The 288,358-nt window shown below is 43.7% G+C and overlaps 3 protein-coding genes across 7 annotated transcripts in view; 1 reads left to right on the top strand and 2 right to left on the bottom strand.

Moving 5' to 3' along the window:
* Nucleotides 1-100,614, bottom strand: part of FNIP2 (folliculin interacting protein 2) — a 122,847-nt gene extending 22,233 nt beyond the window's left edge. The window contains exons 1-11 of one of the 4 annotated variants that reach the window (XM_033941472.1): nt 100,294-100,614; nt 43,576-43,702; nt 41,138-41,278; nt 34,962-35,062; nt 34,771-34,842; nt 31,493-31,593; nt 31,264-31,353; nt 22,752-22,823; nt 21,316-21,451; nt 19,809-20,010; nt 13,439-13,527 (exon numbers count right to left, since the gene is read on the bottom strand). In XM_033941472.1, the coding sequence (XP_033797363.1) occupies nt 13,439-13,527; nt 19,809-20,010; nt 21,316-21,451; nt 22,752-22,823; nt 31,264-31,353; nt 31,493-31,593; nt 34,771-34,842; nt 34,962-35,062; nt 41,138-41,278; nt 43,576-43,702; nt 100,294-100,391 (1,229 nt within the window). In that variant the 5' untranslated portion in view covers nt 100,392-100,614. Of the gene's footprint in view, nt 1-13,438; nt 13,528-19,808; nt 20,011-21,315; nt 21,452-22,751; nt 22,824-31,263; nt 31,354-31,492; nt 31,594-34,770; nt 34,843-34,961; nt 35,063-41,137; nt 41,279-43,575; nt 43,707-54,248; nt 54,553-100,293 lie in introns of those variants that run through there. The other 3 variants (XM_033941454.1, XM_033941462.1, XM_033941479.1) reach the window with 3 other exon arrangements.
* A 28,713-nt stretch (nt 100,615-129,327) lies between these two features.
* Nucleotides 129,328-206,799, top strand: PPID (peptidylprolyl isomerase D). Its single transcript, XM_033941440.1, has 10 exons — nt 129,328-129,521; nt 136,535-136,675; nt 163,632-163,738; nt 167,476-167,664; nt 172,924-173,046; nt 173,776-173,882; nt 189,594-189,735; nt 195,049-195,135; nt 195,228-195,270; nt 205,554-206,799. Exons 1-10 carry the CDS (start codon nt 129,437-129,439, stop codon nt 205,640-205,642), a joined length of 1,113 nt encoding a protein of 370 aa, XP_033797331.1. The 5' UTR covers nt 129,328-129,436; the 3' UTR covers nt 205,643-206,799.
* Nucleotides 206,726-287,316, bottom strand: ETFDH (electron transfer flavoprotein dehydrogenase). Of its 2 annotated transcripts, XM_033941419.1 has the most exons (13): nt 287,047-287,274; nt 281,132-281,275; nt 276,239-276,468; nt 255,530-255,611; nt 252,811-252,929; nt 251,330-251,407; nt 250,432-250,578; nt 233,786-233,926; nt 232,417-232,560; nt 229,636-229,804; nt 226,714-226,896; nt 215,739-215,960; nt 206,726-206,918 (listed from the first exon to the last, which is right to left on the bottom strand). In XM_033941419.1, the coding sequence occupies exons 1-13, from the start codon at nt 287,078-287,080 to the stop codon at nt 206,755-206,757; spliced, it is 1,857 nt and encodes a 618-aa protein (XP_033797310.1). In that variant the 5' UTR covers nt 287,081-287,274; the 3' UTR covers nt 206,726-206,754. The 2 variants fall into 2 exon arrangements, with proteins under 2 accessions (XP_033797310.1, XP_033797319.1); XM_033941428.1 differs by lacking the exon at nt 233,786-233,926 and having other exon boundaries at nt 287,047-287,316.
* Between the last annotated feature and the right edge of the window lie 1,042 nt (nt 287,317-288,358).

Here is a 288,358-nt window from a genome sequence, read left to right as displayed (position 1 = left end):
TCCATTTCTGGGAGTAGCATTGTCGAGTGGCGGGCTTCCTGGAAGCTTCCAAGACCTCCCTCACTTCTTGTGAGAATTGGTGAGGGGTTACGTTGAGAGGAACCAAGCTGTCAGGTGGAGAGACTGCAGGTTGGGATGAAGCAGTGATCCTTGATGTTGAGTAAGTAGTGAAGGAAACACTGGAAGTGGTACTGGTTCCCTGCTGCTGAGTTGAAGTAGGAGGGAGAACCAAGGTTGTCTGGGCCACCGAGGAGCTATTAGAATCATGGTGGCCTGTTCGAGTTTCAGCTTGACCAGAGTCTTCTGGATCAGCGGGAATGGTGGGAACGCATATAGAAATCGTTTCCCCCAGTTCAGTAGAAAAGCATCTGCCTCGAGGCGATGAGGAGTGTAGATCCTGGAGCAAAACTGAGGCAGTTTGGAGTTGTGGGGAGCCGCAAAGAGGTCTATCTGAGGCGTCCCCCACTGTGTGAAGATTTGGTGAAGGGGGCTGGAATGGAGAGTCCATTCGTGCGGTTGTAGCAGACGACTTAGTTTGTCTGCTAAGACGTTGTTCTCCCCCTGAATGTAGACAGCTCTGAGGAAGGCGTTGTGGCGCACCGCCCAGTCCCAGACTCGTAGAGCTTCCTGGCAAAGGAGGGCCGAGCCCGTGCCTCCTTGCTTGTTGATATAATACATGGCGGCCTGATTGTCTGTGCGAATGAGGATCACCATGTCGTGAAGTAGGTGTTGGAAAGCTTGGAGCGCATTGAAGATGGCTCTGAGCTCCAGTAGATTGATTTGATGTAGTCTTTCCGCACTGGTCCAGAATCCTTGGGTGCGGAGACCATCCAGGTGGGCCCCCCATGCATAGTTCGACGAATCGGTTGTGAGAACTTTCTGATGGGGGGGAGAGTGCAACAGCAAACCTCTGGATAGATTCGAAGAGGTCATCCACCAAAGTAGAGACTGCCGAAGAGCAGGTGTGATTAAGATGTGTTTGGTTAGTGGATCGGACGTCTGATTCCACTGTGATGCCAGGGTCCACTGGGGGATCCTGAGATGGAGTCTGGCAAAGGGTGTCACATGTACTGTGGAGGCCATATGGCCCAGGAGCACCATCAGTTGTCTCGCCGGTAGGGCTTGGCAAGTAGACACCGACTGGCAGAGATGAAGAAGAGACTCCATGCGTTGCAGAGGCAGGAATGCTCGGAGTCGAGTGGTGTCCAGGACCGCTCCGATGAAGGGGAGGGACTGGGTGGGTTGTAGATGAGACTTGGAAAAGTTGATCTCGAAGCCCAAATTCTGGAGGAAGTAGGTTGTAGCCAAGACCGCCGAAGTGACCTCTGGGGCTGACGGGGCCTTGATGAGCCAGTCGTCGAGGTATGGGAACACCTGTAGACCCCTGTCTCGGAGTGCCGCGGCCACTACCACCAGGCACTTTGTGAAGACTCTGGGGGACGAAGAGAGGCCGAATGGTAGCACTCGATACTGTAGGTGCAGATTTCCCACCCGAAATCTGAGGAACTTTCGGGAGGCCGGGTGAATGGGGATGTGAGTGTAGGCCTCCTTGAGATCCAGGGAGCATAACCAGTCGTTCTGCTCGAGGAGGGGGTATAGAGAAGCCAAAGTCAACATGCGAAACTTCTCTTTGACCAGAAACTTGTTGAGGGCCCGAAGGTCTAAAATGGGTCGCAGGTCGCCCGTTTTCTTCGGGACGAGGAAGTACCGGGAGTAAAACCCTCGGTTCAATTGGTCTGACGGGACCGGCTCGACAGCCCGAAGCTGAAGTAAGGTTTGGACTTCCTGAAGAAGAAGGGCGGTCTGTGTCGAGCTTGAAGGATACTCTCTTGGAGGATGGTCCGGGGGGACCCGATGGAAGTGAAGAGAGTATCCTTCTCTTATGATGGTAAGGACCCATAGGTCCGTGGTTATGGCCTCCCATCGATGGTAAAAAAGATGGAGGCGGCCCCCTATGGGAGAGGCTGAGGGGTGCAGAACGGTGTCGGTTATGCTCCCAGGAGGGGAGTCAAAAGGGCTGGGGAGCCTTAGGTGCAGCCGGTGGCTGAGGTTTTTGCTGAGACTTCTGGGGAGGTTGTCTCTTCGCAGGTTGTCTCGCAGCAGGCGTTTGTCTGGGCATGTAACGCCGCTGGTAAATCAGGGGTGGCCTGGAAGGTCGAGACTGTTGAGGTTTGGGTTTGGGCCGCAGGATGGATTGAAAAGATTTTTCGTGATCCGACAGCTTCTTGGTAACAGTTTCGATAGACTCATCGAACAGGTCAGCTCCCGCACATGGTACGTTGGCGAGTCTGTCTTGGAGGTTGGGATCCATATCGATTGTACGGAGCCATGCCAGGCGACGCATGGCTACCGCGCTTGCGGCAGCACGTGCCGAGAGTTCGAATGCATCGAAGGAGGATTGCATCAGCTGGAGGCGTAATTGGGAGAGGGAGGCTACCACTTCCTCGAACTCGAATCGAGCTTGGGTGTCTATGAACGGAGTGAACTTGCGGAGCACCGGCAAGAAGAACTCCAGATAGGAAGAGAAAAAGAAATTGTAGTTCAGCACCCGTGAAGCCATCATGGAGTTTTGATAGAATTTTCTACCAAATTTGTCCATCGTTCTCCCCTCTCGGCCCGGCGGTACAGAGGCGTAGACCTGAGAGGGATGAGAGCGTTTAAGAGAGGACTCGACCAGTAGGGATTGGTGGGAGAGTTGAGGGCCCTCAAACCCTTTATGGTGCACGATGCGGTATCGAGCATCGAGTTTGCTGGGAATCGCCGGTATGGAGTACGGTGTTTCGAAACACTGCATGAAGGTCTGATCCAGCAATTTATGCAGGGGGAGCCGAAGCGACTCCGTTGGAGGGTTAGGTAAATGCATGGTGTCCAGATACTCTTTGGAGTATCGGGAGCCCGTGTCAAGGGTCACATCCAGATCATCCGCCATTTGTCGGAGGAATGATGAGAAAGACAATTGATCCGCCAGCGTCGGTCTGTGGGACGGGCTGGAGGAGGAAGAGGCCTCCGGATCCATGGACATCGGGGAGTGGCAAGGAGAATCGGGTACGGGTGTCTCCTCGTACTCCGGTCCCTCCGGAGGGGACACCTCTGATGAGGAGTATCCCATACGTTGCAGTTTTTTCTGCGGTGACACCTCCGAATGGCGTGAAGAGTGCCAGGATGAGTGTCTTGATCGGTGCCCGTCTCGGTGGCGGGACGGGGATCGGGATCATCTGTGCATCGCATGGTCTCCCGAGGCCCCCAAGTGGTGGATAGGGCTGGAAGCGGTGGATCGCAACTGGGGTTGCGATGCGGATTCTTGCGATGCTACCCAAGTCTGGTAAGGAGTACGGAAGAACTCTTCCTGACTATGCCCAGGGCTTTGAGTATCGATCGGAGGTCTGGTCCCATGTTGGCGCGGAGGCGTAATGGGCTCTAATGGCGGCATATCGGTAAGCGAGGCTTGCCGCATGGGCATCGCCGCCCTCCCCCGTTCGTCCTCGTCGGTTTTCGAGGTCGAACGGCGTGGAGGAGGGGGAGGGGGCGGACCGCCCCTTTGGACCGGTACCGGGAGGTCACCCTGTATGGCAGCGATGAGCCCGGGTCCGATGGTCTGCATGAGCTCAACGAATTGAGCTTCCAGCATGGACCGTAGCGAAGCCGATAAGGAGGGATCCGCACCGAAAGGGGGTCCTCCTGCACGGTCATCGCGCTCCTTCGAGGTCGAGTGCTTCTGCTTAGTAGCTTTCGGCACTTTGATGACCACTGGTGGTACTGTGGAAGGAAGAGGTACCTGAACCGAGGAGACCGGGGCAGGCACCGACGTCGAGCTCGTGGATGTTGTCGGGATGAACGATGCCGGTTTCACCACACTCGATGCAGGAGGGGTCGATACCGGTTTCGCCCGAACCGGGGAGGTATCAGATGAAGTGGAGGCTGAAGGATCCTTAGCTGCGTCCATCTTGAACATCGATTCCCACAATAGGCAACGCCGTTTGAATGAGCGTGCCGTAAGGGTAGAGCAAGGCCTGCACGATTTCGGAATGTGGTCAGGACCCAAACACTGCAAACAGCGCCGGTGAGGGTCCGTGAGTGAAATCGCGCGTTGGCACTTGCTGCACTTTTTAAACCCGGTGATTGGCCGGGACATAGGCCGGAAAATCTCCGCCGCGAGGTCGAAGCCTGTGGGCCTGAGCCACGTGGCCGGCCCGTTCGACCCGCCGGAGGAAATAATCTTCTTTTTTTTTTTTTTTTTTTTACTGAAAAAGAAATGTACTGTTAACTGTAATTAAAAGAAAGCGAAAACGCGGACAAGGAAGGCAAATTTAACTGAATTCAGCTAGCGCATGATGAAGTTGAACTTCTCAGCTCCGCGGAAAGAAAAGAACTGAGGAGACACGCCCGGATCTCCGGGCGGGAAGGCACCGGCGCATGCGCAGTGCGGGCATCTAGAAACTTTTAAGTTTCTACAAGCAACACGTGCTTGTGAGACGTCCGTACCGGGGCTCTGTCTGATGACATCACCCACTAGTGAGAATACCTGCCTGCTTGTCCTGGGATAAATACTTATTATTCTGCAGACAGAAACCCTGCATGTACCTTGATAGAAGAACAAAAGGGGAGACAAAGAATGCAGATGCGACTTCAGGCCCAAATGGCAAAGACAACTGATTAATCCTACATGGCCGTGTTTTGGCACTATGCCTTATCAGGAGGTCATAAGCTGCATGGAAAAGTCATCAGTCTAAAAAGTCTTCATTTTCACTTTTGTTTCTGTGACCAACAGCATCATTCACCTTTATGTGAGTATTAGGCAAAGATCTGTGGTCACATCTGCGTTCTTTGCTGTCTCTGCTTTTGTTTGTTCTTGGAAGTATCTGCAGAGGTTGTCTTTCTTTCCTGACTGTGCCTTTTTTTTCCAATTTTATTGTTTTAAAGCAGTGTAAAAACATATATACTTAACAGTATAATAGCAGTTATACATAAACAAGTGCTTATTAATATAAATGATATAGTGAAACAAGCGGCACATTGCAAGATTATTTTTATTTTTAAAATTTATCACCCGCTTAAAACCTAAGCGAGTTACTGAGTAGAATTTTGGAGTTACATAAATAATATACATAAAATCCATGTTAATCACAAACTTTACGATCTACACAAATTACAACTATTTCACACATCTCATTTCTTCATTTGTTTCTCGTGTTCATGTATTCCTGCTCTCTAAAAGCAAACTAATCCATAAATGCCTGCAGAAATAAATATGTTTTAAGCGCCTTGCAAAACTGGCCATAGCTCTTATATAACTGCCTAGTACCCGGCAACTTATTCTACACCAGATTGTGCCATTGTCACATAAGCAGCATCAACCACCACTAATTGCATAGACGACTCAAGACCTTAAATTTCTTCTAGGAATGTAAACAGCCAAAGCCTGCTTCAAATACCAAGGTGCTTGATCATGAAGGACACAGCGCACAATTGTCAACACCTTGAGATGAACCCACCAATCAACTGGCAACCAGTGCGGCTGTTTCAATACTGGTGTCATCGAGATGTATTGATTTACCCCTATCACTATTCTAGCATTTTGGATTAAATTTGCAATGCCTGCATTTTACACATCGGCAATCCCGAATATAATACATTGCAATAATCAATCTTACACAATATCAGGCTTTGCAAAACGTCTCAAAAGTCCTTCATAATTAACTATAGTTTCAATCTCTTTAATAAATGTAACTAAAAAGAAACTGACCACAATATCTAAACTATTTGTTCCCTCATTGACAATCGACAATCTAATATGACACTCAACAAACGCATTTATTATTTATTTTTTTTACAGGAATCATAACATTTTTCAGTTGTACCTCACTAGGCCATTCTCTCCCTTCATTCCTTCCCAGCAACAATCTCAGTTTTTGCTATTTTAACATCATGCTGTTCTCTTTCATCAATATTTCAACAGCTTCCATTTATGATCTTAACTGATCTCTAAACTCTTGACCCCAAGCTATTACCAGGGAAAAAGAAACTACACATCATCTGGAAATCTCAAGAAGACAGACTTGCATGTACACTAATACTAGGGAAATAGAAAATGAAATGCAAACTATCAGAGAAGCACATTTCCAAAAGCTAACATTTCAATTAATAATTCAGAATGAAATACTTTTTACTACCTTTGTCGTCTCAGAATTTTATTTTTCTGTTTTATACCCTATCTTCTGCTTGTCTCTGGGTTTTTTTTACCGGGTCTCTTGTCCATTTGATACTTCCTCTCTCTCCATGCTCACCACCCATCTTCCCTCTGCACTCTTATCCATCCTGTCCAGCATCTTCCCTCTGTGCCCCTTTATCTATCTCTCTAAATGTCCCTACCTTGACCTGGCTTGCATTTCTGCATGTTGTTGCTCCCCTCCTTCCATCTTCGTCATTGACCCTGGGTGTTCCTATCCCCCACCCTCATGTCCACCATTGCCTCTCTGGGTCCCTGTCCCTATACTCCCTCTATATCCCAGTTCAATTAATGAAATGGCAATGTGGCAAGTCTTCAATCACCAAAATACCACTTCACTCTTGCCATATAAAATCAACTTTGCAATAAATAGTGTTCAATAATAAAGTCACTCTGGGGATTCTCAGAACACCATCCTGACTAACAAATATAGTGTGGCAGCTGATCTCATCCAGTCTTGTGACTAACTACTTATGGAACTTGGTTTTATATTTAATAATTTAATAACTTTCTTCTCATTTTTCTCAATACATATTCAATTCATATATCCCAGCATCTTTTAAAATTGTGAAACCTAGATTGAAGAGAAGGCTTTTCTCCAATTTGAGAACCTAGGTTTCTGTGCGCTTTTTTTTTTTTTTGCCAGATAATTCTTCCTTTCCCTCCCCTCATTATAGCTTAAATCCAATACTAGGGATTTGGGAACTATAAGCCTTCATTTGCAACTATGCAGAAATTTCTCCTACATTTCCTCCCTTCCATTTTTTTATAGTTTGAACACTGTACCAATAGTCCTGAGACTAGGAGTCTGGTTTCAGGGACTCCAAATTAGAGATTGACATGTCCCCGTGAGTTTTGTCACTGTAAGTTCTGCCTTAACCGTATGATTGCAAAGTGTTTGAGGCTTGTGCAGATGAAGACAGAGCTTGCAGGAATGGTGCAGAACAGGAAAAGAACTTGCCGGGACGGGAAAATGAGTTCCCATGGGGATGGGGAAAAATTTGTCTCTACTCTAAATCCAGCTAATCAGGAATCTAACTAGGGACCATGTACATGCACTGGCCCTCTTGTTCAGATAATTTAATCAAAAAAGGTACATAAATTTTTATTTCAACTCCTTTGCTATGTGTATACAGTGGTAGATTTGGCACCCAATCTAGATCCTTCCCTGGAACAGTGCCACATGTTTTCAACTCCCAGGGTAACCTTAAATCCCATCAATAAATCTCCCTGTACTCAGACTAACTGTAAATTCTTTAGAGTAAGCACTCGTGACCAGGTGGCTTTATCAAAGCACTACAGTCTCTCAGTGCTGCATAATAAGCTTAGATAAATTAAATAATAATCCTAATAAATCTGATTTGGAAAGTACCATAAACCGACCACTGCTAAAGTTACTAGCTGCGCTTTGATCATTTTAATTTTTCTACTGCAGTTCTGTTCTCACGAAAGCTGTTTCAGCAAATTCATGCGAAGAATTAGCTTACAATCTATGCAGCAGATGCAAGGGCAGAATAGAGAATGACACGGGGACAAATTTTCCCCCGTCCCCACAGGAACTCATTTTCCTGTCCTGGCGAGTTCTTTTCCTGTCCCTGCCCCATTCCTGCAAGCTCCGTCCACATCTGCACAAGCCTAAAACACTTTAAAATCATAAGTAGCAACATTCTAGAGCTCAGATTGTGATGTCATAATGCCTCATTCCACCAATGCCTAAGCTCTGTCCTCATCTGCACAAGCCTCAAACACTTTTAAAATCATAAGTGGCAACATTCTAGAGCTCAGACTATGATGTCATAATGCCTCATTCCACCAATGCCTAAGCTCCGTCCTCATCTGCACAAGCCTCAAACACTTTTAAAATCATAAGTGGCAACATTCTAGAGCTCAGATTGTGATGTCATAATGCCTCATTCCACCAATGCCTAAGCTCCGTCCTCATCTGCACAAGCCTCAAACACTTTTAAAATCATAAGTGGCAACATTCTAGAGCTCAGACTATGATGTCATAATGCCTCAAGCAACCAATGCCTAAGCTCCGTCTTCATCTGCACAAGCCTGAAACACTAAAATCATAAGTGACCGAGGCTTGTGCAGTTAAGGCAGAGCTTACAGGAATGGGGCAGGGACAGCAACAAAACTCGAAGAGGATGGGATGGGGAAATCCTGTGGGGATGGGGAAAGATTTGTCTCAGTGTCATTCTCTAGTACAGAACACACTTAGCATATACAGTACACCCCTGCGAATTCGCGGTTGGCGATTAGCGGACTCAGTCATTCGTGGTATTTTCTGACCACCTCTTCCAGTCAGAAAATACCGCAACTGACTGACCAATGGAAAAGCTCTCTGTCACTACAGGCCTTCCCTTACCCAACCTGTGGTTTTCCCTGGCCACGTGCCTCCCGTTCATGCTCCCATAACACAATGGAAGGGGAAAGCAGAACTACAAATTCCCTCCTCCCACCACCACCACCACCATCGTGATTGTGTTGCTCCCGTCAGCGTCTACACGCTGGCAAAAACCTATGCTAGGTAACGGCCCTTCTCGCGGAAACCTGGAGCACACTTCCCGTGCGGGGTTGTGCAGGAGGGGGAGGAGAAGTGCCCAGGAACCAGCAATGGGGAAGCTGAGTTTCCTGAGGCGGTGAACCGGTGGGTGTGAGCAGGAAGAACTGGGCTACACGGCGAGACCTCTCCGTTGGTGGGTAGGTGTCCCTGCTTTCCCAGTGGGGGGGGGGCCATCTGCATAGAAAATCACTACTATCTCCTCTGGGTGCGAAACCGGCTCTCCGTGTGCCAGGCTCGGAAGGGGGAGTGCCGATTACAGTACTCTTCCGATATTCGCGGATTTTCAACATTCGCAGCCAATCCACGAATGTAACCCCTGAGAATTTCAGGGGAGTTCTGTATCTTATTCATGGCTGCAAAAAAAAAAAAAGCCAATCACGTTTACATTTTTAATGTTAATACTTAAGACTCCATTCTTTTTCCTACAGTCGAACTCACAGGGAGGTAGCTTTAAAAATGCTTGAATATGTCAGTAGGAAAAAAACTATTGGCACTGAGCACCTCTTTCACACACTATGGGAGGGCTTCGATGGCTGAGATGGCCCTCCTTGAGGGCCGCAATCCAGTGGGGTTTTCAGGATTTCCCCAATGAATATGCATGAGATCTATGTGCATGCACTGCTTTCAATGCATATTCATTGAGGAAATCCTGAAAACCCGACTGGATTGCGGCCCTCAAGGAGGGACTTTGAGATCCCTGGGCTAGAGTGAGCTTTGACAGCTACGCACAGTACTAGGCAGAGCTCTAGGTTTCTGGCCCTGAAATATCTAAGAAAAAGGACAATTTAATTTAAATCATGAATTTATGAAGTGTGTACGGTTGGGCAGACTAGATGGACCATTCGGGTCTTTATCTGCTGTCATTTACTATGTTACTAAGCATATGTTTGTGTTTAAGCACATTGGTGTTATATTTAGCATTTTTTGGTATCATTATTATTATTTTTCTACATATACTTTGAGAAGCCCTGTGAATTTGAAAACAGTGATTATTTTTGGCAAGGCCAATTATTATTCATTTAATTTGTTTCCTTTTTTGATATATGAATGCTATCCTGCAATTATTAATCATTAAGTATGTGCAAATTCCAGCACCCAAAAGGGGGGGGAACCTAAGTATCATGAAATGCTCACACATTTCTTCTTTGTTTACATATTAGCCAGTAACAGAATGCAAAGTTTTGGCACTATGGCCTAGATTCACTAAACTCACTGATCTGGATTGTTGTTGGGCGATTCGTGTCCGAGTTCTGCCGGGGCGACTGATTCACTAAAGGGTCCTCATGCAAATTATCTGATCGGACGTACACCCCCATGGATCGCTGCAGAGCGATCGCGACACACGCGCAGACCATCCTGGTTGGCTGTAGATGTGATCCACCAATGCACTTGCTCACCGCACCAGTGAGGTCAAAACAAAGGGGGAGGGGTGGCATATGTACAGACAGCAGCTCCCGAAAGGAATCGTTTAAATTTGTGCAGGTAGAATGGAACAGAACACGCTTTGCAGCTAGACTACAGAACAGGACACGCTTTAAACCCGTGGTTTAAAACTACGGGCTTGCATTGCGCTTTTTGCACAATATATATTTTTAAAAAAGGGGGGGGGAATATGCATATGTACAGTTTTTTGTGTTGATAGTTGTTTTCAGGGCGGCAGAGAGCAGGGAGATTTTAGGGCAGCAGAAAGCAGGAGAGTCGGCGAGGACAGTAGCGGCTGGTCCTCAGCAGTCGCTTCATTTAGGATCGGCAAACCCAATTGGTGTTCCTTCTTCTGTTTAGTGAATCGATGGCTTCCTACTTATGCATGGCATTTCTCCTCATTTGCATGTGCGGATGGGATATTGATCGCACAGCTGTTTAGTGAATCAGGTCGGGAAATGATCGCAAAACCATCGGTACACGACTGGTAAGTTTTATGAATCTAGCCCTATGTTCATAATGGGATCAGGTTGCAGTCTATGTAGTCCATGGGGCGTTATAAAGACTGGCATTCTGCACCAATGAATAGAGAACTAACTTTTCAGTGTGCTACAATAAGGAACACCTCTGCTGGGAATAGAGTTCAAGGAAATTAAAAAACAAACAAACAAACAAAAAAAAACCCCAAAACATTTTTCTTCAAACAATAACTTCACAGTAGGTGACTGAACACAAGCACACTACAGTGACAAAATCTGAACTTGCAGAACAATTAAGCCCCTTCCTCTTTAGGGAAACCATTTGCTCCTCTCCCTGGAGTGCTCGCCGGAACTGAAATCAAGAAAAGTCCCTGAAATTTGCAACTGAACATCCTCCTTTTTTTTGGAATCTATTGTGGTTTTCACCAAAAGCTTCCTCCTATACGTGCTACCTACTTAAAACATCATTTTCACTGTTATGAGAGTAATCAGTGCTGCAGAGCCATTAAACTCCTTAATTACGTGGCTCTTCTCACTCTTCTCTTTGTAGATTATGAACTGACCCTGGCAGCTGTTTACAGAAGCTACTCTAGGTGGACTGGTATTCTGTTTATCAGTAGGAAGTGGCAAAAGAAAAGATGATATGAATCGAGGAAAAGTCCTAAACGTAATCTGTAGATAAGATTTTAACTGAATGCTTTTCTCTACCCAAAGGGATAAAAGACTTCCACACCCAAGGCCACCTCTGGCCCAAGCTTAGAGAAGCTCCAGCCAAGCTAGAGAAACCCAGAACAAAAAGCTACCTACAAAACTCTGAAAACAAAACTAAAATCCTACCATGTTTCCCCGAAAATAAGACTGGGTCATATTAATTTTTGCTTCAAAAAACGAATTAGGGCTTATTTTAAGGGGATGTCTTATTTTTTTCCATGTACAATAAAAATCTCTTCCTTCCTCTCCTCCACACCAATTTTTCCTTTCTCTCACCCCCCCATGTGCTCCATCTTTCCTCCCCTCTCACCTATCCCCTTGTGCAGCATCTATCTATCCCTCTCATCCCCCTGTGCAGCAGAACCCCACTGACCATCCCACCATAAGACTGACATACCATACCTAAGAGGCCTCCAAAAACAGCAGCAACAGCAGTGCTCTGAATGGGCTGCTTTGCGGTCTTCCCCGCTGGGGCCTTACCTCTGCTGCATCACTGATGATGTCATCAGTGACACAGCAGAGGAAAGGCCCCGGAGGGGAAGACGGCAAAGCAGCCCGGTCAGAGCCTGATGCTGCTGCCGCTGCTTTAAGAAGCCTCGGAGCGGAGATATGCCAGATCTCACCAGGGTGGGGGGGTCACTGATTTTTTGGGCAAATCAGGGAGCACTAGTGTTAGCGATGGAGTAGGGGAGTGTCGGGGAAGGGGGCTTCAATCTTAACTAGGACTTATTTTGGGGTATGGCTTATATTAGAAGCATTTAAAAAAATCATACTAGGGCTTATTTTCGGGACAGGTTTTATTTTGGGGGAAACACGGATGGCGTAGCTAGTTTTAAGGAAGGTTTGGACAAGTTCCTGGAGGAAAAGTCCATAGTCTGTTATTGAGAAAGACATGGGGGAAGCCACTGCTTGCCCTGGATCGGTAGCATGGAATATTGCTACTCCTGGATTGGTCACCGTGAGAACGGGTTACTGGGCATGATGGACCATTGGTCTGACCCAGTAAGGCTATTCTTATGTTCTCCATACTTAAACTTTACTTCCTCTTTTCAGCTGAGGACAGTATCCTAAGCCAGCCCAGTTTTACTCAGTTAACAGTAACCTATTTCCCACATCCTGCACAGAGTTTCGTTCTCAGACACAAACCGTTATAAATATATCCTGTGCATGTCCAGAAAAAAAGAACTCTCACCTGGAGGAACCACTATGTTGTACAAATGGCTACCATGTTTCCCCGAAAATAAGACAGTGTCTTATATTCATTTGGGGCCCAAAAAAGGCACTAGGTCTTATTTTTGGGTAGGACTTATTTTTTTTTCATGTAGATGATCATTTCTCCCTTCCTCTCCTTCACCCCAATTCCTCCTCTTTCCTTTCCCCCACATGTGCAACATCTTTCCTCCTTCTCACCCATCCCCCTTGTGCTTTCCCTCTGCAGCATCTTACTATCCCTCCATCCCTCCCATCCCCCTGTGCAGCAGAACCCTTGCCCAGCTTCCATCCTTCCCTACCTCCCATCCCTCATGCAACAGAACCCTTGCACAAACGCTGCTACCCCTGCCGTGCATCCAAACCCCATCCTTCCCTTCCAACTGCGGCTATAAATACCTTCCAACAGAGGAGTGTCGGGCCAGCAGCACTCACAGGCTGCTTTGTGGCCTTCTCCTTGGAGCCTTCTGTGTGCCGTGTTACTGATGATGTCATTAGTACACAGAAGGCCCCAGCGAGAAGGATGCAAAGCAGCCTGAGTGCTGCTGGCCCGACGCTCCTCTGCCGGAAGGTATTTATGGTCGCGGTTGGGAGGGAAGGATGGAGGGTCAATGGGGGTTCAGAAGTTCTGCTGCGCAGTGGGGGCGGATAGGGGGGAAGCGCGGCTGCTTACGACTAGGGCTTATTTTCGTGGGTAGGGCTTATATTAAGACCTACCCCGAAAATCATGCTAGGGCTTATATTCAGGGTAGGTCTTATTTTCGGGGAAACACAGTATTTATAGAAGACTCCAGGGAATCATGGCTTTGGTTCCCAACTCACCTGAATTCTCTCAGGGCCTCCATGACACGGCTGATGTACACCTGGACTCTCTGACTAGAGTCTGCTATCTTCCTACATAAAATCATGGCCTGAAATTAAAGAAAAAAAAAATATGAAAATAACCAAAATGTAGCATTATTATCTATCAAGGATGCAATTATTTAGAAAAATTAATCATCAATCAACGAGAGAACTAAAGCAAACCATGCCCCTTTTACTCAAGTTGGTTTCTACTTTCTTAAGAAAGGAAAAAAAAAGGTGAGGAGCCCATCAGGGGTTCTTTGATTGCCACTGGTACTGTTTGGGGCATTTTAAATATATGATAGCCCCTTACACTGCAGATTCTAAATGCTTCTTTCATTTTTCTTTTAGAAATCCTCTGGCATTTTGACTCTATGTGGAAATATGCATGATTTGTTTTGCATGCACTTTGAATTTGACGGATAAAATCTTCTGCTGGTGCATGTGCGGAAGAAGTTCACTGCGGTGCTAATGCTTTCACTTGACATTTTTTTAATTATAATTGTCTATGTTAGAAAAACATTATAGAAAAATGAGGCAAACATACAGAACAAAAAAAGAAAAACATGTTAAATCATTAAGTCCACATCAAAGAAGATCAAAAGAAAGAACTGAAAAGTTATTTACCTCTTATAACAAGAACATGATGATGGCTCTATCTCAGCTGGATTATTGTAACTCTGCTTACATGGGAACCAACACCACCCTAGTCCACAAACTACAGCTCATCCAGAAAACAGCTGTTAGACTAATTTTCAATTTAAAGAAATACGATTTGATCTCAGCCTTCCTCAAACAACTGCATTGGCTACTCATCCCATCTCGGATATACTTCAAAATATCATGCATCTTATACCACATAATCTTTGAAAACTCAGCCACCCCCCTCACCCTACTATTCTCAGCGGCCAGGAGAATCATTAACAGAATTCAACTAAATATGCCATCCACAAAGAATCTCCACTACAGGCGAGCGTTCCACTCCATGTTGACATTCATGGGTGTGAAAACTTGGAACAACCTACCAGAAGAGATCAGAAAAGAAACCAGTCACATCTTATTCTGGAAAAAGCTGAAAACTTTCCTCTGACAACTGAACCTACAAGCTACTCTCAGAAAAAGAAAAACCTTTACTCTTCTCCAGAACAAGTTGAAAACTCTTCCTTTGACACTTGACCTATGTGCCTACCTCTTCCCCTCTCCCTCAATTTTAGCCCTCTTTCCAGTCTTCGCTGGCCCTCTTCTGACTGTACTGCCCAATTCAGAGAAAAATATTTCGATTCAATTCACCCTGTTGAATCGATTTTTCGATTCGATTCTCTGTTAATGACACAGCTTTTTAAGTTTAAACATTTTATTTAACCAAGGAAATATCATATCAAAAATTCCCAGCTTCCATCCCTAGCCACCCAGACTCACCAGCCCCCCTGCCGATTCCCAGCTTCCATATCTAGCCCCCCAGACTCATCAGCCCCCTGCCGATTCCCAGCTTCCAGCCCCCCAGACTCACCAGCCCCCCTGCTGATTCTCAGCTTCCATCCCCAGCCCTCCTACTGATTTCAGCTTCCATCCCCAGCCCCCAAGACTCACCAGCCCCCCTGCTGATTCTGAGCTTCCATCCCCAGCCTCCCTGCTGATTCTGAGCTTCCATCCCCAGGCCCCAAGACTCACAAGCCCCCATTCCGATTCTCAGTTTCCATCCCCAGCCCCCCTGCCGATTTCAGCTTCCATCCCCAGCCCCTAAGACTCAACAGCCCCCATTCTGATTCATTTACTTACTGGACTGGATATTAAATCGTGGGGAAGAGAGGAAAAATGTGGGGAAAGCCAGCCAAAAATAGTATTTGCTGCTGCCGAGGTCTGCTGCACAAGGTCCGCTCGCCCGCCGATTGATTCTCCCACTACTTTGGTTTCTTTCTATGTTAACTTCTGGTTTCGCAAAACAGGAAGTTACATTAGATGGGTAGAGTCGGGCGGCCGGCAGCGTGAAAATCGTCTTGCAGCTGAATTGGTAAGTCCAGTTTTTAACAAAAACGAACCGATTCAAATCGATTCACCTGATTTGAATCGGTGAACCGATTCGAATCGTGAATTGGGCAGCACTACTTCTGACCCCTCTGACTCCCTCCAGTCCCCTCTGGCCCTACCCCTGCAAGTCGCTTAGAGCCTGTATAGGTATGAGCGACACACAAATGGAAGATCGGATTACCGTAGATTAGATTGTCAGGCATTGTCAACAAAAATTAACCCCAAATTAACCAATCTGTCTCCAAAAATTACAGAAGAAAGAAATTCTCTTAACATAAGAATTGCCGCTGCTGGGTCAGACCAGTGGTCCATCGTGTCCAGCAGTCTGCTCCTGCGGCGGCCCTTATGTCAAAGACCAGTGCCCTAACTGAGACTAGCCTTACCTGCATACGTTCTGGTTCAGCAGGAACTTGTCTAACTTTGTCTTGAATCCCTGGAGGGTGTTTCCCCTATAACATCCTCCAGTAGAGTGTTCCAGTTTTCTACCACTCTCTGGGTGAAGAACTTCCTTACGTTTGTACGGAATCTATCCCCTTTTAACTTTAGAGAGTGCCCTCTCGTTCTCTCTACCTTGGAGAGGGTGTCTTTATTTACCAAGTCTATTACCTTCATTATCTTGAATGTTTCGATCAAGTCCCCTCTAAGACTCCTCTTTTCAAGGGAGAAGAGGCCCAGTTTCTCTAATCTTTCACTTAACTTAGATTTATATTCAGATGGGACGAGACACTTACAGAGACATTTTAAAAAGAAAGTGGCTCCTGCAGCCAATATCTTTGGTCTCAGCTGCAGAAAAGCTTTACGCCTCAATTGTGTTGGCCTAGAAACATCTGGAAATATAGAAACCTTTTGGCCACAAAACATCTTTTCTAGGGAAATAAGCTTTAAGAACAAATATCTTTTGTTTTCTGTTTGAGGAGAGACCAACAAAGTTGATCTCTTCGCAATGGTACCTGGAGTAGATTCAAAACACTTAGATAAACAGTATCAAGACTATTTGAAGCACCTTCTTATTTAATTTGTTTAACACCCCTATGTAAATAATAAGCATTATCAATTTAAAAATTTCCAAAGGACAAAGAGAATTACTGAAAATATATATGAAGGAGTCACTCAAAGGGAGATAGGGCTCCTTTTACGAAGCCTTGTTAACGGTTTAATGTGCGTAATAGCACGCGGTAAACTGCCGGCCACGCTAGACGCTAATGCCAGAATTGAGCTGGCGTTAGTTCTAGCCACGTAGCGCGGGTTTAACATGCGCTAAAAAGCTGCATGCGCTAAAACCGCCAACGCGGCTTCATAAAAGGAGCCCAAATTGTGTGTGACCAGAAAATTTACAAATCTTAGATTTCTAGCCCTAGAAAGTAGAAACATTTTCTAAAGCTTCCATCTGCAAAAGAATAACCAAAATATCCTTAGTCAATTCAAATAAAGCCGACTACAGGATGCACCTTGAAATTCTTCTCTAGTGTTAGCTCAATTTTAACAGTCCTTTCTTCAAGATTCACAAACTTAAGAGTAGCTTCTCCTGTAAATTTTGTCAGAGAAATTTTCTTGCAGGAATTCAAAACCAAACTAAAAACTTTCTTAGAGACGCATTTCTAACCTAAGAATGGACAACTTCCCTAACCTTCTTAATCCTTTCACAATCATGAATACTAACCCCTTTATGGTTTTCCCCCTCCCCATTTATTACCCTTTTATATTAACTTTTAATCTCAATGTATTCTGCTCTCACCTCCCCCTTGATCCGCTTGTCTTTGTTTGTTATGTCTTATTCATTGAACTTGTATATATAAATAGATATAAATAAGTTTCTATCCGCTATAATAAAACCCTAAGCGCACATGCGCACTTCAAACTTCGTGATCTATGCGTCCATGATCCGTAGCTCTGTGCCAGTAGAACGAGCCTGTGGTGGTTATTGTGGCTCCTAGTGCGCATACGGAGGCAAGTAGTTTGAAATGGCAACCACCACGGTGGCTACTCCCCCTCCTGCCCTCACTCCACTCCCCCCTCCAGCCCTAACTCCGTCTAAGAGGACCACAGACGCAAGGAGGCGGAGAACACGACGGCGACTCCCCCATCCCGCACTCACTCAGTCTAAGAGAACCATAGATGCAAGGACTGAGAGAAGATAAGGGAAAAGAGGTACTTCCGTAAATGTACAGGCCTCAGCACGAGGCCAGACCGGCAATGGAAGCAACCGAAGTTTGGGAGCAGGTATTGATGGACAGAGGGAGCAGGGAAGAGGTGCTGCTGAACAGGGGGGAGGTAAAAGGAAGGGAGAAGGGCTGCTGCTGGACAGGGGGAGCAGGGAAGAGGTGCTGCTGGATAGGGGGGGGAGGTAAAAAAAAGGGGGAAGGGGTGCTGCTGGACAGGGGGGGGGAGGTAAAAGGAAGGGAGAAGGGCTACTGCTGGTGATGGACAGCTGAGGAAAGCGGCCAATAAGAGAGAAAGACAGACACACACACCTATTCTAGCACCCGTTAATGTAACGGGCTTAAAGACTAGTGTGTGTATGTATGTATGTATGTATGTATATCCCTCCTGCTCTGTTAAAGGTACGGGGAGGGGTGGGTGGGGAGGGGGCATCTGGGGGCGGGTGGCATCAGGGAATTGGCATCCCTCCTGCCGTTACCTTAGTTTTTGGGTGGGACCAATGGCAGGAGAGAGTGGGAACCCTCCTGCCATAATTATTTTCAACACAGCTGCGAGGCAAATTTTTTGGGGGTTCGGGGAGGGAGGGGGGTTAGGGGTATTTGTTGGGAGGGGGATTAGTAGTTGTAGATGTGGCAGGAGGGTGTGGGAACCCTCCTGCCATTATTTTAAAGAGCCGGAAGGTACGGGGAGGGGTGGGCCGATGGGGAGTTGGCATCCCTCCTGCCATATTTGCGGGGACTGGGTAGGCAGCGTTGGGCCCGATGGCAGTGGCGGATTTAAAACCTTAGGCTTGCTCTGCTAAAAAGCATTGCGAGCCTGTGGTTTTAAAGGGCAGGAGAGTCGGCCAGGATAGAAGCAACTGGTCTTCAGCAGTCGCTTCTTTTCTGATCGGCAAACCCAATTGGTGTTAGCTAAAGTGTTTAGTGAATCACTGCCCTCCCAAATTTGCATGCCATTTCCCTCATTTGCATGCACGGATCGGGAGGGGATTGCTAAACACTTTAGGGCCAGAGGGAAATCTGCTCGCTAAGGGCTTGCAAACCGATCTGTACACGATCTGTTTGCTTTGTGAATCTAGCCCAAAGTTTCTTGAGAGGAAATATCTTTAAGAAGCACTGATGATGGCAGTTTAACAACTCCCACAAATTTCTCATCGTTAAGAGTAACATTATATACTAGAGGAGTCAGCATTTCAGCATGCTTACTGCATTTCTCGACAGCAACACCGAGCTGTTCCCAAATAAATGCAGGTTTGGAAGTGGGGTTGGCCTCCCTGAAGAGAGAGAGGCCTCAAGAGGAGGTGTACTCAAAGTTGTAGTGTTCAATAATGTTATCTTGCACAAATGTTGGTCCATAGGTCCCTTTACTACAATAAGTCTCGCAAGGGTACCTTTACCTCCTTTGTGTTCCTCCATAAGAAGGGGAAACAACGGTCTCCACTTTCTGTCACTACTCAGTTGCTCTAAAGGGGTGGTACTTGCTCCTTTGGCCATGCACCCATAGATGAAACATAGAAACATAGATGACGGCAGAAAAGGGCTACAGCCCATCAAGTCTGCCCACTCTGCTTACCCACCCCCTGTCTACGACAAGGTGGAAAGAAGGTCCAAATGTCCTCAATAATGCCTGCCCAAAAGAGTTCTGGGACTCCAATGCTCTCCAAACTTCACCAGTAGGATGCAATATTTAGCTGGTTCAAACAGGACCGCACAAGGTGAAAAGAAGATTTAGATGTCCTCAGCAATGCCTGTCCGAAACCGTTCTGGGTCTTTGTGGCTCTCCTATTTCACAACATTTTTTTATGAAGATGGAAGCCTAAGGGCATCTAAAAGGAGCTAATTTTATATTTTGCTTTAAGGAACCCTTTTTTGGGATAATTACTTTTATCTCATATTGAGCTATGCAACAAGATCACCCTGTCCCAAAAACCTGTGGCTGAAGTGTAGCCCTACCTAAGAACCTGCATTGTATGTCACTGTTTCATCCTGAAGAGAAATATAACTCTCAAACAACATTTTAAATCCTAAATTTTACTCTGGATCAAATTTAACAATCAACATCGGAGATAAAAATATCTCCATCAGGAGAGGGAGACAGCAGATCTTACTGCAAAAGTTTAATCCACAGACAGAATTAAACACATCCAGGCTCTGTTTGATACCTTTTCAATTGCACTCTTCAGTTTGTCCAGATGGGATTCCAGTAAAGGAAAGTGAGAAAAAAAGAAATCCTGGAAATTTCTCTGTGCGTCTTCCTTGTCGGACAAGGAGAAGATAATACTAACGGCAATTTTTTTCCTCCGCACCATTGCTGGGTTAGAATTGCAACTCTCGTCGGCCATGCTAAACATCTCCTCGGTTGACCTGGAAAAGGAAAAAATTACTTTTTTGAAAAGATTGTAGAGAATTGTTTGCAGTTTGTGCCTGTGTGAGGCATCAAGAGCTTTATTTTGAGCATGACTCTTTCTGGATGAAGGAGGTTCCTGTCTTTCAGTTCTGACTGAATTTGTTTGGGGGCAACTTGGCGATTATGTAGAAAACACTAAAAAACCCAGCAATCCCTTAGCCATTTTGAGCAAACCTCTTAACTCCCTATACTCCAGCTTAATATATATACTGTATAGTCAACAATGGGGAACAGATGTTGCCTGCTTATTAATTACCTTGTACATCAGATATAGTGCAATATAAATAATCAGAAATGTCTATGTGGCCTCCCCTGAAGAGATCCTTAAGGCACTGAAAGAAAAAAAGGTAGTAGTGCAGGACTGGAAATATTGACCCTTCACTCATATAGGAATGAATGCTAAATTCCAAGATCCTTACAAGCAAGATAATTGAAAAGAATCAATGATCCAGTCACAGAGTGGAGAAGTAGCCTAATGGTTAATGCAGAGGCTTGAGAATCAAGAGAACTCTGATCCCTACTGTGGCTCCATGTGACCCTGGTCAAGTCACTTATCCCTCCACTGCTCCAGGTACAAAAAAAACCTGAACCATTGGGGACAGAAAATTATCTTTATGTAAACATAGAAACATGACGGCAGATAAAGGCCAAATGGCCCATCTGGTCTGCCCCATCCACAGTAACCATTATCTCTTTCTCTCTCAGAGAGATCCCACATGTCTATCCCAGGCCCTCTTGAATTCAGACACAGTTTCTTCCACCACCTCTTCTGGGAGACTGTTCCATGCATCTACCACTCTTTCCGTAAAAAAGTATTTCCTCAGTTTACTTCGGAGCCCATCACCTCTTAACTTCATCCTAAGCCCTCTCATTGCAGAGTTTTCTTTCACATGAAATAGACTCGATTGATTTACCACAGAAAAGTGGTATATCAAATCCCTTTTCCCTTGTAGACCATTCCTCTTAGCTAATGTAAAAAGACAGTAGATATCATGGCAGGGGAATAGCGAAGAAAACAAAAACTAACTTTGCTGTATATTTCCTAGAGCACTTTGTCAGTTTCAAGCAGGGTTTAATAGTATACTGAATATTACTATCCCATGTGTTCTGCATTGCACCTTTATCTGCCAAACAACAGGCAGCAAATGTGACACTGTACCTGGCCTACTAAAAACAAACACCTCCCCCCACCACTTACACTTCATAGAAATAATAGCAAAGACTCAGTTGCTGCTCACTAATCAAGGACAGAAAACACTCACCACCTGGGAACAATTCCATTTTCAAGACTGGTGGTCTGACTGCGGAGCCATCGGCGCTGGAAGCTGCTAGCACAGCTGCTGGAATATGAGGAGCCGGGAGATGGGAGAGGTGTGATCAAGAGGCTGCTGAGAGAGGCTGCAGAAATGCACAACATTAAGAACTCATGTACCTTTTTGGGAGTTATTCTGCTTACGACGAGATGGACAACACAAAAAAGTAAGCTCACACTCTTCAAGCCCTTCTGGTATCTGTAGACACCAGCAAGTAAACAACAGTCATACTGGCCATTAGCAAAGACCAGATTTAAGATTCTGGCATCCACTGCAAGGCAAAAGGGTGAGGGGCAGAGATCCTTTCTTATGGTTTGGAGAGCCTGGGGAGGTGGAGGCCTGGAGACTGGAAAGTGTGCCTTGAATGTGGCACCAGTAGCCAGCAATAAAGTAAATGGAAGGCAGCTCTTTTTAGGCCTGGTACTTGGGCGCCTTCACATCTGGCATGCAAGACAATTGCCTATATTTGAATTAGGTCCGCCAACAGCAGTAAGAATGTTTGTTCATCAGTGGCAGAAAGAGCATGGAGAAGATAAATCTTGAAAGAGAACGAAGCCATCACGACTCTCCCAAGGAAGGAAGATAAGAAGAATTACAGCAAATGGGCATTTTTTTTTAGTTGAATTCCCTGCCACTTTCAAGTTAAAAATAAATTAGTCTAAGGAAGTTCTTCTCAGTTTAGATATCCTTGAGATGAAAACAATTAGGATCATATTCTGTAAGTGGCGCAGTAAGTTAGGCGCTGGTAGACACCTTGATCCCGCATACCGATGCCTAACTTAATTGGCGCAGTAACTGACTGCCTGCCTATTTTAAAACCAATTATAAACTTGTTATAAAAAATAGGCACTGGAATCTCACCTACAGCATGGCAGCTAGAGGCACCCAAGGTCAAAGCAGGCATGGCTAGGGGCAGAGATAACCTTAGGCAACACTAGGCCCGATTCTCTACAAAACTTAGGCACCGGTAATGTAGGACTTTAAAACCCTGGCCTACATTACCGGCGCATAAGTTTTTCTTAGACACTGGTAGCCGTGATTCCCTTAATGAAGCCTAAGCGGGGAGTGTGTGGCGAGGTGGTTGGAGCAGTAGCCTCAGCGTCCTGAGGTTGTGGGTTCAAACCCACGTTGCTCCTTGTGACCCTGGGCAAATCACTTAATTCTCCCCCCCCCTTTGCCCCAGGTACATTATATAGATTGAGAGGCCGCTGGGACAGACAGGGAAGAACGGTATAGAGAAAACTGAATAAATAAGCCTGATTGACACACAGCCAGTGCCGTTTTTCTAGGCACTGGGCGATTTAGGCGCCATCAACAGAATTCGGGCCTTACACCTTTTACTCACATACTTCACAAATCAGTTAAAGAAGAAAACTCCAAAATACCTGATCGCGCAATGCCACTGTCTCGGTCTTCATTTTGCCCTCTGCTGGGCATATCCACAGGGGTGCTGTGTGCTGTAGCAAACAAGCAAGTCCGATTCAGAAAATGAGGAAAGTGACTGTGCGAGTCTACTGTTAAATGATTTGAGAGTAATGTTCTTTTAGTGTAAAAAGGGTAATCTTATAACAAGGTACCTGGTTTAAGAGGGTGAGGCAGTGCCTACTTAGGTGTTATTTTATAAACACACATTATCTATGTGCATTTACAAATGCTAGTGTAATCAGCAAAAATCATCCCTACTTTGCAGGTACGTACATTTACAGCTGTTCTTAAGCAGGTCTGTGTCCCCTGCTAAATTGTTCAAATATACATGAAAATTTAATGCATTTTATAATCTATATGAGCTTCTGAACTCCACCTGTACTATGCCCCGTCTATAGCTACAAGCAAACTATACACCATCACTTCAAAGTGTGTACTTTTATGTTAATTGGTATTTTTATTTGATGTCAAAAAAGGTCAAAAATAATGTCATAAAATTACCCCTTAAATGTTTTATCTGTACCAACACAAATACTGAATTACAGGAGTGAATTTAACACTCTCAGAGTCCAGTTAGCCATGAGTCTGATGACAAATAAGTCACATTCAAATATCAGTTTCCCATTCTCTTAAAAGAAGTAGGGGTCGGTTGGTTGGTTTCTTTTTTGTGTGACCTGAAAGTTTTCTCCTTCTCCTTTGGACTTTCAGCTCAGCTAGATAAAGGGCTGGGATCTGACACACTGACCCTTTGGCTCACAACTACTCAGAAATGGGTTTGATTTTTGGGTTGTTGGGTTTTTTTTTGCTATTTTATGTCCTTCCCAACTTATTTCAGTCCAGTAGTTGTAGTGACAGGATTTAGTCTGGAGCCACAAGCTGAAGCTCCTTCAAAAATCCTGAGTGAAATGGTTTTGGTGGCCATGTTAGTCCACTTTTCAGTGTAATATAAAGAAATAAAACAAAAACAAAGAAAATAAAGGCGATACCTTTTTTATTGGACTAATTTAATGCATTTTATGATTAGCTTTGAAGGTATCCCCAGAATTCTGAAATCATTGGACCTAAATCCAGTCACCAAGGCCCCTTTTTATCAAGCCGCGTTAGAGTTTTTTATCGTTGGCTGCTGCGGTAAAAGCTCCGACACTCATAGAATTCCTATGAGCATTGGAGCTTTTACTTCAACAGCCAGTGATAAAAAACCCTAATGTGGCTTGATAAAAGGGGGGCCCTAAGTTTTGTTATTCTATAATGATGACCCTTTCCCCATGGACTGTGAATCCTGCATCCACCACATCCCTAGCCCTGACTGATTCACCCACTGAAAATAAGACTTAAGCTGGAAATTGAACTCAGCTCCTGCCTTGTAAGCTTTGTTATGGTTTGTGAGTGCAAAAGCCACACCAAGAGCCCTGGAAAGTCATGTTGCTCCCCAGCCTCAAGGCAGGCAATGCTGATTAAGCCAGTGGGTCCTAAACTAATTCTCAACTCATATAAGAGATTATAACCACATCATGGAAAAAGCCCTCTACAAAAATTCCTGCTGGGATAAGGTGACTTCCAGTACATTAATGAAGAGAATGTGATTGTCTACCATTATGCACTGCTTTCATACTATATATTTTTCCTCTTGTCTTCATGATCACAATGGTGCATGATTTCATTGCAGGGCCTGAATTACATCAGCTGAATATTAAATTATTTTTTTTATTTCTGATCAACTACTTATTTATATTTTGTAATCAATGTAACTTGTATTATGCATCACGCATCATGGTTGGCATGCTTCTTGTACAAATCTATGGTAAGTGCTAGTGTATGCTTACTACAGCTTAAAAGGATTTACCATGGTATTCGCTGAGGCACCCTGTGGTAAGCATCCAATATGAGTGCGCAAATTACGTATGAAAAATTTTTTCTTTATTTTTCTCAAAGGAGGTGTGTCTGAGGGCAGAGAATGGGCATGACAGTACAAATCAGTTAGCATGGCCACATTACCATGTGCTAACTGATTAGCACATGAGCCCTTACCCCCTACATAATAGATGCGAGTAAGAACTTGTGTGCTAATTTTTATCAATGGCCGCATGCTAATGGCAATACTAGATAGAACATGTGTGAAATAAATTAATTATGGAGTTTGCCAGTAATTAAATTGATGCTTTGCCAAAAAAAAAAAAAAAGCCTGTATTACCGGTACTACATTTAAACAAAACGAGCCTCAAAGGCTTCAATGTAGCTCAGCTAATAAATGCTCATATTAGAAGCCACCTTTATCATCATTGGCACAATATTGGGGATGGGAAAAAAAGAACCTCCCAAAAAACAACTTAGCATTCTGAGAAAATCAGATTCTTTATGAAAAAAGCAAACTGAATAATTTATTTCACATTAGTGGCAAACTGAATAATTTATTTCACATTAGTGTATATTGAGTTTGCTCCCAACTTATTTATACTATTAGAACATAGTCATTTTATGGCTGTGGTAAGAATGGCCTTAGCAAGATGTGCTAAGGCCACTTTAAACCACAGCTTAATAAAAGGACCCCTCAGTCAATGATTCAGTGATCCAAGTATACATAGTCATTAAATGGTAAGCAGTGCAGATTACAATCTTAGAGTATGCGGGATCTGTGATGATTATAAAATGCCATTATTTATTTATTTCAACCTAAAGGACAGTGTGTCCAATCATCACACCTACAGAATGTGCCCAAAAATTTGTCAACCATTGCAACACTCTAGTACATTTTATCTTAACACAGAGCAAAAATTAAACGCTTAGCTGATTCCATCTACCATTATTGCCACATTCTGAATGAACACAAACTATTATGAAATATTGCTATCGAAAGGAACACACACAGATAAGAGAAATCACTCAATAGGGACAGAAAATTGCACACCAGTTAACCAAGCAGTAAGTCACAGCTACTCTTAGAAATAAAGAGAGCTCACTTAGGATCCAGTAAAGGGCACAATATAAGCAAAATAAAAATACCAGCGTGTCTTTCTCACTGGAGTTTTGTTGAAGGGGAAGTTCAGGATCCAACAATGAATGCATTTAAAATCCAGTCAACACCAGGCATTAGGGAGGAGGTGCAAGCAGGCCAACTGTCCTGGGCCCTCAAACCTTGGGGGGGCTCACTCCTACTTAAAAGCCAAAGGCAGCAGCACAGAATGCTGCAGGGTTTGAGGCCATATCGCAAAATTCAGCACTAGGCTTCAGCATGTCTGGCACCAGCTCTGCTTCCAGATATCCACAATTTTTATTCATGGGATATTTGTACAATTTGGATTATGATCCAGGTTAATATTTCATATTTTGTTTATTTTACATTAAAATGACTGTAGACCAGTTGGTGAGTCACAAAATCCAGTGCTTGGAAACACAGAAATAACATTCTTGTTTGTATTACTATAATAAGAGAGTTTATTGCCATTCTGTGTTAAAACACAGGCTATTACTGGCTACAGTATTATAAACACAAATTACCATGCAGTTCCAACTAGCCAGTCCAGCAGCAAAATGGAAGCTAGCCAGTCTTTTGCAATGAGTGTCACATGTTTGATTACCTCCCAGTTGATAAGAGGTTGTATGTGTGTACTCAGTGCAAAGAGCTACTAGCACTCAGGGAATGGGTCCAATCTCTGAAGCAGACAGAACAGGAGGCCAACAGGGACATACTAGAGCAATGGTCTTCACTATTAAGTTGGGGCCATTTTAGAGTCTAATGAGCAGTAGGAGAGCAAACAAATAACTGCCCATATAGATCCATGACATTGCTGACTAGTGTGTACCAATGTGACATTCATCCCCGCCCCCAGCCCACCTTCAGACTTTTCACTGAGAGTATCCTCAAGGAGGCATGAATTTCCAAATGCATTTTCACCTATCGGGAAAAGCCTTGTCTTTCATGCAAGTAGCTCTTCCCCCTCATAAATGCCCCCCTTTCTATCCTGAGCTTGTGTACAGAATCTGAAAATAGCAGAAGAAAAATCATAAATATTATGAGGGGGCCACCACAGAGGTCTCTAGGGACCACCATTGGTCCCTGAGCCTTGCACTGAAGAACACTGTAGTTGAGAAATCCCACCTTCGGTCTGGCAACCTCTGTGTTGACATGCAGGATAAAGGTCTCCTAAAGGGAAAACAGTACAGTGGAGAGGAAAGAAGTTATCCTGTAGCCAGGATGTGCCCTCCAAGGGATGCAATATTCTCACACACCAAAATGTGTCTCCAGAAGCTTCTGACTAGGAGGGAAGAGTCAGGATTGCCATTGTAATGGGATATTCCCAACATTAAGCATTTAGTTAGCTGGGTGGCTGATGGATGTGAGAATTGTCTGGTCACTTGTCTACCTGGTGCAAAAGTGGCAAACCTCACATTTCACCTAGATAATATTTCAGATGGTCCTGGGAGGAGCCTGCAGTCTTGGTACATATAGGTAACAATGACATAGGGAAATGTGGTAGGGAAGTTTCTTGAAGATAAATTTAGGCTCTTAGGTAGGCAGCTAAAATTCAGGGTAGCATTTTCAAAAGTGTTCCCCTTTCCACATGCAGGACCCAAGAGATAGGAAGAGCTTTGGAGTGTCAATGTGAGGATGAGGTGATCGTGTACGAAGAAAGGTTTTAGGTGTGTTAGAAGTCAGACTACATCTGGAGAGCTTATTCCATAAAGATGGGTTCCATCTTAACCAGGCTGGAACCAGGTTGCTAGTATCAACATTTAAAAGGAGACAGAGCAGCTTTTAAACTAGAAACTGGGCGAAGGCCAACAGTAGATCAAAAGAGCATGGTTTGGAACAAGACATCATTAAAATATATCACCAGAGACTTATACAGGGGCATCAATACCTCCTTTTTCCTACTGGCCATTCCTCTCCCTATGCACTCGTTCTAGCTTTTTCCATTTCCTTTTCAACTTGTTTGGCCAACTTACATACTATCACACCCAAGTCCCGTCCTCTCTCATGCAGAAGTTTTCACCCCTAAACTGTACCATGTTCTCAGGCGTTTGCACACCAAACTGTACCATGTTCTCAGGTGGTGCATGAGCTTACATTTCTTAGCATTAAATCTTAGCTGCCAAATTTTAGACCATTCTTCAAGTTTCACTAGGTCCTTAATTATGTTATCCAACCATCAGGGGCGTCTACTCTATTGCAGATTTTTGTATCATCTGCAAAAAGGCAAATCTCATCAGACAGCCTTTCAGCAATATTGCTTACAAAAATGTTAAAAAGAACAGGCTCAAGAACCTAACCTTGGCACATCATTGGTAACATCCCTTTCCTCAGAGTGATCTTCATTGACCACTACCCTCTTGTCGCTTTCCACTCAACCAGTTCCTGACCCAGTCTGTCACTATGGGGCCCGTATCAAGGGCACTCAGTTGATTTATTAGACGCCTGTGTGGAACATTGTCAAAGGCTTTGCTAAAATCTAAATATACCATATCTAGTGTACTCCTTCTATCCAATTCTCTGGTCACCCAGTCAAAGAAATCAGATTGGTCTGACAAGACCTTACTCTAGTGAATTCAAGTTGCCTCAGGTCCTGTAACTCATTGGATTCCAGAAACATCACTATTCTCTGTTTTAAAATTGTTTCTATTAATTTACTTACCACAGAAAGACTTGCCTGCCTATAGTTAAGAACATAAGCAGTGCCTCCGCCGGGTCAGACCATAGGTCCATCCTGCCCAGCAGTCCACTCTCGCAGCGGCCCAAACAGGTCACGACCTGTCTGAATAACCAGAAGGGGCCCCCTTGCCACCTTGGTTTCCCATTGAAGTCCTATCTTCCCATCGAAGTCCTAATCCTCCGGTCTTGCACATTCACGACTTGGTTGGGTTTCCATACTTATTACCTGATTAGTTTTCTATACTTGTATTACATCCCAGCACCTCTCTCAGTATCCCACGATCCCTTTATCCCTCAGGAATCCGTCCAATCCCTGTTTGAATCCCTGTACTGTACTCTGCCTGATCACTTCCTCCGGTAGCGCAGTTCCCTACTTCTTCCTTACTGTGTCTTCACTACTCTGAATAACTTCATATCTTCCGCAAATTTAATCACCTCACTCGTCGTACCGATGTCTTTTATAAAGATGTTGTTTCAAAAAAATGTGTTATCAGAACACACAATGTGTATAAATTACTATTTTTGGCGAGAATGGTGACGGAGTGAAAATATCAAGGATGACATTTTCTGGGAAGGGGAGTCATGTGACCAGTGGCAAGGTACATGGGGTGCAGGGATAGGAAGGATTAGTAGAGAGAGTTGGTTGGGAACAGTGGCATAGTAAGGAAGGGTGCAGTCCGCCCTGGGCACCCTCTTGGTAAGGGTGCAGGCACCCATCCTCCTCTCAGCCCCTCTGCCCTTTCTCCATCCCCCACTGCTGTGCGTGCGCGCTGCTTCCCTTCCCAAGTTCCCTTGTACCTCCGCTTACATTCGTGGCGTGAGCTGCAACCCCAAGCTGCTGTTTTGTCAGCGTCAGCTCTTCCTCTGACCTCTGGACCCGCACCTAGCAAGTGACATCAGAGGAAAAGCCGACGCTGTTGCTGCTCATGCCTCGAATATTACAGAGGTAGGGGGGGGAAGGGAAGCAGCGTGTGCATGGCAGGAGGGGGCAGGGAAGGAGCATGCAGAGGTGGGGGTGGAGAAGAGGGGTGCCACCGCCCCAGGCACCTCTCACCCTCGCTATGCCACTGGTTAGGTAGTTTCTTTGAGGGAACAGTGCAGTGCTGAGGTGGAAGGAGCACGAGGTTGCAGAATTCATGTTCCAGCCCAAGATTCTAAACAGTTCTGGCTGGCAGTTGGGAGGGAACCTTCAAAGAAAGCTGTGTGAGCAGATCACCAAATCCTTCTAGTCCAGTGGTCTCAAACTCAAACCCTTTGCATCTTTCAGGTATTTGAACATGTGTGTCACATTATCTTGCTCCCAAAATACACATTTACATCTTCGGTACTTATTTCGTAGGGCTTCTGATACAGGCTATCAGTTTGGTAGCATTCCTCCAAAGGGGTCTTAAAATACTTTCTTTCTAGAGAGTAGTGCTGCCTGATTCAGGGAAAATTTTTTTTTAATTCGATTCCATTATCATGTGCAAAATTTCTTTCTCTTTCCCCATGCACCATCTGTCCCTGCCCTTCACCCTATGTCCAACATTTCTCCCTCTCTCTTCTCCATGCATTCCTCCCTCCCCTCCACCATATGCAGGATATCTCTCTCTCACTCCTTTCTATCTCTGTTTCATCTTTCCCTTTCTCTCCTCCACCCCAACAATTCTTCCTCTGTCCCCATGTGCAACAGCTTTCCTCCCCTCCCATCCCCCTGAGCAGCAGCTTTCCATCCTTCCCTCCCATCCCCCTGTACAGCAGCATCCCAATGACCTTCCCACTGCGAGACCTGACATACCTCCTAAATCAGCAGCAGTGGCAGCCTTCAGTATAGGCAGCACTCTGAACGGGATGTTTTGCAGCCTGCCCCACTAGGGCTTCCCTCTGCCGCGTCACTGATTATGTCATCAGTGACACAGAAGAGGAAAGGCCCTGGCGGAGCATGCTGCAAAATAGCCCATTCAGAGCACTGCTACTGCTTTAAGAGGCTTCGAATGTCAGGTCTCACCGGGGTTGGGGGGGGTGTTGGTTGCTGAATCAGTGAGTCCTATTTTTTCGGACAAATCGATCTGAATCGATTCACGGAAGTGAATCGGTGAATTGATTCGAATCAGCGAATCGGGAAGCACTACCAGAGAGAAAACTACTATTAGCAACAGATGCCACTACCCTAGCTGTAAGTGATAAGAGTAATACAAGTGCATACCTGCATTTAGGTATGTGCATTCATTAGTACATGTTAAGACTATTAGTAAAGTAAATTGTAATGCACAGAACAAAATCAGAAAAAAATAGTCTAAATTAACTGAAACAGCCCTAGTGCATATAAAGGAATGTGAACAACATAAGAAACAGAGCAGGATCCTGAAGTTCCCCTTATAATAAATATTCATCTGGAAAACATTAGAAACCAGGATGGAGTGGAGGAAGAGTCTAATGGATAGTGCAGTGGGATGAGAATCATGGGAACTGGGTTCAAGTCCCACTATGGCTCCTTGTGGCCTTGGGCAAGTCACCTAATCTTGTTGCCCCAGGTACAAAAAAACAGAAAAGAAAACTTTAGATTGTGAGCCCACTAGAGACAGTGAAAGCACCTTGATCCAGTATGTAAAACCTGCTTTGATTGTACCATAGAAAGATGGTATATCAAATACAAGCTCCCCCTCCCCCGCCTTCACAGTGAAAATAAAAATCTTACAACCATTTTAAGTTTTCAGTGCCACTTTAGTTACTGGGTCCTCGGACCTCTCTCTTTCTTCAGCGTAACTGCGGAGCTTATATAGAGAAAAAGTCATTTAGCAGAGCTCATTGTGTGGATCACCCAACACTCCGCATGCCACACAAACCTGTAAAGAAAGAAGCACTCCGGATGAGTCGGAGTGTGCTTGAGTCGGACACACCAGGCAGCAGTTTGTTGCTGCAGACCTGCAAAAAGCCTATAAGAGCAAGGAAGAGAATATAGGAAAGCAGATAAAAAAAAAAAAGAGTTTTGAAACTAAAAAGTGTTGCAAACATTAAGAGACAACCACATACACAAAACGGTCTACTGTTTGGAATTTATTGGTTTTGATTTACCTAGGTTATTTCCACTGCGACATGTGGACAAACCACTGTGACTTGAGCCTAGTTTTCCTAGGCTGGAATCTTGGTTTATGCACTCAAAGCTATCTTGCAAGCTAAAATTTGAAGAAAAATAAAACATTAGGTTGAAACAAAAATGAAGTTGATCACCAGACAGACTTTTGCACCTCAACATAGCTGGCTAAACCCTCACCCTACTTCTTCAACTTTGAAAAATCTACAATGGTCTTGATATTGGAGAAAGGATTCTTAAAATACCCTACAATGTCTTAGGAGATTGGTTAAGACTCAGTTCACATGCCTGAGATTCCCCATGCAAAGCAGGATATAGGCAAATCAGATTTCTTTATTGGATTAATAATAATGTCCTGCACCTGGGAATAACTAAAACCAGGTGCAGGGCATTGCAGGTGATCCAGAACACCGCGGCCAGATTGATAACCAGAACGCCAAGCTATGAGCATATTATCCCATATCTCCGACAACTGCATTGGCTACCAATTGTATTTAGAATCCAATATAAAGCAATTATGCTACGTCATCAATTTCTATATGGCACGAATCCCAAATTTTTTAAGAGTATGATGTCTGGTTACCAACCATCAAGATCACTGCGTTCTGAAAATTCAGCACAGTTGATAACAAAGGCCAATCCCAAGTATCTGGAAACGAATGCTATGATCTTTTCATGTGCAGGAGTAAAACTGTAGAATGGCCTTGTTGACCAAATTCGGAAATGTGGCGATAGGAGTTCATTTAGGAAACTGCTGAAAACACAATTATTTGTTGATGCATTTCTTTGAGCATTTGACCTATTGCTTTTATCTGTTCTGACCCGTTTCAATATTTTATGTATGTAACTTTTATTGTAAACAGTTTTGAAATAAAATGGTAAAGAAATTTAAAAAAATAAATAAATTTGCTTATAAAAGCTTATTTTATAAAAGCATGTTACCACCACAGTCAAGTAAGTCTTCTGTGACCCAACCATATGTTACAAAGTTATTTTTCTATTAAGTTTAGTGGTTAAATTTTATAATTCCACAAAGTGTGTAAGAGAAGCTTATTTCTTTACTCTGCTGAAATCCCTGCAATTAAAGTGGGAAATTTTCAAAGTCACCTAACAACATAAGAATAGCCTTACTGGGTCAGACCATTCTCATGGTGGCCAATCCAGGTCCCTAGTCCTTGGCCAAAATCCAAACAGTAGCAATATTCCATGCTACCGATCCAGGGCAAGCAATGGCTTCCCCCATGTCTTTCTCATCAACAGACTATGGACTTTTCCTCCAGGAACTTGCCCAAACCTTACTTAATAACAGGCAAACATGTGTAGAAACAACTATTTGCCATCTGAAAGCTACTTTTCCACAACGAGTCTAGAGTCAGGGTTTCAGGATGTCCAAAATGAATACTTGTATGAAATTATGATGTGTGATGTGATAGCGCACCTGTCTCAGGACTTCCTCATACACCGCAATGCTCTATACACCTGCAATGGCGAAATAAGTGCCATTTCTATCAGACAATGGTTGCCTTCCTATTTTGTACTATATGATGTCTGAGAGTGATTCAGAGATTATAACTACAGCCTCAGCATCCTGTGATTGTGGGTTCAGGCCTACACTGTCCCCTGTGACCCTGAGCAGGCCATTTGGTACCCCATTGCCCAGATACATTAGATAGATTGTGAGCCCACTAGGGCAGATAGGGAAAACTGCTTGAGTACCTGAATAAATTCATGTAAACCATTGTGAGCTGCCTTGGGAGAACGGTATAGAAAACTGAATAAATAAATTTGCATACAATGGAGAAACTGCATGCAAATCTCTCCCATGCATATTCATTGTGGATATCCTAAAAACCTGACTGGCTTTGTGTGTCTTCAAGTTTATTTAAAATTTCTTATACCGCCCAATCAAGCCTTCTAGGCGGTGCACAAAAACCTCAAAACAATGTGCCAAATAAAATACAATTTAAACAAAAGCAGACAAGGGGAAATGACAATATTTAAATACCTTGACGGGTGGGAACAAAAGGAAAGAAGGGTTTAAACTACAATTGATAGAACATATAAGGAAAAGAATGACAAAAGGAGGGGGGAACTGAAGGTAAAACCTTTCTTGAATCTAAGTCGTCCTTAAAAGGACAGTTCAAGTTTTGGTTTGAGAACCTCAGGCCTAGAGGTACATGCAAGGTTCTTCAACAGACACCGTTTTTGGTGTATGGAGTGGCAACAGTCTCAGGTGAATTGTTTGTCTAAAGCAGTGTCTTGCAAACTTTGCTAAGCCGCGGCACACTAAATGTGGCAGCTGTGGCTCAAGGCATCTGGAAGTGCGTGGATGTCAACACGATGACATCACATTGACGTCCACGCATGCAGGGCTCTGAGCCGCCAGTGGGGGATATTGGAGGGGAAGCCACGCGGAGAGGAGAGGCGCCAGCTGACTGCCTATAGGATGTGTTCCTCACCGTGAGAGGCACGTCCTGTAGTTAGTAAGGCGGCCCTCTCCTCCTCCCTCATGTCTCGCGGCACACCTGGAATCTCAGGCGGTACACTGGTCTAAAAGGAGTAGGAGAAAATGCATACAGATTGCATTTTCAATCTATGCACTTTGCTTTCCACAAAAACAAGTATCCACAGAAAATCCAGGTGTAAATACCTGTGTGAATCCATATGGACAAGTACACGCTCTCACTCTGAAAACAGGCACAAGTAAGAAGTGCCCACAGAATTTGCCTCAAAATTCATAGTTTGAAAATTCCCTCAGGGAGCACACTAGCACCCTTATGTGAGAATAGGCTGCCTACTTGTCCTGGGATAAATGTTTTTATGGAATTCCCTTCCAAAGTATATTTGACTAGAACCCACCTTGCCTAGATTTAAAAAAAACTACCCTACAGACCTATTTCTTTAGCCAAATGTTCAGGAAGACTGGCCCTGACTCCAGTGTCCTGTGAAGACAAACCATTGCCTCTCTTCTGCATTTGATTCTCTCCCCACTGCTACCCGTAGCTCTGGTTGTACTGCTTTGAAATGTATATGAATTGCAGAATATCAAATTTGTGAACAAAACAAGCAATAAGAACAACCCCAGTTGCCAACTCTTTTTCCCCAAAAATTAATATGACTGAGCATGATACTTCCAATTTTCATGTAATTTACAAGTAATTCTACAGTATGAGAAAACTTATGCCACCAACCAATGTAACCTAGGAAACCTTGACAGAAAGTCCACAGATGAGAAAAAATTTCAAAGGAAAATTCTTACGTATTTGTGCTTCCAGAGAAGCTACCCACTCTAGCTGAAAACACTTTACTTAACATCAATTGTGAAGGAGAGCTGTCAAGGGAAAGAAAAAAAAAAAAAAAGAAAAATTATCTTAGCGTTATCACTGCAGATCCAACATGAAATTGGACAAATCACAGAGATTAAAGATGATAAAATAAGAATAAACTTACCGTATGTAGTGGATTTTTAAGGTGGAACCTTTATAGCTCATAGCCACAGAGCCAAACATCATTTCTCCCAGCATGTTGCAATCCGAGGCTGGCCTGGTGTACTACATGGATAAAAAAAGAGAAGGCATATCACACACCACACCGAAGCACAGACTCCTTCCCAGAAAGGTAAATGACAACTTCCCAGAGTAGCACTAACCATCCTCACTGGAAGCATGCTGCACTCTGTCCGTGTGAATACTGATCAATTTTTGGCTCAATTTAATTCACACTAGCTGCTCCAAGCATGTTACATTCAGGTACAGTAGATATTTGGCTACAACATACGTGCAAAGGGGGTACCTGAGGAAATGGGAGATAAATTGAGTCGTCCATGGTGCGTCAGTGGTGGACATTGGATCTGAATTCTGGTTTCCCAGGTTCTCAATTCATCTCATAGCACTGATCATAAAGATTCTTTATGAAATTAAGGTGTGTGCCAAATTTAGCTTTACGTTTGGGATTTGGATTTATCTTACAGATACTAAATACAACAACTCCCACCACCACAATTTGTTTATGAAGAGGCATGCAGCCACCTGGGCTGGCTAGGTAACATCTCTGTAGCCCCTGAGCAGCACGAAGACTTTTCCCTCTTACATACTGTGAACTTAGAGAGATTATTTTGATTTCTTTTTACTTTGGATTAATAATGTCAATTTCCTGTAAACTTTGCATAATCATTTGTCTTTTCTGGAGAAGTGGCATTTGATTGATTAATTTGTTTTAATTTCAATAAAAATTTCAATCTAATAAAAGCAGGACAGCTATTAATATGGTGGGATGGTACATTAGAGCAATGTTTTTCAACTCAGCCCTTGAGCACCCCCTTGCCAGTCAGATTTTCAGGATATCCACAATGAATATGCATAAACTTGATTTACATACATTCCCTTCATTATATGCAAATTTCTTACATGCATATTCATTGTAGATATCCTGGAAACCTGATTGGCAAGGGATATGCCAGGACCCAGTTGAGAAACACTGCATTAGTCTTCCCTTCCACCCTCCCCCATCTACAACCAAAAGAAAAAATAACCTCTCCCTGAAATTTTGGCAGGCAACATAATCAACCATGAGCTTGCCAAATCTCAGAAACACTGAGCAGCAGATGGAGATAGGCAAGCATAAAACATTAGTTAGCTCACACTATAGCAAGCCTGCCTTGGCCATACGCACACAAAAAGAATTCTACTCTATGGTTCCAAAAATTATTCATTACCATAACATACTTTTTAAAAGTCACAGATCATCTGGCAAATCCAAAGTCTGCCAATTCCACAATTATCTTGCTTTGAGTGCTAATGTATGGAGCCCTCAAACAGGGTACAAGGCCTAAGCTTCCAGCCACTGGGCCCTTTCTCAATTTACATCAAGTAAGCTCACAACTTCCAGTCCCCCAGTCTCACAAATTTAAATCTTAAATAAACACTCGGATGTTCACTATTAAATAATTCACAATTAAAAAAATAATAATAATAAAATAAAAAATTTAGTGTGCGCATTTTCAATATAGATCCAAAACAAAACATGACCCATAAAGCAAAATGACACACTGTGCCTCCTCGGTAAAACAGTAATACAGGCAAGAAGAGATGAAAGCTACCAACATCAAACAGAGAAAATGACAGTGGGAAAAAAGACCAGTTGAGCCAGCCTGCCCATTACTGCCTCCCAAGAATGCTATGGATAAGTAAAACCTTTTTTCTTCCTTCTTTCTGTTACTAAGGACTCCTTGGTATCTGTTCCATTAAAGCTTGAAAATGACAGATTTCCTCAATACACTCACGCTATGTTAATAACACAACCCCTTATAACAAAACTGATGAGGAAGAGAAATGGTTTCCTTTCAAACTAAACAAATTCACTCATCTCTTTATTCTTCTACTTATTCAAATAAATATTTCTTTCTTTTCTTTTATACAAACACATTCAATTGAAAATACTATAAGATTAAAGTTGGAATACTACAGGGGATAAGATGAAGAAACCTCAAGCACTCGCAGCAGTTTGATTATTAGATGGCTGATAATCTATTATCATAGTTATATTTCAGACCAGTTCTAATAATCAAACAGCCGTGAGCGCTTTAGGTTTCTTCATCTTATCCCCTGTAGTATTCCTACTTTAATCTTATAGTATTTTCAATTGAATGTGGGATGTCAAATGAGGTGTTTGTATAAAAGAAAAAAAAGAAATATTTATTTGAATAATTAGAAGAAGAAAGAGATGAGTGAATTTGTTTAGTTTGAATACAAACCATTTCTTTTCTTCATCAATTTTGTTATAAGAGATTTCCTCAATACGACAAACCCATTTTTCTCCAGCAATTGGAAAAGAAAACACACTTACAGTGAACCGTTTTATTTGACAGCTGAAAATTATCATCTTATCAGCATCACACTTTAAGATAAATCAGCAATTCCCTGTACTTGAGTGTTTAGACCTTTAATATGGGCCTGCCAATCTTTTTGTGGTTGTGGCCCCATAATTGAGCAAATAACATTGTTGTGACTCCCTAGAGGGCAGAGTAACAATGCACCTCATAGTGAGAAAGAAAAGAGGAAGGACCTAGTTCCTTTGCCAAGGTTGGACCCAAATACCCCAGCCATGTATAGAAGTCCCAATAAGGATGAACCCCCATGGATTCAGAGGGGGGGGGGGCGACAACATGAGCCCTTTGAGGAAGTGTCTCAAGGGGGGAGGAGATCCCCTATGGAGATGAAGGTACCCTTGGAACCTGCTACAAACAGCCTGAGCTCGAGGATATGGAGTGGTATGATGCATAACCCACAGAGGAATCTCAGGATATGGATCAGACATAAGGACTCTCACTATCCTTATTGCTTGGTACTGAAACAGTGGGAGGTAGGATAGACCCTTTTGCATGGAAAACCATGCCTGAGGAGTGCTGTTGTCCAATTATCCCGAGTAAGGGTGATGGGGAAGATAAATATACCACTCAAACCTCCTCGGAAAGGGACATATACAATCCAAAACTACATCAATTTATGCCCTATACGGAACAACCAGGGGTCTTTGGGACACTGCAAGGCCTTCCCATCCACCACACACACTACACTCACTCACAACCAGAGAGAGAAAAGAAAAAGAAGTGGAGAAAAAAGCCTCAGTTCAGCTTCATATGGCAAAAGAGAAATATACCCAATTCCTTTTCTTCTTGAGAATTGACAAATAATTGATCTGGTATGAGCTGAAACCTGGAAAAAGGGAGATTTTCACAATGATTTGCATTTGTAAACTAAATTCCCTTTGGGGAGGAAAGGGGAGCTCCTAGGCAGGAGGAATTTACTCAGGACTTGGACTGCCCTCATTTTGTATGAATTGGACTTGATGAACTAATATTTGAGGCACTGACATTTGATTTCAATGATTTTGTCTTGAGCATAGAGAGGACTCCCTGGAAGGACTGTCGAGTTATTAATCACATAAGGGGAGAGGCTCTTTTGGGCATGCAAAAGGAGAAAGATCCAGCAAAGAGTGAAGCTGACAATCTATAGAAAGCTCATCTAGGTCAATTGAGGTTCTTATCTACAATTTGGGCAGCTCTGTTTTAACATTAAGGAATAGAACCTTAAAATGAAAACGAGCAGAGTCCTCAAACATAGAATTTAAAAATGATACTTTAGAAGCATCACTAACTTCCCACTGTTAAAGAGATCATAACTTTCCCCTCTTCCTACTCAGCCCCATCCCAAACAAAAACAGCAACCACCATCTAACCTACTAACATATATAAGTGCTATGATCAGCCTAGTAAAATTGAACTCCCTCCCAGATCCTATAACCTACACAGACCAACAACCCAGCATATATACCCTACCCAAACATAGTACCTCAAAAACCTCAACTAATCCACACAACACTCAAACCTTCCCAATCAAATACCAAGCAATCAGAGACATAACAACCTAAACACAAGAAGTAACCCAAAAACATACACAATTATCTAACTGTAACCAGTGCACACAACATGCCAAATGCTGTAACAAATTCAAGCTCAAAATATTGGTAAAAGCATTGTAGCATGGAGAGAACAGTCCACCTCGCAGTCCTTTCATGCTACAAAAGCATAATGGCAACAAACACACTAGAACAAAAGACAGCCGACTGCAGTATTCTTAGGCGCAATACATTAGATAACTATAACTTTACAGGTTGAACAATGTGAATAGCTAAGCCCAACCAGAGTTGTCACTGAGGCAGATTCCATCTCCTATCGAGAGGGCTGTAGCATATCAGAATCTTCAAGAGTACAAGTTGAATTTTTGTAAGTAACTTGCATAACAGCCAGGAACATAAGACCATACTTAGCCTTTAAAAAAAAGGAGACTATGATAACATGAGGAGATTGTTAAAAAAAGAAAATTAGAGCAGCTGCCAAGGTCAAAAATTTGCATCAGACATGGATGTCATTCAAAAAGAACATCATGGAAGCCCAGACCAGATATACTCAATGTATTAAAAAAGGAGGATGGAATACTAAATGGCAGCTGGCATGGTTAACAAGTGAAGGAAGCTATTAGAGCTAAAAGAAAATCCTTCATAAAGTGGAAGAAGGATCTGACTAAAAATAGGATAAGAGCATAATGGAACGGCATTTTCAAATGCAAGGGACTAGTAAGGAAAGCAAATAAAGAAGACTGCATTGGAGACAAAAACCACATAGAAACATGACAGCAGATAAAAGCCAAATGGGCCCATCTAGTCTGCCCATCCACAGTAACCATTTATCTCTTTCTCTCTATGAGATCCCATGTGCCTATCCCAGGCCCTCTTGAATTCAGACACAGTCTCTGTTTCCACCACCTCTTCTGGAGACTGTTCGCGCATCTACCACCCTTTTCGTATAGTAAAACTTTTTAGGTATTATTAGAAATAAGAGGTGGGGAAAATAAATTAGTTGGATCACTATATGATGAGGGGTAAAAGGTGCAACCAAAAACAAAAGAAGGAAACTACGGAGCTGATGTTCGGGATGCTGGGATTTTATTGAGTTTAATGTATAGATGTAAATATATATACAATCTCCAAAATCCACACTGACTTGGAAAGTGTGGACTCAGCACGGGTCATGTTTCAACTTAACCATCTTCCTCAGGGGTCCTAAGGTATCAGATTAAAATAGGCAAATGTGGATAGTGATGAAATGCACTGGAGGGGTAAAAAGGGCACTTGCTGAAGACAAGACCACAGTGGAGAGATTAAATTAATTCTTTGCTTTGGTCTTCACCAAGGAAGATGTGGGGAAGATACTGGTACTAGAAATAGTATTCAATGCTGATGAGTCAGAGAAACTGTCCCATTGTATCTTCTGGTGTCATAGAGCTTTGTTTCAATTTGGCAAACTGAACAATATCAATCACCTGGATTTGATGGTATACATACCAGAGTACTGATAGAATTGAAAAATGAACTTGCAGAGCTATTCTTATAATTTGTAATTTATCTTTAAAATCCAGTGTGATACTGGAAGACTGGAGGGTGGCCAACATAATGCCAACAGGTTTCCAGAAGTGATCTGGGAAAATATAGGACCAATGTTGGTGCTGGGCAAAATCTACTACATTTTCTTAGACGGGGAGAATAAACATAGAAAACAAGATGGCAGATAAAGACCAAATGGCCCATCCAGTCTGGCCATCCACACTAACCATTACTCTCTTCCTCTAAGAGAATCCCATATGCCCATCCCAGGCTTTCTTAAATTCATACACAGTCTCTGTCTCCACCACCTCTTCCAGGAGACTGTTCCATGCATCTGCCACCCTTTCTGTAAAATAGTATTTCCTTAGATTACTCCTGAGCCTATCACCTCTTAACTTCATCCTATACCCTCTCATTCCAGATCTTCCTTTCAAATGAAAGAGACTTGACTAATGTGCATTTACATCACGTAGACCTTTTAAATGGAAAGAAGATTTTAGGAACATATTATTGGCCTTGAGGGCTACATAGAAAATCCTCCTTGAAGAGGTTAACATCTTATAGTATGTACAAAGTGTAGTAAGATCTTTGAGAGGATAAAAAGAATGAGATATTTATTAAAAAAAAAAAAAAAATCAAGCTGCAAATATACTGCTCATTTTCAGACCTTCAAGTGTTCACCTTACCTGGTACTTGGGGGGTGGTTCTTTGGCATGCTGGGTACAGCCAGATGACAACACACCATGGGAAGAGATGGTGCATGTTCCACTGCTGCTAGTCTGGCAGCATTTCGCCAATGTCTTCACTTGCACATCCTCCAATAATTTCTACGTTAAAAACAGGTTGACAAAAAGGTAACATGAGTCTTGTTTGCTAGCTGAGGTCAAATCTAGCACCTTCACAATGAACATACTTGTCAGGCTTAAAATTAAAAATATCAACATCTGCAAGCACTGAAAGGTAAATCTATGTGATAAATTAACACAGCCCTTTTTTTTATTGAATAAATTTTTCTTCCATGTAGCTCTCCTCATCATATAGTTCCCAGTCTATATCAAACATAGAAACATTATGGCAGATAAAGGCCAAATGGCCCATATAGTCTCCCCATCCGCAGTAACCATTATCTCTTTCTCTCTCTGAGAGAACCCAGGTGCCTATCTCAGGGCCTCTTGAATTCAGACACAGTCTCTGGCTCCACCACCTCTTCTGGGTGACTGTTCCATGCATCTACCACCCTTTCTATAAAAAGGTATTTCCTTAGATTACTCCGGAGCCTATCACCTCTTAACTTCATCCAATTGCCCTCTTGTTGCCAGAGTTTCCTTTGACATGAAAGACTTGATTCATGCACATTTACATTATATAGATATTTAAACATCTCTATCATATCTCCCCTCTCCTGCCCTTCCTCCAAAGTATACAGATTGAGATCTTTAAGTCTGTATCCATATGCCTTATGATGAAGACCACACACCATTTTGGTAGCCTTCCTCTGGACCTGACTCCTTCCTTTTTATATGTGTTTTTAAAGTGCGGCCTCCAGAATTGTACACAATATTCTAAATGAGGTCTCGACAAAGTCTTATACAGTGGCATCAATACATCAAGTTCTCAGATATCTGCTGATACCATAGCTCTTTCCTCACAGTGAAGACCAAGCAATGGAACTGATAATGCTAAAAATATGAAGTTATTTAACTGTAGCAGGTGTTTTCCCAAGGACAACAGGACATTTCTAGAAGCTTTTCTTAGATCGACTGCACATTCCTCCCTGCATTGTTGCACAAAGACCCTTTCATGTTACTATTAAGAACATAAGAATAGCCTTACTGGGTCAGACCAATGGTCCATTAAGCCAGTACCCCGTTCTTATGGTAGCCAATCCAGGTCCCAAGTACCTGGCCAAAATCCCAAGGAGTAGCAATTATTCCATGCTACCAATCCAGGGCAAGCAGTGGCTTCCCCCATGTCTTTCTCAATAAGAGACTATGGACTTTTCCTCCAGGAAAACTGTCCCAAACTTTTCTAAAAACCAGCTTACACTATCCGCTCTTACCACAACTTCTGGCAATGCATTCCAGAGCTTTAACTATTCTCTGAGTGAAATAATATTTCCCCCTATTGGTTTTTAAAAGTATTTCCCTGTAACTTCATTGTGTGGTCCAATAGTCTGTAATTTTTGAAAGAGTGAAAATCGATCCACTTGTGCCCATTCTACTCCACTCAGGATTTTGTAGACCTTCAATCAGATCTCCCATCAGCCATCTCTTTTCCAAAGCTGAAGAGCCCTAACCTTTTCAGTCTTTCCTCATTACGAGAGGAGTTCCATCTCCTTTATCATCTTGGTTCACTCTTCTTTGTAAACTTTTCTAGTGCCGCTATATCTTTCTTGAGATAAGGAGACTAGAACAGAGCTACAATACTCGAGGTGAAGTCGCACCATGGAACGATACAGGGGCATTATATCTATTCTTAGTCTTGTTAACAATCTTCAAGGGGTTGGTATGTAAGGAGTTCTATCCAGCTATGCACAGAGGTCTGCTACATGTAAGCAAGCATTTGGCTTTCTCCAAGAACAAGCAGAATAGCAAGTCCTGAGACTTCCAAAACACAGAGGTAAAAATGGAAGACCTGCATAGCCATATCTTTCTTGGAAACAGGCTTAAAAAAAAAATAGACAACCTGGAAAGGAAATAGAATGAGCCCTGGAAGCTGAGTTATGAATTTCACTGATTTTCTGAAGCCAGAATAACCAAATCTACTTCCTGGCTGTGTGATGAAGAAAATTTGATTGCCTAAAAAACATTCCAGTTCACACATTTATAGTTTGTCAGATGTTGTTGTATTTTATTTATTGTGAATATTTCTTTGTAAACTGCTTAGTTGTAGGCGGGTTATAAATGCATAAAATAAAATAAATACCATCTTAACAGGAACAAAACATCTCCACAAAACCATGAGACACGCACACAGAACCAGAACCAGAGTATAGCATTGAGTGAGAGATCATTTTTAGTGCCAACACACTTGTCCTTGTAAATACTTGTCCTTCCAGTAAGTCAGACAAAAAAAAAAACCTAACGAAAAATAAACTTACTACAAGGAAATCAATTTTTCCTACCTGTGAGGCTCCTTCCTCAATTTCACGAACAGCTTTTGAATCAAACAAGACTTGTCTGCCCCTCCTTTCACAATCCTGATACACGATCAGTCGAATTGAGCTCAGATCAAATTCGGAGCATGGCCAGCTGTAGGATGAACACAGTGAGATTATTCAGTCAAAGCGCTGAAGGGAAGGAAAGTAACACTCGTATGGATGACTGGGTGAACCAAACCTAGACAGTGATCATTTCAAATCAAGAACATGGCACCCGTGTCTGTTCGTAAGTAGCAATACCTAGAGAAGAAAAGGCTACGCTTAACAACTTATTATGAAGCTGGGTGTTAAAGTACTGTACTTTGCTGCATCCCTCTTCCCTAATTAATCTGCTCCCTAATCCTAAATTTTCCATTGGGTCCTCTAAGCACTCTGAGCCACGACTCAACTCCATCACACAATACACAAAAATCTTGCCAGAACAACGACAGGCTACAAACTGCAGAAAATTTTGTATGGGATTTTTTTCCCCTTTAATTCCTGTCTTTTTCAATTCCTACTTACCATCTCACTCAAGAAGTATCCAGAAATACACACTTGGCTTCCCAATCATTATGAGAATTAAAACTATATCCAATTCTTGTTGATTTTTTGCTTTCTTATCTGCAAAAATTTGGAATAAGCTTCCATTGGAGATTAGATTACTTTCTCAACTAACAACTTTTTGGAAAATGTTAAAAACTCATTTAGTCCAGAAATCTCTGATAGATTCAACTGTTCCAAATTAATATTTGGAGTAGAAATTTTTCTTTACTCTTTATTTGAATTAGGAAATCTTGTTAACCGAGTTGAGCCCTTCTTGTGAGGGATGAATCGGTATATAAAACTAAAGATTGGATTGGAACTCAACATAGTTACTGGATTTAATTCAATAACATGGCATCTTCTACCCATAAAAACTAAACACTAGCTAGCCAAGTTCTTTGACAGCATAGAATTACAGTGTAATGTGTTTTCAAATTCATATTCCATTATACTTTGCAAGACAAGGAAGGAGATGCAGCAGCAGCACCGAAATCAATGAGAATTTAACAAAACCAAGAAAAAAAAAATGTTTTTCTCCCAAATCTCAAATATATGAAGGTAGGGTGGATACATAAGGTCAATTTGGCAAGTTTCACTAGATGAACTTGGGGGGGGGGGAGGGGAGCAAACAGAACAACTTTATCCTGAAGCTAATATCTCAAAACCTGACAGAAGTTCACCACGTTCACTAATATCTACTTATCGTACACAGAGAAAGAGTAGGTAAGTGACAGCTTGGAAAAATGCCAACCCCAGAAGAGGCCTTGCTGCCTTATAAAATCTGTCATCTAGTTAAGCATGCCTTATCTCCCCATTCAGGACTTAAGTCAACAGTGTGTGTGCTCTGTAACACAATTGGCTGCTAAACACTGGAAAAACGGGCATCTGTTCTCTGTTGACTTAGCTATGCATCTCAGAGTGGCTCAGGCATATGTTGTTCTTCAAATATTACTGCCCACAGTTCAAACTTCAGAGAAAACATGCTGAAAATGATTCTTCCTGTTGTGGCTGAACGACAGAGAAGTTATAAATAAATTACGCTTGGCAAAAAAGGAAAAATTATGTTCTTACCTGTTAATTTTCTTTCCTTTAGTCACAGCAGATGAATCCAGAGACTAGTGGGATTACGTCCATCAACCAGCAGGTGGAGATAGACAGAAATGAATTGTCCTCAGCCTTCTTGGATGCACAGCCTCCTGGCCAACCAGTATTCTCTATCTCCCGCAGGCTGATGGATGTGTTCTTCACAGCTCCTGGCTTCCGCTTGTGGATTTCGGTCCAGGCCTGGATATTTCAAGATGAGGGGTGTCTGGCTGAGCGATACCAGCTTTAGGGGTTACACCTGGGACCCCCCAGATCCCTGCCTCACCCTCTTCTGGGATATACCTGTTCACCGCAAGTCCCTTTCCCTATTTGCCATTGTGACTTGGTTACTTCTCCTTTCCCATGTCAACAAAAAACCACCACGAAGTCACTTGTGAGGAGTATCAGCTTTCCACAGCGGTTTTCATCCTCAAGAGCTTGAGCTCCCTTGCTTCTGCCAGCATATGTTCCTGCTCCTTCGGTTGCCCTTCGTTGTTGATGTCGGATGAGTATTTCTTTCCTTTCGCGGGATCCGGTTTTCAGTGCGGTAGCATTTTGGGCTCCTGCAGGTGCTGGCAAGGGGCTTGGTTGAGCGGTCTGACCCAGCTCCTCCGTAATTCAGGTGCTCAGATGGGCTGTCTTCGCTCCTCTATAGAGACCTCCGGCAGGAGAGAAGTTATAAATAAATTACGCTTGGCAAAAAAAGGGGAAAGAGGGGATTCTTTTTAACCTGGATCTACAGTGTCAGCTGGTGACAAGTTATCAGAATTATTTGACTTGTGATTGACTCTCCAGATCCAAATGGGCTTCATCAACACTACAGTGAAACTGAGGAAGGTTAAAGTAGTACTGGAATTTGTAAAGGACGTGAGACGAGGGAAGAGGATCCTTAGCGGTGACAAAGCCAGTGTAATTTCAGAGACTAACAGAACAGATGCTTAGTGTGATCCATCACAGAGTGAGATTTACCATGCCAAGTAGAGAATGACACGGGAACAAATTTTTTCCCGTCCCCAAGCGTTCTTTTCCTGTCCCTGCCCCATTCCTGCAAGCTCCGTCCTCATCTGCACAAGTCTCAAACACTTTAAAATCAAGTGTCCAAGGCTTGTGCAGTTAAAGTAGAGCTTACAGGATTGGGGCAGGGACAAGGACAGCAACAAAACTCACCGGGACGGGATGGGGAAAAAAAACTGTCCCAGTGCCATTCTCTATTGCCAAGGAGTGAGACTGAAAATTATCTCCACTCAGTGGTTAAAAAAGTAGGTACATAGGTTTCAGAGCACATGTTCTTGTAAATACAAGGAAAAGGGACAGAGCAAATGGAAGCAATAAGTAGGAAGATGTCCTTAAATTTTTCCTACTGGTTCGGACTCTTAGTTTACTTCTCTAAGGCTAGACTCATAAAAGCTATTGTTTGAATCAGTGCACTTGTTCTGAAGCTCTTATAAGTGGATGAAAACATGTCCAACTGAGATTAAACTTTAAGATACTTAAGTTTGAGAGGTATTTGGTTTTCAGCCTCCATTACCTCAGAGGACCGAATGAAAAGGAACGAGACTTTTTTTTTTTAATTCAGAATCAAACAATCTGAATGTTTTTCTTTTTCAAACAGCATTCTTCACATTCAATACATTTTTGGCACTTCAAAACCAATTCAAAAGATGGCATTAGATTGTTTTGCGACAATCACTTAGCGCTGCGGCTGTGACATTTTTTTTACTTCATCATCTGAAGAGAACTTCTTTCCGTATGGTTTTTTTTTTCAGGGTTTCATTGTTTCAAGAGTTTCCTATATTCGCTCTTTACATAGTGTAACACAAATTCAAATCACAACCTCTCTGGTGTACTCTCACAGACACATCTGCCATGATGAAATGTATGAAGTTCTTCTTCTCACTGTGACCCTAACAAGGAATGACTACAGCAGTCCAACTGCAGGTTCAGAGGTGTATGAGCTTCAACAGAAACTAGCACAGCATTACCACGTCTACTTCATGGAAAAAAAAATACAGAGATAGTCCTCGATACTTTTTAGTCAGCTCTCGTACAAGAGGCTGTAAACCTTCCGGTGACAAGGAAGCACCTAGAGTAACCTAAATATAAAAAAACTTACCTTGAACTATTACTGAAAATTTGTGAGCCAAATCAAAAATTAGAGACCCTGTAAGTAATATGATGTGTCTCTCTCTGCATGTGTGTCTACCAAGGGATCCCTACTGACTTAGATAAGCGAGTATAGTTTGATATTGCATCATAAAGTTCTACAATTTAAAATCATTTAGTTTGGGATAAAAATAAAATTTCTGGACAAAAGCAAACTTTATGGGTGTATAGATCTGTATTTTTCCTGATCCATCTAGAGCAGTATATCGCAAACTGTGTGCCGCAGCAAGATTCCAGGAGTGTCGTGAGACAACGGCAAGGAGGAGAGGCACAGGCGCTGGCTGACTGCTTACAGGACGTGCCTGTAGTCAGTCAGCCTGCACCCCTCCTTCTTGCCGGCACCTCTCCTCCTTCACTACCACCCCCACTAGCGTAGCGATAGCAAGCTCAGCGCCTCCGCACATGCGCGGACGTCGACGTGATGTCACACATGCACATGACATTGCATCTGCATTCGTGCATTTCTGGATGCCCTGCAGCCACAGCCCCGAGCTTAGTGTGTCGCAATTACAAAAAGTTTGCAGGACAGTGATCTAGAGATACTCTTAATGAGGCACTGGGCATTTTTGGTTTTGAGATCAAAAGTGCTGTGATTGGGAGCCAGTTTTGTTTTGAAATTTCCCTGTGTTTGTAAGATGATATGAGGGTAAAACAGTACAATAAGCTGCAAAATCTCAAGTCATATACATAATGGAGTTTGTTGGAATTGACATTTTAGTCCTTACAAAATTCATCAAGAGGGGTCCAAATTCTAGCAAACCTAGCAGTATTATTTCCTCATATTTCCTGATGACACAGAGGTGATTCCACCACTCGTGAAAGTTAAGATTAGAATTATCCTTCCAACTGGAGGCAATATGATGAATAGCTAAAGCAATCATAAAATCAAATAATTTTTAATATAAATTATATAATTTTTTATATAAATCATTCATTCTTTAACCCTAAACAGCTATCAGATTTTATTACTGAAAGAGAGGAAATGTGTAAAAAAAAAAAACCTAGAGTTTGAACTCTTCATTGATATTAGGGCAGGCTGTTTCCTAATTTTTTCTCCTTACTTGGATTTCTTATTATTTTTCTTTATATTATGGTTAATAAAGTTAATATGTATTCCCTAAAGTTTCTCATTGAATTATCATGTTTCTGTATTTCTTTTTTACTTTATTATAAGGTAAAATTAATAAACTGAAATCTTATAAAAATAAAATAGATAGTTCTGGACAAGAAAGTTTGATATGGTATAAAATGAACAATTTATTCTAACATTATCTAATATCTGATGGTCCAGTACATCTGTATGATGATTACAGTAGATGAAAGCTTTTTCTCTCTCTTTTATTGGACTTTTTGCTTAGGTGCCCTGTTATAAAATTAGCCTCACATGTCATACGGTTGCGGTCAATTAACTATCAAGTATGCAGTTAACTAAAGATTAGGTACTACATTTGAAGCTTGATTTTAGATTTCACTTGATAACACTCCATTTGGCGACAGATTTATTTCCTCTACACTGGTATACGGCATGATTTAATTTCACAAGGAATGCCATATGCCTGCTACAGGAATATGAGGTGCAATGCAGTGTTAATGTGCAAGGTGACAGCTGTGACAGAGCTCTTGTCAGCAAACAACAGGACACTGTGCAAAAGAAGTTAAGTATCATTCTGAGGTTCTGGCAGAAGAGAGAGGAAGTGGTTTTCTCTCTCTTCTCATCTGAGGTACAGAGGTTTAACAATTAAAAAAAATTCCTCTGCTGTTTTCTTTCATGCTTGAAAAATCAGGAGGAAGTGATAAAGAATTAGAGAAATGTTATCAGGGAGTGGCAGAAAGGTACTATCTGACAAGACCAATACAAAGGTTGAGAGCATACATCTTTAACCGAGTCTCAGGAAAAGGTGAAAAACCAACGAGCATGCACAATTATTGGTGCTTGCCAAATTGATAGCCTAGTACATCTGAAGTCTGTAGTGAAATTTTTTCGGAGTTTAATTAAAGTGTAGCATGAAATGATTTTATAATTCTGCTTGAAGTTAAAATATGTAGCACGATATAGTTAACGTTATTGAAGTTATGAATTTTGAATTTGAATTATTGCAATAGATCATCTATTCTGAGGGACTTAAAGTAAAAATGATATGGTTTTACAATTCTGCTTGGAGTTAAAGTATATTAATTTGATGGATTTAAAAGTGACTTTCTGATGTAGTCTTTGATCCAGCACAGTTATCCGTTCAGAAAGGTGTTAAATGTCTCATTCAATAGAGCACAAATGAAAGGACTGAGCCATCACCTTCAGAAAATGTTAAGTACATAAGACAAAAGTACCTGACCAGGGTGTATACCAGAGCTAAACAGAACTTTAACAGGATGTAGATCAAACAGAAGCCCTTCACACCAAATTCACCTCTGGACTACAAGAGCCCTTCACACCAAATTTATCTCATCTGCAAGATCAACAGAAGCTATTCACACCAATTTAAGCTACTCAAAGAAGATTCGATCAGTTGACCTCATCTGCCTAGAACAGAGGGAAACCACCCAGACATAGATTCACACCACATCCAGTAAAGACAGTAACAATACTGTATTGGGATATCCTTTTAAGCCATTGTAATTCAATCATAACACCACCTGGGAACAGAGAAAAAGGCTGAACTGCTATGCATCCTGGGTCCAGAGACCTAGGATTCTATTTTTAGAACAGGTCTCAACCCTATAAATATGAAGTGGAATCATTTCTAACCAGGGAAGATTTTCTCTCCCTCTGGAACCAGCCTGGATAAAGCTATAACTCTTCTTCTCCCGGATCACATTGCTGCTCCACTAGGCCATGCAGCCTCTGCTCCATTTTAAGGACTATTCACGTGGAGGGGCATAATCGAAGGGACGTCCAAGTCCATTTACGTCCATCTCACAAGTCGTCCAAAGCAAAAAACAGCTTAAGACATCTTTTTTTGTGATTATGATAAACATACTGAGGGCCTCAAAATAGTACCTGGTGGGATGCATATGGCCCATGGGCCATGAGTTTGAGACCACTGCTCTAGAGCGCTCAGATCTTCCGCCCAAAATTTACTCTTCATCCCCACTCTTAAGACATTTTGCACACGCCGTAGAATTTATTTCGCAGTTACTGCTCCCCTTATCTGGAACTCTTTATCCCCTTATATTAGGGAGGAATCCAACTTAGATAAATTTAAAGGAGCTCTTAAATGTTTCCTATATAGAGATGCCTTTGAGCACTGACATTAGTTTTCCTTTCTTGTATCTGTACAGGCAGCCCTGAACGGAACTCCTTTCTCTCCCTCTTGTTTGGTCCTTTTTCGTTCTCTTTTCTTGACTCTTTTGTAGTTCACCCTTCTGTCTCTCGTTCGTCTGTTTTGCCCTTATAATTAAGTCTTTCTTTTGTTTGTTTGTTGAGTATTTTAAAACATGTAATCCCCCTTTTTCAAAATCATATTTTGTATAATTGCTTAGAATTAAGATAGGCAATCAAATTTATATTTAACTTGAGCTTGACAGAGTGAAGTGGAGAACTTCCCGCCCTGCTCAAGTCTGCTCTGACCATATAGAAAAATGATTAGAGAATGAGCATGTGTGAAGATCGCCTGGTATTTAGCTTTGTGCTATCAGTATGTAGTAAATAAAATGATACAAAACATACATCCCTATTGTGGAGAGGGGCTAGATAAGGTAAGTATACACTGCCTTTGGAATTGTATGCACAACTTGTCCAATCTTGTTTCCTGTTGACTGATACCTTTATGTAACCAAACACATGGTCGACTTTCCTTGTTGCTTTATTACACCAACTACTTTCCAGTCTTCTCAGATTACATTCCTAGATATTCATGTTATTTTTCCAGTTCTTGTCCTGGCTAAATTATAGTAGTAGTCCTTGGATTTTGCATTCTAGATCCAATTATATTTTTTATTCTTTTTAACTGTCAAGATCATTTTCCAAATCTTTGTTTTTCTAAACTCCCTTTCATTTTCTTTTCAGGTAGCATGCATGAGGCATGCAAGACCACCTAGACCTATATGCTCAAAACTCATTGTGCCTTTTAACGATCGATGCAAAAAAAGTTTTAAACCTGTTTAACATCTAAGTATTTCAGCTATTGATGCCCAAAACAGAAAATCACTGTCTTTTCCGTGCTTTGTAGTAGCCTCCGATAATCATATGTAAATAGATAAGGAGCTCATCAATATTAAAATGAGCACTCGATCGATGCCCAGATTTAAACAAAATGAAGTGCCGGTTTATAACGCTCCAAAATCTGACAGGTCTGGAGGAGAAAATATGGTTTAAAAAGAAAAAAAAAAAAGCGCCCTCAACAGTAGCTCTTTTTTATTTTTCATGGGCACAGTAGTGGTACGTGTGTTACACATTTGCATACCTGTCACTTCCATTATATGCAAATCTCTCTCATGCATATTCATTAGGGATATCTTGAAAACCTGACTGGCTGGGCGTCCCCCCAGGACAGGTTTGGGAACCACTGCATTAGGGCATTGATCGGTGGACTGGTTTTAATATTAAAGACCTCGTTTTTATACTAATGAGGTCATTTGCATAGCAGAGTCAAAGGCTGCAATGGATGCACGGAAAAGCACACGGTAAGCCTTTGAGGACATAGGTCGGTAAAATTACGTCGAAGCTAAGCTGGTTCAACTAGTTTAGTGATGATCATTAGATACACAGTGATTTTCATTAGGGATATCTTTAAAATCTGACTGGCTGGGGGTCCCCCAGGACAGGTTTGGGAACCACTGCCCTAATGTCACTTCACGATGCACAGAAAACCCAACAGGTCCTGTCGGTAACTGTGTTACTGACAGCTCTGCCATACTGTCCTGAAAAAAGAGAGGCACTCCTTCCTGCCTTGGAAACTTGGATCCCCATGCTCATGAAACCCCCCGCGAAGATCACAGTGATGCGAAACCCCCTTCCCCCACCACGAAGATCAGCAGCAGGAGGGATGCTCACACCCCCACGACACCATGAGCCCTCTTCTAACCCCTCCTACCACCCCACCAATAAGTCCCCAAGAGAAGTACTGGGTGGTCTGGTACCCTTCCCCCAGCTCAAGCACCCCCTCCCTAACTCCCTCCCATATCTTGTAGAAATCCAGCAAGAGGGATGCCCACTCCCTCCTGCCAGCAGAATGGAATGGCCTTCCCCTTCCTGGTGCATCCTGGGATGCACTGGGAGGGATCTAAAACTTCAACTAAACAGATATTTGTGATGCCAAGATAGATAGCGTTGCAGTAATCTAGTTGAGATAGTATAATTGATTGGACCAAGACAGAAAAATGTTGATGATGAAAAAGATGTCTAATCTTCCTCAGCATTTGTAAACCGAAAAAGCATTTCTTGACCAGGGAATTTATTTGGTCCTTGAAAGTGAGAGAGGAATCAAAAAGGACTCCCAATATCTTAGCAGAAAACTCAGTCTGCAAATAGGCCCCAGAATCCAAAGCTACAGTAGGAGGAAGACAGTCCAATTTTGAAAAAAATGGCCATTTAACCCTACCCTTTTGTTTTCTGTCCAATTACCGCTTCCTAATCCATAACAGAACATTGCCCCTATCCCATAACTTTTTAATTTTCTTAGGAGTCTCTTGTGAGGAAATTTGACAACTGTCAAATTTGATTACAGCTGAGGCAGTGCCATGCACATTGCTCATGCATATCCTGAAAATCCCATAGGACAGGTTTATTAAGTTCAGACAGTGCAAAATCAAATTGAAATTTTTTTTCCCTGAATCGGACAGCTCTACTTCCAAGCTGTCTTAAACTCAAGATACACTCTTCGTCTCCCCCACCTCCACCTGAAAACCGTTTAAGCATTCATGTTTATCCTAACATTATCATCGCTATGGAATCAAATTGTTTTATACTGTTTGTGTTGTAAATAGTGTTTTGGTGAATAGGGAGAGGGAGAAGGGGGGAAAAGAGGTATAAACAAGAGCAGAAGAGCAATATTTATATTTATATCCTATGGGTGCTGCAAACTGTGAAACTAAGGGCTCGTTTTACGAAGCTGCGTTAGCGGCTTTATCGCACACATATTTTTAGCATGCGCTAATCCCCACGCTAGTCGAAAAACTATCGCCTGCTCAAGAGGAGGCTGGCAAATTAACGTGCGTTATTACACGCGTTAAACCGCTAACGCGGCTTCGTAAAAGGAGCCCTAAAAGTCAAAGCGACCTTCGTCAAAACCGTAGAAAGCGCAGCTTCAGGGTCTTTCTGCGATCATGAATATATATATATATATTTTTAAATGTGCCTATATTTCAGTATGAAATTAAAGCCATTTTCTTCCTCAGCTCGACCTCCCTAAAATAAAATCCAGGAACGAAAAAGGGAGATAAATTATTAGGTCTTTTCACACCTTCTCCTGCAAAACCAAAATATTGTCCTGTCCGATAGCACTCGAACAAAGCAGGTGCTTCAGCCTTTCAAACGAGGTGTTTGGGATACATTCGACATTGCCTGCCTAGCTTCGAGCACTAATAATAATAATAACTTTATTCTTGTATACCGCCATACCCAGGGAGTTCTAGGCGGTTCACATCAATTAAACAAAGATCAGAGATTACAAGTGGAATCACGTCAATTTATCAAAGTTACAGGCAACGATGTGGTTGTGGTTAAAAGGATAGGGAGAGAGAGAATCGTGAGGGGGAGGTGGAAGAAACAGTGTGAGGGGGTAGGAGGTTTCAGTTCATTGAAGGAAGGGGGGGGGGTATTAAGGGTCCTGTTCGTGAAATAGGTGAGTTTTGAGTATTAAATCATTGCAATGATTTCCACCGGCATGAAGTTGGTTGGGTTTGGGTTTTGTTTTTTTGGTCATTACCTGTTTCGTAGCTCGTCAGCATCCCTGGATTTCTGCTTCCTCCCTAGTTCCGAGTCCAGATTCTTGTGGGGGTCAGAGCAGCCACCGCAGCTTCTGGCAAGTTCCGATGGGTTCCCGGCGTGGTGCTCGCCAGCCCTCGGTGTGGCTCCGCACATTTTCTCAAAACTATTTCGCCGTCCCCCCCTTTCGGCTCACTTTTTTGCACCCTCCAGCTGGGACCAACTCTCCTTTCCCATGCAATCTCTAGTCTGCACCATTGAAAGAGGGGGGGGGGGGCTTAAAAGCCGATTCAAAGCTTTCCTGTGAGCCACCTGTGGCCGTTTCCCCCCCTCGTCAAGAAAATGCATTTCAAAGGATTTCTTTCTGCAAGCAAAAAAAAAAAAAAAAAAAGAGCCAGCCGCGCGCTCCCTCCCTACTCCGCCAAGTTCGCATCCCAAAGAGATGCGAACTTCCCAATGCCCCACTTTTAACTGCAGTCTGCGGGTCCTGCGCGCGCGCGCGCCTGAAACAAAACGGGAGCCACGAGCAGCTGACGGCGTCCACGCTGCTAACCCCCGAGAATCTATTCCCCCAGCACGAGATCACACCGTAAGTCATTAAAAGTGGTCACAAGACCAGCCCCCGTACGGATAGGCTGGAAAATGCAGGGTTTAGCGCGAGCCACAATGGCTGTCATGTGAACGAGCGTCATCTGACACCTCTTGGCAACCCTGCAGAGCTCCGCAGTGCAAACGAGCAACGGCCCTTCCAGATCGCACGAACTCGCCTATCCTCCGCCCCTCCCCCCTCCTCAGGTACACAACTTACAGGTCTGCTTGCACACAAGTCCCAGAATATTAACAACATTCGGCCATCCTTCTTCCTCTCCCACAATTAAGGCGTATTTTGTATATTTATATACATGACCATAGATATAAAGCTGAAACTTAGACCAGAAAGCATGTGATGGCCCTGGCGTGGTTTGTTTGTTTTTTAAATCCTACTAAGCAAACTATTCAAACTTGAGGTAAAAGTGACATAGGTAACAAAGGAAAAGCGGGGCAGTGGCCCCTCTGCCAAAACATCACATTCATTTTAAGAACAAGCCATTTTCTCTCCACTGTCTTTCCTATTAATCATTAAACAAGATGTAATCAATGGCGACAGTTACTGTAACAAAGTCAAATTTACTGATGTTATCATAATCCACCAGCCATCCCTGCATCTCACAGGATATCCACAATGAATATGTATGAAAGAAATTTGCATATAATGGAGGTAGTGTATGCAAATCAAGTTTATGCATATTCATTCTGGATATCCTGAAAACCTGACTGGCAAGAGGGTACTCCTGGACCCAGTTGAGAAACACTGTTTTACTCCTTCCTTGTCAAAACATCTGAAACCAACCTAAGCAATTAAAAGCACAAGGCCCATCTTGGTGCCTACTGTGATCCACCTGATGTCCAGCAGCCACCTCTGACTCCCCAAAAAAGAGTGTTTTTGCTCACCCAGAAGTTTCAGAACAGCAAAAACCTTCCTCTCACTACACAGTAAGCGGTTACTCTCTCACCTAAAACCAAGGTTTCAAACTGGAAGCCTTTACCATGGTAGAAACCCAATACAGTAAAACCTTGGTTTGCGAGCATAATTCGTTCCAGAAGCATGCTTGAAATCCAAAGAACTCGTATATCAAAGTGAATTTCACCATAGGAAATAATAGAAACTCAGACAATTCGTTCCACAATCCAAAACCTGTAATACAAAATACTATACATACTCGTATTGCAAGACCTCGCTCGTTTAGAACAGTCACTATAATCCTGCAGCGTCAGAAAGAGAAGAACCATCGCCTCCGTTTTTATGCGTGTATACTGTATGTACTTCTATTGCATGACCTCGCTCATTTAGAGCAATCACTAAATCTCGCAGCGTCAGATAGAGAAGAATCATCGGCTCAGTTGTGATGCGTGTATATTGTATGTACTTGTATTGCAAGACTTGTATATCAAGCAAAACATTTTATTAAATTTTAACTTGATATACAAGCAGTGTCTTGCAATCCAAGGTTTTACTGTACTCTGATTCTCAGAAGTCAACAGGGCATTTAGAACCTGGTGAAGGTTTTCCCCTGCTGGTTTCCTGCCTCCCACTTCTTAAAGGAAAACTATAAAGCAAACTTCAAAATCTTTATCTCTCTAAAATGAAGGGAATAGACTTAGTAGATAAAGACAGATTGTTCACCCTCTCCAAGGTAGGGAGAACGAGAGGACACTCTCTAAAGTTGAAAGGGGATAGATTCCGTACAAACGTAAGGAAGTTCTTCTTCACCCAGAGTGGTAGAAAACTGGAACGCTCTTCCGGAGTCTGTTATAAGGGAAAACACCCTCCAGGGATTCAGGGCAAAGTTGGACAAGTTCCTACTAAACTGGAATGTACGCAAGTGAGGCTGGACTCATTTAGAGCACTGGTCTTTGACCTGGGGGCTGCCATGTGAGCGGACTGCTGGGCACAATGGACCACTGGTCTAACCCAGCAGTGGCAATTCTTATGTTCTTATGTTATGTTCTCTTTCATAAACTGGTGTAGTATCAGTTCCCAGACAGCTATTCTAACACTCCAACTTTACTTCACCAATCATCTAGAGCAGTGTTTCTCAACTTCTTTAAGCTAACTCTGGCTAGGTCCAAAATTAGATCAGTTACCCACGCTCATTCCACTACCTTCTGGTCCCTCACTCCAGATCGAATTCTCAAGCAAAGTTTTGGGCATCATTATTGACTCTACACTTTCCTTTAATGATCATCTCAACTCTCTGGTAAAAAAAATATTTTTTTAGTCTTCACATGCTGAGGAAAGTGAGATCCTGCTTCCGCCAACAACATTTTGCTGTCCTTGTACAATCAATCATTCTTTCCAGACTGGACTATTGTAATTCCATCTATCTAAGTCTAACCAATAAAAATCTTCAAAGACTTCAGCGGATCCAGAACACTGCGGCTAGGTTGATCTTCGCAAAAAGCAAATTCGATCATGTTTCCCCGCTTCTGTCAAAACTTCACTGGCTTCCGGTGATTTCTAGGATTCACTTTAAATGTACCTGCCTAATTTTCAAGATCTTATATGGCATTCTTCTTCCCCTAATCCCACTATCCTGGAATTCTTCGAGACCTGACACTACCAAATCCGCCCACATACTCAAACTATCTTTACCCTCGTTAAAAGGTATGAAGGTAAATTAGGGAAATCCCTTTTCTTCAAATTCACTGAGCTTTGGAATAACCTCCCTGCCCCGCTGCGGAACCTAGGCTCATTCCAATTATTCCGAAAGCATCTGAAAATCTGGCTTTTCTCCAAAACGTAAAGTTAGCTATCCTCTTCATAATTTCTAATTTCTTATTATGTCCTTCCCTCATTTATTGAATTACCTGTAAACCATGTTGAGCTCTATCTTTATGGAGATGATGCAGTATACAAACTTAAGGTTTGGTTTAGTTTAGTAAATACCCCCTAAGTCTAACAAATATCAACCAAGTACCTCCATCCAAGCTTCACCCCAGACCCACCCCCATAATAATAGTACTAATTGTAATGCAATTTCTTCTATTCATTTTTCATATACACGTGCAATCTTAAAAACACACAAACAAAATTTTAAAAAATACAAAGCACATTGTACGCAGAGAAAATCTTATGTATCATTTACATTCAGTTATCTTTTTCGAAGTGGTCAAGGGATTTCTTTTTAAAGTTGCTTTTAGTGATTAATTGATTTTTTTACATTTTATATTGAATCTTTTTTCAGTCCATATCAAATTTCCGTACCTCTCCCTATTGTTTTTATCCTTAAATGTTTCTTTTATATTGAATTGTATTTCTATCCATTACCTTACCTATTGTTGTCACGTATGTTTATTGTTCTATTGTATATGTTTAGTCATGTTACGTATTTCAGACTATTATGATTTGTTTTAAGTTGTTATAAATATGTATTTTTACCCTAAATCTGTAATTGATGATGTACATCACCTAGAACCTGGAATAGGCGATTAATCAAATCTTATAATAAACTTGGAAACTTTAAAATATGCAATGTCACCTCAGTAACAACTATAGAATAATAGAGAAATATAGTGTAAAATATAGACAACAGATATAAGTCTCAAAACCGACACATTTCGATCACTAAATTGCAAATAAAATCATTTTTCCTACCTTTGTTGTCTGGTGATTTTATGAGTCTCTGGTTGAAATTCCTTCTGAATAACAAGGAACCGGCGTGGCTCACTGTAGCAGTGAAGGAAGCGATCAGAGACAAGAAGACAAGAAGGTCAAAAACGGAAGAAAACTTGTAAAAGCACAAACATCAACGCAAGTGCCATAAAGCGGTAAGAGGGGCCAAAAGACTGCGAAGAAAAAATAGTCAAGGAGACCAAAAACTTTAAGTCGTTCTTTCGATATATTAAGGGGAAATGACCCACAAAGGAAGCAGTGGGGCCATTAGATGACCAGGGAATAAAGGAGTACTAAAGGAGGACAAAGCCACCGCTGACAAACTAAACACATTTTTTGTGTGTCTATTTACCAAAGAGGATATATCCTATATACCAGAAGCCAATAGGCTATACATAGGAAATGAAGATGGGAAACTGACAGGGACAACAGTCAGTCTAGAAGAGGTATGCAAACAGATTGATAGGCTTAAAAATGATAAATCTCCGGGACTGCATAGCATTCACCCGAGGGTAATCAAGGAAAGGGGTTATAGCTGAACTATTCCAACTAATAGCCAATCTGTCGATCAAATCAGGAAAGATTCCAGAAGACTGGAAAGTGGCGAATGTTACGCCGATCTTCAAGAAAGGTTCGAAGAGAGATCCGGGAAACTACAGACCAGTGAGTCTGACTTCAGTACCGGGAAAGATGGTAGAGGCGCTGATAAAGGACTGCATCATCGATCACCTTGATGGACACAAACTGATGAGGACCAGTCAGCACGGCTTCAGCAAAGGAAGATCTTGCTTGACAAAGTTACTGTACTTCTTCGAAGTAAATGGGCAGATAAAGGTGACCCAGTCGAAATCGTATATCTAGATTTTCAGAAGGTGTTTGACAAGGTTCCGCATGAATGCCTACTTCAGAAAATTACGAGCCAAGGAATCGAGGATGATATACTCACGTGGATTAAAAACTGGTTGGCGGATAGGAAGCAGAGAGTGGGGGTGAATGGACAATACTTGGACTGGAAAAGCGTCATGAGTGGAGTGCCGCAGGGCTCAGTGCTTGGGCCTGTGCTCTTCAATATATTTATAAACGACCTAGATCTTGGCACGATGAGTAAGGTGATTAAATTCGCAGACAATACAAAGTTATTCAGAGTAGTGAGGACACAGAAGGATTGTGAAGACCTACAAAGAGACAAATACGCTCGAGGAATGGGCCGCGAAATGGCAAATGAGGTTCAATGTGGATAAGTGCAAGGTGATGAATTTTGGTAACAAAATTTCCTTCCTCTTGTAGTTCAAACCTTCTACCATTTTTGTCACCTTCCTGTGGACTGCTTCAAGTTTTCTTATATCCTTCACCAAATATGGCTTCCAAACCTGAACACAATACTTCAAGTGTGGCCTCACCTGTACAAGGACATTAACACCTCTTCTGCTGGTTATACCTCTAAACAGCATAGCATCCTTCTGGCTATAACCACCGCCTTGCCGCACTGTCTTATTGCCTTCAGATCCTCAGACACTATTGCCCCAAAGTTCCTCTTCCCACCTCTCACCTTCCAGTACATAAGGCTCCCTTGGATTTCTACTCCCCAAATGCATCACTCTGCAGTATGCACGTCTTTGCATTAAATTTTAGTTGTGAGGATGGTGGCGCTAAAGCATAAATGGCAAGGTATGGTGAACCTTTCTGAAGCCTTGGAGAGTGTGTAGGAAGCAATTTGTGAGAATATGCAAACATAAAGAAACATACATTTTTATATGTATGTAGTGTTATAAAAATGATTATTAATCTCCACCAATAAAATATATCACTCTCATAGAGAGGAATATATTTTATAATGAAATATTAGAGGGAAGTTAGCTCGCCTGATTAATACTCAGCTCTGTAATTAAATATATATGAATCAAGGACCAAGACTAAGAACATTTACAAATAAAATGAAAACTTAATTCTTTTTAGAGCAAGTATAAAATTACAATCAAGCCAGTAGAAACAGTTAGGATCTTTTTAGCAAAAAAATTAATAGGCATACCGTATTTTTCGCTCCATAAGATGCACCTGACCATAAGACGCATCCTAAATTTAGAGGAGGAAAATAAGAAAAAACACATTCTGAACCAAATTCTCTCTGCCAGGCTCTGCTCCCAACCCCACACTCATTGCCAGGCTCTGAACCCTATCCCCCCTCCCTGCCAGGCTCTACGCTCTGTCCCCCCTCTGGTAGTCTAGTGGTAGGCTGGGAAAGGGCAGGCAGGGAAAGGGCACAGATGTCAAGGCAGATGACTTTTTAAAATATGCAATGTCACCTCAGTAACAACTGTAGAAAAATAGACAAATATAGGGCAAAATATAGACAGCAGATATAAATTCTCCAAACTGACACATTTTGATTACTAAATTGCAAATAAAATCATTTTTCCTACCTTTGTTGTCTGGTGATTTCTTTCTTTCTTCTTTTCCTTCCTTCCATCCTCAGGTCCAACAAGTGTCCCTTCCTCCCTCCTATGTTCCCCTCACTGCCTTCCAGCCTGTCCTCTTCCGCCCTCCCCCTCCCCCATGCCTGGTTTTAATCCCGGCGCTTTCTTCAGTGGACGCTGTGGCAGTGAGCCCCCCTGGCAGTGAGCTTCCCCCTCCTGTACCTGTTTTTAATCCCGTCGCTTCCTTCACTGGCAGGGAGAGACAGAGCGGCGAACAAGGCAGGTGCGCTTGCCTGGTCCCACGCACCTGCCTGTATGGCTGTCAGCTCTCGCAACGCGCGAGAACTGCCTGCAGTCATTCAGGCAGGCATGCCTGCCTTGTTCGCCACTCTGCCTCTCCCTGCCGCAGCTGTCTGGCGAAGGAAACACTGGGATTAAAAACAGGTACAGGAGGGGGAAGCTCACTGCCGTGGGGCTCACTGCGAGGGAAGCGCGGGATTGAAAGCAAGCATGGGGGGAGTAGCTCACTGCCGCAGCCATCCAGCGAGAGAAGCGCCAACATTAAAAGCAAGCACGGGGAGGGCGGCCCACTGCCGCAGCCATCTAATGAGGGAAGCGCCGCAATTAATGGGGGTGTGGTATTCGCTCCATTAAGACGCACTCTTATTTCCACCCACTTTTTTGGGGGGAAAAAGTGCGTCTTATGGAGCGAAAAATACGGTACACAGACAAAATTACTCCAAGATTAAAGGTTCAAAGTTATTCACACTGGTGGTTGAGAAGTCCTTAGAAGGCCACAGGATAGGGCCCAGCACAGCAGGGGCTGTCTCTATCTTTTGGGGAGGGGATATCTTAGAAATATTTATGTTCTCTTGTTCACTCAAGTGGGTGGGGTGGGAAGGGAAAAAATGATTGTTCGTGTTTTTCTGAAAGATGAATATGCTTTTTCTTGTGTTATTATATGTATATCTAATTGTTTATTGCACTGCTGTTAATTTGGAAAATCAATAAAGATATATTTAAAAAAAAAAGAATTGCTTTTAGAATTATTATGGAGATCTTGATTGCTTAGTATTTTAGGAAGAAAAAAAAGTAACTTTTGCTTTTACTCTTTTCTATCCTATTTTTAAATGGAGTTCCTTTCTTAATGAATGTGTACTATATATTGTACACCGCTTGGATTCTTTTTTAGGCTGTTATGCGGTATAGAAAGTTTTAAATAAACAAACATATTGGCAAGGTTAATGACGTTAGAATAATCCAACTGATTTAGTAATAGCGATTAAACAAAACATTTTGAATGCAGGAGTATCGAAGTATGGTCTGATAGTGCGCAGTTTCCAAAGTGTGCGATACCCCTTTCAAAATAAGGCGTCGATCTGATTTTTCAGTTAAATTTTGATCTAAGACAACTCCAAAAGAGAGGAATCATAGATATAAATAGCCCATGTATCCATCTATGATTATAAAAAACCATAGAAGTGCATTTAAACTCTACTCTAAGATAGACAGGGAGCCAGTGAAGATTTCTCAAAAGAGGAGACACATAAATAATAATAATAATAATAATAATAATTTTATTCTTATATACCGCCATGCCCATCGAGTTCTAGGCGGTTCACAACAATTACATTAGGATCCGCATTGACATGCCGATTTACAAACAATGTATTGGATTTACAACATCTTCAGCCGAACAAGACTGAAGAAGCGGAAGTGGGAAGGAATGTTACTTACCGTAACAGTTGTTATCCAGGGACAGCAGGCAGCTATTCTCACTAATGGGTGACGTGATCCAACGGAGCCCCGATGCGGATGCTTCTTTGAAGAAAACTCGAAGTTTCGAGTCGCCCGCACCGCGCATGCGCAAGTGCCTTCCCGCCCGATGCACAGGGCGTGTCTCCTCAGTTCAGCTAGCTAGCAGAGAAGCCAACCCAGGGGAGGTGGGTGGGACGTGAGAATAGCTGCCTGCTGTCCCTGGATAACAACTGTTACGGTAAGTAACATTGCTTTATCCCAGGACAAACAGGCAAGCATTCTCACTAATGGGTGACCTCCAAGCTAACCAGAATGGGATGGGAGAGTTGGCAACTTAGGAGAATAAATTTTGTAGTACTGTTTGGCCAAACTGTCCATCCCGTCTGGAGAAGGTATCCAGACAATAGTGTGAGGTGAAGGTATGAACCGAGGACCAAGTGGCAGCTTTACAAATCTCCTCAATCGGTGTTGATCTGAAGAAGGCTACAGAAGCTGCCATCGCTCTGACCTTGTGGGCTGTGATTTTTCTGTCAAGGGGCAATCCAGCCTGGGCATAGCAGAATGAGATGCAAGCCGCCATCCAGTTGGAGATGGTGCGCTTGGAAAACGGGGTGTCCCAACTTGTTCGGATCGAAGGAGATGAAAAGTTGAGGAGCAGATCTGTGAGGTTTGATGCGTTCATAGGTAGAAAGCCAAAGCACGCTTACCAGTCCAGAGTATGAAGAGCAGATTCTCCAGAGTGAGAGTATGGCTTCGGAAAGAACACTGGCAGGACGATGGATTTCGGGATGTGTTCAGGCCGAGACACCGAACACAGTGTCGATGAGGAGTCCGTTAGCAAAATCGCACGCTGGCACTTGTCACACTTTTATAAAACCGGTGATAGGCCGGGACATAGGCCGAAAAAGCTCCGCCGCAAGATCGAAGCCGTGGGGCTGTGGCCACGTGGCCTGCTCAGTCGAAGAAATTTTTTTTTTAAAACAATAAAACACGATGAAAATCAGCGATTACGATCAATTAAAATCAAAACTGCGGACTTAGAAGGCACAAGCGAAGGAACTTTGCGCAGAGAGTCGAAGACGGACTTCTCGGCTCCGCGGAAAAGTAACTACTGAGGAGACACGCCCGGTGCATCAGGCAGGAAGGCACTCGTGCATGCGCGGTGCGGGAGACTCGAAACTTCGAGTTTTCTTCAAAGAAGTGTCCGCATCGGGGCTCCGTTGGATTACGTCACCCATTAGTGAGAATACCTGCCTGCTTGTCCTGGGATAATCAAATTTTCTCTTACCAAATATTAGCTAATAGGTGGAATTGATAATTATCTAAGTAATTTCTAATCCTTGTAAGTTTCCAGAAAAGACTAACGGCCTCTTTTACAAAGCCGCGCTAGCGGCTGCGCTGCGCTAATGGCCCTGAAGCCCAGAGATTTAAAGGGCTTCAGGGCTGTTGCCACGCGGCTTTGTAAAAGACGCCGTAAAAGACTTTTTTATTAACAAGATGACCTGAGGTAATAGTGAAAGGTTGTGATCAAAATGAACCCCTAATATTCTTATTACTTTAGCCAGTGGATAATCCATCTTATTTATGGTTAATACTTTAGTTTCACAATTCATATTAGGATGATTTAATAAACATAATTTAGTTCTATCCTTATTCAATTTAAGTTGATGATTTAATATCCAATATAGTTTAATTTAATAATGAATCTAACGAGCAGGAAAAGGAATGAGAACAGTAATATCATCTGCATATATAAATGATGTAAATTTGTTTTTTTCCAATGCTGTTTATCCATACTGGAACCAATGATACTGTCAGGTATCCCTCCAAACATATCTAAAGTAACTTCATGGCTCTAGGAGAAAGGTGAAGCAGGTGGTGTTCTTGTCAAACCTCCCTGTTGAGGGTAAAGGCCAAGGCAGGGAAGCTCGCATCCTGGAATGAATAAATGGCTGTGCAGATGGTGTCGTCAAGAGTGTTTTGGCTTCCTGGGGGACAGTGTGGCAAGTGGTTAAAGCTACAGCCTCAGCACCCTGAAGTTGTGGGTTCAAACCCAAGCTACTCCTCCTCCTGAGCAAGTCACTTAATACCTCCGTTGCTCTAGTTACATTAGACAGAGTGTGAGCCCACCAGTGCAGATAGAGAAAAATGCTTGAGTACCTGAATAAACACATGTAAACCGTTCTGAGCTCCCCTGGGAGAACGGTATAGAAAACTGAATAAATAAACCACGAGCTGGTTTTCCTAGGGTTGCTAATCAGAGATGATGTGCATCTATTAATAAACGTAAGAAGGGTCTTCAGCAAGAAACTGCTTAACCTACTGAAGAGGGCTAGAATCGTTGGGGAGGGTGATCAAAGCTCTCAGGTAAGCGAATCATTAAAAACCACTACATACATGGGGGGAAAAAAAAGAAGCAATGTCTGGAAACCAGTACAGTCAAACCTCGGTTTGCGAGTAACGCGGTTTGCAAGTGTTTTGCAAAACGAGCAAAACATTCTCGCAAATCTTGCCTCGCAAACTGAGCGTTGACTCGATATGCGAGGCATTGCCCCCGAGAACAGAGAACATTTAGGAGAGAGTGGGAGCCAGAAGGCCTTGAGTATGCGCAGTTGCTCAAGGCCCAGCAGAATCAGCGGCAAGCGGTAGGCTCTTTGGGCACCGGCACGTCCTGTGGGTTGGGTGCTGCGTGCCGGCGCCTGATCCTGGTAAGGGCTTGGGCGGGTGATGCCAGTTATTGGGGGTGGGGTGTAAGTGTGCGAGTCCCTCGGGAGGGGGGGGAGGGAGCTCTTTTTGGGATGTGGTGGGGTGGGGCAAAAGCACGCCAGTGGCCTTTGGGGGGGGGGGGGAAGGTCTTTTTGGAATGTGGAACGAATCATGTGAGTTTCCCTTACTTTCTATGGGGAAACTCGCTTTGATATACAAGCACTTTGGTTTACAAGCATGCTTCTGGAACGAATAATGCTTGCAAACCAAGGTTCCATTGTATATACTAATTCTCGTGGTATGGGAAATAAGGTTCTAGATCCAGAGGCTGTGATGGATGAGGCTGATTTGCGTTTAGTGGTGATCATGGAGACACAGTTCACAGAGAATCATGACTAGGATATAGTTATACCTGGCTACAATCAGGAAAGATATGGCAAGAAGAAAAGGAGGAAGAGTAGCATTATATGTAAAAAAATCATATTAAAAACACACAATTGCAGGATCTACAGCAGGGGTGTCCAACCTGTGGCCCAGTGAAGCATTTTGTGTGGCCCTGGTCAAGGGAGATGCAGTGTTTTACTCTGCTGCCCCTGGGTGTTTACCGTCTTGACGGCTCCCTCCTCTTGTCTTGCTGCAGCGTTTGTGCAGCCCCAGAAACATTTTTTTCAGCCAATGCGGCCCAGGGAAGCCAAAAGGTTGGACACCCCTGATCTACAGGGTAAGGAAAAGTCACTGTGGGTCAATCTGAAAGAGAAAATTAAAATGTATTTACATTGCTGTGATATATAGGCATCCTTCACAGACAAGAAGTAGATAGATTTAAAGGCATTCAAAATTTAACTGTACTACTACTATTAATTATTTCTACAGTGCTATCAGACGTACGCAGCGTTGTACAGAATCACGAAGAAGACAGCCCCTGCTCAAAGGAGCTTACAATCTAAACAAACAAGACAGACAAATTACTAACAAGGGATTTTAATGCGCCAGATGTTGCTTGGTATGTCTGTGTTGCGGTGTCTCCTAGAAGTAGGGAGATCCTGGATTCGCTACAAGAACTGTTCTAGCAGTTGGTAATGGAACCATACTGGGCTTAGGGCTAGATTCTCAAAACTTTGCATTAAAAACTGATGGGCCGCTTTCACAGCCGTTATTGTAACGATTTCAAAAGGGTAAAGGTTCGCTACATTTGCACGTGCACATGCACAGAACACCCACACACAAAAAAAATAAACACACACACAAAACAACAAATCGAAGATTGGCAGGAAGGACGACGCTGGAGGATCTTTCCAGACTATCACAAAAAAAAAAAAAGATTACTTTTTAGATCCACAATTCATCAAAGTCGCTAGGACTCAAGCGCAAGTCAATGGCACCCAACAACAACAAATTCATAAATTAGTCATGCTCTTCGCAGCAGTAGTAAGTAATCCTATGTAATGATATATTGTAACTTAATGTATGTAAACTGTCTATTGTAATAATAATAATCACTTTATTTTTTTTTTATATACCGCAATACTACAAACAGTTCAGAGCGGTTTACAGAGGAAGAGACTCTATTACAGACAGCGATATTACAGAAAACTTTTGAAATTACATTAGCATGTTAAGGTTAATCAAATTTGTCTGGAAGTGTTTTAGAAATACATCAAGGCAGAAGTGGGGGTCAGAAAAATTTATCAAAGAGATTAATGTAAACTGTAAGCCATTCTGAGCTCTTGGGGAGGATGGGATATAAATCTCAATAAATAAATAGGATGTCCAAGTGCAGATGTTTAGTTTGGATTTTTTTAAAATTATTATGAACCCCAAAGTATTCAAGATCTGCAAATAATGCTAAGAATCTCTAACACAAGATGCAGCTCATATAACAAAAAGGTTTTGACTAGAAGTTCACATATTGTGATAATGGTTCAAGAACAGATCCTTATCCCAATACAATGGGATGTCCTGGGGGACACAAGCGATTTATGAACTTTAAGAACAAAATGAATGTATGGTATTTTAGGATATTCATTACATAAAAATTTGTACTTTTTAGCTAAAATACTACCTTGTAAATAAGCTTGGGTCAGTAATTCTCATATTGATAACAGTAATGTATGAGACAGATTCTCAGATAACTGTTAATATTGTCCATGTGCTTCCTGTAAATATTGAGTTTTATCCATGACAACTACTACGCCTTCCTTGTCAGCACGTTTTATGACAAAAGAGGAATCCCGCTTTTTTAACGTGTCCCTGTGTTGTCTAGATAAATTATATGTTGTCTTAATAGGTATCCTTTCCAATAATTTCAAATCCCTCAATACAAATCGTTTGAATGCCACTATGGAGGAATCCAAGTAGAATAAGCTTGCCCACAAATGAAATTCCATATGATCTGAGAAGTGAGAAGGCCACATATAACTGCAGATCTTCACTATGCTAGCCTCTGTTCCTCTTATCCAATATAGTGTTGAACAAGATTAGAGCAAGTTCTGAATGTTCTTTTAAGTCCAAAAGTCCATTTTAATCCTGCAATTTCTCACACCTTTTTTTCAGTAGTAAGTCAAGTGCAAAGCGATGCATATGGGAAAGAACCCATACTATAGCTATGCGATGCTGGGTTCTATGTTAGGAGTCAGGAAAAGCCCAGGAAAAGGATCTACGTGTCATTGTTGAGGATACATTGAAACCCTCAGTTCAATGTGTGGCGGCTACTAAGAGAGTAAATAGAATGTTAGGAATTATCAAGAAAGGAATGGAAAACAAAGATGAAAATGTTATAATGCCCTTATATCGCTCTATGGCACAGCTGCACCTCAAATATTGTGTGCAGTTCTGGTTGCCATATCTCAAAAAAAGATATAGCGGAATTAGAAAAGGTACAGAGAAGGGCAACAAAAATGATAAAAGGGATGGGATGACTTCCCTATGAGGAAAGGCTAAAGCGGCTAGGGCTCTTCAGCATGGAAAAGAGACGGCTCAGAGGCGATAGGATAGAGATCTATAAAATAATGAGTGGAAAGGGCAGATTTGAACCGCTTGTTTATCAAAAATACTAGGACTAAGGGACATGCGATGAAGCTACTTAGTAGTAAATTTAAAACAAACTAGAGAAAATATTTCCACAATGTGTAACTAAACTCTGGAATTCGTTGCCGGTGAATGTGGTAAAATCATTTAGCTTAGCGGGATTAAAAAAAGTTTGGATAATTTCCTAAAAAGAGAAAAGTTCATAGGCCATTACTGAGATGGCTTGGGGAAATCCAGTGCTTATTCCTAGGATAAGCAGCATAAAGTTTGTTTTACTACTTGGCATCTAGCTAGGTACTTGAAACTTGGGTTGGCCACTGTTGGAAACAGGATACCGGGCTTGATGGACCTTCGGTCTGTCCCAGTAGGGCAATTCTTGTGTGTTCTTATGTACGGTGAAATATATTCACACAAGTTATTTCCCTGTCCTTGGAGAACTTGCAATCTAATTTTGTACCTGAGGCAATAGAGGGTTAAGCAAATTGCTCAAGATCACAAGAAGTAGCAGTGAAATCTGAATTATAGTAAAATGACAGTCCATCCAATCTGCCCAATAGTCATACTCATATTCACGGTTAAAATGTCTTTTCTTTAATACAATATTTCTGGGCAATAGACCATAGAAGTCCTGGTACTGTCTTTAGGTTCCCTTTCTACTGCTAGAGTTGCCATTGAAGCTCATTTCAGCCTAACCATCCTGTCGCTGGAGCTTCTATCAAAGCCCTCCCCAGCTCATCCTAAACTAGATCACCATATATGGGACACAGACTGTGCAGGATTGTCCAGTACCAGCCTTAGTTTGTTTTATACCAGTGTCTTTCAAACTTTCCAGCCGGTGGCCCACTAAATTCAGTACCCTAACCAGAAGGCACCCGGAAGTGCACAGACGTCATGCACATGTACGGAGGCCCATCTGGCCATGACCCACTTTGATGGAGGGATCCGGGAGGTGTGGGGAGAGGAGAGACGCCGGCCAGGAAGAGAGTCATCTGCGCTGGCTGACTGCCTACAGGACGTGCACACTGTTTGCGATACCCTCCATTCATTTTCTAATTAGAGATCCTCTGTGTTCATTCTATTTTTTTTTTTTTTAAATTCCGTCACCATTTTCATCTCCACCACCAGTGGTTCTCAATGTTCCTTCTATTGCGACACACCCCACAGACAGTGCTCATGTGCGAGACACACTGAACACAAATTCACAACTAAATTTAAAAAAAAAAAACACCTCCTAAAAATTTGTTAAAAATGATGAAAAGGAAATTCTTAAACAGAATTTACTTTCACTTTAATAGCAATTTAAAAAACAAAGAACTTTTGATCTTTACTATCAATGAGAAATCTAGCACGGATGAGTTGCATGCAGTTTTTTCCATACGAGACTGTATAGCAGGCAAATTCATAACCACCTTAAAAGTTTCTGAACTTGTCAATATTCATTCTAGAGTCTATTCCTTAGCATGCAGTTTTTGGCCGCTGGAAGGCTCGGGGGGTGGAGCAGTTAAGGCATGTTCTGCAGGATGATGGGTCTCTCCTTTCTTGTGCCAATTTGGAGGGGAGGGGTGTTCCTTAGCTTGGCCTTCCTTTTGCTTATTGTCAACTCCGACATTATGTGGCTTCCCTCCCGGGGAGTTCCTTGAGGGGGGATTTTGGGACTAGGCTCTGTACTTTTTTGACAGCAGATTCAGAAGCTCGGGTCTCCATTTCTTATTTTCATTGCCAGATTATTGCTCTTTGTCCCCCTAGGGTTTTTCCTGGGATTTTGGAGGCTTGGCAGCATGACCTGGGCCGGGACTTGGGGGAAAATTTTTTGTTGAAGATCCTGAAACGTACTGCGGGCCTGGTATATAGTGCTGAATTACTTGAATGTCACTATCGCACTGTCCTGCGGGCCTATGCTTCCCAAAGCCAGGCTTACTATCTGGGTTGTATTGGCACTCAGTTATGCATTCGCTGTTCAGCAGAGGTTAATTCTTATTTTCATGGTATCTGGAGTTGTGAGGGGATTCAGGCCTTTTGGAAGGCGCTGGCCTCCTTTTTACAGGGCCTGGTGCGGACACCTGTACAGGTCTCAGCGCTTTCTATGTTGTTTGCCCAGTTTTCTTTCCTGTCCATGTACACTTCTTCTGAAAAATTATTTCTTAGTAAATGTTTTATTTTAGGGAAGAAATGTATTTTATGTTGCTGGATCTCTCCGGAACCCCCTTCCTTTTGGCATTGGAGGAATCGACTTCACGAACTTATGGGCTGGGAGGCCCCTTTTGGCCTGTTCTTCTCGTCGCCGGAGCAGAGACTTTGTTAACACTTGGACTCCATATTTGAACATTTTGTCCCCTGAGAGTCGTAGCCGAATCCTGAACAGACTCCACCTTTGATTCAGTGCATCTATTTGTCATGGTTGTTCCCTGCTTGTGAGCTGTATGTTTCTTTGGGTGGGTGGGGAGGGTGGGTTTTCTGTGAGGGGGGTGTTGCTTTGCTCGTGGAGGACATCAGAGTCCAGTCCTCCGCGGTTCTTGGATGAAATCGTATACCCTGTTTTTTTATTGCTGTTGTACTTGCTTAATAAAATAGATTTGAACATAAACATTTTTAAATTCTGGTGTCACTTCAGAAACAGCAACACAAAATCCCTCTACTGCCAGATATTGTGAAGTAACAAAAATCTTTGCCAATACTCGGAAACCAAGTAGCAAACAGAACATACGGAGAGCAGACCAATGGCAACAGGAGAATCAAGTAGCAGAAATAAGGACCAGCTATGGATATTTCAAAGGGACACACCTCCCACCTCTTGGGAACATACCAATGTGTCCCAACACACTGGTCGAGAATCAACGCACTGGGCTATTTATGTGTGTCATTCCAGTACATATGCTGTAATACAGTATTTCCTGTGTAAGGAGCTGTTTTAGAAATATAGCTTGTATTCCATTAAGATAATGTGACCTATGATACATACCAGGAAACTGTGTGTAGTGAGTGTTGAGCAAATCAGTTTTTTATGCACCATTGTAGGGGTTATCCTCTGTATAAGGCTCAATTCTAGCTCAGTAGTATGTCCAAGTCCCAGATGTTCCCTGCCAGCAGAGGAAAACATGAGCCCTTGAATGAGACTACTGCATTCATTAGTGACCACAAACATATATGATAGAGACTTACAAGATCATGAAGGGCATAGAGAAAGTAGAGAGGGACAGATTCTTCAAACTTTCGAAAACTACAAGAACGAGAGGGCATTTGGAAAAGTTGAAAGGGGACAGATTCAAAACCAATGCTAAAAAGTTTTTCTTCAGCCAACAGGTGGTGGACACCTAGAATGTGCTTCCAGAGGGCATGAGAGGACAGAGTACAGTATTAGGGTTTAAGAAGGGATTGGACAATTTTCTGAAGGAAAAGGGGATAGAGGGGTATAGATAGAGGACTACTACACAGGTCCTGGACCTGTTGAGACGCCGCACGAGCGGACTGCTGGGCACGATGGACCTCTGGTCTGATCCAGCAAAGGCACTTCCTATGTTCTTATGATAACTGATAATGTATTTAGTATTAAAATCTCCTTTTATGGTTCCTCTGGTAGCAGGAATTCATATTTTGGCTTGCATTACTGGATATTTCTGTCTTTTCCTCTGGGTAGAAATTCCTGCTCAGATCCTTAATGAAGAAAGATTTGTTGTGTGCTTTGAACGGTATTTGACCTCTGCTGCAGATCATCAGTTGACTTTGCTCTTAATGAAAATGAGGAAGTGCTAGCATGTTCTTGTGTGTGCTTATCACTTGCATCAGCTTATTTTTCCGGGAACAGTAAAAAAGGAAGCTTGCTTCATTTTACACAATTCAAACATGCATTCAACACAGAATCCCCGCCTCTTCTTTCACTTCAAGAGAAAAAACCCAATATAAAACATCACAGATCTCCCACCCCAAAAGAATAAAACTAATTTTCCCCCTTGGCTTACTCCTTCAAGCAGTGACCAGCTTCCAACAGTCTTCTTCAAATAGTAATGGCAACGACAGGAGTAAGAAGGAAAAGTCATAAGAACATAAGAATAGCCTTACTGGGTCAGACCAATGGTCGATCAAGCCCAGTAGCCCGTTCTCACAGTGGCCAATCCAGGTCACTAGTACCTGGCCAAAACCCAAGGTGTAGCAACATTCCAGCATCTCAAAGAATAGCAAGATTCTGGAACCCCAATGAGAGCAACATTCCAGAGCTGACCGAGACTGGGATGTCATAATGCTTCATTCTACAGTGCCTCAGAGCCAACCTAATCAGTGATGTCACAATGGCTTGCTTGACTGTCCTTACATAAGAACATAAGAATAGCCTTACTGGGTCAGACCAATGGTCCATCAAGCCCAGTAGCCTGTTCTCACGGTGGCCAATCCAGGTCACTAGTACCTGGCCAAAATCCAAGGAGTAGCAAACTAAGCTTTAATATAATAATAAATACTTACTTTATTGTTATACATCTGCTAGATTTACAAATTGCTGTACAGTGGTGACAAATGTTCAGGTACAATTTGTCTCTGCCTCAAAGATTATTACAGTTTAAGTGGGAGATAGTGACAGAAATTGGATTTGAACCTTGGTTTCCCTGGTTCTCGGTCCACTAGGCCACTTCCTGTCCCATATCCATTATAAAGCAAATTTTTTTCAATAAAAAAATAGAATGTCTGCAAGAATGAGATACAGTGTCATCTTTTTCTGCTCACTCAAATGGGAAGAGAAGGAAAGGAGTTCCCAACCTGGTTCGGGTGGCGCTCCAAATGCTGTAGCGGCCAGCCTGATACATTTATTTGCCCGATACATTTATTTGCCATAGCCATCCCCCAGAGACAAATTTGGAAGATAAGCCTCTGAAAATGGGAAACTAAAGGTCTTTCTTGGCTTCAGAAACATTTCTCACACCCAAAATAAACAAGACACCCACTTGCTGGCGCATATGCAAGATGGAAAATTGCAAGGAACTGAACCTGCAGAGCTATTTGATTAAAGATGTTGATTAAAAGGTAACTGAGCAAACTTTGAAATCTGGAAATTTTTCTTTGTTGGATATGCCTAAGATAAAGTCTTCAGACTAGACTTATTAAATGCTTACAACTGCCTACTGTCACTACTAATCACTTTGGAAACTCTTCGGTCTGCTATAGACAGTATCAGTCAAGCTCTTACTAGCAAATTTAATATGACAAAGAATCAAGTTACAGAACTCCCTAGAACCCTTACTGAAAATACTACTAAGATTGATCGATGAACATCTCTAGACTTGTTTGAAACTAAGGATTAACAAATTAGACTTCTTAACAACAGCCTAAATTCAAGATAATATTGTAACTCAGAAGATGAAAATTTACACTTTTTCACAAGGCAAATTGGAATTTCGGCTGAAGAGAAAAATGAATGAAGTTCTAGAGGTTTCATTGGACACTTGCCCTAATTTAAATAGAGTTTATTTCATGGTCCCCCACACCAGTAAAAGAAATGATCATTCTGTAGGTCCAGAGCTTGTAACTGATTTATCTGTGACAGTTTGAATGGTCTTTATGTACAAACTAGAACTTTAAAGGCTCAGCACCCTGAGATTGTGGGTTCAAACCCCGTGCTGCTCCCTGTGACCCTGGTCAAGTTGTCACTTAATCCTCCACTGCCCCAGGTACATTAGATAGATTGTGAGCCCATCATAGAAACATGATGGCAGATAAAGGCCAAATGGCCCATCTAGTCTGTCCATCCGCAGTAACTATTATCTCCATCTCTCCAAGAGACACATGCCTATCCCACACTTTCTTAAATTCAGACAATGTCTCTGTCTCCACCACCTCTTCTGGGAGACTGTCCATGAATCTACCACCCTTTCTGTAAAAAAGTATTTCCTTAGATTACCCCCAAGCCTATCACCTCTTAACTTCATCCTATGCCCTTTCATTTCAGAACTTCTTTCAAATGAAAGACTCAACTCGTGCACATTTACACCACTTAGGTACTAAACGTCTCTATATCTCCTCTTTCCCACCTTTCTTCCAAAGTATACATGTTGAGATCTTTAAATCTTTCCCCATATGCCTTATGATGAAGACCACGCACTATTTTAGTAGTCTTCCTCTGGACCGACTCTATCCTTTTTATATCTTTTTAAAGGTCTGGTCTCCAGAATTGTACACAAAATTCTAAATGAGGTCTCACCAGAGTCTTGTACATGGGCATCAACACTTCCTTTTCCCTACTGGCTATACCTCTTAATATACACCCTAGCATTCTTCTAGCTTTCGCCGTCATCTTTTCAACCTGTTTGGACATCTTAAGATCATCACATTCAATCACACCCAAGTCCTGCTCTTCTGTTGTGCACATAAGTTCTTCACCCCCGAAACTCTACCATTCCTTCGGGTTTTTGCAGCCCTAATGCATTTCTTAGCATTAAATTTTAGCTGCCAAATTTCAGACCATTCTTCAGGTAAGTGAGGGACTTTCTTTATGTAATTCACACCATCTGGAGTGTCTACTTTATTGCAGATTTTGGCATCATCCACAAAAAAGGCAAATCTTACCCGACAGTACTTCAGCAATATCGCGTATAAAAATGTTAAAGAGGACAGGCCCAAGAACTGAACCTTGAGGTACAACACTTGTAACATCCCTTTCCTCAGAGCAATCTCCATTGACCAATGCCCTCTGTTGTCTTCCACTCAACCAGTTCCTGACCCAGCCTGTCACTTTGGATCCCATCCTGAGGGCACTCATTTATTTATTAGAAGTCTGTGTGGAACACTGTCAAAGGCTTTGCTAAAATTTAAATACACCACATTTAGCACGCTCCTTCTATCCAATTCTCTGATCACCCATAAGAACATAAGAATTGCCGCTGCTGGGTCAGACCAGTGGTCCATCGCGCCTAGCAGTCCGCTCACACGGCGGCCCCCAGGTCAAAGACCTGAGCCCTAACCGAGACCAGCCCTACCTGCGTTTGTTCCGGTTCAGCAGGAACTTGCCTAACCTTGTCTTGAATCCCTGGAGCGTGTTTTCCCTTATAACAGACTCCGGAAGAGCATTCCAGATCTCTACCACCCAAAGAAATTAATCAGATTTATCTGACAAGACCTAATTCCAGTGAATCCATGTTGCCTCCGTATTACAGAAACTTTACCATTCTCCATTTTAAAAGTGTTTCCATTAATTTGCTTACAACGGATGTCAGACTTACTGGTCTGTAATTCCCCTACTTTTTCCTTACTTCCACTTTTGTGTAGAAGGACCACATCTGCCCTTCTCCAGTCCCACTCCTGACTCTAGAGAAGCATTGAAAAGGTCAGTCAGCGGAGCCACCATAACGTCCCTAAGTTCCTTCAGCACCCTCGGATTTACACCATCCAGCCTCATCGGAACAGATAGGGAAAATGCTTGAAGTACTTGTATTTAAACTACTTTGAGTATGGTTATATAACTATAAAAAGGCGGTATACAAGTCCCATTCCCTTTAAGTGGGAAAAAGATTAAGTTTCAAACATCTCTGTTTTAGACATAAGTTGAAATTTTTTGGGGGAGGGGGGTTCACCCTATTTTGGTTTTTCCAAACATATCTACCATGATAAAAATTGCTTATGTTTCCTTTGAGTTATCAATACCTAGGATCCTTCAATTAGACATCAAAGAGGTTTCCGGGTCAGCTATGTGCAGCGTGTGAACTTCTGCCTGCAACAAGTGCCACTGAAGGCAGAATGAGTGAGTGTGGCTCAAACAAGGAAGTAACTGGGAACACCCCCCTCCCTCCGCTGACAAGGAAGGCTTTCCTCTGACGTCAGCTCTGACATCGGAGGGAAGCCCTCTGAGTCAGTTTCGGTGGAGGGAGGCAGGCAGGAAAGAGGGATCCCTGGTAGCAGATTTGGCGGGCGGGAACGCAGGAAGGAGGGATCCCCGGCGGTGGCTTCAGTGGGCAGGCAAGCAATATTCTTGGCAGCGGCCAATGCCGCGTACCCCCAACAAGCGGCTTGTGTACCCCTAAGGGTACACGTACTGCGTGTTGAGAAACACTGGTGTAGACTTTCTAGCTACTACTGTATATATGTATTTATTTAAACAAAGATACAGAGATACAAGTAAGCTTACTTTCTTTTAAAAGGGCAACAAAAATACACAAAAATTATAATATCTAACAGAAATGCTTCATAAGTACATAAGAAATGCCGCTGCTGGGTCAGACCAGTGGTCCATCCTGCCCAGCAGTCCGCTCACGTGGCGGCCCTCAGGTCAAAGACCAGTGCTCTAAATGAGTCCAGCCTCACCTGTGTACGTTCCAGTTTAGCAGGAACTTGTCCAGCTTAGTCTTCAAACCCTGGAGGTTGTTTTCCCCTATAACAGACTCCAGAAGAGCGTTCCAGTTTTCCACCACTCTCTGGGTGAAGAAGAATTTCCTTACGTTTGTACTGAAGATATCCCCTTTCAACTTTAGAGAGTGCCCTCTCGTTCTCCCTACCTGTATTGTAATCATTTCAGGAAGTCCTGAATGAGGTGATATAACCTTTTCTATGGTAGGGCTCAGTAGGTTTTCACATTTCACAGGGCAACTAGACCCATTTCCAGAGCACAGGAAAAAAAATCTCACAGAAACACAACATGGTATTTAAAAAGAACATCTTCACAACTCTTACTTCTCTCAAGAAGAGTGGGAAAACATGGAAGCAGCATCTTTCTCACTGTTTCAATGGAAAACTCCTCGGGCCTGAAATTTTCTGACTCAACACATACACCATAGCTAACAATGGAGGAGTGGCCTAATGGTTAGAACAGCTGCCTCAGAACCCCGAGGTTGTGCGTTGGAGTCACAATACAGCTCCTTGTGACTCTGGGCACGTCACTTAACACTTCATTGCCCCAAGTACAAATTAAATAAGTACCTGTCTAAAATAAGTAAACCACTTTGATTGTAACCTCACAGAAAAAAGGACTATATGCCATAAATCTCCAGTCACTGACCCTCCTGTACCCAAATCTATGAAATCAGGAGACAGGGAAGGAGCACTGCCCAATAAAGGCTCTATGAAACCTATAGGGAAGATGATTCTGGCAACGGGCCAAAGATGGTATTATGAATTTATTTATTTAATTTTTCCATCCCATTCTCCCCAGCCAGCTCAGAATGTACAGTTTACAGGTTACAATTTGCCATTGTTACAGTGCAAGATTTTTTAATAAAAGTTTTTATCCTAACGTGACACATACCGAGAATCTAGGACCAATATGCATTTCTTTGTAATCCATTGGTCATGGGCAGGGGAGTTAAGTGAAGAGGTATGTTCTTGCTTTCCTAAAGTTTAAGAATGTAAGAGGTACATTGATCTATACAAGAAGGTTTAAAGCTGCCGATTACACATTTACAATACAGTAGAATCCCAATTAACCTGTATTCAACCAACTAACCAGCACTCTCAACCAAATTGGCAAAAAAAGGTGTCTCTTGCATCCCTGACAGACAGCCTCCAAAATTGTTTTTGTGTTCCTGACCCAACAATACCCCTCAAAACATCAACAGCAGCCACAAACCCTGGAAGCAGCAGCCAGTACCGACAAAACTCCCTCCGGCCCCCGAAGCAGCAGTGGCATTCAGTTCTGACAACTCCCCTCCTTCTCTCACTTACCTGAAAGCAGCTGTGGTCCTGATCCGCCAACCGCACCTACGAGCAGTGGCAGTCGGTCAGCAGAGGTAGCACTATAAACAGGCTGCCCACGGCCAGCCCCAGCCGCTGCTGTTTCAGTTAAGTGAGGGGATTGGCGGGTCAGGATAGCTGCTGCTTCAGGGCTGCAGAGAGGAAGGGATGGGGGTTGACAGGTCAGGACCACTGCTGCTTTGAATAAGTGAGAGGAATCCAGTAGACCAGACCCATGTGAAGGGTGGGGAGGGTGCAGCAGGGTGAATGGCAAGGGAGATGGATGTATGCTGGACCCATAAATGGGGTGGAGGGGGAAGAGAAGGAAGAGGGGAGAGAGAAAGTGACCCAGACAGAAAGGAGAGTGGGAAGGGAAGAACAGATGTTTGGACCTACAAGTGGGGGACTGATAGGGAGAGGAAGAGAGTGAGTTGGGAAGGGAGACAAAACTATTTTCAGAGTAACTCAAGCAACCAGAAACTACAGTTATCCGGCATCTCTGGACAAAGTATTCAAAGGCATGGAAGTAACACTCCAAACGAAGATACTTGTCCATGCACTCATTTTCTCAGTGGTCATTTACGGATGTGAAAGCTGGATACTACGGAAACAAGTCAGAAAGAAGACTGACTCATTTCAGCTTTGGTGCTGGAGAAGGATTTTAGGCATGCCATGGACCGCCAGAAGAACTAACAAATCAATTATGGAAGAAATCAAACGGGCTGTGTCACTCAAAGTCCAAATAATGAAGTTACGACTGTCTTATCTTGGTAACAGTATCAGAAGAGAGAGATCATTGGAGGACATCATGTTTGGAAAGATCGAAGGAACCAGGCGAAGAGGGCAACCTGCATTCAGATGGCTGGACATGTTGAAAACAACCATGGTGATGACGCTGGAGTACCTTTCTGGACTAGCACAAAACCAATTTCTTTGTAGATCTGCAATTCATCAAGTCGCTAGGACTCAAACATGAGTCGAGGGCACCTAACAACAACAACCAATCACCATGGGTGCCAGATAACCGAGTTTACTGTACTAGTGTTCAAGAGCTTTCTGTAATATCAGCATGATACAAGGGAGTGTTTAGAACTTTTAGAGCACTGGGATGTTAGAATTCTTTTATTTAAGGATTTGTTCTTGCCCTTTTTTTCTGCTTCTTATAAAGATTATGTGAGATGTGAGAGTTGGGGGTCCTGCCCTGTCTACTTTCCAATATAGACTTAAAAAATGAAGTTGTCAGATTTAATATAAACATGTTCTTTTGTAAGCACACAATAGTGTTGCCCGATTCACTTTGGTGAATCAATTTGTTTCCTTAAAAAAAAAAATCGGATTCAGTGAGTCCCGAGTCTCCTTTGGGCCTCCTAAAACTGCAGCAGTGGTGAACAGGTTGCTCCTGGCATGCCCGCCAGGGCCTTCCCTCTGCTGTGTCACTGATGACATCACTGATGTCATGGCAGAGGGACGCCCTGGTAGGAAGTGCTGCACAGGGGGATGGGAGGAAGGAATGGAATTCCATTTTCACCCGCCGAATCAGCATTGAAGCTTGTTGCGGTATCGGAAGCAATTCCCACATGCTGCCTGCCACTGACCTGGAAGTCTCTCCACGGCAGAGGGCAGACATCCGGGTTAGCGGCAGGCAGTCTGTGAGTCACTGCTGATACCTGGATGTGGTGGCGATAACTGAGACCTGACTCACGGACACATGGTCATACCGGGTTACAACTTGCTTCGCTGGGACAGGGAGGGCAAAATGGGAGGAGGTGTAGCATTATATACTAAAGATGACATTAAGGTCACCAGAATCACAGATGTCCACTACACTGGGGAATCCCTTTGGGTAAATTTGGCCAGAGGGAAGGACAAATGCCTGTATCTTGGCATAATATACAGACCCCCAAGACAACAGGATGACCTAGATATGGAATTAATCGGATTTATAGAGAATATCATCTTGCGTGGGACAGTATTGTTAGGTGACTTCAACATGCCTGATGTGGATTGGGACACGCTTTCCTCTGCTTCCTGCAGCAGCAGGAGGCTATTAAACTCTATGAAGGGAGCAAAACTCAGGCAACTGGTGTTGGAACCAACAAGGGATCAGGCAATACTGGACCTGATACTTACCAATGGAGAAAGTGTCACAGAGGTCTCGGTGGGTGACACATTGGCCTCCAGTGACCACAACATGGTATGGTTCAATCTCAGGAAAGGTTTCACTAAATCTACCACACTGACCAAGGTCCTCAAATTCAAGGACACAAACTTCAAAGAAATGGGAGACTTCGTTCACCAGGCGCTACAAAGCCAAGCAGAAACCGATAACGTGGAAGAAAAGTGGTCGACTTTGAAAGCCACCATACAAGAAGCAACAAACCGCTATGTTAAATCAGTAAGTAAACAGTGAAGGAACAATAAGCCACAGTGGTTCTCTGCGGAGATTTCGGACCTCATCAAGGAGAAGAAAAAAGCATTCATCTCTTACAAACAATCAGGGAAACAGGACTCTAGGGAAGTCTATCTGGCCAAGTCAAAAGCCGTCAAAACAGCAGTTAGGGAGGCCAAATACCGCATGGAGGAATCTCTAGCGAAGAACATCCAGAAAGGAGATAAATCCTTCTTCAGGTATGTCAGTGACAGAAATAAGAACTCAGGCAGGATAGTACGTCTTAGGAAACCAGACGGAGACTATGTAGAAGCGGACTCGGAAAAAGCCCAACTGTTAAATGAATACTTCTGCTCAGTCTTCACCCGCGAGGCGCCAGGACTCGGCCCTCAGCTAGACAAGGGTTGATGCAGATGACCCGTTTAGTAATTTCGAGTTTACACCCAGCGGTGTCTACTGCGAGCTGTCAAAGCTTAAGGTTAACAAGGCAATGGGGCCTGACAACCTACACCCCAGGGTGCTCAGGGAGTTGTGTGATGTCTTGGCGGAACCGCTATCTTCAATCTCTCCCTTAGTACGGGTAACGTCCCGTTGGACTGGAAGATGGCTAACATCATTCCACTCCACAAGAAAGGCTCCAAGATAGAGACAGCAAACTACAGACCGGTGAGTCTCACATCAATAGTGTGCAAACTAATGGAAACTCTAATCAAACGCCAATTGGATACGATCCTGAATGAGGAGAATCTACGAGATCCCCGTCAACATGGATTTACTAAGGGGAGATCCTGCCAATCCAACCTGATCAGCTTCTTTGACTGGGTGACGAGGAAGCTGGATGTTGGGGAGTCCCTGGACATCGTGTACCTGGACTTCAGTAAAGCATTCGATAGTGTACCACACCGCAGGTTGCTGAGCAAGATGAGTTCTATAGGATTGGGCGACACATTGACGAAATGGGTTGGGAACTGGCTTGGAGGTAGGCTTCAGAGGGTAGTAGTGAATGGCACCCCCTCCGAAATGATGGAGGTAATCAGTGGAGTGCCGCAAGGCTCGGTCCTGGGCCCGATCCTATTCAACATCTTTATAAGAGACTTGGCAGAAGGGCTGCGAGGTAAAATAACATTATTCGCCGATGACACCAAACTAAGCAATGTAGTGGGCAAAAGCACAACAGACATAAATTCAATGTCCGCAACATGATGCATGACCTACTCCTACTGGAGCGCTGGTCTAGGTTCTGGCAACTCAGCTTCAATGCCAAAAAATGCAAAGTCATGCACCTGGGCAGCCAAAATCCATGTACGACTTACACCCTTAATGGCGAGATCCTAACAAGAACTGAAGCAGAACGAGACTTAGGGGTGATTGTCAGTGAGAACATGAAGACTGCCAATCAAGTGGAGCAAGCTTCATCCAAGGCAAGGCAAATCATAGGTTGCATATGCAGGAGTTTTGTCAGCCGTAAGCCTGAAGTCATTATGCCATTGTATAGATCCATGGTGAGGCCCCACCTGAATACAGTGTGCAATTCTGGAGGCCGCATTACCGTAAGGATGTGCTGAGACTGGAGTCGGTCCAGAGAATGGCCACCCGGATGGTCTCGGGACTCAAGGATCTCCCGTACGAGGAATGGCTGGATAAGTTGCAGCTGTACTCACTCGAGGAACGCAGAGAGAGGGGCGACATGATCGAGACATTCAAGTATCTCACGGGCCGCATCGAGGTGGAAGAAGATATCTTCTTTTTCAAGGGTCCCGCGGCAACAAGGGGGCATCCGTGGAAAATCAGGGGCGGGAAACTGCACGGGGACACCAGGAAATTCTTTTTCACTGAAAGAGTGGTTGATCGCTGGAATAGTCTTCCACTTCAGGTTATTGAGGCCAGCAGCGTGCCTGATTTTAAGGCCAAATGGGATAGACACGTAGGATCTATTCACAGAGAAAGGTAGGGGAGGGTAATTGGGGTGGGCAGACTAGATGGGCCGTGGCCCTTATCTGCCGTCTATTTCTATGTTTCTATACTGTGACCCAAAGAAGCAAGCCTTGGAGTACAGGGAAGGAGAGGAAGAAAATCTGATGGCACGGGGGAGGAAGGTAAGAAGATGGAAAGATGGGGGAGTAGAGGGAGACAATGAAATTGCAAATAATGGAGGGGAGGAAGGGAGAGATGGTACATGGAGGGGGATAGCTTTTTGGTGGGAATCTCTTACACTTTTAAAATGGAACGTATGATGGCCATAGAACAGGGACATTATAAGAAGTTTATGGATATTTGGGAGCCATTTACAGAATTCTGTAAGGAGTGACTGTTGATTTTCCCTTTTCATAACACACGTTCAGGGTGGGTGGGTGGGAGGATAATTTTTTTTTTATTTGAAGTGCAATTTTTGGATATGTAGACGGGGGTGAGATATGTATTTGTCATAGAATATAATTTGACTGATATTAAGTGCTGTTAAAGTGTAAAATGTCTGTAAAATGTGTTGCACTTATTTTTGGCTTTAAAATGAATAAAGATATATAAAAAGAAAAAAGGAGAAAAGTTGAAAGGGAGAAATCAATACGTTGGAGACGGGGACTGGAGCAAGAGGGAAGAGGAGAAAAAAAATGGACAGCAGACACTGGAAAGAGAATTAGAAGATAGACAAAATCAGAAAGAGAAACTGGGACTAAAAGCAAAATGACCAGACAACAAAAGGTAGAAAAAATAATTTTATTTTCTATTTTGTGATTACAATATGTCAGATTTGAAATGTGTATCCTGCCAGAGCTGGTGTTAGACAGCAAGCGTGAACTAGGACCTAAAAGAGGAAAAGTCTATTTTATTTATTTTCTAGCCGGTGTGGGGTTGGTGAGGTTGTATCCCTATACTTCTACTAAGACTAACCCCCTCCTTTGCTGGTGCGCAGCGTGGATTTTGCAGCGGTGGCTGTTGATCCGACGCTCGCAGAAGTCTTGTGAGCGTTGGAGCAGCCGCTGGCGCTGGGGCCCACGCTGTGCATCAGCAAAGGAGGGGGTAAGTATCTGAATAAAAAATCCGGCCCGCGACTTAGCCTATGTTTTAGATTTCGGCCCCTTATATGATTTGAGTTTGACACCCCTGTTCTAAACAGTCAGGCTTCTTTGGGAGGACGGGTTAAATAAATGAATGAATAAAGATAGCTATTCAAATAATTTCAATTTAAAGCTTAAAGGGGCAGATGCCATAAGGTTAGGAGTGCAGGGATCGAGCAGTCAATATGATTTAGCATATTTACAAAATAATTAGGAAAAATTGTCCCATTCTGGATAGTCAAATGTAGACCAATGTAGATCTGTATGAACTTCTTCTTCTATCATCCTAAGATGATAGCCAAAAATTTCTAAGCAAGATCTTAAACTAGAAACCTTGAAGCAGAAGAAATTCGCTAGTTTGTCAGCAGAAGGCAGATTGTATTTTTTTTTAGTTACTAGTACTAGTATTCCCTACTTTATCTGAATAGTATGCTTTTCGTTTCTCTCTTAGTAATGATTTATAATTTCTAACTTCCTTATCAGTAACTGATTTTGATTTTAGCCATTTGTTCTCGTAACGATGTACTGTTCATTTCATTTCTAATAACTCTGCATCATACCATTTTTTAGAATCATCTGCTTATCTCTTTACAACATGTTTAGGAGTGATTTAATCTAAAATAGTGTTACATAAGGTTTTCCAATTAGATAGTAGATCGACTCGTTTCCAAAATTCAAGTGGGTTAGGTGATTTCCTGATATGAATATCTTGTTTATCTGATTTTTCTTTTAAATTATATTGCTTAGTCCATCCCAGTGAAAAATAATAAATGAAGAGATCCGACCAAGGTGTCGGTGACCACCTATCATCCCTTAGCAGGACTTTGGGGGTAAGTTCTGATTTAATAGTTAATGAAACCAGGTCAAGATGATGACCCCCCAACATGCGTTTGTGATGACTGAGGAAGAGAATAATCTAGGGAAGATAGAAAGGCAGTTAAATCAGCTACATCCTGGTCAGGTTTTGCTTCTAAATAAAGATTAATGTCACCTAACAGTAAACATTGTGAAGTCAAAAGAGAATTAGTAAGAATAAATTCATAAAAATATTTTTTGGCCCCAACCCAGGAGTTGGTGGCATATAAAAAAAGAATGCAATTTAAAGAATCTAATAGATCAATTCTGTTAAGTGTGCAAGATAAAACTTCCAAATTATTTTTTATCAGTGAATCTTGCATTTTAAAATTGAAACTGTCTTAAGAACATAAGAAGTTGCCTCCGCTGAGTCAGACCAGAGGCCCATCGCGCCCAGCAGCGGCGGCCCATCAGGTCCATGACTTGTAAGGTGATCCTTTGTCTAAAACCCTTCAATCCCCTTTATCCTATCTCTACCTCTACCTATATCCCTCAATCCCTGCATCCTTCAGAAATTTATCCAATCCTTCTTTGAAACCCCGTAATGTACTTTGTCCTATCATAACCTCCGGAAGCGCATTCCAGGTGCCCACCACCCTCTGAGTGAAAAATAATTTCCTAGCATTGGTTCTAAACCTGCCCCCTTTCAATTTCTCCGAGTGTCCCCTTGTTCTTGTGGTTCCCAATAGGCTGAAGAATCTGTCCCTCTCCACCTTCTCTATGCCCTTCATGATCTTGTAAGTCTCTATCATGTCTCCTCTGAGTCTCCGCTTCTCCAGGGAATATAATAGCAATTCCACCACCTCTTTTTTCCTTACAGCAGACAGAAACAATTTTGTAGTGTGGGGGAAGTAAATCATTAATGGAAGGATCATTATTGGAAATAAGCCAGGTTTCAGAAATAAACACGCAGGCTAAATTTTGATCAATTATCCAATCATTGATAATCTGTGATTTACCCCTAATCGATTGTGCATTTACATAAGCACAGTTGATAGTGGCTAACTCTTCAGATGGGAAAGACATTTGATTCTTAATACGGGTCGCAATGCCCGGTCTCTTTTAGAAAAATACCCTTGGGTGCCTATAAGAAATTGTATGAATCTTAATAGGATGTGATGGTAATTCCTCTGAATTGAACAATATTGGAGTTAACTGTGGATTGGAATGTATAGATTTGCATAAAGCACTATCTACCTGGATATCTCCAATGGTATCAGACTAACATCCTTCAATCTACTTAACAAAAGTAACCAGGGCAGGATTAACCCAGGCAAGTGCCTAAGGCCCGAAATGGTCAGGGGGGCCCGAGGGAGGGCATCAACATTGTTTTTTCCAAACGGCGATAGGCCCCTCTAGCATCGATCAGCAATCCGAGCCCCCTACCCCAATCGGTAACGCAGGCCCTTCCCCCATCGATGGAAAGACAAGCAAGCAACGCGGGTAAGAAAGGCAACGGGAACTGTAATTTTGCAAGCGATGCTGCTTGCCCAAAGCTTCCCTCTGACGCAGCTTCCTGTTTCCGCCTGGGCGCATGGTGGGGCAGGGCTGGGGGCCCAGTGTACTTGTGTGCCTAGGGGCCCTCGACGAATTAATCCTGCCCTGAAAGTAACAAAAAGAAAACATTTAAGAAATGCATCTTGAGCAAAGTACAGTATTAAGATCTCGCTCTGGGAACATGCACTATAGCTCCACATTGACAGTGTGTAGGAAGGGGGCTCAGAACAGTATCTGACAACCCCTTCCCCCAAATGACATAAGCATACGAGGCTAAAGCAATGTCCTTAAATCAACATTTACAATGTAAACCAGCCCTCAAATGACCTCACCCACATGCTCAAGCCAAGCAGCACAGTAAAAAATTCTAACAAAGGTAGGTGTTCTCTGAAAAGCATTTATTTTTCCATCTGCTGTGAAATTTCTTATTTCCTAATTTTACGCCCACAGATTTAATGATGAGAGAAATATGAGCTGCCAAGAACCTGTTTTTGGGCACTAATGAATATCACTTCCAAAGCCTGAAAGAGGAAAGCTGCCCAGTAAAAAACAGGAAGCAGGATGCTCAGACATTCTGAACCCACTTTCACAGATGGGAACTTTCAATTTCATTTATTTAAAACTTAATATTGTTCATTTATTTAAAACTTAATATTGTTCTTAGATTATTTCTGCCTTTCCTTATAAGACACTTGAGGGATGTTGCTACTATTTAGTTTTTTGCCAAGTACTTGTGACCTGGATTGGGCATTGTGAAAACGGGATATTGGGCTAGATGGACCATTGGTCTGACCTAATAAGATTATTCTTATGTTCTTATGAGGATCCGAATATGAATACCCTTGGGCCTAAAGCAGTGTCTCTCAAACTTTCTTAGCTCTGGCACACTAAACAGAGCAAATGTTTTTTGTGGCACATTATAACTGAAATTATAAAATTGCAAAAACCAACAAAAAATTAAATTTGAGTGTTATTTATTTATTTTAGTATTTATATACCACTAATAGCCTAAGTGGTTTACATTCCTTTCTGTCTCGGTGCGCTCACACTCTATCTAATGTACCTGGAACAATGGGGGATTAAGTAACTTGCCCAGAGTCACAAGGAGCAGCATGGATTTGAACCCACAACCTCTGGGTGCCGAGGCTGTAGCTCTAACTACTGCGCCACACACTCTTTAAGCTATGTATGCGTATACTAAAGCAGACAGAATAGAATTGCTAATCAATGCGATGGATGTGCTTGTTTTTTGTGTGCAAATTAACAAACTGAAGCTCAATAGTTGACAAGAAGACACGCATTTCATCATCAACCATCTGCAGTCGATCTCTTTTTTTCGATTTAATTTCTGTCGGAGCTGAAAATCCAAGTTCGCAAAGATAAGAAGATCCAAACGGTAACAAAGCCTTGATTGTTTTGTTGCTCAATAAAAATAAAACCAAAAATTACTTGCTGCTAGTTTTCAAGGGCCAATCACATAAAAAAAAAGATGCTTGTCTGGGCGGTTGCAACCTTACGCACAGATGCTCATAACATTGACAAGACTCTTGCATATGTGAAGTACGTTTCATCTATTCTAGAGTATACTTATGAAGAGAATTTTTAAGAATAAAGTAAAATTCTGGAAATATCTTGTGGCACACCTGGAATATCTTCAGGGCACACCACTGTACCCTGGCACACAGTTGGGAGACACTGGCCTAGAGAAAAGGAGGGATAGGGATGTAAATTACTTTGATTGTACCCACAGATCCATGACTATAATCCATGATATGATACAGAGAAACATAGTAAATGACAGCGTCTATCGCAAACTGTGTGCCGTGGCACACTAGTGTCCCTCCTCAGATTTCAGGAGTGCTGTAACACACTTGGGAGGAGGAGAGGCACCGGTGCCAGCTGATTGCCTACAGGACGTGCCTCTCATGGCGACACGTCCCGTAGGCAATCAGCCGGCACTAGCACCTCTCCTTCTCTCCGGCCCTCTTTCTTGCTGGCACCCCCCACTGGCAGCTCAGGGCCCATCTGGAGGGCCTTCACGCATGCGTGGATGTTGACATGATGTCACGCATGAACATGATGTCATCGTCTGCGCACTTCTGTGTGCCTTGAGCCACAGCCACTATGTTTAGCGTGCCGTGGCTCGAAAAAGTTTGTGGGACACTAGTCTATCCAGTCTCCCCCAAAAGACGACCTACCAGTAGGTGGAATCTGCCACCTTGTGCAGGTTATCCCCTTCTAGTCTCACTCCTTTTTGTGAGTTCAGTTACGTTTTACTTTAAGTGAAAATACTATACTTTTATTCCATCCTCTTCCCACATAGGAAACTTCAATGTATAATAATAATCATAATAACAGTTTATATACCACAGGAGCGTGAAGTTCTCTGCGGTTTACAATGGTTAAAAGATGTTACAAATTATTTAGAATTAACAAGGTTAGAAGCTAGTTATTAACATCGCTAGAGATCAGTTATTGTGGAGTAGGATTGTACAGGTTAGTTGCCTAAATACTTCAGGAACAGGTATGTTTTTAGGTGTTTCCTAAATTCCCCATAAGTAGTAGGCGTGAGCAATTGTTCCAAATCTTTGCCCCATAATGCCGCTTGATGTGAGAGAAGATGTTGATGGTGGTTTTTAAATTTACATCCTTTAACCAGTGGGGAAACAAAATTTGAGTGTGAGCTTCTCTTATGTCTGCTGTTTGAGAAAGAGAAGAGGTCAGTTATATATTTAGGGGCTAAACCGAATAGTGCCTTAAAGCAAAAGCATCCAAACTTAAATTTCACGCGTGCCTCCATCGGTAGCCAATGTAGAAGTCAGTAGGAAGGTGTTATATGATCAAACTTCTTCAACCCAAAAATTAGCTTGACTGCTGTATTTTGCATGTATATTCAAAGCCTTTTTGAATTTGACACCATGTTCATTACTACCACCTTCCACAGAAGAGCATTCCAGGCATCTACTATTCTTTCCAGTTAAAAAAAAAAAAAAAGTTATCTTCTGAATATTTCAAAGGTATTAAAAAGCAAACAAATATATTCCAGAGAAGGGGAAATGGTAGAAACAGAGGTTGCAAAGGAGTCGACTTAAGAGTAATGTCAAGTATTTTTTCCACAGAGAATGTGGTAGATGCCTAGAATGCCCTCCCATCAAAGGAGGTAGACACACAAAGGGCTCCTTTTACTAAGCTGTGATAGCGGTTTTAGCGTGCGCTGAATTGCCGCACGCGCTAGATGGCAGCATTGAGCTGGCGTTATTTCTAGCCGCTTAGCGCGGGTTTAGCGTGTGCGGCAAATCAGCGCGCACTAAAAACGCTATCGCAGCTTAGTAAAAGGAGCCCAAAATGGTAATGAAATTCAAGACTGCTTGGGATTATAGGGTTGGCCAGAAAAATATAAACTGTGTAAATTGAAGTTTTTCCCATGAAGTTGATTAAGCACAATCGGAACATTAAAAAAAAATTTTTTAAGCCTATCCTGGGTTCACGTAAAACTACTGATTACATAAAGCTTTGTTTTTCTTAAAATTGGCTATTATTTTTGCTTAATGGCGCAAATTTCTTGGTATTATAGCTATTTATTTAAAAAAATGTATATACCGCATAAAAACTATGCAGTTTACAAAATTACATACATATTTAAGAAATGCTAAACATGTTTCAACAAGACAAACACAAAATTATTAAAATCTTCTTTTAAATTCATCCTATAAGATGGAAACACAAAATCCCATCAAATCATTTACAAGACAGGAAGGCATTAACAGAATAGCGTTAGCACAGGAAGGCATTAGCAAATAATTGCATTTTCTTAAAATTCAGACTCCCATCACAGAATACCAGGCAGTGCATTCCAAAGCTTGGCGCCAGCTACAGACAGCATTGTTGCCCCGATCTTAACATGAGAGACTAACATCTTACCCTCCAAACTCAGTTTCATACTATTTTCAGATCTCAAACATTTTCTGAGTTGACAGATTTAAAAAAAAAAAACCTTTAGTGCCATTGGAGAAATGTGATATAAGATTTGCTATATGATTGAAAGAATCTTCTCTGCTGCATAGGTAACCAATGCAATTGTTTCAACACTGGGGGTTATATGGGTCATTCTTGAAACCCCAGTAATCAATCTTGCAGCAGAGTTAATTAACATCTGCAGCGCCCTCATCTTCACTTTAGCAACTCACAAAGAAAGAGAATTGCAATAGTCTACTCTACTTAGTATTAATGTTTGCACCACACTATTGAAATCATATGCTGGTAACATAGGTTTTAATCTATATCGCAATTGCATATAACCATCCAAATAGTTTTCAATATTTGTTTTTCCATAATCAAACAGCTATCCAAATATACTCCCAATACCGTCATGTCTTTTTTGACTAACAGTTTCTCACCCATCATCACATCAACACTTTCTAACTTAAAGTTACCCTTTTGACTTTACGCCACCATCACCTCTGGTTTGTTAACATTTAATTTCTGATCATGTTCATCCATATATCGTTGCAAACATTGCTCAGCAGTGAGTGCATCACTCATTGGAAAAAAGAATACAATATCATCGGCGTATATTCGGTATTGCACTCCCATCTCCTGAAACTTTGCCCCCAAAGTAGACATATATAAATATTAAACAGAATTGCAGCTATAACTTAAGCCATTTTATGCAAAAATAAAAAAAATCTAGCAGTATTTTATTAAAAGAACCTACAATATTTGCACTTTATTGTTGAAAATAACAGAAATGTTACATACTTTGTTAATAGCCTAACACTTGGAGGGGCATAATCGAAAGGGACGTCTAAGTCCGTTTACGTCCAACTCGCAAGTGGTCCAAAGTAAAAAACAGCCTAGGACATATTTTCAAAAAATATGTCCAAAATTTTTTTACTTTCGAAAATCATCGAATTACACGTCCTGCAGATCTGATTGTCCAAGTCACTACATTGTCCATCTTTATACCACATTTTCATCTAACTTTTCGTCCAAGTCCAAAACGCATAACACAAGCCCTGTTGGATGTGGGAGGGGTCTACAAAGTGATGGACTGAACACCCAGACATGGCACCTAAATAGTGGGGTACCTTACAGGGCATTGCTGTGAATTTCACAAAAAGGGTGCCATGTCTTCTCCTCACCACAGCTCCCTTATAGGTCATGGTGAGCCCCCCAAACCACCTCCAGAATCCCCTAGACCCACTTATCTACTACCCCAATAGCCCTTATTGCTGCAGGAGCCACTTATATGGCAGTAAAAAAGGGTTTGGGAAGTGTATAGGGAGTGCACATGTTTAAGTGTCAATGCAGTGATTACAGGGGCTTATGGGCATGGGTCCTCTTTTCCATGAGTCCCTACTAACCCACCCCCAAGATGACTTAAGCTGCCTCTGTGCTGGATGACTAGGCTTTCCTATGCCAGGCCACCAGGTGATGATGGTCTGGAGGCTGAATTTTAAAGATGTGATTAATATTTTTATGGGGGTGGGGGGGTCGGGGATCACTGGGGTAGTGTGTGGGAGTCTGTTTTATGTGTTTGCAGTACTTCTCTGGTGACTTTAGGTGGGTTTTTGTGACTTAGACCATGTTTTACATGGTCTAAGTCACAATGTCCAATTTCCGTTAGCTGTATAACTTTTGGTTATACATGCTGTACGACCGAGTCTAAGCCGGCCCACGTCCCGCCCAACTCCCGCCCTCGACACTTCTCCCAAAATGCCCCGTTTAGCGTTGGTCGTTCATCGGCATTATGAAAGCCTAGGTCATTTAGAAATACATCCATCGCGTTGGAAGAGTCAGCGACCGAACTCCCCCATAAAAGGGGAGGAGCCAACAGCACATGCAGGTGCATAGCATCAGGCAAGAGGAATAGCAGGAGCAGCGAGAAAAGCAAGGAGAAAGCAAGAGGAGTAGCGAGGAGCAGGGAGAAAAGCAGGTTAAAAGCAATAAAGAGCCGAGGAGGGAGACAGAGAAGAGCAGGAGGCTAGGGGCAGGGTGAGAGTAAGCTCCACCCACCCCCACCGCGCCAGAAGAGTCAGCAACTGAACTCCCCCCATAAAAGGGGAGGAGCCAACGGCACGCAGCCATTCAGCGCGTGGCGAAGGCGAGCGGCAAAGGTTCTCGCCTTAGCGAGAGCGCCTTTGCGAAAGGCCTCAAGAAGGGCCAAGTCACTACACCCAAGAGCACAGGGAAGGACTGAAAGGTAAGGAAGCAGTAAGCACAGAAGCACAGAAGGTAAGGAAGTAGCAGGCGCAAAAGGAACGAACACACACAAGCAGCAGTAAGGTAAGGCACAGCACACACAAGAAGGCAGCAAGGCAAGAAGCAGGCACAGAAGGAACAACCACACAGAAGCAAAAGTAAGGTAAGGTAGAGCGAAGGCAGCACACACAAGAAGCAGGTGCAGAAGGAAGCAGGCACAGAAGGAACACGTAATCTTAACTATTCTCTTAAAGTAGGAACGACGATGGAAGCAGAGGGAAACCACAAAATGAGCTTTCCAGTGTTCTGCACAGCCTATCATATGTATGACTACCTCCCCTCAGGGAGACAGTCATATGTATGCAGTCAGTGTCAGGAGCTGAAAAGCTTGAAGAAGGAAGTCAAGCGACTAGAGGACAAGATACAAGAGCTAAGGACTTTACACCACAGAGGACCCAATCAGAACAGCTGAAGACTTCATGAGTGAGACACACATCGAGGAGGAAGTCAGGGAACTTGAGAAATTCATTGAGGAAGCATACAGAGGAGGGTGGAAGAGAACGAATTCCAGATGAAAGATGAAGTTACACCAACACCAACATGGAAGGGAGAGCAAGAAGCAGATGACCTCAAAGAAGACACCCACAGAGGAATACCGCACGAGGGGGAGGAATTGGGTAGTCGATGCCCAGAAGAAGAAAGAGCGAAGCACACCGAGGACATTGACCTGAGACCGAAGGGAAAATTGAAGAAGGGAAAGTCAGCGATCCTAGTGGGAGACTCTATCCTGAGGCATGTGGACAGCCACATAGCAGGAGGGAGAGAGGATTGACTGGTGACCTGCCTCCCAGGAGCGAGAACCAAAGACATCGTGGACAAAATTGGGAAGATCCTGGAAGGAACGGAGACAGAAGAGACCGCAGTAATGATCCACATCGGGACGAATGATGTCAGCATGAGAAACTACAGAAGAAGCACACTAATAGATTCTGGGAAGAAGCTGAAGATGAGGACCCAGAAGATAGCGTTCTCAGAGATCCTACCGGTACCGAGGGCAGATGTGAAAAGGCAGGAGGAACTATAATCAATAAATGTGTGGATGAGGAAATGGTGTGAGGAAGAAGAATTCCACTTCGTGAGGAACTGGACAACGTTCAGGGGTAAGAGCAAGCTCTAAAGGAGAGATGGACTGCGGCGGGAACTAGGCTTCTAGCAAACAACGTCAAGAGAGGAATAGAACAGGCTTTAAACTAAGAGGAAGGGGAAAGCCGACAGTCGACCAAGTGTCGACAATTCGGAAGAAGGTATCCCGTGAAGATACTAAGGGGAAACAAGGCTGGGAAGAAACAAAGGACAAATTACAGGAGTCGACTAACCCAGAAGAGGAGGTTAGAAAGATTGTAGCAAAAGAGAAGACACTAAAAACTGAAGCACAGGGAAAGGAAATGAAGACAACAAATTGCCAGGATCTAAATTGCATATATACTAATGCAAGAAGCCTAAGAAACAAAATGGGGGAACTAGAAGCCATGGCCAATGCAGAGAACATAGACATCATTGGAATCTCTGAAACATGAGGAAAGCAAATGGGATACAGCACTGCCGGGGTACAAGCTCTATCGCCAGGATAGGTCAGGACAGAAAGGAGGTGGAATAGCCCTATACATAAAAGAAAGCATACAATCGACAAGAATGGACACAGCGGAGACGACCAACAAGCTGGAATCGCTATGGGTTAAAATACCGGGTAGGAAAGGTCATGAAATAAAGGTGGGCCTATACTATCGTCCACCCGGGCAAACCGGAGATATCGATAAAGAAATGGAAGCTGAGATGAAGCAAGAATGCAAAAGCGGTAACACGGTTATTATAGGAGACTTCAACTACCCCGGGATAGACTGGAGTCTTGGAAGCTTAAAATGCGCTAGGGAGACAGAATTCCTGGAAGGCTACACAAGATTGCTTCATGGAACAGCTTGTTAGAAAACCGACGAGAGGAAATGCCACTCTGGATATAATCCTAAATGGGTTAAGGGGACCTGCAAAGGACGTGGAAGTAGTAGGACCGTTGGGAAACAGTGATCATAATATGATCAAGTTCAAGGTTGAGGTAGGAAAACCGAAAGGAAAGAGAACTATAGCGACAACTTTTAACTTCAGGAAAGGCAACTAGGAAGCAATGAGGGAAATGGTAAGGAAGAAACTTAGGAACACTTCCAAAAAATGACAAACGGTAAAACATGCCTGGTCTTTTTTCAAGGACATGGTGAGCGAGGTGCAAAATCTGTATATCCCCAGATTCAGAAAGGGGTGCAAAAGGAGTCAAACAAAAGATCCAGCGTGGATAACTAAAATAGTGAAGGAAGCGATAGGCAATAAGAAAAATTCATTCAGGAAATGGAAAAAGGACAAAACTGAGGGGAACTGGAAAGAGCACAGGAAGTATCAAAAAGAATGTCACCGTGTGGTTTGAAAAGCCAAAAGAGAGTATGAAGAGAGGCTAGCCAGGGAAGCAGGAAATTTCAGCCGGCTAGGGAGGAGGTGGGACCGCTGGACGATGGAGACAGGAAGGGAGTGGTGAAGGAGGAGAAAGAAGTCGCGGAAAGACTTAACATGTTCTTTTTGTCTGTATTTACAAACGAAAACACAACCAACATACCGGAACCTGAGCAATTCTTCAATGGAAATCAAGCAGAAAAACTAACATCCATGGAAGTGAGCCTTGAAGAGGTGCGCAGGCAGATAGAAAAACTAAAAACTGACAAATCCCCGGGTCCGGACAGAATCCATCCAAGGGTTCTGAAGGAATTAAAGGAGGAGATAGCAGAACTACTGCAGCAAATTTGCAACCTATCCCTGAAAACAGGCATGATCCCGGAGGATTGGAAGATAGCCAATGTCACGCCCATCTTTAAAAAGGGATCAAGAGGTGACTGGGAAACTACAGACCGGTGAGTCTGATCTCAGTTCTGGGGAAAATGGCGGAAGCACTGATAAAAGAAAACATCGATGAACATTTTGAAAGAAACGAACTTCTGATAACCAGCCAACATGGTTTCTGCAGGGGGAGATCGTGCCTAACTAACTTATTGCACTTCTTCGAAGGAATTAACAAATGGATGGACAGAGGAGACCCCATAGACATCATATATCTAGATCTCCCAAAAGCCTTTGACAAGGTGCCTCAGGAACGTCTACTCCGGAAACTGAAGAACCATGGGATGGACGGAGACGTACATAGATGGATCAGAAACTGGTTGGCGGGTAGGAAACAGAGGGTAGGGGTGAAGGGCCACTACTCGGACTGGAGGAGGGTCACGAGTGGTGTTCCGCAGGGCTCGGTGCTCATGCCGCTGCTATTTAATATATTCATAAATGATCTAGAAACAGGGATGAAGTGTGAGATAATAAAATTTGCGGACGACACCAAACTATTTAGTGGAACTCAGACTAAAGAGGACTGCGAAGAATTGCAAAGGGACTTGAACAAACTAGGGGAATAGGCGACGAGATGGCAGATGAAGTTCAACGTTGAGAAATGTAAAGTATTGCATGTGGGAAGCAGAAACCCGAGGTACAACTATACGATGGGAGGGATGTTACTGAATAATAGTACCCAAGAAAGGGACTTGGAGGTAATGGTGGACATGACAATGAAGCCGACGGCAGTGAGCAGCGGCCGCTAAGAGAGCGAATAGAATGCTAGGTATAATCAAGAAGGGTATTACAACCAGAACAAAAGAAGTTATCCTGCCGTTGTATCGGGTGATGGTGCACCCACATCTGGAATATTGCGTCCTTAAGAAGGATATGGCGTTACTCGAGAGGGTTCAGAGGAGAGTGACACGTCTGATAAAAGGGATGGAAAACCTTTCATACGCTGAGAGATTTGAGAAACTGGGTCTCTTTTCCCTGGAGAAGAGGAGACTTAGAGGGGATATGATAGAAACTTACAAGATCATGAAGGGCATAGAGAGAGTAGAGAGTGAAAGTTTGAAGAATCTGTCCAAAAATAAAAGAATAAGAGGGCATTCGGAAAAGTTGAAAGGGGACAGATTCAAAACAAATGCTAGGAAGTTCTTCTTTACCCAACGTGTGGTGGACACCTGGAATGCGCTTCCAAAGGACGTAATAGGGCAGAGTACAGTACTGGGGTTTAAGAAAGGATTGGACAATTTCCTGCTGGAAAAGGGGATAGAAGGGTATAAATAAAGGATTACTGCACAGGTCCTGGACCTGTTGGGCCGCTGCATGAGCGGACTGCTGAGCATGATGGACCTCAGGTCTGACCCAGCGGAGGCATTGCTTATGTTCAAAACCCGTTTTTAGTATCGGCACTTGGATGTATTTGGGAAATGTTTGTCCAAGTGCCAACTTAGGCCGGTTTTTGGACATTTTTCTCTTTCGATTATGAGCCCCATACACTTTGATGCAGCAATCTACCAATGGCGTTCCAAACACTCAATCATTCAATGTCTTTCTGAGATATTCAGGATAAAGCATGTGATGCTGTTCAACTCCTTGCAGTGAGGCCTTTCATGCTTTTTGAAAATCCAAATATACAAGATCAACTGATTCACCTTTATCTACAGGTTCATGCACCTCTTCAAAGAAATGCAATAGATAGGTAACGCTCTAGAAATAATTAACAGTAGTAGTAGCGCAGACGTTAGGGTTTGAACATCTGCATGTAAGGGTAGCTAGTACTGTGCACAACCTTGTGTGCTTTGGAATAGTGCACAAATTTTGCAAGGTGCTTTTTGCATATAATTTATTTAATGCAAAGAGAAAAAATTTGGCATTAAACACTTGCTCAAGACTTGGCACACTGCTTTTAATGCATCTGCTCCTGAATTGAGCATGAGAAATTGTTTTCCAGAATCTCTTTTCATTATAAACAGGCTGAAGGTTGAGAGATGTTCTGTCTTTAAGAGACAGTCCAGGACAGCTTTGTCCAGCCTATGGCCCTGGGTCCAGAACCCGGCCCTCAATGTGTTTTTTTATGGCCCTTGGAAGATGGGTAATTCATGCGGTGCACTTTTCTCCAACCAATCACTAAGCCCATCATTCTACAGTGTAGATTCTACACCATATTTTTTCCTTCAATTTTTTACTTAATTTCTTTTTCTTCTTTGTTCTTCCTTGCCCTCTTTCACTCCCTTCCTACTCCCTCTGCACTTTTAATTTTTTTCTCCTTTTGCATAAGCATAATTTGATTTTTCATATTTGGGAGCAGGGAGTTTAATAGCTCTCTTCCTGCTCCACTCCTTAGATCTCACTGCCCATCCAGATTCTCATTTCCCCTTGACCCCGACTTCTATTTCTCTACACTCCCCAGCAAGCTCCAATGCTTTTTTCACTAACCAGCTGCTGTTTTATGAAGGTTTAACTCAGTGTTTCTCAACACATTACACGTACCTTTGGGGGGGGGGTCAGAGGTGGAGCCTGGGCGGGTCTGGGGCAGAGCCTGGGCAGGGGTACTCAGTTGATAATTGTTAGGCTTAGGGCAGGGATATCAAAGTCCCTCCTCGAGGGCCGCAATCCAGTCGGATTTTCAGGATTTCCCCAATGAATATGCATGAGATCTATTAGCATACAATGAAAGCAATGCATGCAAATAGATCTCAGGCATATTCATTGGGGAAATCCTGAAAACCCGACAGGATTGCGGCTCTCCAGGAGGGACTTTGACACCCTTGGCTTAGGGGGTACTTGGCTTGAAGAAGTTGAGAAACACTGGTTTAGGTCATCCGTCCCTTCACTGCTTCCTACGTATCACTCTCCTCTATAGGTGAGACTATTTCCTTGGTAGGTTTAACTCATCTTCAATTTCTGGCTCCCTATTGACCACAGGCATAGATCAATTCCCTGCTCTGCTCTCCCTTGCTCCAGGTACATTCCTGTTTTCTGGGATTGCCCTTCTGAAATGCAGCCAATTACTCTCACCTGTATGAGATTCTTTGCCACATGCTCACCCTGAGCTCCGGAAGCCCAGCAAAGATCACACTTTGAAACCTCAGAGATTATATGTTGAGTGGGAAAACATTTTCCAGCAGCCCAGGGCATAGAAGTATGCACTCATACTATGCCACTATGTTTGGGTAGCCTATATGATATTGCTCTAGTGGCCAAGAAAATCATCTAGCTCAGGGAGCTGAGTTGAAATCTGGGAGATGGCGGCAGAGTTTTACTAAGAACAAGGATTTTGAAATTAAACATGAGGAACACCACGGAACCAAACCAAGAAACACACAAAAGAGTTTGTGAGACAATGTGTCTGTTCTCCCCCTTCCTCTAACTTTGTCAATGGTCTCCTGCCACCTTTTCCTGCTGTTTTTGTGGTGCTATTTCTTATTTCTACCTCCTGAAGGATATAATGGAGAAATAATTTTAATTTTTGAGAGGAATGGAAATAGTGCTACTCTCCATTCCCCCTCAATCCCTGACCATAGCCCCTCTCAATATCAGAGAGCAAGTTTTAAAAGGAAGATTTCCAGTTCATGGAATTCCATGTTTTCACAACCTTGTTCCTTTTCCCCATCCTTCTAATGATATACCTTATTTATCCTGTGACTGCAAGGATGGTAGAAAGAGCAGATACCTAAAACTGACCCCGCTCAATTAGCAATAAAATACTTTCCAACCCAGTGATTCTTGGGCTCACTCAGTTGTGGGAAGCAGCTGATAATTTCGAACCATGCCTCCAAAAATCTAAAAATGATCTTTTCTTTGCTTGTTCTCGATTTTTTTCCTTTCTAGTTTCACCTCTCCTGTCACTTCCATTCCTCCAATCCCTTCTCAGAACCCTTTTCTCAACCCCCTGCTCTCTGAACCCCCACACTGCTCCTCTCCCTATCCTCATTTGTTTTTCTTTCCTCAGCCCTCACCCACTTATCTTTGTATCATACCCCATGCCCCCCTCCAAATTTGCATTCACTTCAGCTCCATTCTCCCTTTCATAGTCCATGAGTCTTCCCTCAGCCTGGGAGGCACCTGAGCTAATCAGAACTTTAGGCCCCTTTCCAGTGCAGGGAAGGGGAAGGCCCGCCATTTTGAAGAGACGGGCTTGCCAGCAAGAGGGAGTAGGCATCTCTCCTGCTGGATTTTCAACCAAAAGGTAAGGGGGTTGTGGGAAGGGGGGATGTCAAGGGTTCCTTCAGGCAGGAGGGAGTTGGCATCTCTCCTGCTGACTTGGAAAAGAGGTACAGGGGTGTGGAGAGGTATCAGGGCTTCCAGCCCGGGGGGGGGGGCCTTGGTGGGTCTTGTGTGTATGTGTATCGGGGCCTTTAATGGCAGGGTCTACTGTCATAACCTTACTTTCCTGCCTAAGCTAATCTGCCCTCGGGCTCTGACAGGACAGTAAGGTTACAACAGCTCAGACCCTGCCATTAAATTTGCACGGGAAACAACGAGTTTCTCTGCTGTGCATTACATGGATGGAGTGCTTATTACAATGCATTAGTATAGGATTATCCTGGCTGCAGTAGCAGCCACAGAGAATCCTTTTGTGCATCAACAGGGCAGCTTTACCTACCAGTAAGAATGCTTTAAAAACTCTTACTCCCATGGAAAGCTTTTGTATGGAGGAGGGGGGGGGGGGTTACTTGAGAGAGAGCAAATAGACTGGATGAAGGGTTTGGGTAGATGAGACACAAACAGAGAGGACAACAATGTTATGTTTTGCCACTATTTGATGAAGTAAAATACAACGGGTACATGTTTTGGCCGTCTGAATGTTACAAAATATAAAACGTGACCACTGATTGAAAAAAAGGTTAAAAAAGCCTTGTCTATGATCTGATTTCATAAGTCTAAAAGCTCATATACATCACTATTTCTAAATTATAGGTAAGTTAAGGCGGTAGACAGTAATTAATCCAAAACATACAAAAAGAAAATGAAGCTACTGTACTACCCAAAATACCAGCCTCTTAAAGGCTATTTTATGGATCATCTTTTAAACGGTGATGTGAAATAAACCTACCACAGAAACCGCCAACCAAATACTTTGTTTAGGTAGAAAAGTTAAACAATTCCTGTACCCAAAAAATGTGGCGGCCCCACGCCTGCTCCCCTAATGCTATCCTCGTCTTCACTCACCCCAAAGATCTGCTAAAAGGAAAGCGACTGGCCAGAATCCCTAGATAAGAAACCTGCAACACCTTACTGGCTACACTAGGCGCATCTTGTTCTCCCAGTGCTTCCCTGCTCTCCCCCAGCCCCGCCTCAAGCACACTGTCTGCCTCCTGCCTCTCTCCTATTATGCACCGACCCACCCCTCTCCTCACCTAAAGGAAGCCCCAGACTGAAGGGCGCCGCCACCGCTGCAGGGGGGTACCGGGCTGCCCCTCCGGTGGAAAAGCTTCTTCAAGAGCGTAGGTGCCATGCTTGCTAGTGGCGAAGAAAAGGACCCGTCACAGCGGAGGGAGAACACGGCCCCAGCACATTCGCCGTTCAACCCCCCATGAGGGAGCCGCGACTGAATTGTCAGGGCAGGGGGCGGAGCCGGGAACGCCTCACGCCCCAGCTTGGGCCCGGAGTTCCCTTTCCCATGGTTGGCTGAAGAACGCGCGAGCTACACGTCGCCGCAGACCCAGAACAGAAACGTTCCCCTCTACGTCATAGAAGGCTCTCGGTCCCCGCCCCTCCGCCACGTGTGCCCCTAGGGGGTGGGGAGGGGACTGGAGCAGTGGTTGCACCCGATTGTGAATGAGGTTCATAAGGGGTAGTTAAAAGTCTAGAGAAATCGCAAACGAACATAAAGTAGCTTAAATAGTTGTTTGGTTTTTTTTAAATCATATTCAAAGGTTCAGTTGATATATCTTATGTAAACATAAAACAAGCAAAAATATAGATGCACAGCACATATATATATAGTACTCGTAAAAAGCAGAGATTCCAAACTTTTTGCCAAGGAACGCTCAATGTATGCAAACATATATAGTTCATATAAGCAGATTCTACAGTTTCTTGAGGAACACAGTTTGGGAATCACTGAGAGCAAGTGATTATCTTTTTACTGGACATTAATCTGCATTTTTCACTACAGCTTTAGGAAGCTGAAACCTCCCCTCAGGTAGGGCAATAAATGCCAGGGCTAGGATATAGAAATGAATCATAAAAGCATTCCAGTGATAGTTTCTTATCACATTACAAACCATAAAATTCTACTGTTTTGTCACTTTTTGACCACTCATTCATCTTTGCCTTAGTCTCTCCATAATACCGTTCCCTGAGACTAATGATTGCAATCCTTTCACTCTCTACTCTCTCTATGCCCTTCATGATCTTGTATTGCCATCTTTTGCTTGCTCAGTCTTGACTGAGGAACCAAAGCAGAAAGCTTGCACAGATGTTGGAGCAGGGTTAGCATCAGGTCTGCATGCATTTTTTTTTTAAGTTCAACATTTTTTAAATTGAATTTTAAGAATACAAAGGCAAAAAGCAATACATATTCTTGAATCCATATTGCACAAACTCTCCAAACAGAATACAAAACTAAATGTAATCTATAACAGAGATATTCCCTGAGCTCCTCCCACCCACCCCATACTCTCACTAGGCATAAAAGAATTACACCTGACAATATGGTAATCAGGCAGTTACAGTGTTTGATGGGTTGCAAGATTTTACCAAAGCGAGAATTAAATGCTTATTTTGAGTTAATATGGGCAGACGATGCAGAGAAGTGTTTTGTATGGTTAACTACACCAATCCATGTACTACTACTACTTATAATTTTTCAACAGAGCTTACATAGTAACATAGTAGGTTACGGCAGATAAGACCCGAATGGTCCATCCAGGCTGCCCAACCTGATTCAATTTTTTTTTTTATTATTCTTTTTTCTTCTTAGCTATTTCTGGGCAAGAATCCAAAGCTCTAACTGGTATTGTGCTTGGGTTCCAACTGCTGAAGTCTACGTCAAAGCTCACTCCAGCCCATCTACACCCTCCCAGCCATTGAAGCCCTCCCCAGCCCATCCTCAACCAAAGACCATATATAGACACATACCGTGCAAGTCTGCCCAGTATTGGCCTTAGTTCTTCAATATTTACTATTATTTTCTGATTCTAGATCCTCTGTGTTCATCCCACACTTCTTTGAACTCTGTCACTGTTTTCCTCTCCACCACCTCTCTCAGGAGCACATTCTAGGCATCCACCACCCTCTCCGTAAAGTAGAGTTTCCTTACATTGCTCTTGAATCTACCACCTCTCAACCTCAAATTATGTCCTCTGGTTTTACCATTTTCCTTTCTCTGGAAAGATTTTGTTCTACCTTTCAAGTATTTGAACGTCTGAATCATATCTCCCTTGTCCCTCCTTTTCTCTAGGGTATACGTCTTCTGGCGCAAACCTCCTATCATTTTTGTCGCCCTCCTCTGGACCACTTCAAGTCTTCTTATGTCCTTCGCCAGATACAGTCTCTAAAACTGAACATAATACTCCAAGTGGGGCTTCATCAACGACCTTTAAAGGGGCATCAACACCTTCTTCCTTCCACTGGCTATGCCTCTTTTTATACAGCCCAGCATCCTTCTGGCAGTAGCCACCACCTTGTCACACTGGTTTTTCGCCTTTAGATCTTCAGACACTATCACCCCAAGGTCCCTCTCCCCATTCGTACATATCAGCCTCTCACCGTATAATCATGTACAGGATACTGGTGCCAGCTTATTAAAATTAATGCAGTTATTGGCTATTCAGCCCTGATTTACAGAAGTATGTAGAAGACTAAGGCCCCCCCTTTTATCATGCTGCGTTAGGATATTTTATTGCCGGTTTTTGCGGTAAAAGCTCCAACGTTCATAGGAATTATATAAGCGTTGGAGCTTTTACCACAGCAGCCTGGGATTAAAAACCCTAACGCAGCTTGATAAAAGGTGGCCTATCAGAAATATATAGAAAGATTATTTTGATATTCTGCAGCATAGCCTGTGAAGATTTATTGCCTCTCCTTTTGCTGAGTGTATAACAGTACCCACAATTTTTTAGGACACAACAAGAGGTGACAGGTCTGGGAACAGGTACCAACAGAAAAAAAAATTATGCTGGAATGTTCTACGTGTAAATATTGGAATTTTTTGTGATGCCGATGTTTATCCACAGAATATCATTCTAGTATGTGTGCAGATATGTGCTGACACTTTCATTTTGCTCAGACGTGAATACAGTACTGGCTACTTTCCACACAGGTGTGCATCAGATGTGCTTACCCTGATTAGTACACAAGTTCTGTGTATATATGTATTATTGGTGGATTAGTTTACTGCATCACAGGGGTGTAGCCAGACACCCAAATTTGGGCAAGCTCAAAGTGGGTGTCATGCCAACCCCTTCTCCCCACCACCCAGCATCTCTCCCTCTCTCCTCCCCAGATGATCGGGGGATTACCTTCTATCATTTGTGGCATCCCATAGACACCCTCTAGAGCCCTTTGCTGAATGGATTTTCATTGCTTGGTTCTATCTGCCCCTAAATTGGTTCATCTTTTATTTTCTTGCCCCAAGCTTGTGGAATGGCCTCCCTTTGATTATTCAAGGGGAGTTATCATATTTAAAACAAACAAACAAACAAAATTTTACTTTACTTTTTTTTTTTTGTTCAGATATTTAGCTGTGATGAGGTAAGGACCCAATCTGGCTACTGCTAGCCTCTTTTTTTATTATGGACTTTGTTGTCTATATGAGCTTGTATGGCTGTTGATTTCCTATGATATAATGGCATTCTTTTCTTTTTATGTTTGTAAAAAGAGTGGTATCATTTTGTTTCACAGTTACAGCTGGTAAATTGCTGAACGGGGACAGAGAGTGAATGGAAGGTTACCCAGAGTCCAAGCAAGACCTGGGATTAGAACATCAAGTTACAGCTCACAGCCTGGTGAACTAATTTTTCTTCCTCTTGAAATGCGATCTATTGGCAGCTGCTGGTTATACAAAATTTACACTATCTCCCTGTACTTTAGGCTCCATAGTAGCTTCTAGACAGTTCAGTTAATGAAATCTGTTGGATTCACCTCACAAGAGACTCAGGAAGTATGGTCTACAAATCAGGAATTAATTTTATCACATTTATAGTTATATAGATTTGCACACTCACTTATAATGACTTATGTATGTATATATAAGGTCATCCCAAAGGAAATGAGATTAAGCCAACTTGGACACTAGTCAAAACATGATTATATCAGATATCAGGCTTTAAGTATTCAGTCACACACTGATATAAATAGCATCAATAATTTGGTCATTTGATTATTGTAACATAGTTTATGTGGGTTGTACCAAAGGATTACTGAAGAAATTGCAGACAGTACAGAATACGGCAGTTAGATTGATATTTTCAATCTCTAAAAATGATCATATTACTGCTTATACTATGAAGTTGCACTGGTTGCCTGTACAAACTAGGGTTCATTTTTAAACTTTTTACATTGATTTATAAAATCTTATATGGACTGCTCCTCAGTACCTATTTAATTACTTTACTTACAAGTAGTTCAGTGTGAGGGATTCAGGGGCTTTCCCTCAATAAGACTGCAGTTATGCCATTGGGCAACAGGGGGTGTCAGACTGTCCCAGAATGCCCTGAGGGATACTATGAGCCTGCTTGGTCAGAGCAACAGGGGGTGTCAGACAAATCAGGGAAAACTACCTGTCCCAGAATGCCCTGAGCTTTGCAGCTCAGAGCTGAGACCCATTAGGGAAGGGATACAGCCCTGCTCGGTCAGAGGGGCAGGACTCAGGCAGGGAGAAAGATATATGCTTGGCTTAGTTATTCAGGAAAGGTCCCTGAGAGAGAGGTCTCAAAGTAGGGACTTCCTCGAGAGAGAAGTCTGAAGACTAGAGCTCTCCTCTGAGAGAGAGAAAGAGAAAAATTAAATTCTTCTCTAGCCATGGGTTGAAGAGAACCCTGGGAAATCAAGAAATCTGGCAAGGACTGTTAAAAGGGCTAACATTGTGAGATTTTTGGTACATGGCTGGCTGAGGTAATCCTAACTTATTGTACTGAAGACTGTGGAATATGTTGAGGGGGTCTGTTTATTTGAATGGAGAAAGTGCTTCCCCTGAGCCTGAGGAACAGGCTCAGAAGAGTGAATAAATAAAAGCTTTTCCTTATACTTTCCACAAGTGTTTATGCTGTTTGTGTGTTAGGGCACACAGAGACCAGGAAAATCTGGACTGGACTCTGCCACATTCAGGTTATAATTTTCATAGACAATTTTACCTTTGCTGTCCATCTGTAAAGTTAATTAAGTTGTTGAATTAATGGAACTCTATCCCTGCAAATTCTGTCCTCATTTATTTATTTATTCAATTTTCTATACCGTTCTCCCAAGGGAGCTCAGAACAGCTTACATGAATTTATTCAGGTACTCAACATTTTTTCCCTGTCTGTCCCGGTGGGTTCACAATCTATCTAATGTACCTGGGGCAATGGGGGGATTAAGTGACTTGACCAGAGTTACAAGGAGCAGTATGGGTTTGAACCCATAACCTCAGGGTGCTGAAACTGTTACTTTAACCAATACGCCACACTCTCTCCATCTGCATGAGCCTCAAACACTTTCAAATGATAAGCGTTTGAGGCTTGTACAGTTAAGGCTGAACTTGCAGGAATGGGACAGGACTCATGGCAGAGGTATCAAAGTCCCTCCTCGAGGGCCGCAATCCAGTAGGGATTTCAAGATTTCCCCAATGAATATGCATGAGATCTGTTATCATACAATGAAAGCAGAGCATGCAAATAGATCTCATGCATACTCATTGGGGAAATCCTGAAAACCCAACTGGATTGCGGCTCTCGAGGAGGGACTTTGACACCCCTGACTCATGGGGACAGGATGGGGATATTGAGATCCAGCAGGGACGGAACAGGGACAAATTTGATACAATGTCATTTTCTAGTATAAACAAAACCTCTAATTAAATCATGAGTAACGTTCTCATCTATAATAATGAGAAATATATTAATACTTGCTTTTTCTTAGCTTGAGCAGTACAGTTCCCTTCTGTCCTCATGGAGAATGCAGGATCTGCAGCACCTTTATAACACTTGTCAATCCGTAGTATACACCTCCTTCTTGCTGCTTCTCTTACTTCTTTTCCAGGCTGACAGCTCTACTCTTCACAGCTGCTTCGCCACTGATGTTGTTGGCTAAGCATTATAAATCTGAAGCAGTCCTTCACGTCTGAAATCAGAAGCTGTGCAGAGTAAAGTGACTCAGGAAGCAGAAGTGATGGGCTGAAAAGTGAAGTGACTCAATGTGAAGAATGTACGAAAAACACCATCGTGCTACGTTGTGTTCCACACAACTCTCACGTGGGCCCACACCTGTCAAGCAAACTAACTGGGTCCTTAGGTGTCTCTTTTTTTCCTGAACTGATTACAGAAATTTCAAGCTCCAGTGGAAGCCTTATTTGCCAAGGACCTGTGTCTATGTTGGAATCTGACTCCAAAGGTTGGCATCGTATGTTACTATGCTCGTATTTCCAAGTTCAAGAAAGCACAGCCTCTAAATAAAGGCTAGTAAAAGCAGACAGTAATATTTATGACAGGATTTTCACGGGAGAGGCGGGATGATGTCAGGGAGATTGCTGTGTATTTCCACACTCATGTTCTCTGGAGAGTCGGCCAGTAAGAGGTTGGAGCAGAGTAGACAATCTATGTAGTGGTTTGTTGTTGGTTTTTTTTTTTTCTTGCATAATTGAAGCAAGGCAGTGTGGAATAGAGAGTTGCACGGGGACAGAAATCCCACCCGTCCCCGCCAGGATCCTTTCCATCTTCACCCATCCCCGCAAGGAATTACCTCCATCCCCGTCCGTCCCCATAAAAAGCAGCAATTACTTCTGACAGGATCATCAATTCCACAGTTTCTTTTGTGTTTGCGCTGCTGTTTTCCTTGTGGAATCTCTTTGGTGGAACCCTTTTTTTGTTTTCTGTTCAGGTAATTAACTTATAAACCCCCTCTTTTACTAAGGCTGATGTGTCCATTATGTTCATTATGGGTCCAAAGCCTTCCATCCCTGTGGGAGTCCCGTGGGCCAGAGGAGGGTCCCCGTGGGAGTCCCGTAGGTTAAGGGGGGATTCCCGCGGGACCCGCAGGATTCCCACGATCCCCGTTCCCATGCAGACCTCTAGTGTGGAATGCCTTAAATGGCTTCAAAACGACAAGTGATTTATTCGTCTGGACAGTAGTGGTTATACTGCATTGCAGCTCCATTGCCCCAAGAACAAACTCAGGGACCCTTTAAACTACATTAGTCATTTAAGAATGTGGTGGTGGGGGGACTGCTAATACAGAACTGTGTTAAGGGGATTTGCACTCATTTAGCAGTTTATTGATTTAATTCGTTTTCTAGCCCTTTGTCCCCAAAGAGCTCAGAATGGGTTACAAGTTTACCAAAACAACAAACAGAGGAACTGGCGAGAAACGTACAAATAAATCAAATAGTAGCTCGAGTTTAAATATGCACTGGTGGCAAAAATTAATAGAAACATAGCACGGTGATGGTGATTAAGGCAGGGAGATAGGCACAGGGGAACTACTAGAAAGGGAAGTAAAGGAGAGACAGAGAAGGGAGCTGCTGAACATGTGGAAAAATTGATACTTAAGAGCCCTGAAGAAATGATCGGCAGATCATGAAACGCTGGCCACCGTCGGCTTTGATTGATTCAGAGAGAAAGTAGCAGCCACCTTAATACAAAGATAAGTGCTGCTTTTTTTGGCATTATCATATATAAAGTTTAACACAGGGTTTTTTTTTTGCCGATGATAAAACGCTGCAGGGGAGTTAAAAAAACGATTTAAGCTCCCTTGCATAGCTTCAGAGCAACGTTTGCTCTGCAGCATCTGAGGCGTTCCCCCCCCCCCTCCATTTTGCTACATGTGGTTGTAGTTTGATGTTGATTAGGGGGTAAAGTTTTGAGCATTTTTGTCACCAGTGCATATTTAAACTGGAGCTACTATTTGATTTATTTACAAGTTTAACATACATAATTTCTGTACAAGTTTACAATACAAGTTTTTATCCTAACTTGATACATGCTAGGGGCTAATAATAATACAGTAAAGTTTTGGTTTGCGAGCATAATTCATTTCAAAAGCATGCTTGTAATCCAAAGCACTCGTATATCAAAGCGAATTTCCCCATAGGAAATAATAGAAATTCAGATGATTCGTTCCACAACCCAAAAACTTTCATACAAAATACTATACGTACTTGTATTGCAAAACCTCACTCATTTAGAACAGTCACTACATTCCTGCAGTGTCAGAGAGAAAAGAACCATAGGCTTGGTTGTGATGATGTGATGTGTGCACACTGTATATACTTGTATTGCAAGTCTTTCCTTGTTTAGAACAGTAACTATACTCTTGCAGCGTCAGAGAGAGAAGAACCATCGGCTCATTTGTGATGTGTGTATGATAATAATAATAATAATAACTTTATTCTTCTATACCGCCACAATCTTGCGACTTCTAGGCGGTTTACAATCAAGAGAGCTGGACATTCAGCGAGTTACAATGTGCAGATAATCAGAGGAAATACAGAGTGCAGAAACATTTAGGAAGCAAAATACTGTATGTACTTGTATTACAAGACATTGCTTGTATATCAAGTTACAATTTAATAAAATGTTTTGCTTGTCTTGCTAAACACTTGCAAACCAAGTTACTTGCAATCCAAGGTTTTACTGTACAGTACACAGCTTTACTGGTTACAAGTTACAGTGTAAGATAGTGACATACCTAATTTGACACACAGAAAGTTACAGCGTATGATACAAGTTACTATGTATTACATGCTTTTTCTGGCATGGGTGTGGAAATGTTAGCCAGCTAGCACTAAACAAAATACAAAAGGAATTGACCCCAAAATATCCACAAAGAAGAAAATCCAGAGAAAACCAAAAAAACTCTGTGGAGTGACGATGTTCCTAAATGGACTTTATTTGAAAGTATCAAAGTTCCAAAGGTACACTAAAATCATCCACATAAAATAATTACATCCACATAAAAGTAAATCATCCACATAAGAGCCTTAAAGGACCTAGTCCGCTAGGGATACAGGACCCAACATGGTCCGCGTTTTGACAAAATGTCTTCTTCAGGGGTCCCTGGGGGTCCTATAAAGCAATGTTACTTACCGTAACAGTTGTTATCCAGGGACAGCAGGCAGCTATTCTCACTAGTGGGTGATGTCATCCAACAGAGCCCCGATACGGACATCTTGCAAGCATGTCTTGCTTGAAGAAACTCAGAAGTTTCGAGATGCCCGCACCGCGCATGCGCCAGTGCTTTCCTGCTCGACGGTCCGGGCGTGTCTCCTCAGTTCAGGTAGCTAGCAGAGAAGCCAACCCAAGGGAGGTGGGTGGGACGTGAGAATAGCTGCCTGCTGTCCCTGGATAACAACTGTTATGGTAAGTAACATTGCTTTATCCCAGGACAAGCAGGCAGGTATTCTCACTAGTGGGTGACCTCCAAGCTAACCTCAATGGGATGGTGGGAGAGTTGGCAACTTAGGAGAACAAATTTTGTAACACTGTTTGGCCAAACTGTCCATCCCTTCTGGAGAAAGTATCCAGACAATAATGAGAGGTGAATGTATGAACCGAGGACCAAGTGGCAGCCTTACAAATCTCCTCAATCGGGGTCGATCTGAGGAAGGCTACAGAAGCTGCCATTGCTCTGACCTTATGGGCTGTGACCTTACAGGGAAGGGGTAATCCAGCCTGGGCATAGCAGAAAGAGATACAAGCCGCCATCCAGTTGGAGATGGTGCGCTTCGATACAGGTCGTCCCAACTTGTTTGGATCAAAGGAGACGAAAAGTTGAGGAGCAGTTTTGTGTGGTTTGGTGTGATCCAAGTAGAAAGCCAAAGCACGTTTACAGTCCAGAGTGTGAAGAGCTGATTCTCCAGGATGAGAATGAGGCTTTGGAAAAAACACTGGAAGCACAATGGATTGGTTGAGATGAAATTCAGAGACCACTTTAGGCAGGAATTTCGGATGAGTGCAGAGGACCACCTTGTCATGATGGAAGACTGTAAAAGGCGGGTCCGCCACTAAGGCCTGAAGCTCACTGAGCCTGCGAGCAGACGTGAGGGCCACTAGAAAAACCACTTTCCAAGTGAGAAACTTCAACGGAGCCTTGTTGAGAGGCTCAAACGGAGGTTTCATAAGCTGAGAAAGGACAACATTGAGATCCCAAACCACTGGAGGCGGTTTGAGAGGAGGATTGACATGAAAAAGTCCTTTCATAAATCTGGAAACCACAGGATGAGAAGAGAGAGGTTTCCCTTGTAGAGGCTGATGGAAAGCCGCAATAGCACTCAGGTGGACTCGTATAGATGTAGACTTGAGACCAGACTGAGACAGATGTAGAAGATAGTCCAATACAGAGGATAGGGAGGCTCGCTGAGGCTCCTTGGAATTGGAAACACACCAGGAAGAAAATCTAGTCCACTTCTGGGAGTAGTATTGACGAGTAGCAGGCTTCCAGGAAGAAGACATCCCTCACCGCCTGGGAAAACTGGAGAGGAGTTACGTTGAGAGGAACCAAGCTGTCAGGTGGAGAGACTGCAGATTGGGATGAAGCAGAGACCCCTGATGCTGAGTAAGCAGTGAAGGAAACAATGGAAGTAGGCACGGCTCCCTGCTGCTGAGTTGAAGGAGAAGGGAGAACCAAGGTTGCCTGGGCCACCGAGGAGCTATCAGAATCATGGTGGCATGGTCGGACTTCAGCTTGACCAGAGTCTTTTGAATGAGAGGAAACGGAGGAAACGCATACAGAAAGCGATTCCCCCAATCCAGCAGAAAAGCATCTGCCTCGAGGCGAAGAGGATCGTAGATCCTGGAGCAAAATTGAGGCAGCTTGAAATTGTGGGGAGCCGCAAAGAGGTCTATCTGAGGCGTCCCCCACTGAGCGAAGATCTGATGAAGGGTCTTGGAATGGAGTGTCCATTCGTGAGGCTGGAGAAGACGACTCAGGTTGTCCGCCAAGACATTGTCCTTCCCCTGGATGTAGACAGCTCTGAGGAAGGCGTTGTGGAGAATCGCCCAATCCCAGACTCTGAGAGCTTCCTGGCAGAGGGAGACCGAGCCCGTGCCCCCCTGCTTGTTGACATAATACATGGCGACCTGATTGTCGGTGCGAATGAGGACCACCATGTCGTGAAGCAGATGTTGAAAAGCTTGAAGAGCATTGAAGATGGCTCTGAGCTCCAGAAGATTGATTTGATGGAGTCGGTCCGCACTGGTCCAGAATCCCTGAGTGCGAAGACCATCCAGATGAGCTCCCCAGGCATAGGTCGAGGAATCGGTTGTGAGGACCTTCTGGTGGGGAGGAGTGTGAAACAGCAAACCTCTGGAGAGATTCGAAGAGGTCATCCACCAAAGTAGAGACTGCCGAAGAGCAGGAGTGACGATGATGTGTCGAGACAACGGATCTGACACCTGAGTCCATTGAGATGCCAGGGTCCACTGAGGAATTCTGAGATTGAGCCTGGCAAACGGCGTCACATGAACTGTAGAGGCCATGTGGCCCAGGAGGACCAACATGTGTCTCGCTGAGATGGACTGGTGAGAAGACACAGACTGGCAGAGATGAAGAAGAGCATCCATGCGCTGAGGAGGAAGGAACGCTCTGAGGCGAATGATATCCAGGACCGCCCCGATGAAGGGGAGAGACTGGGTAGGTTGTAGATGAGATTTGGGAAAGTTGATCTCGAATCCCAAACTCTGCAAGAACAGAATCGTGGACAGGGTCGCCGAGATGACCCCTGAGGCCGAGGGAGCCTTGATCAGCCAATCGTCGAGGTAGGGAAATACCTGAAGCCCTTGGTTCCGGAGTGCCGCGGCCACCACCACCACCAGACACTTCGTGAAGATTCTGGGGGACGAAGACAGGCCGAATGGAAGCACTCGATACTGTAGATGGAGGTGTCCCACCCGAAATCTGAGGAACTTGCGAGAGGCCGGATGAATCGGAATGTGAGTGTAGGCCTCCTTGAGATCCAGAGAGCATAACCAGTCGTTCTGCTCGAGGAGGGGATAGAGAGACGCGAGTGTCAGCATGCGAAACCTCTCTTTGACTAGGAATTTGTTGAGGACCCTGAGGTCCAAAATGGGTCGCAGGTCGCCCGTCTTCTTTGGAACAAGGAAGTACCGGGAGTAAAACCCCTGGTTCAGTTGGTCCGTCGGGACCGGCTCTACGGCACAAAGCCGGAGCAAAGCCTGAGCTTCCTGAAGAAGAAGAGTGGTCTGAGTCAAGTTGGAAGGATACTCTCTTGGAGGGTGGTCCGGAGGGACCCGATGGAAATGAAGAGAGTATCCTTCCCTGATTATAGTAAGGACCCAGAGGTCGGTTGTTATGGCCTCCCAGCGATGATAAAAATGATGGAGGCGCCCTCCGATGGGAAAAACAGGGGTAGGCAGAACGAGGTTGGTTATGCCCTCGACGAGACAGTCAAAAAGGCTGAGTGGCCTTAGGGACAGCAGGCGACTGAGACTCAGGCTGACGCTTCGCCAGTTGCCTCGCAGGTGGAGCTTGCCTCGGCTGGTAACGCCGCTGATAGATCAACGGCGGACGAGAAGGTCGAGACTGCTGAGGCTTAGGCTTCGGCCTAAGAATGGATTGGAAGGACTTTTCATGATCAGACAACTTCTTCGTGACAGTCTCGATGATTCGTCAAAAAGATCCGCCCCAGCACACGGGACGTTTGCAAGGCGGTCCTGAAGATTGGGGTCCATATCAATGGTCCGCAACCAGGCCAAACGACGCATCGCTACCGAGCAGGCCGCCGCTCGAGCAGAGAGCTCGAACGCATCATAGGCAGATTGCATCAACTGAAGCCGAAGTTGGGACAGCGAAGCAACCACTTCCTCAAACTCAAACCGAGCCTGGAACTCGATGTATGGTGTGAATTTCCGAAGCACAGGCAGAAAAAATTCCAAGTAGGCTGCAAAGTGGAAATTGTAATTCAGGACTCGGGACGTCATCATAGAATTCTGATAGATGCGTCGACCAAACTTATCCATGGTTCTGCCCTCGCGGCCCGGAGGCACCGAAGCATAGACGTGGCCAGGATGAGACAGCTTGAGTGAGGATTCGACCTGGAGGGACTGATGAGAAAGCTGAGGACCCTCGAAGCCCTTATGATGCACCGTGCGGTACCGAGCATCCAATTTTCCAGGGACCGCAGGGATAGAGTAAGGAGACTCGAAGCACCTCATGAAGGTCTGGTCAAGGAGCTTGTGCAGAGGAAGGCGCAAGGACTCGGCCGGAGGACGAGGTAAGTGCATGGTATCGAGGTACTCCTTGGAGTATCGAGACCCAGCATCGAGGGTAATGTCCATGTCATCCGCCATCTGTCTGAGGAATGAGGAAAAAGACAGTTGGTCTGCCGTCGCCGGTCTACGAGAAGGACTAGAAGAAGACGAGGCTTCGGGCTCCATAGAGGCCTGTGAGCAACAGGACGAGTAGAAAACCTCGGGGTCCTCGAACTCCGGGCCCGGAGGAGGAGACCCAGTAGAAGCAGCATACCCCATCCGAGGCAATTTCTTCTTAGGCGGGATGGTCGAGTGTCGAGAGGAATGCCTCGAAGAGTGTCTGGATCGATGCCCCTCTCGATGCCTGGAAGGGGATCGAGCCCTCCTGTGAGAAACCTGGTCAGACGCCTCCAAGGAGCAGATCGGGCTCGATGTCGACGATCGCAGAGGCGGAAGAGTCGATGCCTCCCCCGTCGACGCCCAAGCTTGATAGGGGGTTCGGAAGAACTCGTCCTGCTTCCTGCTATGCCTAGGGCTGGGAGGCCTCGAAGATGGACACCACACTGAGTCATGGGGCGGGGTAACAGGCTCCAATGGAGGCAAATCGCTAAACGAGGCTTTCCTCAAGGGGATAGGCTCCAAGGGGGGCATATCACTAAGGGAGGCCTTCCTCAAGGGGATCGGTTCCAAAGGAGGCATAGCACTAACTAAAGACCTCCTCGAGGACCCGGACACCGCTCGCCGCTCCTCCTCGCCGAGCAACGAGGTCGTGCGGCGCGGCAGAGGAGGAGGGGGCGGTCCGCCCCTCGGAACCGGAACCAGGAGGTCACCCTGGATCGAGGCAATCAGCCGGGGTCCCATGGTTTGCATGAGTTCCACAAACTGAGCCTCCAGAAGGGACTTCAACGAAGCCGATATGGAGGGATCCGCACCAAAAGGGGGCCCTTCCGCACGGTCTCCGCGTTCTTTCGGTGCCGCGTGCTTCTGCTTGCCAGCCTTCAGCACTTTAAGCACTACCGGTGGAACTGTAGGTGTCGATACCTGCTCCGAGGAGACGGAGGAAGGCACCGGCGCTGAAGTCGAGGCCGAAACCGGCGTGAACGATGCCGGTTTCAGGAGGCCCGAAGCAGCCGTGGAGGCAGCGGGCTTCGCCGATGGAGTCGAAGCACCAGTTGAAGTCGATGTCGAAGCTGAAGGTTCCAACGAAGCTTCCATCTTGAACATGGACTCCCACAGCAGACAACGGCGCTTAAACGCTCTCGCCGTCAAAGTGGAGCAAGGCCGGCACGATCTCGGGAAGTGATCCGGTCCCAGACACTGTAAGCAGTGTCGATGAGGGTCCCTGAGCGAAATCGCGCGCTGGCACTTGCTACACTTTTTAAAACCGGTAATCGGCCGGGACATAGGCCGGAAAAGCTCCGCTACAAGGTTGAAGGCGCGGGGCCCCAGCCACGCGGCCGACCCGGTGTCAGAAGAAAAATTTTTATTTTTTTTTTTAAAAGAAATCAAAGAAAGAAACAAATGCACAGGAGAGCCAAAAGAACTCAACCCGCGACAAAACAGAAGGCAAAAACGAAATTCAATGGGCGCGAAATTGAAGATAGACTTCTCAGCTCCGCGGAAGAAAAAGAACTGAGGAGACACGCCCGGACCGTCGGGCGGGAAGGCACTGGCGCATGCGCGGTGCGGGCATCTCGAAACTTCTGAGTTTCTTCAAGCAAGACATGCTTGCAAGATGTCCGTATCGGGGCTCTGTCGGATGACATCACCCACTAGTGAGAATACCTGCCTGCTTGTCCTGGGATAAAGGTGTGTACGTGGGAAACAATTGTGTGGTGAACCAGAAGTGAGACACTGCTTGCAGGGACCCCTGAAGAAGACATTTTGTCGAAACGCGGACCGTGTTGGGTCCTGTATCCCTAGCGGACTAGGTCCTTTAAGGCTCTTATGTGGATGATTTACTTTTATGTGGATGGAATTATTTTATGTGGATGATTTTAGTGTACCTTTGGAACTTTGATACTTTCAAATAAAGTCCATTTAGGAACATCGTCATTCCACAGAGTTTTTTGGGTTTTAGCCAGCTAGCACTTGCACTTACTGAACGCTATTTGTATTTGTCTATTTATCTAACTGGCTGGATAGAGTTAAGGGTGCCTTTGAAGAGGTCTTCAGCTGGCAGAGCTTAGTGGATCCCACCAGCTATAGAAAGGGTACATTGCTGATGGGTTGGCCTGAGCCCAAAGTGGGTGGGCACACTTGTAACTACCAGTACTACACTGCTTCTAATGCAGACCCAAAACCATTTTGTCTGCCTTTCGCCTCTCTATGCCTTTTCTGAGATAGGATTACTACACAGGGACTGATTGATTGCCCTGTTGGGCATATTATAGTGAGCATCTTGCATGGTGGCATTGCTGGGAAATGTATGTGGCAGATGAATACAATTTGCAGTAGAAGCAATAGGAGAAAAGAGCTTACATACTCTTAGTGGTGAAGCTTGGGAGGGTGTGACCCCGCATTGCCACACCATGCATCTCCCATGCTTCCCTGCTGCTTGAGTGCCACCTGCCCCCACGTACCTCTTGAGATGTTCACTGGCACGAGCAGCATCTTCCATTTGCTGCTCGTGCTGGCCCTAGCTGCCTTTTGATAAGAACATAAGAATTGCCGCTGCTGGGTCAGACCAGTGGTCCATCATGCCCAGCAGTCTGCTCATGCGGCGGCCCTCTGGTCAAAGACCAGCGCCCTAACTGAGACTAGCCCTACCTGTGCATGTTCTTGTTCATCCTGGTCCTGGACCAGGAAATGACGTCAGAAGGGGGCTGAGGCCGGCACAAGCAGCAAGTGGAAGATGCTGCTTGTGCTGATGAACATTTAAAGACGTACATGGGGGTGGGGGGTGGAGAGGAGGAGAGGCGCTAGTGACACTCCCCCCATGAAGACGGCACCTGGGGTGGCTCGCTCCCCTTACTACACCACTGTACACTCTTCATGTCCTCCTTGTATGCAATTACAGGAAGGCGCTGTCAAAGAAGGGTGCTGAAATATGTTGGGACTATCCCTGCATTCATCCGCTCTAAGGCTCAGCATGTTATATATTCTCTCTTGTTTGTGTAAATCTGACCTGGGGTTCTAAAGAGCACAGACTGCCCTTACTATTGATTTTAGTTCCTTTGCATATACAGTAAAACCTTGGATTGCAAGAAACTTGGTTTGCAAGTGTTTTGCAAGCCAAGCAAAACATTTTATTAAATTTTAACTTGATATACAAGCAATGTCTTTCAATACAAGTATATACAGTATACACACATCACAACTGAGCCGATGGTTCTTCTCTCTCTGACGCTGCGGGAGTATAGTGACTGTTCTAAATGAGCGAGGTCTTGCAATACAAATACATATAGTATTTTTATTAAAGTTTTTGGGTTGTGGAACGAATTGTCCGAGTTTCCATTATTTCCTATGGGGAAATTTGCTTTGATATGCGAGTGCTTTGGATTACAAGCATGCTTCTGGAACAAATTATGCTCGCAAACCAAGGTTTGACTGTATATCTTGTTGTACACAATGTAAGGTGGTGCTTTCTGCTTGAATCATCTCAATTAACTGAAAGAGGTTTGTGCAGTTGTGCCAGTAGTGTTAGATCTTTTATCAGCTAGTTGATGATTTGATATTGCCATATGGATTATGCATGTTATGAATCTTCTGTGTGATGACCAACTTGAGAAACAAGAAAACTGATGAGCTCCCAAGTTGCTGTCAGGCACAATCTTAGTGGCAAGAACAGTCATCTCTGGATGAATTTCTGTGTCAGAGTAAAGGTCTATAAGCTCAAAAGAACTCTCCAAAGCTGAAGATGGATGACTAGATTTTCAAAAACTGGAGTTACATTGGGAGGAGGAACATGGATGAAGGAAGACCTTGAGCAGGCCTGTGAAGTTTTTTCTTCAGTCACTGAAGCTTCTAAGGTTCTTAAAGGCACGGGGCAGGAAGGGAGGTGGGGAGAGAGGCATAGAGGGGCTGATCTGTGGATATAGGAGTCACAGTTCCCCCCCTTTTTTTTATAACCATGGGGTGGGATGGAGGGAGTTGCTTGGGTTGTTGGACCCGTGGGGGAAGCTGACTGGCTATCTTTAGAGCTGGAGGGAAGGGAGAGAGATGCTGGACCCATGTGTTGTTGTGGTGGTGGGAGGCTGATGCTGGACTGATGTGGAGGAGGCCTGGTGCTGGAGGGAATGGAGAGGTGCCGGACCCCTACCTGGGAAATGGAGGGAAGGGATAGAGATGTTGGACCCATGAGAGGGGGTTGGAGGGAAGGTAGAGAGGTGCTGGATCAATGGGAAGGGAGAGAGGTGCTAGATCCACAGGGAGGAGAGAAGGGAATGAGAAATGCTGAACCAAGGGGATGAAGGAAGAAGGAGTGAAATATTGAACAAAGCGGATGGAAGGAAGAAAGAGAGAGGGTAACAGACACATTGGGGTAAGGGTGTAAGAGAGGGATGAAGCTTGATACAGGGAGACATATGAAAAGAGGGGAGATGGTGAGCATGGATGGGAGCATAGGGACTGGAACACAAAAGGGAATGCTGCATGGGGGTGGTATATGGACAAAGAGGGAAGATGTCTAAATATGGGGGAGAACAGGCATGCAGAAGGTAAATGCTGGACTTATGGGGGGCACAGGGACATACAGGCATGATACTGGACACAGGGGGAGGGAATAGAAACATAGCATGGTGATGATGATTACGGCAGGGAGATAGGCACAGGGGAACTACTAGAAAGGGAAGTAAAGAACAGACAGAGAAGGGAGATGCTGAACATGTGGAAAAAATACAGAGATGGAAGGTGGATAGTGAGCATGGAGAAAGAAGAAAGGTTAAATGGTCAGGAGACCCTGATGAATGAGTTAAGAGAAGACAGAAGAAAACAGAAACCAGAGCCTGAGATCAACATGGTTTGAATAATAAAATGACAAGACAACAAAAGGTAGAAAAATAATTTTATTTTGTGATTAGAATATATCAAATTTGAAATGTGTATCCTGCCAGAGCTGGTGTTAGACATAACTGGGGACCACAAAGCCCACTACCAGGCTGCACCTTCTTCAGCTTCCAGCAGGCTTAGGGCTCTCTCTGGCCAGGGGGCAGTTACTCTAGTTGTACTCCCCTAACACTATTCCTGCCATGTATGATCTTTGTTTTCTACATTATAGGAGGAAATTGATCTTTTTATTTCTTTGGTGTTTGCTATATACAAAGTGTGGCTTCTTGAGATTTTGGTTTAATTTAGAAACATAGAAACATGACAGCAGATAAAGGTCAAATGATCCATCCAGTCTGCCTATCAGCAGCATCCATTATCTTCTCTACCTAAGAGATTCCACATGCCTGTCCCACGCTTTCTTTAATTCAGAGAGTCTTTGTCTCCACTACCACCTTTCCTGAGCCTATTACCTCTTAATCTCATTCTATGCCCTGTAACTCTGGAGTTTTCTTTCAACTGAGACTCGACTCATGTGTATTTATGCCACATAAGTATTTAAACATCTCTATTATATCTTCCCTCGCCTGCCTTTCCTCCAACGTATACTTATTGAGATCTTTAAGTCTGTTCCCATAAGCCTTATAATGTAGACCAACTCCATCCTGTTTATATCTTTTTGAAAGTGCGGTTTCCAGAAATGTACACAATATTCTAAATGAGGTCTCACCAGAATCTTATACAGGGAAATCAATACCTCTTTTTTCCTACTGACCATTCCTCTCCCTATGCACCGCAAGCATCCTTTTAGCTGTCGCCATCACTTTTTAAAACTGTTTGGCCACCTTAAGATCATGCATAAAAGTTCTTCAAGCAGCTCCTGATTGGTAAGGCCCGACTTTAGTGCAGGAAGAGGAGGTCGGAGCATACAGTGAGTGGTTTTCTTCACTCGCCGGTACTCCAGCTGCTCTCTCCTGCCTCTCCCACTGCCCTCTCCAGTCTCCCCCACAAAAAAATGTATTTGTGGTTTTTCAAGATTTGTGGGGGTTCCTGGAACGGAACCTCCGCGAATATCGGGGGAGTACTGTATACTCACAGAAACTCCTCACAAGATCTGGCAATGGCTGGAAAATCTTCAGTTCTGTAATCAGAGTAACCGAGGAAGGAAGGAGCAGGCTACTCCAAACAACTGAGTGAATAAAGAAAAGGGCAGGTCATATGGAATCCTCCAAGGACTAAAAGAAGATTATCAAAGGCATTAAGCTAATCTTCCATTCTGGTATGTCCTTTCTGGATTCCATATGCTAGGTAACATACCAAAGCCACGGTAGCTAGGGAGGGACAGAAGAGCCTGCTCACAAAACCGAGGTCCGAAAAAAATGGCATCAGAACGCGCCACCACATCCATTTGGTAAAACTGGTTAAAAGAATGAAGAGAGAATCCTTGAGGGTGTCTGCTCGGGAACATCGGATGTTGATTTGGAAGGCTGCTGTTTTGGGTAAGACAATCATACTTAGTGTTTTGATGCAACCGACCGCACCTGCTTACTGGACTTGGAGGAACCTTTTTCATAATTTGATGCTCTTGGAGCAACGCTGCTTGTCTCTCAAGCAATGCTGCTGATATTTCTTGCTCAAGAGAGAGAGCGAGTGAGAACTAAAGCTCCCTTGCGATGTACATATGCCACCGCCGTGGCATCAAAGAAACTTGCACTGTTGGCCTTTCTGAAGGGGCTGGAGAGTGAGTAGCGCCAGCCAAATTTTCTGAAGCTCCAGACCCATGTTGCGGACCAGGAGTTCACTACCTCTGAATGGAGTGGGCCCCACAAGGAGCCCACAACTCAATAGGCTGGAATCCGTCCTAAGAGTGATCCACTCAGAAATCCGAAGAAGCCAGTCCTAGCTGAGAGCCACCCCTGAAGCCATCAGCTCAATCGCTGCTAGCTGGTTCCATCCACGAGAGCGGCATCTGAAGAGGAAAACTCCATGGAGATCACCAAGATATGAGGGACTCTGTAAAGAGTGCATGGCACTCTGGCCCAGGGGATTGCCTCCAAGACCCCAGAACCTGCAGATAAAACCAAGTCGAGAGAGCCGGACAGTCCATGAGAATTCTGATCTGTTGACAAAGGTTCTGACTACTTGCCCTGAGAAGAAATGCACGACCCTGTCCAGAGACAAAGAGAAGCCCCAGAATCTCCAGGGACTGGGAAGGACACCCAGCGTCTCCTCATGAACTTGCAAAAACCTGTAGCAAAGACACTACCAGCCGCAACACACCTTTGTACACCCAATGAGCCAGAGCACTTGCAGTCCCAGGAAAGGAGGTCTTGGACCCTCTGCTAGTGGAAAACTGCCTCAACTACATTCAGTTTGATGTAAGTGTGGGAGCTGTTGTGAGGCCAGGGGGCAGAGCTGCGAATTGAAAATGCTGTTGCATAATATAGAAGCCCAGAAACTTGTGATGCTCTGGCCATAATGAAATATGGATGAAAGCCTCTGTGAGATCCAAGGACTCTAGAAACTCCCCTGGAGGCAGCAGCTAGCCTTGTGTACTCGGTTGTCCATTTGAAAAAAGGTATTTTGCAAGAAGTGGGTGACTGACTGTAGAACCAGAATATATCTCCAATTCTCCAAGTCTCTCTGGCACGAGAAAGCATAAGGAGTATCTGCATAAGCCCCCATTTGTAGTCCGGAATAGGTTCCAACATCCCGAAAACTAAAGGGGTCTGCAGAATATTGCAGACCCTGGACTCTGTTGCCATCGACTCGCTGGAGTCCCAAAACCAAGCCAGAGGCAGGCAAAAGAGGATTAACAAGTGTCCGATGAAAGTCGAGTCCACGCTTGATAAAACGGAAGAAGATAGCTTGCGAGTGAGGAACCCATGCCCGCCACAGGCGACATCAGTGCTTTCCTGAGGATGCCTGTAATTGGAACCGTGGTAACATGATCGTGGCCCTGGGAATGACTCTGGGAGGAAAAAAAACCCTGAGGAACGAAGGGGACCTTTTTGAGGATGATTCAGATGAGGATGGGTCTCTTACTATGCCATTACTATTTCATGACGTGCCCTCCCTGCATTAGCTCCCCAAGGATGATCCCACAGTTCTCCAGTTATTCTAGCCCTCGGGTCTCTCGGACCTGATTACTGATTTGCTTCGGGAGTTAAACTTGAACTCCCAGCAGGTCCATGCTGCTTCCTCCTCTGTCATGAGTGGAGCGAGAGCCCAGTCTTCTACATTTCCCTGGCATCCTGACAATATGTTGGGATGCTCCAGAAGGGTCCCTTAAAATTGCCAGCACTATGGGTTGACTATATCCCATGACACCGGAGTGTCACAAGCTGTTTGCTCAGCCCAGGGTTGGTTCCTTGGTAGCATAGATTACAAAACACACCTTCCTGCCAAGCAAGGCACCCAGAGTGCCCAGCTGAGTCTGGAAGCCTGCTTACTATTCAAATGGGCAGAACTTCATCCTCAAGTACTCTCGGCGGTGCACGTAGTGGGGGTGGACAATGCCCAAACTGATTTCCTCAGCAGACAGACTTTGGATCTGGGCAAATGGATGCTGTCCATGTCAGCCTTCCAAACCATTTTCGCCACTGGGGTTGCCCGACGTTCGACCTCATGGCAACAGCACAAAACAGGAAGGTGGACAAATTCTTTAGCTGAAGATCCGAGCTCAGAAATGTGGGTCTGGATGCTCTGGTTCAGCCATGGCTGCAGAGCAAGCTGTTGTATGTTTTTCTTCTGTGACCCATGATAGGAAGGTGTCAGCCCTGCCTTAACTTGCTGGCCTTACCAATGTCAGCAAAGGCCTATGGGAGATCATATCATTCATGTCTGACTTTAGGGCATGTCATTGCAAACAGCCTTAGCCACCCTAAATTAAATCAGTGCTTAAAGGTAACAAAGGATCTTGGTACAGCGAAGAGGTGCTAAACACAGCTAAGATGTATTAATATCTGGTGCTTAAGATGGACAGCTTAAGATATACAATAAGTCCAGGTGTATGGTCTAACACAGTAGTTAGGTTAATCAGAAACTATTCAGAATGAAACTGGAAATTAAATTTGACTCCTTCTCCAGTCTCTCACACCCCACTCACCTTTTTCACCATTGTTTCAAACAGTTTACAAAAGATAGGGTACTTAACCACAATATATTCTATTTTTAGAACAAGCCTCAAACGTAGAAATATGGGAGATTAGAACCCCCTCCCCTCTCTCTTGCTCTGTCTGGAACATCATCACCTTCTTCTCTGTCTTTCCTCTGAACTCTGTAAGGCAGGTAAACTGCCTTTTCTCTCTCATTAATTGTAATGCTTGATATATCTGTATGAATCTTGCTTTTCTGTAATATTAAGCTTATTTCTGCACAATATATATATTCTTTATGCAAGCACTCTTAGCGGTCTTTGTCAGTAATTTTACTTCCTACTGAATCTTCTATGAGGGTATTGAACCTGGGACCTGGTGGATTGTAAGGCCACCTCAACATTATCCCTCCAACCCTTACATTTGGGGGGGGGGGGGGGCTAAACCTTACAGAAGAATCCTCCAAAGGATTGCAAGTCAATGGGGAACAGAAAGGCCACTGTCTTAAACAGATACCAAATTATACTGGACATAACTATTTTTAGAACAAATTCAAGCCTATATAAAGACAGACAGACACACACTGTCGCTTGGCTTCTCCTCTCTTCTTCCTCCTTCAGCCTCTTCACTTCTATATAAACACATACACCCGTCCTCTGCCATTTTCAGGACAACCACATATTTTCCTTATGCCAAAAACAAAGATGCAGTTACGTAGCATCTAAGCATTGTGTCTTTGTAATATTAAACTTACTTCTATACAAAATATATTTGTATGCACCACACCTGGCTCTTGTCTCATTCTACTTCCCACTGCCTCTTTGAGGACTGAACCCCGAACCTAAAACAGAATAGATTAATAAGGTCCAAAAGAAATACAGAAAACATTACATTGCTATTGAAAAAAAATCAGGAAAATCTAAGATGGCCACCGTGGCAGTGTTTTGGCACCAAAAATGCCTCAAAAACAGTAACAGAAAACTAAAAAACTATCAATTTTAGGATTTTTAGAGGAAGGGAACATGCAGGAACCTTCAAAAACATGATTTTCAGACCCTCCAATTTCTCTCATAGGCTGTAACGGCCTTACTCGCTGTTACCTGTGTTCGCTATATGTTGCAGCCTGCCTCAGCTCCTAAGGTAGCTGGATCTGGGAGAAGAATCACTGCCTCAAACAGAACATCCTTCCAGTGTGGAATCTTCAGGCTGCCAGTCTGACCAGTGTCTGACTGTACCTCAAACCCCTGTGGCCTTGCAAAAAAATGGGTTGGGGGGGGAATATGTAGCGAGATTTCACTGAGACCCCTATGGATGCCTAACAGCCTGCACTTAAATCCCTGCAAGTAGTAGGTGAGCAATGCTATCAGGGGATGGCCCTGAGCTCCAAAAATGCTGGCTAACAAGTACCACAAGTGTTTGGGAGAACTTAGTCTGCTTCTCCTCCACCCAGGCAGAGCTGGATCCTCGACCAGGGGGAACTCCCAGCACCGAAAGGTGAAGAAAATACATGACAAAAAATGACAAAAAATAAAGAAATAATCAGAGCAGATCAGAAACACTCATTGAGGCTTGTGTGAAGAAGGAAAAAAAAAGCTATAGGAGGCAGCAGAGCCCTCTGTGAAGTAGGAGGGATTCAGAAAAAAAATGCAGAGTGTATTTCTTCTGAAAGGCTCATGAGTAATGGGATATAACCTGCTCGGCCAGAATGACACACTTATTGCACTAGAATAGGAATCTGAAATGTATGCAAAGACATAGGGAACCTGGAAAGTGATTTGAAGAGAGGTGAGTGTAGTGAGGTTGGCAGAAGTCATGCAGCAGAGTTTTGTACAGATTACAGGAGGGAGAAGTGGTTCAGCAGGAGGCTTGTTAGAAGTAGATTACAGTAGTCTTAAGTGTGAGATATCCAGGCAGCAATATCAGACAGACAGGCTGAGACTTTTTCTTGGATTTTAGGTGAAATCTTGGTTGTAGAGAGGTAGATCTGGGAATCACAAGTATATAGGTGATAGTGGAAGCCATGGGAGGAGATCAGAGCTCCAAGGGAAGAGGTGTAGAGAGAGAAGAAAAAAGATCCTAAGATAGAGCCTGGGCTAAACCAACCACTAGCAGAATAGCAGCAGAGGAGGACCCATCAGCTTATACACTAAAGGTGCGATGGGAGAGGTAGGAGACTATGGGGGTCCTTTTATTAAGGCGTGCTAGTGCGTCTTAGCGTGTGCTAAATATTAGCATGCCGCTAAATGCTAACGTGTCCATTATATCCTATGGATGTGTTGCCACACATTAGCATTTAGCGCACGCTAAGATGCACTAGCACGCCTTAGTAAAAGGACCCTTATAATCCAGGAAAATGTAAATCTTTTTTATTTAGCAAAACTAAGAACATAGTACTGTCTACTCCAATTCTCCATGAGGATATACCTATTCCTCAAGTAACTTCTACTAAAATATTAGGAGTTACTCTTGATAATAGTCTTACATTTACAATTTAAATATCTAAAGTTATACAAAGTACATTCTACAAACTGTGTCGGAATTTTATTTAATCCTTCTACTCTCAATGTATTAATTCACCCACTAGTAATTAGTCATTTAGATTACTGTAATTCTCTCTACAAGGGTATTAAGGTTAAGGACCATAAACATCTTTAACTTGTTCAGAATACTGCTATCAAACTTAATACCAGTCATGGTAAATTTGATCATGTAACTCCTCTACTAAAAGCTGCTCACTGGTTGCCTGTTTTAAATGGAATGATTTATAAAATTCTACTTCTGTTTTTCAAAATTAGAGCAGTAGAAACTTCTTTATATTTTAGCAGCTGACTCCTTATTATCCATCTCGAACTTTAAGATCTATCAACAAAAATTGTCTAATTGTTCCTTTCATCAAATTATATCTGATATGCATCATTGTCGCCATTTATTCTGTACAAAGTCCTAAACTCTTGCCAATCCATCTAATACGCAATTGAAAAAGGACCTCAAAAGATATCTTTTTGCAGACATTTTCACATAATTCAAGATTCTACAGTGTTTTCCCGAAAATAAGACATTGTCTTATATTAAATTTGGGCCCAAAAAAGGCACTAGATCTTATTTTTGGGGCGGTCTTATTTTTTTATGTACGATTATCTCTCCCTTCCTCTCCTCTACCCCAATTCTTCCTATTTCCTTTCTCTCCCCCAAATGTTCAGCATCTTTCCTCCCCTCACCCATCCCCTTGTGCAGTATCTTTCTATCCCTCCCTCACATCCCCCTGTGCAGCAGCACCCTTGAAGCCTATATCCCTCCCCCCCTCTTGTGCAGCAGAACCCTTGCAGCTTCTATCCCTTCCTCCTTCCCATCCCTTGTAGCTTATATCCCTCCCTTCCTCCCATGGAACATTTTCTAATCCCTCCCATCCTCCCATGGAACATTTTCTAATCCCTCCCATCCCCACCACCACACACACCCCTTTCATCTTTCACACTCATCCGAACCCCAACCGTGAGACCGAAACAGTACTTTATAACAAACCGCATCATCGGCAGCACACGCCCCATTACGGCTTTCTCACGCCTGGGCGTTCCTCTGCAGCATTGCTGATGGCATCATCAGCAATGCAGCAGAGGAACGCTGGGCGTGAGAAAGCTGCAATGGGGCCTGTGCTGTCAACGATGTGGTTTGTTATAAGGTACTGTATTTCGGTCTCGCTGTCGGGGTTCGGATGGGTGGGAGAGATGGAAGGGTCATGGGGGAGCGCTGCTGCCGTCAGCGACTAGGGCTTATTTTCAGGGGTAGGGCTTATATTAAGACCTACCCTGAAAATCATGCTAGGGCTTATTTTCAGTCAAATATGAAAAAGGGGACAAGTTACAAACAATGTAACAGGAGTGATAAAATACATATGTTGAACTGAAAGAAAAAATCACTCCGTGGACCTATTCAAAGTATTATATGGATGATATAACAAAGTTCACAGGCTTGCTCAGAATTATGGAGGGGAAAACTGGGGTGAAACCCAGGAAAAACCACCTCACAGCCCAATCATCGCATGGAAAGTAAACCAGACGTTATATCATTTCGTATGTGTTTTTTATGTTGTGAAAAAACTACGGTCTACTGAGCTTTTAGTCAAAGAACTTAGGCAAACTTAACTTGCAGCTTGCGAGTTCCGACATGCATGTTTCGGTCCTGCCTCAGGGAACACACAGGAAAAGTTAGAAAGAAACGCTCATGCGATGGGAGATTCCAACAAAGGACTGTTGTCTCACATAGAGAAGCGCATATAGCGCAGTAGACCGTAGTTTTTTCACAACGTAAAAAATATATATGAAATGATATAACGTCTGGTTTACTTTCCATGCGATGATTGGGCTGTGAGGTGGTTTTTCCTGGGGTTTGCCCCAGTTTTCTCCTCCATGATTCTGAGCAAGTCTGTGAACTTTGTTATATCATCCATATAATACTTTGTATAGGTCCACGGAGGGCTTATTTTCAGGCAAACACGGTAGTTATCGGCTAGATGCAGCTGAATGGTTTGGAAAACCAATACCTTATACCAGGGGTGCCTACACTTTTTGGGCTTGCGAGCTACTTTTAAAATGACCAAGTCAAAATGATCTACTAAAATAAAATCTTAAAAAAACACAAAGCACACTGTACGCAGAGAAAATGTTAATTATCATTCCTATTCCGGGGGTTTTTCAAAGAGGTCAAGGCAGATGACTCTATGCACTGTCACCTCAGTAACAACTATACAAAAATAGACAAATATACCTGCTCCCTTTTTACTAAACCACAATAGCAGTTTTTAGCGCAGGGAGCTGTGCTGAATGCCCAGTGCTGCTCTCACTCCCTGCGCTAAAAATCGCTATTGCGGTTTAGTAAAAGGGGGCCATAGTGCAAAATATAGACAACAGATCATTAAATTTAAAATAAAACCATTTTTCCTACCTTTCTTGTCTGGTTGCACTTTCTTCTTCTGACTGTGCATCCAATCTTTCTTCCCTTCTTTCAACCTGTATGCTTCCTCTCCTCCAGATCTCATTCTCTCCCCCAACTTTTTCTTCCTCTCTCCCTGCCCTTTCTTTCTCCCTTTCTTTTTTTCTGTTTCCTTTCTTTCCTTCTGTCTCCCTACCTGCCCCCTTTCTTTCTTTCTCCCTGCCCTACCCCAAGAACAATAACAGTACAGGCAGTCCCCGGGTTAAGAATGTCCGACTTATACTTATGAACGGGAGTCTGCCTGTGCCAATGCGCCCCTCTTCCTTCAATGCTCATAGAATTCCTATGAGTGTCAGAGCTAATACTGCTGTGGCAGGCGATAAAAAAAAGCCTAATGCGGCTATATAAAAGGTAGGTGGAGGGGGGAGGGTATGACCATTTATCTTTCCTCTGTATTTATTTGAAATATTTATATCCCACACACAGTGGTGTAGCGAGAGTGAAAGGTGTATGGGGGCGGGTGTGCCCCCTTCCCCTGTACTTTTAGTTGTTCACCACTGTGACCAACGTCAACGTGCTCCTCGTGACTGCGTCGGCTCTCCCTCTGACATTGCTTCCTATGTGCAGCACCCAGAAGTGACATCAGTGGGAGCTGACATGGTTGCGAGGAGCACATTGACATTTGCAGTGGTGAACTAGAGTTATGGTGGAAGGGAAGGGACAAGGGCCAGAGAGAAGGGGGTGTCGTAACTTTGTGTTCCTTGTGACTGCGTCGGCTCTCCTACATCATTTCCTATGTGCGGCACCTGGAAGTGATGTTAGCATGATCTGACATGGTCGCAAAGAGCACATTGAAGTTGTGCGCAGCGGTAAACTAGAGGTACGGGGAGAGTAGTGGGAAGAGGCAGGGAGCAAAGAGGAGGGGTGCTGGCGCCCCCCCTTACTACACCACTGTAACACGTGTTCATAAAAGGGGGCCATAGAGAAGAAATGCCAAAAGGACAGAGACCCTGGACAAGCCAGAAAAGTAGGAGACACTAGCATCAAACTAATGCTCAAGACAACCAAGGTAGCAAATTTTTTTAAAAAATATTTATTTGTATACTTTTACAAATTGTTAAAAACAACAATTAAATGGAACCAAACAATTGAAATAAGAAACAAATATATAAAATAATTCCACATTAGTAACCAATATCAAAGTCCAGAATATGAGGAGAGAGAACCCATCACCTCCAAGGGGAGTTGGTTTTCAGGAATAATTCAAAATTAAATCACATTACAGAGTGCAGTTGGCTTCAATTAACTAAGGGCCTGGTTGGGAGACTCCATGGAAGCCTCTTAAGTTCTTCCAGCTGCCTTACCCTCAAGAAAAAAGTTCAACTGATCAGATTCATAAAATATATATCTAGTACTCTGATAGGTAATGCAGCATTTACAAGGAAAATGTAACTGAAAAGTTGCTCCCATACTCAAAACTGACTGACCATGAGCCAGGAAAAAATGTTGTTTCTTAATTGTAATATGTCAGCTTTGGTAAACTGCATTTTAATTTCCAGTGCTTTTTGTAGGGTTTGTTTACTGGAGCGGTGTCTTCTTCCCTCCCCGCCTGCTCCCTTACCACCTTATAATATAGCGTAGCTCGTTAGATATTAAACCTCCTTGGGCAGCGGAATATACCTCGACCTCTGTAATTTGCCTCAAAGTCGAAGTTGGAAAGATACGATAAATCTAAAATCCAAACACTCGCCTAGCTCTTTCCTACCCACCTTCGCTTTGATTCCTTATCTCACACCATAATATGCTGTTTTATGGGGCTAATATCAGTGACCACCCTGCAGTTCCTTCCTATTCTGCCTTGGCATTTGTGATAAATTAATAAGAAAATGAAATATATGATGTCGTCCTATTTTTTTTTTTTCCCTATTATCTTTAAAGTGTATTTGCGCTAGTTGAACATCCGCGCTCCCTCGTCACCCACACGCCGCTCTTCTCTCCCCCCTCCCAGGTCAGTCTGCCTGCAGCCCGCCGCCGCGCGCTTCTGGGGCGGATATCCTGTCGTGCTCGAGCGGAAGTCTGTCTGGTAGCCCAGAAGCCGGCTTGACCCCCCGAGGTAGTGAGCACGCTGCGTCGCCGGGTAGAAGATGGCTAACCCAAGTCTTACCAACAAGCCCTCCAATCCCAGTAACCCCTGCGTTTTTTTTAACGTGGAAATCGGCGGGGAACGAGGTGAGAGGCGCTTGAAGGGGGTGGGGGTGGGGAGCAGATCGGGCTCCACTTAGGGATAAGGTTACAGTTACAGCGTAGTCCTGTTTGGGAAGAGTGTGACTTGCTGTGTGTACAGTTTATTGGTAGCAGGTGAAGCGGGCGCCGGGGCTTTTGAGGGCGGCGGCGCGAGCCGTTTGAATCGCCTCCACGCGTTTGCGACTTGCGCAGCCTGGCGCGTTCCATTCATAAATGGGGCGATTCACTGCTGTAGGTCACGTGGCCCTTAATAAAGGGTTTGCCTTTCATTGGCATAAACCCGATTGTTAAAGACCCCGCACGGGCTACTGGGCTTGATGGACCATAGGTCTGACCCAGTAAGGCTATTCTTATCGAAAGATACAGGGTATTCCTGTGCTACAATCTGTGCATTTTATTTGGATTATGCTTTTCTTTTTTTTTTTCTTTCAGCTATAGGTTTCATTCAACAAAATATGGAGGAAAGAATTCAAAAAAGAAAAACGTGAAAAGATCACACTGAATGCATTACATAAGCTTTTGAAAAACGTGTTTATGTAATGCATTCATAGATTTCATTCAGGCACAGTAGGTATTTTCCTGTTCCTGGAGATTTTACAATCTAAGGCAGTGTCCCACAAACTTTATCGAGCGGCGGCTTAAGGCTTCCGGAAATGTGTGGATGCTGCTGTGATGACATCACGCGCATGCGCGAAGGCCCGTGTTGGTGCCGGCTGATTGCCTACAGGACGTGCCTATTAGAGAATGAATGACATGGGGAAAAAAATCTGTCCCCATAACTGCCCCGTCAACGCCATTCCCTTCACCGCCCCGTCACCGCCATCCCTTTCATCGCCCCGTCACTGCCATTCCATTCACCACCCCGTCACCTTCCCCGCAGCATCCATATAAGTCTCAGTACTGCAATATTTAGCTTATTCCTTCCTTATAAATCAAAGTTCTGGCTGCTGAACTAGAGAAAGAGATATTCAGCTGGCAGAGCTTTGTTTATAAATTTTTATCAACACAACTAATATACTACTTTATCCTAAAGCAAAAAAAAAAGAAAATAAATAGAATTTTTTTTTCTACCTTTGTTGTCTGGTTTCTGCTTTCCTCATCTTCTCATTCAGTTCCTTCCATTCACTGTGTGTCTTCTCTCTGCGTCTTCCATTTGCTCTGTTACTGTACCTCTCCCTCCACCCCTCCCCCCAATTGGTCTAGCACCCATCTTCTTCCCTCCACTCCCCCATAGTCTGGCATCTGTCTTCTTCCCTTCCAGCGTCTTCTCCCTACTCTGTCTTCTACATTTCCCTTCATGGTCTGTTCCTCTCCACCCTCCTTCAATGTCTGATCTATTCCTTTCCACCACCACCCTTCCATCCCTCCTTCACCATCTGTTCCTTTCTACCACCCTTCAGCTCCTCTTGCGTGGCCTATCTATCTTATCTACCTCCCTCTTACTTTCGTGGCACGTTACAATGTAATTTGTGCAAGCCGCTGGAGCCTGTGAGCTCGGTCCCCAAACAATCTCGCTTCTATGTTTCTATTTTCCCCATTTCTAATATCTCCCCTATGTATCTGGCTTTGCCCCCCCCCACCCCCGTGTCCATATACCATCCCCATGGCATGTATGTCCCCTTTATGTTTCTGTCCCTATGCCCCCATGCACATAATTTCCCCTCTGGTTTCTGTTACCTTCCTGTGTCCAGATTTCCCCTGTCTTCCTCTTCCACACCAATGTGTCTCTTCTCTTCAACCCCATCTAGCTTCTTTCCCTCTTTCTTCCCCCCCCCCTGCTTCTAGCATCTGGTTCATCTGCCTTCCCTCCCCTTTCTTTCCTGCTGTGGGTTTCTTTCTCTCCCTCTTCATCCCCTTGGCCCAGAATCTCTTTCCCTCCCACTCCCTCCTTCCTAGTGTGAGCCGGGAACACGCGCAGTCCAGCAGCCTCCTCCCGCCCGATTGCAGCGTTCAGTCAACTCCCTCCCTCCACCTCACCTTAGATGCCGAGTTTGCCAGCTTTCGTTTTTGCCCAGCTGCTCGCGTTCAAAAAGCTGCGCAAGCGCGGCTGCTCTGTTGTTCAATCTTCTCCTCTGACGCAACCTGAAACAGCAAGTTGCAGCAGAAGAGAAGATTGAATAACTTGATCAGCTGCACGTACGCGGCTCTTTGAAAGCGTGCGGCTGGCGAAAAAGAAAGCCGGCAAACTCTGCATCTAAGGTGAGGTGGAGGGAGGGAGATGGCAGAACACTACGATCGGTGGGTGGGGGCTGCTGGACCGCGTGATCCTTCATTGCCTCACTGCGGAGACAAGTCCTTTCACCGCTCCACGGGGTGGTGAATGGCCTTGTCCCCGCCCCGCAGCGACCACTATTTTTTCTTTCCCCGTTTCGGCGGGTTACCCGCGGCTACTCACGGCTAGCCGCGGGTAACAATCACCGTGTCATTCTCTAGTGCCTATCACCACAAGCGGCACATCCTGTAGGCCAGTGTTTCTCAACTCAGTCCTGAAGTACCTCCTTGCCATTCAGGTTTTCAGGATAACCACAATGAATATGCATAAACTTAATTTGCATATACTGCCTCGATTATATGCAAATGTCTTTCATGCATATTTACTGTGGATATCCTGAAATCCTGACTGGCATAGGGGTACTCCAGGACCAAGTTTAGAAACACTGCTGTAGGCAGTCAGCTGGCGCCTCTCCTCCCCAGTGTGTCTCAGCACACCTGAAATCTCAGGAGGCATGTAATTTGTGATACACTGATCTAAAGGATTCCTTTACTAAGGGGGAGGGGGGAATTCATCAATGTTAAGATGGGTTATTTTACTTCAAGTTGTGCTATTTTAGCTCAGGGTCTCATTGGATAAAATGGAATCCTGTGCTAAAATAGCATAACTTGTGGTAAAATAACCTTCTTAACAGTAGCCCACATTAATGAATTCCATGCCTCCCCTCTTAATGCTGGTAAAAAGTGACCCATCAACTGCAACAATTTATTATCTATAGCGCAGTGCTGTACATTAAACACACAAGAGGCAGTTCCTGCCTGATGGAGCTTACAATCTAATTATGACAGACACATAGGACAAAAGGATGAATTTATATACGTTACTCAGGTAGGGAATTAGAAGAGGAATGATGGGGCGGATAGGGTGTGGAACTATGGAGGGAATGACCAGCAGAACTAGGTGCTTTACAAGTTAGTTGGGTTAGGACCTAAACACAGCTTCAAAAAAGTGGGTTTTCAGCCTGGATGTGAATACCATTAGAGATGGAGCCTGACGTACCGAGACAGGTTGTTCCAGGGATAGGGTGCAGCAAGGTAGAAGGGATGGAGTCAGGAGATGGCCGTAGAGGAGAAGGGTACTGCCAAGAGAGACTTGCCCAATGAATAGAGTTCTCGGGGCAGATGGTAGGGAAGGATAAGAGAGGAGCAGGGCTGGCATTTAGGGAGGAGCAACAGGGCAACTGCCCTGGGCCCTACAGCTCCAGGGGGCCTCACTTTTCAGGCAACACCAAGCTAACTCCAGAGATGAAAAGCCCTCTTTCTGCTGTCTGCCTTGTAATCCGGAGTCTATACAAGGCCCAGCACCAGTGCTAACTTAAATGATACAGAGCCTTCAAGTCTATCTGCTCACGAGGCCCTGTTGGTACCGCCCCTCTGACGCATATGTCAAAGTGGGTAGAGCCGACAGGGCCTTCCTGAGTGAATGGACTCTAACGCTCTTCATTGTTGAAGTTAGTGCCAGTGCTGGGCCTTGTGTGGACTCCAGGTCAGGCAGAAGGGGGAAGGTTAGAGGAGGATAAACGCTGGACTTGCCTGGAAGTGGGGAGGAAGGCGAGAGGGGGCGATAGGGAAATGGAAAGAGTTGTTAAAGATAGATGGATGGATGGGTGGGGAGAAGGGGATTAGATATGCTGCTTATAGGATTGAGAGGAAGGGAAGAAAGGAGGAAATGCCCATGGATGGAAGGGGAAATGAAAAGGGAAAGATATGCACATAGCTGGAGAGAGTTGGTAAGGCTGGTGGAAGGGGAGAGAGTAGGACGGGAGAGAGGAGAAATGCTGAACATGAATGGAGGAGATGGAGAGGGGATATGCTGCATATGAGATGGAGAAGAAGGGAAGAAAAGAGGAGGAAATGCACATGGATGGAGGGGAGGGACGGGAACTGAAGAGAAAGGGTTGATATGCACATGGATGAAGAGGAAGGAAAGGGATGCATATGGATAAAATGGAATGGAAGGAAATAATAATAATAATAATAATTTTATTTCTTATATACCGCTATATCCTAAGTTCGAAGCGGTTTACAGTGAAGTCGTGTCTAGAGAGAGTACAGTGTTAACAGTAGGATACAGGATAATACAAAATGAGCAGGTACTGGGGTGATTACAAAAGGTGCGAGATATCAACACGAAGAACAGTTACAGGATGTTTACAATGAGATACAGGGTACTGGGGAGTTTACACTAAGGTACAAGATTTTAACAGGAGAACAGTTACAGGATGTTTACAATAAGATACAGGATAATACCAAGTGAGAGGGTACTGGGGTGTTTACAGTAAGGTTCAAGATATTAACAAGAGAACAGTTACAGGATGTTTACAATCAGATACAGGATGTTATACTAAGTTAGAGGATGATACAATGCTGTTTACAGCTAGATATATATGATAAGCGTAAGAGAGGTACAGCATTAAGTGTTGGGGGAGGAGAAAAGGAAGGGGGAGGACTTTCGAGGTGGTTTATAACTGGTAGGGGGAGAGTTTAGGTGGTGTTGAAGAGGCGGGTCTTCAGAGATTTTCTGAAGTCCGCGTATGATGTGGCTTCGAGTATTGGTTTTGCTAGCCATGTGTTCAGTTGGGCTGCCTGGAAAGAAAGCATTCTGTTTAGGTACTTCTTGTAGTGACATGATTTCAGGGATGGGTAAGTAAAGAGGAGACTAGAGAGAGGAGATGCACATGGATGGAGGGGAATGGAAGAGAGGAGAAAAGAAGCACATGAATGGAGAAAATAGGCAAAAGTTGGATATCCAGATCTGCTGAATCCGGTTCATAGACAAAACCGCCGAAGACAAAGGTGCGCGCCGACAACTTAGCGCAAGACGGAAGTGCGCGCCGAAGAAAAAGAGTGTTTTTAGGGGCTCCAACAGGGGTTTTTGTTGGGGAACCCCTCCAAACGTTTCTTAATACAGATCGCGGCGGCGTTGTGGGGGGCTTGGGGGGTTGTAACCGCCCTCTTTATACTGGAAACTCAACTGTTTCCCTGTTTTTTAGGGAAAAAGTAAGGTTTTCAGTAAAATGTGGGGGGTTACAACTCCCCAAACCCCCCACAATGCGGCGCAATCTGTATAAAGTAAAGTGGGGGGGTTCCCCCTCACGCCCCCCGTCGGAGCCCTTTAAAACAGTCATTTTCTTTGGTGCGGGCCTCCACATTGCGCTCAGTTGTCTGCGTGCGCCTTTGTCATGGCGCACTTTTGACCTGACTCCGCTGAATCCACTGTATACCTCCTCCAGGATCTAGTCAAGCTTGCAGAGGACCCAGCTTTTACTTATGCACTGCTCTGAATCCTCTGCTGTCTCTGACATGAGGCCCCCAACTTGCCCTTCTTTATTTCAGATTCACTGCTTTCTCAGTTTGTCCCAGATCCTGTGTCTGTCCTAGCCACCTTTATGTTTTTTTAAAAAAAATATTAAAGTTGAATCTGGGAATCTATGTATCCAACTTTATTGTATGACAATCTCCTAGCCACTCGAGCTGTAACACTCGACGTCCAACTCTACAACCTATTGACCTCGACCACAGACTACAAAACTTTCAAAAAAGAAATAAAAACCCTTCTATTCAAAAAACTCATAAAACCGAACTACCTCAATCAGAAATGTCCCAAGTATCACCAGCAACTACCCCATATGTACTTTTAATACCATGACAATTCAAATGTAATCCTTAGCAACTCAAAGAAATGAACAAACTACTCCCGAAATACTTCTAATGTCCTGACAATCCATTTGTAATCCGCCTTGAACCGCAAGGTAATGGCAGAATAGAAATCCGTAATGTAATGTAATTGTTGAAAAGTCAGATCCAGAGAAGGCCCCTGGATACAACTTCAATGTAGAAAATAAATCCCGAAGCTCCTGGGCAAGGTAAGCCCTGCCGAAGCAGAGCAGATAAGGGTGGAGAAGTAACCACTGGATCTGGGACAGACTGAGGCAGTAGAGAATCCAGGGCAGGCAGAATAGGATCATGGGCAGAACAGGGCAAGTTGGAGTCCCATATCCAAGACAGCAGAGGATCCAAGGCAGCACATAAGTAAAAGCTGGATTTTCCATAGACACCATTGTAGAAGGTATAGAGCAGATCCAGAGGATCTGGCTTTAACCAGTCCTGACAGATGGAGAAAAATGGAAAGAGAGGAGGAGGATACATCACACATTGGATGGATGAAAGGAATATACTGCCTTTTTGTGATTACAGTCAAAGCAATTTACATATTATATACAGATACTTATTTTGTGCCTGGGATAATGGAGGATTAGGTAACTTACCCAGAGTCACAAGGAGCTGCAGTGGGAATCAAAGTCAATTCCACAGGTTCTTAGGCCGCTGCACTAACTACTAGCTTACGCCTCCACTTTAATGATGGTACATTGAATGAGTGTAGGAATCAAACTCATATTTCTCTCGTTGCTTCACTTGTGTTTCCAAATCTTAATCTTTGTAATGTCATTGTCTCCAAACAGCAGTTTTCCTTTTATTATCCTCTGTAATGTCTTCCAGTACTCAATACTGGTCAAATCTCTGTATTGTGTAAAAGTATTATTTGTGTAGGATTGCAAAACGTTGTCTTGACGTTTAGCATAGAAATAGACCATCATTTCTACTAGTCATGATCAATACTTGTAGTACTTCGCAATTGCCCAATATTCATCCCACCAGCTCTGCTGCTTGCTATGACCATCTTCTTTTGAAAGTTTTTTGACATATTATCTCTTGTCATCTTTCAGCTGGCCGAATCATCCTTGAACTGTTTGCAGATGTGGTACCCAAAACAGCAGAAAACTTCCGTGCCCTCTGTACTGGAGAAAAGGGGATTGGACCTAGCACTGGAAAACCATTGCATTTTAAAGGATGTCCCTTCCACCGAAGTAAGTGCAGGCAAATCTTCTTTTCAACATTGAAACTAAGCATCTAGCTCAAACCAATGAGCTGTACATGTTAACCAGGTAAAAAAGGATTATCCCAGGACAAGCAGGCATGATATTCTCACATGTGGGTGACGTCATCTACGGAGCCCCAGCGCGGACAGCTTTTCAAGCAAACTTGATTGAAGTTTCAAGTTTCAAGTGCATGCCTTCTTGTCCTCTAGAGGGCGCATCCCCACCTCGTGGTCTTCAGTTCAGTTTTTTCCGCGGAGCCAGAAGCCCTGTGGAAATTGTGCTCTCTTTTTTGTGCCTTCTGACACCGCGTCTGAGTCGTTTTTTTCGGTCGCTGTGCTTGTTTTCTTTATTATTTTATTCGTGTGTTCGTTTCTCGTCGGGGAAAAAAAAAAACAAAACACAGATTTTCGTTCGGCTCCGGGGGCTCCCGGTAGCCGCGGCCGCGGGACCTCGTTCCGTTCTCGGCCGTTTTTTGGTTTCATGTCCCGTCCTTTGACGGGCTTTAAAAAGTGCACCCGGTGCGATCGGCTACTCTCTCTCACCGATCCCCACCGGTGGTGCTTACTTTGCCTGGGTCCCGAGCACCCCACCGATTCCTGTCCCAGGTGCTCGACTTTTCAGCCTAGAGCTCTCCGCCGCCGTCGTGCCAGAATGGCGGAGCTCTTTGCTGTCGACCCCGTGGAGCGGGCCTCGACGTCGGCCTCGGCTTCGGCCCCGGCCTTGACCTCGGCCTCGCCGAGGCATTCTGCTTCCTCGAAGCCGGCGTCCTTAACCTCGAAGTCGACAGGGAGTAAGTCCTCTCTTCCTTCCTCAGCTCCGACTTCGAAGAAGCCATCCTCGGGATCCTCGACGGGGGCGGGTGGGACGTCCTCGGCCCCGCCCCGAGCGTCGAAGTCGGGTGCCCCGAGGGAATACTCGAGACCGAGGTCGCCCTCAAGGGAGCACCCGCCGGCCCCGGATCTACCGGACATGATGGGGGTCCCGGTGTTTCAGGACTTGCTCCGTGCCCTCATTGCCTCGGAGCTGTCCGGCGCCTTAGCGCACCTGCAGCCGGCTTCGGCCCCGAGTGCCCCGGCTTTGGCGGCCTCGGTCTCGGTGCCCTCGACTTCGGCCCCCGGGGTGGCTCCGGCATCGACCCCGACCTTGCCCTCGACCTCGGTCGACCAACCGGATCGGAGTGTGCGGCCTCGGGACAAGGTGCGGAGAGTTCGGAGGATCTCTTCCACCTCTTCCTCGTCGAGGTCCTCCCGGGGCTCCTCGCCCTCGGGTCGGCCTCGGCCGAAGCGCCGGCCGGGGAAGCTCAAGCGGTTCCGCTGGTCTCCTCGGAGGCGCGGTCGCTCTTCGCCGACCGGGGCTGAGACGCTACGTGTCTCGGAGCTCCGCCTCGATAATCCGAGGCTTTTCCGCTCCTCCGAGGTTGAGCGTTCGAGGGATTCTTCGCCGAGACGGAAGGGGCGTGCCTCGGTGCCCCATACCCCGGGGACTTCCCGCAGGGGTTCCTCGGGGCGTGGACGGTCCCCGACCCCGTCGAGGTTGCTTGGTGCGGCTTCTTGGGGTTCGGGGTCTGGCACGGGTAAGGAACCTCGTTACTCCCATGAGGCTTCCCCTTCCTTCTTGGCGACGAGAATTTCTCGATCTCCCTCTCCGCCTTCGAAGCCCTCCTCCTTTTCAAGATTTGTGCTTGATATGGGGAGGGCTTTGGACCTTGATCTGGCATCAGGTTCGCATTACACGAAGGAATTTTTGGAGGAGCAGGATTTGCCCTCTCCCCCTAGAGAGACTCCTCGGCTGCCTCTCAACAAGGTTCTCCACCAGACCTTCCTGAGGAACTTGGACTCCCCTCTTACAGTCACAGCAGTTCCATCAAAGATGGAGTCTAAGTATCGCACAGTCCCTTGCAAGGGCTTCGATAAAGCGCAGCTATCCCACCAGTCGTTGCTGGTGGAGTCAGCGTTGAAGAAGTCCCAGCCGTCTAGGGTCTCTACGGCGGTCCCCCCCGGGCGGAAGGGTCGGACCCTGGACAAGTTTGGTCGTCGCCTCTATTCCAACTCCATGATGGCTGCCAGGGTCCTTAATTACGCATTCACCTTCTCATCCTATTTAAGGCAGATGGTGAAGGCGTTGCCCAGGTATTATGGGGTCCTGCCGGATTCCCATAAGGGGGATTTTGGTACCTTTATGGCCAATTTGTCCCAGCTGCGTCTCTACCTTTTTCACGCAGTTTACGACGCGTTTGAGTTGGCCTCTCGTGTATCCGCCTTTGCGGTGGTGAAGCGCCGTCTCGCGTGGCTTCGTACCCTGGATATGGACCCGAACTTGCAAGAACGTCTGGCCAATCTTCCATGTGTGGGCTCCGAGTTGTTCGATGAGTCCTTGGAGGCGGCGACCAAACGCTTGTCGGAACATGAGCACTCTATCGCCTCATTGGTCCGTCCTAAACCCCGGGCCCCGCCGCAGAAGCCGTTTAGACCTCCTCCGCGGTGATACCCGCAGAAGTCTACGCCGGCTTTCTCGAGGCCTCCGCCCCGGCGTCCCCCTCAGCAGGGCAGAGCGTCCCAACCAAAGCCTCAGGCGCAAGGGGCATCTAAGCCGACTCCGTCTTTTTGACGTGATGCGCGGTTGGGGGCGGGCCCCCTCCGCACTGTCGAAGGATACCCTTCCTATCGGGGGTCGATTGCAGGCCTTTCTTCCAGCCTGGGCCGAGATCACGTCGGACGCTTGGGTGCTCCGGATCGTCTCAGAGGGTTACTCGCTAAACTTCTTAGCCTTGCCGCCAGAACATCCGCCGGGGGCTTCTCTTGGCTGTCGAGACCAGCTTCCTCTTCTCTTGTCAGAAGCCAGGTCCTTGTTGAGTCTCCGGGCGGTGGAGCCAGTGCCCCCCGACCAAAGGGGACGGGGTTTTACTCCCGTTACTTTTTGGTCCCGAAGAAAACAGGGGACTTGCGCCCCATTCTGGACCTCCGGAGGCTCAACAAGTTCCTTGTCCGGGAGAAGTTCCGTATGTTGTCCCTTCCAGTCCTGTACCCTCTGTTGGAATCGGGGGACTGGATGTGCTCACTGGACCTGAAGGAGGCATATACTCATGTTCCGGTGCAACCCGCCTTCCGCAAGTTCCTCAGGTTACAGGTGGGGGGGTTGCATCTCCAGTATCGAGTCCTCCCCTTTGGGCTGGCTTCGTCCCCTCGAGTCTTCACGAAGTGTATGGTGGTGGTCGCGGCAGCCCTGAGATCTCGGGGGCTGCAGGTCTTCCCCTACCTGGACGATTGGTTGATCAAGGCGTCCTCCAAGGAAGGGGTTATTTCAGCGACCCGTCAGACTATCATCTTCCTTCAACGTCTGGGGTTCGAAGTGAACTTCCCCAAGTCTCAGTTGTTGCCGGCTCAATCCCTTCAGTTTATCGGGGCCGTGCTGGACACGATTCGCCTTCGTTCGTTCCTCTCCCCCGCCACGGTTGGAGGCCCTGCTTCCCTTAAGTCGACAGGTTTCGCTGCTACCCTCAGTTTCGGCGCAGCGCCTGATGGTACTGCTGGGCCACATGGCGTCAACGGTCCATGTCACTCCGTTCGCCCGTTTGCACCTGAGGCTTCCTCAGTGGACCTTGGCCTCCCAGTGGCGTCAGGATCGGGACCCTGTCTCCTCCCCTATAACTGTGACTCCTTCCTTGAGACGCTCGCTCCGTTGGTGGACCAACTCTTCCAATCTTTCCAGGGGTTTGCTCTTTCTCGTTCCTCCGCATCGCAAGGTCCTGACCACGGACTCTTCGGAGTACGCGTGGGGAGCTCATCTGGACGGTCTACGGACTCAGGGTCTATGGTCGGCAGAGGACCAGAGTTGTCACATCAATGTTTTAGAACTTCGTGCCATTTTCCTGGCTGCTCGAGCGTTCTGCCACCTGCTGCACGATCAGATAGTTCTCGTGCAGACGGACAACCAGGTGGCCATGTATTATGTGAACAAACAAGGGGGAACGGACTCTTGGGCTCTGTGCCGGGAAGCCCTGCGCCTTTGGGAATGGGCGGTCTCCCAGAACATCTTCCTGCGGGCGGTTTACATTCAGGGAGAGAAGAATTGTCTGGCCGACAAACTCAGTCGTCTTCTCCAGCCACACGAGTGGTCGCTAAACTCCCGAGTTCTGCGCGAGGTCTTCGACCGCTGGGGGACTCCTCAGGTGGATCTGTTTGCCTCCCCGGAGACTCACAAACTGCCCCTCTATTGTTCTCGGATGTACGCACCGGACCGTCTCGAGGCAGATGCCTTTCTTCTCGACTGGGGGGGGAGGTTCCTTTATGCGTTTCCTCCTTTTCCTCTGATCTTGAGGACGCTGGTTCATCTCAAGTCGTCCAGAGCCACGATGATTCTCATTGCGCCTCGTTGGCCTCGTCAGCACTGGTTCTCCCTGCTCCTTCAACTCAGTGTCAGGGAGCCTCTGCTTCTGCCTGTTTTTCCCTCTCTGCTGTCTCAGAGTCGGGGTTCGCTGTTGCATCCCAATCTTCAGTCTTTACATCTGACGGCTTGGTTCCTTTCCCCATGACTTCACAGGTTTCTCAGTCTGTGAGGGAGGTTCTGGAAGCCTCGCGCAAGGTCTCGACTAGGCTTTGTTACTCTCAGAAGTGGACCAGATTTTCTTCCTGGTGTTCCTCGAACCATCTGGATTCGAGTTCGGTTCCGGTGTCTTCGGTTCTGGAATATTTGTTGCATTTGTCCAGGTCTGGGCTGAAGACGACTTCCATTAGGGTGCATCTCAGTGCGATTGCTGCTTTCCATCGGCATCTCGAGGGTCGGTCTCTCTCTCTTCATCCTCTGGTGGTTCGTTTCATGAGGGGTCTAGTGAATGTTAATCCTCCTTTGAAACCTCCTCCTGTAGTTTGGGATCTTAATGTGGTTTTGGCTCAACTGATGAAACCTCCTTTCGAGCCTATTGACAAATCTCATCTTAAGTTTCTCACTTGGAAGGTGATCTTTTTGCTTCCGCTCACGTTCGCTCGGCGGATTAGCGAACTGCAGGCTTTGGTTGCGGACCCGCCCTTTACTGTGTTCCATCATGACAAGGTGGTTCTTCGCACCCATCCTAAATTTTTACCTAAGGTTGTGTCTGATTTCCACCTCAATCAGTCCATTGTTCTTCCGGTGTTTTTTCCGAAGCCCCACTCTCACCCGGGAAAGGCGGCACTTCATACGCTTGACTGTAAGAGGGCGTTGGCTTTTTATCTTCAACGCACCGAGTCTCATCGGAAGGTTCCTCAATTATTTTTGTCCTTTGATCCTAATCGATTGGGACGTCCTGTTTCCAAGCGCACCTTGTCCAACTGGTTGGCTGCTTGTATTTCCTTTTGTTACACTCAGGCTGTTCTCGAGTTGCATGGTCGGGTCACGGGACATAAGGTCCGAGCGATGGCAGCTTCTGTTGCTTTCCTCCGGTCTACTCCGGTCTTCGGTTCATACTTTCACCGCCCACTACTGTCTGGATACGTTGTCCAGAAGCGACGGCCGGTTTGGCCAGTCGGTTTTGCGTAACCTGTTTTCCTAAATTGCCATCCTCCCATCTGCCCTTTTTTGGTTGGCTTGGAGGTCACCCACATGTGAGAATATCATGCCTGCTTGTCCTGGGATAAAGCACAGTTACTTACCGTAACAGGTGTTATCCAGGGACAGCAGGCATATATTCTCACAACCCGCCCTCCTCCCCGGGGATGGCTTCTTTGCTGGCTATGTAACTGAGGACCACGAGGTGGGGATGCGCCCTCTAGAGGACAAGAAGGCATGCACATGCGTGGTGCAGCATAGCAAACTTGAAACTTCAATCAAGTTTGCTTGAAAAGCTATCCGCGCTGGGGCTCCGTAGATGACGTCACCCACATGTGAGAATATATGCCTGCTGTCCCTGGATAACACCTGTTACGGTAAGTAACTGTGCTTTTTGGGCTGGTTTCAGTGCTATAATTGAAATTTGATTGGCCTTTTATTTGTCTCAAATTGCATGTTTATACCTCCCTTTGGTGCAGGAGATGTGCTCCAGCTGCTGGAAATGGAAAATTAGTCATTTCACACCCTGACTTGAAAATAAATCTTTTCACTTTGTGGTTCACATTCCAGTTTATAATTTTGTTTTGTATGTTCATAAGTGTGATACATGCATGAGATTTTGATGAGGACTGGTGCATAGTGAAGCCTGCAAGGATTACTAGATGTCTTTCAGCAGCTCCCTTCCCTCTCCCTTACCTTCGTGGCCAAGTCAAAATGATCAACCAACAATAAAATTTTAAAAAACACAAAGCACACTGTACGCAGAGAAAATATTAATTATCATTTATATTCCGCGGGTTTTCAAAGAGGTCAAAGCAGATGACTTTAGGCAATGTCACCTCAGTAACAACTATACAAAAATAGACAAATATACCCCCTCCCTTTTTATTAAACCGCGATAGCGGTTATTAATGCAGGGAGCTGCGCTGAATACCCTGCGCTGCTCTCGATGCTCATAGGCTCCCTGCGCTAAAAACCACTATTGCGGTTTAGTAAAAGGGGGCCATAGTGCAAAATATAGACAGCAGATATAAATTCTCAAAACGTACACATTTTGATCACTAAATTGAAAATAAAATCATTTTTCCTAACTTTGTGGTCTGGAAATTTCATCAGTCTCTGGTTGCACTATATTCTTATGACTCTGCATCCAACATTTCTTCCCTTCTTTCAGCATCCTATAAGTTTCCTCTCCTCCAGACTTCATTCCCTTCCCCATCTTTTTCTTTCTTTCACCCTGCCCCCTTCTTTCTTTCTCTCTCCATGCCCCCTTTCTGTCTGTCTCCCTTTCTTTCTTTCTCTTTCCCTGCCCTCCCCCAAGTCACCGCCATTGGGGAACAGGCCACCACCGCCGCCGGGGAATAGGCTGCCACTGCCGCCTCCACCATAGGGGAACAGGCTGCCGCCGAGTTCTGAGCTCTCCTTGTTCCCCTTCCCTGTAAAGAGGATGCTGAAGCGCCGGGCCGAGCAACTTTCATCACCCGACGTCAATTCTAACATTTGAGAGGAAGTTCCGGGCCAGCCAGGCAGCGATTGGCTGGCCAAGAACTTCCTCTCCGACATCAGAATTGACATCGGGTGGCGAAAGTTGATCGGCCCGGCGCTTCAGCGTCCTCTTTACGGGGAAGGGAAGCAGGTTGGGCACCCCTGCTCTAGCTAGCTGAGCCGTGAGCCACACTCAAGTGACCAAAGAGCCGCGATTTGCTGACCACTGGTATAGGGGATATTTGTGAAAGGGAGGGGAGACAGGGGTTTTATTAATCCTTGCTCTGTATTATTTGTGTTTATAAAATGACAATTGTACAGAATAGTCTCTTTTTATACTTTAATAAAATAAGTTCACAGTGTTCTCCCAGAAATTTTTTCCAGCCGGGTGGTGACAGGGAAATTTGGTGGTGGGGAAAATTAAGGGCTCCTTTTACGAAGGTGCGTTAGGGCCTTAACGTGCGGAATAACGTACGCTAAAATGCTGTGCGCGCTAGCCGCTATAGCCTCCTCTTGAGCAGGCGGTAGTTTTTTGGCTAGCGCACACTAATCCGGTGCATGCGCTAGTGCACTTTCGTAAAAGGAGCCCTAAATGTGCATTATTTTTATTAGTTAATTATTATTATTATTTTTTTTTAAACTTACTTATTCATTTTAACATAAACATCAAGTGTACAGTAAATAACAAACAATTATAAGTTTAGCATCACCTGAAAATCTACAATAATATACAACAAAAAAGTTAATCACCCACCCCCCACCCAATTCATAAATAACCATAATACACCACATGACTATAATATCTTATTTTGATCATGTATATAATTAGTAAAAAATCCAAATACCCCCCACCCCAAATCACAAGTAAATCATAATTGGGAAAAATGTAAATTATTCATTATAATAATTTAATAATGGCCCCCACACATCCTTAAACTTGTTATAATATCCTTTTTGCACTGCCAACACTCTTTCCATTTTATACACTTGACAAACTGAATTCCACCAGAAACAATAGTTCAGTCTTATCCTTCCACTTATATGTTATTTGTTGGATGGCAAATCCTGTCAATATCATCAAAAGCTTGTTGTTATTAGCAGATATTTGGCACTTAGATCTCATAGACATGCCAAACAAAATTGTATCATAAGACAATGCTACGTGATTTTCTAACAAGCAATTTATTTGATCCCATATAGACTGCCAAAATGCCTTGATGAATGGACAGTAAAACAATAAATGATCTAAAGTTCCAACTTCAAGATGACAATGCCAACATCTATTAGACTTAGAGCAATCCAATTTTTGTAAACTAACAGAGTGCTCTATGCAACAGGAAAAACCATGTTTGCCTCATAGACGCAGACATTGTACATTTCATCCTCCAGGACCAAATTCGTGGCCATTGAGATGCACTAATCTGATGCTTAATCTCAGTGCTCCAAATATCTCTAAGTCCAGTCTTTGGTTTCTTATTTATATATCCAGATAATAATTTGTACGTGCGGCCTGGTGACCCAGAAAGTCTGCCTGAAAGCATAAGAAATCTAAACTAAATTGATTATTAAGAGATTTCCATTCAGGGAACCCTGCCTGAATAGCCTGCTTCAGTTGACTTATAACTTTGTTTTTTATCAAGACCAAATTTAATCTGCAACTGTGAAAAATCCAGCAGTTTGCCATTAGATATAACATCATTTAATGTTCGTATACCAGCTTTAATCCAATCCTTCCAGACAATCTTAAATCCGCCTATTTGTATCCTGGAGTTTAGCCATATATTTTGATATAGATTTTTGAATTGGAAGAGGTGTTAAATTATTTACATACCTTAAAGTTTTCCAAGTGTCCATTAAAATTCTATTGTTTTTCCGTATTCTAGGCATCTTAATACTAAGCAAATGACGAAGCCTAATGGGAAACATAAGTTGCCATTCCAACCATAACCAATCTGGTAATTTATCCATGAGATCTGGGAGGATCCAATGCATACCTTGGCGCAAGATATAAGACTGATGGTACCTATAAAAATTTGGAAAATTTACCCCACCCTCCGCAATTGGTTTTTGTAATGAAACTAAGGCAATTCTTGCACTTTTACCCAGCCAAATAAATTTACTCAAAATACTATTCAACTTTTTATAAAAAGACCCCTGAAAAAAAACTGGTATCATACCCATTTGGTAATAAACAACAGGCAAAATCATCATCTTTATAGTTTGTACTCTTCCCCACCAAGACAGATGCAACGGATTCCATAAGAGCATAAGAAGTTGCCTCCACCGGGATCAGACCAGAGGTCCATCGCACCCAGCGGTCCGCACCCGCGGCGGCCCATCAGGTCCATGACCTGTCAAGTGTTCCCTGCCCTAAAAAAACCTATCCTTACTTCTATCTGTATCCTTCAATCCCCTTTTCCTTCAAGAATTTATCCAAACCTTCTTTGAATCCCTGTAGTGTCTTCTGCCCCACCACAACCTCCGGGAGTGCGTTCCATGTGTTCACCACTCTCTGGGTGAAGAAGAACTTCCTGGCATTGGTTCTAAACCTATCCCCTTTCAGTTTCTCCGAGTGCCCCCTTGTACTTGTTGTTCCCCACAGTCTGAAGAATCTGTCCCTATTTACCTTATCTATGCCTTTCAGGATCTTGAAAGTTTGTATCATGTCTCCTCTAAGTCTCCTCTTTTCCAGGGAGAACAGCCCCAGCTGTTCTAGCCTGTCGGCATATGAAAGGTTTTCCATACCTCTTACCATTTTCGTCGCTCTTCTCTGGACCCCCTCAAGCAATGCTATGTCCTTCTTGAGGTACGGCGACCAGTACTGGACACAGTACTCCAGATGCGGGCGCACCATTGCACGGTACAGTGGCATGATGACTTCCTTTGTCCTGGTCGTGATACCCTTCTTGATGATACCCAGCATTCTGTTTGCTTTCTTTGAGGCTGTCGCGCATTGTGCTGATGCTTTCATTGTTGTATCCACCAGCACACCCAGGTCTCTTTCAAGGTTACTTACATCTAGCAATGTTCCCCCCATTGTATAGCTGAACATCGGGTTCTTTTTCCCAACATGCATGACCTTGCATTTCTCTATATTAAAACGCATCTGCCACTTTTTGGCCCACTCTTCCAGCTTCGTTAGGTCCCTTTGCAGGTTTTCACAGTCTTCCGTGGTTCTAATCCTGCTGCAGAGTTTGGTGTCATCTGCAAATTTGATAACCTCACATTTCGTCCCTGTCTCCAGATCGTCTATAAATATATTGAACAGGAGCGGTCCCAACACCGACCCCTGCGGAACTCCGCTCGTGACCCGCTGCCAGTCTGAGTATTGGCCCTTCACTCCAACCCTCTGTTTTCTGCCCGCCAACCAGTGTTTAATCCATCGGTATACATCCCCCTCCACTCTGTGGTTCCACAGCTTCCTAAGCAGCCGTTCGTGGGGTACCTTGTCGAAAGCTTTTTGGAAGTCAAGGTAAATTATGTCTATGGGTTCCCCTTTGTCTATCTGGCTGTTTATTCCCTCAAAGAAATGTAGTAAGTTTGTGAGGCAAGACCTTCCCTTGCAGAAGCCATGTTGGCTCTCCCTCAGCTGCCCATTTTTTTCCATGTGCTCGCAGATGCTGTCCTTGATAAGTGCTTCCATCATCTTACCCGGAACCGAAGTCAAGCTCACCGGCCTGTAGTTTCCCGGGTCTCCTCTTGATCCTTTCTTAAAGATAGGCGTGACATTTGCTATTTTCCAGTCTTCCGGGATCTCCCCAGTTTTCAGATAGATTACATATTTGCTGGAGTGTTTCCGCTATTTCCTTTCTCAGTTCTTTTAGTACCCTTGGGTGGATTCCATCCGGGCCCGGTGATTTGTCGCTTTTTAATCTATCTATCTGTCGTAGGACGTCCTCATGGCTTACTTCTATTCGCTCCAGCTTTTCATCTAGATCCCCACTTATAATCTCCTCAGGTTCTGGTACATTGGATGTGTCCTCGCTCGTGAAGACCGACGAGAAAAACTTGTTTAACCTGTCTGCTACCTCTTTTTCCTCTCTTACCACTCCCTTTCTGGTTCCATCATCCAACGGTCCCACTTCCTCCCTTGCCGGTTGCCTCCCCTTCACGTACCTAAAGAACGGTTTGAAGTTTCTCGCCTCCCCAGCCAGCTTCTCTTCGTATTCTCTTTTTGCTTCCCTAACCACTCGGTGGTGTTTTTTGTGTTCCTTCCGGTTTTCCTCAGTTTGGTCCTTTTTCCATTTTCTGAATGATGATTTCTTGTCGCTTATCGCCTTCTTCACTTCCTTTGTTATCCACACCTTGTTTTTTGTTTGATTCTGTTTGCGCCCTTTCCTAAACCTGGGGATGTACATGTTTTGTGCTTTTTGCACCGTGTTCTTGAGTAGGGACCAGGTTTTCTCTACGGTCTCCATCTTCCGTGAGCTGTTTCTGAGTTTATGTCTCACCATTTTCCTCATAGCTTCGTAGTTCCCTTTTCTGAAGTTGAGTGCCATCGCTGTGGTTCTCTTCACTTTTGATGTTCCCATTTCTAGTTTGTACTGGATCATGTTGTGATCACTGTTTCCTAGTGGCCCTATTACTACCACCTCCTTTGCGGGGCCCCCTAGACCGTTGAGGATTAGGTCAAGAGTGGTATCTCCTTGTGTCGGTTCCTGGACCAGCTGCTCCAAGAAGCAATCCCTCACAGCCTCCAGGAACTTTGTTTCCCTCACGCTGCTGGAGTGTCCAATGCTCCAGTCTATCCCAGGGTGGTTGAAGTCTCCCATAACCGTCACCCTTCCGCTTTTGCATTCCTGCCTCAATTCTGCTTCTAGGTCATTGTCACTTGTTTCCGGCTGTCCAGGTGGGCAATAATAAAGTCCCAATTTTGTATCGGCTCCCTTTCTTCCTGGTAACTTAACCCATAGCGATTCCAAACCTTCTGCCCTCGTATCCATCCTGGTCGAGTGAATGGAGTCCTTTATGTATAGCGCTATTCCTCCTCCCTTCTTACATGTCCTGTCTTTCCTATAGAGTTTATAACCTGGTAGTACTACGTCCCATTTGTTGTCCTCAGACCACCATGTTTCTGTGATTCCAATTATGTCTAGGTCCTCTTTGTTGGCCATGACTTCCAGCTCTCCCATTTTGGTCCGTAGACTCCTTGCATTGGCGTACAAGCAATTTAAGTTTTGGTTTTTTACTTTCCCTGTTGTTCTTCCTTGTGGGTTGATTCTCTTGTCGTCCCCTTCTTGGGGTGCCAGCCCCTGAGTCCCATTTTGTTCGTCCCCTTCCCATGGTGTGATGTCTTTGTCCTCAGCTGTCTTCCTCATTTCTGCATGTCCTTTTAGTTCCTGCTGTTTTTCCTTCTTTTCGCTCTCTAATTTCACTTGTTCCTTGAACTCCTGTAGTTCGTCTTTGAGTTCTTTTTCGCAATTTTCCCGCTTGCCTTGGAGGCCTACTTTGCATTTTTCCCTTTCAGTGTCTTCCTTTGATATTCCTTCCCGAAGCGTCGACACCAGATCGACTGTCAGCTTTCCCCCTCTCCTCAGTTTAAAGCCTTGTCTATTGTGCTCTTGACGTTATTTGCCAGCATTCTTGTTCCTGTCGTGCTCAGGTGCAGTCTGTCCCTCCTGTAGAGCTTGTTCTTACCCCAAAAAGTTGACCAGTTCCTTACAAAGTGGAAGCCTTCCTCTTCCCACCATCTCCTCAGCCATGTGTTTATGGCTTGCAGCTCGGTCTGCCTCCTTACATCTGCCCTCGGTACTGGCAGGATCTCTGAGAAAGCTATCTTCCGTGTCCTCAGCTTCAACTTCCTTCCCAGGGTCTGGAACTGCTCGCATAACTCTGTAACCTTTTGCAATAAAGTTTTTTCATTCACTTTTATTGTCTCATCAAATGTATTTTTAATCCAAATTCCTAAATATTTTATTCCTTCTTCCTTCCAGATAAAAGGAAATGAATCAAATAAACCTTTCACACAGTGTACATTTAGAGGAAGAATTTCTGATTTATTCCAATTTATTTTATAACCAGAAAATTTCCCAAATTTTTCTATTAATTCAAGCAGACATGGAATGGTTGATTCAGGATTCCTCAAATAGAGTAATATATCATCTGCATAAGCAGAATTTTATATTCTCTACCAGAACGCGGAATACCTTGTATCTCCTTTACCTGTTGAACAGCTAATAATAAGGGTTCTAATACTATATCAAAAAGCAAAGGAGACAAGGGACAACCTTGCCTAACCCCCCTTTGTAAATTAAATTTTTCTGAGAATTTATTATTAATGTATAATCTGGCAACAGGGGAGCTATACAGTGTCTGGATCATTTGTATAAATCCTGGACCTATACCAAACCAATCCATTGCTTGATACATGAAGGTCCATTCTACCCTATCAAAGGCCTTCTCTGCATCTAAGGATACAGTGAAGGCCGGATCTTCCATGTCTTTCGTTAAATATAACAACTGAAAAGCCAATCTGGTATTATTTGAAGAATGTCTCTGAGCAACGAAACCCGTTTGATGCATACCAATAATGTAAGGAAGAGCCTTGGCCAGACGTAAAGCCAAAATCTTAGCCAATAATTTCCCATCAATATTAATTAAAGAAATAGGCCTGTAATTTGATACCAAACTAGGATCTTTATTTGGCTTCGGCAAAACAATAGTTAATGATTCTGCCATAGTTCCTGAAATACAGCCTTTATTTAGCTGACTGATATAAATTTAGTAAATGAGGTAATAGGGAAATTTGAAATGATTTATAGAACTCTACAGTAAAACCATCACCACCTGGAGCGGTCCCAACTCTCAGAGATTTCAATGCTGTTTGCAATTCTTTTAATGATATAGGCTCTTCAAGACTTCTTTTTATATGATCAGGAACTTTTGGTCCCTCAATTAGTTTTAAAAATTCTAAACTACCTTTTCTCTATCTAAATAAGGCGCAGAAGAATAAAGGTGTTTATAAAATTTTAAAAATTGTTTTAAAATAGGTTCAATTTGAGAATATGTATCTCCTTTTTCATCCTTAATAATATTTATTTGTGTTTTCCTTTTCTTTGCTTTGAGATAATTTGCCAGTAATCTTCCCGCCTTATTTGAGCTTCCATAATACAGAGCTTGCTGAGAAAAAAATATCATTCCTTACTAATTTAGAAGAAATCTCATTATACTTGCATTTAGATTTTAATAAAGCTTGTAATGTTAAATACTCCCACTTTTCAATCAATTTTTCTTCTAAAATTTTAATTTCCTTCTCTAAATCAGAAAATTGCTTTTTTATTTGTTTCTTAATAAAAGCTGAAAATGAAATAATTTGTCCTCTTATAGTTGCCTTAAAAGCATCCCATAAGGTTTCAAACGAGATTCCTTCCGTGTTATTAATTTGAAAATATTAATTAATTTTTAATTGAAATTCTTAACAGAATTTTGAATCCGCAAGCAATGCATTATCAAATCTCCATATTGGTCTACTATTGTCTTTATTAATGAAATTAAATTTAACCCACACCCCACCATGATCAGATAAAATAATTGGATCAATGGAAGCCTGTGTAACCTGCTGTACTAAATAATCCGAAATAAAAACATAATCAATTCTTGAAAAAGATTTATGAACATGGGAACAAAAAGAAAATTCTCGATCATTAAAATGATCGCCATATATCTTTCAAATTAAAAGATTGCACAAAATTCTCTAAACCTAACGATTTCATGATTTTACTGGGTTTTTTTTATCCATTAAAGGATCCATAACAGCATTAAAATCCCCTGCCACTACTAAATTAGAAGCAGCCAGTGGTAATACTAACTGTTGCAGAGTCTTAAAAAACTCAATTTGATTCGAATTAGGGGCATACACATTAAAAAGCGCCATAGTAGTATTGCCTATGCTCATCTCTATGTGTAACCACCTTCCCAATGGATCTGAAGCTACCATAGTAAATAATGCATTATAATTTTTACTTACTATAATAGCTACCCCAGCCTTTTTCCTCATAGCAGGGGCAAAGAAACAGTGCTTCACCCAATTACCTTCCAACTTTTTAGATTTCCAGCGGACAAGTGTGTCTCTTGAAGAAAACATATATCCGCGTTCTGTTGTTTTAGGTATAATAATGTCTTTTTCCTTTTAACCGGATGATTAAGGCCATTAACATTTAATTATAAAATTTTAAAATCCATAATATTATTTTATCACTCTATCAATAAATATCCAGAAAATCACAAAACCTTTAATAACTAATATATAATCATTTTCCCCAGACATAAAACTAAACCACCCCCCCTTCAAATTCTCTCCCTCCCATTCCCCTCCCTACTCCCAGCCATCCACCACAAATTAATAATGCAAACTTGGAAACGCACATATAGAATCAGGTGACAAAAAGCTCCCATCAGGCTAAAATCATAAACATCCTATATAATAAAACGCTAGCCGCGCATGCGCACTCCTACTTGCGTGCTTCCGTTTTCCCTGATCTGTGAGATGTAGGTCTGTGGCCGCAGGAGTGCGCATGCGCACCTAGGGTTTTTCAGTTCTTCTTCATCGTCGTCATCTTCCCACCCCCCCCCCCCCGAATCCCCGTTGAGCTTCTCACCACGGTCTGACCCTCCCATCCGACTTTCCCTTCTCCCGGCTCCCTTAGTCCCTTGCCGCCACCGCTGCCACACCCTTCCCTTCCCATGGTCGACAAACCTCCTGGCTCCAGCAGCAGTCGCAGCACTGTAAACACGCTGCTTCGCGGCCTCTACTGCCCTGATTTGCTCTTCCGTGTCCCGTGTTTACAGTGCTGCGGCCGCTGCTGGAGCCAGGAGGTTTATCGACCAAGGGAAGGGAAGGGGTTGCAGCGGCGGCAAGGGACTAGGGGAGCTGGCCAGACTGCGGGGATGGCGCGCATCTTCAACAGTGTGTAGGCGGAGGCGCGTGAAGGAGTTTCAGCGCAGAGGAACGGCTGGAGGGTGCTGCAGGTGGCCCATGCAGGTAAAAATTCTCACAGGAGGGGAAAGGGGGCTGGTTCAGGGGGAGGGGTGTGCTGGGAGGCAGATCGTTTTGCTTAGGGGAGAAGACAGAAGGGGGGCCACGGAGAGACAGGGAGGAACTGGAGGGGGAGAGGGAAAGGGGCCTGCTTTGGGGGAGGGGTGTGCTTGAAGCAGACAGCTTTGCTTGGGGGGGAGACAGAAGGGGGGCCACGGAGAGACAGTCAGGGAGGAATTGGAGGGGGCGAGGGAAAGGGGGCTGCTTTGGGGTAGGGGTGTGCTGGGAGGCAGATAGTTTTGCTTAGGGGGGGAACACAGAAGGGGGGCCACGGAGAGACAGTCAGGGAGGAACTGGAGGGGGAAAGGGAAAGCGGCCTGCTTTGGGGGAGGGGTGTGGTGGGAGACAGACAGCTTTGCTTGGGGGGGAGACAGAAGGGGGCCCACGGAGAGACAGTCAGGGAGGAACTGGAGGGGCAGAGGGAAAGTGGTCTGCTTTGGGGGAGGGGGTTCTGGGAGGTAGATAGCTTTGCTTGGAGGGGGGAGACAGAATGGGGGGCCACGGAGAGACAGTCAGGGAGGAATTGGAGGGGGAGATGGAAAGGGGGCTGCTTTGGGGGAGAGGTGGGCTAGGAGGCAGATCGTTTTGCTTAGGGGGGAAGACAGAAGGGGGGCCACGGAGAGACAGGGAGGAACTGAAGGGGTAGAGGGAAAGGGGGCGGCTTTGAGGGAGGGGAGTGCTGGGAGGCAGACAGCTTTGCTTGGGAGGGGAGACAGAAGGGGGGCCACAGAGACACTGTCAGGGAAGAATTGGAGGGGTAGAGGGAAAGGGGGCTGCTTCGGGGGGAGGGATGTGCTGGGAGGCAGATCGTTTTGCTTAGGGGGAAGACAGAAGGGGGGCCATGGAGAGACAGTCAGGGAGGAACTGGAGGGGGAGAGGGAAAGGGGGCTGCTTTCTAGCACCCATTAATGTAACAGGCTTAAACACTAGTCATTTATAAAACATAATAAGCTACACTAATAATATAATATAAATCAAATATATAAAATCTAAGTTTTAATTTCTTTTTCTTTATATATATATATTTTTTTCCTCCTTTCCCCCTCTTCTCCCCCCTCCTCCCTTCAATTATATAAAACCTATGAACTCAGAACCATCTATTCAATATATCAAATCAAGCACATTCCCTTATACCAATATCATACAATTACAAAGTCAAATTTACTTCAAATTAAAATAAATCTTTACTACATTGTATGCCTATAAAAACAAGTGAATGTTAATAAAGTATTACTCCATCTCCCAACTACCCACATTCCATTAACTACTCCTATATAGTATATTAACTATAATCCTATAGTTAATCATAAAGCACCTTCTTGTCATTAAAATACACCTTAAATTTATATTAAGAAAAAGTAATTATATATCATAAATGAACAATTTCAGCATCCTTCCATCTTGTTTACAGAATCTCTCAGAGCAAATTCAATTTCCCTCCGACGCTACAGTTCATTATGTCATTATGTCGGTTGCTTACTTAAACTAATTCAGCAAACAGTATGCAACCAGCTTTAGCGTTCTTTCATCTTGTTTACAGAATCCCCAGAGCAATTTCAGTTTCCCTCTGTATCATATTATAATCAAACTAGTCTTTAAGCCCGTTACATTAACGGGTGCTAGAATAGATGTGTCTGTCTGTCTATGTTTCTTTATCTTTCTCTTCTTGGCCGCTATCTGTGTCCTTCTGTCTTCCCCCCCCCCAAGCAAAGCTCTCTGCCCCCAGCACACACCTTCCTCCAAAGCAGTCCCCTTTCCCTCTCCCTAACTGTCTCTCCACGGCCCTCTTCTGTCTTCCCCCCCCAGAGCAAAGCTGTTTGCCCCAAGCACACCCCTCCCCCCAAAGCAGCCCCCTTTCCCTGTCTCTCCATGGCCCCTTCTGTCTTCCCCCCCCAAGAGCAAAGCTGTCTGTCCCAAGCACACTTCCCCCCCAAAGCAGCCCCCTTTCCCTCTCCCTGTCTCTCCATGGCCCCTTCTGTCTTCCCCCCCCAAGAGCAAAGCTGTCTGTCCCAAGCACACTTCCCCCCCAAAGCAGCCCCCTTTCCCTCTCCCTGTCTCTCCATGGCCCCTTCTGTCTTCCCCCTCCCCCCCCCGAGCACAGCTGTCTGTCCTAAGCACACCCCTCCCCCCAAAGCAGCCCCATTTCCCTTTCCCCCTGGCCCCCCCTGTATTGGCCCCATTCTTACCCTTCCTCCATCCCGGCGTCTTCTGGCCTGCTCCTCTTCAAAGCAGCCTGCGATCGTGGCCGGCTTTAGCGAACCTCGCAGGCCGCTCTCCAACTCGGTAGCATGTTCCCTCTGACACGATCCCGTGCGTCAGAGGGAACTGCTACTGAGTTTGGAGAGCGGCCTGCGCGGTTCGCTAAAGCCGGCCACGATCGCAGGCTGCTTTGGAAGAGGAGGAGCAGCGGCGGCGGTGGCGGCGGTTGGTGAGTTGAAGCTCCATTGTGTTCGCGGACGGGGGCAGGGAGAGAGCTTGCCTGCGCTTCGGGCTGCTGAGTGAGGGCGGGAGGAGGGGGAGTGGCCAGAGTGATCCCTGCTGCCGGGTTCTAAAATGGAACAAGGCCACGGATCACACACCACAGCGGCAGGGATCACGCTTTTTTTAAAAGCGCATGCGCCGCTTAATCTTTTATTATATAGGATGAAAACCTGAAGTAAATCCAGTCACTCTCTTCTATTCTGCAATCAATTCTCCAAACGTCCATGTAGAGTTGAAACACACTTGAGTTAAATATGCACTATATCCTGATGTTGCTGTTGGAATATAAACCACAGGGCAGTTTGCGGCTAATTTTAAAGTGCAGAGTAGACTAAAAAGCAGAAACTCATGAGCTGCTGCACAAATGTTCTTCTACTCTATAGTAAGTTCTGCAGGCATCCACATCTTAGTATTTATCATGCAACAGTACTGACATGCTGTAATGTATAATCCGGTTTTTGAAATTGCTATTTACAGCATACTAGTCATAAAGGACTCTAGCTTTCCTACCTGCACTGTAAACTTTCAGTTCAGTGAAGTTTAAAACAACAAGCAGCGGAGTAGACACCGAGACAGTGGGGGTTGAAACATTTTGCACAGATGACAAAAATTAATTATTTTTCAACCAGAAGTTAAAAGGAAAGATTTCAAGCCACTTCTGGAGATCCACTGTACATAATATGTCATCTGAGCTTCTACAAAGTCATTCACACAACGAAGATGATGTACATGCGTACTGTTGATTCCATCTAAAAGAAGTCTGGCAATCTCTGCTTGACGGTCAAATTCACTGAATTATTTTTAAATCCTGTTCAGATGCTGCTTTAGCTTCTGCAGCTCAAGCTTTCTTTGATCTAGCTTTCGCTTCATCTAAATCCATTCTCTTATTTAAAAACAATTTGTGTTCTTTAGAAATAATTTTATGGTCTCCTTGGATTTGGATTTGTCTGTAATAAGGCTTCTGTCTACTTCATATTTTCAATCCATTGTTTAGTGTACTCCAAGTAAGCATCCAATACTGTTTACTCTGCTTGACCAAACTTCTTTTCTGTAAAGTGCCCCGCGCGGCTAAGGAAGGCGCCGGCGTCGGCTGCCATTATCCTTGAACATTGAAACCATTAATGTTCACAACTGACGAAAAGCGCTCTCTGAAGTCAGCGAGACTACATCCAATTCTGAAGTGCCGAGTATGTTAAAAAGATGACATCAGTATAAACCAGCACTACAAAGAGCGTAAAAAGCAGGAACCGATAAACTGCTGCACAATGCCTGGACTTTCACACTATCCCAGCTTGCTGTGTTCCTCTATTACAGCTGTCGCCACCATATCCACCCTCAAACCAAATAAAGGGCAGGAAATGTTAACTAAGACTGCCCCTGTCTGCTGCAGGGAGCCACGGTTCAGGAATTAGAGCCAGTCACTCTTAGTTTATGTTTTAACTATTACAGTATAACCAAATCAAGCAGAGACCTCAGAATGTTCATTCACATCAATAACCTCTGAGAATCATAGCATGTGAAATGATGTAATCATAGAATTTTGCATCCACATCCTTCCAATCAGTTCCATCAGAATTTCAAATCAGTTCAAATTCAAACTGTAACCCCCAAAGATAAAAATCCCTACAAAATAACTTATATCAGACTCAAAATAAAACAAAGAGAAAAGCAAAGAAGAGAGGAAAAAAAACACAAAAAAAACCTCTCAAATAAAATGCTTCCTACTGCATTCCATCTGCAAAAATACAGTCTCAGTTCATGTAGTCATAGGCTGATCACATTGCTCCAGAAACTCTTTTAATTTCAGTGGATCATCAAAGTTTGAAGTTTTATTTGCAAAAGTGACTCGCATGATTGCTGGGTATATCAAACCATACCTGGCTCCAATCGACCTAAGTTGTGGCCTTAATTCAAGTAATTTTTTCCTCTTGTAAGCCGTTGCATTTGCAAAATCTGGCACTATGTAGATTTTTGAATCCTGGCACTTCTAGTTCTTATTTTCTTTTGCCAGCCTAATAATTTCCTCAACATGCTGATAACGGAGCAGTTTAAAAATTAAAGGACGCGGTCCCTTTTGATTGTCAAATCTTTTAGTCGGGACCCTGTGCGCCCTTTCTATTTCCAGAGGAAATTTAACTTTAAGAGGTAGAATTTTAGGTATAAACTGCTCAAGAAAGGCAATTGGGTCATTTTTTTCTACCCCCTCCGGGACCCCAATCAATCTTAAATTATTCCTTCTTTCTCGATTGGAACACTCCTCAAGATCTTTCTTTAATATTTCTATTTCTTTACAGTCCCTTTTACACTGAACTATTTCCGTTTCTGCATTTTCAACTCGTTTGTCTAATTGATCCACTTTGACATCCACTACCTGCAGACTGATTTTAAGACCTGCAAGCTCTTCCTTAACATCCTGAATGTTTTTTGCATTCTGTAAAACTATCTCCTTAATTTGCCGAAGCTCTTTAAAGATATCAATGTCCTTTGAATTATCTATTGGCAACGGAACTTTAAAGGGGACTGCCGACTCCATTTTTGACCTTTTGTTACTTCCTCCCGCTGAATTGGCTTTTGTCAGCTTACCCGATGCCATTATACTTCAAGTACTTGTCTTTTGAGATGATTTAAAATATTTTTTTTGTAGCTTATTTAACAAATTTAGCCTTTTTCCACGGAGCAGTTCAGTCACCCGACCATTCTCTTACGTCTCCAAGCCACGCCCCCTTATTAGTTAATTATTATTATTTTCCAATGCTCAATATGACTTCCTTTTTTAAGGTGTGACACTTAGGCAGTGTTCCAGTAGCATTTAAGCCACCTTTGAAAAAAAGTAATGCAGATCCTCTTATTCCGAATAACTACCGTACTTGAGAGAGTGGTATTCAACCAACTTTAAACTCATGTTGAATCAGTTAAAGCTTTGCATCCCCGGCAATCTGGTTTTTATTTAAGACATAGCACAGAGACTGTAGTTCCTGCCTTAGGGCTCCTTATAAAAAGCTGCAATAGCAATTCCGTCACAGCAAATGCATTAAAGCCCATAGGAACTGAATGGACTTTGGTGCATTTGCCATGGGAGAATTGCTACTATAGCTTTGTAAAAGGGGCCCTTACTGAGTGAACTCCATAGTCACCTAGACCAGTGCTTCTCAGCATTTTCAAGCCAAGTACCCCCTAAGTCTAACAAATACCAACCAAGTACCCCAGCCCAAGCTCCGTCCCTGACCCCACCCTCATTATAATAGTACTAATTGTAATGCAATTTCTGCCATTCATTTTTCATGTACACACAATATCTTATTCATAACAGTAATCACAAAATAAAAAAAAAACACAAAGCATATTGTATGTAGAGAAAATGTTAATTATAATTTATATTTGTTTTGTTTTTCAAAGAGGTCAAGGCAGATAACTTTAAAATATGCAATGTCACCTCAGTAACAACTAAAAAAAAATAGACAAATATAGTGGAAAATATGACAGCAAATTATAAATTCTCAAAACTGACATATTTTGATCACTAAATTGAAAATAAAATCATTTTCCCTACCCTTGTCAGGTGATTTAATTAGTTTCTGGTTGGACTTTCTTCTGACTGTGCATCCAACATTTTTTTTCTTTCTGCCTCCTGCATGTTTCCTCTCTGGACTGCATTCCCTTCCCCAACCAACATCTCTCTCTGTCCTTCCATGAGTCCAACTTTTCTTCTTCTCTCCTCCACCCTATTGGCAACATTTATCCCTCTCTCTCCCTCCTCTGTTATGATCTTGCATCTCTCTGTTCTTCCTCAGGGTCTGTCCCCCTCTGTCTCTTTTGTCTGCCCCTCCAGCATCTGCTTCCTGTCTTTCCCATTTGGTCCAGGTCTCTCTCTCTTTCTTCTGCTTACAACCCCCCACTTTCTTCCTCAGGATCTCTCCCCCTCTGTCTCTTCTGTCTGCACTTCCCATAGTCCAACATCTGCCTCCTGTCTTTCCCCTTTGGTCCAGGCTCTCTCTCTCTCTCTCTCTCTCTCTCTCTCTGTCTTCTGCTTACAACCCTCCTCCCCATGTCCAGCATTTGTTCTCCTTTCTTCTAGGTCTTTCTCTGCCACTCTCTCTCCTTCCTTTCTCCCTCCCTCCCTGGTCCAGAATCTTTCCACCTCTCTGCAGTCTCTTTCTCTCTCTTCCCTCTATACACCCCCAAGTCCAACATCTGCCCCCCTCTCTTCTGCCCCTTTGTTTCAGGTTTCTCTCTTTATCTTCCTTTTGCTAACATCTCGAGTTCAGGTCTTTCTGTCTCTCTCACTCTCTTTGTCTTCCCCCTCCCCAGGGCTTGGCATCTCTCTCTCGCCTCGGTTCAGGGTATTTCCTCTCTCTACCCCCCTCTATTCCAGCATCTTCCTTGTCTTTTGTTTCAAGTCTGCTTTCTTGCCCCGCCTCAAGGTCCTTTTCTGTCTCCCCCCCTCCGCGGTGTCCAGATCCAGCATCTCTATGGCAATCTCAATCCCGCTGGGGCCCTCGCAACAGGCGGGGCATTACCTCCGCTGCTTCCCGCACCCAGCGAGAGAGGTCATCTTCCGCATTGTGACAGCCGCTTGTTGAAGACCAACCTTTAAAAGTAAATATGGCAGCCTGCAGAGGATTGCCGGTGCTGTAGCGAACCTAGCGGGTTGCCAGCAGCCTCCGCAGCATGTTCCCTCTGCCACAGTCCTGCCCCTCCTCTGACATAAGGGGGCAGGTCCATGGCAGAGGGAACGTGCTGTGGAGGCCACCGGCAGCCTGCTAGGTTCACTACAGCATCAGCAATCCTCTGCAGGCTGCCATAATTACCTTTTAAAGGTGAGACCAGGGGGAAACATGCAGGTCTTCGGCGAATCGGGCAGTGCTGGTGCTGTACCGTACAGACCTCGAAGCAGGGCCTTTGGCTGTGTTGCAAAGGAAGTGTGGGAGAGACGCCCTGAGGGAAGGGGATGTGACATAAGAGAAAATGCCGGCATGGAACTTTTTTTCAAAATGTTAATTACTCCTGGAGAGAACACTCACCCTCCATCAGCGTTGAAGGGTGCCTGCAGCAGCTGGTGGTGCTGCGGCGAAGAAGGGGGAAGGTGGTTGCCAGGTTCCATCATGGCAGAGGTGCGGGGAAGAAGGAAATGGGAGGGCAAGATGAGGTGATTGCAGATGCTTCTTTCTCTACTCTAAAAGGCCAAACAATTTTACTATTTAGAATAGCATCTGCGGTGCCAAAGGGAATTGTTTCTTAGAATTTCCATTTTTGTTTTGAAGAAATTGCTAAAAAAAACCAAAACATGCTTTTCTACATTTTATTTACAGGTGCATGTAGACATTCTTCAGGCCGTACGGTTTGTACATCTATCTCAAGAAGAGAACTTGGCTTTTAAGTTTCCTTACTGTTTCTCTCGGGGTGGCGCGTCAAAACCGCGTCAGTCATTTGCACGCCAACAATGGTGCGCCCTTCTCTCGGAGGCTTTGTTAGGTCCCTGGAGGTTCGGGCAGGCAAGGAAGCAGTAGCAGCAAGCCGCAAGAGCAGATTGTTGTTTTTTTTTGGGGGGGGGAAGTTGTGGGGGAGGGAGGAAGGACATAGAGCTTTCTTTCTGTCTTTGCATGGCTTATGAGGCTGGGGAAGAGGCAGACGGTTGGTGATGGAATATCCGCTGGTTTGAACATGCTGGGGGATTCCTTTCTGCTTAGTCCGTCTAGTCCAGGGATATCAAACTCAATCACATAGGGGGCTGAAATCTGGGGCATGGGCTGGATCGCGGGCCAAATTTTTTATTGAGATACTTAGGGATCCTTTTATTGAGGTATGCTAACCGATTTAGTGCGCGCTAAATGCACACCTTAATAAAAGGACCCCTTAGTCTTAGTAGAAGTGTCGGGTTGTGGTCTCTCCAGCCCTGCGCCAGCTCTGTGATGTAGACAAAATGGATAGAAGAGACATGTCTATACTGGGATGAGCCAACATGCATGACTGACACAGTTTGTGGGAAGTTTGTATTTCTGAAAATCTTTTGAACAAAGGAAAGGGAGGACTAACTGTGGAGCTGATCTTTTGTTCGGGAGAAACAGTAGGGCCCTACTTTTGGGAATGAGGGATGGGGATGTGGGAGTGCTCTGGCCTCTTGTGCTGCCCTTGGCCTTGCAGAGGTCTGGCAGCATGGACCCGATCATCCTTCTTAACAGATCATGCAAGGCAGCCATCTTGCTTCCTTCTGCTCCTTTGCGAGAGCAGCCTAACCTCTGCATTAGTGTTCATGGGGCACTTTGACGTCTTTTCTCATCACTTGATGGGACCTCGGCGTGGCTCTTGCTGGCTCCCCGCGGAGTGCGTGACTGGCATGTGGGCCAGCCCTTCAGACTCTGCGCACTGACGGCAGGCTGTTCCCAGTCGCTCTGCTTTTGTGGATCACTTCTCAGTCCACAATTGTGAAGCGCTCATGCCTTCGGGTGCCTCACACACGTTCCCACATTTCTTGGCTCGTCTTCTGAAGCGGCCGAGGCTTTGGAAGGCGGCGGTTCAAGCCAAGCACACTGGGAGGCAGAGGTCGCGGTCCGTTGCTCACCCTGTTGCCACTGGCAACGTCGGGACAGTGGGCTGTAAGGCCACTCAGCGTTTGCGTTTGTCTGCCTTTAGGCCACCATGGCTGGGATTTTGTGGTCGTCTGGCGGGCCAGATTTTGACATGTCTGGTCTAGTCAGAAATCGGCTGGTGAGGTGCGGGTGCAGCAACGAGGGTTGAGCATACAGAAGGCAACACGAGCTCTGCTCAGCAAATTACCCATCCCCGCGGCATCCCATCCTTAGCTGGGCTGCAGAGAGGGATTAAAAACAAACAAAAATGCATGTGGTTTCCTCGTCCCAAAAGTGCATTGTGGGTAAAAAAAAGTTACTTACTCCTGAGGGGAAGCGCATCATTGGAGGAAGGCAGCCGGGTGCTCACCTATATTAGCCAGGCGGAGCGCTCGGCTAAAACACGCTAGGGAGAACACTGAGTTCAGTATAAAATCATAATTATTCGAGGCTTGTGCAGGTGGGTCTGACAGTTTGCAGGGCAGGGATGGGGACGAGCTCACGGGGATGGGGCGGGAACAGTGATAAATTTTTTCCCCGTGCCATTCTCCACTGCTCAAACAGCATGGGCAGGGACTTGTGCAGCAGACCTCTTTGGCTGGAAAGATTTGGGCGTCCTAGCCAACCATTAAAGCAGAGGGGGCTTGAACCCAAAATGTGTGTGTGAGGGGCCAGGTCCCTGAGGCCCTGCTGGCTACACTCCTGCAGTGCACTGATAAGCAGTCAAGAGTGGCTAAGCAGAAGTGCTTTTTGTACTTGTTAACATTTTATAGTAGGGTTTCCCAAATTATGTGTTGCACCCCAAATGGGGTCAGACCTGGGCAGGCTCTCAAAAACATTGCCTTGCACCTTTAAGCAGGGAGTGTGTCACACGAATCCGAATGTACTTGTAGCTACAGAATAATAGAGTAAGGAAAGAGTAGAAATAACTCGGAGTTAAGTAATCCAAAGTCAATACAATTCTCCCTCCGTATCCACGGGGGTTAGGGGCAGAGTCAGCCCGCGAATATTAAAAAACCACGAATAATATTCGGACCAGTTCTGCCCCTAATCCCAGCTTCCCCCTGGCTATTTTAAGCCCTGTAAGCCCCCCCTAAGCCTTACCTGGTGGTCTAGCGGGTTTTCAGGGCAGGAGCGATCTTCCCACGCTCCTGCCATGTGCAGATCGCTCATAGGAAATGGCTGCCTTGAGCTCCCATAGTATCTCGAGACTACGACGGGAGCTCAAGGCAGTCATTTCCTATGAGCGATCTGCATGGGGCAGGAATGTGGGAAGATTGCTCCAGTCCTGAAAACCCGCTAGACCATCAGGTGGGGGCTTACAGGGCTTAAAATAGCTCGAAAAATTAATACAATTTTTTTTTGTTTAAAAATCGCAAATAATCAAATCCGCGGATGCTGAAACTGCAGATTCGGAGGGGGAAGTGTACACTATTTAAAGTAACAGATGGAGTTTTTTATGGCCAGTGACTGTTACTTGGCTTTTACTATTAGCATTCCCTAGTCCTGTTGGGCTTTAACTGAGACCTTTTTCTCCACTTGTTTTATTGGTTAACATTGTGTATTTGGAGTATTGTCACCTTACAGTCTCCAGAAGAAGTGGACTTGTAGCTACAAAAACATTGGTGGTTTGTAAATTCTTGGAAAATGAACAAATTGGAAGTTTAAATTTGCAGTTTTGTTTAAATGGCAGCTGAATTTTATAATTTTTTTTTTTTAAGTTTTTGTGCCATTGCTTTAGAGAGCACATCTAAGCATCTCAGGTTGGGTTGATGGGTGAAATTGAACATGTATGGGCCTGTTCATCCAGGAGTCATGATGTGATATTTTTCTAACTGCTTTCTTTTCTTCTTAGTTATTAAGAAATTCATGATACAGGGGGGAGATTTTTCCAACCAGAATGGCACCGGTGGAGAGAGTATATATGGGGAAAAATTTGAAGATGAAAACTTTCATTATAAGGTAACGTGGATAATAAAAGATAATTGCAGCAGTTTGCACTTTGATCAGTTTTTGTTTAAGTTTCTTACTTTTACTTTGCCTTCTGGATTTTGAAACCTTGTCCTAAGAACGAACGAACATACATACATACATACATTCATTCATAATCGATTAATTAATTTTCTATACTGTTCTCCCAGAGGAGCACAGAAGGGTTTACATGAATTTATTCAGGTACTCAAGCATTTTTTCCTGTTTGTCCAGGCGGGCTCACAATCTATCTATCCCCTCCTTTACTAATGTGTAGTGCAGGTTTTAGCGCCGGCAGTGGCGGTAACTGTTCCGACGCGCATAGAATTCCTATGAACGTCGGAGCAGTTACCGCCTCTGCTGGCGCTAAAACCTGCACCATGTGTTTGTAAAGGAGGGTTCTAATGTACCTGTGGCAAGTCTGTCAAAGATGGCAAAACAAATTTTACAAAGCATGGTAAAAATATATGATAGAACATGGTATGGTGAGACACAGCATGGTGAGCATAGCTCAGCAAAACATAGCATGTTAAACATAGTCATGGCTAACATAGTATGACATGACTAGCAGAAATGGTTAGGCAAGCATGCATGAAACATAGCATGGAAGACATGGAAAGGCAAACACTATGTGCAAACATGGTATGAGAGGTTGTAGCAGGGCCAACACAGTACAGCAAACATAATATGGTATAAAGTATAGTAGGACAAGGTTGGCGAACAGTGTGACAGATTGTGGTAGAACATGACATGGTCAGACATAGGATGAAGTACATCAGCGTTTGAGACTCGAGACAGTGGAGAGTCGGGCCCTTTGTCAGCAGGTCTGGGAAATTTGGGTCGGCACACTCATAGAGGGTCAGACGAAGAGGTGAGTTTTTATTGCCTTCCTGAAATTCAGCAGACCTTCTAATGATCTTATGCAGGTAGGTAGTTTGTTCCAACGGCTCAGCAGGTAGCGCGAGTAAGATATTTTTTGGGCATTCTCAAGGCAGAGAGTGTGTCCTAAGGGAGCGCATAATCGCGTTTCTTCTTGCAATTAAGGCAATTGCTCTTTCAGCAGAGTCATCGATTACTGTCCTTAATGATGCTGACTGCTACAAATACTGGTACTTTGGATCATATCTCCAGTTTGTAGAATCTGTAACCAAAAATTGTTGAGCCTTTTTGTGTCCATTTGTGTCAAGAACACCAAAGAAGACGTAAGTTCTCTTTGTTATACATGATGCCAGGCCAATGGGACAGAGTGACTCGGGAGGGCAGTCAAGACATTTCACCTAACTTGTGGATTGTGGAAACTGAAAGTTTGCCACCATCTTGGACTTCATTGCTTATTCTCATCAAAAAAGGCCAGACCAGCCAAAAGTTTTGACCACATGTTGTTGAAGTAGTCTTGGCAATAACCTTGTTCAGATATTTCTGGAGTTGTTGAGTGATGCTTTTACAGGAAGAGGTGCTTCTTGCCAGTAGTAGATGTAGATGAGGATGACAAAAAGGATCAGTTTTGATGCCTTGCCTTCCTTTGGTAGTAAAAGAGAACTGCTACTGGAACAGAAATATCTTAATTCTGTAGATGGCCTTCATCATCCACCATGCATGGTGGAAGTTCCTGAGTATTTGAAATGATGGATTCACTTTATCTGCATCCGGGCAGCTGCCAAGAAAAATCAGGGTGGTCTTTGACCAGAGGGCCGCTGTGTGAGTGGACTGCTGGGCACGATGGACCACTGGTCTGATCCAGCAGTGGCAATTCTTATGTTCTTATACGTTTCAAGGTAGATGCAAAGGAGCCCCTGTTTGTGGTGGACCCTCTGCTTCGGGGGATCTGCTCAGCTTCCCGCTCTTTTCCTATGCATCAGGATATTTTGGATATTGTGCTTGCGCATTGGAACACGCTGGAGGCACCCTTTCGTTTTGCACGCTCTATAGCTCGCCTATATACATTGAAGTCGCCTATGGTGGACGCTGTGGCCTTGGCTGTAACAAAACGACACGGTGCCTTTTCGGGGGATATATATTTTATTTTGCGAGGATCTACACAAGTTGGCTCAGACCTTAACAGTAAAAGGGGCCTCGTCTTACTGAAGATTGTGACCGCCCGCCTGTTTGGGGTGGCATTGCTTGGGGGTGTTTGTGTGATTTCCATAGATATTGCCCTGGTTGAGGGGCTGCTGCTTTTCCTGCCTCTGGGTCTCCCCGGGGCCATTTCTTTCAGTGCATGCAGTCCTTTCGGGGGGCCCATTGGGAGGGGGGAACGTGATTCCTCTGCCAGTTCCTCCGCCGCCCATCCCATCCAAAGACTCCTTGCCGGCGTCTCCCTTGGTTACGGTGAGTGCTCGGTTGTGAGATTTTTACCAGGGATGGGCCGAGATCACAACGGATCTGTGGGTCCTGGAAGTGATTCGGGATGGTTATGCTCTGGAGTTTCCCGCTCCTTGCCAGATCATCTTGAAAACCCTAACTCTAGTGATCAAAGTCATTTACCATGAGATTCCTTGGTATCTATCTCAAACTATGGCAATTTACCGACCACTCAGAACTTTGCGATCTGAAGGTGCGATATGATTGGCTCTGACAGATCAAAAATGCACTATGAGAACACAAGAACTTCTGCTATTTCCATCATGGGAGTAACTCTGTGGAACAAATTAACTGGACCACTAAGGGCACCATCTGATATTCAGAAGTAAAAAAAAATACTTAAAACTACACTATTTTAGAAGCTTATCAATGAGAGATGTGTTGTTTAGTGCTGATTTTAGGATGATTTGTACTGTGAGAATCTATTAAATTGCAGCTCCCTAAGTTGTAACTATTCATTTGTAATTTTAGATGTCTGTATAAGCTTGGTCTGTGTCATTTTGTGTATGTTACTTTTGTAATGCCACCTAGGAATAGGCAGTTGAAAGCCCTCTGCCACTATTCTAAAGCTTGACAATTTCTATTCTCAAGATGCACCCAGCCAGCCAGGTTTTCAGAGTAGCCACAATCAAATATGCATTAGTTTGTATTCCCTCCAATGTATGCAAATCAATCTCATTCGTATTTATTGTGGATATCCTGAAAGCCTGACTGGCTGGGTATATTTTGGGGGACTAAGTTGAGAACTCCTACGCTAAGAGGTGAGACTCAGGGTATACAGCTGCCTCTCACATATGCAGGAATAGGTAATATTGCTTTGTCAGTCTATGAATGTGTTATATACAGTAGATTCTCTGTTAACTGGAACTCGAGCAACTAGAACTCTCAAGCAAGCAACAAAAAAAATTGTAAAAAATACTGGAATACTTTAAATAAAAATGAAAATAAAATCAATTTCTGGCAGAAATTTAAGTATAAACTTAGCACGCCACACCTGAGTAAGCCCACACTTTGCTTACCACATGTCTGGTAGTTTGTATGGAACAGTTTATGGTATGGCATAGTATAGGTTATTGTATAAGTTAGGCATATTTTTATAGTAACTCTCAAGCAACCAGAAACTACATTTACCCGGCATCTATCAATCTACATGGGTGCCGGTTAGCTGAGAGTCTACTGTATGATGACTTTAAATAGCATTTGAGAAAGCAGAAAAATCCTTAGTCTGAGGTGTAAACCTTTCCTGAAATAGTGATAGCTGGCACTTAGTATGCCAAATAATTGCACTACTTATATTGGGATTATATCTGAGGGCATGATTGGATTAGTTTCTTGCCTTGGTGACAGTTTCTCTCCTCTCTTTCCAGCATGACCAAGAGGGTCTTCTGAGTATGGCAAATTCGGGCCCCAACACTAATGGGTCTCAGTTCTTCATCACGACCGTACCCACCCCTCACCTGGATGACAAGCATGTTGTGTTTGGCCAGGTTCTTAAAGGATTGGGTGTGGTAAAAATGTTGGAAAATATTGAAGTAAAAGACGAACAGCCTGTGAAGGTAAAAGAACATTCTAGAGAGATACTGGGCTAGAGCTTAGCTGCTGCTTAAACTAGAACTTTGGGTGAGCTGCAAAACACCATTCTAGTTCATAAGAGTCTTTGAAGACACAGTTATTTGTTGATGTGTTTATGTGATTGAAATAAGCATGGTTAGGAGGGTGGGCAGCAGGACAGCTTTTATTGGACATGTGATGTATTGTTGATTTTATTAGTTTGTATATTGATTGTAAACTGCCTAGGTTTTTAGGCAGTATATACCGTATTTTCACGCATATAACGCGCGCGTTATACGCGTTTTTACCTACCGCACATACCCCTCGCGCGTTATATGCGTGAGCGCGGTATACAAAAGTTTTAAAACATAGTTCCCACCCCGCCCGACGCCCGATTCACCCCCCCAGCAGGACCGCTCGCACCCCCACCCCGAATGACCGCTCGCACGCGCTCCCACCCGCACCCGCATCCACGATCGGAGCAAGAGGGAGCCCAAGCCCTCTTGCCCGGCCGACTCCCCGACGTCCGATACATCCCCCCCCCCGGCAGGAGCACTCGCACCCCCACCCCGAAGGACCGCCGACTTCCCGACAATATCGGGCCAGAAGGGAGCCCAAACCCTCCTGGCCACGGCGACCCCCTAACCCCACCCCGCACTACATTACGGGCAGGAGGGATCCCAGGCCCTCCTGCCCTCGACGCAAACCCCCTCCCTCGAACGACCGCCCCCCCCCAAGAACCTCCGACCGCCCCCCCAGCCGACCCGCGACCCCCCTGGCGACCCCCACGACCCCCCCACCCCCCTTCCCCGTACCTTTGGTAGTTGGGCCAGAAGGGAGCCCAAACCCTCCTGGCCACGGCGACCCCCTAACCCCACCCCGCACTACATTACGGGCAGGAGGGATCCCAGGCCCTCCTGCCCTCGACGCAAACCCCCCTCCCCCCCAACGACCGCCCCCCCCCAAGAACCTCCGACCGCCCCCCAGCCGACCCGCGATCCCCCTGGCGACCCCCACGACCCCCCCACCCCCCTTCCCCGTACCTTTGGTAGTTGGCCGGACAGACGGGAGCCAAACCCGCCTGTCCGGCAGGCAGCCAACGAAGGAATGAGGCCGGATTGGCCCATCCATCCTAAAGCTCCGCCTACTGGTGGGGCCTAAGGCGCGTGGGCCAATCAGAATAGGCCCTGGAGCCTTAGGTCCCACCTGGGGGCGCGGCCTGAGGCACATGGGCCCAACCCGACCATGTGCCTCAGGCCGCGCCCCCAGGTGGGACCTAAGGCTCCAGGGCCTATTCTGATTGGCCCACGCGCCTTAGGCCCCACCAGTAGGCGGAGCTTTAGGATGGATGGGCCAATCCGGTCTCATTCCTTCGTTGGCTGCCTGCCGGACAGGCGGGTTTGGCTCCCGTCTGTCCGGCCAACTACCAAAGGTACGGGGAAGGGGGGTGGGGGGGGTCGCCAGGGGGGTCGCGGGTTGGCTGGGGGGGCGGTCGGAGGTTCTTGGGGGGGGCGGTCGTTGGGGGGGAGGGGGGTTTGCGTCGAGGGCAGGAGGGCCTGGGATCCCTCCTGCCCGTAATGTAGTGCGGGGTGGGGTTAGGGGATCGCCGTGGCCAGGAGGGTTTGGGCTCCCTTCTGGCCCAACTACCAAAGGTACGGGGAAGGGGGGTGGGGGGGTCGCGGGTCGGCTGGGGGGCGGTCGGAGGTTCTTGGGGGGGGGCGGTCGTTGGGGGGAGGGGGGTTTGCGTCGAGGGCAGGAGGGCCTGGGATCCCTCCTGCCCGTAATGTAGTGCGGGGTGGGGTTAGGGGGTCGCCGTGGCCAGGAGGATTTGGGCTCCCTCCTGGCCCGATATTGTTGGGGAGTCGGCGGTCCTTCGGGGGGGAGGGATGTATCGGACGTCGGGGGGTGCATCAGGCTTTCAGGATGGGGACAGACCTTCAAGGGGGGACAGTGCACGGAAGTCAGGGGGGGTGAACGGAGAGTCGGGACAGCGCACGGAAAGTCAGGGCGGGCGAAAGGAGCGTCGGGCAGCATGCGCGGTATACCCGTGAGCGCAGTATACCAAAGTTTTTGTACATATCATCGTGATTTCTGCGCGCTATACCCGTGTGCGCGTTTTATACGGGTGCGCGTTATTTGCGTGAAAATACGGTACATTTTTTAAATAAATAAATGTGAGTTGTGTAGAAGGCATATAAATTTTTTCAACTTTGCCTCCTGTTTCACTGGGCTCTGCTGTAGCTCCTCAGTTTTTACCTTCAATCAAGTTGAAGGTGTCTGTTTAATCTGCTCTGATTTCAATTTGTTTACGTTTTTTAAAAATCCTGAATTTGAGGTTTCTCGGTAGTTCAGATGTTTCCAGTTCTACTGAGGCAGCTCTGCCTGGGAAAAGACACAAAATGTCCTGTCAGAAGTCTGTAACCAGGAGGGCAACCTTTTGACAGGGCACCTACCAGCTGGCCTGAATGGACACTTTTTTTGGAAAGCTTGGGGATCGCTCCCTTAGTAGTAAGGCTCACTCCTGGTTATTACCAGAACTTGAGCGCAGGCTGTGTGGCCTCGTGTCAGTCCTGAGGACTTTATCGGGTGCCATCTGCTGCGTTCCACCCCTCCCCCGATTGCATGTGTGAAGGAGGACTGGGATTTCAATCTATTTTATGGTCTAACTGGCAGCCTGAAGAAACAAGCATTTGGAACTTCTCTACATGCTTGTTTGAGGCAGTAATCTTCTCCACTTTCCAGCTACTGTTTCAGCTGAAGCAGGCACAGCATCAACAGAACTGTGAATACAGTCCATTATAGTCTAAGGGAGATGTTTGGGGGGGGGTTCTTTAATTGCAGTTTTAGAGGTTTATGGGGTGAGATTCGGGTCTCCTACTGCCAAAACCCCTTTCCTGAATTTTTGTGTTTTTATTGAGCTTTTCTGGGCCATTTTTTGGTGCCAAAATGCTGCTGTGGCAGCCGTCTTGAATTTTTTTCATCCAATTCTAAGAGCCTCAGTCTGCCTCAAAAATACCTCGGTTTGAATTAAATTTGAACAAAAACATCATAGAAATTACACGCTTCCAGATCTTAGTCCAGGTTAAGTAGATCTTCAACCTACTTTCTGCATATCAAATAATTAAATTCCCCCATGTTCTTATTGAGAAGTAACCAAGAGGGTAAAAGTGAACTTTAAGTACCGTATTTTCACGCATATAACGCGCGCGTTATACGCGTTTTTACCTACCGCGCATACCCCTCGCGCGTTATATGCGTGAGCGCGGTATACAAAAGTTTTTAAACATAGTTCCCGCCCGACGCCCGATTCACCCCCCCAGCAGGACCACTCGCGCCCCCACCCCGAACGACCGCTCGCACGCGCTCCCACCCGCACCCGCATCCACGATCGGAGCAAGAGGGAGCCCAAGCCCTCTTGCCCGGCCCACTCCCCGACGTCCGATACATCCCCCCCCCCGGCAGGACCACTCGCACCCCCACCCCGAAGGACCGCCGACTTCCCGACAATATCGGGCCAGAAGGGAGCCCAAACCCTCCTGGCCACGGCGACCCCCTAACCCCACCCCGCACTACATTACGGGCAGGAGAGATCCCAGGCCCTCCTGCCCTCGACGCAAACACCCCTCCCCCCAACGACCGCCCCCCCCAAGAACCTCCGACCGCCCCCCCAGCCGACCCGCGACCCCCCTGGCGACCCCCACGACCCCCCACCCCCCCTTCCCCGTACCTTTGGTAGTTGGCCGGACAGACGGGAGCCAAACCCGCCTGTCCGGCAGTCAGCCAACAAAGGAATGAGGCCGGATTGGCCCATCCGTCCTAAAGCTCCGCCTACTGGTGGGGCCTAAGGCGCGTGGGCCAATCAGAATAGGCCCTGGAGCCTTAGGTCCCACCTGGGGGCGCGGCCTGAGGCACATGGGCCCAACCCGACCATGTGCCTGAGGCCGCGCCCCCAGGTGGGACCTAAGGCTCCAGGACCTATTCTGATTGGCCCACGCGCCTTAGGCCCCACCAGTGGGCGGAGCTTTAGGACGGATGGGCCAATCCGGCCTCATTCCTTCGTTGGCTGCCTGCCGGACAGGCGGGTTTGGCTCCCGTCTGTCCGGCCAACTACCAAAGGTACGGGGAAGGGGGGTGGGAGGGTCGTGGGGGTCGGCCAGGGGGGTCGCGGGTCGACTGGGGGGGCGGTCGGAGGTTCTTGGGGGGGGCGGTCGTTGGGGGGGGAGGGGGGTTTGCGTCGAGGGCAGGAGGGCCTGGGATCCCTCCTGCCCGTAATGTAGTGCGGGGTGGGGATTAGGGGGTCGCCGTGGCCAGGAGGGTTTGGGCTCCCTTCTGGCCCAACTACACAAAGGTACGGGGAAGGCGGGTGGGGGTGTCGTGGGGTCGGCCAGGGGGGTCGCGGGTTGGCTGGGGGACGGGCGGAGGTTCTTGGGGGGGGGGGCGGTCGTTGGGGGGAGGGGGTTTGCGTCGAGGGCAGGAGGGCCTGGGATCCCTCCTGCCCGTAATGTAGTGCGGGGTGGGGTTAGGGGGTCGCCGTGGCCAGGAGGGTTTGGGCTCCCTCCTGGCCCGATATTGTTGGGGAGTCGGCGGTCCTTCGGGGTGGGGGTGCGAGTGGTCCTGACGGGGGGGGGATGTATCGGACGTCGGGGGGGGCATCAGGCTTTCAGGATGGGGACAGACCTTCAAGGGGGGACAGGACTTCAAGGGGGGACAGTGCACGGAAAGTCAGGGGGGGTGAACGGAGAGTCGGGACAGCGCACGGAAAGTCAGGGCAGTGCACGGAAGTCAGGGGGGGTGAACGGAGAGTCGGGACAGCGCACGGAAAGTCAGGGCAGTGCACGGAAGTCAGGGGGGGTGAACGGAGAGTCGGGACAGCGCACGGAAAGTCAGGGCAGTGCACGGAAGTCAGGGGGGGTGAACGGAGAGTCGGGACAGCGCACGGAAAGTCAGGGCGGGCGAAAGGAGCGTCGGGCATCATGCGCGGTATACCCGTGAGTGCGGTATACAAAAGTTTTTGTACATATCATCGTGATTTCTGCGCGCTATACCCGTGTGCGCGTTTTACACGGGTGCGCGTTATTTGCGTGAAAATACGGTAAATAAAGAAAGCAGTAATGTAAAATTCTCTCTTACACAGAGACTTTCTCTGTACAAGGATGCTTGAAGACTTTAATAAGGGAATAGATACTGGATCTCTACATCTGAGTCTTTCTAGCTCATGAAAAAGAAAAGCTATTCAGATGCCCTGTTTGATTTTGTTTCCATAGTTATGCGTCATTGCTGATTGTGGCGAGCTGAAGGATGGTAACGAATGGGTGATGTCTCCAGAGGATGGGTCTGGAGACACTCACCCAGACTTTCCTGAAGACTCTGATGTGGAACTGAATGATGTAAGTATGCAGATCTTGTGATATTATTTCATTGAAGGTCTTTTTTTATACTGAGCTTGGGACAGGACATGGATACTCTGGTCTGGAAACCTCTCTTAAAGAGAAGAGAGTAAGAGAAGCAAGCTTGGGTCTAGGAACATTCATGTTTTTTGTGACCTAAATCCATTTGAGCATTTGCACACACAAAGCATTTCTTTCTCTTCTGGATTTCCCTCCTGGAGGTCCTTGATAAGGCATAGCAGGAAGTTAAAGGACAGCTGGGACTGTAATAAGCACGTGTGCTTATTCAGCACCAGAAAAGCAACCTAGTGAAGCTTGCCCAACAGAAATGAAAACTTTTTCATGCTAATGCTTTTGAGCTGTCATATCTTTTGCTCCTTTTCTCAGAGGCAGGGATCCCAAATTACAAGAAATGCCTTTTTCCTCTTTGGAGTCCATTTTGCTCCTTGTGACTCCCATAGCATCAGTTGATGTAGTTTATTTTTCTAATGCCAAAAAGGTTCTTTTTATGTCCAATTTTGTGAAATATGTTTTATCAGTAAAATTTGCTACTTAAGTACTCGGTTCATGTATGTAGTTTGGGTTACTGATTGCTTGTGCTAGCTCTTTGAGTGACTTCTATTAAGGTTCAGCGATGATACTTGTGTAACAGGGTATATAAAACATACCTAAGATTGTAGTTGGTCGTTTCATTCACTGTTGAAAGATATTTTTTCTCCTGTTTTGCAGGTTGATAAAATCATATCTATAGGAGAAGATGTCAAGAATATAGGAAATAACTTTTTCAAATCTCAGAACTGGGAGATGGCAACTAAGAAATACAATAAAGCTTTGAGGTAAAATATTTTTAAGTCAGATAATATCTTTCAGACAAAAGATGTGCAGAACAAGAATACTGAGATTTTTCTCATTTTGGGAAAGAAAATTTGCAATAATTTTAAAGAAAGATTAAGCACAGATACACTCATCCAGGTGAGGAGGCAGTACAGCTGCACCGTTTCAGGGAAGAGAGGGTAAAACGTCTCTCACAGCAGTAGCAAGTGCAAAACTTTCAAAGCAATTAAGAGGGTTTCCTGTCCTGTAGCTTGATGGTGTTAAGACAAAGGTAAGGGTAAACTATCCATTATAAAAGCAGTGTTTTAAGTCTGACTGCACTTCAAGGATTTTGTGTTTTTTTAATTTTTTTTTTTTAGTTTTCTAGCCCATCCTTCCCAGGAGCCCAGAACGGGTTACGGCGATACATTCACAAAGCTTTGAGGCATACAAATAGGGGTACATTCACATTACATTGCCATAAGGTACATTCACATCCCATTTCCATAGGGTACATTTCCATTGTATTGCCATAGGACTAAGGCATGTGAATAGGGTACATTCACATTTTACTAGAGATAAAGGTAAGGAGTATAGCAGCTTATTCATAATATATTAGCGACTCAGCATGCACTTAATCTAGGCATATAGAGATGCCATCCTAGTGAATTTGAGGTTTTTGGTTAGAGTACAGTCTCCCCATATTTGAGACAAAGATTAACATAGTAACTTAGTAACATAGTAAATGACAGCAGATGGACTGAATGGTCCATCCAGTCTACCCATAAGTTACTCCTATTAAAAAATACATGATTAAATTAACTTGTCTCTTCTTTTTTTTTTAATTCTTTATTAATTTTTCCATCTTACAACAAGTACACAATATTACATCATATTAAACTTTTACATATCACTTGAAATTCATTCAGTTATGATTTTACATACATAAATTTATTCCCTCCCCACCCACTCTTCCCACAAGTAATTTAATTCAAAATATCATATACATATTGTATTCCTATCCAATGTTCCCTCTAAGGATTGATGAGGTGTGTGCAAAAAATAATATGCATGAGCGACAAGTTACATACTCCACAAATTTATAAGCAGGCGCGGAGGACGCATTTTTAAACAAATGTAGTTTATCCTTGGACTCCTTATGTATTTTTAATCATCTAAGGATATGTTTGTATGTTTATTGTTCAAATGGTTTTATTTATTTCCCCAAATTTATTTTTGTTATACGCATTGAAAATATTTGATATTGCGTTTAAATCAAAATCTCAATAAACTTGAAACGAGTGCCCATGAGATTGTGGGAGGGTTAAATACTCAAAACTTAGAAGAATAACAATTTACTTAAAGTTTTTGCTTCGCCAGCTTTCTGGTATCTTTACATACAGTGGCGTACCTAGCATATGTAACACCCGGGGCCCATCATTTTTTGGCACCCCCCCATCTGTACAAAAAACATGATTTTTAGTAACAAGCCACATGTCACACATGAGTATCTAGGAAAAGGCAGCATCTTACATATTGCAGTGAGCAGTACATCAATACACCCATTGTAAAACTAAACAAGCCAGACCAGCACAGATCAATCCTACACCGTCAATCCTAATAGAAAACCATGTCTTTTGAACACACAGAACACAGAAAACACCTTCACCTAGTATGGAATATGTCATCACAAACTAACCCCTCCCCCTTTTACAAAACTGTAGTGTGGATTTTAGCCATGGTGGTAACAGCTCTGACACTCATAGGATTCTGAGCATCAGAGCTGCTACCACCACGGCTGGCGCTAAAAAACGCTCCACAGTTTTGTAAAAGGGGGGATAAAATAGAAATACACAGCTTCAACGCTCTAGCTCAGGGGTGCCCAAACTTTTGGGCTTGCGAGCTTCTTTAAAATGACCAAGTCAAAATGATCTACCAACAATAAAATTAAAAAACACAAAGCACACTATACGCTGAGAAAATGTAAATTATCATTCCTATTCTGGGTTTTTTTCAAAGAGGTCAAGACAGATGGCTCTATGCATTGTCACCTCAGTAACAACCATACAAAAATAGACAAATATATCCCCCTTCCTTTTTATTAAACCACAATAGCAGTTTTTAGCGCAGGGAACTGCGCTAAATGCCCAGCGCTACTCTCAACGCTCATAGTCTCCCTGCACTAAAAAACACTATTGCGGTTTAGTAAAAGGGGGCCATAGTGTAAAATTTAGACAGCATATATAAATTCAGACACATTTTGATCACTAAATTTAAAATAAAATCATTTTTCCTACCTTGTCTGGTGATTTCATGAGTCTCTGGTTGCACTTTCATCTTCTGACTGTGCATCCAATCTTTCTTCCCTTCTTTCAGCCTGTATGCTTCCTCTCCTCCAGACTTCATTCCCTCCCCCAACTTTTTCTTCCTCTCTCCCTGCCCTTTCTTTCTTTTTTCTCTCTTGATGCCCCCTTTCTTTTTTTCTGTTTCCCTTCTGTTTCCCTGCCTGCCCCCTTTCTTGCTCCCTACCCTCCACAAACCCACTGCTGCCACCATCGGGGGAAACAGGCCCCTAAGCCACCACCGCAACCATCGGGGGAAACAGGCCCCAAAGCCACCGCCGCAGCTTCCCCAAGCTCTCTGCTTCCCACCGGGCTGACCAGCAATCCCCCGACATCAATTCTGCCGTCGGAGAGGAAGTTCCGCCCAGCCAGGCAGCGATTGGCTGGCCTGAACTTCCTCTCCGACTGCAGCCTTAGGGTGAGTGCACAGCCAGGGTGGACCGCCCCCCCCCCCCCGGTATGACACTGAAGACATGACAGCGGCTCCTCTCACGAATCCCCACCTGCGTCGGAAGTCCGATGCAGTCGGGGATCTTGAGAGGAGCCACCGCTGCATATTTCAACTTTAAAATACAGGCCGCTGCCGCTTCCTCTCACCTCGCCCTCGAGTGAGCGACAGGAGAAAGCGTATGAGCGACGCCACTGAAAATAGTGAGCAATCGCTCATGCGCTTACCTTAGAGGGAACACTGTTATCTATTAATAAGACCTTTAAAAGAACTTTCTACCCTCCCCCCTCCCCCTACGTATAAATGTACTTTCAGTGTAAAATGATGCCTATTCATTACAATAATTTGTTAATGGCTCCCAAATCTTTTTAAAATTATTATAATTCCCTTTTTGTATGGCAATTGTTCTTTCCATTGAACCGCAAGGTAATGGCGGAATAGAAATCCCTAATGTAATGTAATGTAATGTAATAAATATGACATAGCGAATTCCACCAAAATGTCTAGAAATATCTCAGCTGGCAAAACAAAATAGGAACTTGAAGTGCTAGGATGCACGGATTCATATTGTTCCCGACTTTGCTAGGAGTACAGCAATAAGAAAAAAAGGTTTTCTAGCGCTGAGGCCACAATTGCAAGCTATGGGGGCTAAATACGGCTTACTATATCCAGCACTAATGAAAGTTAATTTTGAGAATAAAACCACAACTTTTGATGATCCTGAAAAGTTGCATGAATTCATAAACAAACAGGAACTGCCCATGTTAACATAGAATCATCAAGACCTATAAGAAAACGATGGATTGTAAGATAATATGAGTTATTTTTCCTTTGAAATATTTATTGTTCTCTTCATTCTTTTGAGAAAGGTGTATGAGATATTACTAAATATTTTGGAAATATGTTTAATTATGCTCTTCGTGGAACCTGAGAAGAAAACGTTAAAATTATTTATGATTCAATTTAAACCACAGGACTCAACGGCAGAAACAATAAGAATTAGAACTCTGTCCTGGATTCTATGTTTGGCTATAATCTCAGTAGCGATGAATGTTTCCTTTCATAGAATTTCTATCTCCTCAAATCTCTATTGGAATCACAAAAATTTAATATAAGATCCTGAAGAATCTCTTCATGAAGAGCTATATGAATATGCATTATTTCTAACTTGCCTCTTCTTTGAAATTTCTGGGCCATAGACTGTAAAGTCTGGTATTGTCCTAGGTTACAAATGCTGAAGTTGCCGTCCAAGCTCACTCCAGCCTATCCAACCATCCCGTTGTTTGCAGGATATCTACCATAAAGTCTGGCCAGTAACATCCTCATGTTCCAAGTTAGTGGAGTTCCCATTGATGCGCACCCCAGCCCATCCTACACCGAATCACCATATATGGGACACAGACCAATCAAGTCTGTCCAATGGCCTTAGTTCTTTAATTTACATCCTTCATTTTCTAATTAGAGATCCTCTATTTTTATTCGACACTTCTTTGAATTCCATCACCGTTTTCCTCTCTACCACTTCCCTCAGGAGGCATTCCAGGCATCTACCTCCCTCTTCGCGAAGAAGATTTTCCTAATGTTGCTCCTAAGTCTTCCTCCCTGTAACCTCAAATTATGCCCTCTAGTTTTGCAGTAATATATTCTCACTTGAGCTGGAGATATGGGGCTAGTAGGAGTTTGAGCTGTTGGAAAGGTACCTGTAGGGAACCATATCCCATTGCCAGTAAAGTGGTTTAGTGAGCAGTTTGGTTGCATACTGTAAAGCCTGGTCATTAGGGTTCTAAGGCAGGTAAGCAGGGAGTTCGGGAGCAGTATGGTCAGGACTGTTACTGCAGTCAGTGTGGACGTTTCATATTTTTCTTCCTATCCTTCACTCTTCTAGTAAATTGTTTCTCTCCAAGCTGAGCATTTCATAGCTATTTATATAACAGACAATGAGTACTATTCTTGCAAGGGCTTTTTTCCTCTCCCTGTGTGTGGTTTTTATTGGGGGGAGGGCAGAGATAAAGGGCACAAATGGATTAAACTAGATGACTTTTTTCATCCCGCTCACTAGTACAGAAAAGAGGGTCATTTCCCTTTCTGACCAGCAGATGGAGGTGGAAATACTGATTTCTATCAGTGACATCACTGGTTTAAGAGCAGGTGCTGTCTTGTAAATCTCAAAAACAAAAAACTTGTGGAGAGTAGATGTCCAAGATGAAGACTTTATTAGAACAAATAAATAATCCACATAAAAGTATCTAGGGCCTGGAGAGATCAGGGTCAACTTTCTTGTTGTCTTGTAAATCTCAGTATTTCTGTATCTCAGGTAGGGCTGGTTGCAATAGTTAGGCTTGGCTCCCTGTGGTGCTGTCAACCGCCTGCATCCAAAGAGGTTGATTCTGTCAGGATCTTACTCCCAGAGTTCAGACTAGGATCTGTACTTCTCAAAAAGCAGGTGACAAATTTTTTCTCTTCAACCTGCAGTCCCCTGCTCTATGTATGTGGCCTGGCTTCAGTCCCCACGCAGCCAAACAGGGCATGGTATGGGGTAGGTGGGGGATGGAGTAGCAGAAAGACCCCTTGGGTGCTACTGTAGAGCCCCATGATTTAAAAAACCTCACAACAAGAAAGGTGAAGCAGGAGGTTTCTATGCAGGGCAATAGAAAAAAAACCAAATCCAGTACTTTAGTTTTGCAGTGCAGGTAAATTACCTGGCAGGAAGAGGCAGACAGACAGACCTGGTCTCAAGGTCAGTTCAAGTTTGGGAGTGGAACAAAGACCAGGCCTGACCCATGTACATGTAAATGCTGACAGTGAGAGAGTGCAAGTCTTGTGGAAGCCAGCAGCCAGCTCCTACTGCCCTGCGTAGGATATATAAGAACATAAGAACTGCCGCTGCTGGGTCAGACCAGTGGTCCATCGTGCCCAGAAGTCCGCTCCCGCAGGCGGCCCTTAGGTCAAAGACCAGTGCCCTAACTGAGACCAGCCCTACCTGCGTATGTTCCGGTTCAGCAGGAACTTGTCTAACTTTGTCTTGAATCCCTGGAGAGTGTTTTCCCCTATAACAGCCTCCGGAAGAGCGTTCCAGTTTTCCACCACTCTCTGGGTGAAGAAGAACTGCCTTACGTTTGTACGGAATCTATCCCCTTTTAACTTTAGAGATTGCCCTCTCGTTCTCTTCACCTTGGAGAGGGTGAAAAACCTGTCTTTATCTACTAAGTCTATTCCCTTCAGTATCTTGAATGTTTTGATCATGTCTCCTCTCAGTCTCCTCTTTTCAAGAGAGCAGAGGCCCAGTTTCTCTAATCTCTCGCTGAACGGCAACTCCTCCAGCCCCTTAACCATTTTAGCCGCTCTTCTCTGGACCCTTTCGAGTAGTACCGTGTCTTCCTTTATTTACAGCAACCAGTGCTGGACGCAGTATTCCAGGTGAGGGCGTACCATGGCCCGGTACAGCGGCATGATAACCTTCTCTGATCTGTTTGTAATCCCTTTCTTAATAATTCCTAGCATTCTGTTCGCCCTTTTCGCCTCCGCCACGCATTGCATGGATGGCTTCATCGACTTGTCGACCAGTACTCCCAAGTCTCTTTCCTGGGGGGGTCTCTCCAAGTACCACCCTGGAGAGCCTGTATTAGTGTATAAGATTTTTGTTACCGACATGCATCACCTTACACTTATCCATGTTGAACCTCATTTGCAATGTTGCGGCCCAATTTTCGAGCGTGTTTATATCACATTGCAGATCTTCGCAATACTCCTGCGTCTTCACTACTCTGAATAACTTAATATCGTCTGCAAATTTAATAACCTCACTCATAGAAACATAGAAAATGACGGCAGAAAAGGGCTATAGCCCATCAAGTCTGCCCACTCTATTGACCCTCCCTAACTACCCTCCTAGAGATCACACTCAGGTGGCAATACCTTTATACTGCCCTCGTAGAGATCCGACGAGGGCATCCCACTTGTTCTTGAAATCAGGCACGCTGTTGGCCATGATCACCTGCTCTGGGAGCTTGTTCCAATGATCAACCACTCTCTCTGTGAAGAAATACTTCCTTGTGTCGCCATGAAATTTCCCGCCCCTGAGTTTCAGCGGATGCCCTCTTGTGGCCGAGGGTCCTTTAAGAAAGAAAATATCATCTTCCACCTCTACACGACCAGTGATATACTTAAATGTCTCGATCATGTCTCCCCTCTCCCTGCGTTCTTCGAGAGAGTATAGCCGCAATCTGTTCAGCCTTTCCTCGTACGTGAGATCCTTGAGCCCCGAGACCATCCTGGTGGCCATTCGCTGAACCGACTTAACTCTCAGCACATCCTTACAGTAATGTGGCCTCCAGAATTGTACACAGTAGTCAAGATGAGGTCTCACCATGGCTCTGTACAACGGCATAATGACCTCGGGCTTCCGGCTAACGAAGCTTCTACGGATACAACCCAGCATTTGTCTGGCCTTGGATGAAGCTTTCTCCACCTGATTGGCAGTTTTCATGTCTTCACTGATGATCACCCCTAAATCTCGTTCTGCCACAGTCCTAGCCAAGGTCTCCCCATTCAGTGTGTACGTTCTGCATGGATTATTATTGCCTAGGTGCATGACCTTGCATTTCTTTGCGTTGAAGTCCAGCTGCCAGGTCGAGGACCAATGTTCCAATAAAAGCAGGTCCTGCTTCATGCTGTCGGACAAATCGCTTTTACTTACAGTGTTACATAATTTGGCATCGTCGGCGAATAGTGTTATTTTACATTGAAGCCCCTGAGTTAGGTCTCCTACAAATATGTTGAAGTGGATCGGACCCAGGACTGAGCCTTGCGGCACTCCACTGGTCACTTCCGACGTTTTAGAGAGGTTACCATTTACCACCACCCTCTGAAGCCTACCGCTTAGCCAGTCATTGACCCATGCCGTTAGAGTAACCCCTAGTCCCATGGATTTCATCTTGCTCAATAACCTGCGGTGGGGGACGCTATCAAAAGCTTTACTGAAGTCCAAGTACACGACGTCCAGGGACTCTCCAGAGTCCAGCTTCCTTGTTACCCAGTCAAAGAAGCTGATAAGATTGGATTGGCAGGACCTGCCCTTGGTGAATCTATGTTGGTGGGGATCGCGTAGATTCTCCTCGTTCAGGATCATGTCTAATTCACGCTTGATTAGTGTTTCCATGAGCTTACTCACTATAAATGTGAGACTTACCGGCCTGTAATTCGCAGCCTCTGCCCTGCAACCCTTTTTGTGCAGAGGAACGACGTTGGCTGTTTTCCAGTCCAAGGGGACTCTTCCCTTACTCAGGGAGAGATTGAAGAGCATGGATAACGGTTCCGCTAGGACATCACACAGCTCTCTGAGCACTCTGGGGTGTAGATTGTCTGGTCCCATGGCTTTGTTCACCTTGAGTTTTGATAGCACGTCATAGACGTCGGCCGGTGTAAACTCGAAGTTCCAAAACGGGTCTTCTGAGCTTTGCTTTGCCTGCAGCTGTGGGCCGGACCCTGGTGCCTCACAGGTGAAGACTGAGCAGAAGTATTCATTTAGTAGTTCGGCTTTATCTGTATCAGATTCTACATAATTCCCATCAGGTTTTCTAAGGCGTATAATCCCATCTGTGTTTTTTTTTCTATCACTAATATACCTGAAGAAGGATTTGTCCCCTTTCTTAATGTTCTTTGCTAGGCTTTCTTCTACTCGAAGCTTGGCTTCTCTGACTGCCGATTTGACAGCTGTAGACTTGGCCGTATATTGTATTTTAGCCTCCTTATCCTCCGAGCGTTTATAGGAAATAAATGCTCGTTTCTTGTCCCTAACGAGGTCCGAGATCTCTGCGGTGAACCATTGGGGTCTGTTGTTTCTTTGCCGTTTACTTACCAATTTTATGTAGCGGTTTGTTGCTACGTGTAGGGTAAATTTCAGTGTTGACCATATAGCCTCCACATTGTCAGATACAGCTTGGTTTTGCAGTGCCCGATGGACGAAGTCTCCCATACGTTTAAAGTCTGTGCCCCGAAAGTTGAGTACTTTTGTTGTCGTGCTTGTTTTAGGGAATCCTTTTCTCAGGTTGAACCATACCATGTTGTGGTCGCTGAAAGCTAGCTTATCGCCTACGGAGACCCCCGAGACGCTTTCTCCGTTGGTGAGTACCAGATCCAGTATCACCTGAGCCCTAGTGGGCTCTAATACCAATTGTTTGAGTCGTGCTCCCCTTAGTGAGGATAAAAGCCTTCTGCTGCTGCTGGTTGACGCTGAGAGTGTGTTCCAGTCTGCATCAGGCATGTTGAAGTCCCCCAGCAGTACCGTATCCCACCGTAAAGTGATATTCTCTATGTCATTGATTAGTTCTATGTCCTTGTCTTCCAGCTGTTTTGGAGGTCTGTATATTACACCAAGATACAAGCATTTTTCTTTGCCTCTGGCCAGGTTTACCCAGAGGGATTCCCCGGTGTATTTGACATCTGTGATTCTCGTAGTTTTGATGGCTTCTTTGGTGTATAGTGCCACTCCTCCTCCTAACTTGCCTTCTCTGTCTTGACGTAGTAAGTTGTAACCTGGTATAGCCATGTCCCAACCATGAGAGTCCGTGAACCAAGTCTCGGAAATCGCAATTATATCCAGGTCAGCAGTCATTATTTTGGTCTCCAATTCCAGAATTTTATTGCCTAGACTGTGTGCATTAACATACATAGCCCTCCATACCTTATGATTGCTGGGATCCCGTGAGATGTTTCCCATCTGGACTGGTGCGGCACCTAAAGAATTGTTTGCAATGTGAGTACTTACCACGGGCTCAGGTTTGGGGTTGCAACTCCCCTTCTCCGGATAGTTACTTACCTCGGGCCCAGGAGTGGGGTTGTGACTTCCCTTCTCTGGGTAGTTACTTACTGTAGTGGTACCCCCCCCAACTTACCTAGTTTAAAGCCCTACGAAGCAGTCGTGCTAGTCGATGTCCGAAGACATTCTTACCTCTACTGGTTAGATGGACTCTGTCTGATCCCTGAAGTCCCTGCAGTACTTCTCCATGGTTGAGGAATCCAAAGTTCATCTCCCTGCACCACTCGTGTAGCCACTCGTTGGTCCTCTGGATGCGCTCATCCCTAGTTCTGCCCTTGCCTCTAACTGGCAGGATCGAGAAGACCACCTGCGCTCCCAAACGCCTCAGCTTCTCTCCCAGGGCTCTGAAGTCTCTAGGTATATTCTCCGTGGTGTTCCTGGCGGTGTCATTTGTTCCGACGTGGATGAGAAGCATAGGGAAGTGGTCTTGGGGCGTGAGAAGTCTATCTAGACAGGCGGTGACGTCTCGGATCCTGGCTCCCAGCAGGCAGCAAACCTCCCTCGACTGCATGTCTGGTCTGCAGATTGGTCCCTCGGTGCCCCTCAGCATGGAGTCCCCAATAACCACTACTCTGCGCTTCTTCGGGGGGAGTTGATCAGTTGTTTCCGGAGCTGGAGCCGTGGGTCGGACCTCGTCCTGCATCTCGTCGGCATTCTCTTCCTGTAAGATCTGGAATCTGTTCTTCAGGGTAAGTTGTGGGGTAGATGTAGAACTGCCCTGTTGGTGAGAAAAAGAAGAAGGTGAAGAAATTGAATAAGGGGGGGGGTCTCCTATGCTTACCCGTGGAGGAGGTTACCAGCTGCCAGGAATCAGAGTCTCCAGCCATTTCCTGTACCCCAATCGTAGGTCTCATGGCTGAAGGTTTTGGCATCGCGAGGATGGATTTGTCTTGCGCCGGTTCAGAGATTTGGGACAGTTCCTGGATGACGCCGTTGATGAAGGCCACATCCTCTCAGATGCTTCTCAAGCACTTCACTTCCTCCCTTAGGTTCCTTAGTTCCTGCAAAATGCCTCCTTCCAGCTGGTCCACCTCCTCCGTCTGCGTGGAGACTGTAGTGTACTGCTGGGGGGTGGCCTCAGTCTGCACAGAGACCTCTGTCCACCGTCCTGGGTCCGCCTCCTGCTGCATGTAGGCCGGGACCACCTCCTGAGTCTCCTCGGTAACCGGACTGCTGGTCTTGATTGTGGTCTTGGCGCTTCTCGTTCTCCCTGCCATATCCGAGTTGTGTTGCGTGGGGCTGTCTGTAAACAAATCAGAAAAATTAGATTAGAAAACTCTGTCTGTTAGAGAAGTTTGTCTGCGAGTCTGCAATTAGGCTTTTCGCAAAGGCGCTCTCGCTAAGGCGAGCGCCTTTGCCGCGCGCCGAATGGCTGCGCGCCGTTGTCTCGCCTCCTTTTATAGAGGAGCCTGGTCGCAAGCTGCTGACGCGATGGGGGTGGGCGGAGCTACTCTCGCCGCTACCCCGATGTCTCCTTCAGCTGTGCTGGCGCTTCTCCGCTCCCCTAGCGCCTCGCACAGCTCTCCCTTGCCTCCTTCTCTGCTCTCCTCTCTCCGATGCCTGCTTCTGCCTCGTGCAGTACTAGCAGCAGCAGCGCCTGTTGGGTCGTCTCCTTTTATGGAGGAGCCCGGTTGCAAGCTGCTGACGCGATGGGGTGGGCGGAGCTACTCTCGCCGCTACCCCGATGTCTCCTTCAGCTGTGCTGGCGCTTCTCCGCTCCTCTAGCGCCTCGCACAGCTCTCCCTTGCCTCCTTCTTTGCTCTCCCCTCTCTCCGATGCCTGCTTCTGCCTCGTGCAGTACTAGTAGCAGCAGCGCCTGTTGGCTCGCCTCTTTTTATGGAGGAGCCCAGTCTCAAGCTGCTGACGCGATGGGGGTGGGCGGAGCTACTCTCACCGCTATCCCGATGTCTCCTTCAGCTGTGCTGGTGCTTCTCCGCTCCCCTAGTGCCTCGCACAGCTCTCCCTTGCCTCCTTCTCTGCTCTCCCCTCTCTCCGATGCCTGCTTCTGCCTCGTCATGCCAATTTCCAGATTGTTTATAAATATGTTGAAGAGCATGGGCCCAAGCACCGAATTCTGCGGCACTCCACTGGTGACGCTTTTGCAGTCCAAGTATTGTCCATTTACTCCCACTCTCTGTTTCCTATCCGCCAGCCAGTTTTTAATCCACTTGAGCATTTCACCCTCGATTCCATGGCTCACAATTTTTCAAAGTAGTCATTCATGTGGAAACTTGTCAAACGCCTTCTGAAAATCCAGATATATAATGTCGACCGGGTCACATTTGTCTATTTGCCTGTTTACTCCCTCGAAGAAGTGCAGCAAGTTCGTCAAGCAAGATCTTCTTTTGCTGAAGCTGTGCTGGCTGGTCCTTATCAGATTGTGTCCGTCAAGGTGCTCAATGATGCGGTCCTTTATCAGCGCCTCTACCATCTTTCCCGGTACTGAGGTCAGACTCACCGGTCTGTAGTTTCCCGGACCACCCCTCGAACCTTTCTTGAAGATCAGTGTAACATTCATCACCTTCCAGTCTTCCGGAATCCTTCCTGATTTGATCAACAGATTGGCTATTAGTTGAAGCAGTTCAGCTATAGCCCCTTTTGATTCTTTGATTACTCTCGAATGGATGCCATCCGGTCCCGGGGATTTATCATTTTTAAGCCTATCAATCTGCCTGCATACCTCTTCTAGACTGTCAGTTTCCCGTCTTCATTTCCAGCATATAGCCTGTCTGCTTCCGGTATGTTGTGTATATCCTCTTCAGTAAACACAGACGCAAAAAATGTGTTCAGTTTGTCAGCGATGGCTTTGTCCTCCTTTAGCACTCCCTTTATTCCATGGTCATCCAACGGTCCCACCGCTTCCTTCCCCTTAATATATCGTTTCCCCTTAATATATCGAAAGAACGGCTTGAAGTTTTTTGCTTCCTTGGCTATTTTTTCCTCGTCTCTTTTGGTCCCTGCTTTGATGCTGTTTGTGTTTTTTCCAGTTTTCATCCATTTTCGACCTTTTCCATTCCTTAAACGAAGTCTTCTTGTCTCTGATCGCTTCCGTCACCACTACAGTGAGCCACGCCAGTTCTTTGTTCTTTTTCTTCTTGGATCCCTTGTCAATACACGGTATATATAGATTTTGTACCTCGGTGACTGTGTCTGCAGACTCAGGGTGACAGATGGCCCAGCAGAAGGCTCTTCCTTGCTTCAATTAGACTTGTTTCCTTTTCAGATGGCAGCCTGAATTCCAGCATCATTGGAAATGATGCCATCTTGGTGCTGGTGCACCTGTATGCAGTGTATAGTGTAATTGCAAGTCTTGGTTTTTGATGGTCCCCAGCCACACAGCTATACACCCTTGTGGGTGATGCACTAAACTGGTTTTTCTCATCTGGGACTGCATAAGGAGGCTTTCAGGAAGAGCGTGTGAGGGCAGGAGTGAAGCTTGCTTTGGAAGGGAGGTCTTATGAATCTGGTGATTGCTCTTACCCCACAAGAAGACTAGCTAGGGGATGGTTTTAGACTCATGGGCCCGATATCACTCCTAATCCCTAAGGAGAAGTGGGTAGAATTATTGTGAGACTCTGAAGAGGACTGGCTTGGGGAGTAATGGGCAAGGAACTAGAAGAGGAACCTTGATGATTAGATTATTGCATAAGGAAGAATTGGGACCCTCATTAACTCCATAGTATCGGCCTTAGAAATGGTGATCCCTTTTGTTGCAAGTAGGAATCCTTTACTGGGTAGGGATGCACAAGCTGCTGAAAGCATTTCCTCTGCCCTCTCCCAATATCTCCTTTCCTCCTTTCCACCCCCAATCCATTTGCTTTCTCTCTTCCATTCCTTTCCCCCATGCCTAACACCTCTCTCTTTCTTCCTCCCCATCCCTCCACCCATAGGTCCATTATCTCTCTCTTCCATTCTATCCTCCCCAGCCCAACACCTCTCTCTCTCTCTTTCTTCCAATCATAGGTCCTTTATCTCTCTATCCCTTCCTCCTCTCCCTCCACCTTTAAAATCAAGCCTTCCCTCTTTCATACACTGTCTGTGGCCTGCACCGTGGCTTTTCCTGTAACCTGTCCTGCCCCTTCTGACAGAACTTCCTGTTTTGCAAGGGCAGGATGGGAATGTCCTGGTACAGGCTGCAGACAGTGTATGAGTATCACTGCTAAGGACAGAGAGAAGACTTGATTTTAAGGTTATACTGGGGAGGGGTGGTGGTGGATTTAGATAGCTCTGTGGAACTGCAGGCAGAGCGGGGAGGGAGAGATGCTGGGCTGTGCATGGGGGAAGGGAGAAGAGAGGATAATGCTATACAGTATGATTAATTATTAGCTGTGTTAACATTTTTAAATCGTGACAATGCATAAACTGCGATCATGGTGCAGCCCTAATTTTTGAAATGTTGACGTTGAATATTGACTTATTGTTCAAAATATTTTATTTCCCTTGCCTCGTTTTTAACATCTAATGATGCTTATTTGTTTTTTTATGTTCAAAAAGTTTTGAGTACAACAGAAAACCAACAATAAAGTAAACCGTACAGGATAAATTGTGGCACTCATGTTTCTTTTTCACCCCATAGCACTCCCCCCAACCCCCAGAAACAAAAGCAATGAGGCCCAGTGTAAAAGACCCAACGTCAAAAATACAGAAAACAAAGACGACCTCAAACCAATCCCCCCATCACTCTTTCAGAGAAACAATACAAGATATCCATCCAATAAACATGAAACATCAAGAATAGCCTAACCCTCCCAGCCTCCCAAATTCCCTCTCCACCCCCAAACCCCTCTCCAATTGCATCTTAGGAAACAAAGGAAATAGCGAAAGATAGAGGAAGAAAGAGAAACAAAGAAAGAGAAGAAAGAAAAAAACCCAAAACAAAAAAACAGCAAGCAAGACGGATGAGTCTCACTGGTAGCAGCAAACAGAAAAGCACAAAGCCACCTTTAAAGCCCATTCAGAATATCACTACGTGCCTTATGAGATAAAGAGAGAATGTACGGCCTCCACACCTGAAGGAAAACCTTTTTCTTCTTAGGCGTGGACTGTTCCTGGTTTTTATTGTCATTTTAGTATCTTTGACCATTCAGGTAAATGGCATTAAATATGTTTCTTAAGGCTGGCTCTGATTGTACAGCATGAAGAAGATACAGTGCAACAAAATGCTAAATCCTTAGGGGACAGATACAGAGTGAAATGGGATGATTAATTGTGGCCATTTCATTGCAGCTGTGCTGAAACAGCCACAATGAATCGTCCCATTCTGGGTTTGTGTGGTATTGAAGCAGCAGCGGCAGTATAAGAGAGGAGGCAATGGCAGGAGAGGAGCAGCTGCGGTGTTGGTGGCAACAGCAGTGGCAGTAGAGGAGTGGTGGTGCAGAGCAATCCTGGTAGGTTACAGCTCTCTTCCCTCCCTCCCAAGTCCTCATGTCAGTTGAGGGCCAGGCCCAGAGTTGCAGGTACATAAATGAGCAGCAGAAACAGGAAGCTTGACAGATCGCAGATGGGGAGGAAAGGGGGAGGAAAGAATATTTTTTGGGGGGCATCCCTCCCAAACAATGATTCGTTGTGGCCATTTGTTTCATGGGCCGATTCAGCGCTGAAATGGCCTCAAAGAAAAGGCTGCGATCAATCGTCCTAGACCCGATATAGAGAAGCTGTTAGTTGGGAACAGGGTTGAGAGGTTGTTCATTATGGGATGAGACTGACTGTACTCAAATACTGCACAGGTAGAGAACTGGATCGGATGAGCCAATTGGCTTTTTATCTGGTGTTTCCGGGGTCAGTGCTGCCATTCCAGCCATATTGCTGCAGTAAAGACAATAAGACAACCCTATGAATTGTCTCTGCACAGTTCTGTCTATTCTGTCAACTACAGTTCAAACAATTATAGCATGGAGGTGAATGTAACAAAATAGCAGCATGGACATCTTTTCAGTGATAACCAATCGGTGGGAGTGGGTATTTCTCCATTTGAAATACAGATGTAGTTCATTGGAATGTGCTGTTTTTCTATATTAGATTTGTTGATTTTAGGCTCACCTGATTTGATCTTTTTTTTCAAGCAGAATTACAAAATATCCTATTAATCCATCCTAACACATATTCTTGTACCTGTATGTTTGTACAGGTATGTGGAGAGTTCTAAAGATGTGACAGGAGATGACAATATATCAAAACTGAATCCAATTGCATTAAGCTGCAACCTCAACATTGCAGCTTGTAAGTTGAAGCAATCAGACTGGCGAGCAGCCATTGAAAGCTGCACTGAGGTATGTTGAAGTTCTTAGAGCCTGATGTAAGCATTTTGCAAGAAAATGCACTTGCATGGAATTTGCTGCTGCAGGAAATTAGGAATTGATGAATATTTTAACTTATTGGAAATGGACTAAAGGCTGGCTTTTAAACTGTTTTTTGATGCACTCAAGGGGTTGGAAGATGTGGATAATTGAGGGAGCTATAAGTATTATGGGTAAGATGTGATGAAAGAGAATATGTATTATATTTCTGCTTATTTAATTATAAGTTGCTTTGAGCCTTGCATTCTTGGCAACTGCCAAATTTAATAAATGAAATTGTAGTTTGTACAGTTCTGATAAACATGGGTCTTTGTCCCAAGAATTTTATTGAATCACGAGGAAAGGTGAGAGAAAAAATAGTTTAGATTACAACAGAATGTGTCTCAAATTTTTGACAGCAGCCATTCAGGGAGCGGCATGGGGCCAGGCAGGAGCGTGAAAAGCTCGCGCCTGCCTTGTGCACTGCTCCCCCCGCAACAGATGAAGAGGCAGCCGTCCAGCGAGGGAGGGGCAGGAGCATGGAAAGCTCCTGCCGATACAGCGCTGGTAAAGAAAAGTGTGTGTTGTCAGTTTCGTAAAATGTAAGGATGGTCGCACCCCCACAATGTTAGGTTGGAGGGGTTAAGTGAAAGGCGTCCTGACAAACGCTGGTCCCAGGTTCAGTTCCCTCACCGATGACTCACCAGAAAGTAGAATAAAGAAGGCATAGCCAGAGGTGTTTGCATAAAGAATAAATATTATAGAAATAGTCTTACAGAAAAGTAATATTTATAAGCATTACAATTAAGCAGAGAGCATTACACTTAAGCAGAGAGCAAAGCAGTCTTGCTGCCTTACAGAGTCCAGAAGGAAGTGTGACGTTTCAGGGAAAGGCAGAGAGAGAGAGAAAGGGGGATGGGGTGATGTTTCGTGTTCCATAGATAAAGAGAAGGATAGACAGAGAGATAGAGAGAGCTCAAGAGAGAACCAGAGTGCCAAGCCCAGAGCCAAGAGATAGCTAGATAGAAAGAGAGAGAGAGGGCCAAGACCCCTCTCTTGATAGCTTGATAGAAAAAGAGACATATTGATAGAGCAGAGAGTAGGCTTTTATACCTTGGAATCTTATTCTGACTAGAGAAAATATTGTATCTCCCAGTATCTTTCTGTTTAGAACTTGCAAACTGTTTGAGACAATGGTCAATTTAATTGACAAAGGAGAGTGTGACATCTGCAAGCATGGTGATGGGATTAAGTCTCTGGCTTGATCTGTGCACCATTGTCCTAAGCACCCTCTTAATCAGACATTAACACCTTTTAGCTAGTCATGATTCAATCAGGGAAACTTAAAACATATCAGGGATACTTAACACAGTCTCCCTGCACGAAGGGTCTATCTGCCTTCCCATGCCAGGGTCAGATTGATATAATTTCCCATAGGCCTCTAGGCTGACATGTGTGTGTTTAAAAAAGTTATATTCGCTCCATAAGACGCACCTACATTTCCACCAGCTTTTTTTGGGGAAAAAGTGCGTCTTATGGAGTGAAAAATACGGTAAATAAAAACTTATGTGTTATATATTCAAGAACAGAAACTCAGAATGTTTACAAGCACACTGGAATTTTATTTCTTACAGAGGAGAATTAATTATAACATTAAACAGGGAATTCAGTAGATGCAGTTACAAATAGGATCTTTAAAAACAAGATAAAATGTTGCTAAAGTAGAATGATTAATTTAGCTGGGTTCAAAAGTTACTCACTATGATGCAGGCCCTGCTGGTCGAAAAGTCCTTTAGTTGCAGTGGAGACCACATGTTTCAGCTATGGTCCAGCGAGAGACACACATGATTTCAGTGATGGTTCGAAGAGAAAAGTGTCATCTAATTCCTCAGCCTGTACACCTAAAAGAGCTGTCTCAGCATTTACTGCAAGATTACAATATACTAGCTTGCTCACATATTGAAACACTTGATCCCAAAAGCCTTGCAAAGAAGAACTCCCCCACTACATATGGAAAAATGTGTGTGTATATACGAGTATATATGAATTCTTAACAGGCATTAGGGCATTGTATAGGGGTCACACTGCACAAATCCTCCTTAATGGAGAGCTCAAATCCTATTTTGTGTTAGAAAGGGGCACTCGGAAGGGGTGTGACCCCCCTCTATGTTATTTGTTCTCTCCTTGGAGCCACTGGCAGCTCAAATTAAACAATTGCCAGCGATCCAAGGAATAACCATTGGTTCTAAAGAATTTAAGATCAACTTTTTTTGCAGATGATATGCTTATTTTTCTTAATCAAGCTACTCCGGGAGTTCCCCAACTGATTTCTATCATTCAACATTTCAGGTCTTTCTGTTGTCTAAAATAGGAGCCCTTCTTTACCACTGGTGTGGAATAAGGGAACTTTGAAGTACTTTGGGTATTTACAGTGGTACCTCGGTTTACGAGTGTACTGGTTTGCGAGTGTTTTGCAAGACGAGCAAAACACTCAGCAAACTTTTGTCTCGTAAACCGAGCACTGCCCCAATAAACGAGCACTCAGCAATGGTGGCCCAGGGGTAAGAACTTGCCTGCGGGTGCTGCACAGCAATTCCAAAGTGTTGCCTTCCTTCCTCGGGGTCCCCATGCGGCTGCCCTCCTGCTTCTGCGATGCCTCTGCCGTCCGTCAGCGCTCTCCCAGCTCCCATCTAAACTGGCCATCCTGAATGAGCATGCGCGCGACTTCTCTCTCCTCTCCTAAGGCACCCCCCCCCCCCACAACACGCTCACCACGTACAAGCATGCAGGACGTCCTTGTACATGGTGAGCGTGTTGTCAGGGGAGCGGCTGCCTTAGGAGAGGAGAGAGAAGTCGCGCGCATGCTCATTCAGGATGGCCAGTTTAGATGGGAGCTGGGAGAGCGCTGACGGACGGCAGAGACATCGCAGAAGCAGGAGGGCAGCCGCATGGGGACCCCGAGGAAGGAAGGCAACACTTTGGAATCACTGTGCAGCACCCGCAAGCAAGTTCTCACCCCTGGGCCACCATTGCAAACTTCGGTTGTGGAACGAATCTTCTGAGTTTGCATTAAAGCCTATGGGGAACTTTGCTTTGAAAAACGAGCATTTTGGATTACGAGCATGATCCTGGAACGGATTATGCTTGTTAACCAAGGTACCACAGTATCTGGCTTTTTAACCACCACCCTCTGGCATCTGTCCGTCAACAAGCTCTAATCCAGTTCACTATTTTGGGCCCTAACTTCAGCCAGTGGAGTTTAAGAGCCTCCTATGAGGAACCGTGTCAAAGGCTTTGCTGAAATCTAAATAAATTACATCTGGCACATGACTTGATATAATTCTCTGGTCACCCAAAGAATTCAATCACATTCATTTGGCACAATTTCCTTTAGTAAACCCATGTTGCCTCGGATCTTTGTAATCCATTAGATTCTAAGAATTTCACTATCCTTTCCTTCAGCAACATTTCCATTATTTTTCCAATAACCGAAGTGAGGCTTACCGGCCTGTAGTTTCCCCACTTCATCTGTACAACCACCATTCGCTCTTCTCTTGTCCTGCGGAACCTCTCCAGTCTCTAAAGATTTATTGAACAAATCTTTAAGAGGACCCACCAGCACCTCTTGGCACTCCCTCAATATCCTGGGATGGATCCCATACGATCCCATAGCTTTGTCCACTTTCAGTTTTTCAAGTTGTTCATAAACACTTTCTTCCGTGACCGGTGCAGTATCCACTCCATTCTCAGGTGTAACTTTGCTATCCAATCGTGGTCCTTCATGTTTTTCTTCCGTGAATATCGAACAAAAGTATTTGCTTTGTCCTCATCACTCTCCACATAGCGGTTCATACCTTCTTTCAGTCTTGTAATTCCATTTTTTGTCTCTCTCCATTCACTAATATACCTGAAAAAATTTGTCTCCCTTTTTTATATTTATAGCCATTTGCTCTTCTGTGTGTACTTTTGCCATACATATGCCGGTGGGGGGGAAGGGGGGGGCGTTGTGTGTGTGACCAAGCCTCATGGAAGGGTGCCAACCTCCCTTGCTATGCCACTGGGTGGGGTAATTTTATAGATTGGTATCTATTCTTTAAAAAAAAAACCAGAAAAATTGGTATTAGTGTATTTGCCTATTTTATATACTCTTACTGAACATTGGGTTTGAGTCTGTAACTGTTTCTTTATTCATACAACTGTAACCCTTTTTCAGTTTCTATTATTTGATCATTGCATTGCATTGTATTGTACTGGTATTACGTTGTTTTGATAATAAACAGATACACATAAAAAATGAGATATCAAATTGGAGCTGCAGAAGCTACTGTACTTTCTCCAATTTTTTTATTGGACACCATTGATAAATCAGATACCTGATCTTCGCTTCATGTATTTACAGTACATTATTGCATGGAGCATCTACAATAACAGTGCATTTGATCAAGCTGAGCTTCCAAGGTTTTTTTTTTTTTTTTGGGGGGGGGGCATTATTTCAGCTCTTGTACTTCTTCATAGGCTGGCTACTCCTGTAGAATGGACTGTCCATTATACAGGAGTAGCCAGCCTATGAAGAAGTGCAAGAGCTGAAATAATGTACCCCCCCAAAAAAAAAACCTTGGAAGCTCAGCTTGATCAAATGCACTGTTAAGATCAGGTATCTGATTTATCAATGGTGTCCAATAAAAAAATTGGAGAAAGTACAGTAGCTTCTGCAGCTCCAATTTGATATCTCATTTTTTATATACTTATATAAAACATGAGTAGACCTGATCATGGGAGTTGTTCACTTGTGTGCCTGACTCTCTCTTGTCCAATGCAAAAAACATTATTGCTTTCCTGTAACAGATGTTTTCCATAAACAGCAGGATTGATAAGGCACACAATTCATTCTATCTCCCTGGGAGTTGAATTCATTCTTGAGCTGAGAAGATTGCTTTGTCTGGGAAGGGCCATGCATGCTCAAAACTTTATACCAAGTTCTGGGCCATGTGCAGTGAAGTCTCTGACTGAGCCTGGTGTGTTGGTGCCCTCCCCTAGCTCTAGTAAGCTTTAAGCTTACTGAGCATGTGCAGGAAGTCCTACTCATCGAGCCCCCTCCTCTCCTTCTGTCAGTTTTATCTCTAGCAATAGAAGAAATGGGGAGGAGGGGATGGCGGGTGGGCAAGTGTGGCTGCATTCCTCTGCTGTCTACGGAGAATATCTGTTACAGGTGAGCAACAGTGCTTTACTGTTGTGCTGAAGTCAGGTTATGGTATTACATTGTATCCTTGGCGCATATAATGGCTGGCATTCATTGTCTTTTTTTAGGCTCTTGAACTTGATCCATCAAACACCAAAGCGCTTTACAGACGGGCTCAGGGCTGGCAGGGTTTGAAAGATTATGACCAAGCTTTGGTAAAAAAAAAATTTTAAATTATTTGTTAACTTAGCTATTTCCAATCTTGTTTTTAGTCTTGCTTTTAATGTTTGTCTGCTTTTGTTTCAAGGAGGACCTAAAGAAGGCTCATGAAATAGCACCAGAAGACAAAGGTATTTTTGTGTGGGATGGGATACCTCGTCACATTCACTACCACCCTTCTGTTAGGAGTGCTGAATATCAAGCTAGGCATAATCTCTGTTTTGTAGATACTTCTTTGTGGTGCCATCAGGAATAGCTGAATTCTATAAATATGCAATCATTTCTGTTTTGTAAGGATTGAAGCGAGCAGGGCTTTGTGTCCAGTGCGATGCTGGCAGCCTTTTTGTACAGCAAGGCTTAAAGCACCCATTTTCTTTTAAGCTAGGAAGAGTAGCCCTCCAAACTTCCTCTGTCCCAACCAAAGTAAGAGTAGGGGAGGGAGGAGTAGCCCCTTTGAAGTCTGCTATAGCTCCTTTAGGGCCTAACTTAAAACTGTGGCATATGTGTCCATCAGTCTTCCCACTTCCTTCCTCAGTCTATTTTTCTACTTTTTAAAAAATTATTCCTGGGCCGTGCGGAGAGCGGGAGAGACGCATTTTCCCTGAGCTCCGCGGTCTCGCTCCTATCCAGCCTCCCTGCGCTAAACTCTGCACGCAAAATCCAGCCCGCTCTCACCCACGGCATCGCTGGTGGCGTATGGACAAGTTTGTCCAAAAAAACAGCGGGGAGATGGCCTCAAGATCGGGGAAGAAGGAGCGAGGCACACTGAAATCCGGGCCTACTGGTGGGGACAAGATGGCGGGCGCGCCTGACGCGGCGGACACGGTGAGCGAGGACACGCTTGCTCGACTGACCGAGGCGGTGGTGGCTGCGTTGGGCACCCGCCTAGATAAAGTGCACGACACCCTGGCAACTCTCACCACGACGGTGGCGGAGTTCAATGGCAGGGTGCAGGAGGTGGAGCACCGAGTTAGCTCTGCAGAGGATACCCTGACTTCAGTTCAGGAGGAGCTACAACGTCTGCAGAAAAAAATGACCCACTGTGAGGAAAAGCTGGATGACCTGGAGAATCGCTCCAGGCGGAACAACCTACGTTTGGTGGGCATCCCCGAATCAGTGATGGACGGGGACCTATTGGCTACCTTGGAAAAATGGCTGACGACCGAGCTGCTCGTGGCACATGGTCTGGGCCCCCTGCGTATTGAGCGCGCACACCGTCTTGGCAGGAAGCAGGATGGAGCGGCCAGGCCACGGGTGGTGATCATTCGGATTCTTAATTTTGCTCTGAAAGATCTGCTGCTCAAGAATTATAGACACAAACAGGATCTTCGGTTTCAGAATCAGCGTGTCTTGTTGTTCCAGGATTACTCGGCTCCAGTTGCCTCTCTCCGCAGGGGCTTTTCTCCCGTCTGCAAGCTTCTATCGGATAAGAAGATGAGATTCACGCTTCAGTTTCCAGCCAAGCTTCGGGTGCTGCATGATGGCCAACCATTTCTGTTTGACAACTGTGAAGCAGCGCGGGCGCAAGTATACCTGTGGTTTCCAGATCTAGCGCCCAGCACCTGAGGAGTGATGACATGTCCTGGTGGTTTCTCGTCTGCTTGTGAGAGGGTCTCTGAGGCGGGAGGCCTACCTGCTTGAAGAGACGCCTCGGACTGTTCTTTATTATTTTTCTTATTGAGCTGGAGGGGGTCCCTATTCAGGGGCCCTTTCCGCCGTAAGTGCATTCTGATATCCTGTTCTGTACCATGTGCTTAGTTTGCCCTCCAGTTGGAGGGTGCAGGGTTTGCGGCATGTGGTCCTGTTTCATAATAATGTTTCTGGTGGGGGTTGTGGATTGCTGGCCCCTGTATTCTGTTTTTCCACTTGTTTCCGTTTATTGGTCATAATCTTAGTATTAATGCTTAGATCACTGTTACAGTCTCACCTACTGCTATTGAAATCTTTCTCGCTTTCAATTATGTTCTTATTCTCCTTATGCAAATGGGTGCGGGCTTGCTGTGGGGGAGGCTGGGGAGGGGGGGACTTGGGCCTTTTGGGTCCCTTTTCTGGAGAGGTGGTATTTGGAGTGTGGGGGGGTCGGGGTGGGGGTGGGGGTGGGAATGGGATGGGGCAGGTAGGGGAAGGGGGGCGGGGAGGGACTCGTATGGTGGTAGAATGGTTGTGGATGGTAGAGGGTTGGTTGCTTGGTTGCTGGGGGGAGGGCTGGGACTCCTGGCAACGGCTTACTTTTCTATTGATCAGAGGGCCGAGCTGATCACTGTGTGGGATGTCACCTAAACGGGGTACGCGCTGTGTGACCTGGAATGTGTCGGGCATAAACTCCCCTATTAAGAGGACTAAGATTTTACAACACTTAGCCCGACACCAGGCGGACATTGTGGGGCTGCAGGAGACCAAACTTAATGAAAAGGAACATGGCAAATTAAGACGGTCCTGGGTGGGTCAGTGTTACTCTGCTTCTTCTCCCAAGGCGAAGGCCGGGGTGGCCTTGTTGATACATAAAGCGGTCCCCTTTGTACACTCACGAGTCACTACTGACCCGGAGGGCCATTATGTAATAGTCCAGGGTATGTTGAATCAGCGTCCAGTGATTTTGATATCAGTGTATGCTCCCAATATTGCTCAAAGGGCTTTCTATAAGAAGATTTTAGGGGTTATAATGTCTCTATCACAGCCGCCGGGGGTCCCTATGATATTCCTGGGGGACTTTAATTCTATTCTGGATCCAGTATTAGACTCCACAAGGGGGGATCTCCGTTTGTCGGGAAGGTCAGATAATGGGCTACAAGCGTGGATGTCTGCCCTTGATTTAGTGGATGTCTGGAGAACTTTGCATCCTGGTGAAAAGGATTTTACGCATACTTCGAGAGCGCATGATTCTTCATCCAGAATTGATTTTATTTTTCTCTCCCGTTCTTACTTCTCTGAGGTCCATAACTCCGAAATAGGAGCACTGGTCATTTCTGATCACACTCCGGTGTGGATGGATGTGAGCCTGGCGGGGGGTGCCCAGGGTGGAGGGGGACGCTGGCGGTTTCCGGTGGCCCTGTACTCGGACCCTGACTTTAAAGTATACCTCGAGAAACAGTGGCAGGACTATGTAGAGTTCAATGGGGGACATGCGGAGGAGGGGTGTCTTTTCTGGGAGGCAGCAAAGGCGGTGCTCCGTGGCGCTGTGTTGGCTTATTGTGCTCGCCGGAAGCAACTGATGGCAGCTAAGATCTTGGCCCTTGAGTGTAGGGTTCGGGAGAGTAGGCTTCTGGCCCTTCAATCCCCCACGATGTCTCATAAGCGGGATTTTCAGATGGCACAGTCAGCGCTCCATGCCCTTCTACATGAACGTGCCCAAAAATCTCTTTTTTACTACAAATATAGATTGCACCGTTTTGGCAACAAACCGGGCAGAATGCTGGCTCGGTTGACTAAGGCGCGGGGGGGATCCTCCTCCATCACCTCTCTTAAGGACTCTGGGGGGCAACTGGTTACCGCTCAACCTCATTTAGAGCGGCTCTTTGTCTCCTTCTATAGTTCTCTTTACTCGGCGGAGGTGGTGGATAGGGATGTCTCGATCAAGGACTATCTAGACTCTCTCCCCTTACCTCGGCTCTCTGAGTCGGACAGCGAGAGCTTGGCCTCCCCTATTACTCGGGAGGAGGTCTTGGGGGTTATTAAGACTCTTCCTCTTTGTAAATCCCCGGGTCCGGACGGCTTTAGTGGGGAGTTCTATCGTCTTCTGCGGGGCTATGTTGCAGATCCCCTGAAACGATACTTTCAGCAGTCTGTGGAAGGGGGGCATTTTCCGGTTGGATCTAATAGGGCGTTGATTACGGTCCTGCCTAAACCAGGTAAGGACCCGCTTCTGGTGGAGTCCTATCGCCCTATCTCGCTCATCAATGTGGATCTGAAAATATTGGCCCGGATTTTGGCCAATAGACTGGCTCCATTGGTGCCGTCGCTGGTTGGGATTGATCAAGCGGGCTTTGTGAAAGGGCGACAGGCGGGTCATAATGTTCGTAAGCTTTTGATTGCCTTGGCCCATTGTGATTCCAAAAAGCAACCGGCCCTGGCTATTAGTTTTGACTCTGAAAAGGCCTTTGACCGGGTTGAGTGGGCCTTCCTATTCCCGTTATTACATCGATATGGGGTGGCTGGGTTCTTTATGGGAGCTCTCCGTACCTTGTACGCAAGTCCTGAGGCGGCTGTGTTGATCAATGGACGGACATGTCCGGTTTTTTCCCTCCAGCGGGGTACTAGACAGGGCTGCCCTTTGTCCCCTTTGCTTTATATTTTATTTTTGGAACCCCTGTTATTACGTATTCGTACTCATCCCTTGCTTGTGGGTGTGGAGATGGGAGGCTCCTCATTGCGCTGCATGGCCTTTGCGGATGATATCATGGTTCTGCTCACGGATCCGGTATCGCACCTCTCCCCCTTGTTGGAACTGTTTGGGAAATTTGGGGAGCTCTCGGGCCTTAAACTCAATGTGTCTAAATCAGAGGCGCTGCCTATTCACCTACATATTTCTCACCTCTGGGCTGACTTTCCCATGAAGGAGGCCTCTTCGCAGGTAAAATATCTGGGTGTCTACATTCCTTCTTCTCTATCACGCCTTTATGAGATCAATATCAGGCCCTTGCTCCGGCGGACTATTGAGAGCCTCCGCCTATGGGGTGCTTTACCGGTTTCTCTGGCAGGACGCATTTTTCTGTATAACATGATGGTGGTGCCTCGGTGGTTATATCTGTTGCAGACTTTACCGATCTGGTTGCGCCGCACTGATCTGGAGGAATTATATGGAGCCCTGAGGGTGTTTTTGTGGCGGGGGCGAAGGCCTCGACTCCCCTTGCGTGTCTTGATGCTACCGGAGGCGCAGGGGGGTTTCGGTCTGTTAGACTTACGGGCATACAATCTGGCGTGTGGTATGAGATTAGTTCGAGATTGGTGTCTGGAGAGCTCCTCCTTCTTGACTTTTTCGGTGGAAAGGGATTTCTTGGATCCGGTTTCGGGTTTGTTTCTGTTGCATGCACCTTCGAATCAGCTAGACCTTTCTCAGAGAGGACATGTGGTGTGGGCGTATATGAGACTCATCTGGAAAGTGCTTTGTAAAAATCTGGGGGTTAATTATGGGGCTTCCCCTATGCTGCCTCTTGTGGGGAATTTACAATTTAGCCCGGGCAGTGATAATCGAGTGTTTCGGTTTTGGCATGCACGGGGGATCCGCAGGGTGGGGGACGTTCTTGATGATCATGGGGCCCTTCTTTCCATTACTGGACTGGCGTCATTATATGGGTTAGACCGAGCGGACGCCTTTAGCTATATGCAATTACGCCATTATGTGTTTAGCCTTGGGGAGACCGCTCGCCGCGCCTCGGTGGCGGAGAGCCTGGGACGGAGTCTGGCTTTGTGGGAGGATCCAGCTCCACGCCTGCGTTACTATGTCAATGAGCTACAGAGGCCGTTGTCGACTGAGCGGGCGGATTTGCTGGCTGGGGCATGGAGCGCTGACTTGGGGTGCATTATTCCGTCTCCCTTACTTTCCCACTGTTTTCTCCTCCTGCGCACTCTTTCCTGTAACATGCTACACAGGGAACAGGATTACAAATTCCTACAGAGAATGTTTATTTCTCCCCAGAGGGCTTATCGTGCTGGCTTTGCGGAGCATGCCCGATGCCCCAAATGCCCTGAGTGCCCTGCTACCTTGGGACATATGTTCTGGCATTGCCCTCTCATACAGGCCTTTTGGAGGCGAGTTTGGAGTTTCCTGTCCTCCCTATCCATCTCACTACCTGCCTGTTCTCCGGATATTGCACTTTTTTATGCTGGAGCGGCTCTCTCCAGTTGCTCTGGCGGGCAGAAATTATTGGTGTTCAAGGCTCTGCTCCTGGCCAAAAGGGCCATTCTGATATTCTGGCGAACTCCACATGCTCCCTCTTTTTCTCAGTGGCAAATGTTCCTTTACGAATTGGCGCTTGTGGAGCGTAGGATGGTGGGGACTCGGGATGAGGGCAGGTGGACTAAATTTCAAGACGTCTGGGAGGGATACTGGTTGTCTCTTCCCCATAGGGAGAGGAGTCTGCTGCTGAATAGTTAATCTTTTGGGTTGTGCTGTCTATGTGGGGGGGGGGGGGTCATCTGCTACTTCCCCTAACGCAGGGTAAGATGGGTCTCCTGCCATGGTATCTTTCTTACTGTATCCTACCGCTTTCTCTTTTTTCTTTTGTCCTTTTCTTTTATCCCTTTGGGAAGGTTGTACACCATACGGGCCTGGGTTGGGGAGGGGGGGGTTGGGGTGGGTGGGGTTTTCGGCTGGGGGTTTTTTGGGGGGTTATAATAAAATACTGTATTGGGCTTGAGTGGAGGTATGTTCACCCGCTGTTGAGGTACTCTAGATGTGTATGCATTTTGGCATTATAGACGTGTGTCTGTATTCTGTTGTACTATGTCTCCTTGCCTTTGCCCAATAAAGAAATATTATACATAAAAAAAAAAAAATTATTCCTCTTTTTGTCATCATCTCTTCCAGTCACACTGCCTATTCTCCTCTGTAGTCTTATTTTCCCAGGTTTCCTGCTGTTCTGCCCTCAGCGTACAGGGTAGAGGCTACACTTTCTAGGAGTAGAACTGGCATTTATTTTCTAGTTTGTCTTCTTTTGACCTTTCCCCTCCTTCCTCCACTACATCTTTTTCTTCTTCCTTTCCGCTGAGTTTATATAGCACCTTTTGCAGCACTGGACAGTAAGAAGTTTTCCTCTTTTGTGAGTTGAGCCAGGCTGTGCAAGAATTTCTTGTATCTCATAACATTTGAGAGCAATTAAGACTATAAGAGTAGCACAAGAGTTCCTACACTTCAAGGTTCTGACTTGAACACAGCCAATCTGTGTAGTGCAGACAGAAGATGAAGACCTGTTTTGGTGGTAGCAGAAAACTTAAAACAGAAAAAAAAACAACCCTCACAAAAGCCTGGGCATCCAGGATGCAATTTTACCCTGTGATCTGTCAAGCTGCATATTAGAGAATAGGGGATTAGAGAGGAAGGTTATAAACTAATAATGAAACATTCTAGTGCAAAAGGTATGTCATTCTGGACAGTAGCCTCACCTATGTTCTCTAGGACTGAGGATCCTTCGGGAGGCTTGTTTACCAGAAGAAAATCCCTACTGGAGCACCAGAACAGTGGTGTACCTAAGTGTAAGAGCTGGAAGCCGCGGAACCCAAGAGACATGAGGTGGAGTTACCTAAGGGAACGCAGGACTGCCTGGTAAAGCCCTTTCTCCTGAATTTATTAATTTGATGGGGAGAGCTCATCAGAGGTCTCACAGCGAGCCAGGAGTCATGCAAGGGGGCTTGGGCTCCCAGGGTAATTTCTGACTGGAATTTGGAAGGCATGGGGCCAGTCTGTATGCTCTTGCTGTCATAGGGTGAATCTTCCCTGCTGGTTGATATAGGGCCGCATACAGGAGCAAATACACAGGATGCAGTGGTGGCTCTCAACCAACGGAGGATTCCACAGTATGCTGGCTGTGACCCCCCTGTAGCAGTTACAGTTAGACTCCCAGCAGGCTCCTTCCACTCAGTGTTCAGCCCACATATTTTCCATGGCATCCTGATATGAGTATTGAGATGCTCCTGAGGGCTCTTCAAAGGTAACCAAGACAATGACTAGGCTGTAGCATGTGGCACAGGAGTGTCCACAGATGTTGGCTCAGCCTAAGGTGGATTACTTGGTTGCTCATATAACTAAGTGCATGTCCTTGCCAAGTGCAGAAGGTGTAGTACTAAAGGACACACAGGATCAGAGTGGATGTGATACTAAAAAGACAATTCGAAGCTTTGGAGATCAAAGCAGCTACAGCAGCTTCTTGTAGCATGAACTTGTCATACCATGATGTGTGGGCTCACCCTGGCAAAGGACAAGCCTTTGACCCAGCTTATGCTAGCAGGGTAGATTAGATAGTTGATGCTCTCTGACATCATAGTCATGAGCAAAGTCTCGTCTTATTCCATTTCAGCCTGCAGCATGCTCTGGATCAGGCAGTGGGCAGGAGATTGTACCTCCAAAGCTAATCTCAGCAGACTCCCTTTCAAAGGACAGATGTTGTTCAGAAAGGGTCTGGCTGATCCGCTGGCCAAAATATCTGCCTGACTGCTGGGCCCACAGGAGCTTTCCCATTGGTACAGTCTACTTGGCACTATCTCCAAGTACTAGGCTCTATGGCAGCCACTACAGATGTGGTGGTCCCTTGGGCAAAGGCTCAGGGCATCCTCTCCTGAACGCATTCCTGTCTCAGTGGTCCCCACAAATGGACTCCCTTCAAATGACTCTTCCATGGACTCTGGAATTCCCCCGCAGTATGAGGTGGTAGCTCTGCTCACAATCATTAGTTATCATGGGCCATGCCCCTCAGAATAACTTGGTGGGTGATTCTCACAATGGATGCCAGCCTGTGTAGCTGGGGAGGCCATTGCAATGGACACCCAGTCCAAGGGTTGTGGCCGGCCTCCCAGAGAAAATGGTCCATCAACAGACTGGAGCTTCAGGCCATTCAATTGGTGGTACAAAAGCGTATGTCAATTGTCAAGGAGGCACCAAGAGTGCACAGCTGAGCCTGGAGGCCCACTTATTGTTCTGGTGGGGAGAGCTACTACAAGTGATCTCCGCAGTGTGGGAGTGGACACTGGCCAGGCTGATTACCTCAGCAGGCAGACCTAATACCCAGGAGAATGGACATTATCTGCAGCAACGTTCTAGTCCATCATTCTTTGATGGGGTCAGCCAACTTTAGATCTGATGGCTACGGTGAAGAATAAGGCAAACTGATTCTTCAGTTGAAGATCCAAGCCTGGAAGTAAAGATCTGGCTGGCCTAATCTAGCCATGGCCAAAGAATGAGCCCTTGATAGAGTAGGTAGTAAACCACCTGGGGAGACTGGTTCTCATAGCATTGAAAGCGCCACACAGGCAAAGGTTCGCAGACCTAGTGTGTCTTCAGAGGGACCAGGGTCTAGAACTGCAGGTATAGCCTGATCTTCTATCTCGGGGCCCGATGATCACAGAAGATCTGGTTCACTTTCATCTTATGGCATGGCTCTTGAGTGCTTGGCGTTACAGTGCAAAGGCTATTCAGAGGTAGTTGTTACTACTCTCCACGGAGCCAAGAAGCCTTTGATAGTCTCCATTTACGCTAAGGCATGAGAGACATTTCAACAGTGGTGTAGAGAGGGACAGATTCTTCATACTTTCAAAAAATAAAGGAACAAGAGGGCATTCGGAAAAGTTGAAAGGGGACAGATTCAAAACGAATGCTAGGAAGTTCTTCTTTACCCAACGTGTGGTGGACACCTGGAATGCGCTTCCAGAGGACGTAATAGGGCAGAGTACGGTACTGGGGTTTAAGAAAGGATTGGACAAGTTCCTGCTGGAAAAGGGGATAGAGGGGTATAGATAGAGGATTACTGCACAGGTCCTGGACCTGTTTGGGCCGCCGCGTGAGTGGACTGCTGGGCACGATGGACCTCGGGTCTGACCCAGTAGAGGCATTGCTTATGTTCTTACGAAAGAGAAGGCAGAGCCATTTAGTGCTCCGATCGTGGTGGTGCTAACTTTTCTTTAGGCATGTCTCGACAAAAGCCTTGTAGTGGTGTCCCTCATGATCCAAGTGCTGGGCCTCTCTTGCTTTGGAGCCCATGGATGTAAAGCTCCTGTCTTCTCATCCAGACATAGCCAAATTCCTAAAGGGGGCACTAAGGCTCAGACCACTGGTAAAACAACTCTGTTCTCTTCCTTCTTATGTGATCCTATATAGGGCTTTCACCTGCTTTGGTACAAATTGAAGGGTGCAACAGCGCCCGAAGGAAGAGGAGTTGAAAACCTGGAATGGATTCCTTCTGCACAGCTCGTGAGCATGGGAAGAATATCCTACTGTCTAGAATGACACACCTATCTAATAGAAAAGATATTAATAAGGTAAAGAACCTAATCTCTTTTTTTTGTTGTTTAATACCACAGCTTCACTAAAGTGAAATTGTTTTTTTTTTATTATTTAATATTTTTATTTATTCATTTTTGAATTCTTACAAGTGAATTAAACATATAATAATCAATTATCATATAACACTTGTATTTACAAACAAATCCTCTTATAATATAGAATAAATCCCCTCCTTTTATCAATATTCCTATTTCCATATGATATACATTCCCCATCCCACCCCTATATATCTACTACCCATGTGCTAAGAAATCTGATCATTAGAATAATTAGTCAATGGTTCCCAAATTTTTTTAAAATTATGAAGATTCCCTTGTAACGCTAACACCTTTTCCATTTTATATTGTTTTTTAAAAAATTTTGTTTACATTAAATGTATTTTTGTGCTCTTTTTATTGCCCCTCCTTTGTTTTTTTTTAACAGCTGTTAGTACAGAAATACTTCGGGTCAAGCATAAGATGAAGGAGCAAAAAGCAAAAGAGAAAGCAGTTTATGCCAAAATGTTTGCTTGAGCAGAAGTAGACAGCTGTGTAAAACTAGTCCCCACACTGACTGAGCACATGAGGATTGTTCAACTCCAACTTTCAAAGGAACAGGGAAATAATACCACTGAGTTCCGGAAACTAAGTAAAACCAAAAAGTGTATTTGCTCATTATCCACATTGTAATCGGTGAATTCCCAGTTCTTACAATTTACAATTGAATTTTATTTTCCTCTACATTACTTGAATAACTGGAAGAATTATGTGCTGCTTATGATTCAAGTTTTGTCAGTAATTTTTAAAAGAATGTTCTTTGCATGAATTATGCAGAAGTACTTGTTGAGCTTTTAACAGTAAGTCCTATACATTTGTTCTCTAGAAGAGGTGACCTCTTGCAATCTAGAATATTTGTTCAAAACAGCTATACACTGGAGCCAACACTTATACTGCAGCAGTATTCATATAGACCTGGTTTGCACTGTTTTTAGGACAGAAGTCAGCATCTTATGATCTATCTCCAAAAATATTCCAACCATCAGGCTAGACTGCACATTTAGGATCAAGTTTTCAATAAACAAGCTCCACATAAACATATTCCACCTTTGCAAATCTAGCCCTTCTTTCACATTGTTTGTTTCTATGAATGGTAAGGAATTTCTAAGACTGTTAATGCAGTAGAGAACAAATGATTTTTTTTAAATGATGTAACATTTTAATGAGTCTGAATTGATGTTAAAGTTGTTACCCAAAACAAATAAACATTTAAAGAACTAAAAATTGTACCACCATGATTTTAACATATTAGAGCTGTGATAAAACAAAGCCCTTCCTCATCCTTACAAAAAAAATTAACATTTTTAAATTTGTTCATTCAAACAGATGTTTCATCCATAAATAAGGATTTTCTGCAGAGTACTAAGTCTAGTTTGGTATAAAGATCCCTTTGCAGCATTACAAGCCTTGCTGAAAAAGTCTGGACGATATTATTCGTGAAGGCACATCCTGTAATAGAAGCAGATTGTACAGTGGTTTCGTTCCATTCTAGGCTGCTGCATCAGACTGTAGCTCCAAAGGACAGGTGTCTGTGTAGATGGGGATCCCTGAAGTTTTCTTGTGCATGTTCCCAGGCTCCATACTACAGTTCACATCCCATTGTAAGCAGGGCCCCCACCTCCTTCAGGAACAACCCAGTTAATATTTTGACTTGGATCTTTAATATCACAGGTCTTGCAGTGGACACAGTTTTGAGCATTGATTTGTAACCGTAAGCCTTCTCCGCTTTCCAGAGGCACATACTCATACACCCCTGCAAAGAGAAAGGCACATTGTGATTTTTTTTTTCAAGTTGAGAATTTTAAATGTGGTGTCTGGGGGTAGGAACAGGCTACATTAAGGGTGTCAACTGAGCATCTTGATATCAAGATATATAATCAGTACTGGAGCATAGCAGGCTGAATCAGATTTAAATGTTTAGAATAGTGCAAGCTAGTGCTGCCCGATTCACGATTCGAATCGGTTCACCAATTCATTTCGGGTGAATCGATTCGAATCGATTCAAAACAACAACAACAAAAAAAAAAAAAAAATCGGTCCCCGATTTGGCTGACCCTCGCCCCCTAAAGCAGGAGCGGCAGCGCTGCTGCTGGCCGGCCGCTGCTGCACCTGCTTTAGAGGGGGAGGGGGGAGGGTCAGTTGAAGTGCTGCTATCCGGCTTCTCCCCCTGGCGTCCGTTTCCCTCCCCTGGCGTTCGGCTTCCCCGCACCGTGTACCTGTGAGGAGCAGCCTGCAGGCAAGATCGCGGTGCTAGCGATCTTTGCACTGCTTCTGAGCTGTTTCCTCCGCTGCGATCCTGCCTCTGACATGAGAGGAGGGGAAGATCTGCGGCGGAGGAAACACTCAGAAGCAGTGCAAAGATTGCTAGCATCGCGATCTTGTCTGCAGGCTGCTCCTCAAAGGGAAGCCGGACACCAGGGGGAGGCCAGGGGGTACACGCAGGCCTTCTGGGGTGGGGGGGTGGGGGAGACAGGCCTTCAAGGGGGATGCAGGCAGGCCTTCAGGGATGGTGGCACGGGCCTTTAGGGGTGGGGTACAGACCTTCAAGGGAGGGGTGCCCTGGTGTAGAAGTACATGGAGGGAGGGGGGAAGTTGGGAGAGATGCTGGATGAAAGGGTAGTTAAGAAAAGGTGGATCTGTGGAGGGAGACGAAAAAGAGGAAAGATGCCAGACCTGGGGAGGGAAGGGAAACGGAAGGGGAGGACAGAGATGGCAGATGGATGGTTAGCATGCAGAAAGAAGAAAGGAGACCCTGGCAAGCAAGTTATCAGAAGACAACCAGGGCCTGTGACCAACAAGATTTGAATAATGACCACACAACAAAGGGTAGAAAAACTAATTATATTTTCTGTTTTGTGATTACAATATGTCAGATTTGAAAAGTGTATCCTGCCAGAGCTGGTGTTAGACCGCAAACATGAGCTAGGATTTAACAGAGAGAGGAAAAGTCTTTTTTGTTTGTTTATTTTGTTTACACCACAGCGCCAGTGTGGTTAGAAGGCAAAGGGGGTGAAGAGGCTATAAAATAAACCCACCAGGATGTTTGAAAAAAACAAAACACCCAATTGGGCAGGAAAATCGAATCGAAAAACCAATTCAATAGGCTGAATCAAATCAAAATTTTTTTTTCCTGAATCAGGCGGCACTAGTGCAAGCAACAGGGACCTCCTATCAAAAGAGAAGCAAAGGTCATACTGAAAGCCTGTTGCTACCCTACAGCATAGCTGTGGTTCAGTGTGCTCAATTTTCCTGCATTTAAGACTACAGGAGAATGGTATTAGTAACAGAAAAAGTGTTTAAATCTGGCTATTACATTACATTACATTAGGGACTTCTATTCTGCCTATACCTTGCAGTTCAAGGCGGATTACAAAAGAGCTAACTGGACATTTCCAGTGAAGTTACAACAGTTTTGGGTTTTTGTTTTTTTTTTTATTACAAGGGGAACTTCTTTTTACTCAAAATGCAGCTAAATCAAGGCTTCCCACACCTGTTCCTACAGTCTGTCAGGCATTCAGGATATCCACAATGAATATATGTAAGGTCAATTTCCATAGATTGTGCTTCCAACCCCTGAAATTTGCTATGGGGGCCCCCGAATAGGTTTGGAAACCTAAATGCCTGTTTTGGTTACAGTAACATCAACTAGTTGTAGATGTTAGTGTACTGTAGTGCTGCCCGATTCACGATTCGAATTGGTTCACCGATTCACTTCGGGTGAATCGATTCAAATCGGTTCAAAACAAAAAAAAATTGGCTTCCCAATTCGCCTGACCCTCTCCCCTCCCACCACTTTCGCTGATGGAGAAAAGAAGGCCCTTAAAAAAAAAAAAAAAAAGGCAGCAGAGTTTGCCGGCAAACGTTCAGTTTCTCGAGTCACCTTTTTTTAAAACAGAAGGTAGTGTTTTATTGGTGGGGGGATCGTCCCTCCAGTAGCAAAACCCCCTCGTGATGCTAAGAAGTGAGAGGAACGTGCAGAGTGTGCGAGCAGCTGACATTACTGTTCCTTTAAGAAAGTTTTCGCAACTCCCGCAACCGCCACCGCTTCACTCCTTCTCCTTCTCCCTCAGTCCATCGGGTCCCTCCGAGGGGGGAGGGGAACCAAGGTCCGCACGCCAGCGAGCCGCTAGGAGAAACGGAACAGAATCCAGGGGTGAGGAGGTGGGGGGGGGACCATTGCATGCGAGCCCCCACCTCCTCCTCCCCCACCCCTTCCCAGGTCACCGCCAGTCAATAAAGGGATGCTGCACCTCAGGGGCCGAGCGCGTGCGGTGGGGCTGTGGGAGGAGCCGTTGGAATTGTTAGTTTGCAGTTGGGCGGGCGGCCGTCCTCACGCTCTGTCCACCGTGTGCGCGGGCTGCACTGTGCAGCGAAGTGGTTGGGAAATGCCAGAGGTCTGACAGAGTGAAGCCCGCTCGGCTCGTTCCCTGTCATCCTGCCGCTGGGCCCGCGCCTCAGCCCGGCTGCTAGATAGCCCTTGCGGGATAGCTGGCGTGGGGTAGGGAGGGGCAGTGTGTATTTCAAGGAGAAAAGAAAATGTACACAAAATTAGTGCAGTGAGAGCCAATGACGAGCCCCCCTCCCGGCCCCTGTGGGAGGCCAGGGGGACCACGCAGGCCTGCCAGGGGGTGGGACAGGCCTTCAGGGGGGACAGGCAGGCAGGCAGGCCTTCAGGGGTGGAATGCAGGCTTTTAAGGGGGGATAAGCCTTCAAGGGGGGGGACAGGCAGGCCTTCAGGGGTGGGATGCAGACCTTTAAGGGGGGACAAGCCTTCAAAGGGGAAACAGGCCTTCATTGATGGTGGCACAGGCCTTTAAGGGGGGGTGCAGGCCTTCAGGGGGGGCAGACCTTCAGGGGAGGGGGGCCCTGGTGTATAAGTACACGGAGGGAGGGAAGGGGGGTTCAAAGAGATGTGCATATGCCGGACTTTGGGGAGGAAGAAATTGGTCTGAAAATAGAGGAGAAAGAGAGAGATGATGGACAATAGGATTTAGGGAGAGAAGTTGGACACAAGGGATGGTGTGGAGGGGGGACAGAGATACTAGATAGGAGGGTAGTTGGGAAAAGAAAGGGAGAGATGGTGGACCCTGGGGTGGTGGGGAATGAGGGAGGGAGAGATGCTGGATGAAAGGGTAGTTGAGAAAAGGTGGGTCTGTGGAGGGAGACAAAAAAAGGAAAGATGCCAGACCTCCAGGGGAGGGAAGGGAAACAGAAGGGGAGGACAGAGATAGAAGATGGATGGATAGCAAGGGAGAAAGAAGGAGACACTAGCATGCAAGTTAGCAGAAGACAACCAGAGCCTGACACCAACAAAATTTGAATAATGACCAGACAACAAAAGGTAAGATTACAATATGTCAGATTTGAAATGTGTATCCTGCCAGAGCTGGTGTTAGACCGCAAACGTGAGCTAAGATTTAACAGAGAGGAAAAGTCTTTTTTGTTTGTTTATTTTGTTTACACCACAGTGCCAGTGTGGTAAGGAGAAGGCAAAGGGGGTGAAGAGGCAATAAAATAAACCCACCAGGATGTTTGAAAAAAACACCTAATTGGGCAGGAAAATCGAATCGAAAAACCAATTCAATAGGCTGAATCGAATCAAAAATGTTTTTTCCTGAATCAGGCAGCACTAGTGTACTGTGGCATTATTACACCTATAAATTTAACTTACTTAAAATGTACATTAAAAAAAATCATGTTCACATTTCACCAGCTTTCCCTCATTACCAAATTTGGTCCCAATGTATTAAATTTTTGGAATGTTAATTTGACCCCAGTCAGACATTATCAACCCCTTATATACAATTCTTTCCAAAATGCCATATTGAAAAGAATACAAATGACAACTAGATGGAGCTAAAACTGTACTAGGAAGCAGGGTTAAAGGGGATTTTTACATAGTTTTCCCCTCACAAAAAATGTTTAGCCTTTACTGAATAAAGTGTTTACTTTAACTCTTTAATAAATGCATTTTCACTAGTAAGTTTAGTACTTGTGAAAGTTTGAAGACTGGCAGCACTGGTAAAGAGGATGACCCTTGATATACTGATTTTTCTGTGTGGTTACAATCAAAGTGATTCATACAGGGCAATGAAGTGTTAAGTGACTTGCTCAGAATTATAAGGAGCTGCACTGAGAATCAAACTCACAACCTCAGGGTGCTGAGGTAGCTGCTCTATCCAGTAGGCCACTCCTCCAATAAATTGATAATTAAAATTGTTCGTTTATCTCTATACAGTACATAAAAGACTACTTTATACTGCTGTCCTGCTAATATGTCGAACTCTGTAATTTGGAGGAAGTGGGGAGAAAGTCATTCTGTATGCCCATGATAAAACACATTCAAATACCTCATATATTCTTCAATGGAAGTAACTTTATAAAACGAAGTTACAATCTAAGGTTTTAACCTAAATATATTAAAGAAGTATTTCTTCATATGCAGGGATAATTCAAAAATTGCAAAGACTAGGGGACACTCGAAGTTACAGGGAAATACTTTTAACATCAGTAGTAGGAAATATTTTTTCACTCAGAGAATAGTTAAGCTCTGGAACGCATTTCCAGAGATTGTGGTAAGAGCAGATAGTATAGCTGGCTTAAAGAAAGGTTTGGACAATTTTGTGGAGGAAAAGTCCATTGTCTGTTAGTGAGAAAGACATGGGGGAAGCCACTGCTTGCCCTGGATCGGTTGCTACTCCTTGGGTTTTGGCCAGGTACTAGGGACCTGGATTGGCCACCGTGAGAATGGGCTACTATGCTTGATGGGATCATTGGTCTGACCCAGTAAGGCTATTCTTAAGAACATAAGCAATGTCTCTGCTGGGTCAGACCTGAGGTCCATCGTGCCCAGCAGTCCGCTCACGTGGCGGCCCAGGACCTGTGCAGTAATCCTCTATCTATACCCCTCTATCCCCTTTTCCAGCAGGAAATTGTCCAATCCTTTCTTAAACCCCAGTACCGTACTCTGCCCTATTACGTCCTCTGAAAGCGCATTCTAGGTGTCCACCACACGTTGGGTAAAGAAAAACTTCCTAGCATTCGTTTTGAATCTGTCCCCTTTCAACTTTTCTGAATGTCCTCTTGTTCTTTTATTATTCAAAAGTTTGAAGAATCTGTCCCTCTCTACTCTCTCTATGCCCTTCATGATCTTGTAAGTCTCTATCATATCCCCTCTAAGTCTCCTCTTCTTCAGGGAAAAGATACCCAGTTTCTCTAATCTCTCAGCGTATGAAAGGTTTTCCATCCCTTTTATCTTATGTTCTTTCCCATAAAGGTGGTGGTGAAAGAACAGTAAATATGAAGTAAATAAATCTACAACTCTCTAGTAAGAATTGAGGATTGAGTAAAAAAAAAAAAAAAGTATAGGCAGTTCAAAATAGGATCACAAAAATTACATCAGTGATTTTTATTCCGCCATTACCTTACGGTTCAAGGCGGATTACACAAGAGATTATCTGGACAGTTCCAGGAGAGTTACAAAGTAGAGCAGGTTACTTCGGGGGAGAATTCATGCCAGACATGGGATAAACACAAAGAGAACTTAGTAGCAGATGAAGGAAGACCATTTCAGGTAAGTAAAAGGTGTGGAAGTACAGTAGATAGGTAGAAATGAGTAGAATGGGTGAACCAAGTGGTATTTTTCTGCCTATACAGTGGAACCTTGGTTTTCGAGCATAATTCGTTCCAGAAGCATGCTTGTAAACCAAAGTGCTTGTGTATCAATGCAAGTTTCCCCATAAGAAGTAAGAGAAACTCGCTTGATTCGTCCCCGACCCCCCCATCCCCGAGAACTGGCATCCTCTGCCTTCCCAAACACAAGCCCTTAACCCGATATGGCACCAGCATGCAGTACCAACCCACAGGACGTGCCGGTGCCCAAAGATCCTGACTCTTGCCTGGACTGGGCCTTGAGCATCTGCGCATGCTCAAGGCCTTCTGGCTCCCGCTCTCCAAGAATCAACACTCAGTTTGCAAGGCATGATTTATTCAAGTGTTTTGCTTGTCTTGCAAAACACTCGCAAACCACGTTACTCACAAACCGAGGTTTGACTGTATTTCCTACAATTGTGTGCAAATATTTAGGTACCTACCTGTTGTCAAATTGTTTAAAATAATCCCCGAGTGAACAGAAGCTGACACAATCAAATGTTTGATTGATTTATTAAATCTTAAATTAGCCAGATAAAAACAATTCCATGTTTGTTCAAACACCCTGACCCTTTTAAACTCTCAAGTTGTTGATTGTTACATTTTCAACAACATGGGCTCTTCCAGGTACTGTAGATGTCAAAAAACATTTCAAAATGAAGATAATTCACTTTCATACAAAAATTATAATGTAATAAATTTGCTATACTGCTTAACCTTAAATAAGTTGTGCACAATATAAAAATAAAAAAAATCATAAAATAAAGTCATTGAAAACAGGAACACAAACAATGAAGAGCAATGCAAACCTATAAACCCCCTTAGCTGCCCAGGGACCACCTCAGCCAACCACACAGGGCAACTTTAAAAGCAGTAGCAAACAAATGATCTTTAAATAATTTCTTAAAACAAGTCCAAGAACTCTTACATCTGAGGGACAGAGTTCCATAAGACTGGCACCACACACACAAAAGCCCCAATTGTAACTGTTTTGCAAGTCCTAATCAATGCCAGAACCACAAACTGATTTCCTATGGCAGAGCAAAAATAAGAGTTGCCATACTGGGACAGACTGAAGGTCCATCAAGCCCAGAATCCTGCTTCCATGTGGTCAATCCAGGGCAAAGGTATATGGCAAGATCCTAAGGTGAAAAATAGATTTTATGCTGCTTATCCTAGGAATAAGCAGTGGATTTCCCCAAGCTATCTTAATAATGGCAAATGGACTTCTCTTTTAGGAAATTATCCAAACCTTTTTTAAATTCCTACTAAGCTAACTGCATTCACTACATGCTCCAGCAATAAATTCCAGAGTTTAATTACATGTTGAGTAAAGAAAATATTTTCTCCGGTTTGTTTTAGATCTACTACTTAGTAGCTTCATTGCTTGCCCCCTAGTCCTAGTATTTTTGGAAAGACTAAACAAGAAATTCTTATCTACTCGTTCCACTCCACTCAGTATTTTATAGACCTTTATCATATCTCCCCTAACCATCTCTTGTTCAAGCTGAAGAGCCCTAACCACATTATACTTTCCTCATAGGGAAGTCCCATCCATTTTATTTCCCTTCTCTGTACCTTTTCTAATTCCACTATATATTTTTTTTAGATGCGGTAACCAGAAATTGCACAGTATTTGAGGTGTGGTCACACCATAGAGCAATACAAAGGCATTATAACATTTTCATCTTTGTTTTCCATTTCTTTCCTGATAATTCCTAACATTCTATTTGCCTTCTTAGCCGCCACTGCCACCGCCACACACTTGAGCGCTCTGCCTGACCATAAGGCACCAATAGTCATGCCAATGAAGGTAAAATTTTATAAGAACCTGATGAGTCAATAATAGTAATTTAGACTTATACCTAAAAGATATAGGCAAAGAAATCTAATGGGTAGAGAGGGGTGTAATAGTTGGCTTTTCTCACCACTAGGCAATCAGCAGTGTTCTGTATCATCTGCAATCCCTTCAACACAGAATTGGGAAAGCCAGTAAGCACATTACCATAATACATTAATGACATCAGCAAATCATGTACCAATATAGGGAAAGGATGCTCATAAAAAAAGATAACGCATTGCACGTAACTTATAAAACACACACTCTCCTCCATACTCAAAAAAGGAAACCTGATGAGCAAAAAGTGAGCTCAAAATCAAAGCTTACCCCAAGGTATTCAAATTTAACAACCATTATTTGCTTCCCCATGAGATCCAATTGCACAGATGGACATTCCTGCCACCCTACGAACCAGAAGGCCGTAGTTTTAGATAAATTCAAAACCAAATGATGAACACTGGTTCACTGCCAAATGACAAGAGTAAGGGGAAGGCTATACAAAAATTTCTAAATGTTTTCAGCTAGTAATTTCAACAGAAACATTCAGAAATGAAGGTTCTAGGGAACTGTTGAAGTTGAGGTAAGATGGGGAGGACAAATAAAAATCTAATAGATCACATAGTGCAATGGGCTAAGTAGTGAGGACTGGCGCTCGCTGTAGGGGGTGCTATAATGCATTACCGGGCAACTAAGGGCAGGGTTTGGTAAGTTCCATGCTCAGTAGCAGCAGCTTCTCTCAGCTCTTGGGATATCCCTCTAGCATCAACTCTGACAACAAAATTTGATACCCAGGTCACATCAAGCCTTTAATTGCTCTATGAACAGATATCTCAAACTGGAGGTCCGAATAGGATAACACTGTCATGGCTATTATCAGACTTCCTGCAGCATTGGACACGGGCATTCCGAGGAACATCTGCATCATTTCTCTCTGGTGTGAACCTACAGAATGAGATTTCTACTGCTATGTGACAATCTTGCTGACCATCTTGTAAGATACCAGGAGTACCACCTCTGATAAGGGCCTCATTATATCATGTACAGGACAAACATGAGCCCCACCTTGGACCCTTTGCTACATACCAGCAGGGCAGAATCTCTGTTCAGGCCCATCATATAAGGCCAAATTTCTGTTCACAGGAACAGTGTCATCCAGCAAAGTCAGGTGTGGTGGCTGGTTATGTTCATGATTAGTGCCACTCAGAGCTACAGAAGAAAGGAGATCAAAACTGATCTTTCCATCTGGCTTTGGATACTCAATTGGGGTACAGTCCTTGGCTGGTTTTAGTTGATCACTGTCCGCACCTGAAACAAAGCAGCACCCACATTATTCACAAAAAGCACAATTACTTACTGTAACAGGTGTTATCCAGGGACAGCAGGCAGCTATTCTCACATATGGGTGACGTCATCAGCAGAGCCCGGATGCAGAAGCTCGCAAAGCAGACTTGCTTGAAGAAACTCAAAGTTTTGAGTTGACCGCACCACGCATGCGCGAGTGCCTTCCCGCCCAGCGCAGGGCACGTATCCTCAGTTCAGATAGCCAGCAGAGAAGCCAACCAGGGGAGGTGGGTGGGTTGTGAGAATAGCTGCCTGCTGTCCCTGGATAACACCTGTTACGGTAAGTAACTATGCTTTATCCCAGGACAAGCAGGCAGGCTATTCTCACATATGGGTGACCTCCAAGCTAACCAAATGGGATGATGGGAATGATGGCAATTTAGGAGAATAAATTTTGAAATACTGTTTGGCAAAACTGTCCATCCCGTCTGGAGAAAGTATCCAGACAATAGTGAGAAGTGAAAGTATGAACCGAGGACCAAGTAGCAGCCTTGCAAATTTCCTCAATAGGTGTAGATCTGAGGAAAGCTACTGAAGCTGCTATTGCTCTGACCTTATGGGCTGTGACTCTACTGTGTAGAGGTAATCCAGCCTGGGCATAGCAGAATGAGATAGAAGTAGCCATCCAATTGGAGATGGTACCCTTAGAGATAGGATGCCCCAAATTATTTGGATCAAATGATATAAAAAGTTGAGGAGCAGTTCTGTGTGGTTTGGTGCGTTCCAAATAGAAGGCCAAAACACATATACAGTCCAGAGTCTGAAGAGCTATTTCTCCAGAATGAGAATGAGGCTTTGGAAAAAACACTGGAAGAACAATGGATTGATTGAGATGAAATTCCGATACCACTTTAGGGAGGAATTTAGGATGAGTGCGAAGGACTACTTTGTCATGATGAAACACCGTGAAAGGTGGATCAGCAACTAAAGCTTGCAGCTCACTGACTCTTCGAGCAGAAGTGAGGGCAATGAGAAGTTACACCACTTTCCAAGTGAGATACTTCAGATGAGCCTTGTCAATTGGTTGAGCAAGGACAACATTGAGGTCCCAAACCACAGGAGGCGGTTTGAGAGGAGGTTTGACATTGACATGGAAAGCCGCAATTGTACTGAGATGGACTTGGATCGATGTAGACTTGAGGCCAAAAGTGGATAAGTGCAAAAGGTAATCCAAAACAGAAGATAAGGAAGAATGTTGAGGCTCCTTATCATGAGAAAAACACCACGTAGAAAATCTAGTCCATTTTTGGTGATAGCATTGTCTAGTGGTAGGTTTCCTAGAAGCCTCTAAAACGTCTCTTAAAGATTGAGAAAACTGAAGAGGAGTCATATTGAGAGGTACCAAGCTGTCAGGTGTAGCGACTACATGTTGGGATGAAGCAGAGATCCCTGACTCTGTATAAGCAGAGATGGAAAAACTGGTAGAAGGTATAGCTCCCTGTTGCTGAATTGAAGTAGAAGGGAGTACCAAGGTTGTCTCGGCCACCGAGGAGCAATCAGAATCATGGTGGCATGGTCGTTCTTTAACTTGACAAGAGTCTTGAGAATGAGAGGGAATGGAGGGAATGCATATAGGAAGAGATTCATCCATTCCAGAAGAAAAGCATCTGCCTCAAGGCGATGAGAAGATTATATCCTGGAGCAGAACTGAGGCAGTTTTTAGTTGTGGGGAGCTGCAAAGAGGTCTATCTGATGTGTTCCCCACTGTGAAAAAATGTGATGAAGAGGCGAGGAATGGAGTGCCATTCGTGAGGTTGTAGAAGACGACTCAAGTTGTCTGCCAAGCAATTCTTCGCCCCTTGGATGTAGACAGCTTTGAGGAAGGTGTTGTGGCGAATTGCCCAGTCCCAAACCTTCAGAGCTTCTTGACAAAGGGAGGCAGATCCCGTCCCTCCCTGTTTGTTGACATAATACATAGCGACTTGGTTGTCCGTACGAATGAGGAAGAAAATGTTGAAAAGAGTTGAGAGCCTTGAGGATTGCTCTGAGTTCCAACAGATTGATATGACACTGACGATCTGTACTGGTCCAGTGGCCTTGTGTACGGAGACCTTCGAGATGAGCGCCCCAAGCGTAGGTCGAAGAATCTGTCGTGAGGACCTTCTGATTGGGGGGGAGGGGGCGTTTGAAAAAGCAAGCCTCTGGAAAGATTGGAAGAGAGCATCCACCAACGGAGAGACTGCTTCAATGAAGGAGTGACTGTTATGTGTCGAGAAAGTGAGTCGCAAACCTGCGTCCATTGAGATGCCAGGGTTCACTGAGGAATTCTGAGGTGAAGTCTTGCAAAAGGAGTCACGTGTACTGTTGGAGGCCATGTGACCCAGGAGTACCATCATGTGTCTGGCTGAAATGGAAGAGTGGGAAGACACTGTATGACAGAGTTGAAGAAGAGCTTCCAGACGTTGTTGTGGAAGGAATGCTCTGAGTTGGATAGTATCCAGAACAGCTCCAATGAATTGTAGATTCTGTGAGGGCTGAAGTTGGGATTTGGGAAAGTTGATTTCGAATCCCAAACTTTGTAGGAACCAAGTAGTCCGTTGGGTCGCTACAATAACCCCCTGAGATGTTGAATCTTTGATGAGCCAGTCGTCGAGGTAGGGAAATACCTGAAGACCATGGTTCCTTAGAGCTGCTGCTACCACTACCAGGCACTTGGTGAACACTCTAGGAGATAAAGCAAGGCCGAAGGGCAGCACTCTGTATTGATAATGCAGATTCCCCACCCGAAATCTGAGATATTGACGGGAGGCCGGATGAATGGGGATATGAGTGTAGGCCTCCTTGAGATCCAGAGAGCATAACCAGTCGTTCTGCTTGAGAAGGGGATAAAGGGATGCCAGGGACAACATTTGAAATTTTTCTTTGACCAAAAATTTGTTGAGAGCCCTGAGATCCAGAATGGGCCGCAGATCACCCGTCTTCTTCGGAACAAGGAAGTAACGGGAATAAAACCCCCTGTTCTGCTGTTCCAGATGAACTGGTTCGATGGCATGGAGGCGAAGCAAGAAGAAGGGCAGTCTGGAAGGATTGGAAAGATACTCTCTTGGAGGAAGCTCTGGTGAAATGAAGAGAGTATCCTTCTCTGATGATGTTCATTACCCAGAGGTCGGATGTAATTATCATCCATCAGTGGTAAAAATGATGGAGATGACCTCCTATAGCGGGACGAGAAGTCAGAGACAGAACGATGGAGGTTATGCTCTATTTGAGACAGTCAAAAAGGCTGTGAAGCCTTAGGTGCAGCAGAAGGTTCAGATTTTTGTTGCTTCTGAGGCTGCTGTTTCTTAGGAGGAGGGCGATTGTAAGGAGCCACCCTTGGAGCAAAACGCCTCTGATATATTGGCAGGAGCTGGCTTTGGCTTAGGTCTGACAATAGAGGCAAAGGATTTTTCATGTTCAGACAATTTCTTGGTGGCTACCTCGATAGATTCATCAAAGAGATCATTGCCTACACAAGGAATATTGGCCAAGCGGTCCTGAAGATTAGGGTCCATGTCAATGGTACGAAGCCAGGTAAGGCGACGCATGGCTACAGAGCAAGCAGCTGCCCGGGCAGACAACTCGAAGGCATAAGACAACTGAAGTAGATGTAGTCCGAGTTGTGATAAAGAAACAATGACTTCTTGAAATTCAAAGTGTTTTTGAGTATCCAAATAACTCAGAAATTTAGGTAAAAGAGTTATGAGGAATTAAAAATAAGTAATAAAATGAAAGTTATAATTGAGGACTCTAGAGAACATCATAGAATTTTGATAGAAGCGACGTCCAAATTTGTCCATAGTTTTCCCTTCCCTTCGAGGAGGAACGGTGGCATAGACCTTGGAAGGATGGGACCTCTTTAAGGAGGACTCCACAAGCAGGGATTGATGAGATAACTGTGAGTTGTCAAACCCTTTGCGATGTACAGTTTTATACCTAGAGTCCAATTTGCCTGGACCAGCTGGAATGGTATAAGGAGTCTCCAGGCATCTGGCAAAAGTTTGAGACAAAAGCTTGGGGAAGAGGAAGCTTGAGTGACTCTGCTGGAGGTTGAGGTAGATGCATGACTTCGAGGTACTCCTTAGAGTATTTGGAACCATCATCTAATTGAAGATCCAAGTCAACAGCCATCTGACGAAGAAAAGATGAGAAAAATAGCTGATCTGCCAATGCTTTGCCTCGAGCAGGACTCGAGGACGTCGAAGCAGTCTGGGTCGAAGATGAAGCTTCGGCAGGAAAAAAGGCATCCAAGAATATGGAGACTTGGATGAAGCAATCGAAACCGCTGCATCCTCGAGGTGTAGAAGTGGAGACCTCGATCGAGGAGTCGGCGGTCTAGCTGAAGTAGGAATAGATTGAGGAACTATGATTGGAAGTATGCCTCGATGAAGGCTTCGATCGTCGATGAGAACAGTGCTTGGAAGCAGATCGAGGAGACTTCGCCTCGGAGACAGAAGCAGCTGATGCTACCAAAGAATGGATAGGACTGGAGAGGGTAGATCGAAGCTCCAGAGGCTTGATGGACGAACCTTGATGCACTCCCAAAGACTCTGCTCCTTGTATAGAGTGTGAGGATTCCTGCTGAGGCACTTGCAAAGATTCTGCTCCTTGCTTCACGTGCTTAGATGCCAGACCAGACACTCGCAGAGACTCTGTTCTCTGCAAAGAGTGTGCAAGCTCAGACTGAGACAAAGGAAGCGACTTGACCTCGTGGGAGTCTGCAGAATGCCCAGACTGGATGAGAGGAAGAAGCTTCGGTCCCATATTAGTAAGGAACTGAATGAATTGCTTCTCCAACATGGTCTGGAAAGAAGCCAGCAAGGATGGATCCACGTCTGAAACCGGACCACCTGCTTTGGCTGGAGGTTCCATCGAGGCAATGTAAACGTGCTTCGACTTGGAAGTCTTAGGCACTTTGAGCACCACCGCTGGAACTTTCTGCTGAGCTATCTGACCTGAGGTAACAGGGGAAGATACAGCAGATGTCGAAGAGAGAGCCACTGCAAACAACGAAGGTCTGATGAGGCTCGAGGTGGAAGCAGTAGAAGCAGGAGGAGTTTCGGTTGAAGGTGAGGCCGAAGTCACTTTCGAAATCGAGGGATCAGAGGAAGAATCCATCCCGAAAAGCTTCTCCACTAAAAGACGACGACGTTTAAGGGTTCGAGGTTGAAGAGTAGCACAGCGCTCGCATGACTTTGGTTGATGTTCCGGCCCAAGACACTTGAGGCACCGACAGTGTGGGTCCGTAAGGGAAATCGCACGCTGGCACTGGCTACACTTGAAGCCCGTTACAGGCCGGGACATAGAAGGAAAAACGGTCGCCGCAAAATCGAAACCCTTGGGCTGCGGCCGAGAGGCCTGCCCTGGCAATCGGATGGAAGATTGAAAAACAATTTTTTTTTTTTTTAAAACTAGAAATAAAAGAAATAAAGTAAGAACAGCGATTTGTGAAGAAAAAATACAAACCGCGGTTCAGAGAAGGCATGAAGTAACGAAGTTAAATGCAGAGAGTAAAAGACGGACTTCTCGGCTCCGCGGAAAACTGAGAACTGAGGAGACGCACCCTGCGCTGGGCGGGAAGGCACTCACGCATGTGCGGTGCGGTCGGCTCGAAACATCGAGTTTCAAGCAAGTCTGCTTGCGAGCTTCCGCATCCGGGCTCTGCTGATGACGTCACCCATATGTGAGAATAGCCTGCCTGCTTGTCCTGGGATAAGTAAAATTACAGAGAAAAATCTTTTGGAGGCTCTAGAAGTATATACATTGCACTCTACCTAATCTTGATATATCATCAAAGATTAGTATCAGGATCAGTAGGATGGTAGCATTTATATGTAAATATTTAAAAGTTCTCCACAAAAGAGCAATTACTTACCTAGTAATTGCTTTTTTCAAGTCCAACCAGATGAGGTCATACTTATGGCTTATGTTTCCCTATCAGTAGATGGCAACAAAAAACATAAAAGTGCTGATACCATCCCATATAAGGTGGCTGGACACACCCAACACTCCAGTATTCTTGACAAAACTAACAACAAATGAACCAGATGTTCCACCTTCCTGCCCTGATCAGAATCCTCAAGGGATGGGGAGGTCATGCAACACCAAAACCTGTTGCGCCACAGTTTGCAAAGAAACAAGGTAGGGTGCACAAGGCTTCAGTGCCTGGCAGAACTGCAATCATGGTTGGCTTCAAGGAAAGGCAATTACCAGGTAAGTAATTACTTCCTCATTCTTAGCAAAGCCAGTCCAGATGTGTGGGATTTTTCTCAAGTAGCCCTAAATTGGGTGGCATAACAACCACACCTTTAGAACCAGGTGACCACTTTGTAAGTATCTTGCAAAGTTAATTCTCTGTGCCCTAACCAAAGCCCAGCCAACATGTGGTTAAAGAAAACTGATAGTTGCCACTACCAATGATTCAAAGGGCTTTTCCATCATACTCATGCAGCACAAGATTTAGACCAGAGCCTGGGTCAACCTGATGGTTTGGAGGTTTCAAGGGGAAAAGAATAGTGGTAGGGGTATACTACATTCCTCCTGGCCAGAATAAACCAACAAATGTTGAACGTTAACAGAAATTAGGGAAGCTAGCAAATTAGGTAATACAGTATATAGTGACTTCCAATTACCCCAACATTGATTGGATAAATGTAAAATCTGGGCATGCTAATAAGATAAAAATTCCTAGATAGAAGCATAGAAACATGATGGCAGACAAGGGTGGTCTTATAATAAGGTGAACTAAGGAGGTGGCCTGAGGCAGTACTTTTGGCACCTCTCCTTCCATCCCCCTTCCCTCCCCATACTAAAATGTGGCCAGTGGTATACAAACACTGCCCTGCTGCTGGGTCCTGGAGTCTTCTCGGCATTGCATCCTGCCCCTGAGGAAGAAGGAGGTTACGTCAGAGAGGGTAGGATGCAGTGCCAAGAAGACTCCAGAGCCGGCACGAAGTGCTCTAACTCAGAGGGCTGGCGTCGAGAACTTCTTCCTGGCAGCAGTAGCAATGTTCACAATTCACTGCTCTTGTCAGAATCGGGCCTTCCTCTCTGCTGGGTCCTGCCTTCGCGAAAACGGAAAGTAGGTGGGACCCAGCAGAGAGGAAGGCCCGACACCAGCAAGAGCAACAAATTGTAAATGTTTCGCTGCTGACTGGAGGATAACAAAGAGAGAGAGGGAGAGAGACAAATGCTGCACCCGATTGGGGAGAGGGAGGGAGGGAGGGAGAAGGAAGACCAGGGAAGGGAGAGGAGACGAAAGAGATGCCAGACCATCAGGAAGGTAAGGAGATGCCAGGCCATGGAGGGGGAAGGAAGAGATGCCAGGGCATGGGGGAGGGAAAGGAAGGGGACAAAGATGCCAGACCAGGGAGGGAGGGAAAGAAAAAAGGAGATACTAGAGCATGAGGGGGAGGGAGAGATGGAAGGGAAGGAGACATGCCAGACCATCGGGAAGGAAGGAGAGGGAAGGAAAAAAGAAAATAGAGCATGGAGGGAGAGGGAGAGATGGGAGAAGAGAGAGAGATTCCAGGGCATTGGAGAAGGGAAGCAGATGCTAGACCATGGGGTGAGTTGGGATGGGAAGGAAAGGAGAAGGGAGATATGCAAGAACATGGGGGAGGGAGTGGAGATAGAAAAATGGAAGGCACAGAGAAAGAGGGCAGACACTGGATGGAATGGAGAGTGAAGAGATGAAGAAATCAGAAACCAGACATGACAAAAGGTAGAAAAAAGATTTTTTAAAGTTGCTTTGGGGAATAAAGTAGTATTGTAGCTGTATTGCTAAACATTTAGAATATGGGAATAAGGTAATCATCTTATTGCACTAATTTTAATACATTTTTTAAACTAACTTTTGGACACCAAAATCCAGTTCCTCAGGCAGTGGCGTACCAATGGAAGGGAGTGGATGAGTTGTGAGTCTGCCCAGGTTACAGCTCCTAGGGGGTACTTCTCCAATCCCTTTTTATATTGGAGGGGGGGGGGTTAAAAAATGATCAACCCTGGGTGTCACATACCCTAGGTACACCACTGGGTGGAGGGAGAAAGAGGGAGAACACAAAGATGGTAAACAAACCAGAGAGGAGGCTCTTCTTCCTCACTGGTGAAACATATTTAATCTTCCTTTCCCCGCTCGCCTTTCCATCATTAGCAGTGGCGAGTGCAGGACATTGGAAAGGAAAGAGCACAACACAGGTCAGAGCAGACTGCCTTAATTGCTGCTGTTGCTAGTGATCCAGGTAAATGTGGAAGGAGGTGGGAGGGGCCTGAAACCATTGTGGAGGTGAGGGGGAGCTGTGCTAGATCTGGATAGGGTATAGGGAGAGAAAGAACTAGGGGGGGGGACATGAGGATGTGCTGGACTTTATTGGGGGTATGTGGGGATATGCTGGACCTTTCACACCATCTCATGGATATTTTTCCTGCCATCCTTCCTCTAATGCAGTGATTCCCAAGCCTGTCCTGAGGAAACCAGTCAGTCAGATTTTCAAGATATCTGCAATGAATATTCATGAGTTAGATTTGCATGCAATGGAGGCACTAAACACAAATTTAACTCATGAATACACATTATGGATATCCAGAAAACCTGACTGGCTGGGTTTCCCCCAGGATAGGGTTGGGAACCATTGTTCTAATGCATCCATTTTCTCCCTCATTTGGTTTGATCTTGTCTCTTTCTTGCTCTCAGCTCTGAGTTTTCTGTACACAGTGCTGTACAAATCATGAGTACAGTAAGTTGGAGAGAGTAATCCACACACTGCTCAGAAATCAAAGCTGAGCAGATGGCTGCAGCAGCAACGGGCTGGAAATATGGGAGTAGGAGACAGTTGTTTGGGCCATTTGTCATAATTCCACAGCATGGTGCAGATTCTGTGGCTGTACTAACATAGGAAAATCAGGGCTTGATTACTAAATACTAACTCAAAATGATATTCTTGAGTAATTTTCACTGTCTAACCCCATGACCATTTTTTACATTCATGCATTTGTACAGACAACAGAAGAAATCCCACAATGTTTAGAAATAGTTGATCGCTAGAAAAATTATTGTCCAATCTATGCGTCACAACTAGACTAAGTTTTAAGCAGAAGGGGCCGGATGCAATGCCAAGTAAAACTAGTAGCCAAATACAAATGAAAAGAAGTGATAGAAAAGGTACACTGATTCAGATATCCCTTAAAGCAGGGGTCTCAAAGTCCCTCCTTGAGGGCCACAATCCAGTTGGGTTTTCAGGATTTCCCCAATGAATATGCATGAGATCTATGTGCATGCACTGCTTTCAATGCATATTCATTGGGGAAATCCTGAAAACCTGACTGGATTACTGCCCTCAAGGAGGGACTTTGAGATCCCTGCCTTAAAGCAACATTTCCTACATTTTTTGTGGCTGTGACACCTTTATAGTGGGTTTGTGTGATCTAAAGTTAAGAATCGCTGCCTTATAGAGTCAGCTACTAACTTTGACCTTATCATATGACCAAATAATGAATTAAACCAAGACAGATATTGTTCTATCATTTTGCTTTCTACTTAATCCTCCATAGCCCCAGGTACGTTAGATCAGTGTTTTTCAACCGCTGTTCCGCGGCACACTAGTGTGCCGCGAGATGTTGCCTGGTGTGCCGTACGGTCAGGGCCGCCATCAGGGCAGTACCACCAGTCTAGGGAGAGGGGCGGTCTGCCCCACGTGGACAGGAGAGAGCTGGACGGGGGACCCGCGGAGTTCAATACATCTCGAGCCGCGAGGCTCGTCTTCTGTTCCTGCCTGCCCTGCAGCTAACATATAGCCGATCGCAAGCGTTCCCCGATGTCAGCGCTGACGTCGGAGGGAGGGCTTAAGCAAAGCCTGCCCTCCGACGTCAGCGCTGACGTCGGAGAATACTTCCGTTCGGCTATTTGTGTGCGGCAGGGCAGACAGGAAGCAGAAGACAAGCCTCGCGGCTTCAGCTTCGTTTTGCTGAGAAAGTTGCAAAGATGGGCTGGTAGGCAAACACGGAACACAAAAGGGGGGAGGGAGTGCGTTTTGGACACAAGGCATGAACTTGGGAGAGAGGAAGGGAGGGAAAGAGATGCTGAGGTGGGGGAGGGAATGGGTTTTTGGACACAGAAGAAATGGACTTGGGAGAGAGGAAGGGAGGGAAAGAGATGCTGTGGTGGGGGAGGGAATGCGTTTTTGGACACAGAAGAAATGGACTTGGGAGAGAGGAAGGGAGGGAAAGAGATGGTTGTGTACACGGGGAATAGAAGAAAGGAGAATTTTTGGTCATAGGGAGGGAGTGAGGTACAGATAGTGGCATACCAGGGTGGGGGGGGGCGGTCTGCCCCACCCCGGGTTTACGTCCCAAGGGGGTGCACAGCTGGCCACCCTCCAGTGTTGTCCCTAGGCCGGCAAACTGCGGCTCTTTAGCCACTTGAGTGCCACCGCCGCCAACGGTGTTGTTGGCGGTGGCAGCATTATAAAATACTTTCTTTGTGTTTATTTGATTCCTATTCAAGAGAATTACTTTATATATAGTCAATATAGGCACACAGTTAAATTTTTTAACATTTTCTAATGGTGGTGTGCCTCGTGATTTTTTTCATGAAACAAGTGTGCCTTTGCCCAAAAAAGGTTGAAAAACACTGCGTTAGATAGATTGTGAGCCCACCGGAAGGAAAATGCTTGAGTACCTGATTGTAAAATTGCTTAGATAACGTTGATAGGCGGTATATAAAATCCTAATAAACTATTACCTTTGTGCTTCAGCGTCCAGGGTTCTTTTCCTCTTAGTATCCAATAAAATATACCAGTGTAAATCATGCAACCGTACAAGCCCAGTGGGCTATGGCAGGAAGGCCTGATGTTCCTAACAGAATAGAGTTCCTTCCACACCCATGACTTCTTCAGATTTTCTTCATATTCTGGCAAATAAAGACCTAATAACAATAGGAGATTGCAAATATCATCAGAAGAGCTGTTCTTAAGGCAGAGGCTGTATATTCACTGATAAGCACAAATTATGAATTAAGTTTTGTTTAAAAAATGAGTTTAAACATTCTTCTATCTTGAAACATTTTCAGGCTGCTTAACAGAGGATCTAGGGCAGTGTGTCTCAAACTTTTTTAGCTCTGGCACACTAAATGGAACAAATGTTTTTCGCGGCACATTATAACTGAAATTATAAAATTGCAAAACCAACAAAAAAAATAAACTTGAGAGTTAAAGTTTTTTAAGGTATGTATGGATAATTGGAACACCAATGAAACTAAAGTAGATAGAATAGAATTGCTAATCAATGCGATGGATGTACTTGTTTTTGAATGCAAATTATTTTTTTTTCCCAATTCTTTATTCATTTTAAAATCAAACAAGTGCACATCAATATATCATAAATTGATTCCAATATAGCACTTAAAATCTAACACATATAATCTAATAGACCAACAAAGATAAAAACCCTACCCACCCACCCTTCATCATTTATTCTATATAAAATATATTATACTATTATTATAAACATAATTATAAAATTTCCTCCCTAAATCCTCCCTCCCCCCCGAGTGTGCATATAGTAAATCTACACAAAGGAAGAAAAATGATGCCTATTCATTACAATACTTTTCCAATGGCCCCCAAATCTTTACGAAGTTATTATAATTCCCTTTTTGCAACGCTATTGCTCTTTCCATCTTAAAAATATGACATAACGAATTCCACCAGAATGTGTAATTAAGATTATTGTAATTTTTCCAGTTATTGGTAATATGTTGAATGGCAACCCCCGTCATAATTAATAAAAGTTTATTATTATGTGATGATATTTGACTCTTTTTTCTCATAACCATTCCATGCAAATTAACCATTAAATGCAAATTAACTCAATACGCGGCTCGATGGTCGACAAGCGAATGTGCATTTCATCATCTACCATCTTCTCCTTTTTTTTCAATTTAAATTTGTCAGAGCTGAAAATCCAAGTTCACAAAGATAAGAAGATCCAACCAGTAACAGAGCTTTTATTGCTTTGTTGCTCAAGCTAGAATAACTACTGCATAAAGAGAAAAAACAAGCTAAAATTACTTGCCTTTAGTTTTCAAAGACCAGTCAGGCCAAAGAATGATGTTTGTCTGGGCGGTTGTATCCTTAAGCACAGACGCTCACAACATTGACAGATTCTTGAGTACGCAATGTACATGTCATCTATTCTAGTGTACACTTATGAAGGGAATTTTTTAAAATAAAGTAAAATTCTAGAATTTCTCATGGCATACCCGGAATCTCTTCAGTGCACACCACTGTGCCATGGCACACAGTTTGAGAGATACTGATCTAGGTTAATTAGTCACCATAATCATTTGCTGGACTATCAAGATGATTAATCTTATATCCTTTGTTTATGAACCAATAAAAATTAATAACAACAAAAACCTAAGGATCACTTTTTCCGGTATGACTGGAGTAGACCCAGTCTCTTCCCTCTTCATTCTTGTCTTTCATCATTGGTCAGACGTTATGTCAAAAGCTCAACAGTGATGGTCAAAGGGTACCAACAACCATGAAGAGAGAAACCAAGGGCACACTGTTAGTGCTCTATATTTCCATGCAGAAGACATGGGTTCAATTCCTGGGTAAACTGAGTTGGAGATGCTGCAGAGGTATCATTCATAGCTCTTGGAAAGGGGGGAGGGGAGAGAAACTTCCATTCATCACACAATGGTGACACCCGATGGCCAATTTTACAGCCCGTGCTTGCAGGGTTCTAAAGGGAGCCCTGGTGCTACTGATGGACAGGTGAAATGGAAGGGGACAGTAACAAGATTTAGAGCTCAGGAAAACATACACTGCATGATATAAGGAAATAACCACACCTGTATTTCCCCAAATACTGGTATTTGTCCTGTCCTTTAGGCCCATGCAGCAATAACTCAATACCACTATTCCCCCAAAGGAAGTGATAACTATGATACCTGTATCCTCCCTCACCACAAGAGCAATGTAATCACTCTTCCAACCAGGGCAACCATACCTGCATCCCCAACAAGAGAGGAGTACTTGTGATGCCAGTGTTATTTCAGAGGGAGTGATGGTAGCAATACTGGCATCCACCATAGAAATGATAATGTGACACTCCATTAGATACACTTCCAGCTGAAATGGGAATCTGCATTTGAGATGCCATGACCAACATTTTCTATAGAATATAAACAGAACAAAACAAGGATCCCAATTTTGGCATGTAGAAGACACCTTTCTCAGGTGACACTTTGCTGAAGCGACGCAGGTTGAAAAAAGCTTAAGCAGTAAAAACCATGCTGTACTATGACAGCACCAGGAATACAAGCAGGAATTGGGGAGACATTTCCAGCCAAATGTGTTATCTCCTAACCATCCTTGATAAAGATGCAGTCCAAGTGTTGCAATTCTCCACCACTGGAGTACATGATCTAAGAAGAAACACCTTACTCTAGGCTACAGTGCTCTCACTGAGATTAAATGTCATGATATGGAAACAGCTCTGGTGGCATCTGGCAAAGGCTGTGTCCTTGAAACCAGCTCCACCATTACAGAACAAACATCGTTCAAAGATTTTCACCTTACCAATAAATATGCTATCCCCTATGGTTATACCAAATCATCAATTTAATGGTCATTCCCATTTGCATTTGGTCTTTTACCTTTTGTCTGTGACTGTAGGCTTTCATCTGTCAGATGCTTAAATATAGTGTCTGCAGCCAGTATGCCGCTCTTCATTGCAGTGTGTGTGCCTTTGATCTTTGGGACATTCATAAACCCAGGGCTGCAACCAATCAGTAATCCACCTGGGAAGGTAAGCTTTGGCACAGACTATGGGGGCAAAAAGATTTTGGTCCATCAACAAAGGAACTGTCTGGCAAGGCACTTAACAAATGAAAAACCTCTTGGGAGACAACAAAATATATATATATCAAATTCCCTATGACTCAATAATTTAAATTGAAATTCAGACACTAAATCAAAATTGTAGAAAATAAAATAAACACCCAAACAATACACCAAACAAGAAAAATTAATTAATTAATTATAAGTGCTCAGTTCAAAACACCAAACTGACACAGCAGTAGTGTCTTATGGAGGTGTTAATACAGACATCATAGCATCCACCTGCCTACCTTTATAAATAATTTGTATATTAGATGTCTACTCAAAAATCTTATACAGTCAATTTTTCAGTGAGAAAAATATATATTTTTCACTTATCTTTTTAATTGAGATGGCCAATGTATTCTTCAGGCAAATGAGTTATAGAAGATCCCATGTTCAAGTCACTGTTGCCAGATAATATCCAAGTACTCTCAAAAAATATAAAATCCCCTCCAACAAAATATTGAAAAAACAAAAACTTTCCAAATAATCAGCTGCTAATCAGCTGTATCTGTATGCTTGACTATTGCAATATTATTTATTTGGGAACATACAAGAAAACCTTGAAAAGCCTTCGAGTTATTCAAAATTCAGCAGTTCGGCTGATTTCTGGTTTGAAAAAATGGGAACATATTACTTCCTATTATCAAAAACTACATTGGTTACTGATGGAGGCAAGAGTTTTGTTTAAATTTTACTGTATTTGTTTTAAATCAATATTTAGTATGGCTCCTGCGTACCTGGTCTCTCACTTTTTTTCTAGACTGTTTTAACAGGCCTACACGCAGAATCCATATGTTTGCTTACCCAACAGTAAATGTTGTTTTAAAAGATTTCTGGATAGAACTCTTGCACTTCGGGCAGGTAAATTGAATTACTGGTTGGGTAATATTATTATGCATGCTCCATCTTATTTTATTTTTTAGAAAATTAGTAAAAACACAGTTGTTTGATCGATTTCTAACCTAATGATTCACTATTTTAATTTTTTATCTTATATGTATTTCTGATGATTTGTATTGTATTTTTTTTCACCGATTGTCCAGTACTTCTTATTGTAAACTGCCTTGAACTATTATGGCTTTGGCAGTATAAAAGAATAAAATTATTATTATTATTATGATAGAGATGTTTAAATACCTATGTGATGTAAATGTGAATGAGTTGAGTCTCTTTCATTTGAAAGGAAGCTCTGGAATGTGAGAGCATAGGATGAAGTTAAAAGGTGATAGGCTCAGGAGTAATCTAAGGAAATAGTTTTTTACAGAAAGGGTGGTAGTTGCGTGGAACAGTCTCCTGGTAGAGGTGGTGGAGACAGAGACTGTGTCTGATTTCAAGAAAGCATGGGATAGTCACGTGGGATCTCTTAGAGAGAGGAAGAGATAATGGTTACTGTGGAAGGGTAGACTGGATGGGCCATTTGGCCTTTATCTGCCATCATGTTTCTATGTTAAATGCCTACTTGATATAAACGCATGAGAGGCAAGTCTCTTTCAAGTGAAAGAAAGCTCTGAAATGAGGAGGCATTGGATGAAGGTAAGGTAAAAGAGGACAGACTCAGAAGGAACTGAGGGAATACTTCTTTATGAATGGGTGGTGAATTTATAGATCAGCCTCAGTGGAGGTGATGAAAGACAAAAACTATACCTAAATTCAAGAAAGCTAAGTACAGGGATAGTAGATGGCGTGGATGGGCATACTGAATAGGTCATGTGGTCTTTATCTGCCTTCATTTTTCTATGTTACATCTTAAAAACTCCAGAGGACAACTTTTTGGTTTGATGCAAGTACCATGGCAAACATTAGCAGTAAATCTAAGAGGCCTGAGACCATACTCAGTATACAGTGTATATATCCTGGCTTAGGAATAATGTTTATTCCTGTCATAGTATGCATAAAACCAATGAGAAAAACAGTGGAGATGACAAAAAAAATTAAAATATGTAAATAATTTAATGGGCTTTACATATTTTAACTTTTGGGGTTTCTCTCATTTCACTCCCATCATAGAAAAATTGTCCGAGAAAATCCATCAGTACCAAAAAGGAAGGAAGCAACAGAATTTATGAAGATAGACAAAAAAACTCTAAGGAATTACATTAGCAAATAAGGAAAAACAAGTGGCAAAATATATAACATTTTATATTTAACCTCTGTATAGAGAATGACACGGTGACAAATTTTTCCCCTTCTCCATGGAAACTCATGTTCCCATCCCTGCAAGCGCTGTCTTCATCTGCACAAGCCTCAAACCCTTTAAAATCATAAGTGTTTGAGACTTGTGTGGTTAAGGCAGAGCTTATAGGAATGGGCAGGGACAGCGACAAAACTCACGGAGACGGGATGGGGAAATTGAGTTCCTGCAGGGATGGGGACAGATTTGTCCCCATGTCATTCTCTACCTCTGTATTTAATTTAGGAGCCATGTTGTTCATAATCAGACATATGAATGGTTTATTTATTGGGATTTATTAACTGACTTTCTACAGAGATTCACCCAAAGAGGTGAAAACCTAAGAATGAATGACTGATAGAAATGTACTTGGTTAGATTACCTGGTAACCCCCTTCATTGAGAGCTCTGGCTCCATAAGCAATCCTCTTTCCACCCTCCAACGTTGGTATCACACTAGGATGGTGCTTCCATTTCTGGAACTCTTTATAAGGATTCAAGTATGGATTCTGATAATCTAAACCAACCTTTAAAACAGAACCAAAAATTAACACCTGGTCCTAAAAGAGTAAGCAAGTTTTACTGGTTTACTATGGCACGTTCCAGCATTTTAGACAACAAATAAGTATTGCATTTATTAGTTCAGCTTTCAAGTTAAGCCAATAGAACTCTGCAGCTAAGTCATTTTAACTAATAAAACTTCCCTTTGTAACAGTAATACATTTTTTTTTAAAAATTTATATTCTGCAAATTATTCAGGTACTCAAGCATTTTTCCCTAACTGTCCCGGCGGGCTCCCACTCTAACTAATGTACCTAAGGCAATGGGGATTAAGTGACTTGCCCAGGGTCACAAACCTCAGGGTGCCAAGGCTGTAGCTCTAACCACTGCACCACACACTCCCACTAATAAATGATAAAGGCCATGATATGAATTATGAATCCTTTAAGGCTGAAATGGAAAATTAGAAGAAGAAACCAGGGTTGAGAGACAAATGCTCAAGAAATGCCTAGATATCTTCATTGGTGCTAGAGGCATAAAGGTATAGATATGGTAGCACTCCTGAAACCATTTGTGTCAGTGGGGAATCAGGTCCTTCTGCAAGTAATGGAAGATGATATATGTTAAATAACATAGAAATGGTTGCAAAGTGCTACCGGCTGAAAGACACACGGAAAGCACTTTGTTATGGACTTTCTACATAAAAGAAGCCAGGAACTCTACCACTGTGTAGTTTTGCCTTTTTCATCTACCAGGATTTCAATAAAGCTTTTTCCTAAGGAAGGTGCACATTGGGATTTTTTTTTCCTGCCATCTGAGGACCACTCTACTATTTACCTTAATCTACTGGTAGAAGCATTCACATTGCTATGTCAAAGATCATATCATTGGTGGGTAGGATTAAGGAACAGGCAAACTGCCTAGGGCCTAAACATTTAGGAAGGGTCCTCTGAAATGTGTTAATGGCTCCCAAGGAAGATGTTTAATCTAGTAAGGCAGCCCCTGTACACTGCCCTCCATTTCTACCGCTGCCAGTTTTCCTCTTCAGTCAGAACCATGCAGGAACCTATTTGTGGGAGTTTTAAAATTGTGTTTATATTATGATGGTGGAGGGGGTGGCCCCACACTTATTTGCCTATGCCCCTAAAGAAGTAATCTTGCCCTGGCCACTGGATGACTACATAACATTCTTCAGAGTAAAACAGAGAGATAGAGGACCTTAATCAACCTGGCCCTAACAATATTACTTACCACAAAGCCCAATGCTACCAGTGGCTCTCCCTCGTTCAAATGATAGAGGAAGGAGCCTCCATAAGTGTGCCTATCCAGTGGCCAGCCCACAGTGTGCTCCACTCGGCCTGGTTTCCACATCTTCTCATCAATTATCCACAGCTGAGAAAAGAGGACCATGATCAAAGGCTTCCTTACCATTTGCAAGACATGAACAGTATAAAGAATGAAGATGTCACAAACGCAACTCTGAGACCCATGTCCCCTGCACATATGGAAGATTAGAGATGTCATACTGTGCTAACACTGCAGTCCTGTTCATGAGTGCAGGGGATAGGCAGAGACCTCTGTTTTCAGTTTCTACGGTAGTTTTATTTTCTTGGTCATTTTTATGGTAAAATTATGGTCTTACCTGTTAATTTTCTTTCCTTTAGAAGCAGCAGATGAATCCAGACTAGTGGGTATAGCTCACATCGACCAGCAGGTGGAGATAGAGAACTGATTAACAGTTGGCCTTAAAGCCTGGTGTTCTTTCTGTTGAGTCAGTTATGCACTTTGCCCAAGCATCCCGAAAGGAGAATGAGCCGAAACAAAACTCCATTCCAGTAGAAAATGTGCATTTCTTTCTGGAATACTATTATTTGTTGTAGTCTTCTTTTTATTTTAATTTTTTTTTTTTTTTGCAAAGAAATAATACACTTACCAACCATAGCCCAGCTAAACCCATCAACTAACCACCCTACATACCCCCAGTGCCATTGGGGCGGGGTTCTGGATTCATCTGCTGCTTCTAAAGGAAAGAAAATTAACAGGTAAGACCATAATTTTACCTTCCATAGCAAAGCAGCAGATGAATCCAGACTAGTGGGATGTAGCAAAGCAAACTCAAACTCAAACTGGGTGGGACGCCAATGCCGCCTCTGCCAGCACTGCAGCGCCAAAACTCGCCTCTGAACGGGCCGCTACATCTAACCGATAATGCTTTGAAAAAGTATTTCCCGACGACCAAGTGGCCGCCCGGCAAATCTCCTCTAAAGACATCCCCCCAGACTCCGCCCAAGATGTCGCCAAAGCCCGAGTGGAATGAGCATGAAGGTGTTCCGGTACCTTCTTCCCTGACAACACATACGCTGAAGCAATAGTGTCCTTGACCCAACGCGCAATGGACGCTTTAGACGCCGCCATCCCTTTGTTTTTACCCGCGAATGCCACAAAGAGATGGTCCGACCGACGAAAATCATTCGTCACTTCCAAATAATGGAGAAGTATACGGCGTACATCAAGGAGCCGTAAAGACAAAAAACGTTTCCCCCAATCCTCCCTCCGGAAGGACGGAAGGAACAAACTCTGGTTCACATGAAAGGAAGAAATCACTTTCGGTAGGAAGGACGGCACCGTCCGCACCGACACCCCAGTCTCCGAAAAACGCAAAAAAGGTTCTCTGCAAGAAAGCGCCTGCAGTTCCGATACTCGCCTTGCTGAAGCCATCGCCACCAAAAAAACTGTTTTCAGTGTGATATCTTTCAACGTGGCCGCTGACAGGGGCTCAAAAGGTGCCCCCTGCAACTTCCTAAGGACGAGTTTTAAGATTCCATGGTGGACAAATTCGCCTTTACCGGCGGGCGGATTATGGTGAACCCCCTTGAGGAAACGTACCACGTCCGGCTGCGACGCGAGAGAGCCGAGCGATCCACCCGGCCCCTGTAACAGGCAATGGCCGCCACCTGAACCCTTAAAGAGTTATAGGCTAACCCTTTCTCGACGCCCTCCTGCAGGAAAGCCAGAATCGCCGGCAGAGAAGCCTTGAAGGGCGCCACTCCCTGGCGACCGCACCATGCCTCAAAAATCCTCCAGACTCTCGCATAGGAGGCTGACGTCGACAGTTTCTTGGCTTTAAGCAGGGTGGCAATCACCCGCTCGGAATAGCCCTTCTTTTTTAGCCGTGCCCGCTCAATAGCCAGGCCGTAAGACCAAAGCGGGCCGGATCTTCCATCCAAATCGGACCCTGAGACAGTAAGTCCGGAGTGACCTGGAACGTTACCCGCTCGCCGACTGAAAGCTGCATCAGATCTGCGTACCACGGCCGACGCGGCCAATCCGGAGCCACCAGGATGACTTTGCCGCGAAAGCGAGAGATGCGCTGTAACACTCGACCTATCATGGGCCAAGGCGGGAACACATACAGAAGGGAATTCGGAGGCCATGGGAGAGCCAACGCGTCCACCCCCTCCGATCCCTTTTCCTTGCGTCTGCTGAAGAACCGAGGCAACTTCGCATTGTGGGACGAGGCCATGAGATCCATCTCCGGCAACCCCCATTGACGGACTAGCAGGCCGAACGCTCGAGCAGACAACTCCCACTCGCCCGGATCCAGAAGATTTCTGCTGAGAAAGTCTGCTTGCACGTTTTCGTGACCTGCAATGTGTGCCGCCGAAAGAAGCGGAACATGCCTCTCCGCCCATCGGAACAAAGTTCTCGCCTCTGCTGCCAACTGCGGACTCCGGGTGCCTCCCTGCCGATTGACATAGGCTACCGCCGTGACACTGTCCGAAAAGATTCTGGTCGGTTTGTCCTGAATCAGAGACTGAAAAGCCAGCAGCGCCAGTCTGACCGCTCTTAATTCCAACAAATTGATGGGACACTGGGCCTCCTGAAAGGACCACATCCCCTGCACTGTCGCCTGCAGGCACTGGAATGGAGACAGCAGACCCCTGCAGGACCAAGAACCCCTCAATCACACGGAGGGGAGGGTGGAGCAGGGACCTGGGAGGGGCCCAGGTGTAACTCCTAAAGCCGGCACCAATCAGCCAGGCACCCCTGTCCTACTGAAGAGACTGAGTCTCAGCAGAGGCAGTCCAACCGAACACCAAAATCTCCGGTAGCAGCTAGAATCCAAGAGCTAGTGTGGCTAGCTCAGTCCCTGCTGGGAGATAGAGCAAAACTGACTCAACAGAAGAACAACCAGGCTTTAAGGCCAACTGTTAATCAGTTCTCTATCTCCACCTGCTGGTCGATGTGAGCTATACCCACTAGTCTGGATTCATCTGCTGCTTTGCTATGGAAGTGTTGATTTCAAGAATATAAAAAAGATGGGGGGGGGGAAGGAGAAAGTCATTAGAAAAAAATGACTCACCATTTTTACGAGTACATGTTTGAATTTATTTTAGTGAACATACAAGTATGATTCAATTTTCTTCTGGATCAAATTGTTGACTATACTAAAACTCTCCATGTTTTCCAGCTGCAGTGTTCTGAAGGAGAACCTGACAGCAACAGAAGGTGCTTCCTTCCTGGTACTTGCACAGGATGCCACTGGCATTCCCCACCATCTATAGCACCCGTTGCTCACTCTCACGCTTGTCTCCTGGTTCTCAGACACTTAGAGCTGTATACTGTACTTAAGAGAATAGCATGAGATTATGGGACTCATTTTCAAAAAGATAGATGCCTTATTAGTCAAAACATCCAAGTGGATATTCTCAAAACAGACTTTCTAAATGTCTTTCTGATTGTTTTGTCTCCAGTGCGTCTAAACCTTTAACAAAACATCCTAGGCTTTTTTTTTTTTAGACATTTGGAGCTAGACCTGTTTTAGAAGCGTCTAAATGCTAAAAAGGTGCACAAATTGACCAGATGACCACTGGAGGGATTAAGGCATGACCCCACCTTACTACCTCAGTGGTCACCGACCTCTTCCCACCACCCAAAGATATGAAAAAAACTGTACAGTCCTTATGCCTGCAGGAAGGTGGTTGGTTGGACGGGCTGAGCACTTTTAAGCACCCCCTCGTAATACAGGCTGTACATTTTAGCCTGTATTACGAGGGGGTGCTGAAAAGGTCTCAGCCCAACCAACCACCTTCCTAAATTCTGAGTGTTATTTTGCCACTGGAGCTGAAAAGAGTGCTATCTTATTTTGTTAAGTGCCAATTTGCAGAAACAAAATTCTCTGTTTTGATATTGTTTCAGATCATTGATTGAACCATATCCACGTCATTCTCTTTTTGGTTGGGCTGAGAACTTTTCAGCACCCTCTTGTACAGCTTCAGATTTTCACACAGACATCCGAGTCCAGGATATCAGAACAGAGGGGCATCTTTACGTACCACATAAAGATGACACCTGAAGGCATAAGGACTATTGTGGTGTACAGGTGGGTTTAGTAAGTTTTGGGTGGGTTTTAGAGGGTTCACTATACAATGTAAGCAAGTTATAGTAACGTGTACCTGGGACTTTGAAATGTGACATTTATTGCAGTACCCCCTAGAGTGCCCCTCTGTTGTGCTCAGCTCTCTGTGAACAGTTTGCCAAGAATGCTGGCTGCTTTGATGTCTGAAAAGCTTTCTTTTTTTTTTTTTTAAAGTTCTTTATTCATTTTAAATTTCTTACATCAAGTGATAAATATATAATACATATAATTTTCAATATACACTTGAATATCCATCAATATATATTTTAATACAAACATATATAAAAACCCCTTTTGCAATAAATTATATATCATCTGTTATTATAATATTGTACCCACCCTAACCCCTATTATATGATCTATCATTGTGCTATGATATCTGATCTTTAGAAAAAAGAGCCAATGGTCCCCAGATTTTATTAAATTTTTTAATATAACCATGTTGTAACGCTATTGCTTTTTCCATCTTATATATATGGCAAATAGATTCCACCAAAAAGTGAAATTTAATTTTGTATGATCTTTCCAGTTTTGAGTAATTTGTTGTATGGCAACCCCTGTTAATATCAATAAAAGTTTATTATTGTTTGCTGATATTGGACTCTGTGTTCTCATTGCTGTTCCAAATAAAATTGTGTCATATGTAAGTCCAACATGATTTTCTAATAATATATTAATTTGGGGCCAAATTGTTTTCCAAAAGGCATTTATACAGGGACAAAAATAGATTAAATGATCTAATGTCCCAATTTCTACCTTACAATGCCAGCATCTATTAGATTTAGAACTATCTATTTTTTGTAACCGAGTAGGGGTCCATAAAACTCTATGTAATAAAAATAACCATGTTTGACTCATAGATGCTGACATTGTAGTATGTATTCTCCAGGACCAAAATTTTTGCCATTGAGTTGCAGAAATTGTCTGTCCTATCTCAATACTCCAAATGTCCCTAAGTCCTGTTCTTTTTTTTTTATTTAAAAATCCATATAATAATTTATACCATTTTGCGGCTTGGTGTCCCAAAAAATCTGCCTGAAAGCAAAGGATTTGCAAACTATATTGAGTATTAAGATTTTTCCATTCAGGGAACCCTTCCTGGATGGCTTGCTTCAACTGCATCCATTTAAAATATTGTGTTATGTTCAATCCAAATTTTTGTTGCAATTGTGAAAAACTAAGCATGGATCCATTTACTATAACATCATTTAAAGACCGTATACCTGCAATTATCCATTGCTTCCATATTATTTTGAATCCACCAATTTTGATCCTGGAGTTTACCCAAATGGATTGATGTAACGATTTAGTTATTGGATCTGTTGTAATATTACTAATAAATCTTATTGTTTTCCATGTATCTAATAAAATTCTGTGATCTTTATATCTCTTGGGCATTGTTATACTTATAAGATGTTCCGGATATAATGGAAACAGGAGTCGCCATTCTAAATATAACCAGTCTGGTACATTCTCCATGAGGTCTGGGAGGATCCAATACATACCCTGTCTTAAAATATAGGCTTGATGATACCTATAAAAATTTGGAAAATTTACCCCTCCCTCTCTAATTGTTTTTTGTAATGTTGCTAAAGCGATTCTTGGCCTTTTCCCAAACCAAACAAATTTTGTAAGTATTCTATTTAATTTTTTATAAAATGACCCCTGAAAAAATATCGGAATCATACTCATTTGATAACAAACCACAGGTAAGATCATCATTTTTATTGTTTGAACTCTTCCCCACCATGAAAGATGTAAAGGATTCCATTGCTCGCACATTTCTGTTATTTTTTTTAATAAAATTTTTTTCATTTTCTGTTACTGTATCATCAATTGTATTTTTAATAACAATTCCTAAATATTTTATTCCTTCCTCTTTCCATTGGAATGAATATGAATCAAATAATCCTTTGGTACAATGGACATTAATTGGAAGAACTTCAGATTTTTCCCAATTTATTTTGTATCCAGAAAATTTACCAATTTATCTAATAAATTTAATAAACATGGAATAGTATCTTCCGGTTTCCTCAAATATAAAAGAATATCATCTGCATATGCAGATAATTTATATTCCCAATTTGAAAATGTGATCCCCTTTATTCCCTTAGTTTGATTTATTGCAATTAATAAGGGTTCAAGAACAATATCAAAAAGTAAGGGAGATAAAGGACAACCTTGTCTAACCCCCCGTAACAAGTTAAATCTTTCTGAAATGTTATTATTTATATTTAATCTTGCTCCAGGAGAGCTATACAATGTTTGAATCATTTTAATAAAAAAGGGACCTATTCCAAACCATTTAAAGCTTGATACATAAATTTCCACTCCACTCTATCAAATGCTTTCTCTGCATCTAACGATATTAAGAAAGCTGGTTCATTCATAGTTTTCGCTAAGTTTAAAGAATGAAGTGCCAGTCTGGTATTATGTGAGGAATGTCTTTTAGCAACGAATCCTGTTTGGTGTACATCTATAATAAAAGGAAGAGCTTTTGCCAATCTTAATGCTAATACTTTAGCAAGCAATTTTTCATCTACATTCAACAATGATATGGGCCTGTAGTTTGAAACCAATGTAGGATCCCTGTTTGGTTTGGTAAGACAATAATTACAGAATCTGCCATAGTACCTGATATATTTTCATTATGTATCTGATATTGATATAAATTTAATAAATAAGGCAATATAATATTTTGAAATGTTTTATAAAATTCAACAGTATATCCATCTCCACCTGGAGCGGATCCAACTCTAAGAGATTTCAATGCTAGTTCTATTTCTTTTAATGATATATGTTCTTCTAAACTTCCTTTTATATGTTCTGGAATATTTGGTCCAATAATTGAATTTAAAAACTCTAAGCCATCTTGTTCTTTATTTTCACAAGAATCTGAAGTATATAGACTCTTATAAAAATCAAGAAATTGTTTTACAATATCTTTAGTGCTGGTGTGTGTATTACCTTTTGTATCTTTTATTGCAATAATTTTAGTTTTTCTTTTTTTTGCTTTAAGAAAATTTGCCAACATTTTTCCAGCTTTATTTGAGTTTCCATAATATCTAAATTGCTGACAGAACATTTCTTTTCTAACAAATTGTGAAGAGAGTTCATTATATTTAATTTTAACTTTTAATAGTTTTTGTAATACTACATTTTCCCATTTAATAATTAATTTTTTTTCTAATGATTTAATTTCTTCCTCTAATTCCATAAATTGTTTTTTAAGCTGTTTTTTCATAAAAGCCGAATATGATATAATGTTTCCTCTCATTGTAGCTTTACAAGCATCCCATATAATTTCAATATTCATATTGTCTGTGCTATTAATTTGAAAAAACTCTTTCATCTTTACTTTTAGGTCTGTTACAAAATTTTCATCAGCAAGTAAGGCATTATCATATTTCCAAATTGATGTAAAATTTGTTTTTATATCATTTTTTAGATCAATCCACACACCAGCATGATCAGAAATTATAATAGGATCAATAACTGCTTTCATAACTTTTTGTGCTAAATTACTAGAAACAAATATATAATCAATTCTTGAAAATGATTTATGGACCTGAGAACAAAAAGAATATTCCTGATCATTAAAATGAAGAATACGCCATATATCTACCAAATCACAAGATTGTATCAAATTTTCTAGCCCTAATGATTTTATAATTTTACTAGGTTTCTTATCCAAAATAGGATCCATAACAGCATTGAAATCTCCAGCTACTATCAAATTTGAAGTAGCCAATGGTAGTAATATCTGTTGAATTTTTTTAAAAAACTCCATTTGATTTGAATTAGGAGCATATAAATTAAATAAGTCCAGGGTTGTATTTCCCATTATCATTTTGATATGTACCCATCTTCCTAATGGATCAATTTTTATAAGTTTAAAATCAGCAGTACATTTCTTATTAATAAGTATGGCTACTCCTGCCTTTTTCCCTAAGGCAGGAGCAAAAAAACATTTAGATACCCATCCCCCAATTAGTTTATTAGATTCATTCCCTGTAAGATGTGTCTCTTGCATGAAATAGATATCCGCATTTTGCTTGTGAAGGAAACCTAACATTTTTTTTCTTTTTACTGGGTGATTCAGACCATTGACGTTAATGGAAAAAATTTTAATTGTCATTTAATAATTTGAGTAAAATAAAATATCTTCTTAATAATAAAATTTTGATCAGATATCTGCACTTTTCTTTAATTATTCTAGATTTAATTATTAATTTTCCCCTCTTCCTATTCCCATCCCCCACCCCACCCTCCCTTTTAATTAAAAATTGTGTATACTTGGTAACACGCATCCTAAGTCGATAATAAAGCACTCCATAAGACCTGTTCTTATTGTATTCTATAAATTAAAACATTTGTTATTTAAATGAAATATAATATAATTTAGCCATGTTACACACATATATATATATATATATAATATTCAAAGCATATTATATTGTTAATTTATCTAAATTGTTATTTTTGTAATAAATATATATCAATAAATAATCCCTTATTTGTTTTATTTTAAATAATATGGGAATTCAATGATATATAATTAAGTATTTTATGATCAAAAAATTCCCCTCCTATGGAGGAACCCACCGTAAAAGCACATCTCGATTTCACATATATATTTCTTTTACTTTTATGTTAGTTGAATCCAGAAGAGAGAATAATTTCAATACAAACTCATTTCCTTCAAGTATATCTCAGTCCATCTTTATTCTTGATTGTAGTTTTCTATTCCGTTTTGAATTTTCATTTTCTCTTCTTTTCTTCTTTTTCCAATGTATGTAGTTCTTCTCTTTATATGATCAATACGATGCAACAACAAGATCTGTCCATAAGTTCAACGGTTATACAAAAGTCTTTCTTTATAGTTCCGGTGTCTGCTCTGTCCATCACATGTAGTTCCCTCGCTTTGACATCTGGGAATCTGAGTCTTTATTCTCTCCTCTGTATCTAGTGTTATATATGTTCGAGATGCACCCTCACTGCGCATCCCTCCATGGAGGAAGATCTTTACTTTATATTGTATTAAATTAATTAAAATTATAAAATTATAAAGTAGTCTTTCAAATATTTTCTATTTTTCTAAAAATGAAAATCATTTATCTGAAAATTATTAATTAATATTGAATGTTCCTAAACATCTTTCCTTATAAATTCATTCTTTAATATTATATTATATTTTCCTTTAATACATTCATATCTTCCTTTAATAAACTTAGTTCATGTTTAAAACATTCACTTATTCCCTTAATAGAAGTTTTTTTTTTTTTTTTTGTTTTTTTTTTTTTTTTTGGAATTTTGATTTCATTTGAATTCCATTTTTGAATATCGTTAGTGTAGAATATTTGAATTGATTTGAATATATTACATTCTATATAGTTTTTCCAAATCAATTTAAAATACCTTTTTATCAATTAGTTATTTAACTATATTCAGTTATCTATATATAGGAACTAAAATATGATAAACAATTTAAGAAGACATTGGTACTTCCTGGTTTTGAATAAATTTTTCTAATTTCTCTGGATCATTGAAAGATAAAGTTTTGTTTCCAATTGTCACTTTCATAGTAGCAGGGTATACCAATCCAAACTTCGCTCCTAATTCTCTCAGCTTTGGTCTTAAATCCAATAATTTCTTTCTTTTTACAGCTGTATTTTTTGCGAAATCCGGCACTAGATGTATAAAAGCATCCTGATACTTCAAACCTTTATTTTTCTTGGCCAGTTGTAATATTTCTATGGCCTGTTGGTGTCGCAATAGTTTAAAAATAAAAGGTCTTGGTCCTTGCTGGTTTACTGCTCTTTTTAAAGGCACTCTATGTGCTCTTTCTATTTCTATGGGAAATTTCGTTTGTAAAGGAAGTAGCTTGGGAAGTAATTTTTCAATGAAGGTGACAGGATTTCCTAATTCTGCTCCTTCCGGCAAGCCAATCAGACGGATGTTACTTCTTCGTTCACGATTCGAAAAATCTTCCAGGTCTTTAATAAGTATTTCAATTTTTTTCCTGTCTGCTTGGCTATAACAGATTTCCTCTTCAACTGTCAGCATTCTTTCTTCTAAGTTGTTAGATTTCAATTCAAGCACATCCATCTTCTTATTTATATTTGAAACCTCTTCTGTTAAATCGGTAACTTTTTTAGTAATAATAGAAAGCATTTCTTTAATTTCTTTTAACTCTTTCATAACTTCTGTGTCTGTCAGTTTTAAACTGCTCTCCTGCTCCGGTTTTGCCCTTTTGCTACTTCCTGATACAGCGAAGTCGTTTTTATTCTGTTTACCAGTTGCCATCCTTTTTTCTTCTTTATTATTCATAGGACCAGTGAAATTTTAATATTTCTTCCGTTTTCATTCAATTTATTTAATCTTTCAAGGTCTTTTTAATGGAGCTCTTCAATTACACGACTTTCTTCATGCGTGTCCAAGCCACGCCCCCTGAAAAGCTTTCTTTTGTGCATTTTTAACGTGGACACCTTTATATTTGAGAATGGTCATAAAAGTTAGACATACTAAGGGACAAAACGTCTAGATAGGGCACATTTGTATATGGGAATACCCATCAATCAAATAATATTGGGAGGAGGAATGGAATCGCCCAGTAATAGAAACATAGATAGAAACATAGAAAATGACGGCAGAAAAGGGCCACTGCCCATCTAGTCTGCCCACACTAATGGCCCACCTCCTAACTACCTCCATGAAGAGATCCCACATGCCAATCCCATCTTTTCTTAAAATCTGGCATGCTGCTGGCCTCAATTACCTGTTGTGGAAGATTATTCCAGCGGTCAACCACCCTTTCGGTGAAGAAATATTTTCTGGTGTCGCCATGAAATTTCCCACCCCTGATTTTCAACGGATGCCCTCTTGTTGCCGTGGGTCCTTTAAGGAAAAAGAGATCCTCTTCCACCTTGATACGCCCCGTGACATATTTGAACGTCTCGATCATGTCTCCCCTCTCTCTGTGTTCCTCAAGTGAGTACAGCTGCAACTTATCCAGTCGTTCCTCATACGGGAGATCCTTGAGTCCTGAGACCATCCTGGTGGCCATTCGCTGAACCGACTCAACTCTCCGCACATCTTTTTGATAATGCGGCCTCCAGAATTGTACAGTACAGTGGTGCCTCACACAACGAACTTAATTGGTTCCAGGAGCAAGTTTGTTATGCGAAACGTTCGTTATGTGAAACGCGTTTTCCCATAAGAATACATGTAAAAAAAAATAATTCGTTCTGCAGCATAAAATATGCTAAGATGACATAAAAAAAGATAAATTTTTGGTTATTATTTTTATTTAGATACATCTAAAAACATAATTGTTTTTTAAAACAACACACATTTTTTAAATTTAAAGACAGACTAAGTAGAGTCTAATTTTACAGTGAGAGAGGGCAGAGTCTCAGCGGCAAAAACTGGGACTTAACTGTTCATTTTTTTTTTTTTTTTCTACCGTGTTTCCCCGATGATAAGGCAGGGCCATCAAATAAGACAGCCCCCCCCTTTTTAGAAAAAAATGTAAAATAAGGCACCCCCCCCGCAAATAAGCCACCCACCGATACCTGCGCTTACCCGAATCGGGTGGTACGGTGGGTGACTCCGTGTGGTCCCTGGCACCCCCGACACGATCGGGGCAAGAGGGAGCCCAAGCCCTCTTGCCCCCCGACTCCCCGACACGATCGGGGCAAGAGGGAGCCCCAAGCCCTCTTGCCCCCCCGACTCCCCGACACGATCGGGGCAAGAGGGAGCCCAAGCCCTCTTGCCCCCCCCCCGACTCCCCGACACGATCGGGGCAAGAGGGAGCCCAAGCCCTCTTGCCCCCCGACATCCCCGACACGATCGGGGCAAGAGGGAGCCCAAGCCCTCTTGCCCCCCCCCGACTCCCCAACACGATCGGGGCAAGAGGGAGCCCAAGCCCTCTTGCCCCCCCCGACCCCCCGACACCGATCGGGGCAAGAGGGAGCCCAAGCCCTCTTGCCCCGCCGATTCCCCAACTCCCCGACAATATCGGGCCAGGAGGGAGCCCAAGTCCTCCTGGCCACGGCGACCCCCTAACCCCACCCTGCACTACATTACGGGCAGGAGGGATCCCAGGCCCTCCTGCCCTCGACGCAAACCCCCCCCCCCCCCCAACGACCGCCCCCCCCCAAGAACCTCCGACCGCCCCCCCAGCCGACCCGCGACCCCCCTGGCCGACCCCCACGACACCCCCAACCCCCTTCCCCGTACCTTTCTGTAGTTGGCCGGACAGACGGGAGCCAAACCCGCCTGTCCGGCAGGCAGCCAACGACGGAGAATGAGGCGGATTGGCCCATCCGTCCCAAAGCTCCGCCTACTGGTGGGGCCTAAGGCGCCTGGGCCAATCAGAATAGGCCCGGGAGCCTTAGGTCCCTCCTGGGGGCAGGGCCTTGAGGCACATGGTCGGGTTGGGCCCATGTGCCTCAGGCCCCGCCCCAGGAGGGACCTAAGGCTCCCGGGCCTATTCTGATTGGCCCAGGCGCCTTAGGCCCCACCAGTAGGGCGGAGCTTTGGGACGGATGGGCCAATCCGGCCTCGTTCCGTCGTTGGCTGCCTGCCGGACAGGCTGGGTTTGGCTCCTGTCTGTCCGGCCAACTACAGAAAAGTACGGGGAAGGGGGTTGGGGGTGTCGTGGGGTCGGCCAGGGGGGTCGCGGGTCGGCTGGGGAGCGGTCGGAGGTTCTTGGGGGGGGCGGTCGTTGGGGGGAGGGGGGTTTGCGTCGAGGGCAGGAGGGCCTGGGATCCCTCCTGCCCGTAATGTAGTGCAGGGTGGGGTTAGGGGGTCGCCGTGGCCAGGAGGACTTGGGCTCCCTCCTGGCCCGATCGTGTCGGGGAGTCGGGGGGGCAAGAGGGCTTGGGCTCCCTCTTGCCCCGATCGTGTCGGGGAGTCGGGGGGGCAAGAGGGCTTGGGCTCCCTCTTGCCCCGATCGTGTCGGGGAGTCGGGGGGGCAAGAGGGCTTGAGCTCCCTCTTGCCCCGATCGTGTCGGGGAGTCGGGGGGGGCAAGAGGGCTTGGGCTCCCTCTTGCCCCGATCGTGTCGGGGAGTCGGGGGGGCAAGAGGGAGCCAGGCGGAGAGAGGGCAGTTAAGCGCAGTGCCTGCGCGGAAGGATGCAGCTCGGGCGACTTCGTTGTGTGAAACGAAGTTCGTTGTACGAATCAAGACATAAAGTTCGTTGTGCGCAGCGTTCGCTGTGCGAGGCGTCCGTTATGCGAGGCACCACTGTATTTCAGATGGGGTCTCACCATGGATCTGTACAACGGCATTATGACCTCGGGTTTAAGGCTGATGAAACTTCTACGGATACAGCCCATGATTTATCTAGCCCTGGATGAAGCTTTCTCCACTTGATTGGCAATCTTTATGTCTTCGCTAATAATCACCCCCAAGTCACTTTCTGCTACAGTCCTTGCTAGGATCTCACCATTTAATACCCATCAATCAAACAATATTGGGAGAAGGAATGGAATCGTCCAGTGGTTCCTTTAAAGACCAGAATTGAAAAGAAACCAGGGGTGTATTTCTTGGATATGAGGAAAAGCTTTTTCCTGGGCTCTGGTGCATGAATATTATTTGTAACAAAAGCATGTCTTTTGATACAGTGAATGAAGGAGAAGCCACTTCTTATTCTATTCTGTAATCAGGTACTTGAGTTATACAGATAGAAATAATGTCAGCGACAAGTGCAGGCAGTCAGAGAATAAATTTTTGAAAACATGGGACCTTTCTGAATGTCATTGATGCCTTGATTACGTAGTGCATTGATGATTGCTTTGGTGATGTGAAGTACAGTCAAACCTCGGTTTGCGAGTAACCCGGTTTGCGAGTGTTTTGCAAGATGAGCAAAACACTCAGCAAACTTTTCATTCGCAAACCAAGTGTTGACTCGATTTGCGAGCACCCCCCTGATAACCGGCATCGCTCCCCCCCACTCGCAAAGGCCCCCCTCACTCCAACCGGCACCCCCCCGCGCGAATGGCCCCCCCGCACGAACAACTTAAACTTACCCCCCCCCCCCCCGTCTGGCACCGGTACGCAGGCACAGATCGTGCCGGTGCCTAGAAGATCTTCCGGCTTCTGCCTGCCTTGAGCATGCATCTGCGCATGCTCAAGGACTTCTAATTCTCCCTCTCGTCGAAATTCTCGGTGAGAGGGAGAATTAGAAGTCCTTGAGCATGCGCAGATGCATGCTCAAGGCAGGCAGAAGCCGGAAGATCTTCTAGGCACCGGCACGATCTGTGCCTGTGTGCTGGTGCCAGACAAGGGGGGGGGGGGTTAAGATTAAGTTGTTCGGGCGGGAGGGCCAGTTTGCGCAGGGAAGGGTGCCGGTTGGAGCGAGGGGGCCTTTGCGAGCGGGGGGGGGGGGGGGGGAACAATGCCAGTTATCAGGGGGGGGGGGGGGGAATGCATCAAAGCGAGTTTCCATTATTTTCTATGGGGAAACTCGCTTTGATAAACGAGCATTTTGGATTACGAGCATGCTCCTGGAACGGATTATGCTCGTAATCCAAGGTACCACTGTATAAGTGGTATGGGGGAAGGGGTCTTAAGTAAGGTATGCAGGAGTGAGGGCACATGTGGGGGTGATTGAGATAAGGATACTGTGATTTATAAGTTAGGGTGATGCATGGTACATGGGGGCTTGTGGTGCCACTGGGCTTGAGCTCATCTGAGAAGCTGAAAGCTATGCCGTCGTCGTTTCACTACCAGCAGGGCCTCCCAAGGTTTCAGCAGAGATATCAAATTAACGATGTACTACCCATCTGGGCAGCAGCAGATGGGCAGTGTTGGAAGTGTGGGGATCATGTTTGGTACGACAACATCAAATTTATATTCCGCAGAAGAAAGACCAGGAAATCTACTTCTGTATTCTACCAGGAAAACTTGATGATGTTTATCAAGTCGCTAGAACTCGAATATGAGTCAATGGCATCTAACATGGACTATATCAATAGAAATGGTTATGGTACAAAAGAAGAGAGCTACTTGTTGCCTTCAACCTAGCCAGTCACATAGTTTCTACCATTTTGCCCAGCACTGAAATAAATATAGCTATTTGGGTACAAAAATCATTTTGGCAAATTGTACTCTCCTCCCCAAAAAAATAACTTGAAACTCCTCCTGGATTCCTCATTACCCCTCTCCCATCCCAAAGTATTGGTGCAATATTTCTCTTATATATTTGGCCCAGATCTCAGGATACTGCAAACCCTAAGTACCAGTAGCATACCTGGGACTCAATGGGCCCTAGGCAAGAGGACCGAGATGTGGCTCCCCCTCCACCCCTGCCAGGTCCTCCATAGCTGCAGCATCAGAGACAGCACTAAAGGCTGCTTCTCTGGCTGGTGGGGCCTTTCCTCTGCCACATCCTGCCCACAGGAAGTTGCACCAGCATGGTGGGACGTGGCAAAGGATAGGTCCAGCCAGCCAGAGAGGCAGCCTTTAGTGTCATCTCTGACATTGTAGCAATGGAGGACCCAGCAGGCGGTTAAATTGCTGAGCACAAGGGATGGGGAGATACCGAACCTTGGTGTGTGTAAGGGAGGGTTCAATGGTCCTAGGCATTTTGCCGGGCTCACGCAATGGTAGCTACGTCCCTATGTACGTCAGAGATCCCTCTGCCGAATACAAGGGAAATTCTTCTTCGTACCTCTCAAACCTTCCTGCAACCTGAATACCAGAGGATTCCCACAAAAACATCAAAGGCCTGCGGTTGCAGTCTTCCAGGTGCCTCAATACAGAGTCTAAGGACTCCAGTGGGTCCATTATTGCCACCAACAAATCGGCTGCAAACCAAAGTCACACTCATTCAGTCACATTTTCTTCACCTTGTCAACCTGCAATATCTTTTGCACTAAAGGTCTGTCCCCGCAAGTAATCTCTTCCATCCCTGCCCATCCCCATAATCTTCAGAAGTAGTTATTTCATTTAATTATGCTACTGAACTAAAGGCTCTGGTAGAGACCCATTTACAAATAGTAAAAACACTTTATTAATTTGGAAAAATTAATTGGGAAGCATACTTTGTAAATGGGTCTCTGCCAGTGACTCTAATGTAAATATAAATACTCCAGCTGTTGAGGACCCTCAAGTTATGTCAGCTGAGGACTTACTCTGAAGGTGGAGGAAGGAACTCTGCTGGCAGCCTGAAAAGAAGAAGGGAGTGCACCAGAGAAAGGCACCATCTCCATGGGAGCCCCGAACATAGATGACCCATCCCCACCAGATCCTTGTGAGTCTGGAGGGAGTCCCTGTGGGATCCCAGAGGACCTGGAGGGGATCCTCATTCAGCCATAATGCTTGGTGGTCTCATGACATGCCTGCTTGACAAAGGAAGTGTTTTCTAGGAGGCAGCTGCCTTATTGGGAAAAAAAAATTGCAATGGAACCATTTAACAGGGATTTTCATTTTGGTTTAACAGTTCTGTCTTCAGCAAAGAAAGCAAGGATACCTCTTTCAGACCAATAGCATAGCTTTGGGGTTCACATTTCTCCCTCAGATTAAATTTCCTGTACAGTTGCTTTGCGAGATGTCCATGGCAGCCTTCTGCAAAAATAGTTACTTTGCCATGCAGCTCCAATCCCCTTTCAAATGTTGCCTGGGAAGAACAAAAGAGGTAGTCATTACAAGCTACATTATCAAACATTTTGCTAAAGCCAATCACGCACAGGCTCCCACCCCCTCCAACACTAAACCTATTATGTTCATAAACAATACTGCTTACAGAAGCTTTTAAAGTAGCAGTACATAAACCTGATGGATATTACAGAATTACATCACTGAGCTAAACTTTCAAAAACATGTACATCTAAGTAACAACATCAGGTCCCTAGATTTGGTCTGTTTTTCAAGTGATTTTCAAACATGAATACCTGCCCCCCAAGAGTCCATCTTTTGTCCCAGTATCCACTGGCCATGTGTGAGGCAGGGCCAGAATGCAGCCATGTCTTTAGTATCAACTATCTCAATATCCAACCAGGGATAATCTGTAAGTCTAAATTAATAATGCAGAGAGCTCTCTTCTTGAGTTTACTTACTTCCCACTTATAGTTTAGTCTTAGAGGAGTCAATTATGAATTTTTATAATTTCATTGAGGCACCAAAATCTAGATGTAATGTATATCCAATGCCTTTAGGAGAACTTTTACCATGCCCTCATCCATTAATGTTTTGAAAATTAATATGAAAAAGTTTGCATTTATAACATTAATATTTCTCCTGACTTTGTTTCTTCTTTTCATCTCTCTCTTTTTTTTTTTTTAAATCATTGTTAACTGAGTCAAGCTCCTTATTTGGTTGATGACCTGGTATACAAAGCTAAAACACTGTCATAACAAAAACTTACATACCTTTGGTGACCCGTCCTTACTGATGCCCACATCATTAGTGGCGATCCCCTTCACACTGCCATCTTCATGAAAAAGGACCTAAAAACAAAACATTTCCTTTACCTATTCTAGAAACAAATTCACAAAATGACTTAATTTCTCTCTATTGCTCACTTGCTGCTGTTCTTCATACTTAGAAAATCTTAATTAATTAATTAATTTTTTGCAGCAAGAATACTTGACCAGCAGTAAATACGTCCAGTACCACTGGAAGCATATAAATTGTTCCATTTCCTCCACCTCATCTCAAATACATACTTTCGATGCTTCGTGTAAATAAAAAGAACAAAAGAGTCACACAAATGACTGCCAGGCTTTTTCTCTAACACACTGAGTACAATTCCTTTCAGGTGGCACTTTGGTTTATAACTGTCCCACTGGAGGAAAAGCTCAAAAGGCCTCTACAATGAGAGTAGCAAGCCAAATCAAGGAGTCGTGAGGAAAAGATGTCAATCACTCAGCTGTGGAATGTTCAGGATACACTTTATTGATAATAGCACTATGTAGACTTGACACCGACAGTGTTTTGGCAAAACTACCTTTTTCAAGAGTTCTCTCATAAAATACTGAGACACAAACTACGCTTCAGGACAACTGTTAAGATTAAAGAGATTGTGTTCTTTGCAAAGTCATTTTAAAACACAAGCAAGAGTTATGCTTGCTCTGTTTCAAGCCTGAAATTACCAGACGGCCTATCAGCAGTGACAGGATTTCTGAGGAAAAGAAGACAGCTTACGATTCACAGCACTGCCTTTCGCCTCCCACCTCTCTGTGGTAACCTCGAGCTTGAAACATAGCAAGCAAAACTCTTGCTTGTATTTTAAAATGACTTTGCAAAGAACACAATCTCTTTAATCTCAACAGTTGTCCTGAAGTAGTTTGTGTCTGAGTATTTTATGAAAGGACTATCAATCAGAGGATCATTCCATACCCGACTCTTGATAAAGGTAGTTTTGCCGAAACACTGTCAATGTCGAGTCTACATAGGGCTCCTTTTATGAAGCTGCGTTAGCGGCTTTATCGCACGCGACTTTTTATCACGCGCTAACCCCTGCGCTAGCCGAAAAACTACCGCCTGCTCAAGAGGAAGCGGTAGCGGCTAACACGGCCGGCAGTTTAGCGCGCGCTATTACGCACATTAAATTGCTAACGCGGCTTTGTAAAAGGAGCCCATAGTGCTACTATTAATAAAGTGTAACCTGAACATTCTATGGCTGAGTGATTGACATCTTTTCCTCATGACTCTGATTTGGCTTATAACTGTCCCAATCATAACAGATTTTAAGTTTGTTTTCAGAGATGTAAAAGTTTTCAGGTATTACTGATCTACAAAAAGGCATGGGTTCAAAAGCCATAGTTTCAATGTTTGCTTTAAATATTTCCTTTAACATGAAGAAAAACCAAAAAGAACTTGTTTGGAGAAATTAAGCAAATTTGCCTACCTCAGCAGCAGCGTAGCCCGGATAGACCTCAACCCCGAGGGCTTCCGCTTGTTCCCCTAGCCAGCTCACCAGGTATCCCAGCCGCACAATATAGTTTCCATGATTATTCATTGGAAGTCCTAAGATTACAATGCACAAGTTCAAAAATTTGACATAATTCTCAGTATATGTTCAATCAGTATTCTCCTCTTGGAGATGTTGAAACATTGTGGGAAAAAAAGGAAGGATCATTCATACCACCTGGATTTAAATGTTACGCATAAACTAAAGAGTAATTGGAGCCAAAAACTGATTTTAACAAAAAATCTAAAAGTGGAAAATATAGATAATAGCAGCAAAGCAATAATATAAAAAAGAAGTTACGCTATTAGTTAAGAGCAGTGGAGGGTTCAGATTCCAATGTCACTCCTTGTGACTTTGGTTATCCCTCCATTGCCTCAGGTACAAACTTAGGGGTCCACGCAGTAAACTTGCATTAGAGTCATATGCTAACCCTTGGTGCACAGCTTCTAAATGCAAGGCTCATGCAAAAGCAAATAGTATGCAAATTACAGTTGTTTTAAAAGTAGGGCTGTACATGGATTAAAATGTTTAGTCATACGATTAATCGCACATTACGCCACCCTCACATTTCCTTCTGTACAGTGCAATAAATAGATAGATGTACATTCTCAAAAGTGACATATTTCAATTGCTAAAAATAAAATAATTTTATTTCCCTGCATCCCCCACAGTTCAGCAACTCTCTCTCTCTCTTACTCACTTTCCCCTCTCAAAGTCTTAGCTTCCCATCTCCAGCCTCCTCATAGTCCTGCATTTCACTCTCTCTTCATGTCCCATTCCAACAGGTCCACCACTTCTCCCTCTACAACCCTGACCAATGCCTCTCTCTTTGCTCCCCCTCAGTCCTACACCTCTCCCTCTGCCCCTACTTCTCCCCCCTGGAGCCCAGCATCTTTTCCTCTTTACCCTCAGAATCTAGCACCTCTTCTTCTGCCTCTCCCCTCCGAGTACAGCACCTCTTCCTCAGCCAGCCTCCTCCCCCTAACAAGTCCAGCACCTTTTCCTTCATCCCCCCTCCTCTCACTTTCAGCTTTCAAAATTCTATTTTGTGCCAGCAGCAACAGCCACAGTGCTAAACTTGCTGCCTGGGCTGACCCAGAGCCTTTTCTCAACCAGGACCTGCTATAAAAAGGAAGATGCATTGGAGGGAAAGGCCCTGGCTGGGGAAAAGCTATTGGTCAGCCCAGGCAGCAAATTAGTGATGCTGCTGTTGGCAAAGAATAGGACTTTGAAAACTAGAGGAGGGGGTCCAAGAGGGGATAAAGAAAAAGGTGGACTCGTAGGGCTGGGGTTGCAGGTTTCCATGCAAGTTTAGAGGGCCACCAGGGAGAAGGGGAGGGGAAATGCAATTAACGCATTAAAATTATTAATGTGATTTAATATTTTAACATGCTAATCATGTTAAGAATGTGCTAAATGTGCAGCCCTAATTAAATGGTAGTTAGAAACAGCAGCACACACCGCAGCAGTAACATACTATTACTAATTATTTTGCTAGTGCTACTACATGTACACAGCACTGTATACATTATATACAGATACTTTCTCTGTCCCTAGAGGGCTCAAAATCTAAGTTTGTGTACCTGGGGCAATGGAAGGTTAAGTGACTTGCCCAAGGTCACAATGAGATGCAGCGGAACTAAACCTAGTTCTCCAGGATCTCTTCAACTCTGCTGTTTCAACTGTTTGCTGAAAGTGTCTCCTTCCTGTGAGTGCATGAGCGGGGATTAACCCATGCACTGACAGAAGGGAGAAATTAGAAAAAAGATAATCCTGATGGACTCCTGAGTCTCCCCCAACCCCAATACCCCTGAGACTCCTCTAACCCCACTCTCCAACCCAAGGAAAACCTTCCTATTCTCCATCCCCATAACACCCTGAATAAACTCAGTAGTGATCTAGAACAGTGGTCTCCAACCCTGTCCTGGAGGACCACCAGGCCTATCAGGTTTTCAGGCTAGCCCGAATGAATATGCATGAGAGAGATTTGCATATAATGGAAGTGACAGGCATACATATCGGCCCCATGCATATTCATTAGGGCTATCCTGAAAACCCGATTGGCCTGGTGGTCCTGCAGGACAGGGTTGGGGACCACTGATCTAGAAGATCCTGACTCCCTTCCCCCTTAAGAAAATGGGAGGTAGAAGTGATGTTCATTTGTTCCTGCTCCCATAGCTCCATCTTACAAAATGGCAGCATTAACCTCACATCATTCATCTTAAGGTGCAAAGTTTGGGATCAGTCTGCTAACCCTTAATAGACTGACTTTGTGCCTTGTGTGCAGGGTGCATGGCATGGAGAGGTGCTGCCATTTTCCAAGATGGAAGCGAAGGGAAGGAGCAAGTAGGCCTCCAATCTTCCACACTTTATTGCATTAGTCTCTTAGATTGTAATAAGAAGGGATTTGGGTGTCAGGATGTGGGATGACAGAGAAGCAAAGAAAAGACAACAAAAACTGACTTGGAAAAGCAGTGATTCTCCAAGCAGTCAAGATTTTATGGCTGGCAGCTGGGCTATGTCCTTGGCAGTATGGACTGGAAAAATTGGTCAGAATGGATGAGCCAGCTGGTCTTTGCTGCCATCATCTACTATGTTGTAAGGGGCTTTGTCCCAGTCTTTCTGGCAGGCAGTCCAATCTCTTGCCAGGCCGTACCTGGAAGAATTGGCACAGGAATCCGATAATTCTTTGTCAAAATCCCAAACTTGTCTTCTGTCACAGGAGTGTGAAGGGGAGCCTAGGGAAGCACAGAAGAGAAAGACAGACAGTCTATGTAAAAAGTGGGACGGCTGTATTAGCTTCAAAGGGTCTGTTTGTAGCAGTCCCCTAAAAATAATCTATACAGAGAAAGAAATAGTCCAATGTAAACATTCTTTCTGAGAGAAGAGGACATTTCTCTTTCTAGCGGAAAGGAGAGAACATTTCTCTGGGTATGTATATATTATTTTGCTCTGAGTTTTGATAATTTTGGGGATAAAAGCTAAATTGTAGATTGCTTTTTATGTAGAGTTTAGATCTTAAAAGAGGAAACTTTACTTAGCTAGTTTCCATAGTATAAAAGACTTTTATAGTTTTACAATTTTTAAACTTGAACTTTCTGCTATAGGTAGTCTCTGGCAGGCATAGCAGGGTCCAGCTTCACTCAGCACATCCTCCTCACTCCTTTTTTTAGTCTTCGTTTATTTATAACATATAACAGACTAATACATAGAAGGATAACAAATCAAACTAGAGAAGTGACATTATACAACATAGGAAAGGTTACCCCTGCGGTAATAAGAAGAAAGTTTTCAATGCTTACCATTTCTTATTAAATTTAACAGTAATATTAGACCTTTTAGCATTATAACATTCATATCTATATGACAAACTTAGTAAATGCCACCATTTATAATAGGAAACTTGTGAGAGATCCTTCCATAAAGTACAATTATGTGTTGTTTTTTTTCCTTATTATTTTTTATTTTCAAATTTTACATAAAGTGTACAAAATACTAAAGTACAATTGATGAATACACAATATCACTTTTATATCTAATACATCATAATCTAAATAAATTTTTCCCCCTCTCCCTCCCCCCACCCTTCTATTAATTTTCATTCATACATTACATATTGTATAACCTATTATAACATATTATGTAAAAATTATTTTCATTACCCCCCCTCTATGTGTGTCACAAAAAAGATATTTAAAAGAAAGAAGAAGAAAAATCCTGCAATTTATTCATTACAGTATTTTGTCAATGGCCCCCATATTTTTATAAATTTAGTATATGTCCCTCTTTGTATTGCTATTGTTCTTTCCATTTTAAATATATGACATATTGTATTCCACCAAAATGTATAATTTAGGTTATTATAATTCTTCCAATTATTGGTTATATGCTGAATGGCAACCCCTGTCATAATTAATAAAAGCTTGTTATTTTCTGGTGAAATTTGACTTTTTTTCCTCATCATCATTCCAAATAATACTGTATCATATGATATTGCTATATGATTTTCCATCAATTTATTAATTTGTGGCCAAATTGAATTCCAAAAAATTTTAATGTAGGGACAATGATATAATAAGTGATCTAGTGTCCCTGGTTCCAGATTACAGTGCCAGCATTTATTGGACTTAGAACTGTCTAATTTTTGCAAACGTGTAGGGGTCCAAAAAGCTCTATGTAATAAAAAGAACCAAGTTTGTCTCATAGATGCTGACACTGTACATTTCATTCTCCAAGACCAAATTAGTGGCCATTGAGATGCATTAATTTGATGCTTAATCTCAATGCTCCAAATATCTCTTAGACCATTTTTTGGTTTTTTATTCAAATATCCAGATATTAATTTATACCACAATGCGGCTTGATGTCCTAGGAAGTCTGCTTTAAAACATAAGAACTTTAAACTATATTGATTATTCAATGTTTTCCATTCAGGGAACCCAACCTGAATGGCCTGCTTCAATTGCAACCATTTAAAACTTTGTGTTTTATTAAGACCAAATCTATGTTGCAATTGTGAAAAATCCAGCAGTTTACCCTCTGAAATAACGTCATCTAAAGATCTAATGCCTGCAATAATCCAGTTCTTCCAAAGGATTTGAGCTCCGCCAATTTTGATCTTGGAGTTTATCCATAAAGATTGATTAGTTGATTTGTTTATTGGGATGGGTGTTAGTTTACTTATAAATCTCAACGTTTTCCAAGTATCCATTAAAATTTTATTTTCTCTGTATCTTCTAGGCATGTTAATACTTGGAAGGTGAACTAAATTTAGGGGAAACATAAGGCGCCATTCCAAATATAACCAATCTGGTGCATTATCTATAAGTTCTGGGAGGATCCAATACATACCCTGACGTAGAATATAGGCTTGATGGTACCTATAAAAATTTGGAAAATTTACCCCTCCCTCCTTGATTGATTTTTGCAAAGTTACTAAAGCTATTCTAGGTGTTCTACCAAGCCAAAGAAATTTCGTTAAAATGCTATTAAGCTTTTTATAAAAGGATCCCTGAAAATAAATAGGTATCATACTCATTTGGTAGCAAACTACAGGCAAGATCATCATTTTAATAGTTTGAACTCTCCCCCACCAAGAAATATGTAAGGGGTTCCATTGCTCACACAACTCCGTAACTTTTTTTAATACAAATTTTTCATTTTCTTTTACGGTATCTTCAATTGTATTTTTAACTTGAATGCCAAGATATTTAAAACCTTCTTCCTTCCATATGAACGGAAAATCTTTAAATAGTCCTTTTACACAATGAACATTTAAGGGTATAATTTCAGATTTATTCCAATTAATTTTATAACCTGAAAATTTACCAAACTTATCAATTAGTTTTAATAAAGAAGATAAGGTAGATTCTGGATTTCTCAAATAAAGCAAAATATCATCAGCATAAGCCGAAATTTTATATTCCATATCTGAATATGGAATACCCTGTATCTCCCCCGTTTGCTGTATTGCTAACAATAAGGGTTCTAATATAACATCAAATAACAAAGGAGATAAAGGACAACCCTGTCTAACTCCCCTCTGCAATTGAAATCCATCAGATATCTTATTATTAATATTTAATCTTGCAATCGGGAAGCTATACAAAGTTTTTACCATTTGTATAAATCCAGAACCTATACCAAACCATTCTAAAGCCTGATACATAAAATTCCATTCTACCCTATCAAACGCTTTTTCTGCATCCAAGGAAACTGTAAAAGTTGGTTCATCTATTTTTTTTGATAAATTTAACATATGAAACAATAATCTAGAGTTATTAGAGGAGTGTCTTTTAGCAACGAAACCCGTCTGATGCATATCTATAATATATGGGAGAGCTTTGGCTAATCTCAAAGCCAAAATTTTATTATCCACATTTATTAATGATATAGGCCTGTAGTTCGAAACCAAAGTAGGATCTTTATTTGGCTTAGGCAGAACTATTATTATTGATTCAGCCATAGTACCTTTAATATCACCTTTTATAAGTTGTGATTGATATAAATTTAGTAAATGTGGGGAAAGGATATTTTGAAATGTTTTATAAAATTCTACTGTATAACCATCACCACCTGGAGCGGATCCAACTCTAAGAGATCTCAATGCTGTTTCTAATTCTTTTAACGATATAGGTTCATCTAAACTTCGTTTTATATGATCAGGAACCTTAGGACCATTAATTAAATCTAAAAAATTTTTACCATCTTTTTGTTTCTCCAAATAAGGCTCGGAGGAATATAGATCTTTATAAAATTTTAGAAATTGTTTTAAAATTATATCTGTTTGATTTGTTATTGTACCATTATCATCTTTTATCCCATTAACATTAGTTTTCCTTTTTTTTGCTTTAAGATAATTTGCCAATAATCTCCCCGCCTTATTTGAATTTCCATAATACACTGCTTGTTTGGAAAACAAATCTCTTCTTATCATTTTTGAAGATAATTCATTATATTTACCTTTTGCTTTCAAAAGAGCTTGCAATATCTCATTTTCCCATTTGTTTATCAATTTAGCTTCTAATATTTTGATTTCTTTTTCTAATTCTATATATTGAATTTTGTTCTGTTTCCTAATAAAAGCTGAATATGATATAATATTTCACCTCATGGTTGCTTTAAATGCATCCCATACATTCTCAATAGATGTATCCTCCACTAAGTTCATTTGAAAGAAATCGTTAATTTGTGTTTTAAAATTTTCCAAAAATTTATCATCCACAAGCAGTGCATTATCAAATCTCCAAAGAGGTCTACCCTTTTCTAATTTATCGAGTTGTAATTCTATCCATATTCCCGCATGATCCGAAATAATAATAGGATCTATGGAAGCTTTAATCACCTGTTGCACTACATTTGTTGAAACAAAAATATAATCTATTCTTGAAAATGATTTATGAACCTGTGAACAAAATGAAAACTCCTGATCATTAAAATGAAGAATACGCCATATATCCTTTAAATCACATGATTGAGCCAGATTATCTAATCCTAATGATTTTATACTTTTACTTGGTTTTTTTATCCAATAATGGATCCATTACAGCATTAAAATCTCCAGCCACCACTAAATTAGAAGCAGCCAGTGGTAATATCATATTCTGTAATTTTTTAAAAAATTCTGATTGATTCGAATTTGGGGCATATATATTAAACAACGTCAGGGCATTATTTCCCATACCTATATCAACATGTATCCATCTTCCATGTGGGTCTGAATTTATTACCTTAATATTGGCCATACATTTTTTATTTATAAGAATTGCTACCCCTGCTTTTTTACCCTCTGCTGGAGCAAAAAAACATTCTTTTACCCACCCACCCATTAGTTTCTGTGATTCTTTTGTGTTGAGATGGGTCTCCTGCAGACAGTAAATATCCGCATTTTGCTTTTTTAAAAATGCTAATACCTTTTTTCTTTTGATTACATGATTCAGGCCATTGACATTAATAGAATATATCTTAAAAGACATTATATATTTTAAAACTTATCAGTATAATCTTTCTCCCTTTTTCTTTTATATTTAAAATCCAAAAATTATTTTTTATGACACACATATTTACCCTTGAAGTATCCAATCCCTTATTTAATTTCTCTTTAATCATTCTAATGAATACCATCTTTTTCCCTCCCTTTCCCACCCAATATAATGACTGCTTAAGAACACACATTGGAACTGTAACCCGAACATTCCCCTCCCCTCTAGGCAACTAATATTCAATCAGTATCCCCTTCAAACTATCTATATTAACCTTTAATATTTTTAGTATTTTCTAACATTTCATTAACGAATCTTTATCCATTCTTCAATTTTTAATTTATATTTCCATAGTATTGTAGTTTAACATCATAAATTTCTATCTTAAACATGTATTTAGTATAGTATTATTATTTTTCTTATCCTATATCTTATACTTTCTCTCTTTATATTTTAATTGTCTTTTCTTTAGTTCATGTTTTTCTTTCTTCGGTATTTCAATATCTCATATTTTTATAATTGTTCACAATATCATCAAAACCAATCTTGATATTTAATTTTAAAATGACATAGGTTCTGATTTTGAAAGAAAGGCTTTAAGTTTTTCTGGGTCCTCAAAATACAAAGATTTATCTCCTGATGATACTCTCATTTTTGCCGGATAATATAATCCGTATTTAAAACCTTTTTCTTTTAGTTGAGGTCTCATGTCTAATAGTCTCTTTCTTTTATTTGCTGTGTTTTTGGCAAAGTCCGGCAAAAACCATATTCTGGATCCTTTGTAATTTAGATTTTTGTCTTTCTTGGCAGCATTTAATATTTCTAATGCTTGTTGGTACCTAAGCATTTTGAATATTATTGGTCTTGGCCTGCCTTGATTTTCTACATTTTTTGCTGGGATCCTATGAGCCCTTTCTATTTCCAGTGGTTGTTTTAAATCCAGTTGTAATATTTTTGGAATTAAGTTTTCTAGAAAATGTATAGCATTTTTTCCTTCTAAATTTTCTTGTATTCCAAAAAGTTTAATATTTTTCCTTCTTCCTCGATTCTCATAGTCTTCCAGTTGATCTTTCAATTTATTCAATTCCAGACTGTCATTTTTGCATCTGTTTGCTTCACCTTCTATGACCTCCATTTTAGATTCTAATACCGTTGTTCTTTTATTATTAACTTCCATTTGTCTGTGGATGTTCAATATTTCTTCCTTCATTTCAGACATATTGGTTACAGTTTCCTTAAGCATTTGTTTAATTTGTCTTAGTTCTTCCATAACTTCTGCTTTACTCAATATGTCAGGTTCTTCAGCAGGAAGTGGGATCTTGCTTGGTGTAATTTGATCCTGCTTTTGTCTTTTTGCTGACATACCAGCCTCATTTTTATTTTGTCTGGTACTTGCCATATTTCTGAATCTATTTTTATATTTTTACAGATTTTATCTTCTCCACAATCCTTATGCTCAGTAATTTTTCTGTCCACCACACTATATAATAGCCCACCTTCAATACTATACTGTTGAGGGAATAGCAAACTTTTTTTTTTTTTACCCTTCCTTCAGGATTCCTGTCCAATTTCGTTGGAGGGTAGTTTCAATTAGCACAATTTTCACCAGTTTTTCTCTTTTTTACTCTTTCTCTTCCGATGTCACACAGTATAAAATCAGATTTTTATCCTCAGGTTTCTTTTCAAAACCGTCAAGGAAGGGCTACTTCAATCTGCCTCAACTTCAGACTGACAGGCACCAGCCCTTCATTGAAATTTATTTAAATTGAGGAAGCCAATATCTTTTCTTTTCTGTTGTTGGCTAGTTCAATGTCATTTCACCGTGGTCTTCTAGCCTCTTTTTGATTTTTATTCATTCAACTCATCAGGAATCTCAGCATCTCTTCAGCACTGAGATAAACGGCACTCTTAAAAATTTTTTTTTTTTTTTTGCTCTTCTTCTCTCAGTGTCTTATTTTAGGTTTGGCAAGGCATAGTATTAGGCTGGTTTCATTCACGCTGTGAGTTTCTTGCTCATTTATGTCTCGTCACTTCAGCAAAAGAAAAACTGTCAAAAAAAAACCGGAAAAATAGAAATAGACCTTTTATGTTGGCTTTCCTCCTTCAGATTATTTATTTTCAGATCTTAATATCACTTCGTTCCAGCTTATTTCTCCCTAGTTGTTACTGATATCTTTCAGCACAAAACCGGCTTTTTTTTTTTTTATCTTCAAGGCTTTGTTCTAACACCGGAGGAGGAGGGCTACATCAAACTGTCATATTTTTATCTTTGATAGGCATTAGCCCTCAACCGAAATCCGTTGCTAGCCAATACAATGCCAAATAGTCTTTCTTCACAGTTTTTCACTCTCATTGTCACCTCTATAATAGAAAATGAAACCGGCGAAAGAGAAACTGATTTCTTTTGACTCTCCGCTCCCAAGGCTCCGTCTCAGCACCGTCAGAAAAGGGCTACTTCCAACCGCCACAGCTCTCGAACTGATCGGCACCAGCCTGTAACTAAATTAATGCCTCTTTTTACTTTTTCCCTTTCCGTTGGTCAGTTTAGATATTTAGCAGCCCGCCCTAGTATAGAGGAAAAAGCCGGCAAAAAAAACAACGGTCTTACTTGTCTCCTCAGGTCTCTCTCAATACCGGCAGAGAAAGTGTTTTCAAATTTTCTTAGTTGATAAAAATCTATGAGTTTTTCCGATCAGTATTAAATTTTCTTTCAAATATCAACTCGAAGGGGAGAATTTTTAATCATTTGTTGCATAGTTGAGAGGAGCGTCGCGATCACACGTCCATTAGTGTGCGCGATAAGCCACGCCCCTAGTACAATTATGTTTTAAAGCTGATCTAAGTAAAGAATCCAGTAAATCTGCATTGCCATCAGGGATGGATTTAAAGCATCTACTTTTCAGAATGATTACATTATAAGTAATAGGTTCAGAGATGTTGAAAATTTACAAATCAAGGACCATACATCTATCCTAAATTTAAAAACATAGTAACATTCAAATAGAAAGTGCCTAATATTGCCAATATTTGTACCACAAGTCCATCAGGTTTTAGGACGTGAAAGATCTATAAGATGCAATTTCAAAGGAGTCCAAAAGGACCTATGCATAAGGAAATACATAAATTGAGTTATAGAGGCAGATTTGAAGGATTTATATAAAGAAAGACATAGAGCATCCCACTCGGAATCTGAATAGTCAGGTTTGGGTCTTCATTTCAACATCTGCGAAGATTTCTCAATCTCAAAAGGTGTAGATTTTTTAAAAAGTTATAAAATTGTGAAGCTTCATGCCCTAATGTGCTGATTTTAGTACCAAAGTCCACAGATCTGAGGAGTTTTGTAGGTCATTGAAGGAAATGCAACTTTTATTTAATGCAGATCTTAGCTGTAGCCAAGAAAAGAATTGAGCATTTTCTTAATTGTATAAGGTCTGAACTTCAGAAAAAGTTTTCCACTGCTTATTGACTGAATTAATAAAAGAATTAATATTCCATATCTTTTATTTGCCAATTGGGCCAAGAAATCTTTTTTTTTACCAATCAACAGTAGAGGGTTATTCCATAATGAGATATCAAACAACTTAAGAGACAGGTACCTCAAGTTTGTAATCTGGAAATTTAAGAGTATCATATGTGCACTTTATTATTGGATTATTTTTCCCTTTTCTACAAAGGGTCATACCTGTCAACTTTGCTAAGGAGATTGATGTTCAATATTTAACCATCTGGGATTTTAAGAGCAAGTATCTGGTAGAATCCATTGAATACCCTGTCTCAGTATAAAAACCCTGTGGTACAAAAGTAGATCTGGGAAGTTAACTCCAACTTTATATTCAGGAGATTTCAATTTATTCAAGGAAATTCTAAGGGGCTTATTATTCCACAAAAAGGTGGATAGGAGTTTTCCAGCTGATTTGTAAAAGCTTGGAGGAAATAGTATGGGAAACGTACTTAAGAGGTACCTAACTTTGGGGATGATCATCATTTTCAAAGAGTCCAATCGACCCCACCAAGATCATTTGAGAGGAGACCAAGGGTGAATAGCATCTTTAATTTTTGTTACAACAAAGGACATGTTAATTTAAAAGAGGTAGTGATGTCTCTGTTGAAAAGAACACCTAGATATTTAATAGATGATGAAACCCATTTCAAGGATAAGTCATTAATATTAAAAGGCATGAGTTCTGTTTTATCCCAGTTAAATTTATAACCAGAAAAACTAGAGAAATGATGGATGATGGATTAATTAACTCAGATAAAGATTTTTCTGGTTCTATTAAATACAATAGAACATCATCTGCATAAGCAGAGAGTTTAAATTCAGAATCTCCAAACTGGAAACCCCTAATATTTTTATTTTGCCGGATAGCCATCAATAGGGGTTCAAGGGCTAAGATGAAGAGTAAGGATGATATGGGACATCCCTTTCTCATACCATGGCAAAGAGTAAATTGTTCAGAGAATTCTTCATTAGCCATAATTTTTGCCATTGGGGATGTATATAAGATCCCAAGCATGTGAATAAAATTAACCGGAAAACCAAAAGAGACTGTACTTTAAATAATTAATTCCACACTATCCCATCAAAAGCCTTCTCGGCGTCTAGAGTAACAGCTAAGCTAGAAAAGGAACCGATTAGGCAGAGTGGATAATATGGCAAAAGAGGCATGGGTTATCAGAACCATACCTTCTCTTCAGGAAACCAACCTGATCTTCATGGATTAATGGTTGAATAACTTTCTCCAATCTAACACACAATATTTTGGTATAAATTTTATAACCTAAATTTAACAAAGATCGATCATTTTTAACAAGCTGAGAGTCTCTTCTGGGTTTTAGTATGACAACTATGCCTACACAGCAAATGACATTATGGCTGCAATCCCTGCAAGATATCTCAGACAATACTTTGAAGCAGAATTCTTGACCTTTCCTGCCTATTTCAGAGAGGAAGCTTGAAATGAGTGTGGTATAGCCCAGCAGGGAACCTTCACCTTCAGGTGCTCATCTGAGCTGGTCATGTGAACAACCTTGTTCTGTACCATGGGAGCAGCTGTCAGCAAGACTTTAGCTACTTTCTCAGAGTGATGGGACTTTCCTGAATTTCAAACTTCTCTCTCAAAAGTAAGAACACAGGGAGGAGCTTGCTTATCTTCAAAGACAAGGTCCGAGGATGGTCTTCGAAGCTGAGACCATTGGAAGGAGCGTACTTTTTCCCCACAAACAATGCCATAAAAGGGACAACTGAGCATCAAGCTATGTACTGGTTACTCCACTGGATCTAAAATACAATCTATTCAGGTCTTCAACCAGCCCCCTTCTCTGTTCTGTGATCTGAGGTCCTGCTTGCCTGTACCTTTTTCCTGACTACGGACTCCTCACTACTGGAGAAGAAACCTTCATAAGGTTGTATTGTCATCTCTTGTATTTTTAGTGGGTTTTAGTAACAGCCCTTAACATCTGGGCCTAGCTAGGACTGAGTGTGTTCACTCTGTCTAATTATCCAACAAGAATAAGTATCATTTATCTTTCTGTGTCCTTCATAATTGTATGTAATCTTAAATCATTTATGCTTTCATGTTTGGTTGCTATACGTGCATATAAAGAAATGTAGCTTTTATTTTACTATAAAAGAGCTTGTCTAACTTCTTATCATTAGTTTAGGAAAAAATAATTCAGGTCCAATTAAGGAAATTTTTATATTTTAGCATTTATATACCACTTATAGCCTAAGTGGTTTACAATCAGGTACTCAAGCACTTTTCCCTAGCTGTCCTGGTGGGCTCACACTCTATCTAATGTACCTGGGGCAATGGGGGATTAAGTGACTTGTCCAGGGTCACAAGATGCAGCTTGTCTTAAATACTGAGTGATACATAAATTCCATTACACATTCACATTCCTCATTGCTATTACTGTGTGCGTCTCCTGAATACATAACCATATATGCCCCACAAATTAGTTGTGCAATTCTTCCAAGCAACAATTTGGCCACTATCAGAGACAAGAGGCTGAGCTAGATGGACCAGTGATCTGATTCTATATTGTGTTTCTTATGCTATTTTCACCACAGCCAGTGTCAGAGTCCCTTGTGTCACTGTATCTCGTTCTTGCCACATTCTCAAAAGATTAAGGCTGGACATGTGATCTGGCTAGGGACTTTGGACACAAATAAGCACTTATAGATAATGTACTCCCTTTAACGAATGTGTGCTTCAAAATTGAAACAACGTTGAAAATGCTTGGCATCTCATAAGCACTTAAGCACTGCCTCTGCCGAGTCAGACCATAGGTCCATCATGCCCAGCAGTCCACTCATGCGGCGGCCCCTCAGGTCAATGACCTGTAAGTGATGTATTACTGTATAGTAACCCTCTAATTGTATCCCTCAATCCCCTTTTCCCTCAGGAACTTGTCCAATCCCATTTTGAAACCCAAAGTCATACTCTGCTCTACCACCTCCTCTGGAAGCGCATTCCAGGTGTCCACCACCCTCTGAGTGAAGAAGAACTTCCTAGCATTTGTTCTGAACCTATCTCCCTACAAGTTTTTTGAGTGCCCTCTTGTTTTTGTTGCCCCCGCCAGTCTGAAGAATCTGTCCCTGTCTACCTTCTCTATACCCTTCATGATCTTATAAGTTTCTTTCATATCCCCTCTAAGTCTCCGCTTTTCCAGGGAAAAGAGCCCCAGCTTCTCCAGCCTCTCAGCATATGAAAGGTTTTCCATGTCCTTTATCATTTTTGTTGCTTTTCTCTGGACCCTCTCGAGTATCGCCATATCCTTCTTAAGGTACGGCGACCAGTACTGAACGCAGTACTCCAGATGGGGTCACACCATCGCCCTATACAGCGGGAGGATAACTTCCTTGGTTCTGGTAGTGATACCTTTTTTGATAATTCCCAACATTCTGTTCGCCTTTTTCGAGGCTGCTGCACATTGTGCCGCCGGTTTCATTGTTATATCCACCAAAACCCCCAAGTCCTTTTCTAGGTTGCCTTCTCTCAATATCTTCCCCCCCATCGTGTAGTTGTACATCGGGTTGGGGGGGAGGATATTTGATCCTATGTTGAATTTTGCGTATTATGTTGCTAAATTGACCAAGTAGATTTGCTGGAAACTGAGGCAGTTGCACAGAATATGAAAATACTTCTCTTTTACCCATTTCAGTTTAATAGTCCATGCCTTTATAATTAATAAACTAGGCTGCTATTGCCAGAGCACCAACATCCTTGCAGGCAGCCCTGCAGCCACTTCCAGCACAGCTGAGCAGAGATCCTTGCCGACCTCTTTAAAAAGATCTTGTGCTGCGAACGAGTGGAGCCGCTATTGCCAGAGCACCAACATCCTTGCAGGCACCCCCGCAGCCACTTCCAGCACAGCTGAGCAGAGGTCCTTGCCAGCCTCTTTAAAAAAATCTTGTGCCGTGGAACGCGGCCGTGAGTCCAAAGGGGCATAGCCCAAGAGGAGCAGAGGGCAGGAGAGTAATTTCTCACCGATATGGGGAAAAAAAAGGCAAAAATAGTGTCATCTTTGCCTTTATCAGGACCAACAGATCACCATCTCCAGCCTTTAACATCACCAATGTTGAGAAATAAGGTGGTTCCATCTCCTCTTACTGCCTCTCTCCCCTCAGGCGAACCGTCCCCACCTCTTCAACCAGTTATGAATTCAACAGGGAGTTCTGTTCCTGCTCCTGAAGAGGAGACAGTCACACCTCCTGTACAAATATCGGTACCAATTGTGAGTAAGGATACACAACAAACAAATATATCTTCTGAGGGAATGAAAACTTTGATTCCTGTCTGCATGGTAATGGAATCAAGTCAAGACTCTATACCTAAGGACAAAGTAATTTCTCTTAATGATGTCTGGTTGGTTGTTAATAGAATAGAGTCTTCATTACAAAGTACGGTTACAAAACTTTGTCAGTTTTCATCTGATATAACGGTTAAAGTAAACGAACAACAAAATCAGATGTCTTCATTGACTGCTAGACTAGATAAAGTAGATAATTCTGTGGATGTTTTACAAAAAAATGCTATGTCTAATATTAAAGATAACTTATTTTTACATAATCAAATGGAAAAGATGGAGAATTTGGCAAGAGCAAGAAATCTTAGGTTTCTTAATTTCCCTATATAACATTACTTGGCACTTTTGGAACTCCTGAAGATGTATATGAGGGATGTTTTACAATATAACCAGGTGGAACTATTTATACCTGATAACTTATATTACGTCCCCAGGAGTACTAAAGAAACTGGTGAAGAAGGAGAATTGGATAAGATTGTGTCCCCTGATAGTTTAAATATCTCCCAGTTTCTAGAACCTACTAAGGATGTGATTACAAAACGAGCAACCTTGTTGGTAACATTTAAATCAGAAATTGAAAAACAACTGATACTTAAGTTCTATTTTGTGAATAAACAAGCTGTTTTTCGGACAACTAATGATTTTTCCTGATGTGTCCAGAGAGACATAACATAGAAGAAAACAGTTTCTATAGCTTAAACCTAAAGTTATAGCGGTGGGAGTTACTTTCTTTTTTAAATTCCCTTGTGTCTCGTTAACTATAAAGCTGATAAATTTGTTTTTGTGGACCCGTCACAATTGGAGAATTTTTTGATTGATAAGGTTTCATTAAAAGTTTCAGATACTAATGTAGTTGTTGAAGAAGTTTAAGGACATATTGGATTTGGTCATTTGAATGTAAAGGATGATTATATATTGTTACCTATACAAAATTTTCACTTTCTGCATTGAGTGTCCCTTGTTAATGTGGACTTGGTGTAAGTCTTAATTTGAATTTTAAGTTGTTTCTTTGAACTGTATTTTTTAAATCTTTTCCTGATCTTTTGTTATTTATGTAACAAACGCTAATAAAATATATAATAAATAAATTAATAAATAAACTGGGTTACTGTAATTTATTTTATATTATTTGTTCAAGAATGTTATGTAGGCAACTGCAGACACTGAAAAATACTGAAGCTAGATTGATCTGTTGGGCAAACAAATGGAAAAGAGCAATGCCGTTCTTAAGACAACTGCATTAGCTTCCTAAAGAAACATCAGTTGTCTATATTAATATTCATGGTTCTGTGCCTTTGCCATTCACATTGATGCTCTCATTTTCTTCCTCTGAAAAAGTCTTCATTCAAATTGTCAATTAAAGCTAAATTACCCATCTATTGATGGTATTAGATACAAATACAAATTGATGGTATTAGATACATGTGGACATATTTTTCTCCGTCCCCACAGGAATTCAATTTCCCCATCCCCATGAGTTGTGTCGCTTTCCTTGTCCCTGCCCCATTCCTGTAAGCTCTGCCTTAGCCTCACAAGCCTCAAACACTTATGATTTTAAAGTGTTTGAGGCTTGTGCAGATGAGAATGGAGCTTGCAGGAATGGGGCAGGGACAAGAAAAGAATTCGCGGGGTCGGGATGGGAAAATGAATTCCCATGGGGACGGGGAAAAATTTGTCCCCGTGTCATTCTCTAATACAAACATGCCCATTCTCTAACGACCCCTTATTAATCTGCAAAGATTTGAAATGCTTTGCTAACAGATATTAGGCTGGAAAAAAACGGGAATATTTAAGAAACACTTTAAAATGTTTATTAAAATAGTTGACTAAAACTAAATTCTATTTAAGCAGTATTTAAATTGTTAAATTTTTAGCTTGAAGTAGTTATGTATACTTCTGGCTATGTGTGTTCCCAGTATCTAACTTAAGCTGGATTATGTTATTATGATCTATATTGAACCTTATAGGTAAATGTGCAATGTAAATGGAGCTTTAATTAAATTTAGTGAGTGGGATACAGAAGGGCTGAATCTTTCTTACAATGGATATCATAAAAAGATCTTTATGAGGGCTGGCTGCATCACTAAGCTGAAATTAAAAGACCATTAAAACTGACAGATTCAAACTACCAGTACAGTATGGGAAAATGTTTGATGTAGAAGATATGCAAACTGCTGAGAACTCTGTAAGATTCAACGGTATATCAAATTTGAATAAACATATCCATTATTTTTGTTCTGGGGAGGGGGGTACAGGATGACAAAATGATTTAAAACCATTACATTACAATGATGCTGTATGAAAACTGTACTGTTTCACATATTATAGAATAGACTAGAGCATTCTTCAATCTTGGGATAGCATAACATGGCAGCAATTCTTATATTCTACCTATACCTCAAGAAAGTTCAAATCGGATCACAATGAGCAAACTAGCCAAGCATTACAATATACATATAAATAATGATAACAATGATTAGTCAAAAGTGATGAAAGAATAATAAAAAGTCTCATTTTAACTTTTTGAAATAAAATGATTTTTAGTTGTTTCCTAAATGAGCTATAACACTGCACAACAAAGTTTTTGCTTCCTGAACACTGCTGGGTGTTTCTTATAGAATTTTGGGTGCTGATCATGAATATTACATCAAAAATTACCCATCACGTACCATTTCAGAGAAATCTTCAATTTTGTCGTGATTTTTTCTTATATTTGGATGCAAACAATTTTTTCTCCCATAAGTGTCTTATCAACAACGGTTTGTGCCGCCTGGGTATGTCCATGCATAAAATCTAGCCAGGTTGGAAGCTGTTTTATGGAAGATGACATCCTGGGCATGTCTGGGCAGGTCTGAACGAGCTTGCGCTGTCTCACCATGCTATAATGGTGGCTTCCATACACCGATCCTGCTCATTTGGTTAATATAGATAGTCCGTGTGTGTATATAGTATCAGTATAGTAAAGTATAGTAGTATAGTAGCTGTAGCAATATAACAGTAAGTAAGCTTGATGCTATAGACGTTTTGGTGTCGGGCAATATGTCTCGTCGGTGTCGTAACAGCCGCGACACATTCTGCTATATCTGTGGGGAATATACACTTACGCCTCAGAGACGTTCGATGACTGCCCTTGTAAAGAAAGCCTATCATCTGTATTTTGGCTGCAAAATAGGTGATCAAGACAAGCAATGGGCGCCTCACATTTGCTGTGCGACATGTGCTGTTAGTCTGAGAGCCTGGCTCAGAGGTACTCGAAAGACGATGCCATTTGCTGTTCCGATGATATGGCGAGAACAGAAAGACCATGTGACGGACTGTTATTTCTGTTTGACTAATGTGTCTGGTTTCTCTGCCAAAAACAAGAAGTCAATTGAATATCCTAATCTGCCTTCAGCAATGAGACCCATGCCACATGATGACAGTCTTCCAGTTCCGAAACCACCAGAGGATTGGACCTTAGACGAACCAGATGAAGAAACTGCAGTGCAGGGTTCTAACAGTGACATTGACCCGGATTTTGAACCATCCTCATCAGGCGATCCACATCTGATAACACAGTCCGAATTGAACGATTTGGTCAGAGATTTGGGTCTGTCAAAAGCAAAAGCTGAGCTGCTAGGTTCGAGACTGCAGGAATGGTGTTTGCTATCACCAGGTACGAAAATTTCTGTGTTTCGAGACCGGCATCATGATATAACCAAATTTTTTGCACAAGTCGACAGTCTCTGTTTCTGTTGTGACATTGAAGGATTGTTCTCGGTCTTTGGTTGTGATCACAACCCGGAAGAGTGGCGTCTTTTCATTGATTCGTCAATGTTAAGCCTGAAAGCTGTTCTGTTGCACAATGGCAACGTTTATCCTTCAGTACCTGTTGGCTATGCAGCACATATGAAAGAAACATATGAGAATATGGAAATGTTACTAAAGTATGTCCAGTATACCAGGTATAACTGGAATATCTGTGGAGACCTCAAAGTCGTTGCTCTGTTACTAGGACTGCAGCTTGGCTATACAAAGTACTGCTGTTTCATCTGCGAATGGGACAGCCGAGACAGAGAGTCGCACTATTCTAGAAAGAACTGGCCACTCCGTAAAAAGTTAGTTCCAGGACAGAAAAATGTAGCACATGAATCGCTTGTTGACCCGACAAAGATATTTTTGCCTCCTCTTCACATTAAACTGGGACTCATGAAGAATTTTGTGAAAGCAATGAACAAGGAAGGGGAAGGTTTTCGTTATTTAAGACAGATGTTCCCAAGAATAACTGATGCCAAGATCAAAGAGGGTATTTTTGTTGGCCCCCAGATCAGACATGTTATGAGTGACAAGCGATTTGAAGATCTGTTAGTTGGGCCGGAAAAAATTGGCTGGAAAGCCTTGAAAGACGTTGTTGACAATTTTCTGGGCAATTACAGAGCCCCAAACTACATTCAGCTGGTAGACAAACTTCTCAAAGCATACAAGAGAATGAAGTGCAATATGTCACTCAAGATTCATTTCCTCCATTCACACTTGGACTTCTTCCCCGCAAATCTCGGTGCTGTGAGTGACGAGCACGGTGAAAGGTTTCATCAAGACATAGCTACGATGGAGAAACGATACCAGGGCAATTGGAATCCGTCAATGCTTGCCGACTATTGTTGGATGCTACAACGTGATGCACCAGACACTGAATATAAAAGAAACTCGGGAGCAAAACACTTTTAATTCTGTTTCATTTAGTCGCTTGTGCGAAACGTAAACTTGACTATATATTTTATTGTCAGTAAACATAAAAATGTCTATTTCTCATAGTTCTTACGTGATGCAGTAAAACCAAAACCATATTTGAGCATACCAAGTTGGTACCTGTCATAATCACCAAAAACTTTTCAGGAATCAAGACTTAACCAAAAAATTGTTGTGCAGTGTAATCAGGGATGGACCTGATTTGATTAGGTAGTTCTCATAATTTTGCTGCTTGATATGCAAAAGAAGAATTGATTAATGGCTTGGATTTGGAAAAGTAAAATAATGTTCAAGGAATGGGTATTTTTTTAATCTGAGGTTAAAAAAAAAAAACCAAAACATTACATATGTGATGGAGCCAGACTATGTTGAATTTTGAACAAAACATACCCAGCAAGTAATAAAAAGATGTTACACTAATCAATTTGTGAAAAAAAGAAAAAAACAACAACCCTGGACCTTCAACAACAAATAATTCTCCCTAAAAAAATGTACATATCTGGCATAATTTTCTCATAAGTAAGAAAGATTTTTAAAAATAAGTTTGTATCAGGATTGAGGGATAATGTATTGTCAAAAAGAATCTCTAAGATCTGAATTTCTGAAAAGAACGTAAGAATAACCATACTGGGTCAGACCAATGGTCCATCTAGCCAAGTATCCTGTTTCCAACAATGGCCATTCCGGTCAAAAGTACCTGACAGAACCCCAAAATAGCAGCAATATTCCATTTATCAATCGCAAGGCAAGCAGTGGTTTCCCCATGTCTTTTTGCAGATGATCAAGTCACACTGAATATAGTAGAGGGTGTGTGTTATCGTAGCTTAACGGGCAAAGAAGTCAAAGTAATACTGGATAACTGGATAAGACTTCTCAGTATACAAATAAGCAAAATATATGTCTGGCTTATAAAGTAAGTAAAGTATTCACATACACTCAGAATTGTGAAATTTGACCAAGAGCGTTAGCTCCTATAGCCAAACCCACCGCCCCATCACTGTGTATGACTTATTTTGAAAAAGAGCTTGAAAAAGAACATACTGTTAAATTGCTCAACTAATTTTCAATGGCAAAAGAGAGAAAGAAGTTCCCATTTAGGTTTCAAATTTGTAAAAGAGTGGACACCCCGGAGGGAGTGGAAAACATGAAAACCAAAGAAGAACAATAAACATTCATAAGAACATAAGACTAGCCTGAATGGGTAAGACCAATGGTTCATCAAGCCCAGTAGCCCGTTCTCATGGTGGCCAATCCAGGTCCCTAGTACCTGGCCAAAACCCAAGGAGTAGCAATATTCCATGCTACTGATCCAGGGCAAGCAGTGGCTTCCCCATATCTTTCTCAATAGCAGACTATGGACTTTTCCCCCAGGAACTTGTCCAAACCTTTCTAAAAACCAGTTACACTATTCCAGAGCTGAACTATTCTCTAAGCGAAAAAATATTTCCTCTTATTGGTTTTAAAAGTATTTCCCTGTAACTTCATCGAGTGTCCCCTAGTTTTTGTAATTTTTGACGGAGTGAAAAATCGATCCACTTGTACCCGTTCTACTCCACTCAGGATTTTGTAGACTTCAATCAAATCTCCCCTCAGCCGTATCTTTTCCAAATTGAAGAGCTCTATCCTTTTCAACTAAATGGGTGAAAACAGGGAACCCCACATAAATTTGTCCACCTTGATGAAAATTCTTCGTTCATTCAGACTCTGTAACTTCTAATTAAAAAGCCTTTATACCAGTTCAAAATATTAGAATTTCTAAACTTTCCAAAGTCTATAACAGAACAGTGTGATCAATTAAATCAAAAACTGTGGAAAGATCAAATTGCATTATCAGAAATGATTTACTGTCATTATTTAAAACTCTAATTGTATCCCAGAGAGAGCCCACCACCATCTATGTAAAGTAACCTGAATGGAATCCTGACTACGCACTGTATAATATATTATACTGGTCTAAAATAGTCCCAGATGACTGGCTACAATGCCTTCCGTGATTTTAATTATAAAAAAAAAAGGAACTGAAGCAATTGTTTTATAGTTAGAAGTACAAAGGCGCGCTTAGCGGTTTAACGCATATAATAGCGTGCGCTAAACCGCCGGACACGCTAGCCGCTACTGCCTCCTCTTGAGCAGGCGGTAGTTTTTGGCCAGTGCAGGGGATAGCGCGTGATGAAAAGTCACGCGCATTAACCCCGCTATCACGGCTTTGTAAAGGAGCCCTAAGTGTACTAGATTCTTTTGAATTTTCATGATTGGAGTACAAATAATTTCTCTCATAGTAGCTGGACATATTCCTGTTTGTAATGAGCTACATATCTGTTCGTTTATATCACAAAACCTTCCCACCTACAATTTTAAACATGTGAAGAGCTGTGGTGAAGACAATTCTTAAAAGCTAATACAGGGCCATATTGCATTTACTGTTACATAAAGTTGACCTTTTTATAGTCTGGTTCCTTTCCCAAAAATAGGACTTGAGGCAGCTTACAACATGAAAATAATAATACATCAACAGTATCAAAAACTGATCAAACACAATCTATTTTCAGAAGCAATCAATAGCAAATACAATAATCAAAACAGAATTAGATTTAGTTTATGCCTTTTCATTGGTAGGTCAAGATGGGTTACATTCAGGTAATAATAGCCTAGAATAGGGGTACTCAAGCTTATCAAGCCATCCACTTTTTTGACTGCTGATTTTTTTTGCGGTCCACAATATTAACTGGCCTACCTAACCATTGCGTCTTAGGGCTCCTTTTACAAAGGTGTGCTAGCTACAATGAGGCGCGCGTGCTAACCCTTTGCTACACGGAAAATACTAACGCCAGCTCTATGGAGGCGTTAGCATCTAGCGCACGCTAAAACCGATAGCGCGCCTTCGTAAGAGGAGCTCTTAGTATCAGTAACAGAAGTGATATCTTTCAATGCAGGTATCATCTATGAGGAGATTTTCTGATGCTGCACATACGTGGAATCATTTTTAAGTTCTTGATGCTGTGAAACATTTTTTTAATGTTGTTTTTAACCACAGCACTGGACCATATGGCTGCTACAACCACCCAAAGATGACCACATCAAAAAAATTGTGTATTTATCTGTCAGCTTTTTGGCCTATCATCAATAAGTAATCCGTTTTAGGTAGGTCTAAATTCAGTTTGAAATTTATTTTGTGGAATAAAACTCAGTTTTTATAATAAAGATAATATAGATTTTGCTGATATGTTTTTGAAATTAAGTTTCAGCCACAGTCCACAAGAATCGACTGTGGTCTGAATTGTGGTCCAGGCATTGAGTACCCCTGGCCTAGAAAGTCAGAGTAAGGATTTTTAAACTGTTCATACCCCTCGTTCTTTCCAGTCTGGGAAAAGTTCTTCCAAAGCCCGTGACTCAATACAAGCTCCTGAGAGTGTGTGCGCTCCAATTTGAGCAGCTTTCTCCAATAGACAGACACGGACTTCTTTATTGTGTTCTGCAGCCAACTGCTTAATGCGAATGGCTACTGATAAACCAGCGGGGCCAGCGCCAACAACCACCACATCAGCCTCTTCTGCAAATCTCTCCATATTCACCTCTGTGGAAGAAAACAGAAATGGAAGGGGTTAGAAAAAATAGATATGACCAAATGATCTGAGATATCCCAATTGTAGAACCACACAGAAATCTCTTCCACTCGAGGAAGCTTGGTGTGAAGCATGAACTGGGAACCTTCAGTGAAGACTGAATCTATACAAATTAAACACAGGTGCTAACATCTGCATGCCAATTAAGCACATAAATGTTTAGAATAATGGCATTTATACACAAATATGCACATAAGTGAAAATTCTGCCTAAACCCTATTCTGTATAAATACTCATTTTCTAATTGTTCATTTGCTAATGCTACAATAAATTCTGCTACTGTTTAATGGCTTCAGCTTGCCTCCTCGTCCTCATATCGGGTTACAGGTTTACAAATCACATTATACAACCCTCAGCTTGTGAACCTCCACGTGCGGCTGTTGTACATCCTCTTTGTCTAATGGAGAAAGCAATGCATACCTGTAACAGGTGTTCTCCGTGGACAGCAGGATACAACAGCCAAACAATCCCGTCCTGTCCTTCCCTTCCCTTTGTTGAAGCCAGCTATGGGTTATAACTGACAGTCTCGAGCAGTTTGAATAAGGACAGAAACTACTGAGCATGACTCAGCTATTTCAGCAAAACATGGATTCATGTTGGAGGTGAAAACATCTCCAAACTACTCATTTGAAAAAGATAAGTGTATTTAAGAAGATATTGGCAGTTCTTTCATAATGACCAAATTGATCTGGACAGACAATCACCACTCAGACCATACTCCACAATCCAAAGGGAATTCTGACTCCACTTCCTCAATATGAGTCAGCGGTATTGGAAATCTTCATTATTCCCCACATTTGGAAAGTGTTAAATTTATATTTTTTTAAATTATTTTTCTTATATAAATAGTTTTATCCAAAAGTTTTATAACTTAGTTATATTTAAATATAGATTTAAATATAACTAAGTTATAAAACTTTTGGATAAAACTATTTATATAAGAAAAATAATTTAAAAAAATATAAATTTAACACTTTCCAAATGTGGGGAACAATAAAGATTTCCAATACCGCTGACTCATATTGAGGAAGTGGAGTCAGAATTCCCTTTGGATTGTGGAGTATGGTCTGAGTGGTGATTGTCTGTTTAGGTTAAATTTTGACAGTCATAAGTGAGTCGCAGTGTTGTGGCAAATTGATCTGGGGCATTGATATTTTACATGATTTTCAATTGTGCATAGATGTTCGAGTTTGCATCTTTTTAAGTGTCTTTTACATTATGTAAGTGAACTTGTAATCCGCCTAGTTGATAAGCGGACTAGAAACTTTTAAAATAAATAAGAATGAGTTAAAAAAAAGAAAAAGATTTTCATTAAAAAAAAAAAATCACATTTTGCATGTGATTAGGGGAACATTTATGCAAATGAGAGTTCTGTCAAGAGTCAGACCAATGTTATCAGCATTAAGACTTCCTAATTGTGGTCCAAACCCTTGTTATAAGCAAACTGGATTTTTTAATTCATTATTTTTAGGCATTATGAGAATGAGGATTCATGCCTTAGAGCAGGGGTGCCCACACTTTATGGGCTTGCGAGCTACTTTTATAATGACTAAGTCAAAACGATCTACCAACAATAAAATTAAAAAATAAACACAAAGCACACTGAAAGGCAGAGAAAATGTTAATTATTCATATTCCGGGTTTTTTCAAAGAGGTCACGGCAGATGACTCTATGCAATGTCACCTCAGTAACAAAATACAAAAATAGACAAATACACCCCCTCCCTTTTTACTAAACCACAATAGTAGGTTTTAGCACAGGGAGTTACGCTGAATGCCTCGTGCTGCTCTCAATGCTCATAGGCTCCCTGCGCTAAAAAACGCTATTGCGGTTTAGTAAAAGGAAGCCATAGTGCAAAATATAGACAGCAGATATAAATTCTCAAAACCAACACATTTTGATCACTAAATTGAAAATAAAATCATTTTTCCTACCTTTGCTGTTTGGTGATTTCATGAGTCTCTGGTTGCATTCTTCTTCTGACTGTGCATCCAATCTTTCTTCCTTTCTTTCAGCCTCCTGTATGTTTCCTCTCCTCCAGACCTCATTCTCTCCCCCAACTTTTTCTTTCTGTCTCCCTGTTCCCCCTTCTTTCTGTCTCCCTGTCTGCCCCCTTTCTTTCTTTCTCCGTGCCCTCCCCCAAGCCACTCGGTTTGCTGCCACCGCGAGGCGTCCAGTGCGGTAACGCGACCGATCCCGGAGAAGCCGGCGGGAGCCCCGGGGAGAGTTCTCTTTTCTTTGTGAAGGGCAGGGCGCCCTGGAATGGGTTCGCCCCGAGAGAGGGGCCCGAGCCTTGGAAAGCGTCGCGGTTCCGGCGGCGTCCGGTGAGCTCTCGCCGGCCCTTGAAAATCCGGGGGAGAGGGTGTAAATCTCGCGCCGGGCCGTACCCATATCCGCAGCAGGTCTCCAAGGTGAACAGCCTCTGGCGTGTTAGAACAATGTAGGTAAGGGAAGTCGGCAAGTCAGATCCGTAACTTCGGTTTGCAGCCCCCAAGCCTCCGCCGTCCCAAGCTTTTCCTGCAGAAGCATCGCGCTGACCAGCATTCCGCTCCCTGATGTCAATTCTGACATAGGAGAGGAAGTTCCGGGCCAACAAGGCATTTCTCCTCATTCCATCCAGCCTGAGCCCCATCTCTCCTTGATCCAGCATTTCCCTTCTGTGTCTGTCAGAATTACTATTCCACCTATTTTCCAGCATCACCCTTCTTTGTGTCCATCTCACCTATATCCCTATCTCAACACTTTTCCAGAATCTTCATTTGTCTCTGTCCTTGTCTTTACCCCATGTTCACCATTTACCCTTTCAATGTCTTTATCTCCCCCCCTTTTTTCAGCATTACTTCTATGTCTCTATTTCACCTCCTCTTCATGTCCCCTCTATATCTCTATCCTTATTCAGTAGGTCCTGCTTACCCTTTCTCTTCTTTGTGTCACTATCTCCATTTTCAGCTTTCCCCCCTTTTCCTTTGTTACTGCACCCTGTAGCCAGAATCTTTCCACCCTCCCTCCACTCCAGCCCAGCCCAGTATGAAATATTTCCTTTTGTTTCCCTCCCCTCTCTCTTTCTCTCTCTCTTCTCCTCCCTCACCCACGAGTCCTGCATCTGGCCCTCTCTCTTCTACCTGCACCTGGCAAAACCCCCCTGCTCCGCGGCTCTCTTAAGCAACTCGTCAGCAGCGGTGATCAAGACAAGCTGCCGATATCGAGGTCTTCCCTCTACGAGTCCCGCCTTTGTGGAAAAAGGAAGTTGAAACAAGCGGGACTCGCAGAGGGTAGGCCCCGACGTCAGAAGCTTGTGTCGATCGCTGCTGCTGAGTTGCCGAAGAGAGCCGCGGAGCAGGGGGTGTGGCCGGAAGCAGGTAGAAGGGAGAGGGCTGCTGGAAGAGGTAGAAGTTCCGGATTATGACACCGACCCAGGCCAGGATGATTTCTTTTTCAAGCTATTGCTGCTGCCGCCGCCACGCCACCACGCCCCCCCCCCCCCGAAATGACAAAAACAGCCTAATGCCTGGCGTCAGCGTCTTTGACGTCGGGGAGAGGAAGGCTGATAGGCCCGGTAGATCGGGACGGCAACACGAGTCTATCACAGAGCCCGGGATGGGCTCTGGGATCGACTCATGTTGCCTTCCTGAGCTACCAGTCGATCGTGATCGACGCGTTGGGCACCCCTGCCTTAGAGGTAATACAGAATACAGCTGCGAGGTTAATTACTGGAGTATCAAAATATGATCACATCACCTCTATTTAAAAAAAATTACACTGGTTGCCTATTGAATTTCAAATCGAGTACAAAATTTCAACTTTCAAACATCATATTTTTTAATGGGTATAGCTTATGGGTAGACTGGATGGACCGTTCAGATCTTTTTATCTGACGTCATTTACTGTTACTATGTGCTCTATGGAGAGGCACCATGATATTTGATTCAAATTCTAAGAAAATATATTCCAAATTGAAATTTGCGATCATAAGCTACCATGCGACTAACTTTGGAGAATACTCTGAATGTACAGTATAAGAAAACATGTAAGGCAGCAGCATCCTTGGCGGGCCCGAGGTTATGGAACTCAATGAAAGGGACACTAACCCCCAATTTTACTAACGCGTAGCACGGATTTTACCGCCGCTGCCAGCACTAAAACCCGCGCTACACATTAGCAAAGGAAGGGAGTAAGATTATGTGCAGATTTTAAATCTTTTAAAAAATCTCTAACGACATATTTATTTATAAGGGCATTTCAGAACTGATAATTTAAATCAGCAGATGTCAGAATATTTTTTTAATATGCAGATTGACTATTAGAAGATGGCATGTTGAAAAGAAGCAGATTTAATTAATATGTATTGATGAATGTATGGAGTTTATTTTATTTTATGTTTGTTATAATTTGTTACTCGCTTAGCAGATAAGCAGGATAGAAGAAAATTATCGACCTAATGAAGAAGTTGGCAAACTCCTTCAAGAGTCAGTATTAGCCAACAGATCTTGTAGGCTATACTGCAGAAGGTCATTTACCTATAATAATTGATCTTGAATTGAAGGTATATTTCTGTATAGTAAAGATTATAACTTTAAGTTGTTACTCATTTTAAGGCCAGCTGGGGTCCTCACCTGCCCACCGGTTGTCTTGGTCCCGGGGATAGACTGAATAATGTGTTGTGATGCGAGGCACTGAAGAAGTGGAGGCCCATCTTGCAACATACAGAGAGGACACACATTTCTTTGCTGACTTCAGGGAACACAAGCATCGATGTGCTGTACAAAGAAACATCAGTAAGTTGTAACAGTACAGCTGAAAGCACAGTTACTATATTTCTAGTCTACTGTATATACACATAAGGGTAGTCTACCTTCCCACAAACTGGTTTTGTGCTTCTAACACCAAGAAACCCCTGTGGCAGGAATGCATCCATTTAGAGACAGAAATATTTTGCACCTGTTCGCTCTTTCCTCTAAGTTTCCAAGTTTATTTGTTACTTATATACTACTACTTATTTCTTTAGCGCTGTATATTAACCATGTAAGAGACAATCCCTGCTCGTTAGATTGTCTAAGAGGTTTTTACATTTAGGTACTCAAGCATTTTTCTCTGTCTGTCCCAGTGGGCTCACGATCTACCTTAAGTACCTGGGGCAATGGAAGGTTAAGTGACTTGCCCAGGGTTCAGCACTGGGCTTGAAACCACAAACTCAGGGTGCTGAGGCTGCAGCTCTAACCACTAGGCTACTCTTCCTATTATTACATATTCAAGTTTGCTGGCAACAAATGGACCTACATGAGTGATTGGCTCTGTTTGCTCTGTAACTTGCTACAGAGTTAGATTGTGAGCCTTCGGGACAGTAAGGGAATTTTTCAAGTACCTTTCTTATTTCTAATCTTAATGTATATTTTCTGTAAACCGCTTAGAACCTAACGGATGTAGCGGTATATAAGAAATAAATTACATTACATTACATTTACATTAAACAGAAAAGCAGGTTTCTTCCTCAGTGAGAGCAATGAAATCTGTCTCTAAACGCTTATCTGGGGAACTGAAATGACTTGTAACATTATGGATTTCCCAGGCTCATCTTGGGACCCATATTCCTCTTCTGGATCCAGAATGGCTATCCTGAGGCTTGGAAAGCCCATAAAAGCCTCCAATAAGCCTTTTCCTCAGCTTAGTTTTCATTTAGTTCATTTGGCATATGTAAATTTGCAAGTCATTTTTCATTAATATGGGTACAGTTTTCTACTTTTTGACTAATTAGTAATAGACATTAACAAAAGATAGCAGCTACTCACAGTGGCAAAAGATTAATGTCCTTTGCACTCAATTCTGACAGTTCTTTTTTTACAGATGTCTAAAAAAAAATCTTTTGTTTAAATATTAGGGCAGCATTTTGATTAAAATTTTAATCATGATTAAAGGTATGCTATTCTCTCCACCTAGCTGCAGTGGGGGAAAATATCTGGAGCGTAGTATCATGTAGCTTTAACTGGGGTCATTGTTCTCAATGTGCATCATTTTCAAGTTGTCCATATTTTTTCACCCGCAGTTTGGATACCCAGTCTTCTAGTCTCGCAAGTCCATCTGCAATTTCTCCCAGTCTGCATGCAACCGAGGAAGCATTTAAATAGGAGACAGATTTCAAATACAAAGGAACAAAATAAAAATTGGAAATGAAATGTGTTATGACTGTCAGAATATTAAAAGACCAATAAGACTATTTTTTTAAATAAAAAAAGAACACAATCTATGTTCAGCATTTTACCAGCAAATAAACCAGCAAAATTTATACAGTAAATTCAAGTAAATTTGTTGCAGTACACAGCAACATGTATATTATGCAACACATTTCCTTGTGCAAAAGGCTCCTTTTAGAAAGCTGTGGCAGCGATTCCCCTGCAGCAAATGCACCGAAGCCTATTCAATTCCTATTGGCTTTGGTGTATTCATCTGGACAAGAGAACATCTTAATCCAGCAGACTTCTGGTCACACTACACTCTCATCTCCGACTCCGACGTAGACCCCAACTTTCACCTAAATTGGGAAAAATTTAGCGACCAGGTTCTTAACACCACTGTCCCTCTTAAACTTCGCTCGAAAACTCTTCGCCCCTCAAACAGCTGGTTTGACGCGGACCTCCTGACCATAAAACGAGAAGTCCGGAAACATGAAAGAATCTGGCGTAAATCAGGGACTGATTTAGACAGACTTACCTGGCGACTGAAAGTCAAAGAATACAAAAAACAGATCATCGATAAGCGCAGTAAACACTACTCCCAACTAATAAACTCCCCTTCTCTAAACAGCAAAGCACTTTTTAGACTAGTTAACTCCCTATTCGACACAGACTCTCACAAACGCCCCACCTCCGACCTCCCTCCCTCCGCAATCACTCTAGCCGACCACTTCGCGAACAAAATCCACACTCTAAAACTGTCTCTTTCAGCTCACAGCCCCGATCCCCCACTCAACCTACGCGCAGCAGACACAGAAGGTTCAATAGCCGACATGTCCTGGACCTCCTTTGTAAATCCTGACTGGAATCTATTCCTCGAACTTTATTCTAAATACGCCAATTCCAACTGCCTATTAGACACTTGCCCTCCCACCATCATGAAATGCGCCCCCCCATCATTCAAAGCAGAACTCTTCAATTGGGTATCTCTATGCCTGTCCACTGGACACTTCCCGTCCGAACTTGGACACATCCTCATTTCCCCTATCCCTAAACAACCCAAGGAGCCAATCTCTTCCATCACCAACTACAGACCCATCGCCAACATACCACTCTTCCAAAAACTCATGGAAGGTCTTGTCAACAACAACCTTACGAATTACCTCGACAAGTTCAATATTCTTCATGACTCCCAGTCCGGTTTCCGCCCAAATCATAGCACCGAAACCGTCCTAGCTGCCCTGACAAATTACCTCCTCCACCTGTTCTCACTGGGTAAAAGCGCCCTGATACTTCAATTCGATTTGAGTAGTGCCTTCGACCTGGTCGACCACGACATTATGCTCAACTGCCTTGACTCCATCGGCATCTCCGGTCAGGTAATAGATTGGTTCACAGGCTTCCTAACCAACCGTACCTACCAGGTCCACAGTAATGGAGCCTTCTCCCACCACTGGCGTAACCCTTGTGGAGTCCCACAAGGCTCTCCCCTATCCCCCTCCCTATTCAATATTTACTTGACCCCTCTGGCACGAAGCCTAGCAAACTCTAACCTAAAATCGTTCATATATGCAGATGACATCACCATCATTGTTCCCATTACCTCACTCACTCTAGAAACGGAAAAAAACTCATCGCATCTATCCTCACCAAGTTAGAACTGTGGACCTCAAAACTCAAATTAAAACTGAACTCTGAAAAAACCAAAATCTTCCTAGCGAGTCCCAACCACAAATTAACAAACACTTCCCTCAGATTGAATGGGCTAGATTACCCTATCTTACCCACCATAAAAATCCTTGGAGTCATCCTGGACCGCACCCTAACCTTCGATGACCATACCAGTGCCCAGGTGAAAAAATGCTTCTGTACCCTCTGGAAACTGCGCACCATCAAACGCTACTTCGACCACCAAGCCTTCCGTCTACTCGTCCAATCTCTGGTATTAAGCATATTAGACTACTGCAACATTATTTACCTGGGATCCTATAAAAATACCATCAAACGTCTTAGAACAGTCCAAAATGCGGCCGTCCGCCTCATCTATGATCTCAAAAAATACGACCATGTTAGCCCCTACTACACCAAACTCCATTGGCTCCCAGTAGAGGCAAGGATCATCTTTAAGTTCGCCTGCCTCTGTTTCAAAACTCTAACAGGATCTTCCCCAATCTACTTGTCTGAGCACCTTGAAATAGCAGGCCCCTCTCGCACACGAAACGCCCACCTATTCACCTTTCCCTCCCTAAAAGGCTGCCTCTACAAGAGATTCACTGATAGAACCCTAGCATTCCAAGCGGGCAAATGGAACAATTGCCTTACCGCCCTCATCTCCAACTCCCCGCCCTACCACCTGTTCAGGAAGTCACTAAAAACCTACCTCTTCGACAAATTCCGCTAACGCTGCCTTCCCCCCTTCCCTGCACCCTCCTGACCTCGACATGCCTCCATTCCCTCTGACTACGCCCCCCTCCCAAGCCACTATGGCCTCTCTTTCTCAAGCTCTGTTTTATCTAATTGCCCTGCCTTTTCATTGCCTCACATTTAACATCACTGTAAATGTACCACCGCTTTAACATGGAACATCGCTGTATATATGTATCATCGCTGTAAATGTACAGTCTCTTCTATTGTTAACCGCATTGAACTTCCATGGTATTGCGGGATACAAGAATAAAGTTATTATTATTATTATTATTTGTCACGGATAAATCGCTACTGTGGCTTTGTAAAAGGGGCCCAAAATGTCCTTGTCAAAGAAATATAGAATATAAAAGGCTTCTTCAGTTTGCTCAAGTTTCTTCTTGGTGCAATGCTATAGATGCCAGTGCATCTCCGGCTATTCCCTTGTGTCTTTGCAACTGTGGATCCAGTCTTCATTAATTTTCAAGTTGGGACCATTTGGATCTAAGTAAGCTGAAAAGGAGCCACCAAATTATCTTCTTATGCGAGACTGAAACACTGCAGCCGAGTGTGTGTCAATGACATCCATCCCTACCAGGCCACCCTCAAAGTTTTCATTGGAGGTATCCTTAAGGACTGGATATTTCCAAATGCCTTCTTTTCTACTATTTCTACAATCTTGTCCTTCACACGTTGACTCTTTCTGTAATGTTACATCTTTAATGTAACTTTTATAAGTTTAAATGTGCATCACAAAGTCAAAATTGCCTCTGAGATTTACAACTTTTTTTCCACAACTTTTTATTTAAAAAAATAATTATTGCAAAGAAAAGGGGTTTTGCCTCATGCCTTTTCAGTAGCATATGAACATTGTTTATGAAGTAAAAAGAGTGCAGCCTGATTGTTAACCACTGTACTCTGGATTAGCTTTATGGAGTTTCACCTTGTGACTCAATTTATAATTTTCAAAAACCTATTTCTAAATCTGAGCACCTTGAATATTGAGAAAACTCTTTCACTATACCTAGAGAGGGTAGTATGTTTCTGAGTTTGACACTCCCCATCATTCTTATGTTGAGGGCTGGTGCATTAAGACAACTGAAAAAATAAAACAGTTACTTGTACACAGCTCAATCTGACAATGTTCTTATTATCCTCAGAGGAGTTCAAAAATTCATTCATAAAATAATGTGCCACAAAAATGAGGACACTCTCAAAAGATATTTAGACCTGAGGAATTTTGAAAAATGAAATTATATGAATAGTTACTAATTTATTACAAGGTTTGCTAAACGCTACTTATGCTTACACATTTTTAATAGAACTGTGCTGCTCTTCTGTATTATCAGAAGCTATGTTCTACCTGCACAATAGGCTGCGTCCTCCTGCGACTTAGCCTCACACCGATTTATTGACTCAAATTCTTCTAGAGAAAACTTTTGCAAACTGTGACATCTTTCATAGATCAACCAAGGGAAGATTCATCTGCACAAAAGGCTCCGTTTGATTAACAATAAAGAAAAATGGGGAGACCCAATGATCCACAGTGAAAACAATCCACCGATGAAAACAAAAAACTGTGGATACAGCTGTTCTGGAGATAATTTATTATACACTGACATATAAAAACGTGAAAATACAATGATAAAAAATACAGTGGTAAAAATCCAACCAGGGCAGTGGACACAAAAGTAGACTAGAGCAAACCACAGAGTGCTCCGTCCTCAGCTAAAAAATTCTAGCAGACAACCTGACGACCTTTACCCTAGATCAGCCCTTGGCCTGCAGAGGCCACTGATGCAGCCGCACGACCCCTCACCCTGAAGTTTCCTGCAACCCTCTGCCCTGCTCCCCCCCCCTCCCCCCCAACCGTAACTCCCCTATCCGAGCAGGTGAAGCCCCGGAGAGGTTCCCGGTACCCCAGCAATGCAGGTACGGGCGAAGCTTGCAAACTTCACCTTGTAAGGAAGATGTCCACAGCGGAATCCACATGGCCCCCGCCTAGGCAGCAATTCAGCGAATGAGCACTGGGACAGGACTCTCCCTGCTACTAAGGACAACAGCTACAATAGGAAGATTTCTCTTCACAACGACACCATCAGACACCCAAACCCAGCGCTGTATCCACCACGGAAGCCCTGCGCCTGCGCACCCACCGCTGCTCGCTGGGGGACGTAGTCTTTCGCTCGTTGCTTCCCCTGGGCTGTTGTCGAGCGGAAGACTTCAAGTCCCAGCACCGCTCGCCACACGTACACACAGCTGGTGGAAGGGCGAGGGCGTGAACGCTGGGACCGTGGAGAGGCAACGTGTTTAGCCTTGCGCTTAGGGTTGCGGAGCTCGTGGTCTACGCGGGTGAAACGTTTTCTGCAGCCGTTGGTCGCTTTCCTAGCGGGAATGTGTGCTTGAGCGATCTTTAGGGACAAGTGACCTAATGAGAAGGTTCCTCCTGTGTGTAGCTCACAGCTGAGGAGTGAAGGCTTTGCCATGCGTAATCTCCCTTGCTGTGACCGTGATTTTACTTCATTTTGTAAAAAAAATTCTTTATTTATAATTTTCAACAATTTTACAAGAAAAAACCCCCAACTTCTTGTCAGAGAAAAACAGCATACATCGTACACTCAAAAAGAGAACAGAAGCATAATTTGTTATCCTTCCTTAGACCACTACAACAAAGGGGGAGTTAAGCCTGAATACATAAGAGGCTTATTTCTTAATCAAATAAAGAAAAAAAAATTTCCAAGGCACGGCTATAACGCAACATTGGTTTGCTATCTCTAATTTACACTGGGTCAACTTCACGCCATCTTTTTCAGTTCCAGGAAGGACTTTTAACTGGCCAGGAATAAAGAATACATAACTTGTGCATACTTTATAATACACTTGCAGGGGATATGCCATCAGAAAAGAGGCCCCCAGAGCTATTGCTTCCTGTCTTAAAGAACTGCTTCCTTCTTTCCTGCATGGTCTTTGAAACATCTATATATGCCCATATTATTTTTCCATAGAACAAAGTTTTTGAGAACCAAATGAGTCTAAATCCTGTTGAAAAACAAAGGAAATCAATAATGTGATTCTTTCCACCAGTTCAGAAGTAGATTCTTCCAGAATTGCTGATATATTTTTCAAATCAATTTGCAGAGCCTGTATATTTTCTCCTTCCATAACCTCCTGGGGAGTTTTAGTAGTCGGGGGAAGATAATAAATTTTATTCAATGGGGGGATATACTCAGAGAAATATCTCAAAATTTCCACCACATATTTTTTAAACAT

Source organism: Geotrypetes seraphini, chromosome 1 (genome assembly GCF_902459505.1).
Source record: "Geotrypetes seraphini chromosome 1, aGeoSer1.1, whole genome shotgun sequence".
Lineage (NCBI taxonomy): Eukaryota > Metazoa > Chordata > Amphibia > Gymnophiona > Dermophiidae > Geotrypetes > Geotrypetes seraphini.
This window is presented reverse-complemented; position numbering and strand designations above follow the sequence as displayed.

Bases quoted from the DNA above. Each gene is read 5' to 3' on its own strand.
- ETFDH (XM_033941419.1), bottom strand. From the start codon at position 287,080: ATGTGGATTCCGCTGTGGACATCTTCCTTACAAG. The intron at 251,408-252,810 runs GTAGGCAAATTT...TTTTGTTTTTAG, and splicing joins CGGGCTACGCTGCTGCTGAG to GTCCTTTTTCATGAAGATGG. The intron at 232,561-233,785 runs GTAAGTAATATT...TCTGTTTTAAAG, and splicing joins TGGTAGCATTGGGCTTTGTG to GTTGGTTTAGATTATCAGAA.
- PPID (XM_033941440.1), top strand. From the start codon at position 129,437: ATGGCTAACCCAAGTCTTACCAACAAGCCCTCCAATCCCAGTAACCCC. The intron at 173,047-173,775 runs GTAAGTATGCAG...CCTGTTTTGCAG, and splicing joins CTGATGTGGAACTGAATGAT to GTTGATAAAATCATATCTAT. The intron at 173,883-189,593 runs GTAAAATATTTT...ATGTTTGTACAG, and splicing joins AAATACAATAAAGCTTTGAG to GTATGTGGAGAGTTCTAAAG.